The following is a 280,790-nucleotide window of genomic DNA, read 5'->3' as shown; positions in this document are numbered from 1 at the left end:
TCCCTATCAGTGGATGAATTCACTGATTAGGTTACAACTTTCATCATCTAATTATTTCACCTCTGAACCTTCTTGCATTGTCTCATATATGAGCTTTTGAGGGATACCTGATAGTTAAACCATCACAAGAGTTATGCTTCCTTCTTTTCAGTTCTTTACAAAATCAGTGAATGGCCCTCTTTTCTACTAATTTTGGGACTTTTAAATGTAAGTAGTAAAGCAAAAATATCACACCCAAACTAGGACCAGAATATTTTTCCACTCTATTGTTTTTCTTTATCTTCAGGGTGTTAAACATCACCCAGGTTTGACCTATACTAGTCCCTGGCTTAATATAATCTCCTCCTAAAATTCAAAGTCATTTGATGGGGAGGCAGATAGAAGGAAAGTTGCTTGAAACAGTTTTTCTAACCATTTTTCTTATTCTCTCAAGGCAGAAATAATTGACTTTCATAAAAGTCCTTAAAATGAGGCCAATATGCACCTCTATAATTTGTAACCACGACAAAATTAAGAAGCATAATTGTGAATTTCAGTGGCTCAGGAGGCCAAGGCGGGAGGATGTAAGTTCAAAGCCAGCCTCAGCAACTTAGGGAGGGCTTACATAATTTAGTGAGACCCTGTCTCAAAAAATAAAAAGGGTCGGGATGTGACTCTGTGGTTAAGCACCCCTGGGTTCAATCCCTGGTACCCAAAACAAACAAAAAACTAAAAAGAACAACATAATTTTGAATAGGAAAGATTTCTTAAAGGAACTTTGCAATCGTTATAGGTGCATGTTGTTGTAGCATCTGATATGTGTCTACAGGAAAACTCCACTTTCTTAATATCACTGACATTATGAACTGAATTTGTTAATTATATATTTTTATTTCTGTAGGACAGGGGAAAAATCATTATGCCATGAGTGTGAGTGGACTTTCAGCTTAGAAAGGGAAATTTGAACAAAGGTCCCCTTGATTTCAGGACTTCTCCAACTTTAATGGACACAAGAATCACAGGAACCAGCAGTTGAACTGGAAATCCTGATTGGCCAGGTTTGTGGGAAGCCTTAGTTTTGCATTTCTACCACAGTCCCACAAGATGCTGATGCTGCTGGTCTGAGGACTGCACTTTGAGCAGAAAAATCTCAGAAAACTATTCCTTCCCAAAGAGTCTATATTTAAAATAAATAACAATTAAGAGGCATAATCTCCCAGTTACAACCTTGACACAGGCTTGCTGTGATTCATGAGTTCTGGAGAGTCCAGTTCTGGAAGTCATTAGGAAACTCAATGCAACAATGTGCTCTAGTCCATGTGTACAGCACGTGTGATCAATTAGTGGCGGATTGAAACAGGCATAGTCTGATTGGTGTGTAGCCTGGGGAGGGAGCCTTTGTAGTTATTTCAGGTGTGAATATATTCAGTTTTTAAAACAATAAGCATCAGGCGTGTGGTTTGAAGATTCTAAAATTCAGGGGCATATGGTATGTTTAAGTGAGCACATAAATTTCTAATTCAAGGGAGAAAAAGGAACACTTTGGGTTCAATTAGGAAAGTTGTTAAAAGCAAGAACCCTGACAGATACATTGCTTTCATGTCAATTCTTCAGCAAAAATCGGGACTTAGGCATGCTAAAGATCAAGGTGGTTATGAAAACAACACAAAACAAGAAAAGAAGGAAATCCCCTTGGGGAAGTCTTCAGGATTTTCTCTACACTAGCTTTTACTATTAATTCTTAGAGAATGTCTGAGCTTGACTTGCATGGTCTAGGCCTAGTATCCAATTGTGTTTCTTCAGATCAGAGGAACTAATCTAATTAATCCTTGATCATTGTCTTGAAGAATTGTAGACACAGGTGATTATGGCCAGATGCAAGAAAGCATGCAGTGCACACACTACTGAATGAAATCAGACAGGTGGTTTCATGCATGTTTCAAGAACAAAGTCACACAGCATGTAATAAGACTAAGGATTTTAATCAATGTAGAACTGAGTGTTGTTGCAAATTTCTACTTATCCATATTCTCTAAAGATGCTCAGCTTGAACAAGAAGTTAAGTTACATTCTGTACATTCTTTGATAAAATACCTTAGATGTCTCTTTGATTAGACAATTTATATATTTTTTTAACTCTAGTCATATGAGGTAATTTGAAAATATGAGTTTCATTTTCAAGTGTGTTTGGGAAATATTGCAGATAATATGCTTCTTGTGGAAATTCACAATATACTGTAGCCATGCAAAGGCTCTGAAATGTCCTGGGTCGTAGATACCTGCGTATCCTTTCTTCTCGTGGTAGTAAGTGATTAACATCCTGTGCAATATCCTTGAAAAGAGATGCTGATCAAGCTTTTAGCATATCACCAAGAATATTTTAAATGACCAAATCTGTGTCACTTTTGCCGATCATTTGACTGTGTTCACCTGATGTTAATTGTATAGAGTCCAGGTAATTTGGGTGTGAAAGAAAGATTGGTAGAAAACATTATGAAATTGAAAGGGAATTCCAGATCTACACAATAATATCATACGGTCATAATTTCCAATCTTCAGGGTATCGTTGTAACACTTTGATCTCTTGTGGGTGTCTAACTGGCTTTTTTAGATACGAGATCCTAAGACAAATTGCTGGAGCGAAGGATCAAGGATACACAATCTACTGCTTCCTATAGAAATGTGATTCATATGCTTTTATTGATTGTTTGACTAAAAATGTTTATAGAGTAACAATTTTTATGGGCCTTGAATTATTCTGGGTCCTTTGGAAAATAAAAGGGAAAATTTCCTGGCCTTGAAGAATTGGCAACATAATTAGAGACTCAAGACTGCTTCCCTTGAAGAGTCAAATAAAAATAAAGACAATATCTATGACAGGCATGACAATCCACATTTTGGCAGTGGATATTTAGGGAAGAAGGTTGCAAGCTCCTGGAGGCTTGAGACCATTTCTGGTTCCTTCCTTGACCCTCACAGCCTAGCATGAAGCTTTGCTGAGCTGCAAGGCAATATACTATTGTCCTGAATAGTCCATCAGAGCTTCACAGAAGCTTGAGAACAACCTCTTCTGCTGGACCTGTGGGTAGGCTCAAATGGTCTTCCTAAATTAGGGTATACCAGTTGCCTCAGACAAAAGGAACCCATATGAGGAGACGCTGGAGGATCTGATATCTGGGATGAAAGCATCTCCAAGCTAAAACTGGTAAAGCCACAGCATTCAACAAGTCTGGCCTGTGAAAGATGAGGGTGTACTCTCTGAGAACAGTGCCATATCTCTTGCAACTCAAGGATGGCTCCTAAGACAACCAAAATCATCAGATCCAGGGAGCGAGTTCCCTTTACGCAAAGTGGAAAAAGTCCCCAGAGTGACTCTTTCCTCTCCCCTAAGGCAGTGTACATGCAGCACCCTCTTCTATAACCGTGGATCTTGTCAGTCTTAAAACTCTGACCCTGGGTTCCCCAAAGCTCCTCCATGCTCTCCCGTTATCACAGATCCTCTGCAAATGCATCTCTCTTACGGAACTTTTAAACGATTTTCTCCAAAAGGCAACGAGAACATCTTTCCTTTGTTTCTGTGGATTGAAAGGTACTTTTTGGTTTTGCTCGCACCGTGTTTTCTTTTTTCCCCTAGAACTTAGGGCTAATTACAGAAGTGATCAATTGACAAAATAAGAGAGAAGAATGAAGACTCTTTGGGGCCCCGGTGAACAAATATCCAATTGCTTATAAATCGAATCAAATAATCTGTTACTTGGGGAATAATTGGGTTTTGCAGTTCTCTTGCTCATTACTTTCACGCAGGTGCTCAAATCCCACCATTTCCGTCTGCCGATGGTGATGCCTTTGACTATACTTGTTTAGCGCTTTGAAGGTTAATGGTCCACAGAGAAGACCCAGGTAAATGGATGGTGTGCAAGTACAAGGCTGTAAAGGACAGCAGTGTCCATGCAGTTTGCTATGGTTTGGGGAATTTGGTGCTTCCAGCATGATTTCCTTTGATCCCCAGCCTCTTAGAGCCTTGCTGTCCTTGTGACTGGCTGTGCAGTCTTTGTTGGACAGCTTAATCTCTCTGTGCTTCCCTTTCATGACAGTGAGCTTTGAGTGATACTGTTTACTAATTTGTAACAGGTTTTGTGATCCCCAGATGCTGTAAATTGCTTGTTATTAACAATAATTGCCTACAGATTTTTCTAAACCATTTACATGAAGAATCTTTGCAATATGAGGTTAAATTATAATATGCGACTAGTCAATCAATGTTGAACGGTAGGTTGCTGAGCTGCCACTCTGGCTGCTCAAAGCAAGAGCTCTCCTCTTCATCCTCCTGTTATTTCTGGTTCTGCCTCGTTGCTGGCTTGGCATGAGGGAACAAAAATCTCCTTAACTTAAGACTTTCTGTACATGTACATTGTGCCGGGAGGTTTGGAAATCACAAGGTTCTCCCCTTCCTGAACGGGTGGTGGGCACATTCCTATATAGGTTGTGTGCAGCTGTGCAGAGATGCCGTTGGAATTCTTGTGAACAAAGAGAGGTCTGTGATGAAACACAGCTCAGGGGAATGGCATTAAAGCATGAGGAAACCTGCAGGAATTTACTAAAAGGAGAGGTTGCGCAAACCACGTGTCAGCCGAGAACAAGGTAAACAAACCTAACGGGTGTAGGGTCTGTAAACCAGAGGCAGCAGAGAGTGAGCCCCAATGCACATGATCCACAGTTCTGACCTTCCTTGAAGGCAACGTGATACAAAAGAGTGAGAAAGGGGCTGCCGGGAAGGTATTTTTGGAAAAATTTGCCATTTTTTTTTTCTCTTTGATCAGGAAATTAGTCAATCAACAGATTTTAGTATAAAAATGCCAAATGCAAACACCAAAAAATGCAAACACAAAAAAATCTAAGCCATGAAAGAAACACAAACCATGGTCTCATATCATGAGACTCTTTTAAGTTGGTTAATGGAAGAAGACAGGCACCAGAAAGATAAAGGCTAGCCTGATGCCCCCTTTACCTTGTGAGCCAGCTGATCTCACAAGGATGCACATCCTGAATGAAGAGGAACCTCCTGGGGGTGATCCTACTGCAGATCCTGCACTTCCAGAAGGTGCGCTGTCAGGAGTTCAGAGCCTTGTCTGGTCCATCACTTTATCTCCAGCATCTGCCAAGAGTCTCTGCTTTGTAATGGATGATTGACACGTGTCTGTAGAATGAATGAGTTAATAAATTAAATGGAGGGCAAAGCAGGAGTACAGTAAATACAGTTTGGGGCATATGCTCAGATGACAATGATTTCCTTTTCCATAAGCTGGAGTTGGTTTGGCTACCAAAGGAGTACCTAACTGCAGAGGAAATGGGTAGAGATTTTTTTGTCCCATGAAGCCCTGAGCAGACAAACATCATCAGCAATTCAGGCATTCTGTGTCTGCTCTGCCGTGCCTCGTATAGACTTGGTCCTCATCGCTGCCATCATATGGTGACAAGCTGGCTGTTGCCATTATTAATGTCACATCTGTGTTCCAGGCAAGAAAGGGGGAGTGGGGCCAGGGATGTTTTCTCCTGGGAAAAAATTTCTCTTCCCACAAGGATTTGTGCAGGCATCTTCTTACCCAGAACCAGGTTGGGAAGGTACCTCCAACTGTGCGGGAAGCTGAGAGGAAGGTTTTAGTAATCTAATCTCCATAGAGGAAAGATTAAAAGGGAGAGGAGAAAGGAGGTGAGTGAGCCATTCCACAGCACCTGTGGCTTCTCTGTGATGTGTTAACTGTCTACAGGGTTAGAGGCTGGACGTCCTCTTCGACCCACACAGGTTTCTAGGTGTGGAGCTACTGTTAAGTGGTACAAATTGTCCAGCTGCCCCCAGCTTCCTGGAATTACAGAACCAGACGAAATCAAGTGAATCTCTGAGGACTGCAGGAACAGAAATGTTTAAGAGGGTTTCCAAGCTGTTGCTGGGTGACTCTGGAAAAGAAGAGGAATCTGGTTTCTGGGCAGAGGGTACAAAAGAGAGGAGACACTCGAGGGAAGCAGGAACTCAGCAGACACGATGGATGTCCTTGTTTCTGGGTCTAGTTCCACCTGAAATCCAGTGGCCTGGAGTCCTGTTAGGATTTCCTCTTCCAAGCTGCCTTTTAAATTTCATCTAAAGCGTTTGGTATTATTACTATGTAATGGGATCAAATTTTTACATTCTGTGATTACACATTTTCTTTGGGGGATAATGAAAGTGTTTTCTCAAATGACATAGGGTGATGGGTGTACAACTCTGCACATGTATTAAACACCATTCAATTATGCACTTGAAATAGCTAAACTTTATACTGGGCAAAATATATCTCAATAAACTTGTTTAAAAATGTGTATATACTACAACCCAGTTGTGAGAAGATATATAATCTTTAATTTATCTAAGTGATTTAATCATTTTCCTAAATAAAATCTTAACTTTCTGGACAGCATGAGAAAAGTTTGATTTCTCATGAAAATTATATGTCTGCAATTAATGATATCTCAGAATCATTAGGCTCAAATCATCTTTATTGGATGGTTCGCCCTCTTCTGAGTAAATGGTTGACCATTTAAATTTTTCGTTCTTGTCTCGTTTGATAATGTCTGTGCATGACCGTGGGTCTCCATTGGTGATGCAGGTCAAGAGCACCTGCTTTTATCTGGCCTCTTACATCATTGTGCTGGCATTCATGGTTCTAGATTCTAACCCTTGCCTTCTGACTCAAATTAACAAATCCCAGCTCATAAAGGCCTCTTGTTCTGACCCAGATTTCTGCTGGTCCACTGTCTTTGAAAAGTGTTCCCAAATCCTCCCACTTGGCACAAGGAACTTTCTGAGTCTCCACAGTATGTTTGATTCTTAGTCCCTTAAGAACCAAAAGCACTCCCCTGGCTTACCCATCAAATCACCTGTCTATGAAACCAATGATGTGAAATCCTTCATACCTAATTTGGAGGTCTCTTTCTCGGGATTTCCTGTCATTAGTTCCCGGTAATGTTTCTCCCTTATCCGGAAACCTAGGTCCTCCTATCCTGACCTCTCCTCACCCCTTAGCTTACAGCACAATCTTACTCTGTCTAGATCTGTAGGTTGTCTTCTAGTTTAGTTAATGCAGTGGCACACACCTGTAATCTCAGTGGCTTGGGAGGCTGAGGCAGGAGGATCACGATTTCAAAGCCAGCCTCAGCAACTTAGTAAGGCCCTAAGCTCCTTAGCAAGACCTTGTCTCTAAATAAAATGTAAAAAAGGGCTGGGGATGTGTCTCAGTGAGTAAGTGCCCCTGGACTCAATCCCTACAACCAATAGTAGTAATAGTAGTAGTAGTAGTAGTAGTAATAATAATAATAATAATAACAATAATAATAATAATAATAATAAAAAGTATATATTTAATACAAACCTAGCTTTCAAGACTGTTTTCTTAACATGAACACAAAAAAGAAAAAAAAATTTTACTTTGAATGGCAAGAGTTGTTTTTTTTTCTCAAGTTATACTCATTGAGATATAATTTGTGTATAATTAAAGCACCCATTTGAAATAAGCATGCTGGTAATATTTTCTGTTAAATACATGCATCACTTCAATTCATTAGTGAGTAGACTTTATTCTTATTTCCAAGGGTTCAAGGAAAGACGTGAATGTGAAGATAGGAGACTTCTGAGAATTTCAGAAAGGGTGGACTTAGTCATTCACTGTGAAACTGATAAATGGAAGATCTACGTGATTGTTGCTTGGTCAGTAGAGTGTGCCTGAAGTGACAGAGTCCCAGCTTTGGGCTGAGATAATAAAAATTCTGGCAGCTCCTGCCTTTGTCCCTTATGAACTTTTACTATGTAAAAATTCAAGGAGAATTCTGGAGAGAGGCCATGTGAAGAGAGAAAGAGCCATAGAGAGGTTAGATAATGTTTTTAATGTCCACAACTAGTGGTGGAGTTGGGTAAGGACCCTGCTATGTCTCTGAGGCTTGTCCACTTAAGCTTTTCTTTTCTACTCTATGACAGTGAGCAATTTTTTAACCTCTGGTAAGAGTTTCCTTATTTATTTACAGGACCATTATCGACTTGGAGACTACTGTAAGAATTAACAAAAAAGTGTTTATAATACATCCAACAACATACGTGGACACACATACATACATATGAAATGCACAAAATGGAATGATCACCACATTGACAAATGAAAATCAGATGTACTTTAATACTAAAACCAGGCCACATAGTGTTATGGTTTAGATATGTGGTGTCCTCCAAAAGCTCATGTGTGAGACAATGCTAGAAAGTTTAGAGGTAAAGTGACTGGGTTATGAGAGTTTTGACTAATCAGTGTGTTAATCCCCTGATAAGAATTAACAGAGTAGTAACTGTAAGCAGGTAGGGTGTGGCAGGAGCCGGTGGTAGTCGGGGTACTCCTTTGTCCACGGAGAGGAGAGGTCTCTCTGCTTCCTGGTGCCATGTCTTGAGCTGCTTTTCTTTACCACACTCTTCTGCCATGATGTTTCCCAAAAGTTGGAACACAAAAGAATGGAGTTGGCCCCCTAGGACTGAGACCTCTGAAACATGAGCCTGTGAATTAACTTTTCTTCCTCTGATTGTTCTGGTTAGATCTTTTGGTCACAAAGTGAAAAAACTGAATAAAACAGATAGACCCTTGTGTATGTGAAATGATTATTTTAGTTTAACTGCAAAGAGATACAGAACTTCATCACACTCAGGATTCACAGTGAAAAGATAGTTACTTTCTCCAAAATGGACAGCATGCTGTTTGCTGATCCTCAAAGTGGCAGCAATGTTGTCTCCTGTCTGAGTGGTAAGATCTGGGTGAATGAAAGTCATATCAGAACTTCTGGAAACAGTCAACCCTCTGTTAGTCCATCCTTGTATACGTAGGCGCTCCCTGCGGTAGCTAGTGTGTTTCATGCAGGGCCACCTCATCTGGGCCCGGTATGCTCCCCAATGCTGGAGTTACACAATGCACTATAATTTGCAGAGTTCTGCAAAACCCAGAATAGGCAGCATCTCCACTCTGCAGTGTATTCAGCAGTGAAATACAGCCTATGCCCAGGACACCACCAATCTCAGGGCTGCAATGCTAAAATGAAAGCCATGTTTCAAAATAAAGTACATTTTCTAAAAATGTAGACTGACGGCATCTTGTATAATGAGATATGCTGGTGTTTCTTTTTAAACAAAAACATACACTGTTGGAGAATGGAAAACTTGGATTTAAAACATCGCGTGTTATTGTAGAGTAATGGGGCTGACAGTCCAGATATGACTCAGGCGCCATAACTCACAAGCAGACCTAGCTTGTCACAGCGAGGAAGCCCTTCCCCAGATGCTGTTTAAAAATAGGCAGGGTAGAAAACTGTTCAACTCGATATTTAAACTTGGTAGCCAGAAAATGGTGGTAGGTAGGTACAACTTTTACCACAGGTTATGTGTTTTACATTTTTTCCTAAACAAAATGATTCTCATTTTGGAAAATATGGAACATACAGGAAAGCAAAAAGGAAAAAAGAAAAGTCACCCACAAGTCTATAACTTTTTAATAGGCACTAATATTTTTATCTATAATTTTCCACTTTTTTCTTACACATTTATTTGTTAATATTATATATTTTATAAGCAAATATGTTATATGATTTTAAGAGCCTAAAATGATTAACATAATAAAGCGAACATTTTATCGTATAATTAATTATTTTCACACACTGAATCAATTGGTGTATAGATAAAATGAGTTGACTACCAAAACAATAAAACCAATTTATATGCCCACTTGAAGTGTTAAGAAACAGTCATTACTCTTAAATCTATAAGTCTTAAATAGTTTATTTTATTTTAGACAAACAAAAATTGACACCTCTCTAGTTTGTATGTCTGAGATTCCTGGAGACTTGAGATTTTTTTTCCTGTGTTTACTGGCCAATTCTTTATTCTCTTTCATGGATTACCAGGCCCTGCCCTTTGCATAGCTTGGAGCAGGTGACAGAATGGAAGATTTTACTTGTTTCTTTAATGATTGGGGTAAGACCTTTTTCTGCAGAAACAAATAATAAACATTTGTCTGTCATTTATTATAACTTCTCAGTTTGATGTTTAGCTTTCTTTGGGTCACATTTACTCATAGGAATGTAATTTTCTTCTGTGTTCTGAAGAACTTGGAAAGACTCAAAAATGTGAATGCAGAAGGACATAAATCTTTCTAATGGGGAAATGCTCAGTGGAGCTGGGTGGTGGGGTATGCATGTTTGTGTAGCCAGGTGGGCTGCCGCTCACCCACCTGCTCTCTTCCTAATGTCCCTCCGTCCCCATCGCTCTGGTGGGGCGGCCTGGCTAAGAAGGCATGGACCGCCATGGCCGAGAGGAAAGGTAGAGGCCGGTTGGGCACCTTTCCTGCTGCTCAGACATGGATAACCTTGTGAAGGACCCACTCGAAGAGACAGAGTTGCTTAAAATAAAACGGGAGGAAGACTTTTAAGAGATGGAACATCTGTGATAAACTCATTTTCTGTGTGAGCACCAAAGGAGATGCCTGTCTGGGTCGGCTGAGCAGCATTTGTATAGCAGTTGAAAATTCATTTCATTTCATTATCAGAACTGTTCAAGCACCCCGGTTTGGATCAGGGAACAGCTTCTTAAACCTGCAGGAAGCTCATTTACCCCTGCTGAGGACCCAGCTCACTTTCTTACGGGAAGGTAGAGATGTCTCGCTTATAAATCCTGGCAGATATATACGCCTGGGTACAGAGTGTGTGTATGTGTGTGCATGTGTGTGTGTACATGTGATTCCTGTTGAAGGAGCAGAACCATTTCCCAGGATCCTCCATCTCCAGCAGCCTTCCTATTATCCTGCTTCTGTTTTATCTGGGTCTGTGTCAAGGCTACTTTCCCATTCCTTTCATCCGTTAAATATACTGTTCTCTGAGCATTCGTAAACAGGGAAGTGCCTCTCAGGTGGTACGCAGTGGAACAAAGAACAGAGCATCAATTCTCTCAACAGCCAACAATGAGGCAAGTTGGAGGATTTTTCAAACCACAAACAACAATTGAGAAAACTTTTAAAGAATCCCAGATGGCATTTACAGATTCAGAACAAAATTAATGGAGGGAGAAAAATCCATATAATGTGAAGACTTTAAAATGAAAGCCATAAGACTTCTAGTTGTTTCTCGACTGTGACTCTCCTGCGCTTAAAAACCATAACTGTAATTGCAATTCCAGGATCCTCCAGGTCAGAGAAGGAGCCAAGAAGCCAGTAGTCACCAGGAGGAGGCCAGTGGTACTCAGACGTGGGAAGTGGGTCCATGATGAGGGACAGGGCTGCAGTGACTGGAGCAAACCCAGATCAGATAATCAAAGGGACAAGTCAGGGCAATTAGATGTCTGGAGTGTGGAACAGTGAGGGACTGAGGACTGCAAAGACTCACCTACGGTAGACCAGCTGCCCCAGGAATCAGCTTCCTGGTCAGGGTGAGGGAATTTAGAAAGTAACTTGAGAGAAGACTCAGAACAGGTCTCCACCCCCAGGTCCCTGGGAGGAGTAAGCCACAATCCCTCCTGTGGCAGGAAAACTGGGCAGATGACTGATGCACGGATCCAAGGACAGGAAAACAAATCAGCTTCCATTAGCAATGACTCCCAGAGAGGACAACAGCCCTTGGCTGGGTTGGACAGGTCCACTGGGATATCTGCTTGACCCTGGGACCTCTGTTTACCCTACTAATGAGAGTTAGTCTCATGGCTCCAGGGATGTTGAGTCCTCAGGAGGAAAGGAACCCAGCTGGACTGAGGTGAAAGCCATGTATTCCTAACATGGTTGACTTCCACTGTTTCTGGGAGATTGACTTTAAAAAATACTGAGTCAGAGTATTTTACTAATTTTCAGTGCCTGGCAGGTAGTGTGTGTGTGTGTGTGTGTGTGTGTGTGTGTGTTAACTGGACTTTCATGTAAGCTGACCGAATATTCACAATGGGAAAAAACCAAACTGGGAATTGTAGGCAAGGTGAGAAGTGAAGGTGTAGAAGTCAGGAGCGCAGTGTGTTCTGGAAGAATTCTACCAGTAAGAGAGTTAGGTCTGAAAGACTCATTGTGTTTATTTTTGTCCTTGAAGGAGTCTGCCTATCACGGAGTTGTGCAGAGTGAGGGCTGTATTGATTCACGTTGCTGGAAAGGAGATGTCCCAGGGAAATCAGGGGGTGACGTTGTTGATTAGTCAGTAGAGTGAGGCCCAGGAAGAGCTGGACTCTGCTTTGTGGGATAAGCCACTAGGTCCTGGAGACCGATGGAGGGGCCAAAACATGGCAGATGCTTTTGGTTGAGCAGTTACTACAGAGCTCTCGTTGGTGAGATGTTTGTGTGTATCATCTCATTTACAGGAGACCTGTAAGCTGGCTACTTTTGTTTTTCATACCCACCAACACATAAAGAGAAACATCTCTCCAAGATCACGAAAATGAGTGGGGGAGCTGGACATGCACCTGGAGCTCTCTGACTTGGAAGCACACAGCTGTCTTTTATATCTGGTCGTATTTATTCTATGTAGTATGAGGCTCAGCCTAAGTCACTGCTATACTGAAAACACAGGATCATATATCTTACCAACACACTTAGGATATTTTAGGTGAGTTTCCAATCTTCAACGATTCACCCTTTGCCCGCGTGAAATTAGTAAGATGGCTACATTAACATTTCTTTTAATGCTCTTTTAAAAAGAGTACATTTTTAAGCACGGAAATAATGCATTTAAATGTGCTCTATAAAATGTGCATTTGTTTATAATAGACCAAGAAAATTGCAAATGCAAAAGTACAAATTGTTTTAGACACAGCAATTTTTGTACTTATAGTACTTTTAACGGCCTAAAATACACATTTTAGTGTATATGCACTGGGAAATGTGCTTTTAAATGTGGAATTGTCATGCAGACATATCAAAGAATTCTCATTAATTGCAAATATGTCTCATTTGCTGCCTATTTGTAGAATTAGAATAATATCTACCTGATTTTAATAAACAATATAGAATCATTCACACATTCATAATTGATGAGTAGGAAGCAAGATGAGAAATAACTGCTACCTCAGAAGACAAACATCTTTGTTTTATGAATTTGAACAATCAACTGGTTGTTCAATCTGAACAATAAAAGCAGAGATGGGCAGAAAGAGAGAAAGGTAAAATGGCAGGAAGGAAACAGAAGTAGAATTAATGGTGGGAGTTGGACAGAAAACATGTATTTATCCACATGACAAATAAAAATGAATGATTTTTGGCAGAAATATTTCATTAAGGTAGGACCATGCCTTTTTTCCTCATTTATATTAGGTTTAAATGCCAGAAAAATGTTATTATTTTGCCTACTCTCATTTATTAAAATCATTCTTAAAATGTAGTTCCCAGACATCCATCTGTCATATCAGGAAATAAGCTAATTTTCTCTTTCTTTTTTTTTTTTTTTTTTTCAAATACACTAGAAGAAATTAGATAAACAAATGTAATGCAATTTATTATATATTTTCTCCACTGTGTAAGAAGAATACATAGACTTCTCAGGAAAACTTTGAAAAGCAGAGGCAAAAACTATAGTCTCACCACCCAAAGAAAACAAAGCTTAACATTTTGAGGAACATACATTCTTCCAGTCTTCTCCCCCTGCAACAACTGCTTTTTGGGTTTAAACTTACATTTTTGCAAACTATTAAAACATCCAGAGCTCAATAATTATTGGATGCATCATTATAATTTCCCTCCGAATCAAAAAAAAAAAAGAAGAAGAAGAAGAAAAAAAGTGTTATGGGAATCCTTAGTTCATGCATCTTGCTCAGAGTCCAATAGAAACAGTGCTTTAGTCTAAACTGAGTTAATTTCAGTCGTTCATCCCTCACTGCTTTTGATGTATCCAACCATATGTGCCACAGAGCAGAGCTTCCATATACGTTCCCAAGTCTTTCTCCCAAGTGCATTGTAATGATGGTGGACCCCTGAACGCAGCATCAATGAAATTACACAATTCAGTGTCAGTGCAGAATAAATCTAATAAACTTAATGTCTTAGCAGGTCTCCACTGGCTCCAAAACTGGAACATAGTGCATAGTAAGAATCTCTTTCCCTAGAGACAGAAACAAGTGATGTGTCAGTTTTGATTCCATTAGCTTCATTTAACATGGAAGTTGCTCTCTGTGCTACTTCGTCTTTTACCAAAGATTGATGAGAGAACTGTCTACATAGTCCAAATGCAGGGGACTGCTGATCACTCTGTGAGAAACTCGGGTTGTAAAGAAGCAGCCTTGTCATCTAAATGGGCACCTCCACTCCTTACTGCCCTTTAAGTTTGAGCCATATGATTGATTGAAGGAGGACTCAGGGAATCTCAGAAGTTGTAGTCAGAGTACTAGGTCACTGGACAGCTGGGCCCTTATTCTATTGTCTCCAGGCTGGGGCATGAGAGAAATTACCCTACTTTTGAGAATAGGGATTTATATTAATCATAACTCATGTGATTTGCAGACTTAAACTTTATAGACTCAAATGAATTATGTGTGTTTACTGAAATGTTAGCATTTGGTGCCTTTGCACATGGGTGGCCAACCTTAGGCAGTCAGAGGAAATGATGGAAATTTTCATAGCTTTGGCAACTTTATCCTATGGAATCAGTGATTTCTTCCACAGGAAAGTAGTTCTGTCCTGAATTTTTTTTTTTTTTTTTTTTTGATGGGCTGGTGATTTAACACAGGGCCTCACATATGCTAAGTAAGCACTCTATCACTGAGCTACACCCTAGTCCTGTTTTAGTTTTATTTTGAGACAGTGGTCTTGCTAAAGTGCCTAAGAGGGCCTTGGATTTGCATTCTTCTTGGTCAGCCTGAGTAGCTGGGATTACAGGTGTGCATCCCCATGCCCGACTGGCTTGATGTTTTATATGACTTTTGGTCTTGGAAACATACTGTGGCCTTATCTCCCAAAGACCATGTCACTCACTTTAAAACATCATCCAATCATCTTTCAATAGCCTGAATGTCCTTGTGTATCTTCATGTATTTTCCAGGAGTTTGTCATCTGTTTAATCAGAAAACTAGATTTTACAGACTTCTCAGGTTCTCTTTCCTCTGCCTGAGCCATCTTACAATTAGAGTCAACATTCTTGAAGCACACATGTATGTTTTTAAGAATTGCATAAAACATTCCTGATTAAGTTCTTTAAGGATTTTATTTTTGCCTTGGAACATAGACATATGCAAAATAAAGATGGAGGAGCTGGGGGTAGGGCTCAGTGGTACAGGACTTGCCCAGCAGGAGCAAGGCCCTGGATCCATTCCCAGCACCAGAAGCACACAAAACACGTACCCGCGCGCGCGCATCCCACATGAGAACAAAGACAGCATTCCTTGTTTTACTTCGTTGATAATAGGAAACTTGATGTTTACTTGCTTTTCCATTTTTTCCATTGCCTTCAATGGTATCCCTACCCTGTCCAAATAAGTCAATTGCTGTTCATTCTCTGATGCTGTTGTGCTCATGTAATCACCGATTCTATGGTAGTTATGGCAATTTTTATTCTGGCTAATTAATGAACCAGGGTAATTTATCAGACAGTCTTTTCCTTTGATATTTCTCTAAGTGTTGCTTTTCCTTCAGTTTCCGTGTAGTCGCCCCTGGTTCCTTGTACTTTCTTTGTGGTCCAGAGAAGAGGGTGACTGATGTGTCCTGTGGAGAATCGGATAGTAAATATATTAGACTTTTCTTTCTAACTTCTATTGTAGCTGCTCAATTCTTCCATTATAGCAAAAACACAGAAAATAGAAAATGTAAATGAATGATGCAGCCACGTCCCAATAACATTATGTTTACATGAAGAGACAGCAGACCAGACTTGACCTGTAGGCCACAGTTGGTTGATCCTGTTATGGACTATCACCTGTCAGGACAGACTGGTGGTAGTTGCATACATCTTTGTCCCATTAAGAATTTATAAATATTTTCATTCAGACTTAGGTTCCTTTTCAATAATGAGAAAAATAATAGTAGTAACATTTCTTGAACACTTAGATGTCCTAAATGTTAAACATAGTACATGATTGATCTTATTTAATCTGCTCAGAGGTCTTACAAGGTAATTCTAATATTAGCATATTTTATAAATGAAGAAACTGAGGCACAGAGCATTTAAGTATCTTGCTGAAGAATGCCATCAAAAGAATCAATGTGGCAAACCTCCAGAGCCCACTCCTACTGTTCACTTCTGCCTCCACACAGCAGAATACACTTCCAGGTTGGACCATAGTATCATGTTCCAACAGGTCCAACCAGAGCATCGTGGTCCAAATGGCCTTCGAGTTTGTTCTATGTCTCTAGAGCCAAAGGAGGCAGGGCAGCCTTATGCATCAGCCGGTCCTCAGTGATTTTAAAGGTTAAGAGTACCTCAGAAACCACCGTACAGCATTTAGTCAAGCTGCCTTTTGACTTTCCACAGAGAATTGAGGGGAAGAGAAAGAACCTAGTTCATTCTAGGGAGCATTGAACTTGTTGCTCTGTCCTCCATTCACATGTTTAAGTAGACATCCAATCACATGACTTCCAACTTTAGGCAGAAATTTTGAACTGGAGTAGCACATTTTCAAGGGTTTGCTCTGGAAACAGTAAATAGCATATTCCATATTTTGCTTTGTGGAATGTAGATATAAGATAAGGGATCAGGTTTGTGCATTAAATAGCTTAGAGGGAAATAAAATAAGCAAATGTACTTTAGAGAATTTTTTTAGTCTGTACAAGAAAGCTTTCTCTTAAGTGAAATAGTTCAAAAATAGTCAGCCTGTTTATGGAAATGCCCTCAGAATTTCTGAGGAAATGTTTTTATGTGAAAATGAATAAATGAATGAATGTTCTCTGGTCATGTATTATTCATATAAAAATTTACCCATTGCTTAATATATAACAGACACCGTGTAATAAGGGATAAATGGGCTATCACATAAAACCACCAAACTTTGGAACAAAATATCTGATTATAAAAAAAGTCTATGTAGAAAATCTAAAGAATAAAGTTTGAGGAAAAACATTTTAAATTCATCTTTAATTCGAACCTGTCCAAAAGAACCTTTGTTATTAATTTGATGTTATGATATTTTCTGCACATACTCTACATATAATTATTAAGATGATAAAAAATATAGTTTTGCATTCCTCCTTTTACTGTTTAACATTATAGTATGACAATTTTTAATCTTTAAATGTCATCAAAAGTCTAATTTTATTGTAAATCATCAAATTGCACCTTATATTTTAATACCTGTCCATGAGATATGAGGTTTTCCTTGTCACAATTATCTGGTACTGACATGGAAATTTCATAAGAATAGTATAAGAAATGAGAAAAGTTGAGTCCCTTCCATTAAAATGATTGAAATAAATTTTCATGACTTTAATTTTGGTTATCTAGAAAATTCACTTATGCAAAATTTGTAGTGGTAAATAGATGAACTGTTAATGAATGTAGATCATGTCTTGTCCAAAAATGTCTAGCTACATGACAGAGTTGATTTATATTAAATGTAAATTATATTAAAATCATTTAATTACTTGTTAGTTTTACTAGTTAAATTAATGCAGAAAGGTAGAAGCTGCAGTGTCAATAAAGCTGCATCTTTTTCCATATTCTTTATTGGTCCACTATAATTATGCACAATGGTGGAATACATTGTTGCATATGCATACAATATAGTAATATAATTTGACCAATATCATTCAAAGTTGCATTTTTAAATGGACTCTAAAGGACTATAGATATAGTTGATTACTTAAAATTAAAGTGAACAATCACTGTAATATAGATATTTAAGAACATTTTTTGGTCTAATTAATGTGTTTACTATTGTCATAGAGTATATACACAACACACACACACAACAAAACCACAGACTCACAAATACACACTTATATTCCTAAATTGGAGACTCAATTCTCCATTTTGCTAGAGTTTAATCATAAGATTTCATGACAGATATTTTTCATATCTTGTCATATCTGACTTCTAGAAACACGTACATATGGTGAATTTTGGTGCAGAACCATGACCAGATTTTTCAAAAGCCCCAATCAAAACATTTTGATCTTTCATTTAATATAAGCAATAAACCCCCTCACTTTACCTTTTTTTGTAACTTCTTTTAAAATGCAATTTGGTGAGGGGGGAACTTTCACAGTATCAAACAACATCTTGAATCTCTCTGCCTTTTTTCTCTCTCCTTGAAGGTTTCAACTTGAAATTCAGCTTAAAATCCGAGTCTAACTAAAATTCAATTTAGTTGTTAATCCCATAAGGGGATGGAATAGCTGCTACACATTCTGGCAGACTCAAAAATCTACAAATTTTACTTTTAATAATGTTTTCCCTGTCTCTAATTTCCTGTGTAAGAAAACATTCTCTTGGACAATTACCCCTGTAATGGCCTTGCCAGAATCAATTTCAACTTTAGCTGTCTCAAAGAGTTCAGTAGCAGTCTGCAATTTTTTTTCCGATGAGTTTTATTCTGCTGCACAAGAAACTAAGTTTATTTTTGCATTGCAATCTTAAATGTCTTCACATATTGTTAAATATATATAGGACACATGTATTAGCACTATGCATTAGTGCAATATTCAGACTGAATCCAACTTACAAATGGGATAAGTTCTAAAAATGCTTTTATCAGTCAGACATTTGAAGCATGCTATATATTTCTCTAGAGATATACTAGTAGCACTAAAGGATAGATTTTTAAAAAACAAAGCTTAAAAATAAAGAAAAAGAAATAGCCATAAATGCTAATGTATCAGTAAAAAGTACTTTAAGCAATATGTTAATGGCACCTATTCCCCAGTGATATGGAGAAATTCATCCTGAATTCCAGTCAATACCAGGAGCACATCTCTTCCCATTCAGGGGCTTCTCTGTGTGGGGCATGAGGGATGGCAGGTGGGGATTAGGGTAGAAGGAGGAGCCTGGCATAAATAAGTTCTGTCTTCAATATTGTGTTAATATTCTAAAACTTTTGAAGGAAGCACATTTCTCCGGATCAATCACACCTCAGAGGTTCTAAACTGAGAAATGAAGGCTAAACTTATCTACAAGAAATATGAGCTCTAATTTTCCATATATTTATAGATATGGTATTTATATATCAGATACAGATTCTTTTGTTTTTCCACTGAGAAAAGGGAAAACTAAAAAATACATAAACAAAATGAAATCACATAACCTGAAGATGCAGGAGCTACCCTTAGAGATTGCTGTTGCATTGAGGGAATTCCACAAGCAGAAGTGGCCCCCAGCAGGCTGCCAGGCAGTAATCAAAGCATCTCTGACACTTAACATAGTGAACACATCGCCACTGAGGGGCGAATGGGCAACTCGGGGCCTCTGAGCAGCCAATCCCCTTCTTGTCCTGGGTGGGGCTCTGCTCATCAATTGTCTCTCATTGCCTTCCAAACCTGGATGAGCCTTTAGAACCTCTTTCTAAAATGGAGCCCCCTTCTTTCTTTAGAAACAATATATTGAAAATCAATCTATCTAATCATCCATATTATCACTCTAAACAAGAGTAGGGGGGATACTCCTAGTGAATGTCAGATAACATTCACTTATGACAAGAACTCTTAGCAAACTAGGCATAGAAGAAAACTTCCTCAGTCCAAGAATGAGCTGTAGATTTTTCAAAGGACACGGCCTTAAAGCTCACAGGGGGTTAGGAACAGTGCCTGTTCCCAGCAGTCAGACTGGAAACTTAAAGATGCAAAGGGCACTGAGAGCAGCTGACTTCCTCAACCTGAGGAAGGTTACCTATGGAAATGCTGCTGCTAACCTGGTGTCTAGTGATGAAAGACTAGACGCTTTCTCTGTAAGACCAAGAAAGGACAAGGTGTTCACTCGATTCGGCATTACACCGGAGCTTCTCACCTATACAGTACAAGAAGAGAAGGATATAAAAGATAAGTAGATTTGAAGGAAAGAAACAAAACGGTTTGTGAGTTTTGTAAGGTAGAAGGATAAGGAGTCAATATAAAAGTCAACTATATTTGATATAGGAGCCATGATTGCATGAAATCTATAGAAATGCATGAAATTGGGACAGACCAACATCTTAACAGTATGGAGTCTTTCACCAATGTACACACTGTCTCTTCCATTTTTTCATCTGCTTTGTTTGATTTCATAAAACATAAAAACTTCTGCTTACCTGGTGTGGTGGTACATGCTTGTAACCTCAGCCACTCCAGAGATGGAGGCAGGAGGATCACAAGTTCAAGATCAAACTTGGCAACTTATTGAAACCCTGTCTCAAAAACCAAAATTATCTATGCCTAGCCATAGAACCACCATTAAGGACTGGAAATAGCCAGAAGAGACTTTGTGGAGAAGGCAAGATGGGAAGAATTGACAGAATTTGACCCATAGAAAAGTGAACGAAAAGAAGAAAGGAAGGAAAATGGAGAAGGGCAATTGTTTAAGATATTAGGGAAAGCCTTAGATTTGGAGCTTTAAGGTCTAGGCTTGATTCAATGCTTTGCTTTTCTAACTGTCTAATCCTGGGCAAGATGATTTAAAAGCTCCGAACATCAGTTACTCCATGATGTGTATATGACTGGTCATGTGAACTCGGAAAACTTCTGTTTGTTTCCAGTCCTTAATGGTGGTTCTGTGGTTAGTCATTGATAATGGGTGTGAGCACTCTAAAGAGTGCTTCTTTTCTAAGTAATCTTGACCTTCTGTACTCTTTTTACCCTCTACCTTCGTTTCTTTTCCCCAAAAGTTGGCAGTTAGGGTGGGAAGAGCCAGCACAATGTTATTCAGGCAAGAAAGACGTGAAGCCTGAGCTTACCAACAGTAGGAGGCTCATTTTGCAAGGGGCATGTGAAGAGGTAGAACACAGCTGGAGAACTTACCAAACACAGAATGGTATTACTAAGACATGCGATGCTCTAATGGTACCATTTGGGCAGAAAGAAGCTAAACTATGAGAAATTAACCCTTCAGGAAAACAAACAAACAAACAAAAATTACAAAAAAGGACTGGGGATGTAGTTCAGTGGTAGAACAGATGAGGTTTAGTCCACAGTAACACACACACACACACACACACACACAAATTCCTCTTGGAATGAGTGTTACCAGAATGACTATCAAGCTACAGAATGAGAAAATATTTGCACATCATATATCTTATAAAGAATTTTATCCAGAAAACATAAAGAACTTGCAAAAGGTAAAAGATTTGAACAGATATTTTACCAGAGAAGATATATGAGTGGTCTATAAGCCCATGAAAAGATGTTCAACGTCATTAGTCATGAGAGAAATGCAAACCGGAGCCATAATGTGACTCCATGACACACCTAAGGCAGTGACTGAAGGTGTGGGTGAGGATGGGGAGGAGCTGACGCTAAAGCTGTTGGTGGGATGTCAACTGGTACAGCCATGCTGCAAATACAGCCTGGCGGTTTCTTAAAAGCTAAAACATACACCTACACCATGAGTCAGCCATTCCACTCCTAAGAGAAACTAAATAGCTATATACAGACTTGTACATGGACATACATTGCAGTTTTAGTTGTCGTAGGTAATTACTGGAAATGACCCAAATGTGCAAGGACAAGTGCTTGTATAAACAAACTGTGGTGTCACCATACAATAGAGTACTGTTTAACAACAGAAAGAATAAATGGCATGATAAAAATGAGTGAATTGTAAAATGATTATACTCAATAAAAGAAACTGCAAAAAAAAAAAAAAAAAAAAAAAAAAAAAAAGAGCCCATGTTGTATGATTCCATTTATGTAAGGTCCTAGAACATGTGATCTATCCTAGAAAAACTGGCTCTATGATAGAAGGGACAGAAAGCAGACAGGGGACCCATGGGTCAGAAATCATAGGAGATTTCAAAGAGGTATGAATTAACTTTGGTGTTTCACAAGTGTATTCTCAGGCTGAAATGTTTCAAATGGAATTGTGAGCATTAAATACGTTCAGTTTAGTGTATGTTGGCATGACTCTATAATGCCACTGAAACCCTAAAAATCTACAAATAGCCAGCATCACAGGCTCTTCTCCAACCCTTTGGAGAGGAAGAAGACTGATGGACAGCTCAGTTCCATGTGAGGAAGGGCTACTATTGTTCAAGGATGCAGACAGGAGGTGAAGGGACTTGTTTAAAATCCTGTCCAACTCAGTTACTTTTGTCAAAGTGCTTATGATCATTTTTCTTGAATGAAAATATTGAAATGGGCTATTTACTGGCCATGGTGAGGAACGAAGCAAAGGCAATGATCTAGCTGGCCTGTGTCTTCATGAATCATTGAAGGCTTCCAGCTGGGAGGAAGGCATCTCTCCTTTTGGTCTCTAAAGAGAAATCACAGTATTCTCATCTCCAGACCCAGACTCAGCTTCTCACAATGCTCCCGTTTCTCTCTGGTTTATCAACTCAGGTCAGATCCCAATTGTTCCTTCTATCTTAAAGCCAGTTTTTCTCATCATCTCCAAGAGCTAACTGTTTTTACTTACCTCATCCTGTACTGGGAGAGAGAATTCATCCAGAGTCTGGAGTCCCATCACAGAATGATAGTTGATCCACAACCTCAGGAAAAAAAAAAAAAAAAAAATATATATATATATATATGTATACACACACACGTGTGTGTGTGTGTTTATAAAGTACAAGGTGTTCATCTTTTCAATTTTTCTTTTCAAAGTAAGATAATCCTAAACAAGGTACTATAACAAAGTTGTAAGAAAAAGCTGCAACCTTCTTTCTTCACCAGCCAGGAGGAGGTGAAAATAGTGCTTTGTTTTCTTTTGCTGTTTGATGATGCTGGGGATCAAACCCAGAGCTGTGTGCATGCTAGGCCAGTACTTTACCACTGAGCTACATTCAAGCCCCACAAGCAGACTTTTAAGAAGTTTTCTAAACACACAGTGGCTATGTGAACTTGGACAAATCATGATTTGTCAGTCTTGGACTTGCCCAGTTGAAGAAATGAAAAGATTATACAGAACATTCTCAAAGGCCTCATTCAATTCTATGCAGGCATATGTTCCCAGGCCTTGGTGGGTTTGCAATCTGGTAGGAGCAGAAGACTAACCAGCCTGAAAAAAAACAGCAAGCATTACTAGAAAAAATACAATTAGGTGTTCAATTACGTGGTGCAGATTCTGAGTGTTTCAAGAACTGAACGCACAGTAGTTTCTGAGATTGGAGAGCACGCCAAGGCCGTATGGGGAAGGGGGTTTGGCTAGGTCTTAAACGTGACTTATTAGTACTGTGATTCCAAACTCCATTGGGGCAGTGGCTAATTTTCAGGGCAGGAACTGTGTCTTCTTAATCCTTATACTTCTCTTCCCCAGAGTTCCTTGTCTACACCATTGGATTTGGCTCCAGATCCACTCTATCTTGTCCTATTTACTGTTGGCTGGCGCATGCTCCTCCAACAACATCAGAAGTTCCTCAAGAACCAGACCTTTCCTTTATTTGTATCTAGACTCATCCATTCTGTGGTTCAACACAGCAGCCATGACACAGCCCTCTCCAAACTCTCTTGATGGAACTAAAATTACTTGATACTGTGCAATGAGAGCTGGGTTCAGAGGAAAAGAAGATATTTAAAGGAGACTGGAGAGGAGAGGCCAGTGACAGTGGGCACTTTTGTAGATAAATACCACAAAGGACTGATGGCTATATAGGTATAAGCCTCAAAATTTTTAAAATCTTGTCTGCATAGGATGCTCTACCACCCTCTTTGTTGTCTTTTAAATGTTTCCTCAATTGTAAGTGGATACCTCCTGCTCAGGTCATTAGAAATTTCTCGTTTAGTAATAACTGTGTCTGCATCCCCGCTCCAGTGTCCAGCATGGAGCTGGGATAAAGTGATGCTGTACAATTGAAATGCTATTAAGTCTCAGCCAAAGGCAAACTACACATAAAACCTCAAATGTGTGAGTAAACCAGTCAATATCTGTTGAGCCCAGCCCTTGTCAACTGATTGACCTCTGCAAACTTGTGAGCCAAGAAACCACTTCCCTGTGCACCACTAAGGTTCTGAGGTTGTGTGTTACGCAGCATTGTTGTGGTGGTAACTGATACAGAGGTCTTCACTTGGCCCCAGAAAATGGGACCAATATTCAGTTTCAGTCACCTTTGACAGACCAGTGCTGGAACAGTTTTAGACTTCATGTTCCTCAGACTTCTCAGTCTTCTCTTCCTGTTGTTTGGAAGTGCTGCTGACTTCTTATGGACTGATAAAGTTCAAAGGTTCTTAGACAAGTGGGGGTTCAAAAGTCCTCAGATGAACATTCTGTACTTCCTGCTAAAAGGAGGAGGGAGATTCTTTTCTGGGCTCAGACAACTAGTTAGAAATAAAAGACATGAGAAGGGATAAAGCCCTCTTAGACTTGAAAGCCACTGTGAGAACTTGGCTTGGTATTTAGAAAATGGAAGTCTTTGGATTGTTCTGAGTGAGCATGCCTTCTTAATCCGGCCAGCTGTCAGCTGTGGGAGGATGGGGTAAAGTGGTGACCTGGTAGGAAACCCCTGCAGAACTCCAGGTGACCTGCGGTGGCTCAGCTGCTCTGCTAGGAGGAGGAGGTGGAGTCTCAAGATAAATGAAAGGAAGAGCCAACAGGATTTGCCAGGGATTTACCAGGATTTACCAGGGTAGGACGTGGGGCCTGAGAAGACAGGAAGTCAGTGCTGACTTCACAGTTTGGAACTGAGTGAAAACCAGAAAAATGGATCTTCCTGTATCTGAGATGAGAAAACTGGAAGGAGCAGAGTTTAGAGGAAAGACTACAAGTTCTGATTGAGAGAAGTTAAGATTGAGATTTCTGCTAGACATTCAAGTGGAGACAGCCTATATTTTATAGTACTAGAATGTACATCTAGTAATACTAGAGGCTTTCTGGATTCCGTGGCAAAACTCCTCCTTTTCAAAGCATACAAACATATCCATAAATCCAGAGATTTCCAGTTTTCCAGAAGAGTGATGATTATTATTGTTTATTTGATTTCATTTGTCTTTTAAATTACATCTCCATTTTATTGACCTAAACTTTTGCATATTCAATATAACGCTTCCTTATTAGGGTAGACTGACTTATATATTTCCAAATTAAGCATTTCATTTGATAACATATATTTCTGTTAAGGTCACAAAAACTCTCAAGGTACTTGTCACCTCATATCAAATGCTAAGTGGAAATGGAATTGAGATTGGCATACTGTCTGATTGTAGATTAAGGATTTCGATTTATTTTTTACACAGAATATTGGATCTTTTACTGTCATCAAGTAGGGTTTTAATTTTAGACATATCTATTCTCTTTATTTCTATTTATTTATTTATTTATTTATTTATTGGGGGGGGGTGTTTCTGGGGAAGGAACCCAGGGCCTTGTGCATGCTAGGCAAGCACTCTACCACTGAGCTACATCTCCAGCCCAGTTTTAAAAGTATCTAAATTAATTTTAGTCACCCAGCAAACATTTATTGAATAAATTCCATGAGCTTGGTATTATGCTAGTTTCAGAAAGCCTGGAAATTTTCTGTAATGCCCTTTTTATATTTTGTGGAAGCCTTTCTGGAGGCAGTGGTAGGGAGTGCAAGAGGAGATAAAGAGCCCATGAATAAACTGAATATTCAGTACAATGTAGCTACAAAAACCATAAATAAAGGTTTGAACAAACGGTTGGGGGTTTTGAGGCAGGACATGATCTATCTTGCCTTCATTCCAAGTACAAACCCCATGTCCAGTTTTGTGGGCACTTGCTTGATTTACAAATGCTTAGAGTCCACCCTTGCTCTCTGCTCTTCTATCAAGAGGTCATGGTCCTTCTTGGAGGAAACAGGTGGAAATCAGTGAATCAGAATATCCACAGCTTCTGGGTAACCCTCCAAGACAATGTTTTATCCTGTGAACAGTGACCCCTGGAGTTTGAATTCTGGTGCTGGGCAATGTTTCCATGGGCAGGAGTGGGGGCTGTGGGCTTCTCAGAGCCCATGGCTAGAGGGGCTGCCTTCATCCTAGCAAAGGCACGCACAGTGACGGTCCTCCTGCTTGCTTTCTTGGAAGCCTAAGATCACTAGCATTGTTGTAAAACTCACTAAAGAACATGAAATTTGTATGAAAGCCGATGCTGATGATAGTTAGAGAGCTACTGTGAGGATCCTATGAGCTAATTAATCCAGGTAAAGCATCCTGCCCAGTGCTTGGCACACAGTAGTTGCTCAATAAATATTAGACATTTTGCCTTCTAAGCCTTGATTTGAGAATTCAAATTTCTATTAGTCTAGAGCCTAGGGTGATGCTGTGAAACAAGCAGGTCTAAGATCCCATCCGCCCTGTTTTACTTCCTAAGCACATACACTATCAGAAAACGGGATACCTCGACATTTTATGAAATGGCCACTAGGTGGCAACATGTCGTCATATTTACTGTCCCACAGTCTAAATTTGTTACAAGGAACCTGAGAAATCCCATTCACCTTATCAGATACCTAAAAATTTTACAAGCAAAAATGGACTGGTTACAGTAATTATGTGAAAAACAAAAACAAAATAACAAAAAGGCACCAATTAGTGGGATTTTGTTTTTAAAATATCGTGATTGTTTCTCACTTGCTGGTATTGGCTTAAAACTCAACTATAGTCGATGAAAACTGAAAACTAGGTCTTAGCAAGGACAAGGTGCATCACTGTTCATGAAACAAATATTCAATGACTTCCCAAGTGAGGCCTTGGGAATTCAGCGGTGATGCTAATGGACACAGACTGCACTCACCATCGCTCCAACGGTAAGACGCATAGCAAATAATCCCAGGACTTGCAGGAATGATGGAGAGCAGGCAAGTGGAGATTTGAAATGAGAGAAGAAAGTTCACCCAGGGTACACATTGGAATTCAAGTTTGCTTAGAAAAACAAACAAGAAAAAACAACGACCAAACCAAATCTAATAGGATTTATTACAACTCATCTACCATCTTTCGAATGACCAGTAAACATGGTACACGGCCAAATTCTTGGTACCCTGATGTGCTTCAAGCTAGCACACACCCTATAAAAGCAGCAGATGCCCAGTTAACGGAATCCCTGCTCAGAACCTCTAGTGTCCAGCACACTGGCGTACCCTGAGTGATACCCACTGAGCTGGGGCCTGGCGTCTGGCAAGTGCTTTGGAAGCCCAGGTCCTTTCACTCACACTAGAAAGCTGTACACTTCTTAACCGCTAGTTACATTTTTTTTTCTCAGACTCGTTGATGCCAGTTCTGCTCTACATTTCTGTTTTACAACGTATTTAAATATGATGTAAACCAATGAAGTAATGCAAAAAGATTGATGGTTTTTTATAAAAAGTTAGTTGAATATTTTGAAAATTCTCAGACTGATGGAAAAATATCTGCTCTCATCAATACCACATGTTCTCACTCATATGTGGAAGCTAAGAAAGTTGATCTCATGGAAGAAGGGAGCTGAGTAATGATTGGTAGAGACTGGCATGGCGCGGGGGGTTTTAGTAGCAGCTACCAAAACACCAGGAGGAGTAAGTTCTAGTGTTCTGTAGCACAGGACGGTGACGGTAGTTGATAACAACTTACTGTATATTTTATAAAAACATCAAAAAAAGAAGTTTATAGGTTCTATACCCAAAGAAATAAGTGTTTGAAGATAGGGAAATGCTAATTATCCTTATTTGGTTATTACATAAATATACACATAACAAATTATCAAACTGTTTCCAAAAATATATGCGATTTCTGTATAAGTTAAAAAATATATTTTATTATAAACATTCTTAATGCCTTTTTGACATTTTGTGGCAGACAAATCCAATAAATTCAGCAATTACCGAGTGCCTACTTCTTGCTGTTAAGCTCTGTAATATTAGCGGTAGTGAAAAAGGATGGCCTCAAGAAACCAAAAAAATTAGAAATTCCTGAGAAATGCTTTGTTCAAACAGGAATTTAATAGATGCGTTTTGCTAGGCACATAAAGTACTTGTGTTAATTCTTTCATTTGTAATTAGAAGTCATCTTGAGGATATGTTGTCATTACTAAAGCCTAATATTTTCTAGAGCTATCATGTCTTAGATTTAAAATTCAAGACTGGAAACTGGCTATCTCGTAATTTCTGAGATAGCAATGCATGTATTTTCTACTCCTAACCCTCACATGAAAACCTTAGCTGCATAACCACTACAAGAGAGCTCTAAAATTCCTGGCAGACAAGGCAAAATAGTAAAGGACCCTCTTACCTGTCTTACAAAATAAGAGACAAAACTTTACTGGTATACAATTATAAAGACTTTAATATCATGAATAAAAGGGTTATGGAACATACTCACCCTGACAGAATCAGTTAAGTAGATCAAGTTAATTGCTGAAATTTAGTCACAATTTGTTTGATTTATGTGGCATAAAGGTGTAATGTTTGAGCAGTATTCCAGAAACTTCCAAATAGTCATCTACTAACCTTGCTTTACACAGCAGTCTTATGGGTCACGTTTATAGTGGGATACAAGCTAAGTTAAATGAGAAGACTAGAATTTACAGAGTGGCTGAATAACCATTAGTCCTGGGAGATTCACACTATCTAAGATGTATGGGAGTTTTTTGGCTTTTTTTTTTTTTTATGAGTTCCTAGTATTACAAAATATATTTTTACCATATGCCAAGGTACACTGACTACAGTATTTAAAACGTCATCCTGATAAATGTTCTTTTAAGTGAAAAAATATATATTTTAACATATTTTGCTCTTGAAATAGAGATAGTTAAGACAAGTATTGAGTAGGAAAGTCAATGAAAGCCTAGATCTTTCCATCTTCTAAGGTTTTCTTTAATTTCTTTCTTTAGTGTTCTGTAGTTCTCATTATAGAGGTCTTTCACCTCTTTCGTGAGATTGATTCCCAAGTATTTTATTTTTTTCAAGGCTATTGTGAATGGGGTAGTTTTCCTAACTTCTCTTTCTGAAGATTCATCACTTATGTATAAAAATGCATTGGATTTATGGTACCAAAATAGACAGGTAGATCAATGGTACAGAATAGAGGACATGGACACAAACCCAAATAAATACAATTTTCTCATACTAGACAAAGGGGCCAAAAATATGCAATGGAGAAAAGATAGCCTCTTCAACAAATGGTGCTGGGAAAACTGGAAAACCATATGCAACAGAATGAAATTAAACCCCTATCTCTCACCCTGCACAAAACTCTACTCAAAATGGATCAAGGATCTTGGAATCAGACCAGAGACCCTGCATCTTATAGAAGAAAAGTAGGTCCAAATCTTCAACTTGTTGGCTTAGGATCAGACTTCCTTAACAGGACTCCCATAGCCCAAGAAATAAAAGCAAGAATCAACAACTGGGATAGATTCAAACTAAAAAGCTTTCTCTCAGCAAAGGAAACTGTGAGTAGTGTGAAGAGAGAGCCTACAGAGTGGGAGAAAATCTTTGCCACTCATACTTCAGATAGAGCACTAATCTCCAGAATCTATAAAGAACTCAAAAAACTCTACACCAAGAATACAAATAATCCAATCAACAAATGGGCTAAGGAAATGAACAGACACTTCACAGAAGAAGATGTACAAGCAGTCAACAGATATATGAAAAAATGTTCAACATCTCTAGTAATAAGAGAAATGCAAATCAAAACTACCCTAAGATTCCATCTCACCCCAGTTAGAATGGCGATTATCAAGAACACAAGCAACAATAGGTGTTGGTGAGGATGTGGGGAAAAAGGTACACTCATACATTGCTGATGGGGTTGCAAATTAGTGTAGCCATTCTGGAAAGCAGTATGGAGATTCCTCAGAAAGCTTGGAATGGAACCACCATTTGACTCAGCTATCCCACTCCTTGGCCTATACTCAAAGGACTTAAAATCAGCATACTACAGAGATACAGCCACATCAATGTTCATTGCTGCTCAATTCACCATAGCCAGATTGTGGAGTCAACCTAGATGCCCTTCAATTGATGAATGGATAACGAAACTGTGGCATATATATACAATGGAATATTACTCCGCCATAAAGAATGATAAAATTATGGCATTTGCAGCAAATGGATCAAATTGGAGAATATCATGCAAAGTGAGATAAGCCAATCTCAAAAAACCAAAGGAGGAATGATCTCGCTGATAAGCGGATGATGACACATAATGGGGGGTGGGAGGGTTAGGGTTAGGGTTTGAGTTAGGGTTAAGGAGGGTGGCAAGAATGGAGGAAGGAAGCACTGTATAGAGGGAAAAGAGGGGTGGGAGGGGTGGGGGGGAAAAACAACAGAATGAATCAAACAACATTACCCTATGTAAATTTATGATTACACAAATGGTATGCCTTTACTCCATGTACAAACAGAGAAAAAGCCTAGAAGGGTCCTGCACTTAGATTGCTTCGCGAGCGTATTTAAATCTTCACTTTCTTTTAAAAGAGCAGAAGTTGAACGGTGTAGATGATGCCCCCTGGGCTGTGCTCATTTTAAATCAATATGCTCGAAGAAGGAGAGATACACCAGTGCTCAAAATGCTGGCCCCTGCCTCAAAATAGTGGGGGATACACGTACACATAGGTTTTAATTAGAGTCAAATGTCTGAAGGCTCGATGTACCATTTTTCATGCTTCTATCTGGTGCGCTGACTCTTTGGATGTCCCCGCAATTGCCTTCATCAAAACAAATTTGGGAAGAGCAGCCACGCACTCCCTGGCTCCATTTATTAACCCCTCAGATCCTCGAGTCAAGACCTTAGTGACTGTGACTTTTCTTCTGACATCCTAACCACCAGAGCCCTCGTGCTGTTCTCCCGTCTTCCATTTCCTCGCCCTCCTCTTTGTTCCCAGTGGTGCTCAATTTCAGACAGAAGCCTCCCGACTAGCCCACGGCCTCCAGTCTGCCCTAGGCGTGGCTGCCACATAATCTTCCTAAAGTGCAGTTCTCTTTAGGGTGTCCAAGTCTTGCTGGAAAGGTCTGTGGGACCTGCACGGGTGGGCTTGATAAAGAGAGGCGGGCAAGAGAGAGGAGGAGACCAGGGATGCAGAGGCATTCCAACAAATCATTGTAGATCAAATCAATGAAGTTAAGAGAAAGAGCCCAACTGTTGTTGAAGGAAGCTGAGAAAACTGTGGCACATGAGGACTGAAGAACAGGACTTGAGGGGCTTAATATTTAATATTAAATATAGTTCACGTAACAAGGTGGCCCTGAATAGCCAGGGGTGCTGTGGCTGACTTTCTCTGAACTACTCCATGTATGGTTTGGACTGAGGTGGAGTTGAAGAGCTGGGATAACTTCTTATTCTTAACCTATCTTTGGAGACTCCATGGTACAAGATCTGTCTCTACTGCATGCATTCTTTTTTTTTTTTTTTTTTTTTTTTTTTTTTGCGGTGCTAGGGATTCAACCCAGGACCTTGTGCTTGCAAGGCAAGCACTCTACCCACTGAGCTATCCCCCCAGCCCTGCACGCGTTCTTGATTGAACTGTTGACCAAGATGTTCTTCTTGACATCAGTCAAATGATGAGCCACTGACACACACGGGCCAATTATGATTTCTCTTGGAAATCTGCATCTTGGGTGGAAAGCACAAGAGCTATTACAGTTGACTCACTCTAAGGTCAGTGCCTTGAGAAGACTTCCACTGAGTCCAGCTCATGAACTCCTAGTCCAGCGGAGCCATCTGACCAGGTTCTTTGGATTCTATGAGCTCCTTCAACTTAATTAATTCCATTAATTCTGCTCAGGACTCTCTTTCTGTTGTGCTGCCGTAAGCACTGACTGATTCTCCAAGTTAAAGAATCATTCTGTTCTGAAAGTACTGAACTTTTCTACAGCACATATTTAATTGTTCCCTATAAGCTACAAATTAAGTTCATGTTCCTAACAATGGAGTTTCAAGCTTTCCAAAATAAAATGGCAATCTACTTCAATTTCATTTCTGTTTCCCTACTTATATCTGGCTGTCTAGTCAATAAATAACCTGACCTTACTCATCTGTGATAAAGGATTATACTAAGGGCTGACCGTGAGTCATGTCTCCTGGTGTCCACACCTTTATGTAGTCCCTCCTGTGTTCACTCTGGGTTTGGCCATGTGACTTGCTTCAGCTGACATTAGTAAACATGAGAGAAGCAGAGACTCAAAAAGGATAAAAATTTCAGTTGGATAGAAGAAATGAGTTCAAGCGATCGGTAGTACATGGTGACCTTAGTTAATAACAATGTTGTAGTCTTGAAACTTGCTTAGAGAGTAGATTTTAAGTATTTTCATCACAAAAGATAAATGTGAGGCAATGTAAATGTAAATTGGCTTGATTTAACAATTCCACTCTGTGTGTGCCTGCACGTGTATATGTATACATGTGTGCGTATTTCAAAATATGTAATATGCAATAATATATACATTTTTTTCAGTTTAAATAAATAATTTTAAGAAACAACAAAAACAGAAGAAAAAGAAACAAAAAAAGAAAAGTGCTAAGCCTTGGGTCTGTGTTCTTGGAACATGGTTGCCCCATGCCACAAAATCTCATCCTGGCCAGGGTGAGAGAGGGTCAGCTGTCCCAGTCCCCAGCAGACCCTCCATTTGAAGCTGCATGAGCTGGCTAGACAATCCACAGAATTAAATCATGAGAGAGGATCAGTTGTCTTTATTTTAAGCTACTGAGTATTGGAGTAGTTTGTTACATAGCAAGGATAACAGAAGAAGTTTCTCCCTTCTCCTTACAGCTGCAAGTCCAATGCACACTTTTAAACTCATAATCCATCTTTCAGGCACTGTTTGGCCAGCGGATTCACAGGCATAAAACATGGATGTGGATGGCCACTTCCCACCCTTCATCAGTAGTTTCCTTTCTATTCTTCTAGATTCCAACAACAGTCTCCGTGTTGCTTCTCTAGCCTCTGCCTGCCATCTTGTCACAAAGTGGATGCCACGTGTTTCAATTTTTTGTTATGCTATCGCACATAACAAAAGGTAACAAGTTCTATCTCGGTTGCAAAATATGGTAGCCATGTTTTTTTTAAATGTAATATAACATTTTTTTAAAGATGGTCCTAAATGCCACCTCTCCCATGAGGCCTTTCCCTTCATGTTATTTCTCTTTTATTTGAAATCTAGTGCTTTGGACCTTTCTCTGAGTATTTGTGATTTCAATCATCTGTCTGTGCTTTGTTGGCTGTTGGTTGTCTCCCCTGGAGCATCTTAAGAGATACGAGAGCCTCATCTTTACACTCTCTATGCTTTGCTCCCTCAAATGTGGTCCCCAGATCAGGAGAAAAGATATTACTTGGGATTTTGTTAAAAATGTCAAATCTGGGACTCCCTGCCAGACCTACTGAATTAAGATTTGCATTTTACCAAAGTCCCCACATAATTCAAATAGCTAGTAAAGTCTGAAAAGCATTATTTCAATGCAATAGTATGGAACTGTACATTAGAAGAACTTAGAGGCTTTAAAAATATATGTTTCAAGGCATGGGTTCCAAACGGTGAATTAAACCTGAATGTGTGGCCAGGAGCAGTGGCACATGCCTATGATTCCACTGGCTCAGGAGGCTGAGGTAGAAGGATCACGAGTTCAAAGCCACCCTCAGGAACTTAGCAGGACTCTGCCTCTAAATAAAATGTAAAAAAGAACTGGGAATGTAGCTCAGTGGTTAACCACCCCTGGATTTAATCCTCTGTACCAAAAAAAAAAAAAAAAAAAAAAAATGTATGGGCTGAGATTTGTTTATCAGTGGGTTAATAGACTGCTTCCAACCCATTGATGGTGATTCTAATTTTGAATCCAGGGTGAGGTCCACTGTTCTAATGTTAAGTTGTCTGATTTAGCAAACAAAAACATAGAATGTTCAGTTAAATTTGAATTTCAGATCCAAAGCAAAGAATTTTCTAGCATAAATATGCCTTAAGCATACTAGAGAATTCTCTGATATTGATTGAAGGTTCAAATTTAACTGAGCATCTTAGGTTTGATCTGAGAACTCTGTTGGTGTGAAGTAGTGAGTGGTTGCCAAACCTGGGAGTGCCTCAGAATCACTTGGGGGATTTTCAACATGTAGTGCTAAGACTCAGCTCTCAGAGTTTCTGCTTGCCTGGAGCTGGGACGAAGCACAAGAATTTGCATTCCTAATAAGTTTTCCAGGTGCTGTTATTGATCTAGGAACCACAGAGGAGAACCGCTGCTCCATCAGTTGATCGGTGTGCGTGGATGCTTCAAGTGTGTATTAGTCAGTGATTAGAAAACTGAGCAGATGCCAAGACCATCTTCATCAGCAATACTGAACACAGAAAAGCTTTGCCGTGGAGAGGATTATTTTATAGGGTTGGGTGCCTGGATAAGAAAAAAAAAAATAGCTTTCTTGATGGCCATGACAACTCTAGGGTCTACAGGGCCTCTCTGGGTACCCCTCTCAAGGGGCAGTTGGAAGCATGACTTATCTCTGCCTTCGACTATTGTCCGGAGCCGGCAGGTCACGCGCCCTGCCTTGCCTCAAGGTCACGCGCCTTGGCTCATGGTCATGCGCCTTGGCTCATGGTCAGGCGCTTTGACTCATGGTCACGCCCCCTGCCGCGCCTCATGCTGAGCTAAGATGGCGCTTGCCAGATGTTGGTGGGGCGTGCCATTACCTGTTTACACACCTGTCAGACTATACCAGGTGCATCAGACTAGATTGCGTGGTGCTTCATGATTGGACCACTACACTTCCTTATTGGAGTTCTGGTGCGAGACTAGTCTTGCCTTCGCGCGCTTTACTCTGATTGGTTTCTGTACTTTATATTAACTGTGTTTATTCCTCTAATAAACGAGACTTGATCAGGCTTTTGTCTTGTCTCCATTTCTCGTGTCTCTTGTCTCACTCAATCCCAGCACCCCCCTCCAGGTACCCGTTGATGTCCTGTGGGCCGGGGCAGACTATGTGGCTCTAGAATAGAGCCTCCCCAAAGAAACATAATGTGAAGCACATGTACAATTTTTAAAAATTTAGAAGTTATATTAAAAAAATTAAAGAAAAATATAAATATTTTATTTAACTCAACTTATCCAAAGTATCATTTTATGTGTAATCATTATAAAAGTACAAATGAGATCATTCACATTTTTTTTTCCTACTAAGTCCTTGAAATTTGATGTCTATTTCACACTTCATCACATCTCACTGCTCAGTAGCCTCGGGTGGCCCTTAGCTGCATTAACGAACATTGGTGTGCGAAACCATTGCCTGCTCCTGCACTTGAAGGCACAGCTTGACTACAGACTGGTCACCTGGTGGAGCCCCTTGTTCTTCTTTGACCATAGACGCGGACTCGCCCATGCAGCTATACCCTGCGATCACTTTCCTTTCCTCTTGAATTTCTAGCCCCACTCTTATCCTCCTTAGCCTTGTGTCATTGCTCCAGGGGTCTTTCAGTCAGTTTTTCATCACTGTGAAAAAATACCTGACTTAGAGCAGCGCAATTCACAGTAGCTCAACTATGGAACCAGCTTAGATGCCCTTCAACAGATGAATGGATAAAGAAAATGTGGTATATGTATACAATGGAATATTACTCTTCTTAAAGGAGAATGAAGTTATGGCATTTGCAGGTAAATGGATGGAGTTGGAGAATATTGTGCTATGTGAAATGAGCCAATCCCAAAAATCTAAAGGCTGAATATTTTCTCTGATATGCCGATGTTTATCCATAATGGGTGGTGGGGTGGCTAGGGAAGAATGGAGGAAGTTTGGATTGGGCAGAAGGAATGAGGGGAGGGGAGGGGAGTAGGGTGGGAAGGTTGGTGTAATGAGACAGACATTATTACCCTACATACATGTATTTTTGCATGAACGGTGTGACTCCGCATCGTGTACAGCCAGAAAAATGAGAAGTTGTACTCCATCTGTGTACAATGAGTTGAAATGCATTCTGCTGCTGTGGATAACTAATTAGAACAAATTTATAAAAGAACAACTTAAGGGAGAAAAAGGTTATTTTAGCTCCTGGTTTCAGAGGTTGGGTATATAGTCAGCCGACTCCACAGCTCTGGGCCCACAGTGAGGCAGAGCATCATGGTGGGAGGGTGTGGAGGAGGAAAGCAGCTCAGGACATGGCAACCAAGAATCAGAGAGCTCTGCTCATCAAGGACAAAATATAAACCCCAAAGGCACACCTCCAGTGACCCACTTCCTCCAGCCACATGCTATCTGTCTGTAGTTACCACCCAGTTAATCCCTCTCAGTGGAATAATTAGGTTTCACCTCTCATAATCAAATCATTTCATCTCTGAAAATTCATGTGTTGTCTCACATACGAGCCTTTGGGAAACACCTCGAAGCTAAACCATAACAAGGGGAGACGGTAAGAATGGGAATCTCCATGCCAAATATAACAGGATTTCAAGAGACCTCGTTGCCTATTCCATGTAAAGTCAGTGACTATAGTGCATGGTCATCAAAGCTGCCTTGGATGGGTTTTTCCATTACACAACAGGGCTCAACCAAAGACTCAGTCCAAGAAGCACCTCTGAAGCATTGTTAAATCTGGCTCTACAATCTTAAGTGCTGGACAGACTAACATTTTCCCTAGGAGAGCTCTCTGGAATCCTGTGATTTTCATTTTTGAGGAAATTGGCTCTATATAAGTAACACACATAAAGGAGATGAAAAATCACCAAAAGGTAAAAGGCCAAAAGTCTTTAATTCTTGAGTTAAAATAAACACAGTGCTATAATTAAAACCATAATTCCTATTTTCTCACATGTCCATGACACATTTATCCCAATCTTGAAACTTTTTAGTTATAAAGATGTCAAACAGTTTGGTAATTATATACTTGACAGAAGAAAAGAAATTCTTTATCAAACATATTCATCTGTGAGACAAAAAAATATACAAAAATTTTCTGTATATTAGCTCTATTCTAGGGAGGTTCAGTTCTGTTTTAGCTGTGGGCCAGAAAGTGAGCAAGATCCTGGGCTTGGCTGTTTTAATGGAAAAGCAAAGGAACACATACAGGACCCCAAAGCTGTTGTCACCCAGAATTATGTCTGAGGTCCTGAGACTTGGGTTAAATTTAACTTAGATCATTAACCAGATGAATTTTAGGCTAGGATTTTAGCTGTAAACAATCTGACAGGGTGATTGGCAGCCTCTCATTATAGAGGCGTAGTGATTAATTAACACAGAGCTTAATTAATTTTGTTAGGCAAGAAACAGTATTTCTTTGCAGTGAAAATCAATATTTGAATACTCGGAGCCCCTGCTCAGAGTTAATTTCACTCAGAGATTTAGCTCATTTTTAATTCTCACTTCTTGGTAAATGTTATATGCTTCCAACTATTAAGGTAATTGAGACTATTTATGATATTCTACCTGAAGTTATTTTTGGAAGAAGAATGTGAAATGTAAATGAATACATTCCTTTACTCTTGTTTTAATTCCAGAAGCTTGTTTATATTATTGTGTTGGTCAGGATGTTAAGCTTCATTGTTAAAGGCAAAGATGCACGCAGAAACCGTGGGATGACATCTATGCCTGTTTGGTAGAAGTTATATGGAAGTTGTCCTCAATGCAAATGTAAGCCATGCTTCCATTGTCAAAGCCTGGAGAACCACTTCCTTAAACATTGGAGTGAGTCTTAGGGACTGGGCAGAAAGGTCACTCCCTTGGCAGTTGACTTACTCTGCAAATAAACCAAGAATGTGAGGTTTTCTTCAACTTGGAAAAGCAATTTACTGTGAGGATCTGAAAAGAGCCCAGAGGGAAAAGGAAGCAATGCTGGTCAGGGAGCTCAAGGTGAAGACTGAACTCCATGGCAGTCACTGGGTCATTGAAGGCTTGAGCTCAGAATGACAAGTGAAGATGCCCTGCTTCCCTGAGGAGACAGCTGTGAGTGTGGCACAGGCCAACTGTGCAACACAGAGGCCCAGAAAGAGAAAGGGCCAGGTGGCAGGTGGGCCTCATGGAGCAGCACCCATGGACCAAAAGTCCAGGGAGGACCGGGGCAGGGTATTTATATATGTATGCAGGTACCGTGTATGTATGTGTGTATGTATTCATTCCTTCCTTTCTGGTGAACCAGAGCTAGAGCAAAGTTTGAGGAATCCTAGAGAGGCAGACAGGAGAAAGCAAAAAGGAAATAATGCCCCCTGGAAAGACCAGAAAGGACTTTGAGGAAAATCTTCCAGGATAAACTGAACATCCCGCCACACCTAACACCCATGACACTAATTTTACCTGTTAGAACAGTATTTTACTTAAGCTTTCAGAACAATTTTCTTTACAGTAATTTGGTAATTATTTAGTTTTAATTTTTTTCTTCTTTTAAATAAACATCTTTCCTTCTGAGTCTCGTTGTAGAGAGGGGAGCAGTGTTTCCTCAGGTCTCAGCATCTGGGTGTCAGCGGGTGTAAAGCCCAGGGAGAATCAGTGACACAGGACAGGAGGAAGGTGAAGCATTGAGGGAGAATTTCAGGGTCAGCTGTGGACACAGGAGACCGAAATGTCAGCTTCTGTTTCTGAAGCTAGCTGAAGCTACTTCCCTGGCCTCTGTGACAGCTGGATACCACACATACAAATCATCTGCACACAAAAGGGACACTTAGTTGCTAGTAAAGCTAAGTCATGACATTTCATCGCTGTTTTCAGGAGCATGATGCAAACTTCATTGCTTCCCAGATTTTAAACTAATTCACTGTTCCAGAGCATGACTCTCAGGCAGCCACAGAGACCCTCTCTTCAAGCTCTGATTCAAGACATCACACCAGAAAGATTTTGTATATGTTGTTCAGTGTAACAGACATGAGTTTATTAGAAAGGATTGGAAAAGAGAAAGGCGGACACTCCCATAAGTGAGAGTAGGTCCTCTCAGGAGAGAGGAGATGTGCCGATCCTGCCCTCTCATTTTATTGGGAATCCCAGGGAAGTTTCCAGAAAGTCCTGCTCAGGTCCTCCTCCTGACTTTTGACTGACAGCATGATGACATCAGATGTTCAAGTTCCCCCATGGATGACAACTCTAAGTCACTTTGGCCCAGGCTGACTGGTTCTAATTGGAACCCATTCTTACAGATATTATGGTTAGGGTATATTACTTTATCTTCCTGAGTTCTGGGACATGGTCTGTGCAAGGGTCACAAAATTCCTCCCTGAAGGACAACTTACGTTCTTTTTATCAGCATTGCAGGACTGAATTTCTCCTGCAGATCACAGGTTGTTTGCTGAGGAGCAAAATATCTTGTTGACTTAAGACAGGCAGGGCTGCAGGTAAAAGGCGTTAGAAGAAAGAAAGGAAGGAAGGAAGAGAGAGGGGGCAGCACAGTGGGCACAGTTTATAGACTTATTCCCTTATCCTCATGGTCCCACTGTTCACATCTACCCGTTCCTGATCATTCACCTGCTACTAAGAGGCCACATTTGAATGAAAACTTGCAATTAGCGAGGAAGTTTCATATGCAGATAACAGAAGGAAGACAATTCCAGGCAGAGGAAACAATCAATGCCAAGAGTAGAACGTGGAGCACACCTGACAAAATCGAGGAACAGCCAGGGGTCAGGGTCATGGAGGTGGAATGGGAGGAAAGAGGCAGGGAGCAGGGACCATGTCTCTGTAATTTTTGCAAGAACATTGGCTTTTTTTTTTTTTTTTTTTTTTTTTTTTTTTTTTTTTTTGAGAGAATTGGGGAACCATTGCAGAAGGATGTGATCTCATTCATGTTCTCAGAGATCAACCGAACTCTGACTCAGAATAAGTTTCAGAGAGGCAAGCATGGAAGCCAGCACACTAGGTAGGAGGTTATTGTTGTTATTAAGACAACAAATAACAGTGATTTGTTCCAGGTGAGTAGTGGAGGAATGGCTGTATTTTGAGGGGAGAGCCTGTAGTATTTTTGGACAGACTAGACATAGGGTAAAAAAAAAAAAATACAGAGAATTCAGGATGATGTCAAGATTTTGGACTAAACAACTGGAATTACAAATTTGCTGTTTACTGAGTAGTGAGGTTACTGATGGAACAGGTGGATGTTCAGAACATGGTTTTGGTTTGGAACATGTTCTGTTTGAGATGTCTGCTGGACATTCAACTGGTGATACCGAGCAGGACATTGGAAACATGAGTCTGACCTCAGAAGGGAGGCCCTGGGTGGAAGAATCATATTTCAGAGTCATGGAAGACAAATAGGACTTAAATCAAGGATGTGAGCTTAGACTGAGGAGCAAAGAGAACTTAGTACTGAGTGTCTGGGACATTCCAAAATTAATAGACCAGGAAGAAACATCAAAGGAAATGGAGAGAAATTGCATGAAGAAAAGGAACAACAGGAGAGTGTAGTGTCTGGGAGCCCTGGGGAGACACACATGCAGAGTGGACAGAGAGCTACTGACCCAAATCCTGCACATAGGTGAATCAAAGTGAGGATTGACAGCCGACTGCTAGGTCTGGCAATGTGGGGATACTAACATCCAGGATCACAGTTTTGATGGGAAACAGGGGCAAAAGCCTAATTAGAAATGGTTTAACAGAGAGTATGAAAAGAGGAATAATAACTGCTCTACCTTGATACAAAGAAATGAAAGATAACTGATAGAGGAAGTGAGATTAAGAGGTTTCTTCTTTTTTCATTAATCATTTTAATTGGAGTATAGCAAGCATGCAAGATGTGCAAAGATCCCGACCGAGTAAAATGGAACAAGTTTTCACAAGCTCAACACTACCCACGAGAGGAAATGGAACAGTACCAGCACTTCCAGAAGACTCCTTGTGCTCCAGCCCAAGAACTGAGCACCCATAGCTAACTAGTGTACTGGCTTCTGATTGCACAAATTTGTTTCTCCAGTATTTGACCTTTATATAAGTGGAATAGTTTAGTGTGTACACTTTTATGTCTGACTTCCTTCTCTAACATGATGTTTATAAGATTAATCCATGCTGGTATATGCAAAAATGTTCATTTGTTCTCATTTCCATACAGTATTTACTTTGTACATTATATCACTCAGCAACTAAATTTCCACTATCTTAATAACGTAATTTAATGAATACAATTTATTAATCCTTTATGGTATGTGATTTGGGTATCCTGTTTAAGAAAGTTTGTCTGTGCCAGAATGATGAAGATATTTTCTTATGTTTACTTCTTGCAGATCTGTGTCTTTGTCTTTCACATTTACATCTGCAATCCACCCAAAATTCACTTACCAGTGTGGTGTGAGATAGAAAGTAAGATTCATTTTTGGCTGACTGGGTTATTGGTACTATTATTGAAAAGAATGTCTTTTCCAATCGAAACATAACCTTTCTTCATTTTGTAAAATATGTGACTGCTTCTCTATGGATGTCTTTTTAAAATTTCCAGTCTATTCAGTTTGTATTATTCTCTATCTTTGGACCACTTACCAAGCGTATTACTAGTCTTTTTTATAAAGTTTTGGTATCTGTGTAGAGTTTTCCAACTTGGTTCATTTTTTGTTCAAGTTCATCTTGACTATTTTTGGATGTCTGCATTTCCCTATACATTTTATAAATAATTCGTCAACTTCAGTTAGAAAATGAAATTTTAATTTTGATTTCTTTAAATCAGGAGAAACCAATATGAAGGACAACTGACATCTTGAAGGAACATTTTCTATGTTACAAATTATGAACACACTACATCCTGCCATGTTCTTTAGGACTTCTTCAGTTTGGCACTGTTTGCTCTGCAGTTTCCTGTGTTAGAGGTCTTACATGTTTTTGGTCTGATTGATTTCAAGTGTTTTATATTTACTAGTCTTATTGGTAAGTGATGTTTTTCTAAAAATCATCCTTTCTAATTTGTTCCTTTTACATTGAAATTGATGGACAGGTTTTGTATGTGTATCATCCATGTATCCAACAACTTGGATTAATTTATTTCTTAATGCAAAGAATTTATCTGCGGATTTAGGTGGATATTCCACATATGTAATTATGTTATCTTTAAGTAATGAAACATAATTTTCCTTTTTAATCTTTATGTATTTTATTTCCCTTTCTTATATCACTGATAATAATCTTCATTATGACAGTACATAAAACCTGGAATGGAATCATGGTTAACTCCTGTCTCATCTCTACATTGGAGGCCTTCCATATTTTGTTATTAAATGTAATGTTTTCTTCAAAGTTATCCTGATCTTTATGGAATTCAGAAATTTTCCTACATTTTCCAATTTGCTAAAGGATTTGTTTGTTTGTGTAATTATGCTCATTTTAACAAATGCTTTCCCTCCTTTTTGAAATGATTAGATATCTCTTATTTATTTTCTTAATGTGCAGAATTATGTTGATTGATTTTTAATAGTTCTGTCAATCTTGCAATCCTGAAACAAATCTGTTATGGGCGCAACTTAAGAACAGATCGATCACCACTGAGAAGTCCAAATTTGAGAGTCTTTATTAAGCTGGCCAGCTGACTGTCTCACACAATGCCCCAAAAAGTGGCTATTGAGAGAATAGCCCCGACCACAGGGTTGTAGGGGTTCTTATACCCAAAATCACATCAATCATAAGTGTTTGTTGCTATGATTTGAAATTACAAACTAACATCATGAGATCATCAACAGAGGAGGAAGTGGGTCAAAATGACCCTTACCTAGGTACAAACCGAAGAATGGTTACTAACATCCACACAATCACTGTTCACATGGTACATTGTTTAGGAGCAATAGGAATCAAAAGAGAGCAATTCTTTACTACATAGGAGTTGCCATTGTATATTATTAAACATGTCACACCAAGTAACTGATGATGGGCACAGAGGCAGGGTGTTCCCATGGGAGAAGCTTATTTCCTACATAACATGGAGTCTCAGAGCCAAATGGAGTCTGGCCTATAACATTCTCATGGAGTCAGATCTGTCAGCCCATCACAAAATCTAACTTGATTGGGATATATTACTTTTTTTGTAACTTGCTGGATCCAATTTAACAATATTCTGCTTGAGAAATTTACATACATGATCATGAAAGGTGCTGGCCTGTCCCTGGCCTGTCATTTAGCTTTCTTATCTCGTTCTATATTATATCATCCATGGGCCAGCTGTGAGTGCAGGCCAGTTGATGGTACCATGCTATCTCCTGGCTCTCATGGATTGCATTTGTCTTGTGAGTCCTCAGTTGGGCCAAGCACATCTAATATTTGACCCAGGTCATTGATCTAGGATATGCACCTCTCCACCTTTGCCATGACTTTGCTGATCAGGAGGTAGTCCAGAGAATGTTGCCTGTGGTTGGAAAATGGTTTATGTTTCCTACCTATGCTTTTGCAGGATGAGTTATTCCAACTTCTGATATAAGAAGAATCTGGAAAGGGCAGATCAGCTAACCTCAACCTAGGTGATTGCCAGAAACAAAGTGGCCGTCCATTCTTGTATTAGATCTTGAACCAGAGGTCAAGGTCATCATCTCAGGATATGAAAACGTGTCTCAAAATTCATCTGGGATCTTCTAGAGACCAGGGTGTTTTTCTCTTTTAGACTGGTCCTGGACTATTTTGCTAGATCTCCAGAATTTAGGTACAAAAAGAAGTGTTTAGTAGAGTATAAACTTCCCCTTGGGTTCTGACTTAGAGCAGAAATCATGCTTTCTTAAGAAGTGGTGATGGAGCGACACCAATTCTTTTGGGAACAACAGGAATAAGACATTCATCCCTTAAGTTTGGCAGACTCATTAAATAATTATACAGTGTCTGCAAAACAGGCTGGGATGTCTCTATAGAAAGCACATTGACCATTATCGCAAGGATAGCCCCAGGAGATTCCTTTGTTTTCAGCCTATTTCAAAGTCATAACAACCTCACATCATCCTACAATTAGCATAAACACTGGATATTTTATCTTCTGTCTGTTGGCATGTCTAGGCGAGGACAATTAATTGAGCTGTTTGAACTAACTTAATTTGTAGAGTAAGCTACTATTCTGAGGGTAAAAACACATCTGTGATGACCTAGCCTGCTTTTTACTTTTTTCTTTTTGAGTACAAATCATCATCAAATGAAATTTCATCAAGGTCATTCAAAGGAGTCTTTCAGATAAACCCTTATCAAACACAATCTAATCAGGCTCATTCAAAGGCATCTTTCAGGGAAGAGTGGTGAAGCAATCGCAGACTCCTTTTGGGATGAAGGGAGAGAGGGCTGAGTGTGGAGCATGCCACCTGCCCCCACCAACCTGCCTTTGAATTCTTGGATCTCAACCCTCAATTACCTTCTTTATATTTGGAAGCATTAGCCCTCAAGTTGAAGTTCCATTCTAAGGACCTGTTACACCACAGCCTCTGTTGAGGGAGGACCCCCGCCCCCCATCGGGGGTGACTATTGAATATTTACTAAGCCCTGGAAGACAGAGAGGGAGTGATGGCACTCATCCCATTGGCAGCCAGTCCACAGCATTTTAAAGAGACAAAAGCAGGTTTCAACAGAGGCCTACCCTCAGGATCAGAAATGAGAAAAACAAAAACAACCCAACAGTAGTCACAAGCATCCCTGAAAATGGAACCCCATTTTACAGAAACTGAAGCCAGAGAGGTCTGTCACTCACCTAATCTGGAGATTTACAGAGCAAGGCGTAAGAGATATATGATAGCGGCAAGATGTGAGAAGTCATCTTTAGAGAAGCAGAGATGGAAAAGCTAGCAACTGATCCCTGTTAACACTCATGGTCCTCCAGCGTGAGGATCCCCACACCCTTGCCCAAATCCTACATTTCCCCTGTCCTAGCTGGTCCCCAAGAGTCTCAGCCACTGCAGGGTCCCTTCATTTGGATCTTCATGAGTTCTTTATCTCTTTTATTGCCGTGTGATCCTTAATGTTAACCTCTGCCTTACTTGAGTTAGTCGAGTTAGCCCAAGGACAACACTTTAAAAAACAAAAGACAAACAAACCAAAAAACCCTTGGAAACTGTAATCTAGGTGTGAAATTATAATTAGTCTGTCAGAGAATACCTCTAAAAAGAAACAAAAGGAAGCCACAGAAGTGGAGTTTTAACTAACAGGTTCAAAAGGCAGATAGAATTTAGTTCACCGAGCTTTGGAATCTGACAGATTCCGTGTTATTCCAGCAGAGGAAAGAAAGGAAACATGAGCTTCTGGAGTTACTATTAAAATTGTCCATACCAGCTGAAGGTAGGTGAGGGCAAAGGGAAAGAACGGAAATCAATGCTAGCACAAATCCTCTCAAAATGTAGGCTCCATCTATAACCAAACAACTTTTTCTCACACTGCCTTCCCACAATCTTATTCTGGGTTTGATATCCCTTCTCCAAGCTTAGAAATACCTGGATGAAGTTTTTATCACTGACATCTCAACTGTCATGCCTCATTCCACCCTTCCCCATGCTTCTTTCCTTTGGGGAGAAGGACTCATAGTGCAGATAAGAGTGACATTTTTTACTCTAGCTACTGCCAAGGTGGAGAAAATCAGGTTCAACAAAGAAAGTTACAGAAATCAGAATTTATTAGTCCAAAAGAATATGTCCAAATTCCCTTCAAAACGGTATTTCTGAAAGGACATCTAGTTTTGCTAAGAGAGAATTAATAGTTTTAAATAATAATGTCCAGGACTGACTTTCAGCAGGTTACCACGAAGTTATTCACATCAATGGTTTATTATGGCTGGCAGCTTTTCTGATTGGTTGGTACCGTTGCTCAATCAGCAGGAACATGTTTTGAATATCACTCCTGGTTATGTCATGGTTTCTGTATCTGTTATGTGAAAGAGTCTGAGAAAAAGATGTACTCGTTTAGACAGAGTTGTTTATACAAGTAGACACTCATGTATTGTTCCTAAACACTTGTTAAGTGTTTTACTAATAAACTCATAACAACATTTAGAGTTTCAGTTCCTGCAAAGATTTTTTCTTCCCTTTGTTGACAGTGATGAACAAGAAAAGGACATCTCCTGGACCTTTTGCATGTTATCAAGGTTTGCTTCCACTTCTCTGCTTGATCTCCCCTTCATTTCCCATGGTCTGGTGCCCCTGGACTGGGTTCCTTGGTAGCTCTTCAATGTGCCCAGCAGATAATTATATCTAGGAAAGTGCACAAAATCCACCTTTACCTCTGATCTTGTCAACTTTTTCTGGGATAGTATCTTAATCAGTTTGAGCTGCTATAGCAAAATATCATAGACTGGTATTAAACTAGCTTAAATTGCAAACATTTATTTCTCACAGTCTGGAGACTGGGAAGTTCAAAGTCAAGGTTCTCACAGGTGTGATATTTGGTGAGGGCCCTCTTCCTGGTTTGCAAGTGGCTGTTTACTTGCCATGTCCTTTCATGACAGAGAGTTGCTCTGTCTCCTGTTAGTTGTTTAAATGGCACTAAGCCCACTCATGATTGCCCCATGACCTAATTCTCTCCTAAAGATTCTGCTGTCCAATACTATTGCATTGATAACTAGGGCTTCAACACAGTCATTTTGGGAGGAAACAAACATTTATTTTATAAAATGTTTTCTTTTAATTTATTTTTAGTGTTATTACTAAGTTAATAAATGTTATTACTTTTAGTAATTTTGTCAAAAAAATTGAAAAGTAGAAAATCACTTAGCTCTCTTTATTATTCAGTTTCATCTATTCTGTGCTTTTCTGGGACAATCTGGGCTAATGGAGAAGTACCATATTTGACTGCATAATAGTTGCAGATTTTTATGACCAATTTTTAAATTATTTTCTTATTTGATTGGTTCTTTTAAATTATACATAACAGAAGCATCCATTCTAAGAAAATCATACAAGCATGGAATATATCTTATTCTAGTTACAGTCCCATTCTTATGGATGTATATGGCTGTGGGATTCACTGTGTCATTTTCATACATGTACATGGGACCACTATGCTATGGCCAATTTTTATTTGTAAGAAAGTGGAGTGTGACCACTATGTGAAACTTTAAAAAAAGTTGTTTCATATTACATAGGAATCATTTATTATTAAGTTGTCTTTGGTGCAAGATTGGGATGCATGAATACTCTTGAATGTTAGGTTAATGGAATGGTGGTGATGGTATAAGGTGCAATATGGTAGACTTCCCTTTCCTAGAAAGATTATGACCAGGAAAGGTGAAGGGGTCCCAGAAAGCAGGACAGAATCTAATGCGGAGCAAGACCCAAACTCAGAGGAGGAAATGTGGTGTTTACCGAACTGACTCGCAAACGCAAACATGAGCAAACCAGAGCAACGTAACAAATGATCTTTAGCAGCTGGAGCTCTTCAATGTTTAAACTGCTAATAAACATCAGGCTATCTTTGGAACATGACTTGCCTGTAAATATACATAAACCTATTTAATAGAACCACAAGAATTAGTTAACAAAAAAAATTATCAAAGAACCATCATATTACTCAGCCATAAAGAATGATAAAATTATGGCATTTGCAGGCAAATGGATGAAATTGGAGAATATCATGCTAAGTGAGATAAGCCAATCTCAAAAAGCCAAAGGACGAATGATATCGCTAATAAGTGGAGGATGACACATAATGGGGGGTAGGGAAGGGTTAGTGTTAGGGTTAGAGTTAGGGTTAGGGAGGGGGGCAAGTATGGAGGAAGGAAGTACTTATAGAGGGTAAAGAGGGGTGGGCGGGGTGGGGGGAAGGGAAAAAATAACAGAATGAATCAAACAACATTACTCTATGTAAATTTATGATTACACAAATGGCATGCCTTTACGCCATGTACAGACAGAGAAACAACATGTATCCCATTTGTTTACAATAAAAAAAAAAAAAAAGAACCATCAATTTTCACTTCTGACTTGTAATCCACTGAACTGTTGGAAAAAGAAATAACATTTCATTCTGTCTGTGGTGGGAATCAGAGATTGTAGGATTCTCAGGAAGATTCCGAAAATCCTTTTTGAGGGATTTAGGCTGCAATTTTCCAAATCTGCTAAATGTGAGAGGAGTGGAAGAAGTGTGTATGTATATCTATCTATCTACATATATATATAAAATATATATATAAATACATTTTTTTAACCAAAAGTTCCAAAAGTGTTTGGACTTTCAAAGGGACATTGAACTCAACCAGAAAGAGTTTCCACTGAGCAGCAAAATAATGTAGTATTGAATTTTACCTCCAAGTAGAAGATAAATATATGCAAGTCTATTCTGATATAAATAAATGATTGCATAAATAAATAAATGGGAGAGAAGGAAAAAAATCTTTCTTACAGAATAATTCCTGATAGCAGTAGATGGATACTCCCTTCTCTAAGATCTTGCCATGAAGACAAGATCCTGGAATAGAAAGATATTAGTCAAAACACTAGTGAAATCAGCATTAAGTCTAGGGTTTCGTTAATTCCAGTGGACTCACGTTACTTTCAGAGTATGACAAATGTATCTTGGTTATGTAAGATACGAACATAAGAGAACATGGGCTGAAGGGTACTGGGAACATTGTGTATTTTGCAACTTTTTTTTTTTTTTTTTTTGGAACCAAGGATTGAACCCAGGGTCGCTTAACCATTGAGCCACACCTTTGGCCCTTATTTACTTATTTATCTGTCTATTTATTTTTACTTTGAGACAGAGTCTTGCTAAGTTGCTTAGGGCCTAGCTAAATTGCTAAGGCTGATCTTGAACTTGGGATCTCCTTGCTTCAGTCTTCCAAGCTACAGGGATTACAGGTATGCGCCACTATGCCGGTCTTCCACCTTTCTTGTGTCTCACATTATTGGAAACAAAAGTTTTACTCAAAGCAACAAAAACAAGTTTATGAACTTAGGGTGCACATAGAAACTTCTTGAAATGCAGCAGCATAAGTCCCTCTTCAGCACATATCTCCATTGAGAGGCGTGCAGGGCAGGTATCGGTCCCTGGGCTTGGGCACTGCCCCAGCCGAGGCTCCTCCCCGGAGCCACAGGGGCGCCGGACTCTGACCTGGACGCGCCCCGCGGGGCGGAGCCGAATCTGCGGGCCCAGCTGCACACGCACAGCCCCGCGGAGCAGATTCTGGCCCCACCGCCGGGCCGAAGGGCCCCTGGGAGAAGCAGCTGGGTCATTGCACTGACTGAGCGCTTCCAAGGTAGGCGAGCCACGGAGATCGGCGGGCGGCGCGCACCAAGTGGGCGGGTGCCTGGGTGCCCTTGAAGGGGTTGTCCCCAGCGGAGCTCGGTGCTCCAAGGACATTTCCTAGAAAAAGTCTTGGTGAAGAGAAAAACTTTACCAAGGTAATCTGTTCTCAGGTTGAATTCCCTGGGCGAGAAGTTTCTTCGCCTTTGGAAAGAGAGTTACCTTTCTCCAGCAAAGGAACCAATCTCTCCTTAGCCTGGCGCACACCTGATTATTTATTTAGTTTGTTGTTATCCATTTCCTCTATCATAGGCCCCGCGATTTCTGTCTGCTAATTTCAGGAGCGGTGGAGAAAAACCCTCCGGAAAACCCACCTGTATTCCAGCATGGCACTCACCGCATCCTCAGTTTTTCACAGCAAAGATGAATGAGGGTGGTGGTCTTGCCCTTCATTCATTGGTTTTGCGTAGCTGTAGGTGCAGCAACCGGGCAGCCCCCTGCTTGACAGCTGTGTTTTGTTTCTGTTGAGAGGGCATTTTCAGATTTTTGAGTTACACATTGCAGAGCCCTAAACAGCACTGGAAAGGAGCAGTGTTACCTTCTGAGAGTAGTACAGGACAATGCAAATTTTTTTTTTTTTTTTTTTCTTTCAGATTGGGTGGTGACATAGTTGTGAATTTTCAGCTTTTTTTCCAAGAGAAAAAGAAAAGAAAAATCAATTGAATATAAACCTCAGAACATGTACTAGCCCTGAGCATAACCAAAATTGATCATCATTATATCATAGTTTTTTTTTTTTTAATTTGAGGAATCAAACCGCTCTTCCTTTTTTGGTGTATAAAGAGCAGATGAAGTGTCCAAACAGAAAAGGGAGTTATTCTGCATTTGCAACAGGGGAAAGGTAATCTGTCTGTCTGATTTTACCCAGTGCCATTAAATATTCAGCTCTATGGGAAGACTGGTTTACCAGAAATTTGAGCTGGGCTGGAGTGTCAGGGGCCCCAGCACACACAATTGGAGCTGTTGTGAAACTGTTGCTTCCTTGTTTCCCTCCCCCTCACAATTTGAGAGTGAAGGTCCCTGACAGGGAGGAATTTGTGCCTAAGGCAGTAAAGATCCCATGTGGTTCATGTTCTATTTATGGAATGAATGAAATCAGGTACTGTTTTCTGAGAACCAAGCAAACTTCACAAGTTTCTTACCTTTCTCTATTTAGAAAATAAATTGATACCCTGTCCTAATTAAAAAAGGGATCTTTGAAATGAACATAGAAGCTATTTCCTGAATTACTAGTGGGCATGTTATTTGTTAGACTAGTTATTTACAATGTGCTTAGCAGTGGACTTGAATTCTAATTTAAATTTTGGCCCAAACTGAAAAACTGTAAGCTTGATTTGGCAAAAGATGAAAAATGAGAGGCATATTTATTTGGGATAATGACTGAAAAGGGAAATAATTGATCTTTAAAGAAATTAAAAAATCTTTTAATGTTGTAGTTTCGGATCTTTTGAACTGAGATATTTACATCAAAATTGTATGATCATTTATAGATTGAAAATTTTCATAACAGCAAAATTTTACTATTGATTTAATAGCATATTTAAATGAATATCCATTTTACTAAGCACAAAAACACAGTTGTCTACATGGGTTTGGAAAACAAATGTGTATGGGGATATGTGTGCATATATTCTGTTTTAGAAAATATTTGTATTTGTTGAATCTGTGACTTTGTGAATAAATACTGGCCCTACTCACACATTCACTGGGCCAGTATTTATTGAGCACCTTTTATACAGGACACTGTTCTGTGTGGAAGACAGGAGGCGACACATTCCTTTCTTGTTTTAAAACATTGGGTCCTCGATGGCACCCCGAGATCATAGATTAGGACCACATCAATGACTATTAATCAGTTTTGATAGTGACTAAATTTAGGTTAGTTTCAAATTCTGTACTCTCTTACACAGATTTAAATTGTTGATTCTAAAAATTGTAAAGAAGCTCCCGTGTTATTCTAGTCAGTGATTTCTCTTTTTTTAGGTTGGGGAAGAAATTAGGAATCACGTGTTCTAGGTTAATATTACTAAATATTGAAGCATTAAACCTAAAATAGCTAAACATTGATTCCATACACATTAAATGGAAACTAAACTTGTATTGTGTATGTCAGTAATCTAGATGGAAAATATCTCAAAATAGAGGACATCATTTTTCCTTTAAATTAGAAAAATATGACTATAATTATATTTTTCCTAGAGGGGAAAAAGAAGTCACTTTATTCAAGTTATACTTACTTTTTGTTATTTTTTTAATAAAAACCTGCTTTGTTGGAAGTGTAATTTTGTATCATAAAATGCATCCAGTGCAATGATTTTTAGTAAATTTACACAGTCATACAACCATCACTGCAGTCCTGAATTTAGATCACTTCATCAAGTACCTGTTGTCTATTTGAGGTCACTCATCCCCACCCCTTGCCCTAGGCAACTACTTTTCTGCTTTCTCTACTTTCTGTCTTTTTAGATTTGGCTTTTCTGGACATACCATGCAAATGAAGTCATATAACAAATGGTCTTTAGTATCTGGCTTCGTTCACATAGAATAAAGTTTTGGAGGCTCTTTCATGTGGTAGCATATATCTGCACTTGGTTTCTTTTTATTGCTAACCAGTATTCATTCAATTTGATGGCTGTACCACATTTTGTTTTACCAGGTAGTGGACATTTCTGCAATTTTGCTTAAATAGTAAGATATGTTGGTCTGGCTTCCATGGCAGCATAATTTGAAAGTATCTGACATGAACCATCTTCTTATTTGATGCTTTGATTCTCTCCCATGATTTAAAATATTAATGCCGAGAGATAAACATCTAGGTTCCTTTTAAGCAGTGGGGTTTCCTATGTGGAACTATTCAGGGAGAGAAAAAAAAAAAAAAAAGACCTTCTTAATGTTGACTTTTGGTATACCTCTATTAGGAGTCAGGAACCTTGAACAGTCTGAATTTTGTCTTATACACCCCTTTTATCCTGCCTTGAGCTACCATGGCAGGTACTTAAGTGGCACAGGTCATGCCTGACAATTTAGGCTTAGAGAGAGTTCTCTATCTGAGCAGAAACCTTACTCTAAAAATCTGGCAGTTTTTGTGAATCTAAAGGTGTCTTTTACAGTGTCTCTCTGAATGCCTTTCAGTTATTACTCAAATTGCAAGTTCTTATTGGGGAAAACAGAACATTAAAATAAATAGCTTGAAGTTTATTTTTATTGGTAACTTAGAATGCCCAGAGATTTGCTTAAACATCTAAAATCTGACAATAAGACAGCCTGGGTCAAATAATATAGTTTTCCAAAGCTAAATGTGTTCATGTGCAACTTAGTTTTTGTCTGAAATGTCAGAACAACTTCCTTTAACTTCCAGGCAGAGGCAGAAGTTTAATGTTCAATCTCTGTCGCAACACCCCCAACCTTGGTAAGGGTTTTAAAAATTCTAAAACAGATGCTTTTTTCTAGCCTTACAGTGACAATTTGTTCTAAATTTCTTCTAAGAGGTATATTCTATTTTCAGGAATCCACCTGCACCCTTCTTACTTTCATGTGCTTCAGTTATCTGGGCAGACCCATGCTATGTGGTCCGCCAGGAGGAACCAGGCTTGATTAGCCTAGTGCCATTAGTACCCTCTGATGATTTTGATGCGTTCCCTATGTTGTGATGATCTGCTACGAGGAACTTGGAGAGGCAGCTGCCTCTCAGCCTTGTGTCTCTCTGGATTTTAGGAGGAGGCTGCTCTCTGATAAGCTGGGCATCTTCATGTCACAGAAGGGTGAGCAGGGAATGACCAAAAGGAGGGTCCAGGACTTGAGTAGACTTTGTAGTCATTGACCCCATAGTCTACATGCAAATGGACAAAGATGTTGTGCATCTAGAAAACTATCAGGAAAGGGATGACTAGACAAGAGAAGCAGTTTTTCATTTGCAAATTAGATCCAGTTCTTGTTGCAGACATTCTTGTATTTCTTATGTAGTCTATATATTTCCTTCTAGTTTTTCACCTTCATTAACTTTCTTGCAACATCTAAAAGACTTTTTTTTTGTTTTGTTTTTACGTGGATGTCAACTGTTGAACTTCAACAGTTCTACTACCTGTTACAGTTCACTTGGCTGCTTATTAACAGTTCTGAGTTCACTGCCGTTTCTTTTCATTTACACTTTTTTGGGTTAACATTTAAATGAAGGAAAACAACTTCAGTTAATTGAGACGTCCAGTTCTTCTAAAATCAGGGAGAGCCCTTGGATTTTGAAATCTCAATTTTTTTTTTTTTTACCTTTTCTGGGGTACTGTGCATTATTATGAAAATAAAAGTTCTTAATAAATTTTTTTTTTTTTTTTTTTTTTTTTTTTTACTGCGTAGTATTGTAAGTTTTAGCAGCTGGTTACAGTCTTGGAACCACCATCACCATCAAGTTATGAACAATTGCTTTACCCCCTCCCAGATCCTCTGTGTCTCCTTTCCTCATTTCCAGTCCCAAGTAGCCACCGATTTGTTTCTACTTCCTATAGTTTTCAATTTTGTAGAATGTCATATAAATGGAACATAGAGCATGTGTCTCTATGAACATGGCCATATTCAGTCAGGATGGTATATTGAGATTCATCTATGTTGTTGTGAGTATCAGTTAATTTCTGTGTTAGCTTTCCATCACTAAAATACCTGAGATAACTCACAAGGAGAATAGGTTTGTTTTGGCTCACAGCTCTGGAACTTTCAGTCCATGATCAATTGACCTTGTGACTTTGGGGCCTATGGTAAGGTAGCATGTCATGACAGAATTGTATGGCTGAGCAAAGCCACTCACCCCATGATTCCGGAGTGAAAGAGAGGAAGAAGAAGGGGCTGGGGCCTGAATCCCCTTCAAGGTACACCCCCAGTGATCTGAGACCTCCTATTGGCCCTACCTCTGAAATGCTCCACCAGCTCCCAATTGTACCTTGCTAGGGACGACATCTTTACCATGGACATTTAGGGACCCTCCAGACTTAAACTGTAGTGATTTGTTTTATTGCTGAGTTGCACATGCCTGTTAGTGAACCCTTGACTTATTTCCAGAGTTTGGTAATTAAGAACATTAGTTTTCAGGTTTTATGGAGCATAATTTTTTCATTTTATTGGGCAAATTGCTAGGACTGGGATTTCTGGGTTGTACAGTTTAACTGTGTAGGAAGCTGTCAACCTGTTGTCCACAGTGACTCTGTGTTTTGCCTTCTCGTCAGCAACAGACAGGCGTTCCAACTGACCAGCATGCTCACCAGTACTTGGTATTACCTCCTCTCTCCATGGCTAATCTTAAAATGAAGTCAATTATATTGTAGCTAAAATCTACAGGAGGAGTCTAGAAATCTATAGATATTTTGTGAATTCCTGACTTATTGACTCTTAAAAGATTTTATAAAGCCACACAAGAAATTTTCCAAAAGGGAACCAGGTAAATATTACGAGTCACATGGTATATGTCACTGGCATCTGCTTCTTTTCATATTGTCTTCGCTGACAAGTCATAACTGGCTTTCAGTTTGATTTGTTAGTTCAGAACCTCAAGGTAGGACGAGTGATTTGCTAAGTGGGTGAGGGGGGAAATTGAGGGGACACCTGAGTTTAGGTGTTGCCACTCTCAAATGAAATCTATAAGCAAATGTCCACTAGTTGTGAATATAAACATAATTATTTAATATTCGCTTAATGTGCATATGTCAGATACTTCATAAAGTACTTTTAATGCCTCATCTCATTTGATGCCCACATAATTCAATGAGAAGGTAAACGTTCTCATATGAATTTTCAGATGAAGAAGCTGAAGTCTGGGGAGTTTAAATAGCTGTCTAAGGCTGCCCGGGTAAGAAAGTGAAGTAGTCTTGTAGACATCACTGATGGCATCCAAGTCTTTTGTTTTTAAGCCATGAGGCCATCTTGCCTCCATTCATGAAATAAATCTACTGGGCAACAACATCTGCTCAGTTCCTGAAGGACACACCTGGAATCTCACATCAGGAGTTCCTTGGCTGTAACTTAGTGACTCACTTTGGAATACCTTGATTCTTATCATCAGTCCAAGAAGCAAGGATTAGAAATTCATTAAAAATGCTGTAGGAGGCACAGTGGTGAGCTGGAAAGAGCTAGCAGACTCCCAGGCCAGAGTCACCAGGCCTTGGGTGGGGATGCTATGACCATCATGACTCGCTCGCTGTTTTTGCTCAATCTTGCTGAGCCTCCTTTCCTCATTTGTAAATACCGCTACTGACCTCTCTGTGCTGCTGAGACAGGCAACATACTCTACCCAGCACATTTTGGGCACTCCACAGATCCTGGCCCCTCCCTCGCACTCTTTCCTGAATGAGAGGGGCTCACAGTGACTTGTACCTCTTTGCAACTTAGTTGCTGAACTGGCCTTGACTGACACCTTCAGCTGTTCCACAACTTTTCAAATCAGACTATATAGACTATTTCAGTACAAAGACATTTGAACTTGAGGTCAGTCTATCTGAGTTCAGGTAATAAGATCAACTTATAACCTTGAAAAACTTGTATCACTTCCCTTTGCCTTGTTCCATTTATTATGTGCTGAAGACAATGCCTATAGGGTAGTGTTGTAATGATTAATTGTGACAATGTATGGGCAATAATTTTTTTGGCAAGTGGCACAGTGCTTTGTTAACAGTATATGTTTGTACATAGTTTTTACACCAATACGTAAGTCCTTTTCCCTCTAAAATAAATAGCTTTATTTCATATCTAAGAGTTTTCTATAGGAGTAAATTTATGTGTGTATTTGAATGAGTAGCTCATGGTTGAATAAAATCAATTTTACTGAAGAATAAATTACACAATTACTGGAAGACAGAAGTGAGGTTCAGTGTTAACAGGCATGTCTTTGGTGTACTGTGTATCATTTCCAGGTAAACTGCTCAGTCACCAGAGATTGAGCCAGCTGACACTGGATGTCACCATTGTGCTGTGTAATATAGCTGCAGCACAGGTGTGCTGCTTAAGATTCAGGACAGGGCCATTCTCTCCGAGGACTTGAAGTTATGCTAGCTTCCCTACTCAACCTGATAAAGATCCAGTGGTGCTTCAGTTGTAACTTGCTTTACAGTTTCTGATATCTAAGCTGTGTATGATAGAGATCAAGAGCCAAGAAATAATATTGTTAGCTCAGAGCTGGGAAACTAAAAACGGAAAACCCAGAGACTGTGCTAAAACCAATCAGAGTGCCTGGTTGCAAACCAGAGTAATTGACTGAATGACTTGGCAGATAAAGAATTTACTGGAAGAATGTGGAGTAACTCCAAGAATTGTTAGGAAAGTTAGAAAACTAGGTTTGGAAAGTGGGAGGATCTCGTGCGCTTATCATATCTCTGCATGATCAGGCCACAGGTAAAACAGGTTAGGGTCCTTCTGGTGTCACCGCTGATCACTGGTCACCACTACTGGTGTTTTGGCCACTGGCCATGAAGCACAACTCTGTGTTAGAGTCCTTCCAGTACCTGAATGAGAACTGGGTTTCCACAGCCTCCAGCATCACCAAACCAGATGGCCACTTACATCCCAGGGGCAGCACTCAGCTGGTGGAGTCTAGGTGTGGTAGCTTACTATGCTCTAACTCCAGGGAGTGGGGACAGACGAGCAAGAGACACTTCTGCAAGGCTCACGCAGATGGTGGTTCCAGTGTCTGGGAAGGAGGGTCAGGTGCTCCATAGCAAACACGCCAGGCATCCTGAAGAGAGCTGGGTGCCTCTGTGTGGTCCCCGGGGCTTTACTGTCCTTGGGGGACTGACTGAAAAGCATGTAGGGCTCCAGCTGGCCTGTCCTTCAACTCTCGGGGATCCATGCCAGTCAGGGCGGTTTTACTGCGGCTAAGGAGTTGACTCCTCGGGCAAATTGGATGTCTCAGAACATTTCAGTCTACTCAAAGAAAACAAAGCAAAACAAAACCCTGCAAATTAAAAGAAAAGGAAAGGACAGTGGTAGGCTGTACTTCACGCCGTGGTGTTCTTCTGTGCGGTGTGACTGCATGTGAACTCCAGCCTCTGCTCCTCTGTAGGTGGCCACACAGCCTGCGGTTGTTCTTTCAGTCCCGTGTTTTTCTCCAGTGCCCCTTCCTCACTGAGCATCCCAAACAGCATCGCCTTTTATCCTGTTACTCTGATCTGCTTTATTCATGGCACTGTTACCACCTCCCATATTTATTTATTCATTTCCTGTCTGTCTCTGCTCCGTACTGCAAGTCCCCTGGAAGCAGGTCTTTGGCTCAACCCTGCCGGCCACAGCCCCTAACACAGTGGTATTCAAAAAATGTTTACTATAGGAAGAATGAGTCAGAGGTTAGCCCAGAAAGGAAACGCCCTTGTGGTTTCAAGACAATAAAGGGGGCCTGTGTTGCTTTGCTGAGGCTGCTCTCACCAAGCACCACAGGCTGAGGCTTTAAGGTAGAAGTTTGAGCATCTGAGATCAAGGTGTCAGCAGGGCTGGGTCCCTCGAGGGCTGGGAGAGAGTCTGTTGTGCTTGTGCCCTGGTGTCTGGTGGTCTGCTGGCAATCTCGGGCACCCCTTGGCTTGTGAAATCATCACCCTATTTGCTGCCTTCTCCTCCACATAGTTTCTCCCTGTGTACTCCAAACAGGAAAATTCTCCCTCCAAACTGCAGGAAGGGTCCGCCCTGCTACAGCATCACCTCCTTTTTATTAACTAATTACATCTACGATGACCCTCCTTTCAAGTCAGGTCACATTCTGAGGTAGCAGGGGTTAGAACATCAACATATGCATTTGGAGGGGGGGACACTATTTCAACCTGTAACAAAGCCTTCTATGTGTTTATTATGTAATACTGTAGCTGTTCTCCTGTCATCCAAGTGCAGTGGGTTTGGTTGTATTCCTAGGTGTCCAGTAACAAGTTGATTTATCACAGAGACTACGATTCACAGTAATGTATGTGCTTTGCTTTGTAGGTTGTAAACTGTTCATTAGATGCTAGTATCATTGGTTGGGATGTTGACAAATTATTGATGCATTAGCAACAAAGAATCAATATCATGGATTTGCCAGTCTTAAAATCCCCCGAAGCAAATTTTTCTTTATAGCCCATCTCAGTCTAGAGACTATTTAAAATATTACCTGTTTTCTTCCCTACAGGGGAAGAAAACTACTCAAACTGCTTGTCAACCTAAATTATGGATAATGGTCTCATATTTTATTTACTCATTTGACAAACATGTGCAGATCATTTATTATGTATTATATGTGCTAAGTGCTTGACAAATATTAACTCACACACAACCCCATGTTGATTATTATTGTTAATAATTAATATTATCTGAATTTTACTGTTAATGAGACTGAAGCACAGAGAGGTTAAGGAACTTGCCCAAGTGATACAGCTCTGGGGTGGCAGAATGAGGACATGAAACTGGGCAGGATGCCTATAAACCTTTTAGCTGTTGAACTTTCTTTCTTCACAGAAAATCTTATGGAAAAATTCAGTATATGATAGACAAAGCCGATCTGCTTTGGTTGAGGTTAAGGAGACGGAGCCCTCTCTCTAGCAACCCCTCTCCTCCCTGGGAGTCCTGTCTGAGAAGCCTCATCTAGGAAATCACTCCCTTGGCATGAGGCCCCGTGTAAGCCGTCTCAATCCATTCTAGCGTAGAACAAATAAAGTCTTTCCTCACTTTAATTAACTGATTGTGTTTTATTTTGAAAATTCTATCTGCCTAATCTACTTCTGGCTGAAATAAAATGCTAACATGGATTTTCCCCTGGATGGTAATGCCATATGGCAATTTGGACTTCGCTGGCTGGTGTTCCCCTTGGGTTTCTTTAAATGAAGCAGACTGTGGGCACAAAAGTTTTCTGAACCAGAGAGAGAAATGGAGTTTAACTTCCTGTGGATATCATTGGGCGGAGAGCTTTGCAGCCAAATAGGTGTGAAACTGCCTCTATTATGGGCTGGCTGTCTTCTGTGATGATCAATAGCAGGAAAGAAGAATTGCAGTAATATTGGTATTTATTAACCATCGAGTGCCTTTACTATCAAGCATTTAAACTACAGTAACAACCCAAGCTCACAACTCTAGGTGTCTTCCCCTATGTGACAGATGTGTGAGTTAAGGCTGAGGTGTTGGACAACTCCTTTAACTGGTGAGTGGAAAAGGCAGGCTTTTTGAGAAATATCAGGGATCAAGGTGCAGAATTATTTGATATTAAGAATAAAAGGAACAGGAGAGAGTATCTTTATGTATACATGGCATGAGGCCCCAGGTAAATTCCAATTATGAAGATTGGGAATGTAGCGGGATCCTTCCTAAAGAGAGATTGTGCCCCGTGATGAATTGCCTCTGCTGGTTCGCTAATGTTCACGGTGCCTGACAGGCGAAAAGAAAAATGAAAGCAAATTGTTCAAGTGAGATTATAGATCCAGTGAGATTGAATGGGAGGAAAACCTCGGCCCAGACCAGATAGGCTGCTTGCCTGGCTTCTGTTTCCCGGTCCTACTTCCATTCCCATTTTGCTCCAGGGCCAGCAAACTTTTCCTGGAAAGGGCTAGATAGCAACTGCTTCAGGCTTGGCTTGCCAAGTGTCTTCTCTGTTGCACCTACTCACCCCAAATGCAAAACCAAAGCAGTGTGGCCCAAATGCAAACCAATGCAGGGTTGCCTTGAAGCCAAACTTCACTTGTAGACGCAAAGTTTCAACTTCGTATAATTTGTACGTGTCATGGAATGTCATTCTTTGGAAACTTGTTTTTAGTTTGAATCATTAAAAATGTAAGAACCACTCTCAGCTCACAGACTATACAAATAGGTGGGGGCCAGATTGGGGTCTCAGGTGTGGTTTCCTGATCTCTACCCTGGCTGGCCACCCTCCCTTTGGTTTCTGAGCACATTGCTTATCCTCTCAAAGATTTTGAGACTTAAATGTTGTTTTGGACCCAGTCTTGAATCCTGAAGGGACTTGAGAGTACTGAGTCAGAGAAGTACCGCCACTCTGGTCTATGCAAGCTGACTTGCAGAGTCGCTACCGCCAAATCAACGTCTGCAGAAGCAAATAGAAGCCATAGCGGCTGTGTAAGAGGATTTACAATAAAAGGGAAAATTCTTGGCATACTCTGTCAATTTCATTGAAAATTAAAGGATAAAATGTGGGACTTTCTGGTACCTCCAGAGGCTGTCTTGTTTCAAAGTGATGTAGGCCAATGTGAAAATTCTTTGTCTTTTAGCAGCAGAGGTCACTGCTCAATTTTAAACATCTTGTTGGTTGCTGTTGTTTCTCTCTAGGGAAACCGGCCTTAATGGGTTGGAAACAACCCTGACTTGATGTCAAAAAGTCCAAGGTTTGACTTTTAGCTCTGCTGGTTTTACTGTGATCTTGGGTAAGTTAACTTTACTATGGGAGTCTTGATTTTCTTATCAGTAAAATGGGTTTAATAATTCTATTTTGCAGCACTTTTTAGTATAGTTTCTTTCTTAGTACTTTATTATGTATTATAGGAATTTAAAGCAAAACCCAAATAGAGGAGTATAATAAGCCCTGTTTGCCCACCATCCAGCATCGACAATTACCTACATTTTGCTAAATTTCTTTCATCTTTACCCCAATGCCATTTTTTCATCCCTGCTGACTATTTTAAAGTAGCTCCAAATGCATATCATTTCACCTGCAAATATTTTAGTATTTATTGCTAATAAGGAAGATCTTCTAGAAGAATCTCATATTCCCGTTATCACAGCTGACAAAATTAAAATGATTCCTTAGGATCAGCTACTTCCCAGGTAGTCTCAAATATGTCTTTATGTAATTGATTTGTTTCAGGCAGGATCCAAGCACAGTTCATATGTTGCCTTTGGTCATATGTCTCTTAAGACTCTTAATTCATGGCAGTTTTTGGTCAAGATGGATGAATGTCTCTCAGGTTAATGTATTCCTCGTTGAACCTTCACCTCCTCATTGAACCTTCACCTCACATTCTTAGCTGGTTGATGGTTGCTGCTCAGATCCATTATTTCACAGGGGGCTGAAAATGGTGGGTTTTCCGTGAGTCCTTGTGAATGCATTAGCTGGAATTCAGTAGAAACCTCTTCCTCATCAACTATTTGGTCACCATGAAACCCAGTTCATAAAGATGAGATGAATGCTGGTTCCTTTCTCTTCCTGTTCCCCCATCCCACACTTCTTTTCCTTTCCTTTCTTTTTCTTTCTTTTCTCTCTCCCCCCTCCCAGCTATCTTTCTTTCTTCTCTCTTTTTGTTTCTTTTTTCTTTCCTTTCTCCCCCCTCCCTCTCTTCCTTCAGGTTGTAGTGTAGTAGTGTTTATCTCCACTGAGTTGTGGCCTTATTGACTTCCAGGGGTGGACAATGAGGCTGCTGGTGGTAGGTTTTCACCTGTTATCGTACATTCAGGGATTTAGGATTTTGATATTTCCATCCATCGTGATCATACCTCCTCAGGATGACTTTTGTGTCTTATTCAAGTAATACTGAATCAAGTTTTGCTTGTGGGATGATGTAATATCTCAGACTTACTTCATACATTTCTTGCCCACAACTTGGATCAGCCAAGATAGTCGAGTTTCTTTTTAGCAGGCTGAGTTACACAAGGAGCACAGGATGGTCACCAGGGGGCTAATTGCTACTACTTGTAGTGAATAAATGTAGAATGTATATTTTTAAAAAGAAATGATTATTTTATACTCATAATTCTAGGTGAGAGTGTAAGATTTTTACCTAACATGTCTGGGTCTGTAATTTATTTTTTCTGTTATGACAAAAAATCTTGACTCTTAATGATGTTAACTCATTTACTTATTGGCTTTTTTCTACAATATGCACTGAAGCTCACCTGAACACACACACACACACACACACACACACACAATTTCAAAATAGCAATACCAACCTTCCACTAACAATATTATTGGTGAATATAGTTTAAGATTGTTTTGTCATTCTTTTTGTTCTTACAATAAATATAGCACACCAATGATTGTCACTGGTACGTGTTTTAGAATCAACTGAAATAATTCTATGCCATCAACTCAATATGTAGATGCATTCATTTTTTTCATTTTGTTTTTATTTTGTGTGATTAACTTTTCTAAATTCTGTTTTAGTTATTTAAAATATTTATATGGCTCTATGTCAAAACTGTAAGACATAGATTTTCCTCTTCCATTCCCATTCCCTACCCTTCTCATAGAAAATAGGATCCTATATGTTCCTTTCAGTATCATACCTTTAATTGAACAATGCACCCTGGGGTAACTCCACAATAAATTGGATTTATTTAACCAATCCAATTTTTGTGGGCATTTGGTTTTTTTCTCCAGTCTTTCACTATTACAAATAGTTCTTTCATAAGTAGCCTTTGTAGACTATGTATAAAGATATATGCTCACACAACACACATGATTTTGTTATAATTGTATTGTTAATTCTACAGAAATTCCTTAAGCACTGACAGCATGCGAGAAAATAAAGGTGAATAACGCGTGCACCCATTCCTTTTTTTTCTTTTTTGAGTACTGGGGATTGAACTCAGGAGCACTCAACCACTGAGCCATATCCCCAGCCCCTTTTTATATTTTATTTAGAGACAGGGTCTCCCTAAGTTGCTTAGGTCCTTGCTCAGTTGCTAAGGCTGGCTTTGAACTCACGATCCTCCTGCCTCAGCCTCCCCAGCTGCTGGGATTACAGTGGGTGCCGCCATACCTGGCAATGTCCCCCATTCTTGCTTAACAGTAATTTTAAGATGAGGCTAAAGAAAAAGAAATTTCACATTTTCCCATCTCAGATTATTTAATTTTTAAAATTTTAATTATGATTGTTTTGGATTATCTTGCTTCCATATTCAATTTTAATGGATATCTATAGATACTGAGTACTTATAATTTTTGTCTACTTTTGATTATAGTGAACTTCTGTAAGTTTGTGAATCATACAATCATAAATCAGGAAACACTGTTTTGCTAATAAGCTCATTTATGGTTTCTTAAAGCCGAGTTCACAATGACAACAATAACTGTGACCACAGAAGTCCCCCCAAAGGGAAAGATGGACAATCATTCTGCCTCGTATGAATCTACATCAGCTCACATTATTGAAGAGACTGAATATGTGAAAAAGGTATTTGGGTGCCGGAAGTCATTTGCAGGATACGATTTTTTAAGATAAATTCTAGTATGGATTGGTGGGCTTTATTTTTCCCCATGGAAAATATAAAAGAAACAAATCTAGTCTGGCAAAGGACGGCCTTGGCAGCTGAGATTTGAACACACGGTTAGTGATTTCTTTTGAGGATATGAACCTGATCCTACACTTGGAGTAAAATGATTTTCTTTCCCCAGTAAAACTGAGTGATGGGCCAGGAGGGTTCAGAACACCTATCAGCACTTAATTTGCCCCATGCTATTCTCTGCTGGATTTCCTACTGTTTTATAACCTTTCCCGGTGGTTTCATGAGTGCTGGTACTGTGTTCCCAAGTAGATGTTTATGTTTCCTGCTGAGCGTCTCTCTCTTTACCTGGCTCCTCTTCACAGTTCGGGGCAGTCACTGCTAATGACTACACATTGGCACTCCTTCATTAAAAATGTGAGGTCTTACAAGAATCCAAGATGATAAGGGCTAACAAAAGAGATATTCATATTAACTGTTTCTTAGAACAGATGGATAAACTCTGATGTGGATAGTTCATAACTTGTTTAGATCAACTAATTAAATCATCTTTGAGTCTCTTGCAAGTCCATCGGTCATCACGACATGGGGCTTCAATTTTGTACATAAATTTATATTAATTTCTTTTAGATGATTATTCTGTAGTAATTACTTAATAGCAATTATTTCATACTAATTACTGGGTAGTAATTATTTTGTAGTAATTACTGGATAGTAATTATTTTGTAGTAATTACTAAATAGTAATTGCTTTGTAGTAATTATTAAACAGTAAATTACTACTAAATTACTATGTAGATAAAATAAAACCAAGTAGATAATATTAAGTACTAATTACTAAATAAATATTTTGTAGTATAATATTAATTTAGCTTATCAGGTTTTTTAGTCTGAATGAAAAATATATTTAAGGGCCAAATTGTTATTTCAGCAATCTAAATAGTAACAGCCTAAATGCAAGTTAAGTTGATGTTTAAATATGACATCAGCATCTATATGTTACTTTCTAGAAAAATGAGGTATTCTATAGCTGGTATAGATTTTTTTTAAAAAGAGTATTGGGCATTAAATGCCTTTGCAAAAAATAATTCTTTTTCTTCCTCTAGATTCGAACTACTTTGGAAAAGATCAGAAATCAAATGTTTAAAGATGAAGTAGGACCTAACAGTACAAATCACAAACTGGAGGCAAAGGTAATGAATTTATCAAAATTTACTACTTGCATTCTTTCAGAAAATTAGCAAAAAGCCATATTGGTCTTATTTAAGCAAATTTTCTGGTAATTATTTTTCTTTGAAGCTTCGAAGGTAAAATATTTCATGTGTATCTAAAGATATTAATGGCCCAATGTGTGGAATCTTTGCCCACCAGTAAGCAGAGCACATTGGAATGGACAGGCCTTGTTGGAATATTTTAATTGGAGCTAATTTACCTGATGTATATGGGAAGATGTTGGCACAGGAAGGATACCTGGCAGCAACATTTCCCAATGACAGACTAAGATATAAGCTTGTGGGCTCACATGGGCCACACAGTGAACACACAGTTGAAGACATTAGGCTTGGGTTGAGTGAGGATCTTGCCAGCCAACACCTTCCATTTCAAGACCAACCTCGTGTACCTAAGGTAGAACAATTTGCACTTCACCTAATCTGGATTGTGCCAGGCTAACCACCTCTAAGCCAGTATACCTCATGAATGTCACCCACAGTGTGGTCACAGAGTACACCATCAGAACAGAGGGTGTGATGTATAATAGAGTCCCCTTCATCATCCTCAGCCTTCCAAGCTGATACAGTTAGCCCCAATTATTTTCTTAAATTAAGTGGTCTGAAACTGGGGTGGGGGACTGTATGCTTGGGGATGATGGGGAATATCAAAATCAGTTTGGCCATGTTGAGTTGGCTGACCTCCATGGAGTAGGCAGCTGGACACATGATTCTGGAGTTGAGGGTAGCAGTCTGGGCACTGGGTCCACGTTACAGGGTAGAGATTGGGGTCACCATTAGTGGTACTTAAAGTTCTAAAACTGGAAGAGATTCCCAGGCAGGTGACTATAAATAGAAACAGGAGACAATCTAACGACTGCATCTTGAGCTTCCAAAGTTTAGATGTCAGGAAGAGGCACCATCACAGGAGGCTGAGACAAGAAGCTGGTGAGTGAGCGGGAAGAGCAGCCCTGGAAATGGAGTCACTGAGGGCAAGTGTGGAAGTGATTTCAGAAAGGAGGGCTCGCTCTGTCCAATGTTGTTCATGGTCAAGTAAATTGAGGACTGGCCATTGTAAATAGCAAGATGGAGCTGTTGGTGGCCTTGGTGGACATAGCTTCTTATGAAGACATGGGCTGCCTTATCAAATCCAGAAGCTCAGCAGAATAACTGAGCACCAAAATATCAGCTACCTGGCCCTGCTGCTCCGAGTACAGGCTCAGTCTTAGTGGCAGTAGCATCTCCAGGAACTTGTTAGGTATGCAGCTGCAGCCCAGGCTTCCTTATTTCAGGACCTGTGTCCCTAACCAGATCCTTCACCAACTGATCCTTCTCAAACGTTAAAGTCTGAAAAGCACTGATCTATGTCCTCTATAGCCTTGTATCATTGCTAATAATCTACCTTCCAGAGGAGTTTTCTGCCAAATATTCAATAACAAATTTTAAAAGAAAATAATTCCTACTTATATATGGATGGTGAGCGTATACACTGGGATTGGGATGTAACAGACAAAACTAGCAGAGTTCTGGTAAGGGCAGGTATAATCTCTCTGCACTGTATTCTTTTGGGGCTTTATTTTTGTAAATATAGTCAGTATATGTAGTGGAAAGAAGAAAGGCTTAGTTGTGAAGCAAACTCACATTCTAGTTCTGGTTGTAGTAGTTCTGGTTGTAGTAGTTACCTTACACATAACCTTGGGCTTGTTAAACTCTCACCTTCAGGTTCCTCATCTGTATGAAGGCCTTAATTCTTCTAGTATTTTGAGTATTCAGACAATGACAATGGAGTGTATAGAAAACATTAAAAAAAAATACCTGGCACATAATATGTGCTTAGCAAATTGAGTATTTGTATAATTGAGTATTTGTATAATTTGTTTCCATCCTCCTTGAAATAAATTTAAAGAGCACAGGATGGATATCAAGAGGTTGTACTGTGAGTTCTTACACTTGCTATGTAACTTGGATTCTGGTCCTTGGATTCTGTAAAATTGATGGCAGTAAAAATTGGCAGTGTGCTGATTTTCTTTCTACCTCTAGGTGTTCAAGATTCCAGGTGAGATTTGTGCTCCAAGTATAGTTTCAGTGAGCTACAGTTTACATAGAGTTATAATGGCAGTGGCACCCCATTCTGATATCTCTGATTGGAAATTTAATATGAGATATAATTTAATTACAATGAAACATTGAATATTACGTATTATAGCTAATAGATCCAATTATTTTAGTATGTAATGCAGTATAACCAAAATATATTTATCCCCATAACTTAGATAAGAAATCTGGTCTTGTGGATATTTTAGGAGATATTATCTCCTAAAATGCATTTAACAGTATGTTTGAAACCATAGGAAATATAAAAGGCATAAGTCATGTTGTTCTACCTCATTTATTGTAAGAATTTGTTCAAATTTGAGCAAATGTAGAGGCCAGCCTGGTGCTGTAGGGCACGCCTGTAATCCCAGCAACTTGGGAGGCTGAGACAGGAGGATTGAAAGTTTGAATTCAGCCTTAGTGATTCAGTGAGGCCCTGAGCAACTCAGCAAGGCCCTCAACAACTAAATGAGACACTCTCCCAAAATAAAAAATATAAAGGGCGGGAATGTGGCTCACTGGTAAAGTGCCCTGGGTTCAATCTCCTATACAAAAAGAAAAAAGAAAAAAAAAAAAAAAGTAGAGGCCAGCTGCTTTGATCTTTGTCATGCTGAGTGATAATCATTGTCCAAGTTCGTGAGGAAAGGAGTCATCAGCTCAGTGATATCAGGTTTGTCTATTTCAGCCTTGTGGAAACTTTCAAAATGGCCCCGACTCTGAAGTAGACCCCTCTTGCTGCAGTTTGGATTTGCTCATGGAAAAACTGAGAGGAAAGGACCTGCAGCTCTTAGAAGTGAACAAACAGAATGAAGTATTGAAAATCAAGGTATGACCATTAGGAGAAATTTCAAATCTCACATTTTGAGCTTTGGAGCCGACAGGTGGTTTGCATCCGTGGATTTGTGCAGGCTGAGTGACATCCACACACATCCACAGGTCCACACGTGAGCTCACACATGTACAGAAGCACTTCTCTATTTCACAAATTAAGTCTCACTTTGGTTTACTTTGAGGATTATTATTATTTATTTATTTATTTATTTATTTATTTTGCGGTGCTGGGGATCGGACCCAGGGCCTGTGCTTGTAAGGCAAGCATTTTGCCAACAGAGCTATCTCCCCAGCCCTTGAGGATTATTTTTATTATTGAAGAAATCTTACAGAAGTTCAGTGGGTACAAAGTTTCAGTTATGAAAGATGAGTAAGTCCTGAAGGCTTGCTTTGGATATTGAGCTTACAGTTAACCATGCTGTACTTATGCTTCCAAATTCAGGAGGCTGGGTCTCATGCTAAGTGTTCTTTACCATAATACATTTAAAAAGCATTTGTATATTTAGTAAACATTAACTATAGCATTCATAGTCAAATGTCTCACTATTGATTTAATGGGTCCATTGTTGAATGCTTTGTTTTCTTTGGGGGACCTTATTTTATATTCAGTCCTGCAGTGAATATTCTAGTAGATAGTCCTTGCAGCCATCTTTATTTCTGTTGGCACAAAAAGACTGGGCTAGATGCAAACCTCATGAATCATCTCAGTTGTTTATTCAGGAACAAAGTTTCACACTGGGACAGGGGATGTAGGGATGAAATGGTGCTGGTGGACCCACTTTCCTGGTGAAAAATGAGCCACTGAACAGAGAAAGGGACTGGGTTTATATAAGTTATTTTGAGGGGTGGTCTAATGAATATATGAGTTTTCTTGGGCACTCAGGAATTTGAAGTTTTTTGGGTTGGGGAGTCTGTGGGCAGCATCTAGAGAGGATTTACTTTGAAGGAAATTAATGCCTCCTAGAGGCTCTTACTTTTGGGGTGATAAAACCCCCTCCCCATCTGCAGCCAGCACCTGGGACACATTTGCCGTGGGAGACGAAGGCTGTCAGTGCATGGCCTTTTTTTCACTCCCTTTTCCCAGGACACATTATCTTGGGGATTTTTTTCATTTTCCCTATCTATTTGTTTCCCTATTTAAGGCTTTGAAGGAGTCACAATACTTAAATTTTGTTGCCCAAATACTTCTATTTCAGGAAGCTACACCTTTTAGTATGGTTATCAGCCATCAGTGCCAACAGTGCCAACATGCACTTCGGCGTGTATGCTGATGGGACCTAGTGGAGCTCTTTGAAGGGCGCCGTCTCTCCACGCCAGGTGTCCATCCAGCACCTAGAGCTCTGTTTTGACTTGGCCGAGACAGATGTGCCTCCATTCCCTGACCCACTAAGCAGACATTTTCCTTTACTGAGTAATAGCATCCTTTCTCCCATCCATTGTCTATGAGGGTGCAAATGGTATAGTTATGGCCCATGTTTTTAATTGCCCATCAAAATGTTCTGCCTTTAACCCTTTTTCCTGGAAATGTCAAAACATGCAGAGGGACCTTTTTTCTAGCTGGAAGCCTCCAGAGAAGCAGGAGCAGCAGCTCTGAGAAATGTGGCCCAGAAATTATTTGAAAACTACCAAACACAGTCTGAAGACGTGAGAAAGAAGCATGAAGACAGTAAACACTTGCTCCAGGTACCAACTCTCGGTTTGACCCTGGGAGCCAACCCCACGCAGGCCAGTCCAGACCCTCTTCCTGGGGGAGTTAGATGTGGAACAAGCCAGCACTAATGATCTGGCAGTGCAGAGGCAGAATAGCCATCTTTGTGCTGATTGCCTCACCTCTGCTAAGCCCACCCCAGTGTGGCTGAGCTGCTGTGTTGCCTGCCATTCTTGCCCAGCGCCCCCTGCACAGCACAGGTGCAGGAGGCAGGGCCATCCTGCCAGGAGATCCGGGCTGGCTGGTGCCTCCTCTTCCCTGCCTTTAATGAGACGGTCCAGAGTCATTTCTTTTTCTCTGGACTTGGGTTTTCTTGTCTCTAGAAGGAAAAAGTTGGGCCAGATAAATGGATGGAAGTTTTTTTCTTTGCTTTTATATCAGAAGTATGTGTGCTGAGGCTGATAAATGTCTGAAAAATGTTCTGGGATTGGAGGTGAGAACATGTGTGTGTGTGTGTTTGTGTGTGTGTGTGTGTGTTTGCTGAAACTCAAAATATAAAACATAGGGTGGGGCGCCTGGGTCTCTGCCAGGTCGGGCCTAAGGAAGGTCCCCTTGGGAGCACAGTAGGAAATCCACGGCTAGGTGATGCCCCTCCTGCTTCAGGCCATGGTGCTGATGGCCACAAACATATCTGTGTGCAGAGTGGTGTGAAGAACATAAGCAGAATGAAATGGCCTGACTGGCTCATGTGTCTGGGAGGTGCACTGTGTGAGCAGTGGGACCTTCAGTGACAGGACATGCATGTCCTCGTGATGGGACATCAGCCTCACCCCTGGCAGCCTGGTAGGAATGCACACCTGTAGTTCCCAAGAGCAGATTTTTTTTTTTTTTTTAACAAATCTCACGTTCTGCTAAATGCACTCACAGGTATCTATGTTCATGTCAGATAGAAGTCAAGTTGAAACACTCCCAAGTGGGCAGCCACTTGACTCTTCTCTTCTATGATCTTTCAATTCCTATAGTGTACCTGGGGAAAAAAACCCAAACACATTGGGGATTATTCTGCTTTTATGACACTTCCTAATTGAAAAGGAAACACTTTCGACTGAACACATAAGCTTCTATTTTTTATTCTAGATAATTTTTGTTAAGAAAAAGTCAGATATTTTGCTTTTCTTAAACTAGCATCTGTCTTTCTCGTACCATTTTAGGAGGTGCGTTTTGTGGTAACAAATGTCAACATTCTAGGAATCATATTTATATATTATTCTCTACTGATGTAGTATTGCATTCATCAGTATTATTTTGAAGAAAACACTGAAATCAAAAGAATAATTCTGAACAAGTGTGAGTTATTCATTTTTGTGGCTAGTTAGAAAATTCTAGAGGGACACGTTATGTATACAGTTTAATAAAAACAAAAGTCTGGTAACGTTTTTTTCTGACCAAAGGTTAAGAAGCTTGAAAAAGAACAGAAATTGAAACAACATGTTGAAAATCTGAATCAAGTCACTGACAAACTTGAAGAAAAACAAAGTCAGATTACAGAATTGGAGAACCTTCTAGAGAGAATGGAACAGGTAAGTCCCTGGATAATGAAAGGGATTATTTTCCTGACAGGGTTGGGGGAAAACAAAAGACAATAATTGAAAAAATTGGACATTAAATAAGATGACATGAAGTGAAATTTCCCCCTGTGATACCTCATCTTAGGAAGTACTCAATAATGTTCGTTTCTTTTCTGTAACGTTTAATATGATCTGTGGTGTAGTTATCGATTTACTTTGGTAAATACCATAGTGATATCATGGTCACTTTCCCTTTCTAGTAAATGCACATCTTAGAACATGGAACCAGGTCAAGTTGTGAATGGAAATAATGGAAAATGCCACAGGATCTACCTCTTAGAGTAATAACGTAGCAGCTGCTAGCTCGTGTCCTTGGTGTGTATTAGGGAGGGCAATCTTCATTTTGTCCCCTCTTGACTCCTCTGGGTTCATAAAAACTGATGGTTCCACTAGGAGAAAGAGTTCACAACAAGAAAATTCATTCTTTGGAAATTGGAACTTCCAAAAGATGGATTCAGAAAAGAGTAACAGAAGAAAGATCAGGAAAAGTTTCATTCAGTGCTCCTTTAAGTTGGTGGCACGCCAAATGCATACAAAAGGTAAACCCATAAATTAAATTATTTAGAATTTAAATAATTTTAATTATTTTAGAATTTAGAATTCAGACAACAAGGAATGTTAATTTTTAATAATAAAACAATTAGGAAATTGGCATTTCTGAAACTATATTGAGAGTAGATAAGAACCCAGGTTTGGCTTCTAGAAAGTGTCTTTACAAGTCTGCCTGGGCTATGGAATTTCAGAAATGTCACTTCAAAAACATCACATTTCATGGTATTCATACTTCTTACCAAAGAAACTTTGATTAGTTTTAAATGTTTCCCAAGAATGTAGGATTTGTGACACTGAATTTAGCTGCATTTATAATCTTAACGAAGGTCCTAAGAGGAAATCACAAAAATCACATTTCTATCATGCACTGGGTCACTGAGTGTTATTCTTAATCAAAATCATTGGACTAGAATGTCCTTAAGCAGTTGGTGTATGCAGGCATGCTAGTTTATAATTACACTATTTTGGAAAACCTGCAATATTTGGTTGAGTATTTGATAGTGTTAGAATATACCATCCTATAGTAAATCATTTAGAAACCAAGCACAATGAATGTTTTCATTGAGAAAAGGAAAACAGTTCTGGAAAGTACATAGGGTTGTTTAACCACACAACTTGATCAACCGGTTTGGAATGTAAGCTTAGACTTGCAATCATCCTATCTCAAATCTAGTAACACCGTCAGGTTAGTGGTCACTTGTCCGTGCCTGCAAATTAACAAAAGAATAGTGGGAGATAATTTCTACTTCCTAACAATTCCAGAAATTCCATACCAGATGTGAGTTATCGTACTAGATCTCAGAGTTCTGGGATGTATTTACTCAACCATTTTATTCAGTAGATTTGAGCACCTACCATGTGCTGTGCGGAGCTGGGGTGAATGTGCTTGTGAATAAATGTACACAGTCACTATTTGTGGAGATTAGAGTGTGTGTGACTGATGGTGTGGAGCTTAAGGAATCTCCCACATCTCCTGTCTCTAATTCTCCTAAGGATCTTTTGGGAGAGGCTGAAATCCCTGGTGAAGGTAGGGAGGGGAACATAATCCAAATGAAGGTTCAGTGGCTCAGATACTGGCAGGATATCTTTTGGAAGCAATGTCTTAGTCTGCTTTTAATGTCGATCCACAACTATGCTCCGCCTGTAGGAGCTTTGTGACAGAGTAAGTGGACTGGATGCCCATGGCTAAGCAAGGCTATGTGGTAACCTTCCAGAATGCTGAAGTTCACCGGCTTCTGGGTTGGAGCCTCTGGGGACCTCCGTGAGGTTGAGCTGAGTAGGGATGGAGTGGAGGAGCAAAGTAGTGGAGGGTTTTTAAAAAAACCTATTTGAAGATATTTTGTATTTGCAAATAAACAAAACTGTAAGAAGCAAAACTTGGCACCACCTTAGTTTAAGGAGATAATGAGAAGACAGGCTGAGAGGAAGTTTCTCAGGTAGGGAGTGCGTATCAGAATAAGGGGAGGAAGTCCTAAATCTTTTGTATTCATAGGAAAAAGATGCAAGTTTCAGAAGGAAGTGAAAATGAAAAAATGCTCATTCTCACAAAGGTTGATAAATATTGCCCCAGTAAAGGGCCCCCCCCCCCAGAGAAGGATTCATTTGCTACACACTTGAACAAGGTCCTGCTCCAGTAAATAGCCATTAGTGGTATGAGGTCTGGTAATGAACACATTACTTAAAACCTCCACCATCTGTCCCACTTTAATCAGGAATGCAGTGAGAATGAATTCTGCACACACAGTGATAAGCTAGCAAAGACGCCCAATAAGAGCATTTTCATATGGCACACGCTCCTTCTGCTAACAGTGCAATTCTGTTGAATCATATTTGTTTTTTAGTGTCATTGATTTAGCTCCATTAGAATTTTAGAGCTCAAAGGCACTTCTGAGACCACCTAGTTTCTCATCATCATTTTATAAATGAAAATAGCAGGAACAAGGAAGTATTCCGAAATCCTCCAGCTTCTCGTTCACAGCCCTTCCCATTACGTCCCTCCCTTTCCTTATGCTAGATAAAATGGCATTCTGTTCCTACATCAGTTAGGTGTGAACCTTGGGTCGTGAGTCAAATTGGTGTCCACTCCTCTCCTGTTGATACTGCCACCCAGAAGTGTGGCTTTGAGAATAGCGGGTGCCCTCTGTGAGGTAGTATGTCCTTTCCCAAAGCCACAGTCAGAGAAGTGCTAGCTGGTGAAATGTGACCTTCTGTGCGCCTGGGAGGGGGTGCAAAGAGCCCCAGCCAGGTGCTAGAACGCTGGCCTGGCTAGGATGTTTTCTTGGGTTGTCTGTGGACTCTTTGAACTCTTCTACTCTGGTTGTGAAAATCCATTAATCGAGAGGAAGTCCATTGGGAAGAATATTGGTAAAACACCATCCCTCTATCCTGCAGATTTAAGATGCATGATCTTTGATGGGTTTTATTGGTCATCTGAACATCATCATTAGCTTGCAAGGTGTATCTGTGATGGCTCAGAAATAATTTGAACTTAACTACAGCTACTCTGGGACGATTTCTGCAGATCAAGAATTCCACAAGAGAAATTTGAATAAATTAGCATAACTTAAAAAAATCTCGGAACTCATAGGATATGAAGTAATTGGTACCTTCAAATTTATTATATACTGAGGTCCAACTCCATGCCAGGGGAGCAGGTAGCCCTCTCACATACATTATCGCTAATCACCCCAACATTTCAGCTTAGGGAATATTATCCTCATTTTAGGGATGTTCATAAATTTTAAAATGTGACTCATACAAATATAGAATGAATACATGTCGAATGTTTTATTCAACTCATTAACTAATGAGGGAACCAGTAAGATGGTAAAGCTGATTTAAATAAAGTATTTTGAGAAACTGGCTACTTACATAGCATTTTGAAAGAAGGAAAGGAGTGTAGAATAGGGTTTTTAGGTTAGATTTTTAAAAGTGGTTAATATTCTTTGAGGCAATTAAACCATAACCTTTGGGATCATCTTTCTACCAGACAGGAACCCATACATTAACAAGCAACTTCAGAGAGTCAGAACTCTAACCAAATAACAAAGTCAGACACAGGAAAATTCTCTGAGAAAATTAAATAATTTGGGGGTCAGATTATTAAACATGACCTAATATGACATGAAAACTATGTGTAGTACATGTTGCTTTTATTTCCAAGTTTCGGTTAATTTTTCTTAACAGCAATAAGATCCAGGGAGTCTAAAACTTTGGGCCCAATTTCAAAAGTAGATCAGCCCATCTGCAGAGTCTTTCTGAGGCTTCTGCGGTGTGCACTGCCTGTGTGACACCCGTATAAAGACCATGGTGGGAAGTGATTTAAATAGCATTGTGGATATTTTCAAAACATCTCTTTCAGTCAGTTCCATCCTTATTGCCAATACCAATTCCTGCCTTTTTTCAGTTTTTTTCTGATCTCCCCCAACTTGGCAACCTAAACCAGCCAGCCCTAACTCCAAATTCCTTCTTTCAGCATGTTGCCATCGAACGTACACTGAACACAGTCATCCCAGCTTGGGTTTCCATGGACTTGTCTATTTTCCTTTGGGATGAAGATAGTTTGGTTTAATAATTAAACAACAGCATGTGGAAAGATGTTCTTTCTTAGTGTCATAGGTTTTCTGGGATCCTAATTAGGAAGCAGTTTAATTGTTTGTGGCCTTGATCCATCATTAAAAATACATTTACTACTTTGCTACTTTCCGACAGATGCCATGAGAGCAGGTAGAGGTATCAAGGTAGGTGCATTTGTGTCCTTGGGTACCAACAACTCGGCCTAATGTAGGAGAGGCAGGTGCATGATGAACACGGGATTGAGCAGACTGTGCATTTTGGGATGGGAAGGAGGACGATGGGAGAGGCCAAGCTGCAGGGGCTCCATTTCAGCAGTGGGCTAGAGGAGGAGCCAGCTTCTAGGCAGAAGGGGAGTGAGGAAAACTACTTTTGACTTCCTTGTAAAGCACTCAGGGGAATGCCCGACCAGGCTGTCTTGGGGTATCTCGTAACAGCTCTTATGAAATGAGCTCTTTAGCTCAATCTGTCTTTCTAGTATTGCAAGAGCATCTTTTGTGAACAGTTTGCAAGAACAATGCTTTACTAAACACATGCGTATGCACGCGCGCGCACACATACACACACCCACAAAAATAAACAAAAATTTTATTTTATTTTCCCCTAGGAAAAGAGAACACTGCTCGAAAGAAAACTGTCTTTGGAAACCAAGCTGCTGCAACTAGAATCCAACACTGCTTATGCTAAAAGGTTTGCAAATCGACCTGCTAAGTCAAAGCAGGTCCTGATATCTTTCCTCTCCTGTGGACAGAGGCTTTTCATCCCCAGTGAAGTGGGAGGGAGGTTGAATTCCTAGGAATAACAGCCCTACGCTTCTCTTCCTCACCCACTGAGGAATGGGGGACCTGGTGTGTTTGTGGGTGTAATCCTTCTGAATAGTGAGTGTCCCTGTTTGCTGTTGGTACTAGGGATGCTGAAGACACCCCCATTCCCCATGCTTCTGTCTGTTCAGGGATCTCTTCTGCAGCCCACACCAAGCTGTCCAGCCCACAGGTCAGATTTTAGAGACTTTCATGGTGCTCCACAGCACAGAAGAGAATGAAGGAAATACTATGGAAAACATTCTGCTTTCTTGGTGCTGACTCACAGTCAGGCCTCTTGAGCTGCTGCAGTCCTACACACACTGGGATGGGCTGGGTGTGTGGACATCCCAGCTGTTGTCCTACTCAGTTGCCATTAGGAGGATCGTCTGGAATGCTGGCTCATAACTCACACCATCATGTTTTCTGTTCACTTGTTTTTTATTCTAAGCCCACCGAAGCCATGGTAGTTCTGATGTAAAGAGATTACATTGGAAGCCAACTGTCTTTTGACAGCTTAGTCCACTCACCTCGAACTCTTGCGCACCAGGACATCAGGCACTATTAGGACCCTTACAAGGACAAATTCATGTTTTCATTTATTCAGTAATATACACACCCACATTCTTCTTGTTTGACCTTTTGTCTTTTCACCTTACTTTCTTTTCCCTTCAGATTTCTCTTTCTCTCTTCTCTTCTCTCCTTATAGGCTCTGCTTTCTGTCTGGCTCATATTCACAGATTTTTTTTTTTACCACATATGCTATTGCCCAGACATGGAGTGAACCTGGCAATCAGGCACACATATTTGAAATATGGTGAGATACCAGTAAGTTACTATTTCCCACCTTCTTCTCTCTGGACACCTGTATAACCCCAGCAGCTGGACTTCTACGACAGCTGTGTAGCCCTGTGCATCCTGGTAGGACATGAAGAGGTTATGGCAGAGAGCATCCTATGATTGTGGGATTACTTACATTGTAATTCCTTACATTCCTTACATTGTAGAATTTCTTACAAATACTCATAACTCTGAGTACATCTTTGGCTTACTTCATTCCCCTTAAATACAACCTTTTGTCCATGTAGCAGAACTATTGGCCCATACAGTATTTTCTATGAAGAGTCTAGGCAGTATAAGTTTGATATTTTTCTTTAAAAGATCTTTTTAACATATAATGAAGTTTGTGTCAGTCTTTGAGTCAACAGTGTAATCCTTTAAAAAATCCAAACTGTTTTTTTTTTTTTTTTCAGTTCTATTATGTATAAGCAGTTGTCATAAGGAATTCTCACAAAGCTCTTGAAGAGATTTGAGAAGTTTCTTGAGGGAAGTGGATGTTTTGTGTCAGAAAGGTGTCCGGATATCCGGGCTTCTGTGGTTTTCATAGTGTGATAGTGTGTAGCATCACATGTATTCTACCCTCCTTGTTATTTTTTTCTGAGTTGAATGAAGAGGCATAAGCTTTGCTGTGACAGCAGAGGGAAATCAGTATGAATCAGAACAGTTGGGTTGAAGCAGTAGAGACTAGGTTAAGCTCTCTCAAGTAAAGGGGATTTCTACAAGGCTCAAGTTGGATAAACATGGCCATGTAGAAGAAACTGGAAAGTTGAAAGGTATGTTTTCTGTAAAATAAGGTTGGCTTTTTCCCATTACCATTACTACTAACTGACACATGTACAGTGCTTTACAGTTTACAGAGTAACCCCATGTACCATATCTAATTTAATCCTTCCATTGACCTTTCCAGGAGCAACCTGAACTTTTAATAGTTAAGGGCTTTGTTAAGGTTCTTGGCTTCTCAGGGGCTGGGGGGCTGGGAGTTGGCTCCAACATCCCACATGGGTTTTCCCATGTCGCTGTGTGATGGCATGCAGAAGGCCACTTCCCAGTTTGCCCAGCTGCTACATCACAGACATATATACAGGTCCATGCTAAAGTCATATTTGGGGTTTATAAAAATCAGCAGCTGTGGTTCCCCCATTTAGGTAAGAGTTGCTCAGGCATGCCCAACTCCTCAGAGAAGGAAAGATGGTCACCTTGAAGCTGAGGTTGCATGTCAAAGTGCACTGCGATTGCTACTTATGCGTGCATGTACCTGCAGTAGTTTGGGGGTTCTCTAAGGCCATCCCTTTGGTGCCGTCTCTGTAAATAACCATAGAAAGGATTTTGATGGCAATCAAAAGTCATATTCCTGAATTGTATTTAAAGGGGAACAAAGCTACCCCTACATCCATACTGATTCTTCCTCTTGGTCTGAGTGACGGTAATATCCAGCCTTTTCTATTCTCACTATTGTGATTCTCAGTTTTCCCTTCTCCCCTGGGGACCCACAGTTAGTAATATGGACACTCAAAGAGGTCCAAAGAAACATTAGATCCCAGACAGCAGGCCATCTTTGAGTCCCTATAGCTGCAGAAGATTCTTTCATGGCTTCAGAGCTCTTGGATACCACCAACCTCACGATCTTCTCTCTCAATCTCACTTCTATGAAGGGTTAATTTTCCAGTGCCCAGGTAATGTGTGGGGTGCCCACAAATGGTATCTCTCATTTCAGTTGCCACTTTTACTTCCTTCTTCTTTTACCTTTTTTTGTTTCTTTTGGAACTTTTATTCTGTAACGTCTGAGTGCAATACTAATCCCTGGTGCACTTTGTGAACACCTAAAAAGATTATATTTTGGAATTGTGTGACTGTGGCCAGGAATTACAAACTCATAATTATAGATTTATGTGCCCTGGATTCTAAGTATATTTAAGATTGCTTATTAAAAACCTATATGTTATATTATCATTACTTAAATTGGAAATAAAATAGACGGTGAGGCCAAGGAGATATGAGAATAGGCATTTCATGTGGTTAAAAAGAAAATCTACTGTATAACAGTCATATACTAATGAAACCTTCCTGTGTTCAGTAGCCTGATGTATGAGAGGTACCTGACAATGAGCTTCAAGCCTCCAGGAGGCGTCTCTTGATGGGATTTGCCCCAACTGAAGATCAGAGCTACGGCTTCCAGGATTATCCAAGATGGCTGCTCTGGCTTCCAAATGTGTTGGCAAATGGGGAGCTGCAGCTCAGGGGTGGACGTGGTCAGCTGGAAGTCCTGGAGACAGGATGCAGTTGATCCCGCAGTGGTCCTGGAGGTCGGGTGTGTTTGGTGTGGTTGTGGGATCCTGGAGGCCGGGTGCAATCATTCGGTCTGGGTTTCTGGTGATAGGGCACAGTCAGTTGGTCTGGGGGTCCTAGAGGCAGGGAGCAGTCAGTTGATGTGAGGGACCCAGAGGCAGGGAGTGATCGGTCGGGCTGAGGGATCCTGGAGATGTGACTCAGTCAGTCCGGCCAGGGGTCCTACAGGGCCTGGCTGTTGTCTCAAAATGGCGGCAGCCACGTGTAATCAAACCTGCATGTACTGTGACAGTGAACTTCCAGGCAGCAGCAGGCAGTTGGTTCTCCACTGGCGGTCTGCGGTCAGTCTGCTGGCAGCTGTTGGACAATCGGGAGGTGAACCTCGAGCGTTGGGTGATGGATAGGGGAAAGGCAGGTGATGGACAGGTGAGAGGCAGACAAATGACGGATGATAGACAGTGAGCAATCTGCTCTCAAAAAAGGCGTCGATATGCTGGCAGATTGCAGGTGATCACAGCAGACAAATGGGGTAAAGAGCAGGGGATCGATAAGCAGCAAAAACTGCCTCACTGAGAAACAGATATCCTCTGCTTGAATCCGGCCTTGCGGAGCGACAAGGATCGCAGCCTCCCTCTAGTCCGCCATCTTGGATCTCTACCCTCATGTGGTTAATCTACAAAATATATATGGTGGAATGCTGTAGACGTGCTCAGGTTAATCTACAAAATATACATAGTGGAACGCTGTAGACATGCTCAGGTTAATCTACAAAATATATATGGTGGAATGCTGTAGACGTGCTCACAGTAGACCACTGGTTCATCTTTAAATATTCTAGCAGCCAACCCAAAAAGAAAATTAATGATTTGCTCTGTGGTTCACAATGTCCACGTGACTAAAACCAACCAGTTCTTTGGGAGACATTTCGTTCTTTGAAATATATTCATATAACCAAAAAGAATATTGACCAAGACATGCTCATAGAGAGACATCACGAACAATGGCTTCAACTAAATCAGGATAAACATCTGAAGCCACACCCAGTGCATCCTCTAAAAAAGGATAGCATGACACTAAAAAACAATTCCATCGAAGCCATCGCAACAGCATGGAACAGAGGGCAGTGCAGCAGAGTCCAATACTGTTACCCAAAGAAAATCCTGAAGAATAGATGCAGAGACAGCCCTTCCTGAACTTGGGGTCTCCCACCATGTCTTTGGCAGACATTGAGCAGTACAGAGACTGAGGGTGGACTTCCTGTCAAGTACCTACAGTAGGACCTCAGGTGCTTAATAAAGGCAAGGGCATTTATTTCCACATTTCTGCAAGTTAAAGACAAGATTGAATTCCTTTCTTGAGAGCTAAGGAATCCTACTGGGAAGAGAATCAGTAAAGGTAGTCTCTTCATCAGTTATTCTCAATTCTCTGCCTAAAAGGGAAGGGTCAATATTGTCTTTTTTGCAAGGTCGGGGAGAGACTTCTCTTTTTTCTCCTTTTTCTTTTTCTTTCTTTTTGGTCTGTTCTCATTGACATTCCGGACCACCTGCTTTTCCAGCTTTAAGTCTGGGATTTATGAAGTAAAAAGAAATTTCAGAGAACTCACCACTGTTTTTTTTTTTTTTTTCCTCCATGGATCCCAGGCTCCCAAGCCAATCTGCCACCTCCTCTCCACTATCAATCTTCTTATGCTTGTTTATATCTAAAGTCCTAGGATTTTAGCTGTATTAACAGGGCAAGATTGAGAAAAGTAGTTCTTGTATATCTTCCCTGAAATTAAATGTTTTTAAACTATATTTTAATTTTAGCATGTATTCTTTTTTTCCATTCTAATGCATGGCAGAGGAAAATGTCCATCAAAATTTCTGTTGAGACATTGGGAGGCAGAGCGTGAATCCTAGATACAGACATCTAATAAAAGGTCTTTGCCTCCTTTTCCTAAGCTTGGCTCTGGGTTGTGTTCTGCCTCTGCTTTGATTGCACACCTCTTTACTGAGACAGAGTGAGTAAGTGGAAAGATAAATAATAAAGCTTAAAGGATAAAGGATATTCATCCTGTAGAGATTAGCTGCAGTGTCCATTAGTCACTAGAATATTAATAGAGATAAGCTTCGAAGCCCAGTTGTCAAGGGTGCCTCTAGAAATGCTTTTCCATCCAGAGACTAATTTCACAATTTTTTTTTTTTTTTGCAGTGAACTTTAAGGTAATACTTTCAATAAATGCATAGGAAACATCCTTGGCTTGGTATTTTTGGCAACATAATGTCAAGGCCCTCCAACCCATCTTGTTTTCCTTTGATTCTGGGGTTCTGGTTTGTGGGACACAGTGAGAGCCATTTTGAGTACTCACCTTGAACAGTTCACAGCATTTTTATATCGTATGTGTATTCAAAACCAGCTTGCTTCTGCAAAGCATTTGGAATTCTTCCTAATTACTTCCCAGAGAAGTCCTGAGTCCAACCGTTGAGTGGGCCATTGCTGCTCTTTCTCCTTTTATTTTTTTTTTCCTTTCTTTCTTTCTTTCTTTTTTTTTTCCCCACCCTCATTGGAGCAATTTTGAATTTTAGCACGAGCTGTGGGCCAGCTTCCTGGACTTCTGTACTGTTTTGATCTTCATGTCCTCAGCTCAGCTTTTCCTAGTGACCAAGGATTTTTTTTTCTTCAGAGACTCCTTTCTTCCCATCCTCTAAACATTCTCAGCAACTCTGCCCTCCCTGGGTCTGGGTGTCACTCCCAGATTTCTCAGCCCCTCCCCTCACCTGCTCTGGATTCCCCAACTCCTGCTGATCCCTATCCCTGAGGATTCGGAGGACTGTGGCCCCTCTCACTGTCACTTTCTTTGAAATGTAATGAACCTCTGAAGTCTGGACTCTCCTTGGAGGGCTCTGAGTTCCCAGCCCTCTCCTCAGGTCCTGAACCTCACCTGCTAGGGGATCTGAAATTTGCTCAGACTCCTGTTTCCTTCAAGCCTCTGATCCTTGAGCTCAGGGACATCTGCAATCCACTGCAGCAGCTCTTCCTTGAACTCGAATTTCAGAAATGCTGAGAAGGCTGTGCCTTGCCTCCCTGGTCAGACCCGGTCATATGAGCCCACAGAGTTTTCATCTGAATCAAGCACCCAGCTTATTTCTTTTCAAACACTTTCTCTCACAAGCCCTGAGCAGAAAACAATGGACTGCGTGCACATTTACTTGGTTCCAATTTCCCATTTCCTCTGTCCAAGGTAAAGAAAGGTCCAAGTAAGGCTTTTAGCTGGGGCTTAGGTCCTTTAGAGGATCATGTTACTAAAAGCAGGTAGCAAAGGTACCATTGAACTGGTGGCCTTTCTTCAGCCTGCATCGACAATCTGCCCTTTTCTTCCTTCATAACTTTTCTTAATTTGATAGTTGTTTAACATGTCAGTCAGGATGGGGAAGGAGGAGTTAGCTGGCAGATTGTGTTGTGTAAGCATGATAATCAACCTTGGGAAACCCTGTCTCTAAGTAAAAAATAAAATTATAAAAAGAGGGCTGGGGATGTAACTCAGTGGTAGAAGTCTCCTGGGTTCAATTCCCAGTACTACTGCAAACAAACAAACGAAAATAGCAAAAGAAGATTAAATTGCATAATAACCTTCAAAGACAAATGGAATTCTTCCAAATTCATAAATGCATACAAAGCTAACTAGCATTAATTGGTTGGCTTGTGTCCCCTGCATCTCTTTTTTGTTTAAACAAATACTGATACACACACATGCATGTGAGGTAAGACACACATACAGAAACATGCATAGAACATTAATACTACCTATGGTTTAATGGATTATTTAAAAACAAACACATGATGCTGGGCACAGTGGTGCACACCTGTAATCCCTGCGGCTTAGGAGGCTGAGGCAGGAGGATCTCGAGTTCAAAGTCAGCCTCAGCAAAAGTAAAACCCTAAGCAACTCAGTGAAACCCTTTCTCTACATAAAATATGAAACAGGCTCAGTGGTTGAGTGCCCCTAAGTTTAATCCCCACTCCTGCCAAAAAAAAGCAAACATGTGGGTGAACAAAACCAAGGTCAAAAAACAGAACATCGCGACTTCCTAAAGTGGCACTGCCTTTTCTACTGCCGTGACCCTTCGAAGCATAGCTCTTTTCTCCCTACATAGTAACCACTACTCTGGCCTGGCCTGGCCCACTTCCTTGCTTTCCTTTATGCATCCCTTAGCATAACAGCTGACCTTGCAGAGGTCTGGTGACTGGCGCCCTGTGCCCTCTTTTGCTCCATGTGGTTTTTGAGAGTCAGTCCTGTTGTTATCTGTCATTCATAGTGTATGTGTGAAAATGTCACAATCACTTATCCACTCTCCTGCTGGTGAATATTGCAGGTTTATTTCCAGGTTTCACCATACATAAAACTTCCATATACGTTATTTATCTGTCTCCTAATGCACATTTTGGATATATGCTTAGGAATGGAACTACAGGCCATTGACTGACGTCAGAAGAAAATGTGTTTTCTAAAATGCTTTTATCAGTTTAATTTCCAATAGCAGAGTATGAAGTTCCTGTTGCTCAAATCTTTGCCAAGACTTAGTGTTTTCCGTTTTACTCAATTTTAGTTATTTTGGTTGTGGGTAGGTGTGTGCGTGGCTACCATTTGTGCTGTACTGCATAATAATGATAATGTGCTGCATGTTCATATATATAATCTCTTTTTTGTTTGTGAAGTTCCTCTTCAAGTCACTTTCTAATTTTCCTCCTAGGACATCTGTCCTACTGCTTTGTAGGTGTCCCTTATTTATTCTGGTTACAATGTCTTAATCATTTGTGTTGTCAACATTTTGATGCCATCTTGTTCACTCATTTGATTACTGTAAGTTTTTAGCTTTTGTCTAGTCAAACGTATCAATCTTCCCTTTTATGGTTATGATTGTTGGAGTCCAATTTTAAAAAGTTTCTCTTTCAAATTTACAAAGATGCTCTTTGATATTCTGAAATCTTTTGACAAATGTTTTGGTTTCCTCCAATTTAAGTGGAATTTTGAATTATGAGGTGGAACTGGGATCAATTTTATTTCCTTTTTTAAAAAAATACAACAATCTGTGTCTTTGCAGCATTTGTTGAAAAGACAATTCTTTCTTCAACATTCGACAGAACTACCTACATTATAAATCAAGTGTATTGACCTGTGATACATACATACCTATAAAATCAAAGTGGCATGGATAGACCATGCTTCATTTTTTCAGTCTTTTATTGATGAGCATTTAGATCATTCCCTTTTGTGTTATGCTATGAACAACAATGAAGCTCATTTTATATTTTGTGACATTTATTTTGCATAATTATACAGTACTTTGATAGGATAAATTATTTAATTCCACATAATAAATCTATAGTAATAGTCATCATTATGGTATTTGTACTTATGCAAGGATTAGTATAATTTTATGGAAAGCAATGTTTTCTACTTTTCTTAAGTTCTCTCATGCAAAACCAAAAGAGGAAGAAAGACAAAAAGAATTTCCTAAATCTTGCAAGTTGTCTGATAGTCAATCACTTGGCTTTGAGAGACTAATATGTATTAAAGTTACTGAGCCTCTCTTAGTGGTCTAATGCTGTGTCACTCAAAGCATAATGCATAGATCAGAAACATCATGGAACACCCAGTCTTATATGCAGAAACTCAAGTCCTACTTCAGCCTACTAAGTTGGAATCTAGATTTAACAAGATCCCTGATGCACGTTAACTTTGAGAAACGATGTTTTAATACAAGATATGAAATAAATGGAATCTATTAACCTTTTTATTCTCCTTTCTAGAATGTTTTATGTTATATAAATTTCCATGATCTTTGTGTGTAGAAGCAATTGCATTGGATGAGGGCTACTAATTGCAAGACCTAAACAGGCTGAAATAATACTGATACATTACTTTGTGAAACGCTCATTACTTTCAAAAAGCATATTCACTTTATTTCTTCTGGTTTATGGATCAGTCTCATAAAGTAGCAAAGACAGAGATTATTGCCAGTCTTACACTGAGGCTTAGAAAGTGTGAGTTGTTTCTCAGTTTCCCAGTACCCGCAACCTGGGTGGTCTCGCCACAATGCATGTGGCTTCATAACTAGTATTGGAAGAAGAGAAAGAGCCAGAAGCTATTCGAGCAATTCCAGTAACCCAAGTATGAGCAAGCTAAGTTCAAACTTGACTCATCCTTTTTCACCATGGTTTATGTGGACTCAAAAATCTGAGCTGAAATTTAATTTACTTCCCCTGCTCTTCCCTACATACAGGAAGTAGAATTATCACAAGTAGAAAACCAAGGAGAAAGGGAGGGAGAGATAGACAACTCACAACATATCTAAACCTATATCTTTGGAAATTGGTTTCTGATATCTGTGTGATAAAGTGTCCATTCCTGCTCCCATGTTCTGCCCCTCTGATGTAATTAGCTCATATACAAGACGGTTTAGAAATGTAAGTGCTTCATGAGGGGTAATACAACTTCACCCAGCTACCTCTTGGAGGAACTTGTGACATGAATTGGCATTCTTGTTCAAGTTCGTAAGTGGGCACATCACAGGCTGCTTCCTGTGTGGTCTAGGGGACCCTTGATCTTGCATAGGCAGTGCTCCATAGCATGGGGTGTGTAAGGAGGGCCTGGCCCCACAGGCAGGAGAAAGAGCTGCCAAGCCTCTTAGCAAAGCTTTTTCTCTTTTTCCCTTTGCATTCCCAGTTGCCAGGATCTTCAAACAGAGATTTCCATCCTCCAGGAGCAGATCTCTCATTTGCAGTTTGTGATTCACTCCCAGCATCAGAACCTGCGCAGCGTCATCCTGGAGGTCAGACTAATCGAGTGCATTTCTCTGGTAGATGGTATGTTTACAGCCTGAAGACCAAATACGAGTGGCTTGCCTGGACTTTTGAAGCAATGGGGTTTTCTCTCCACTGACATATGGCTCAGTTTTGAGTGCTTTCTAGTGTCTGTAACACCAGCACCTGCCATGTTCTCAGTGAAGATCATTTGAGAAAATGTGTTTAGCTGCTTTTGAGGTGTTTCAGTAATATTTGTGTAAGTGGTCTGAGTCAGATACCATGCATTGTTATCCAGATTTTGTAGATCATCAAACTTTTTAAAGAAGTTTTCTTTTTAAATAATCTTATAATTAGTGAATTCATTTAGAATGTGTTTTAGGGTAGGAACTAACCTGTTCTCTGGGAACATCCTTGCAGCTGAAAAAGAAGAGGTAATGGTGGTAGCAACCAGCAAGACTGTTTGAGTATTTTAGATAGACCTCAAGATATGTATATAAAACTGGACTTCCATTCAGTGTTTTTGTGCCTAATATTTGCAGAAGAGATCCTCCCAAATAATTCCAGTGCCTTCCTGACATAAGTTAGCACTTGTATTTATTTGGCCATGACCTCACCAAAAGGTCAGAAAGTTGAGTAGAAGAATTTGAGAGCCAGGAGGGACCTTGGGGGCATTCCACATGCACATTTTACAGATGAGAAAACTGAGGCTCATAGTGGTTTGATGGTTGAGCTCGTGGTGATGGAGTTGGCTTTAGAACCCACTTGCGCCCTCTCTTCTGGCACTGTTCTGCACCTCATCACCCCGTCTCCCAATTCTTCATGGCCTCTCGGCAAAGCAGGCTCAGATCTTCCTGCTGCTGCTCCACAAGCTATCCCTCAGGGAGCCTGCGTGCCAGGTGGGCCTAGCCTTGTGTCTGTCAGCAGGTGCATCTGTAGGAGGAGGCCTTGAGGTTGCTGAGACACCGGGGGAGACCAGTGCTGCTTTCCACAGGATGGACTCCTGCTGAATTTGGTGTGACTAGGTTATGCAGAAGTTAAAATGTACAACAGCACCATCTGAGGGTTTTCCTCCCCAGGTGCCAATTTGGCCTGCGATTTTCTGTAGCCTGCTGAGTCTTCTAATACTGGGGGATTTCATGCTTTTATCTGATGAGTGCCATTTGACCTCAGAAAGCCATATGATTTCTGACTTAACTATTCCCTGTGGGTTGACAAGACTTTTCCTATTGTGTCTCCTAATTCTTAGATGGAAGGATTAAAAAATAATTTAAAAGAACAAGATAAAAGAATAGAAAATCTCAAAGAAAAAGTCAACATCCTTGAAGCTCAGGTAAGAAGGGAATCTGTGGTACATTACAGCCTGAGAGGGTGTGTGTCTGTGTGTTTCAGTGAGCCTGTGTGAGTGTGTGCGTAAGCGCTTGTGCATGACTGCATGCCTGTGAGACACTATATCTGAGTGTGTGTGTGGTTGCTTGTGACTGTGTCTGAGTGATCACATGTCAGTATGTGTGCTTGTGTGAACATACAGCTGTCTTCTTGTGAGTATATACATGTGAATCTTCTATGCATAAGAAATTAGAGCTTTGGGAGGAGTACTTATAATAATCATTAAATCATTATTAAATTAATGAATATTTAATTGAATTATTAATTTAATAATTCAATTACACATTAAGTATATATTAAGTGATTGTTAAGCATCCACATTTTCCATTATACTTGCTGTACTGGTGAGACAGATGATGACCTTTTGATATGGACTTGAATTTGAAGTTTGTTCAAGGCCACTCTTATGTAAATTCCACTCTAGCCAGATGGCCAGGCTTCCTGTCGCCTGCCTTTGTTCCCACACACGTTTCTTTCCCAGCCTGAGATGTCCTCTTTTTTCCTCTCTCTTCATCCATATTCATCTTGGCTTCTCAGCTTTGCTTCACCTACTTCCAGAAACCTGTTGTAGTTATCCACCTTTCCTGTTTTAAAGCCGGGCACCATGCTTTCTAATTTCCCATAATAAGATGCTTTCCTTCCCCAGCACTCACTTGTCTTTCCTCGCCATCCCCTTTCTAGCAGTGGCAATCCTGGGCCTGTGGTGGCCCTGCTTCACAGGAAGTGAAGCCAAGCCCCCACCCAGATTGGAGCACCACAGAGGTCTCATATGGGCCTCTACCTCCACTGTGTCACCCCTTCGTCTGCATCCAGGGCTCATCTCCAACTGCCTGAACCCATTTACGTTTCCTACTTCATCCTTCAGTATACTGATTTCCCAGTGGGTGTCCACCTGCCAGTGTTGTCCTGCCCTGTTGGAAGACAGAGATGCTCTGGTTCACACTGGAAACCTGCAGTATCTTTTGGAACTTTCCTCCTCCCCAGGATAGACCAGGGAGGAGCACCACGATTGTATCCTATTTCTGTGGGATTCCATGTGTTATACACCTGTGTGTACAGAAAGTTGTAGAATATACATGGTGCACTATGTCTACCATATTGACACTTGTTAAACTTTGACTCATTCCATTCACTTGTTCACATCACTTAGGGTGTAATTAGTTCTACAGGTATTGAGTGACTATTATCACTGAGGCACTGAATTCAGAAAAACAGTGTTGAAATAGAGAAGTCATGAGCCCTGCACTCTGGAGTTTATGACCAGTGAATGAAATTGAAACACCCACGTATTCTAGACTAAATTCTTACATTGGAAACTGTTCAATGGCCTATCAGTCTATTTTGGCTCCGATAAACTACTGCTTTAATTATTGTGCATCTGTGACAAATTTTAATTGGAGAGATTATTTTAGAGCTGGCATCTTTCTCTGATCTTTCACTTCATTATGGTCCTGGGCTCTGGTCATACCTAATTAAGTGCCAGGTCTCATCACAGAGTCAATGAATCAGTGGTACTACTGCTTCTAATTCAATTTTATGTTCTTGAATTGTGTCTGTCCATATCATCCCCCAGATTTTATTGTCATAAGTAAAATGGTAATTTATCCTATACACTGTACATTGATCCAGTTGGCCTTTTGGTTCAATAGTGAGACCAGGAAAAGATATATTTGGCAAGTGATAAAACTGAGATTCAGAGAAGTTAAAAAAAAAAACAAAAAAACTTGTTCAAAATCATTAGGCTAGCAGGTGGCAGAATCTGCATTTGATTCTACTTTAAAGCATATGACTCCTTGTTACACAGTTTCTACTTATCAAATGAGTGTGTGTGTGCATATGTGTGTATGAATATATGTGTATCATGTGAAATATAATGTACATGATTATTTAATATATATTTAGAAATGAGTAGACATAACCATTATTTTTATTTTAGCCATTGTCAGTGTTACTATTTTAAATATTTCTATTTTATTCTTAGTTTTCAAGACAGGAAAGAATTTTTCTATATTAGCAGTTTTATGTTTTTAACTCCCTCTAAATAGGAGATAAAGTTGACTCATATAAACTTTCTTAGAAAAATTTCCAAAGACTTAGAAAAGTCTTTTAAATCCCTTTTAAATACCATCAGAAAATTTTTGCTTAACTCTACCTAAATTATTTGCTTTCTTTCTGCTTTTCCATCTTTCATCATCTTGATTTACAAGTCGATATTCATCTTACATTTCATGCATTTCTAACTTCTTTACTAATGATCTGCTCATATGGAAGATTAAGTGTGCGAAAATTATGTTCTTGAGGAAAACTGTGTTAATAAGCTTTCCTCGGATAAAGTCATAACAATGACAGACAAATTCTGACCGGTGATTTGTAGTTTTGTAAGCAAATGATTTAATAAAACTCATGCACATATCCATCTTACTTAAAGTAAAAAAGTAGAAACAGCTATGAATCAAGGATAAATGCCTTAATTTTGTAGATGAAGCAAATCAACATGGAAGTTGAAATAAATTAAAGACAGACTTCATAACTCATGGTTTTGCATTGTTTGGAACTTGAGAAAGTGGGAGTTTATTTTGGAAAAAATCCAACTAACTTCTACATAATTGTCTAGCCACAGAATATTTTCCGTTTCCAGCTGTTGTCACACTATCGTGTTTCCAATTGCTTCATAACTTGAATAGAGAGGAGTTTCCCTTGGTCACACACTGGTCCTATGAGATGCCTGCCCTTCCTTGTGTGGAGTGAATATTAGATTTATCTCCACCACATGAGGAACATCCTTATTATCAACTTATCAAATCTGAAGTATATTCCCTGTATCAGTCTTAAATGCTTAACTCTTGAAATGATTAATGTAGCCAGTGATGCTGTCTCCATCTTTTAGTTATTACTCAATATATCCACATATATTTGGGGTCTGGAAAGGGGAAAATCCACAACTTACACCAATTCCTTCCTTCACTGGTTCTTTATTTTAGCTGCATTTTAGAATCACCTGTGGAATTTGGAAAACTCTGAGTCCTGACAGCAACTAAATGAAACAGAATCTTGGAGTGCAACTTGGGCATCCATTGATTTTAAAGCCTTCCTGGCAATTCCAGTATAACCGAGACTGAAAATCACTCTCTCAGTTCAGTGACTCTTAAACTTGAGCTGCCCCCAGAAGCACCTGGTGAGCTTATGAACACATATCAGCAGGTGTCTGGTTTTCTGATTCAGGAGGTTTCTTAGGGTCTGAGGATCTGTGCTCACAGGCTCCCAGGTGACTTTGATATTGATCTCAGGATCACTCTAGGATCCATGGCCAAAGGTCATTTCTTTCCCACCTCATCCTTTTCTTTTTGTCATTAATGCCCAAGTTAAGTCTCTGTATATGAAAATGTTCCAAATTATTCTAGTCACAATGATTTCTGTTTACTTCTTTTCCAGCAGTTATTAAATACCTACTGTTTTGTGCTTCTTTGAGTGACTTTTCTTTTACTTATTTTTTCTTTTTTTCTTTTTTCTTTCTTTCTTTCTTTATTTATTTACTAACTTACTTATTTTTTAATATGCATGTGCTTGCCACACGTGAATGTGTGGTGACATAGTCCTGTAATCCCAGTAGCTTGGGAGATTGAGGCAGGAGGATCCCAAGTTCAAAGCCAGTCTTGGCAGCGTAGCTAGACCCCGTCTCAAAATTCAAAAAAATTTAAAGATTAGGGATGTGGCTCAGTGGTTAAGCACTCTTGGGTTCAATCCCTGGTACCAAAAAAAAAAAAAAACAAACAAACAAAAAAAAAACATGTACATCTTGTGTACTGAAAGAGAAGATGCCATGTTTTCTTGTGCTTCTTCAGGTTCCCTCTGGTCTTGACTCAATGTCGTGCAAATGGCAGGGACTGTGTGGTGTGTATAAAGCTGGATGGTTGAGTTTGAGTGATTGTTGATTTATTTCCTATCAGTTCTCTTTCTTCTACTCTGTGTTCATCATACCTGGAGCCCTTTCAGAAACTGTTGAATCTCTGTATCTCCTGAAGTCAGTTATCTCACTTGTAATATAAGGAGACCGGGCTAATTCCTGTGTTCATAAAGAAAAATGGCATCCTGCGGAGAAAACAGCTTGGGCTTTGAAGTCAAGTAACTGCTTGAGCCTGTGCATCTGGATACCAATGCTGCATATACTGCCTGTGGTCTCTCAGAGGCAGTCAGTTGGAGTTTTTCCAGTTCTATTTCTTTAATAGGAATTAAGCATTTAACATAAATATTATGCATATTAACATAAAATTCGTTCTGCATAACTATACTATTATAATTCATAATATTCATATTATGCAGTCAAGTCATATCAAAGGAAAGATGACATAAAACACTTGGCCAAAGTCTTAACACTTGCTAGGCAATCATCCTTATTAACTCTTTTGCTTCTATCAAAATTCTAATTCTTATTTCTCAAAACTGTGCATTTTGGTGTTGACTTACTCCAAACCAACAGGTAGAGTCATAGAAAATGCTTCAGATACTTCCAGTATGTCTCTCTGAGTCCTTCATTTCCTAACAGGAAATGGAGCTGTTGTGCCTCTCTGGTCATCTTTCCGCCTGACTACTTGTTCTGACACTTCCTTGTCCTTCAGAGGCATTTAAGCTGGACTTAACAGACCTCCGGCCTGCCAGTGCAGCTGACTGGCAGCTCAGTCCTGGCCATGCTCTTTCCTTCTTTTGAGCCTCACTCTCCAGGTCTGCTCAGTGAAATTGCTCAGCTTTGTCATGTTGTCCAGAAATCACTGGCCCTGAACTGGCAAGACGCATCTTGACCCTAAACTTTGCCATGAACAGAACTTGGGCACTTAAAGACTTTTATTTTTCATTTTTATTGATTTTATTTTATTTCTGAAGTACTGTGGACTGAAGCCAGGGGCATTCGCTGATAGATGTCCCCTGCCTTATTTATTTATTTATGTATTTATTTATTTTTGAGACAGGGTCTTGCCAAGTTGCTGAGGCTGGCCTCAAAATTGGGATCTTCCAGCCTCACCCTCCAGAGTCCCTGGGATTATAGGCATCTTACTGTACCTGGCTCAGAGAACCAAAAGTTTTAGACAGACCTTATTTTTTTGTTATTAAAAAAAATGGTAGATTAGAAAACTATAACTAACTTAAAACCTATAAGCCTTAAAATCCATAGTAAATACTGAACTATCTTGTTTCAAATCTATGAAGAAGGGGCTATTAATATATCTATTATGCAGATGAGGAAATTAGGCAGAAAGAGGTTAAGTAACCTAAATCAGGTTTCATAGCTAGTAAGTGGCTGTGCTAGGCTTTGTAACTGAGAACTGGCATTCTTGCCTGTTATTATTAAACATTCCATTATCTCCTAGAATTATGAGAATGCTTCCATATTTGAAATATATCATCACACAGTATTTGTTTCTTCCAAAAGACATACACAAGACAGACTGGACTTACCACTAGTAATGTCATTTACCACTAGTATAGAGATGAGCAATCTCAGCCTCAAGGAGCAACTGAGACTGGAGATGCCTTGAATGGCATAGTAAGGAAGAGATGGCGCCTGTTCTCATGGGGCTTATAATCAAGAGATTTTGTACAGTTTTGTAATCAATGTTGTGGGTATCTTAAATAAGGTTCTTTAAGAAAGTTATTTTATTTGTCTATATAAAAGAATCTGTATAAAATCAAAACATAAATATTCAGCCCTTGCAAATCTGAGGCTGAGTCAGAATACCATGTGTTGATCCCATAAAAGAATATTATGTGCCGGGCACGGGCGGTGCACACCTGCAATCCCAGAGGCTTGGGAGGCTGAGACAGGAGAATCTCGAGTTCAAAGCCAACCTCAGCAAAAGGCAAGGCGCTAAGCAACTCAGTGAGACCCTATCTCTAAATAAAATACAAAACAGGGCTGGGGATGTGGCTCGGTGGTTGAGTGCCCCTGAGTTCAATCCCTGGTACCCGCTGCCACAAGAAAAAGAATATTATGCACTTTTCAGGGCATATTTGTATCTTTGGAGATAATACTTAATAACTTTCAACTGGCTTTTCCCTGTGTTCTAATAGAATGACCACAACAAACTTACTGCCAAGGCATGAAGCAGGTGTGTGTGGCTGGGTGAACAGAAGCATTAGGATATAGCTAATAGGTGGGTTAACTACCTGATCTCGGCATTTTTTTTTTTTTTTTTTTCAATTTTAGAATAAAGAACTAAAAACCAAGGTGGCGCTTTGGTCTGAAACTCCTCGGACAAAAGCATCTAAGGCTGTCTCTACCAGGTAAGTAAGGTCTTTCTTCCCCCAGCCCCATCTTCACAACCTCTGTTGAACATGATTGACATTTAACCCCCCTGAAAAGACTCCAATCTGATAATACTTATGTAATCATTCATTTACTTTCTGTTTCTTGGTTCCTACTCAGAACTGTGTTAATCTTGCTCACCATTAAGTCTTTGAAGCCTACCAATAGTTATTTTCTATTTTTAAAATATTTTTTAGATGTTGATAGACCTTTATTTTATTCATTTATTTATATGTGGTGCTGATAATCTAACCCAGTGCCTCATACATGCTAAGCAAGTGCTCTACCACTGAGCCGCAACCCCAACCCCTAATTATTTTCTGAATAAATGAGCGAATACATTAAGTACCCTTTCTGCTCTTTCTTCCTTAAAACAAGTCTAATCTCGACTTTAATAATTTCTTCAAGCATTACAGATTATCTCCTACAATGTCCTTCCTTCTCTGTTGTTCATAAGAAATATGTGATTGATGGACATTTTAATCATGAATTGTTAGTACTTATTGAAATTTCCATACCATCTCTCAAATTAATAGTTTGCACATAAAATCACCAGAGCAAACTTAACCCATTTTTTTTTCTTCATTGCTAAGAACAAGTATTGTCAACAACTACCTAATAATGAATAATCTCCAGCAATGATAATAACCCAAGAAAACCAAGGAAATGATGGTTGAAACCATCTAAGTCATGTCTAAATGTTTAGTTTTTGTTGTTGTTGCCTGAATTTGAATGTGAATCTGTCTCAAATCTCATTTGCATAAACTCTAAGAGATGCTCACTTAAAAGAAAACGTAGCCTATAATTACATGAATCATTTTTTAAAAAGTGATTAAAAACTTCCCATTCCAGCAGCTTTTGAATTTCCCAGTCTGGTCCCTCTAGGGCAGAATCTCATTTCTGAAACTTTCTTCAGCATAGTGCCCGAGGTAGAAAATCATATTCGGCCATGATTAGCATCAGTCTAGGAATTCAGACAGATTCATTTCTCTCTTTAAAACTCCCTGCAATAATGTCTCACTTTGCTAATGATGGATATAATTAGAGACTAGAGATGAAACCATTATGAATCAAGTCCTCTAAAATCTTTGGGCCTCCAGGTGCCAAGTTCTCATCTTTTTGGCCACTAGCAATGCAACTTCTGAAAAAGAAGAAATTAAACCCTAGAGGTATCTAAGGAAGAGGAGAGATGCCCACATTTCAGAAGCAGGGAAAGTAGTAGTCACTTCAGTGCAGGGGAAGAGGTGATGGCTTTGGAACAGGAGACTTTCCAAGAGAAGGGAGGCTGATCAGTGTGTTGGTCTCTTCCATGCAGATAGCATTTCCCAGGGGTGGTTAAGCACCATGGCTTTGACCCTGGAGGGAATGAAGCCAGAGTGGAGTAGAGGAGAAACAACTGGTTGCATCACATTGCAGCCACTGCAGTATCGAATGACATGAATCTGGTTGCTACAGAGGGGGTGTGTTGGAGAGAATGGTTTTATTGGTCAGTTTTTTAGCTTCAGTTATTTAATAGTTAAAGGTCTACTATTTTAAAGATTTTCCTTTGGGGAAAGTCGAGGGGAAATTTCCTAATAGAATTGGTGAAACTGGACTGAATATCCCTTGTGTTATGTGATTTTTGATAGAAATTCCAACGTTAAGACAGCTCTCCCATTTGCAAAATGAACTCTAACCCCTGGCTGCTTTAAGAATGCAATTGGTACCAGGTATCCCAGTGACAAAGGAGGCTGAGGCAGGAGGACTGCAAGTTTGAGACCAACCTGGGCAACTTAGTGAGGCTGGAAGGGCTTAGTGAGACCCTGTCCCAAAATAAAACATTAAAAATGGACTGAGGATGTGGCTCAGTGGTTAAGTGACCCTGTGTTCAATTCCCAATACCAAAAAAAAAAAAAAAAAAAGGAAGGCAATACTGTAATACTGTTTGGTAAGCCTGGACTCACCAATATACAGTGGAATTATATATAACTCTAGGGATAAAGTAAATTACAAAAGTAGCCTTTAAATAAAAAAAAAAAAAAAAAAAAAAAAAAAATCATACACCTAAAATCTAGTCTTGACAAATCTATTAAATTACCCCCAAAAGGGAGTTCTATGTAGTTCTATGCCATATCTCAGGAAGTACAAGCAAGGTTCTTATTCTCAAACATTAAAATATACAGATGCTTCTTGAGTTGAACACCAAAAGAAGTGATTTGCTTGAGATTAGGAGCCATGTTTTTAAATAACAAGACACACGTATTTACATAGGTGCATGCATACATGGGTGTGTGTGTATACAGGTATACATACATGCGTATTTTAAACACTAGAATCACATAGTGAGAAGAGAAGGTCAAGCTATGAGAAGCTCTCAGGACTAAAACGTGCTGAGGGAAAGCTTGGTTTGCATTTTCTAACTTCAAGCTCACTCTGGTGCCTGTCTCCCCTAAGTGGAAAGGCAGACACAGGCTCTGACCTCTCTGGCTTCCCCGCACTCTTCCTTACTCTTGTCCTGTCAAAACTAGCTAAATTTGCATATGTTAAGTGCTTTCCCACTGTGATTCTACGGGCGTCTCCGTGGAGCTGACTGGAACAGGTCCATGATGGCCACCACTCAGACCAATGCAGCTGGTCGGACTTGGCAGTGTGGTGGGAGTGGAGGTGGTCATGGTGCTGGTACAGTTGTTGTATCACTAGAGTTTCATATGCTCTACTTTTATAATCATGTGGTCTTTTCTCCAGCGAAATGAAGACTGAAGGTACTTCCCCTTATGTGATGTTGATTAGACTACGGAAATGAACTGTCTGGATGAAGATCCAATTGAGGAGGACAATGTGGAGCTTATTTTTTTTTCCTCAACACAGTGTCTAAACTTTCCTGTTAAAATAGCACAATGAAAGTATTTAAATGGGATTTATTATATATCAGTCACTTTGCTGGAAGATGACACTCCAGAAAATCATGCAAATATGTACTTGAGGGAGGAACCCTTTCTTCAAAACTTGGTAAATAGATGAAGAGGCCAGGTGCTTTCCCGGATGGAAGATGAATTCTGTTTTAAACCTGAAAGAGAGAGAGAGAGAGAGAGAGAGAGAGAGAGAGAGAGAGAGAGAGAGAAAATCTGAATCTTGTTTCCAGATTTTTGCTAAAGGAACTCTTGAAAACTTGTCATTTTCGACCTTTGGATAGTGGTTTTTGTGTGTATAAGCAGAGTGTATACATGTATGAATAAATGAAGTATTTTAAAGTTGATTTAGCTAATAAGAAATATCTTACTATGATATAAGTTTATCTTCTTACCTATTGTTAGAGAGTTGTTTCTTACTGAATTATGTATAAAGGAAGGAGTAGATTCTTCTGAGCTAATTTTATAACCCATCCTGCCCTCAAAAGTTGAGAATCATGGCTGCGCCCATAAAGCATACTGATGCTCAGGAAAGGGCAATACACTTCAATGAAATGATTAAGGAGAGACTCAGTCACCCCAAAGGAGAATTCTCTTTAGGACCTTAATCATCCACTGCGTATAACTCTCAACGTTTTTTCAGGAAAATGCTTCCAGCCTTTCAATACAGAATGCAAAATATCAGTATATTTATTAAATATTTAAAGTGAAATGAGGTATTCATAAATTCATCCAAGTAATGTAATTCTCAAATGTTGCATTACTGTCTCCGTGAGTTTCATGCTTCATGGTGTTCTTGCAAACATTTTCACTTCTTGCTAGTTTTTAAGGTAATTATCTAATAAATATGCATCGCAGTTCTCCTATGCACAATTCTAAATACTTTACCTCTATTGATCTTCCCCCAGACCCTCAGAAGCACATCAGGTCATTATCCCTAGTTACAGAAGATATTGAAAGTGGTTATGTAATTTCCCGACTGCTAACTGTGGATAAGGATTTGAACCTTCCGGCTTGGCTGTTGATATTCATTCTGCCTTCTCACTGGGTGGTCTGAGACAGTTCCCAGTGATAGAAAGAGCCCTCTTCTTGCTATGTAACAAACATGCAACTTTCTTGAGGGCTGTCTGTATTATCCTGTGGATGATGGTCAGAAACAACATTTACTGAGACAATCAGCATTTTCTGTTGTAGCGGGCGAAACCCGGGGCCCAGGGTTACGCCACGTGCATCTAAAGATGGTGACTGGCAGAGAGCAAACAGCGTCCTGATTATGCCTGGAGAAAGGCAGAAAACGTTTACAATTGGCTGTATGATAATCAGTTCAGCCGCCTAATGTGTGGACAGATACACTTTACATGTATGCTTGAGCGAGTGATCACTTGACCTTTAACAGGATTGGATGGACATATCTGGTTACAATTGCTTATGCATGAGACTGCTTATATATTGAGGGTGATATCTGAATAAAGGGGAAGCTGCTTCATGAACTTCTGAAGAGTACGTGTCTTTTGTCCCGCTGGTTGGGCCGAAAGAGCAAGAAGTGGCGCGAGCTGCTAGAAGCAACCCAGGCTAAGAAGCGGTGGTTTTCCGTATCCTGTATGAGTTGGCCTTTCACCTGTTAGACTAACATCAAAAGAATTTAGATAGACAAACTTTTCTGGTAAGAATCTGCTTATTTACGCTTATTACTCATGATTTTATGCAGTGTTTTGAGGGTACACAGAGAATCCACCTTTCCCTGGAGTTCACTTAGATGAACTTTTTTACCTCAAGCATTATGTTAGATTTTAATAACTTTGAGATTTTGGCATGAACTCATTTAAGTGACCTAACAAGCTTCATGATTTCTATTAGAACAATGCATTCTAAAGTCAAAAATGGAAAATCCCTCATGTGCTTTATTTTGACTTCACCATACGCATTTTTGAACATTGAAATACAGTTGGATGCAGTACAGATGCAGCCTGCTCAGGAGGTCTCCAGGGCCACTTTGAAATGGGCTTTGCATTTCCTGAGAATAATAATAAGCAATTTCAGAAACCTCAAATGATCCCAACACGTCAAAAACAAAATTATCTTTATAAGTAGCATCAGCTTTATCATTCATTTGTCATATAAAGGTTCTTTCTCATACCCTTGTGGATTTAGATTTATTATTCAAAATGTTTTTTACATAACATTTAAAAACAGAAATGTTTCTTAAATAGACATTTCTGAACAATAAATATTACAATGGGAAATGAAATTTATTAGTTTAAAAGAGTACTACACAGAAAATACAGCAAAAGAAACACAAGTTCAGTTGTATTTTAAATAACTGTACTTCTAAATACATTAAGTAATAAAACAAATAAGAATCTGAGATGGGCTTAAAGTTCATACTTCATAAAGTTGGGAACTTAGTTTTACTTTGATTGCATATGTTGCTGCAAATCATTGCTAAGAAATGTGTAGATTTAAAAAATTTTTATAAAAGAAATATGTTGATTAAATAATTGGCATAGCATATCCTTTGAACAATTGCTTATGTGCCTTATGATAAAGCAAACCCATTAGATATAATGTAAATTTGTGTGTATTTTACATTAAAATTTTTATGCATTAATATCTTTATTTCATCATAACAAGATAATCCACAAGAAATGGATTGTTTTTGTCAGTAATTGGATATTTAAATAGATTTCCTGAAATTTATCTGCTCACTTCCCTGGATCCAAATTAACAGCAAAAAGAAATTATTGTATTGTAAATTTTAAAACATAGTAATAAGAAGCATACACCTACACATTCTCAAATTCTTTCACTTTGAAACTCCCTGCCTTTCCTCTGACTTGCAAATAAATACAGATTCCTCATCAATGTCACTGGAGGTTACCTGCAGCCACCCAGAACTGGTAAGTCCTTATATTTCTGTTCCTTCCATGCTCTGTCCTTTTCTTCCTTCTCTCTCTCCTTTTTTTTTTTTTTTTTTGATGAAAAATATTAAGAAAGCAATACAGCTCTAAATAGTAATCTTTAATTGCTTTATTGTTAAAGTGTATACATATGGAGTTCAAGACATGTTTCCTCAAAGTGAGGCCCCTTGACATCTGAGAAAGCAGCCAAGGCAGTAAGGTGCTTGAGTTTTCATAGCACCTTTATTTGTAAGTGCTAAAAACAAAACAAAGCGAACGTCCACTGAGAGGTGAATCAATCAACAAAATGTGGTACAACTCAGTTTTGGAATGTAGCTCATAGATACAAAAGGGCCAGGTCACAAACAAATATACCCAACAGAGAAACTTCTAATCATTATGCTAAATGGAAGAAGTCGGAGGGTAAAAGACATACTGTCTGTTCCATGTGACAGGGAATGTAAATCAACATCTCGCATAAAGTCTTAAAACCAGAAATCCTACAATGACATGAATGTCAGGATGCTCTATTTTTTCCTCAATATGGGCATGCTACGACTTTTTAAAATCCTATGCAATCATTAGGGAAAGCAAAACCCTAATGATTTATCTTGAATTATTTAATATGAACCCAGCAGAAAATGAACACGCCTGTGTGAAACAGCATTATGGCTCCCGGGGAGCACAGGGGAGGGAAAGGTGCCAGGCATGGTTTGCTTGCGTTGGCAGAGTTGTTTATCTTTAAATTAAAAACTCATCATCATCTTGGCAAAGCCAGGCTAAGAAGCATATGGGTCTGGGAACGAGGTAGTCTTTGCAAATGAACATTTCAAAGAAGGCTGTGTGTCTGTGGTCTAGAATTCCTTGAACTGGATTTCACCTGTCTGTGGCCAAGGGAGATACAAACCATCTGCCCAGCATTTTGCTATGGAGGAGAAATGTGTTATAATATGTGAAAGGGCTTGTGTATCACTGAATACTTCGACATGTTAATGGTTAATTTTAGTGAACATATCATTCAAAATTATTAGAAAATTTCACTAGCAAAGCCCAGTCTTTAACTAATTAATGAGAAAATTAAAAGAGAGAAACAAAAACCACTTGGCAGAGCTCAGCTCACTTCTTACTTCCTAGTTCAGCATGGATTCATTTTAGATGTGATACAAATTTCATGTTGATACTGATTTAATGTTCCCACCTACCACACCTCTAACTCCAGCATGAGACATAAAGTTGTTTCGCGTATACAAAATAATTGATAAAAATGTATTTTTATTTGAAAAATGAGCAGAACAATCACTGAATACAGTTCTCAACCATAGTATTCAAACCCAGACACCACAAAAATCATTGGATGCTAAGATTTCTGAAGCCACTAGAACTTTGGTACAATAAAATAATGACCTAGCAGTGTTTATCAGGAACCACAGTCTATTCAGGGGCATATATAATGAAGAATCCATGTTAAAGTTTCAAGCTACATTAAAGCATTAGACAAAAACAGAGCTCTGTGTAGGACAGAGACAAAACAATCATGCTTAGCTTAAAAATGAGGGTCGTGTCACTGAAAGGTGAATGGTGGGGATACAGTGGAGCGCTTGAGTGCTATGTAATTAGAACATGGTCTATATTTAACACAGTAACTAAAGCAGGATTTTTTTAAAACTTAATTTCAAGTACAATCAGAATCTTACCAGGCTATGGACACAGAAGCCCTATTTTATACATGGAGGATATTGACCAAGTTGTAATATACTATCTAGAATATACTTGGTTTCCTTGAGAGAAATACAAAAGGACATACAGATTAAAATGGAGCTCATCTTTTTCAATAACAAATTAAGTTAAATATTTTCAATCAAACACAATGACCTTGAGGTAACCAGCCCATTTTTAGTTTCCTACTAAAATTAGTATGTTGTCCTTGTTATACTTCTTACCTCAAGTGGTTCAAATTATGACTTGAGTTTTTTATTCATTATTATCTTGTGATAATAACGTGTTTATGAAATGGAACATAATTTACAAGTCACTTTCTTATGTATATTATCCCTTAAACCCTAGGAGGCACTCAAGGTTTATAAACACTGTATGAGGAGAAGCTGCCAAGATATTTAATGACAAACCGTGGTCCACAAATCATTCTTTCTGGTCCTTATCCTTTCTATAACACTAGCTTTCTCTCAAAGAATATTTGGGGAAAAAAATCACCTGGGAAAAAATAAGCACAGGTATACACAATTAGCATGCGAGACAGGTAGTATTTTGGTTTGCCAACAGATACAAAGATGGTAGTGGTAGTTTAAATAAAGGATCTATTCAGTTAAAGTCAGATATGCTGGCTTCTACAAAATTTGCTGATCATCCTTAAAGATTAAGTCAGCTAAGGGATCTTTGCCATGACTTCCATGGCCTCTTGGAAAGAAATGAGGAAAACAAAGTCAAACCACTCCATTGAAAGATAGTTCCCTTATATATTTTTCCCAAAAGATAACTTTCTTTTAAATAGTTACACTATTCTGGTACTAATGTTTGTGTTTGTTTATTTTTTGTTAATGATCTTCTCTTCATATATGAAATTAGAAAACATCTTAAGCATCAATTATACACAGAACTTTGGAGGAAAATATATTTAAGATGCTATACCTTGAAATTAAACAAAGTACAACTTACGGGAGTATTGGATTCATATACAGTGAATAAATGTTTTTAAGAATTCAAAATTTTGATGACATACTGAAATATTTGGTGCCCATTTTTATTAACTTAGTTATAAGGGCATTAACTCTGGCAAGCAAAAATGATAAATATTTTCCATAAATCTGGTTACAAATCTCTGTTTTTATTTTCTAGGTAAAACAACCTATGGCCTTCTCCTTGTGCTGTATTTAAAAGTATGATTTAGCCAACTTTTTCCTATTTTTTTTTTTTTTTTTGTTGCTGTTGTTCTTCCTAGTTCTTGCTCACCAATATCATTGTGGTTGGGTCTCTACCCAAGAATTCAAAGGCAAAAATTTTATAAAATCTCTTATGTATATGTAACAATTTTTATCTAAAGCTCTACATTATGAGATAAGCAGCTTCAGAGATTTATAAAGCACTGAGCCCACACGCAGAGAATATTCTACGTCCACTTTCATGTTTAAGAGCTCAGCACTCTCCCAGAAATAAGCTGATACCTCAAAAAATCAAGAAAATATAACTTATGGAAGATTTTTTAGACAACCTTTTCAAATACAGACAGTATCTTGACATCTTTAAATATGATATAGCTCATATTTCCTCTAAAAGATGCAAACACCCTAGACTTCCTCTAATGCTATAAAGCATGGCGGTAGAAGGCGAAATAACTCTTCTAACACTTTGGCTAATATCACAGCTTTCAAATCTCCCTTTTAGAGTTATTATGCATTTTAGGAATCCAGAGACTTGGAAAATTATTTTTTATAGTTTGAGTTTGAGAGTATAACTCTAAATCCTTAGGTATGAGGATATTTGCTCAAATTTCTGGTGTGATACACCACTAGGAAAGCCTGCACATCCTTAAGTGAGCAGAGAAGCAGGAACGGGGAGTGACCTTGTTTCATGAGACAAGATTCCAGGTCACACCTATGCCTACTTGTTCACCTCACCCGTGCACTGTGTAGATCCTAATATCTGTACTCGCTCATGGGCAAGAAGAGACGTGGGCTCCGTCACATTTGTTGAGTCCCAGCACACTCAATTTGCAGCTTAATACTTTAATACTAAAGTTAAAGAACTTTGTATTGTGGCTGCTCTTGAATTAATATTTAATGTATCTGTCCTTATAGTCAAGCTTCTCTTTCCTATCAAGGGAGCAAAATAAGGCTGATCCAGTTCATCTTATCTGTTGAAAAACAGATGGACAAACAAGAACTTATTGTAGGAGCAAGACAAAGACTAAGACACAGAATAGCCCATCCGGTTAAAAATAACAGATAAAGAACTAGAAAATGCTGGTTTTGAAGTTTTTTTGTGGTGTGATAGCTGATAATATGGACATGATAGCACAACTGGCTGGAGTGATAAATTATAAATTTGAATACTCTTAGGGAAAAGAGACACAAATGCAGCTCCCAACACTCAGCATTTTCTTTGCTAATTCATGACTGGCTTCCATCAGCAGATCAAGGCAAACATTACATTTTCTCAACTCTTTTTGATCCATTTTTCAAAAGACCTGCTTTTACATGAAAGGATAGCCTTGTACCTAATCACATTCAAGAGTCTCAAGGAATGCCCATCCATGAGAAGTAAGCTAGGAAATTAAGAGAAAGTGGTGATTATCACCGGATACTAAGAAGTCTTTGAATCTTTTGCTGAAGATTTCAGAAGACCTTTAGCTGTGTGGGGTCTGTCTCTGTGAAGCCCTCCTAAAACATAAGCTTAGAGGAAGTGAGCTATGTAGCTGGAGATGAATTTGGTCACAAAGGTATCTTAGGCACTGAGTTAGGGAAATGTAAACATCAAACCAGTGTAAACTCCAGAAATGAATTCTACATCGGGAAGGAATTTCATGTACTTTTAAAATATGTCTCCAAAATATAGTATGGTTTACTAAAGCATCTGGGAGATAATTAGTAACAGGACACATCATGGCTAAAAATATATGTTGTTCTGGGATAAAAATATGAAATTCTATACTCATGGTATCAGATTAATTTGAAATTATAAAATGAATTAATACAGAGCTATTAATCCTTATATAATGACAGAGGAAAATTCTAACAATGGATTACATAGATTTGGGGTCAGGTGTCAAATTTTCCTGAGAAAATATTTTTTTAGGCAAGTTTTTTATTTGTAAGTAGAATACTATGTTCATTTTTTTGGCCAATCTTAAAATTTCATTCCTGTTGAGATTGTTACCCAATAATTGTTATTTTTACAAGCATAGTTCTATAATTACAGGCACCATCACCTTCTGCTTCACGCTACAGCTATCAAATAATTATCTTAAAAAAGACCCTGAAAAAAATACTCATTAAATAACTGACAGTGACAGAATCTTGGCATAAGTAAATCAATCATGTAACTGGAAAATGAAGAGGAACTAAAAGATGTATCAAAACAAAATAATTGCTTTGGCATTTTATAGAGACCAAACATTTCCTATTAGGGAAATGCAGGGGACATCACAATTTGAATCCAAAGAAGAAATTATTATCATGACCACAAAAGTTTGCCAAACTTTGCCATAGCAGTGGTTTTTATCATTCCTCTCCACTTTCTTTCCAGAAGAAATATCTTAAATTTTGATAATAATTTTCTATCTTTGTGGTATAGGCATTGAGATCTTGAAGAACACTCCAGAGAAAACACCATGATCCATCTTAGAAGCTGGGGGCGCACTCCAGAGGTCAGAGAGCAACATGGGGGCTGTTCCCATCAAAGCTTCCAGATTGTTCTGACTTGTGGCACATTTCTGGGTCTAGACCATCCCATGAACCTTATAAACAGACGGTCCCTTGGATCTACCTTTGCTTATGAAACTGACTGGGAGGGAGGGGCTGGGATTTTGTCTCTAACATATTTGATTTAACAAAGTAAATATGCATAGAGTACGGAAAAAACTAGGTGTGGGTGGAAAAAAAATATACGTGGAGGAACTATGCTGTCAAAAAACCATATACTCAAAAAGAGAACATTTGAATTACATTGCCTTTGTTATTGATAAGATTCTTAATGTTGCTATAGGAATGGCTTATGAACATCAGAAACAAAGGTAAAAAAAAAACGATGTAATATTAGCTTAGACACTGTTAAGAACTGGCCAATGAAAAATACTTTTATCACCATATTTATAAAGAAAAGACAACTTAGGTGAAAAAATAGAACAACTGACCATATTTTTGGTGAGATAAGATATAGCTCCATTCTTGGTCACCCCTCAAAGACAGCTCAACCACAGATGTTCTTTTGCCTTAGGCAAAATTTAAAAAAAAAATTATTAAGAGATATCATCAATTTCTGTGTGATTAATAATTTGAAAATTCAGAGTGACCCCAGAATTGATCCCATCATTATTCTGAAGTTGCTAATCTACAAATGACACATTTGCATTACTGCAATGGATTCAAAGCCAGCATGGAGGGAAGAAATGTGATTTAGAGTTTCCCAGATTTTGTAAACAAAGGAAACCCACAATTGACAGTCACTTTTGTTTTCATATTTTATCTTTAAAAAATTTTTAGGATTAGATAGATTTTCTTGACTACATTTTTAAGAGAGATATTTAGTAAACAGCAACAGTTTATTTCTCCTTGTGACTATCAACATATGCTATGAAAAATGAAATGTGGGGCTGAACACCACCTGAATGGATTCCTAAAATTTTGTTTCAAATGGAAACCTCTGGAGACTCTCCTAATCCCAAAGGATAATGTCAGCTTCTAATTGGCTTGAGAGAAATTTGGCTAAGTAACTCTTCCAGGCATCTGCAACAGATACACTTAATCTCAGCTGTTCAAATGCCATGTTCCCCACACTTTCCTTTCTCCTTCAGGCATTTCTCTTCTACTCTGTCATTCGTGATTCTGTTCTGATCTATCTGCCACTTGTTAGGAATACAAAAATGACATTGTTCACAATCTCCTTATTTTAGCAGAAATCTGACCATCACCCTCTCACAACCCTAGCAGTACTTGAGCATTCTGGTGTAGTTTAGTGGGTATGCACAGTAATGTCATTCTTTATGAACTATATAGAATTCTTCATTGTATATTCATTGTTGCTATTATATTTTCCCCAGCGCAAATGTGGAACTAGTTTATCAGATTCTGTACGAGAAGTAAATACAATCTTTTTAAAAAAGTCAACTTTCCACATTCTCCTTTAAGTAGTCCCCCCTTCTCCAATGTGAAAAGGCGCTGTTTGTTCTCATTTAAAACTCACCAACATTTCTTTCTTATATTTTCTCATATAGGCTCAATTTCTTTATTAAAAACAAATCGAGCATCCATGATGGTGAGATCACCTTTAAAAATCTTTGATTTTTGTTTGGAAGGGCCTCCAGGACAATTGGTTAATTTGTTTGAACACTGTTGACTACTCTGATTTCTTAAAATAGATACTCTGGGAGAAAAAGAAAGACATGCCATTGTCCAAGGTCTACTCGACAATGATTGTGCAGCTTATCATTGCTTTGGGGAGGAATATTTGGGTGGGGTTCTTGATTGTCAGTCCTTAGGTACAGTCTAGCAGGCACATTTCTTCTCTGTGGGCTTTTCCCCATCTAGCTTTCCAGAATTTCCACCGTTGACAGCGTCGGGGACTTGTGTCTTCTCTACACACTGTTCCATTCGCTTCATTATTAAGTCCAGAAGGGTTTCCACAGATTTCTCTACGTTCTGTCCAGTCGCTGCACTCGTTTCAAAATATGGTATGCTAGTAGAGAAAAGATCATATATATATAGTCAGTTAAAGTGACAGATAAAACCGTATGTGTGTATCACATAAAACAATGTTTTGAAGTATATACATTGTGAAATGGTTAAATCTGGCTAATGGACAAATGTATTGCCTCACACAGTTATCATTTTTATGCTAACATCCTCTCTGCAGTTTTCAAGTGTACAATTTATCATTATTAAGTACAATCACTATGTTGTATATTACACTTCTGGAACTTACTGTAGTCTCAAAAAATGCCAAGAAAAGTGGATGTTCAGGGTTCTCACACAGAATGCTAATGATAAATATTTTTAAGAGGAAGAAATCACACATGCAAACACATGGCTGGCAGAGAGATTGTGAAATCATGTTTTCACAGGATACATTGGAAAACACCCTTGCTTTTCTTCAGTTAAGTAAAAATTAGTGGGCTGATGTGTAGTATGGCTATAACTGGTGTTATGGGCAAGGAAACTGCTACAGGAGGTTGTCAGGAAGCTGAAGCCAAGGTGTTATCATTGTTTTAAAAAACTAGGAGGGAAGAAATGCCTCTTGTGATTGAAACTGCCACTAAAATATGACTTTCTTTCCAATCAATCATTTAGAAATCTAATTTAGAAACGAGGCATGCATTGAATGGATATTCAGGCGAATGAAGCCTATATTTACTTAGAATCAAGCATTCCAAGATGTAAAATTTAAAACTCTGAATAAGAGTCCTTCAGTAAAAAACTGGCAGGATGAAATTGCTTTCAACTTAAAAAATAATGACAAATTTTATGGTGGAGTCCTCTTTTAAGTACATAGGTTTGTTTTCAGTTTTGTTTCTAGCTGCCATTGAAGCTCAGTTAGGAAGGGCTACATTACCCTGTCTGTGTCAGGTACTACTCTTTAGACTTGTGTAGTTATTGAGCAACAGGATACTGTTTATGCACTTGAGCTGCTATCTTGGGCTGTCCAAGCTGAATTTAAGTTCTACTGTTTACTAGTGATATGGCTCTCCATCATACAACTATGATTCAATCTTTTATGTAAAAAATGGTATTACTCTAGTATCTCCACGTGGTTATAAGGAGTTAAATGAGTTAAAAGTCTAGGAATGGTTACTAGCATATAATTAGGATTCAGTAAATGTCACTTGCTATTAGTATTAAGTAGTGCTTTACACCATCACATATTTCTCTGGAAGGTTTTCTCCAGTTCACATCCTGTTCTTGATCCAAGGAGATTCCTTCAAATACCAGTCTCATGTCTGCTCCACTCATTGGCAGCAGCGCACAAGGTCAGAGTATTCTCAATGGAACTGACTTACCCGTATTTTTCAGCCAGGTCTCGGGCTTGCCGTTCATTGACTTCCCTCTGGTCTGGCAGGTCTGCCTTGTTGCCAATTAATACTATATCTGGATTTTCACAGTAAGCATTTGCTTGCAGTTGGCCTTGGAAGGGAAGCAGATGGAACCAGCAAGTTAGATGTAAACAAGCGAAGTCAAGTGACTGCTCATACTCCAGATTCTAATCGAATTGTTCATCTGCAGTTCGGTTGCTTACTAGTAATAATTAGCCAAGTTAGTTACTCTTCTCAGTCACAGTTTCCTTGTCTATAAAATGGAGATAATGCCTCACAAACTGCAGACTGTGAATAATGTCCAGGAAGGACCTGCCTCAATACCTCTCTGTGCCCTTCTACATCCAGGGAAATGCCCAGAGCTCCACATGCTGCTGCATACCATTTGCTTCCCAGATACAAGTGGAGATACCAGAACATAACTTTAAGCTGTTTAAAACTCTTTATTCCATTAGGAGGCTGCTAGATTTTTACCTTCTCTGTTGTCCCAAGGGGTGATCTAGGCAATGGAATATTTTTGAACTACCAGGACTTCATTTTTAGGACAGGTATCTTGTTTTTCTCCTTTCTCCAAGAAAATATCATGTGCACCCCGTGTGTGTGTGTGTGTGTGTGTGTGTGTGACACAGAGAGAGAGGGAGACAGAAACAGAAACAAGGAAAGAATGAAGGAAGAGGGGAGAGAGGGAAGAGATGGGGAAGGAAGGAAAGATAAGAAACCTGTCCCTTTGTGTTTGATAAATCACAGAGGCTACTTTAATGTCTACTTTATGGGTGTTGTGTAGAATCCTGCCAAAACTACAGGGAGAACACAAAGGCTTACCCCATAATATCAATTATTTGAGTGTTAGAAATTGAAGTGTTAATTAGATGTGGCAATTAATTACCTTAAATCCCAACATTATCCTTCTGAAAACTTAAAAACAGAGTCTCATCTGCCTTGAAAAAAGACAAACAAACAATCCTCTGAAAGAATTTAATAATCTTATTATCTTCTTGTCTCCTCAGAATCTAATAATGCCACCAAAATTGGGATAAGGAGATACATATTAAAAGGAAATAAAGACAGATCCTAGAATAAACACTCATTTGGAGAAACAATTAAGAAAGAATCTGTTGATATTTTCCCCATTGGTTGCAACTATTATTGAACTCACATTGAAAGCAGTTTGAGATATTAATGATTAAGTGTATATTACTAATTTTAAGGAAAACAAAATAAACATATACACAGAGAGAGAGGGGTGGGGGACAGTCAGGTGCTCACCGAGCTGGAGAATTCTGCAATGGAATTAAATAGGCCAAGTCTGCACTTATCCAGGCCTGTATTTATGTGGTGCAGAGTCAAAAACTCAAGTACAAAAATACTTAATATAATGTCAGGTGGTGGTAGTGACTAAATGAGTCATGAAGAGGGTTGAGGGAACACAGTGATGACATGTGTCCTTTCAGATGGGGCTGTGGGTCAGGAAAAGCCTCTCCCAAGAGAGAAAGTGTTGGATAAAATCTTGGGAAAGAAGTGCCTAGCACCTGACTGTAAATGGAAGAAGAGAAATCAAGATGGAGGGAATTGGAAGCAGAAGGCCCAAGGCTTCATGTCCTCTGACCGTTGGCCTGGGAGCCAGGGCCCTGTACGAGTGAACAGGAAGAAGTCAGATCTAATCACAAGGGCTGAAAGAGGACCTCAAGTACTCTGCTTTTTCCCTCCAGGTGAAATGGGAAGTCATAGAAGAAATCTGAGCAGAGGAACAAACCTACAATTTAAAAACCACGCAACAAAACAAAACAAAACCCAATGTCACTCTGGCCACTGACAGCCCAGACAAATCCAGAAATAACAAGAGCAGCACCAGCCCACAGGGCAACAGATCTGACCTGCAACTGTACATCCCATTAGATCAAACTTCTTACTTGTCATAAAAATGTGAATGGAATAGTCTCTTTTGTGGCACATCGATTTAGAAAAATAAGGGAAAATTCTGACACTTCTCTCCCATGTTGATTCATACCAACTGACTTCCATGACTGATCAGGCAACGTTTCAGTTTTTCATTACACCTAATACATGGATGGTAGAGATTTTCCTATATGAGAAAAATCTGGTCCTCACATTTGAACACTTGCTTAAGAAGTAAATTCCAATGTGAGCTGAATGACTGACGGGCTAGGCTTTACCCTCACATAGCTGTCTGCTCTGGAGCAGTTTCTGACCTCCTTCACCCATTCATCCTTGAAAACATCTTAGGTGCTAATGTCCCCATCTCAGAAAACACTGTGCCCTCTCCAGGTTGGAGGCTGTAGAAGTAGAAGTTCACTTAGTTGTAAGAAGTTATTGGAGACTTAGTAGAAAAGTGGTATTAATGGTCTTTTACAACAAAAAAGGTCTTAAATATAGATTGTTAAGAAGCTGCATAGGCTTCCTCCAAGAACAGGGTCAAAGGAAAATGTGATTCCAAGCCACTTTGGGTGATCCATGTAAAGGCCACCACTGTGAGAGTGACAAAGGAAATACTCGGACTTATCCTTTTCAGAGATAGACCATGGTACCCAATCTGGCTGTACTTGGACTTATCCTTTTCAGAGAGAGACCACGGTACCCAATCTGACTGTCAAACAAGCAATGGAGCGGTTGGAGCCCAAAGCGGCCAGTACACATGACTCAGTCCCACTTACTCATCCAGTTTCTGACATTTAAGAAGCTCTGTTGACTGGTGAGATCAAACATTAACAAGAAGCCCATGGCGTCTCTGAAAAAGGCGGTGGTGAGGCTCCGGAACCTGCGAGGAAGCACAGTGGGCGGATTTGGGAATTAGTCCACGTACTTATGATCACGGTACAAACAACCTTGTTTCTATTTCAGGTGTGAGATCTCTGAGGCTGGTCCTGCTGGATTATCCTACAGAAATGGGAGGACAGGCAGAAAGATGGCTGAAGGGCCAGGCCAGGGTTTGGTTGTAGATATTTGTAAAGACCACAGACCTGGCTTTATAGCCCCAGGGCACTTATATACGCACAGCATTTGTAACATTCGATCACATGATTGCTTACACAGCTTCTTGGAACGTGTTTCTGTTTGACTTATAGGCATGTCATGGTCCACAGTTAGAATGTAAGCCACTTGAGAGTGGGGACTTAAACTTAGACATTTCAATTTGTCTTGCCTGTGCCCAGAAGAAAACTTGGCACACGGGAGTCTGAAAATGAATGGCTGGAAGCATATGAAGAAAACCACAACTGTTAGCAGTTGGAACTAGACTGCTTTTGTAAGGAAAATGTTGTCGATTCTTTCAAAAGTCACTCCTTAGGGTAAAGGGGAGCTTTGGGCTGGCATCCAGTTCTTGGGAGGAGAAGAAGATAAGTAGGGTGTCTGAGGAAAGCCAGGACCAAAGAGGTTTGTAGTTGGAAAAAGAAAGTGAGAATACTCATTTCTAGGAAGATGCTGAAGGACATGCTCTCCTGTGTGCACTGGGAACACCTTTCTCTCCTGCTCCTCTTCCAGTCCCCCACCTTCTTCAATGAAGTTGAAGGTGTGCTGAGATCCACTGAGACATTAGCAATGGGCAAAACCACAGACCACACATAGGGACCACAGGTTTTGAATTTGACCATGGGTTTTTAGAAAGGCATTGATTTTAAAATGGAGAAGTAATCACCTTCTACCCTAAATGTCCTCCTAATTGCTGTTTTCCTATTTTAGTCTTTTTTGTAGATCTTTCATGTTGGTTTTCTCAAAATTCTAGTCTTGTCTTTGTTTTTTTTTTTTTTTTTTTTTTTTTTTTTGTACCAGGAATTGAACCCAAGGGTGCTTAACCCCATAAAGGGCCATATTCTCAGCCCTTTTTATTTTTTATTTTGAGGCGTGATCTTGCTAAGTTGCTTAGGGTCTTGCTATGTTGCTTAGGCTGGCCTCAAATTTGCCATCCTCCTGCCTCAGCCTCCTGAAATGCTGGGATCACAGGAGTGTGCCACCATGCCTGGTTCAAAGTTCAATCTTGACTTTTCTCATCTTCTAAGTGTGCATTGGAAAATGTCATTTACTTTTTTGGTTCAATTATAGCCTATCTGTTAAGAAACCCACAGTTTATAGATCCAGATCTTTCCTGCCCTTCACACATGTGCCTAAGGACTTGGATATTTCCACTTGGAGGAAGCTCAGGTACCTCCGACTTCCTATGTCCCAAACAAACCGGTCCCTCCTCCTGATTTCTTTTCCTGTCAGTGGCATCATCATCGACCCAGCTGCCACAACTTCTCTCCTTCACCTGTACGTGACACGTACCTCTTGACCTGCTCAGTTCTGTCCACCTACCCTGCCATGACTAGTTTCACACCATTGTCTTTCACCTGGATAAATGCAACAGCTCTCTTTATTAGGTTTCCTGCGTCCAGTTATGTTTGGAACCTCCCCCACCCCCACAGCTTCATACCGATGACATCAATCCTCTACTATCAACATTTTAATGATTATACACAACTCTTTAACACCTGAGCTTCTTCATAAGCCGTCAGGGCTCTGCAAGAACAGATCCCTGATCTTCATCTCTTCACTGCCTACAGGCATGCTGAACTTCTTCAGCTCCGAGAAAGTTCACCCTCCTCTGATGGGATCTCATACATGCTGGTCTTTCAGTGGGTGACCTTATATAAAGGCATCCTATCCCCCTTCCCTTCCTTTAGACTGGATACCACTCACTCATACTCTGTGTTTGGGCATAAACATAATGGCACCAGAGGAAACAGCATTTCGTAAGGAGCCTCCTCATCTGGGTGACAGCTTCCTCGTAGGGGCTCACCTACTGCCATTGGCTCCCTGTTGCTGTACTAGGGTAGTATTGCAGTCATATATTTGTCCACTTTCCACCTTGCTCTGGAATCTCCAAGGGGAAAGCATATGTTTCAGACTCACTATCCATTGTGGATTAGTTTTAAAATATTTGTAAAATTAAAGAGAGTAACAGAAAAAAAAAATAAAAGAAATAAAATTATTAACTATTTAAAATTACTTCCATAGAGAATGATACTTTTAGTAGCAAAGCAGAAGAAAAGAGATGATTTATCTAGTGTTTATTTCCTAAGCAGTTATTTCTTTCATAGATCATCATCATGGTTTAAAAAGGTAGCATATAAATATCAAAAAATTTACTCAATTTTTTTCTCTGTGATTGTTTTCTCTACCACTTCCTGGGAGCTCACGGAGGTTCTAGTGCTTTTGTTGAACGGTTCTCTCTCTGAAGACTAGCTGTACCCACAAAATCATTTCCTACTCAACCATAATAGTGAGGTGGCTAAGAAAACTGCTCTGTGTTCTCTAAGTGTGTGTGCGTGTCTCACTTGAGGACAAGGCTGTGCCATTCCCTCCCTCTGCCTCCAGTACACAACCAGTCATTCAAGACATGCCTGTCACAGAGACCTGCCTGGGCTGATCACGTGCTCCTTCAGAGCAGTGTGGATAGGACACTCTGGTGCTGGGTGGTTCTAATACTCTGACTGCTCTGTCCAGTATTCTTGTTACCTCCATTCCACCCAGGGGGAACAGAAATTTGTTTCCAGTTTCAGGCCCCCAACCCCTGCTGTCTCATTTTGCCCAGGGATCAGCAGGATGAGGAGAGTTAGGACTTCATAAAGAAACAGAGGCCAGAGTCAGTCACCTGCTGTTCTTTCTCCCTCACCTGGCACTCAGGCTGTGTCCTATATCCTTTAGGGTGACAAAAGGATCATATTTTTCCTCTTTCCCACGACATGACTTTCCTTAATAACCATCACGGTACCTGGATCATCCTCAGATGTCCTGAGGCACAGGGCCGAGGTGTGAGGCATGGTTGGTCTTGTTGCCTAGCTACGCCCCACATATGCAGAATGTCACATTCTCGGGGGATGAGTAACCCAAGTGTTACTAAGACTGCCCCTAGTATTCCCCGTCTCCCTCACAGCACAGCTGTCTCCGGGGACAGATGAGAGAAGCCTGCCATCATGCTGAGCTGACATCTCATGTGCGAGGACATATGGGAACCACATTTTCTCATATTACTTCTTCAAAAATGAATTAAATTGGTCTATAAAGCATACATCTCTGTGACAGCAAAACTGACACACGAACAGAGACTCGCCAGAGGAATGACTCCAGAGGAACCAGTGGTGTTGAAGGGTGTGTGTAAATGGAATTCACAGTCAAAAAAGCGAACAGAGAGGGCCCGGCACCTCTCCTGGCGTTTACACTCACTGAAAGTGAGAACACTTTGGATGCATTTCAAAAAATGGAAGTGTTTACAAGCAAGAGCATTCTGAGACACACGATGCAGGATGTGGAGGTATGTACCCTCTGAACACCTCTGCTGCCCAGCTATTGCCGATTTAAAATTTGGATCCAAAAGGAACCAAAGAAGTGCATGTTCATTAAATAATGGAATGACCCCTCCAGCTCCAAGCAATCAACACTCCTATCTACGATCCTGGACATTGCACCAGGGCTGACACTGACACCCTGGGCAAAGTCTCTGCCCTTAGGAAGCTCACAGTCTTGATGGGATAAGAAAACCACAAGAGAATCAATATAGAGCGGTTAGAGGTAGAAATTAGAAGAATCGCCCTTTTACAAAGTGGTATTTAATTAATTTAGTGACTTAAAGGGGTAGGATGGGGGTCACAGGTGTTCAGATAAAAGTGGCAGTTCGTTGCAGCTGGGGTGTTCTGAGAGGCTTCACAGAGGAGGTGGAATTTGAGCTATGCCTGGCGACAGGAGAACATCAGGAAAGGTGGGAAGGAAGTTCAAGATTCTAGATGGGGGTGCGGGGGGCGGGGGCACAGGTGTAACCAGAGCCAGTTACTTGGCAGGGGACTGAGGCTGCGAGAAAGAACAGGAAGAGACAAGAAAGCTGTCAACTCCCACTTCAAAAGCACTTATAACAGCACTTTCACATCTTCATGCAAATACTCTGGAGAGGGTGTTTCCTAGTACAAGCAGAGTCAGAGTTACTTGAACTTGATCTCTGTATCTATGAGCTACACAATGCTAGTATGGTTAATGAACTAGAAATCATTTATTTTTATTTCTCAATAAAATATCCATTTTTACACTGAAAGAAGAGCAGCATATGATTTGTTTTTAAATTCATATACAGCATTCATTTAAAAGAATTTTTTCTCAACTCTATGTCACTAGAAACAAAGTGATTTCCTATTACCGCTCTTGTCCTGCAGTGTCCCAAAGCTGCAGATGCACCTTGAATGCTTTCCCAGAAGAATTTGGTCCTTGTGTGTTGTAAACCTGAAAGATACAATTCCCTTCAGTTAATATTGCTTTGTATTCTTGTCAACATTCTAATTCTCTGGATTCAGCCAGTGTGTTTTTTCTTGATTACTATAATCAAAGTTCATAGTGCAGAATAAATATTTGCTCCATTTTTTTCCCACAAGTATCATAAAAATATCACTTTTAAATGTCAAGTACAAGTATGATTTCCAATGCAATTTAGCCACATTGCAAACTTAAACATCTTCTATCATTTCCTTATAGAGGCAACAAACATCAGATTTAGGACCCAAGTTCTAGGTTCAAAAAGCAACTCATTTAACCTCTCTGAGTCTAATACTCTTATCTACAAACTGAGGCCCATAATCCCTTCCTACTTAGCAGAGTTAGTGCAAACTAAAATGAAATAACAAATGGGAAAGTATTTTTTTTTAATAGTGAAGTGTTTTACAAATACCTGAATTTCATTAACAGTGAAATGGACTTTCAAAATGATTTATTTATGAAACATACACAGACTTTCTCGGTGAGTTAACACAGGACATTTCAAGCCTTCTTTTAACTAGTCATTTCTTCAAAGGTTCTTTTCAGGTAAGCTTATTGATTTAGTGAAAATGACTTACAGGGAAAATTTTACAAGGGTTTATATGCAGATGAGTGGGGACAAGGGGGAGGGGAGAACTCAGGCCAACCGGAAGCAAGCCAGTTTGCTAAAACTACACTGCAACTTTTGAAATAAGGTCCAGGTCATGATTCAGCTTCTCGGGCAATAGCCTTCCAGCAACCATTTCCTTTGTTTTCTTTCTGAATTCTCAAGGAATGAGTGGATTTGTGACATCAACTGGGAGCCACAGCCATCTTGGCAGTCAAGAAAACTTGGGTGGCAAGAAATCTGGCTAAGCTTATGGGCCTATGCTGCATGTCTCACATGTCACAATATCCTTATTCCTGTCATTAGTGTCTAGCACAGGAGAAGGGGTGGTTGTGATTCTCACTTAAACTCCCTTATCTTGGAAAATAGCATGAAATTGGTCTCACATTCTGTTCATAATAAGCCAGTGATTGATGGCTGAGGCTCCATGTAAATAAAAATGCAGCAAGAACTTACAAAGCTCATGTTCCAGCTATTTGCCAGTCATACTTTTAACCTCTTCGTTACAAGCAAGACTTACACTTTTTTTTTTTTTTTAAGGAATTTAACTCCAATCAAGGAGTTAATTTTTTTTTTTTTTTTTTAGATCCTAAATAACTCAAATTTTCAAAGATTCTTTGAGGGTTCATAGAAAACACACTATACAAATCCAAAAGTTATTTATTTGCCTTGTGTACTTTTGGAGACAAGAAGTAATGCCATTCAATATTTTTCGAGCAAAATGTTATTTATATTCGAAAAAGTAGTAAATAATATTCTAATGTTAGGTTATGAGTTTCATGTGATAAAAAACACTTTCCAGTACAAATGCATAGTTTCTTAGTTTTTACTTTATACAAGAGGATAAATAATAACCGTATGTTTAAAAACTTACCACACGCTTTTCCCGAAAATCTATTCCTACTGTAGTGATGAATTTAGGGTTGAATTTATTATCTGTGTATCTATAAAGAAATGTCGTCTTCCCCACCCCTGAATCTCCAAGGGCCAGGAGTTTAATCAGATAATCATAGTCCCCATCGGTCATAGTGATGGTGTTGGTGGGCCTGGGTAAGAGAGGAAAAACAAGCATTTTATGATTAAAGCTGATTTTCCTTTGCCTCCTAAATACAACATAAATGTAATTTTCAAGATTAAAAAATCAAATGCCTCTGTTCTGCCAAATTCAGAACTAACTTGATCAAAGCAGCTTCGTAGGTGAGGGCACAACTCTCATTTCTCTCAGTACAGATCCTTTTATGTCATGTCATTTAACCCCAAAAATATATGAAATAGCCACTGCCACAGAAATTAAATTAGAAAGCCAAAAACATTTGTTTTGAAATCAGTGCCCTTTGGAATCAGAAGAGGGTGCTAGGAAGAGAAGAGAGTTTCAGGAACAGAAATGGCAGTGCAAGATGCTGTGGGGATGCTAGAGAGAATGGCAACTACTTGCAGATAATAGAAGAGAACTGCCTAGGGGTATATTATGCATTTAATCACGCAGGAGTTCTCTATTATGTGCATACAAGATATTCCTTTTTAATTCTAAAAATTTAACACCTGGTATAATAACCTTTAAAACATCAATTTGAAATCATTTTAAAAGTAAGCTTGAGAAATCTTCCTTTTTGAAACACCAAAGCTTCTGCTCTCCACCTTCTACTATGTTGGCTACATAGTCATATATTTTCCAGACCTCTGGAAAGAGGAAGAGCTGTCAGAAAGCATAGTAATGGTAGTCCTGCTAAAATTTCTGCTGTTGGAAGGAACAAACGTCACTTGCCATTTTTTCCAGGGCTCGGATCTCTCCTGATTCTGAGCAAGAATGAGCCACAAGCTAATGCCAGGTGCCCCTGAACACCAGGACACACAAGAATGACAGCATCCTGTGCTGGATACTTGGTGAAGTTTCCACTTTCGAGTTCAGAAAAATGATTTGCTATTTAGTACAACTTTCTGATGGATGGTTCCAGAATCAAACATTTATCATATCCTAGGTAGAGGAAGGCCTCTGAAGATTTTTCTAGAATGGAAAAAGTTGCTCTCATCATTATGTGAAAAAGAAGATAATTTCCCTACTTGTAAAGATCTGGAAAAGAGTTCATTCTTCAAAAGTTCTGAAGAGATTAAAACTACATTTCAATAACAATCCGTTACATGGACATGTCTAAAAATCCAGACAATTCTAATAATTTTCTACATGTAAGAAAATGAGGTTCGTAATGTCCACGCTTTTACTTTGTCATTCAACTTAGTAGTCAAAGATGATTTAAAATTTTTATTTTAAGATACAAATAACAAAAGGCAAACTGGTCACCAGGTGCAAGCCTTAATGATGTGGCATAAAAACTAAAGCCATTGGCTTCCTTGATAGAAGATAAGGCTGGAGGATACTATGTTTCCACTGTAAATGAAGAGAATGGAGTCAAAAGGGTAAGTACTTCAGCATCTTTTAAATTTTGCTGAAAGTTAGTTACACTTTGTGTGTGTGTGTGTGTGTGTGTGTGAGTCTCAAGAAAACTAAATCTTAAGCAAATCTAGCCAAATACCTTTAATACACAGTTAGACCCAAAGATGAAAATTGAAAAAGATGGAATGACTAAAGGAGCTTCAGACAAGATATGAATACACTTGAGAAAGACTGCGAGAAAACAACATAAGCTTTCAAGATGGAACATGATTGATAAATGAGTCAAATCATCATTGTGCTTTTAATTCAAACAAAGCAGTGACCCTTATGAACTGCAGTTTCCCAACAAGACTTAACAGGAAGACAAACTTGCACTTAACCCTCCAGCACAGGGAGGAGTTAAATAGGAGGAGAGAGATGCGGGATCATTGCACAGGAGATTGCTTCCCACTTGCAGAATGAGACTATTAGCCACTTGCCAATTGCATGATCTACCATGGAGTGCTGATTGGCAGCTAGTGTGTCCTGTTATTTGAATGTAAACCTGCCTGGAATAATAGTGGGGCTGCAGTCGGTCAAGCTGTAATCCAGAGCAAGTGATGTAGGCTAAAATGGATCAATTTCACTGTGGCCTATACTGCCTCTTTTGTATATATGAAGAGTGGTGGACACTTTGTGACATTTAAGACATATACCACCCAAAATGAAGTCAAGCTTGGCACTGTTAAACCCCTTTTTTTAGTCTTTCCAATACCCTATTTGACATGTTGAGCTAGGTTTAACATAGTTTAAGTTTCTTTTGTCAACTTATCACTACCTTCTTCTCGCTCTCTCCCTCATTCTTTCTATTTTCTTTTTAGTTCAGTCCCTCTGTTTATTACTACGCGATTTTCTGAGTTCCAATATTCATATGACCTTGATATTTTATACTTGGCACAGCAAATACAGCACCACAAAGAAAAATAAAAGCCGTGGCACGGTTTCCTTTTCTGACAACTAGGCTAAGAAATGATCCTCAAAGGGTGGAAAGTGGACAAGTTTAATAGTCTTGCATATTCTGGCACCATGATGGATGATCTTGCACTTCTTGGTTCTCTGGATTAAAAGGGAAGAAAATGTTAGAAGATTGCAGTGTTTGGGGTCATGTCTGACTCTTGGTCCTCACCACAGTGTTACAGCCATACCACAGAGTTAGGAGAACCATGAGATACAGACCAGAGTGCCACACCCAGACCCCTGCACAGGACCGCAAGGGGCTGGAAGAGTAAGGAAAAGGACTGAAATACACGGCACCCCCGAGGCTCTGTTGAATGGAGTCTAAAGAGCAGAAAGAAGCCCAAGTGATCACATGGTCGAGCCCCTCAGTTTCCAGTAAAAAGCCACCTTCAGAGGAGATACATGACTTGTGGGAGTGACTGCAAGTTGCTGAGGAAAACTCATAACTCTTGTGCCTGTGGGACAGGTACAGGCAGAAACGTTTTCATTCTAGTGGGGAAGGAGATGGCCTTGTGTGGCCGGAACATAATTTCACAGTCAGAATATCTCAAGTGAGGCTGCCCACGGATTCTCTGTTTGCACCCCACCCCCAAGCCCCTGTTATTCTGGTTCGCCATAAGTTCCATTAGTGCAGGGACTTAATCTCCTCTGTCCAATGCTAGATTCACAGAGCCCAGCACAGCCGCTGGCATGTGGGAGCTCAACACGTATTTGTTGAGTATAAAAATATATTTAAACTCTTCCAAGTGATACCAATGTTGTGATTCATGGAATCATCTCATGAGTAAGTTGGTACAAACGGTGCCCATCCGAATGAAAAACTTGAATTCTTGTTTATGTGTGAGTGTTTAGGTTGAAGGATCACTATGGTACTTTCCAGATCTGACTTCCTGAGCTTACTTTTCCATTTTAAGTAGCACAAGAGTACGAAGATCTTCTCAAAATAGAATATTTATGTCTTCACAGGACCAGTTTCAAACAACCTTACAAAAAGACAAAGCACAGAGGGATTGCACTTTCTGAGGATAAGATGTGTGCCGGCGGAGAGCCTATAAAGTTGTCAGCTGAAAAAGTCAGGGCTCAGAGAACAGGATCCATTCATTTATCCATCTAACACACACCCACGGGCACCCCTTCTTTGCTTGGATCTCAGGGTACACTCCTTGTTCTCTACTGGGGAGCTTAACAAATGCCACTTTGATGTATGAATGACTACAAATGATGGAATTACCCATGTGAACTGTGTTGTTCTTTGCTAGTCCAGTGAATAACGATCTCGAGAATGCCATGACAAGCTTATGACCCTGTGACTCCAGCTTATTAAATTAATAAAAGCCAACTCAATATTCTTAAGGCACTTTGGAAAGCTTAAAATAGTAGGCAAATAAAGTATTAGTGCATTCAGTGTAGATCATGCCAATAAAATAAAGCTATTGAGCATAAGATGGACAGATGTTTATTATTTCCTCGTTAATTTTTATCTGATTGGCTGCGTTGGGCTCCAGTAGGTACATTTTGACTTGGGGGACTCTCAGCAAGGCACTGCTGACTGAATGACAGCCTGAGGGCGGTTCCCACTAACTGACCTTGAAATATTGCTTCCCATAGCTACAATATACCAGAAGCTTGGAACCAAATTACAGATGGGTGGATTAGTCTGGATTTGCAGCCTACGCATCAAAGGAACAGAAGACATGCTTTTTTTTGGGGGGGGGGGGTTAAAATTACAAATTAATTCTCTTCAGTATATTTTACAGCACTTTTTTGTTCTGTTAGAAAGGTCCATTACAACTGATTTTTATTTCAATTCTTCTGTAAGGCCATTTACAATTAATTAATAGAAGAGAGCTTATATGGAAGGCTCAGACTAAATTGCAAATATAAATCACTGTCTACTTAACTGAACAACGTTTATTTAATCTGACAGTGGTCAGTGGGTCTAGTGGAGCAATCAGATCAATTTTTAAAAAAAATAAGAGTATCTATTTTATCTGTGAGCAACGGCTTCAATATAAAATAGAGGTGAAATCAGAATTTATCGAGCTCTGAAATTCAGCTTACTTGCCCTAGAAGTAAAGGGCAGAAACTCCAACACAGGGTAGATTTAAACTGATGTATCTGCATCGGCATGTTGTCTTGGCTCCCAATCACTAACCTTGTTTCTAAGCCAATGAGTAATTTTTTCTCCAGATATTTTTTCTCTAAAGTAACAATTTCATTTGTCTTAGTTTGACAGTATCCTCTGAAATTATGCACATTTCTTTTCTTGATTTTTCTATTAGGGAAAATCTCAAACACATACTAAATTTGAGGAATTAAAATAGCATAAAAGACTCCCATAGACCCATCTCCCACTTCCTAAGTTACCAATGCATGGCTAATCTTATTTCATCCACCTTAAAACTATCAGACTTTTTTTTTCCAAAGAAAATACCAGGTATCATAACATTCAATATAAACTGTAAAATGCGATCTCTCCACCTTGGTGTCATCGACATTGTGTATGTATGTATGTATGTATATATATATACACACACATACAGAGAGAGAGAGAGAGAGAGCTACCAAACATTTGACTTTTTAAGCATTTGATAGGTCAGAAATCATATATTAATACAGCTTAATCTCCATTTCACTTACAACAAATAAGGTCAAACATCTTTTCATAGGTTGAGTGTTATTTTATCTGTGTGAATGAAGGAATCATATCCCTTGCCTATTTTTAAAAATGCTTTTATCTGTTTTTGTATGTCAGGAACATGAAAACTTTATTGTTTAAGATGCAAATACTTTTCCCCATTTGTCTCTTTACTTTGCTGTGGTGTTCATGCACTTCTGTTATTACTGCTGATACTGTTTTGGGTATTGAGGGATAAAATTCTGCCAGTTAGGAAGCTTTCCAAGTCCAGGACATAGAGGAAATCACAGGTGTTCCTATAGTCCTTACATAGCTTCAATTTTACATTTAAATCTCTACCTCACCTAGAATTTATTAATATATAGTATAAAGAATTGCTCTAAATTTCTCTTCTAGTCGTTACAATACGACTTACTTAAAAATCCATTCTTATCCTTGAGTTGAGATCCAACAGACACACAGTTGTCTGTTTCTAGATTTTTTCTCTGCTGTCTCAGAGACTGCCTGTCTAGTCATACAGCACTGTTTACTGGGAGGGTTCTCTCCTCCTCATTGTTCTTTCCTTGACATCTTTATGATCTGAGTTTTCCCATTCAAAGGTATGACATGTCTTTCCATGTGGTCAGATCTTCTATTATGACCTTAATTCCTTCATGATATTTTTTTCTTCAGGTTTTGGATATCTTTATTGTTTACGTATAACTATTACTTTTGTTTTCTTAGCTTTGAGCTCAAGCTATCATCTTGTTTGTTATGTGTTATCAGTTTTTGTGAAATGGCTTTATTACCCAGTTCTTTGCTAAATTTTCTTCTTTGATGATGATTTTTTCAATTCGCTATTTCTGAATTTTCTAGATATACAATCATACCCTTTCTTAATAGAGTTTTAGTTTTTCTTTCACATTTTTATGCTCTTATTTTTCATCTAGTCTACTTTCACTGGTTAGTACCTCTATTATAAAATGAAAGAGAAGCAGACATAGTGGCTTTCATTGTTCCGGATTTTGGTGGAAATTCTCCAGTATTTTTCCATTTAGCTATCTGAATAAATATGAGTAATTACTGAATTTTTCAATTGCCTTTTTCCCCTGTATACAGGGGAAAGTACTATTATACAGTTTGACAGTACTATTTTTAATTTGATAAAATTTCAAGATTACCTTAGATAGAAACATTTTTACATTTATGACATAAATTTCACTTCTTCATGATGTCTCAATTCTTAATATGCTGTTTCTTAAAGTTTTTTATAGTTGTTTCATTAGTATTCATTAGTAAAAATTGTGGGGTTTTTTTTTTGGAAAAAATCTTTGCTTTTTGAGCTTAGAATAGTGTTCACCTTATAAAATATAAAATGTCCCTTTTTCTGTGCTCTGGCATATTTAGATGTTGAAAGAATTTTTATGTGACAACATCTAGTCCAAGTATGTTTATGTGGAAGTATTTTTAAAATATCACCTTGTCTATTTCTTCCTTGGTGATGGATCCATTTGATCTTGTTTTTATTTAATTTTGCAAAGTTATAATTTGGTAGAGTATTAATCATTTCACTTAGGAATTCTAACGTAATTGTACAAATTACTTATATGAATTTTAAAATTTCCTCTATTCTAGTACTTATTTCCCATATGAAAACACTGAATTTGATCTCAAAATTTTAGTTTTCATGCTCATAATACAGCCTAGTCTGTTAATCTTCAATTTCTTGCCATTGTTCATTTTTTCCATAGAAAGTCCTTTATAGTCCTACACTTTATCTTCTAAATGTAATCACAGCCATGATTTCTTGGTCCATGAGTTTTTATATTTCTGTTTCACCCCAGTTCCCAACACCCACCAAGAGGCATAGTGCTGTGAGCCAATTCTAGTGATTCTTGGAATTCTGAACTTGAAGTTGCTAAAACCTGAATGTGCTCACAAAGCATTCCTGCTGAAAACCCTACAGCTTGCCAACCATACTGGTTATCAGGGAAGAGAAGAAGCTACTTCCTGGTTTAAGACATTGACACTCAGTTGAACAAGCTTTAGATTCACTCTGATACTAATATCAATCCACTTAGATCCATGCTTTTCATCTATTTCCCTACTGGATTTTTATAACTTAGCAGGAGCCGGTCAAGCACAAAGCTTTTTTGTCCCCAGTTGCAGTATAATCTGGACATGTGATCTAGATGGAACCTTTCTGAGAAGGATGGGGCAAAGGTCTGACCTGAGCCCTAAAGCTCAGCTGCACCCACGATAGAAAGCAAACCCCTAGGCATGTGTGCTTAGAACACTGGTTAGCTGGTGAGACCCAAATGTCAGGGTTTAATCAATTCAGGCTTTTGGCTTCCAATGAGCAAATAACTGGTAAGGAGGAACAAAACTGTACTATTCAAACTTTCTGTTTCAGACTCAGAGAAACCTCTCTGAAGGCCCATGTGAAGGGTAAAAGTAGTTGAGGTATACTGTAAAAGGCTGATAGTCGAAAATACTTCTTAATTCTGTGAGATTGCCAAGAACTTCACAGACCTCTTGGGAACCTGCAGTGTGCAACCCACATCATGCCCTGGGTCACAAAGTGGGCCCAGTGCCCACAGCAACGTGGGAGGACACCAACTTCATTGGTAAATCATCTGCACCACTCAGTACTGCAGGGGGAGAGACATAAGGGCCCCGCCTGTCCTCCTGAATCCAGTGTGACCTCAGGGGTTCCCGTTAGACCTTGCTCCTTCTCCCCTGCTTCATGTCCATCTTTTTGTTCTTGACCCTGGTTCTGACGATTTCAGCTATAACACAAGACTTAAAATGCACAGGCTGCACAGATTGCTTGGTCAACTCCTTCAATTGCCTATAGTCTAATCTGACAAATAACTATGGGATTCTGAATCACTGTAATGAGCCTTTATTTTTTATTTTTTTAGATAAAATCTTCACTGATACAAATTTTCTAGAATGTTGATAAGCCAACATCAGATATGTGTCTCTATTTTCAAATGTTTAACAATTAGATAGTAGATCTTGTTATAGCTAAGACAGCGCCATGGAAAGAACATCTGTTTCAAATAAAATGTCCTGCACTGCTTATATCAGACTTACAAATTCTAGTTTTGAAAGATAGCCACACAGTTACAATATTATGGGATATATATATTTATCCAATATTATGAGATATATGTATTTATAGATATATGCAAAGTAGTTATGAGCATTTAACATTAACTTCACTCTAAGGTGTTGCATTTTGCTCTAAATCCTCAAAAAGTTGTCCTATGGATGCTAACATGTCTCTATAGCCCATAAGCAAATCAATCAAAGAATTTTGCTTTAAATATACACATAAATCTTCAGCTTACATGATGAGATGAAGAGAAAAATATTGGCTTCTTGTTCAATTTGCAGTGTATTAAGTCAAATGGAGAATAATTCTTGCATGATTTGTTATAATAGTATCTTCAGATGCTATTCTTCAGTTAAAGACCTCATGAAATCCAGAAATAGTAGTTAGAAGCTTTACAGATGCTTCTCTAAAACATGATGGTGCAGGATTTTATGGTTGTTTCTCCAGACAGGTAAGACTCGCTAGGCAATTCTTATAAGACATACCATCTAACAGAATTTTCACAAAAATTAATATTTTTAATCAAAGGAAGTAAATTGTTAATATGAAAAGTCACACACACACACACCACACACACACAGACCATTGCAACAAAAATAGAAAAAAAATGTCTATCTACAGGAAAAGGATATTTGAGATGAGCCCACGTAATAATAAAATAATGATATCTAACAACAGTGATATTGCCTTCTTATACATTAGGTTCTCTTTAAAGTACTAAACTCTACCTTAAGGTAACCCAACAGCACTACAGAGTCAATTCAATTCCCATCGAACCTTTCTTTCTCTCTTTCTTTCTTTCTCCCTTTCTTTTTGGAAATGACAAGTTGATCCTAAAATTCACGCGCAAGTCAAGGAACATGGAATAATCAAAACAATCTTAACTAAAATACATCAAAGCTAGAGAGCTCATACTTCCCAATTTCAAAACTTACCACAAAGTTACAGAGTCCAGACTGTGTGGCACAGGTCCAAGTATAGACATTAAGTCAATGGAAGAGAATTTACTTTAAAACTCTTGGTTCTAACGTTTATGTTCAATTGTGACAGGGGTTCTAAGACAATGCAATGGGAAAAGAAGTCTTTTTCATAGGTGCCATGACACCATGTAGAAAAAAATAGCTCAAAATGGAACACAGACCTAAATGTAAGAGTTAAAGCTATGAAACTCTTAGAAGAACACATAGGAGTCAATGTTCATGACTTTGGATTAAGCCATGGTTTCTTAGATTTAAAAAAAAAAAGTATAAGTGACAAAAAATAGATAAAAAGATTTGTGCTTCAAAAGACACCATAAAAAGTGAAAATATAACTACCAGACTTGAAAAAGAATTCAAACCATATATCTGATGAAGGACTTGTATCCAAACTGCACAAAGAACTCCTACCACTCAACACTAAAGAGACAAAAAGTAAAATTAAAAACAGACATTAGCCTTATGTACATGTATGATTACACGAATGGTGTGAATCTACATTGTGTACAACCATAGAAACACAATGATGTTACCCCATTTGTGTGCAATGAATCAAAATGCAGTCTGTAAAAAATTAAAAACTAAATAAAATATAACAAAATAAATAAATTTTTAAAAATGCAAAAAAAAAAAAAGAAGAATGGATTTGAACAGGTATTTCTTCAAAGACCTTATACAAATGGCCATAAGACAATGCTAAAAGAGCAACAGTTATTAGAAAAGTACTAATCCAACCCACAGTGACACAACACTTCACCCCCACCAGGAGCCTATACCTCAAGTATGGAGGAGAGGAAGTGTTTCCAGCATGAGGCAGATGGAACCCCCCCCACCTGGCTGGCGGGAATGCAATGGGTGCATCTACTTTGAAAAAGAGTTTGGTAATTCCTCCAAAACTTGAACATGAACTAAACATGTGAACTCGTAATTCCATTCCTAGGTCTATGAGAAGTAAAGAAATGAAAATATACATCCACACAAAAACTTGTACGTGAATGCTCGTTGCAGAAGTACTTACAATAGCACCAAACTGGGAGCAAAAGAAAGGTCCATTCGCTGAACGTGTTAACAAACTGTGGTGTGATCGCAAGAGGAAGCTATTCAGCCAGAGAAAGGCCTCAAGTACTTGGTCTGCTACAACCTGGAAAAGCCTTGACAACATTGCTAAGGGGAAGAAGCCGAAGCAAAAGGCTACATGTTTAATGACTTCATTTATACGAAATGTCCAGAATGGACAAATTCATACATACAGAATGTCAGTTAGGGTTTGCCAGGAGCTGCAGAGAGGAGGAATGGTGAGAGGGGTAGGGATTTTTGGTGACAGGGAGACAAATGAAAATGTTCTGGATTTAGATAGTACGGGTGGCACAACTTTGTGAACAAACTAAAAGCACCAAATTGTACATGTTAAATGAATAGATTTTATGACATGAATTTTAGCTCAATAAAGCTATTATTAAAACCCCAACAAAGTGGCAATACTACATGTCATTTTACAAATAATTTTTGTAAAAAAAGTTAGCTAGTACCACTAGCTACGTATTCATTAATACTATGTTTAGCAACGTACTAGTAAGAATCATGCAAATCCCAACATTGATACTCGCTTGAAACCTAATGGAAATGGCTTGTAGAATGCATGCTATAAAGCTAATGAGCACAAGTACAGCTATTTCTTTGTTATTAAAATACTAAGATTTCATCTTACTCCAATCATAATGGCAATTATCAAGAATACAAGCAACAATAAATGTTGGCGAGGGTGTGGGGAAAAAGGTACACTCATACATTGCTGGTGAAAATGCAAAATGGTACAACCATTACGGAAAGCACTATGGAAATTCCTCAGAAAACCTAGAATGGAACCACCATTTGTCCCAGCTATCCCACTCCATGGTTATATCCAAAGGATCAGCATATGACAGTGATGCAGCCACATCAATGTTTATAGCTACTCAATTCACCATAGCAAAAATATGGAACCTACCTAGATGCCCTTCAACAGATGAATAGATAAAGAAAATGTGCTATATATATATATATATATATATATATATATATACACACACACACACACACACACACACACACACAATGGAATATTGGAATATTACTTATCTTTAAAGGAGAATGAAATTATGGCATTTGTTGAATTAGTGAAATAAGCCAAACCCGAAAAACCAAAGGTTAAATGTTTTCTCTGATATGCGGAAGCTAATTCACAATGCAGGGGCTAGGGAAGAATAGAGTTACTTTATATTAGGTAAAGGAGAGTGAAGGGAGGGGAAGGAGTGTGGGGGTAGGAATGATAGTCGAGTGAAACAGAAATTATTATCTCATGTACATATATGACTGCATGACCCATGTGATCCTATAATATGTATAATCAGAAAAATGAGAGATTATACTCCATTTATGTTTGAGCTATCAAAATGTATAAATGCATTCTACTGTCACGTACAATAATTTAAAACAAATAAAAATTAATTTTAAAATATTGATTATTTGACGGTCCTGATAATCAATCTACTGTGTCCATGTACTCACAAATGAAGAGATTAGTTGAAAATCACTGAGAAACAGCAGAGTGGGTTGACTACCTGGGTCAACACTGGAGTGGTACTTGGGAGCATACATAACCCACTGGGTCCCCAAGATGGGCGGTCATCAATATTCCCTGGGGAAGGGTTACAAATAAAAACTCCAGGGCCTTTCCAGATGGGATGAATCAAAACGTTGCAGGCAGGTCTTGGAATGTGGAGATTAAACATTCCCTAAAATAGGAGAGGACAGCAGCCTGGATGGAAATTTTTTTTCCATCATTATTTATCTAGACCCACATCAACAGCCTGTTTCAGAAGGCTATCAGCAACCCCTTGTAGAAAAACGCATTATCAAGAAAGGAGACAAGTTGATCTCATTTGACCTGGTTACAGTTTAGAGCAATTTCTTCTAGTTGATTGCGATCAGCAAACCTTGGCGTACAGCGAATGATGGATCCCTCCTTGTGCTAAAAACATTACAGTTCCCTTCATGCTGCCCAGCTATGTGGAATTTTTTTTCCTTGCATATTCGGTTTTGTTTCCTTGAAAACTAGGAGGAGCCCTTGAAACCTTATAGCTTTACCCACTCAAAACACATGTACTGAAGATGTTACATGAATATTTGAATTTAGTAAACGAAACTTCAAGAATTTTCTCAAAGACTTTATATTTAGCTTGAAAAGCTCTCCTGCTAGAGTTGACAAGGGGATTGCATGGCTCATTTTTTTCTACGGAGGTCATTGTTGTTGTTGTTTTACTATTTTGTGAGATCCTTTTAGCCAGGACTTCAGCTAGGGACCAAGAAAAATAAATGTAAAATAAACAATTAAATTCCTTAAAATTCTGCAAAGCGGTACAGTGAAAGAATCTTTTCCCCATAGATCTCTTCCAAGACTGAAGAACCTAGTGATGCAATGAAGCAGAACTAACGCCTGTTGAACAGATGAGGGAAGTGCATGCAAATAAACCACAGCCTCCCTGAAATCAGTTACCAAGAGCAGAAATGGCGTTTCTGACCTTGGCAGTCCTCGAGCTTGGCTGCTTTTAGAACTCCCCAGTGCATCAGCCATACCCTCCAAACCTAGTAAATCTGAATCCTGATGATGAGACAAAACCACTTGCATATTTTCATGCTTCCTGGATGATCCAACCCTTTCGCCAAGGTCAGTAACCACTATCCCAGTGCCAACTTTTGGTTTCACTCTATGGCTACCAGGAGAGAAGAGAACCGCACCCATTAAAGATGTGTCTTTTCCTAAGACACTGTCTGGGTGGGAAGATGCTTCCCTGCCTACCATGAGCACCTGCTTCAAGGTGAACCAGCAACAAGCACAGGATAATTCCTTGCCTTATAAGAAATACCACTCTGAAGAGACAATCCATCCTTCTTCTCCTTAGAGTTATATGAAATGTGAAAAGATGTTACATTTATATTTGTAAGTTGAAGCTTCTCTTGATGTCTTCATATAGAAAGAGACATGGTTTATAAATTAAAGGCATACTTGTGGTTTTTAAAAACATTTTATTTTTAAATTAACAAGTAAAATTGTATATATTTAGAGTCTGCAACATGTTTTGAAATGTTGTGAAATGGCTAAGTTGAGCTAATTAATAAATTCATTATCATGCAAAATCTTTTTCATGATAACACTTAAAATCTACTCTCTTAGCAATTGTCAAGAATATGATTATAATTAACCATAGGCACCATGGTGCACCTTGGTTCTCTTAAACTCATTCCTCTTATCTAACTGAACTTTTGTATTCTATGACCCACATCTCCCCAATCCCCCACCCACCACATGCTTGTTTTATAAGAGACTTTACTAAAATTTCAGGTGTTTGTCTACTAATTGTGCAAAATGGTTAATTTACTTGTTGGCTGATGCTTTTAGGAAGTCATGCCAAAGTTCTGCTGTTTTGCTTCATTATCTGAGAAAAAACATAATAATCAAAATATCTGCCCACAAATTCTGCCTCTGAGATGGGAGGAAGCAAATTAGATAGCATCTCTGGATCCATAGGCAGATAACTATGAAAACAAGTTCCATATTACTAAAAATTTCCCATTTAAATATAATTCTGAATAACTCACAGAGCCAGGCGACTCCAATGCTAAGAAATATAAAAACTGTAAGACCTCTTTATGAAGAGAATATTTACTGGGTTTTTGGTCAATATTTTATAAGCAGTAATTATGAAAAATAAATGCTGAGGTAAAACAAAGATTATAGCTACAGAGAAGGGAGTTAGTCCAAAGAAAATGCTTATTTGTCCTCATAAAGGCTCCTTCTACATTATGTAGATGCTGTGGAAATTTCTGAATTCAATTATTATTTCTGCAATATATATGTATATATATTATGCAATATGTATGTGCATATATATATTATATATATGAGGGTGAATAGAAACTAAAGAAGGCTATTGAATGCACCTCTTATGCCATCTTATGTGGTTGGAGAGAAAGTTCTTTCATCTGATATGTTATTTGAGAGGAAGGCTACCTGAGGAGCTCTAGGGCTGAGTCCGATAGGAGTTCAGAGGAGAAAGAAAAACTCCTAACACATGCATGGTGGGTAGGGAAGGACAGGAACACTCAAGACGGCTGCACAGAGGAGGTGATACGAGAGTTGTAGCTTGATGGGTAAAAGGGAGAAAAGGGGATCCTGGAGGCAGGATGTTGACCCAGTGTCACTGGGTTTAGATGAAAGCACAACTCTTTTGGGGGCTGCAGTTGATGAGTTTGGATATCCAGGGTTAAGTGTTGACTGTGGTATAATGATAAGAGGCAGGCATTAGAATCCACACCCCCGGGTTTAGAAGGAGAATTACAGCCATTTCCACTCGGGTGGCAACTTACCTAACCCTGGATTCTCAGGTTCTTTATCTGCAGTTGTGAGTATGCAAAATACTAGCTTAGTGCATTCAGGCACCATGAATTTCTCTCCATTCTTGACTTGCCAAGCCAATAGAGTAAAGATAAACAAATAAACAAACAAATAAATACCTAAATACATAAATTTGACCTGGGTCCTCACATAACAAAACCACAAAAACATCAATCAATCAACATAGCCTAAAATGAAGTCACTGGATACCTCAGAACAAAGTGTAGAAAACCCAAAGAAAATCCTTGGCTAAACTTTACAAAGCTGGTTTTACTGCTACTTAACAAAGTAGCAGTAGATTATTTCAGCCATTTCAGGCCCTGCTGGAGCTCTGATTAAAAAAACAATAGTGAACAATGACTAATTACAGCATTAATGAGACTATTGTTCCTTTCTTGGCAGTAACCTCATCAATGGACCATGTCTTAGACTCACCTAACATTTTCCAGTATAAAACATTCATAATGTGGTCTTTGTCAACCCTCACCCCCAGCTGTTCCTAGTGAGAAAAGCCCTCATTAGCACCAAGACATTTACAGCTTAAGCATCAAGACATTTACAGCTCTGACCAACTTTCCTGCTGGTTGGCGCATTTTAAAGTTTAATCAGAGCAGGGCAGAAGGCAGCGTCTTGGTGTCTCACTCAGGATCTAACCATGGAGTGTTCTGGCAAAGCAGGGCAGTTCTCATATGCTTACACCTTAGAGGTGGTGAACATTATTGAGGAAGTCAACTTCTGGTTGACAAAAATTGTGAAATATTTAAAAGTTGAGGAGCTTAACAGCCATAATGGCAATGCCAGTGATATTATGCCAACCTCTTTTAGATTAGCTCTACTTTGGAAATTTCCCCTCATCAAGTTATTCTTTTTCTTCTTAATCTGGTATTGCAAATTCTAAAGAAAACCACCTTTAATTGTTTGAGACACTACCTGCTGGAGTCAACTATTGCAGGAAAAGGACTAGATAAACTCTGGTCCCAAGACCCCCCTAACTAGTAATCATTTTGTAGATTTTAGAACTTTTAGAAGGTCTTCAGATAACATCAAAGTGTGGACTGGAGGCTGACTTTTTCTTTAATTAAAAAGTGGAATGTTTCACCTGTAGGGAAATAATCGCTGTGACTCTACTTCATGTACAACCAGAAAAATGAAAGTTGTAGCCCATTTGTGTATAATGAATCAAAATGCATTCTGCTGTCATGTATAACTATATAAAACAAACAATACAGAAAAATAGGCATTAAAAAAAAAATAATTCTTGGGGCTGGCCTAGGAGGTGAAGACTGGCTCTCAATCTGAGGTCTCTAAGATGGTCTTTGTTTTGGGGTGATAGTTTCTCTCCCTATCTTCTCAGCCTGCCAGCTGTTGAATAAATCTGATTTCCTTTCCAACGACTCCTCTCTGCAAGTGTCAGCTTCAAGCGCTGAGAGGGCAAATGGGGGTAGCACCAGTTGTGTGCTGAAATCACACTGATCAAAAGCTTTCCACTTAGAATTTCGAATTACACTTTTGCCCAATTTTTCTTTAAGCTGAGAAAGGAATCTGAGTGGAAACACACCCTCTCTCGACTGTGCTTCTCAGAGTGACTGTTCTTGCTGAACAAAATCACAAAATTGGAAGAAAAGAAAAGAAAAAAAATGATCCCAGAGTTGAAGTTCTTATAAAAATAAATTTGTTTTAAGACTGCTTAAGAAATGAGCTTTGCCTGTATGTTCTGGTGTTGATGTGAAGAGAACACAGTTGTGGCCTCTGAAGGAACCCAGACTGGTGATGTTACATCTTACTGCCACAAAGTCAAGGCCCTGAAGATGATTCCTGGCCAAGAAGGAAAAAAAACATGACCACAGTTTCTGTTGACATGTAAGTTTGTGATGGATTTTAACAAAAGGATAAATAAACTTACTATGTTAAATCAAATACTAAATACTTAATGTAAACCATAGAGTGGAAAAAATCACAATAAGCTGTCACCAAGCACACACATGTGCCACATCTGACACATCGCAGTTTATGGAAGGTCTGCATAGCAAAGAAATTCTTGCAGTCTATTTCTCCAATGTCAGAGAAAGCTCTTCTTATGCCATTTCCTCCAATTTTTACAAAGGAAAGTCCAAATCTAATCCAAATCTTTTTTTTATATCTTACTGCATAATACTCTAGGAGCTTTAACTATAAATGGGAGGTCCTTATAGCTAAAATCAAGGTTTTGGTAAATAGTATTATTCCAAAAAGAGGCGTAATTATGAAAGCTAAATTCTTACATATTAAATTTTAGGAGTATAAATTCTAAGCACATATAAAAACAGAATAAAAATGCTTTTGCATGTACTCTGATTCTGCATTCCCTTTGACTACATTAAGTGGGACATAGCATTGTATGTGACTCCGAGAGGGTTCATACTTTAAAAGAAGGTTTCTCTTCAAACGTGCTTCCTCTCCTAGTGTTATACAGCAGTTCATAGTCCAGCTCAGAGTTACAGAAGGACCAACACAGGCTAATATCGACTCCATTGTCCCTTTCCTAATCAAGCAAAGGCTGGATAATGGACACCCGAAAGTCTCTCAGCATGATCTGAAAGAGCTGCATTCCCTGGCATCTAAAACAACCTGGTTTCCTAAATTCAGCTGCAGGTAAGTCACCTTTGTGGGATACTCACAAATGCTGGCTGAGGAAATTCTCTCTCCCTCAGGAGGCAGTGGGGTCACACCTGCACGCATGCAGAACACACATGCGCTCATGAACACACACACACACACACACACACACACACACACACACACGTGCACAGACACATCACACACTGGAGGATCATGAGGACTCTGATCCACTCCTTAAAAGCCAGGCTTCTATTCAAGTTGGTCTTGTCAGAAGATGTGTCCACTTTAAATGTTTAGAAAGTAATCCAGAAATACATAAAATTGACAACACAGATCTTACCAAATTTTCAAATCGGAAATTGGACAAAGGAGAGAGCTGTCTGGAGAAGGTGGGAGAGGAAAAGCACCACCTGTCTGGCTGAAGGAACCCTGACAGATGACCCACGTGGCCAGCTGCTAAGGTTGGGCTTCAGACGTGGCCGGGATTCCTTCAAAGGAAAGATCAAAAGTCACCTGAGGACTCTACTGTCCATGGTCTCTCTGATCCCTGCCTTTGATAAAAACTGGCACAGCTGATACATTTTTGGAATCTCTGAAAGTGGAACGCTCAACCTAAGGGAAAGTGGAAATAAAGGAAGAAAATGGAGACACGGATGCCACAGAGTCAGAGCATCTGAACAGCAAAGGTGAAGGGACGCTGTGCGAGGAACTGCAGGGGGCGCTGCTCTCACGACGGGAAGCAGACGTCGCAGCAAGGCCTGGCACCGCTACCCTCACAAAGCAAGGACACCACAGCGCCCAGACCCACTCGCTTACTCGGTCACTCACCAGCAAACATTTATTGGGCACCTACGATGCACTGGGCATATCGAGTTTATTATGGGGATTAAAAGAAATGACATAAAAGGCGCTCTCCACTCTCCTGTCCCTATGGAGAGGACTGTGATGGTTGAAATTCCACAAGACCCTCTCCTCTGCACAGGCTGTTTAGATCTCCTGTTCTGTTACTAGCAGCCACTTTCACTCAGCAGGATCCCCGTGTGGATAAACTGCATGGGCCCTGCAACTAAGGAGTCTCCTGACTTGTCCTCCTGGCCTCCAGTTTTGCACTCCCCCATCCATTATCCCAAAACAGTGATCTTTTAAAAGTGCAAGTAAGACCACTTTACTGTTCAACTTAATATTTCCCAGTTCTATCCCATCACGCTGAAAATAGAACCTAAAGTCTCTGGTCTGCCTTACAAAGTGCTCTATGATGATCTCTACTAATTGTCTCTGCCTACTATAATAATACTCCTTGAAGGAGCAAAGTTTCAGCCTGCCTCAGGGCCTTTGCACCTGTGATTTCCTCTACCTATAACTTTCCCTCCTCCATTTTCACAAACTGTCTCCTTGTTATCATCCATTTCTCAGATTGAATGTTTCTTCCTTACAGAGATCTTGCAGAGACGCATATCTAGAAAAGTCTTCCACCAGCTGGGCACAATGGTGCACACCTGTAATCCTGGAGGCTTCGAGGCTGAGGCAGAAAGATTGTGAGTTCAAAGCCAGCCTCAGCAACTTAGCAAGGCCTTGCCTATAAATAAATATAAAAAGGGGCTAGGGATGTGGGCTCAGTGGTTAAGTGCAACCGGGTTAAATCCCTTGTACCAAAAAAAAAAAAAAATCTTCCACCCACCAACTACTGAGGCTTTGCCTATCTTAATTCTTTAGAAAGCCCTGCTCCTTAGTGCACCCTACCTGATACCTGTCTTCTTGTTTATTATCACTTCCCCTTTTCCCTGTAGCATGCAAGTAACAGGGCAGAATCTTTGTGTGCGTTGTTCACTTTGATCCTAGATCAAAACACACACTCAACAGAAGTTTGGTGAATACATTCATACATGCTCTGATGTACCAAATTTGGTGTGGTATGTACTAACCACTGCTGTTCTTGGAGAATTTCTGGTTGTATAGACAAGAAAACTGAATACTTTATTTAAGAAACAATTACCCTAATACTGAATCCAAAGACGAAACCAATCTAAAATGCCCTAGTAGGAAGCTATAAAATCAAAGAACCTGATGAGGAAGCTTACAGTGCCCAATCCCATCGACAGCTGTTTTTTTGTTTTGTTTTGTTTTGTTTTGTTTTTGGCAGGGGTTGGTACCAAGGATTGAACCCAGGGGCACTTAGCCACTGAGCCATATCTTCAGCCTTTTTCATATTTTATTCTGTGACAGGGTCTTGCTAGGCTCCTTAGGGCCTCCTGAAGTTGCTGAAGTTGGCTTTGAACTTGTAATCCTTCTGCCTCAGCCTCCCCAGCCACTGGGATTACAGGCATGGCCACCACCCAGCTCGACAGATGTTTTAAAGATAGTATTTAATACCTACTTCTTCTCTCTTGGTTTCCCAAACCATGTTTGGTAAAAATACTTGATGAGGATTTTGATGAGATGCTGGAGAGTCTTTGGTGCTGCGGGGTAAGGTTATCGAAGTGGGAATCCAAGAGAAGAAGCACTGGCTTCAACCCTCAGCTCGGCCACCGCATGCAAGGCAGTGCACGCAGCAACCCTTCACACTGATACAATCACAGCGAGACATAACACAAAAAATCCGGACCTCAAATAAAAGCAGGGATCATGTTTTTTGGTTCGTTTTTTGGTGCCAGGACACTTATCCACCAGGCCGCATCCCCAGCCCTTTTTATAGTTTTATTTTGAGATAGGGTTTCACTAAGTTGCTTAGGGTCTTGATAAATTGCTGAGGTTAGCTTTGAACTAGAGATCCTCCCGCCTCAGCCTCCTGAGCTGTTGGGATTGGAGGTGTGTGCCATTGTGCCCAGCAGGAATCATGTTTTTGATGCATAAAAATGGCTAGCATTTCAGGAAAATTCCAGAAAACACTATCACCATGAGTGTAACCAGCTCACAGTACATCTAACCTAAGGATGAAGTTTGTATTCTGCCACTGTTTTTACTCTAGACTGGATTCTTCAACAGCGGATAAATTAAGGGCTCAGTAAAGAATGGGACATAAGGAAGGTCTACTGAGAGACAAATTTCTACTGCTATAAATTCTCAGAACCCATGTTATAGAAACCTTATTTAGTCATCTTATTATTATTCAATTTCAACATATTTTTTAAATAAATGTTTTATTTGACCTTCCTGTGTGATAGGAAGGCAAACTCGTAGAAATCTCCTGTTCTCCCTTCTCCCCCCAGCGTCGTTCCTCCCTACAATTGGCCTCGATGGACAGTTTTTTGAGGGACACTCAAAGACCGCCTTGGCCTTCAGCATCTGCCAGGCCACACTGCCTTCAACTCTCCTGAGATGACATTCCTAAAAGGCCCAGAGGGAAAAGTGATATTAACTGTACCTGCAAGAGGTCTCCAAGGAGGGAACATATGATCTGGTTCCTCTCATCTGTATCGACTAGGTAAACTCATTAAATGACTCATTACCTCCCATAATCTACTAAAGGGAGGGTACCCTTAGCAGAGTTCTGGTAGAAAGGGGCATTTGTTGGATAACGAAAAAGAGACAAAGGGTTTCTATCGTGAAATTTCTGAATGGGAAAGCAGAGGAGAAACAGGAAACAGTAGAATAAGGTCAAGGGGCAGGTGGAAGGAAAAAATAAAAGTGGGGGTTGGCTCAAAGTCAAGGCCTGGTCTCCGCTCCTTCACAATTCTGTTCCCAGTTGGCCCTGACGCTGTTATAACAAATTCTAAATACTGTATTGTAGTTGGTCTCAGCACACAATTGTGGAGCTCTTTAGCTATTGTAAATAATTAACCTAGGGAAACCACTCTGTCCTTTACCAGTGGCATTTAGCTGAATCGACTTTAATCTGCAGTTTTACTAAAACACTATATCTGAGCTGTGTGCCGAAACTAGGAGCAACGAGATGGTGGGAAGAAAGGGGGACATCACAAAGCTCCGCTTAAGTACATTCATGAAGATGTGGCATTACTGGATTCTGCACGTAAAAGGAGCCGCAGGCAAAAAGCTACCCCAAAATCCAAATGGAAGCAGGTTGAAGAAAGAGGTCTGAGGTGGGCCAAGGGGGTAACTTAAAACTCCTTACAAAAACTACGTATCATTCCAAGCTTGTAACAGCCAGCATGTCAACCAAAAGAAGCAGGACTAGCAATTACCACCAGGGGAGAACCCACCGAATGGGAACGCACACCTGACCACCATCCTTCTGAGAAAGAGAACCCAGAGGGGCTGGGGCTAGAGCTCAATTGGTAGAGTACTTGCCTTGCAAGCATAAGGCCCTAGGTTTGATCCCCAGCAACGAAAAAAAAAAAAAAAAAGAGTTGAGAATCTTCAGTGTAAGCAAAACACCCAGAAGGTAACCTGCCCCCATTTTTCTTCCTTTTTAAAATAGTCCTCAGAGAAAATTATATTTAAAGTGTCTTTGTTGCTGTTGCAGCTTTATTCTTTGGATTCTGGGCCTAGACTCAATCCCAAACTACTGGAATCACCCAATTTGTGGTTTCAGGGATTTTTTTTTAAGCAAATCCACAAGTTGCCACACACTGCTGGCATCATGCCCTCTGTGGCTCTCTGAAATTCCCAGAACGTAGTGTTTTCTCATCTACTTTCTGCTGAATGTTAAGATTTTGAGTTTATTTGATCTTCTAAAGGTCTTCTAAGTAAATCGAGATGGTCAAAATTAAAAAGAATTTAAGACTCCACTGCAGCGCCCCCTGCCACTGATTTCACTGATATCCCCTTATTTCCAAATGACTCCAGAATATAGCATAGCCTTAGGTTTCAAACATCAAAATAGTTCAATAAATATTTACTGAACGTCGATTATATGTAAAAGATGTTCAAAACTGCTGTAAAAACAGAGACATATGAACTTAGCAAAGCCAGGAACAGAATTCAGCTTCCCTCCTCCCTGAATTTAAGCCTCCAAATTTATGGGAAGACATCACGATCAGGAAATGACCTGAAATAGATACTTACGTCGTGGGTTCTGCTGCAGAAACTCAAATGGTTTTGTGACCTGTCCCTATAGCATGCATGTCAAAAGCACATGTCCATAAAGGAAGAGAAAAAAGACATCTTGTACACGCAGGAAGAAGCTATTCAACCTTGGCTTTGTGATCCCTTCATTTCAGTTGTGCATCACAAATGGGTGTGGTTTACACACAATTCCAAGAGAATCATAAAGCCCATTAGCGAAAGACCCAACTGCCTTTCCCCTATGTCAGAATTTGTAATTACATCCTTGCAATTCTCTTTTATTAGCCCTTCATGCTCAGGTGATTCAAGGCAGGTGAACCAACAAACACAAAATCCAGAGCCACCTAGTAATGACTTAGTGGAGATCAAGAAACTTGAGCCCAGAGGAATTTTACCTGTTTGATTTCAATTGGTTGATTCTCGGGAAGGCATTTTGGCTGAGAATCATGGGCTCAGAAACAGAAACCACTGTCCTGAATCATTCTTTCCAACAAAGAACAGCACTCTCTGAATTATGCTCAGAATGGTGGAATCTCAAAATCAAGAACAAATTAAGAACAGACCCTAAGAAGACTTTGGGGTCAGGACATGGCAGTTCGAATCCTAGCTCCTCTGGTTACTTATGAGGGCAATTTCTTAACCCGGGTCTCAGGGTCCTCCTGTGTCAATGGGGACGCATGGGGTCACACAACACCACGAATCAACTAGCATTTCCTTCAGTCAATGCGAGACCTGGAGTAGGTGGAGATGGTCTCTTGATGTGAAGCACTTTGCAAGCTTTTCTTTGCAATCTTTCTTTCTTGGCAATAAGTGTTACAGTCACAAACACCAATAACATTTCTCATTTTGTACATTAAAACTAAATACCAAGTGCAATAAAGAACTGTTAGTCAACCTATGTTTGTCTGAAACACAGAAGTTCTAGGAAAGAGAAGCATGTTCACTCTAAACGGTTTACAAGTTAAGAAGTGCTTTTTGAGTGATTGCCAAAATACATTATTAATTTAAAACGGGCATACATTTGTCAAAATTCACCTAACTCTGCATTTAAAATGGGTTCACTGGTTATGTGTGTGTGTGTGTGTGTGTGTGTGTGTGTGTGTGTGAGTGTGTGTGTAAATGATTTCTCAATTAAAGACAATTGCTGAAAAAAAATACTGTTGCTCAATTCTAGCCCTTAGAGATTCTGCTGAAATGATTCTGGGGTGTGTGACTTGGGCCTGGGGAGTTTTAAAACAATCGCAGGTGATTTAATGTGGAAAAAAATAAAAATGAAAAGACAATGGGATGCAAAATAGTATAAAGAGTACTATAGGGATGTCAGATTTAGCAAATAGAATTCAGAGCAACCCACTTAAACTTGAATTTCAGATAAAATATCTATAAATTTTTAGCATATGCTACCAATATTGGAGATTTTAGTGTATGCCCCAAATATTGCCCTATCTCATTTGGTGACCCTAAATAGTATGCTAAGTCTCATGCAAAAAAAGGGAGGGGGTGGATATTGTTTCATTGTATATGTATGACACAGATTTTTGAAAGTCTTTTTCTGGGGAAGGGAACTCTGGTAGGAGGCAAGGAAGGAAAGAACACCTTTTAATGCAGATGTTTTGTGCATTTTGAATCACAAGAATGTATTTGTACATATTTTTAAACAAATATTATGTTGAAAAATAATTTCTGATAAGAGCTAAAAAATCAGTGTAGGAAGATATGGTACACTTAGAAAACAAAACTAATAGGAATTTGCTCAAATACTTTATTTTACTGTACCTTAATTTTTTAGTGTAGTTAGATGGAGGCAAAGTATTGATAATTACTTGTCAAGGTGATGGACTATATTTCAATTAATGTTAGCAACCTCCCATTGAATTGCTACTCTACTAAGCACTTTACACATAGTATTTAATTCTCATAAGAATCCTTTGGTGCTTTGCAAATTAAAAGGCCAAAACTCAGAAAGGGTAAGTCATTTGCCTAAGACCACGCAGCTGCTAATTGGCAGACCTGGGGTTTGATCCAGGTCTGTGAGAATCCACAGCCTATTCCTTTTTAACACAACACCACACAACGCAACCCAACACAAGGCTATTTGGTAGAATATGTATTCATAAAAAGTCAGAACACTTGTCTTTAGTGATGAAAATCGCAAAGAGAAAAAACAATGAATAAATTCATATTAGTCACTGAAATATGAATGATCTTACACTAATAAGTCCTTCCCTCCTTCCATCCTTTTTTGTTTTTAAGTAAATATACAAATATACTTCACTTTGGGCAATGCTCCTGTTTCATGAAAGTAGTTTATAAATATAATTTATGCAAATGTCATCATATTTAGGATAAAATTGAGAGTCTGCATTTTAGACAAGTTCTCTGATAAATGTTTTTTTAAATGGTGAGAGATTTTTGTAATTCAACTGACCCCAGTTCAGTGGATTTTAGATAGGGCGCAAAATGAAATAATCTAAGAGTTTGCTAAGAATTGAGGGTCTTAATACAAAACGTGATTGGCAGTTTATGTGTGGAGATGACATTTGGCTAAATTACAAAGGACTTAATTAGTTAGGTTAAGTTTCTATCAAGCCTGCCTTTAGCTAATTATTGTTTTAAAAGTATGAGTAAATATTTTCCAGGGAGAAGCAGAATTTGTCACTTAACTCACCAAACCAGTACTGTTTTCACAACTTACCAAGACAGGAATATGTTAGAGGACTATTCAGTTCTCTGTTGTAATGGTTCTTAAAAAAGATTTCTTCAAAATCTGTCTCGGTCTCTACACTCCATGCATTCTCGGGTGATCCACCTTTTTAGTGCTGATGAGTTTTGAGGGGTGTGAAGAAAGAGGACTATCCATTGGATAACTATTGAAAACTAATCCTGAAGCTCTGTAAGCTTAACACTTTTTAAAACAGCCCACCGAGAGCCATTGTCCGACAAAGAGAGCATCAGGCTCCATGAATAGTTGTCATGATGCCTGACCAATGTGGACATTAGGCAGGTCACCAGCCTGCCGGTCCTCTCCTGCTCTCAGGAACCAAAGCAGGACATGGGTTAAAGTGTGTGTATGTGTGTGAGTGTGTGTGTGTGTGTGTGTGTGTGTTCATTCCTTTAGCAGAGAGGAGCTAAACTGAATGTGGGTAGACAGATTATAGTAATAACAATGACTAACACTTAAGCCATTTTCCCTATACACCAGGTATTACCCCTGTGTTCAAGCTGTGTACTTTCTGCCATTACCAACCAACACTTTTGAACAGGCAGTGTTACAATCCTACTGTGGGCTTTTAAATACCCAATTAGGGAATGAACATTTAAAACCATGCCCCTGAGCTGCTACTGACCCACTGGTGGCTCATCCGTCAGCTTTGCATCTTGTACACCACCATCTCAGGACTCCACTTATTCTCTTCTTTATTCCTCATCAAAGTGAGCATCTTCTTTGACAAAACAAAATTAAAGAACATGCCTAACATGTAAGATCTACATTGTCAAGGATCCTGTCTGAAGAGGAGTAAATAATGGAGGACCTCATATCATGGTTAGCTCCCACCATGGAATTTTTTATATCTTCCCATGTTTGATTCAGGAAATATCTGCCAGAATGCACTATGAACTGGTAAGGTACTGTCTGAAGTTACTCTGCATAAAACTTATATTATTTCAAATAAATTCAATTGCATCTCCATTTAATCATATTTGTTATATCTAACTGAATCAAGTTTTTGTTTACTTTTCTTAATTTTAAGAAACAGGGAACTGAATTGCTGATATCTTTTATGAACCATGATAGGCTTAAAATTTTTTCCCTGTTTTCTAAAGCCCTCATTTCCCCACATAAGCCACTATCCCATTTTTATTTCAATGGCTTTCTATCTAGAGATTTGGGAAATATATGTACCTCTATTCACGAAAAAAATTACATGAATTTTTCCCACTTAATAGTTTATGGATATGAAAAACTCAAGACTCAATATTAAAATCTAAAACAATTCCTACTAATTTAGAGTTATGAGGCAGTCATAAATACTTACCTTTATAAAGTCTCACCAGAGTTAGATTAATGGTCATGTTTGGAAAATCAGTACAAATGAAGCTCAAGAATTTGGGCAATCAATCTATGAAATGCAGGTGGAGAGGTTTAAGTAAATTTATGTCTTTGCTCAATCTTTTGTTTTTTTTTTTTTTTCTTAACATTTTTTCTAGTTATTTGAGTCTATATTCTGTACCTTTCTCTGGATCATATCAGCAAATGATTAGCGACAAATTGATAAATTAAATAGGTGTGGATATTTAAAGTCAGGGTCTTAGTGGAATTTCAGGTACATAATTAATAATAATTAATAATTATATAGATATTTGTGCTTAAAGGCACGTTCCCAACTGGAGGGGTTGGGGAAGGGTTAGAGAGGTTAGCATTCCTCATCTCTCTGGGCTGCCCCAGGGGTCTTTGCAGGTGCTAGGCTCTTTTCCCAGTGGTTTTGGAGGTCCCAAGCAGCAGCTACCCCTCCTCCAACCAGAGAACTGGGTATTTCTACCATTAGAATAATTTCATGCGAAGCTTTTGGCCAACCTAAGGTGCGTGATAGAACTATACTTTATGTCAGAATCACAGAAATATGCAGAACTTCAAACCTGGGTAGAAATGCCTTCACAGAACAGGAAAAGTGTCCATGCCTTGCTGCTGTCAAGAAAGAGTCCTACAAGTCCATTCCCACTTCATTTATAAAACCACTATCAGTAACACTGTCCACTATGGACTTCAAGACATAACGTTACTCCTAGAATGTAATATAAAAAAAATGTGCTTCTCTCAAAAAAACTGGCATACTGTCCTTAATCCAAAAAGAAAAGCGCTTTTTATCTTTTTTTTTTTTTTTTTTTTCCTTAAACCTCTATTTCCTGAAAGCTCAGAGTTCAGGTTTGGTTCAAATGTAATAAACATCAAAGGTTCTCTGTTGAAACTACCTTTTCTCTTTCTGCTTCTGGACCATATGGCTCAGCTCCTGTTCGATTTTATTTTTCCTTTAGGCACTTGACTGCATTTTTATCTCTAAGGTTAAGCTACCACAAACTTTCCATGGGAGGAAGTAAATAGAGTAAGTTCTTGTTTTTCATGGTAGTTATGTTCTATAAAGTTGCTTCAAACATGAAATTAGGGAATTCTGAGCCACCGCTCTAGAGGAAACACAGACTTAGGGTCCCTCCAGCCTCTGCTCACAACATTTTCATCATGGGATTCTTACGTAACCTCATTTAATATGACACCTTATTTAACATATGTTGTTGATTGGCAGAGGAAACAGAAGAGATAAGTACAAATTCGTTCCTGACACTATTTTCCAATGATTTCATGTGTAAGTTCTTTTTGCAGTGAGTTAGAAGCATCTGTTTTTTGATGTTTGCCCACCCACCTCTGGTACCGGGAGGGATGGAAGCCAGGGTCTAGGGCAGGCTAGGCAAATGTTCTGCCTCTGACACACATCCCCAGCACTTAAAAGCATCTTTTAAATGTAGGGCAGTTTATCAGTGCTAATAATAATAATAATAATAATAATAATAATAACAATGTTTTATTGAAAATAAACATTATCATCACCAAGCTTCTATGAGTATCAACTCTATAGGTCAGTAATTCATTTTTATGCCCTCTTGAAATAAAATTACCCAAGAAATTTTTACTGCAAACTCTAGTTAGGTTATGTTAACAACCGACACAGTAACAATTAAACAAATGAATCTGAAGACCAGGTTTAGTGTCCGTTCATTAAAAGACACGAATTCAAGAGTATATGAATTCACAATACTTGTAACTGTTTTGTCTGAAATTAGCAAATCTAAGACAAAATTATTAGTTGTTGCAACTGGCAATCTAAGAATATTTTTTAAATAAACATTTTGCACTTGAGAGTAAAGATAGATAAAACCTGATAATAGCAATAGCTATAAAATATATTTTTGTCAATGTTTTGATTTCTGCTTTGATGCACAGAAAAACAATTTCTACCTGCCCTAATGATATGTATGGCTAAGTTATTGGTCCTTCTTGATATTATCATCTAAGTTCTAAGGAACTTGTGAATATCCTGACAAATCAGGTTATGCTCAAAGATTAGATGAAAATATCCCAACTTTGTTTCACACATACAGCTTTACAGAAATTTTTTTCTAAAAACTTGTGCCCTTGAAATGAGACTGGAAATTATTTCAGTGCATTGGATGAAGTGCCCTAGTGGTTCTGGAAAAAAAAAAAAAAAAAAAAAAAGACCCATAACATCTCCAAGAATTTCAAGTTACCAGACCCAGGCTTTCCTATGGCAGAGGAAACAACAAACTCCATGTTTTCTTACAAATCTGCAAGATAATCAGTTTTGTACCATTTTCTAAATTTCACTGTCTTGAGATCGAATATTACTGGGAGGGAAGTCAAGTACATGTAGAAAACTAGGACCAATTAAAATTTCAAGAAGGAAGGAAGGAAGGAAGGGAGGGAGGAAGGAAGGGAGGAGAGAAGGGAGGGAGGGAGGAAGGGAAGAAGGGAGGAAGGAAGGAATGGAGGGAGGGAGGGAGGGAAGGAGGGAGGGAGGGGAGGGAATGGAATCAGAACCAAATTTTCCCAATGACCTATTTTGTTTTGCTTTAGGGCTACTGGTTAGATTGCAGTCTTTTCCCATGACACATCTAAGCTGACTTTTTACTTCATATTTCCAAATATCTCAGTGCGGTGGAAGTGAGACACCAGTTTGCTTACTGTAACCAATAAGGTATGTTTTTGTCTTTAACAAAAGTTGAGCTGTCAGCTCTTTATAATTCTTTGATTTTTGAACCATTTTATTCTATGTGATAAATCTGTTTTTCTAGGCTGGTAGCCTAGAAATAGGACCTAATCGTATATTGTTGTTTATTTCAGAGGACAAAAAATTACACTCAGATTACTCTAAAATTTCCAAGGCACAATCAACCAAGAGATCTTCAGCTATCATGAGTCTGGGATGTCAGCCATTGAGTTTGCAACTGTGACACGTATGCAGAGCCTACATTTATTCATAAACCCACCCCTTATTCTTGCATAATTTGGCCCAGGGAAAAAAAGAAAAAAAGTCACCATTCTTGATGGCAAAGCGCTCAGGCTGGTTGAGCGCTGGAAGGAGACCAAAGCCCCTTTCTCCAAGGAGGGATAGTGCTCTCATTTTCAGAACTGGGGATCCAATCTTTTGAGCCCTAAGTCAGTTGATATATTGGAAGATTTGAAATGGAGACAAATTCCAGGTCATAGCAATGTCCTCCACATAGGCCACCTTAGCTTTGACTGACAAAGTTTCTTTTTACTTCAAAATGTTTCCTTAAAATTCCATTTTCAAGCCTGGGACTTCTAAGATTAGTCACGTCTTGGGATTTTTACTGCATGTAAAGAAGCAAATATGCTTGTTGGGAAGTATAATTTATGAGCTGTTTCAGCCACAGGTGCTTTAGCAGAAATCAACTAATCGGAAAGATTGGTCCACACGTCATTAATTTCCCCAGCTTGGGAGTGACAAATGCCACTAAGCAATGTAGAAAAATATCAAAAGAAAGAAAGATGGACTCTGAGATAAAAGTACCATTTAAGATCAATTTTACACGTGATTTGTATTAAAAAGTAAGTTCTTTTCTCCACCCTCAATGAATGTCAAAGATAAAAGACTCAAGGAGATGATTTTACCTGCATGATAAATCAGACATGTAATAAGGTTATTTGCCCAGAGAGTAGTTTAGGAGCCCTCAGGCATACTTAGCCTTACAAAAAGTTTCATTATTCCCAATTAAGTAGGAAAAGCTGAGGACATATTAATTCTCTAAAACGTTTGCATCTTTTGTTTCTTTCTTAACAAAATTTCATGTCAAAAGTAAACGTTCTTAAGAATGTTATGGATTTATATGTTTATATGTAGACATCAATGCTCTTGTATAAATGTATTCTGGAAACTTGTCACTGGGATTGAAATCATAAAATTATTCACTTCTTTCTAATTCTAGTATTGATTCATTTCAGACCCAAGTAAACAGGTACTTTTAAGATCACAGTAATCAAGTGTTATTTTCTGCTTAAAAAAGAAAAAAGAAAAAAATATCACTTAACATTCAGTCCACTCCGTAGATTTTTATTTATTAGAGTGGATTTAATGTATGCTCTCAGTATTGGGGCGTGCGATCATCGAACAGCTGATAACGTCAGACCAAGAGAAAGGCCCTTAGTAGTTTGGAAAAAATGTCTCTTTATCCCCTTTTTCCTGGAACCTTGCATTTTGGAAAAGACCTGTCATTTATATCGTCTAGTTCAGTTTTGCTTTTAAATCATTTCTTGAGCTCATTTTCAGGAATTGTATTAAATAAAACTGAATTCAGAAAGATTATGTGTAGCATGGAGGGAATGTTTATTTACTTTGACCCTCTTTCATTTTTTTCATACTTTGTATGTACATTGTAGAAAAGCCCTGAAATCTCAACAAGTTGTATGTCAAAAATGACCCCAAAAGGAAACAGTAGTAAGAACAAATTGAACTTGCCAAACTGTGCCCTTTAAAGCCCAAATTACCAAACCTGTGATGTTCTTACACAACTGTGAAGCCCTGAAGACTGTCACACGTGATGAACGCCTGCTTTGGGTTTTCAAAGCTGGAAATGATGGTTGTTCCTGTCTGTCTTTAATCAAGGGCACAACATGATGCAGCTTTCCACACTTGAGAACCATGTCCAACAGTCACCCTTTAAAGAGGCTCAGGAATGTGGAGCAAAGTCCTGGGAGACGTTTCCTCTGCAGAAATCATGTTTTGTGCCTGCGTTGTCAAATTTATTATTGCGCTTTCGTACGGGTCTATGCGCTTTACAAAACAAGAAATTTGAGCCCATAACGTCATGTCAGCTTACCTGTACTCAAAACTCAAACAAGACATGCACACAGACACACACCACATTGATCTTTTCTAAAGACGTATTGATGAATTTACAGATGGGTTTAATGGAGAAGATTCACAGTTGGATAATAGCTAAGAGAAAAACATAAGCAACCAAAGGCGAGAGGAGAAAAATAGGAGGGTTAAAAGCAACAGGGTTCTTATCAAAAGTCTTGACTGGGATATTTGTAGATTTGGATTGTGTATCCAACTCACACATGAGTCATTGAGGGTTTTTTTAGGATTTTGCTTTTCTGTCTATAATAAGAGCAAATAACCAGGCTCCTGGCAAATTACAAGGAGCTTTTATGAAAAATAGTTTTTCAGAATGGGATGTCTCAACTGATGCATGCATGACAAAGAAACCTTTGCATACCTGAACAAGGAACACAGAGAGCATATAAATTGGACAAGTGGGCACGCAGTGTGTTCTCAGAGTAATTATTTAATATTCACAAATATTTATGATGGAGAGTGAGAAGCAGCCAGATGGCTATGCAAAGAGTTACTATAAACAGAATGTTTTCCAAACTTTTTTCAAATAGCCAACTGGAAAGAGTGTTAACATAGAGACGAAGATGGATGAAGAAGGGAAGGTAATGAGAGAGAACAACTTCCTTCAACTTGATTAATCATTTGTCATGTTTTTATGACTCAATCTCTTGACAATATTTTACATATTACTGCATTCTACAATATAATTATTACTAGAGAATTTTTAAAATTATTTTTGCATGTTAAAATATATTTTTTTGCTTTAGTAGGTAGATCTTGAGATTAAAATTGTCATAAATTTAATCATAGCAGAGCTAGAACAAAGCTATTAAGCAAAATGAAGAGCAAGAGTTAATTTGCTCTTAAATTAATAGCAGTTGGGTGTCAGTTCCAAGGCATAATATTAATGAGCCTGAATCAACAGATTCAATCACTTTAGGGATCTGTTAGCTTCCCATTCTGTAGTACTGGCACATGTTCTAGTTAATTGAGACACGCCTTATCTTTCACAGGGTGGTCTGGGTGAATGAATGCAGGTGAACAGATTGAACCACAGAAAGGAATAAACGATGCTGTATTCACATTCGAAGAACTGCAGGCTAAATTATGTCTTTCTGATCTAACAGCAACAATGATAATACTGGTAAGTATACATGATTATATATCTTACACTTCCCTGTACTCCTTCCAGAACTTAAATGCCATTATTAGTCAAAGCAGAGTGATGCTTACAGAAAAAAAAAGAAGAAAAAAAACCATTATTCCTATCTCGTGCCTCCCTCTCCTGCCTTTCCCCAGGGCCACTGTCAAAGGTGGCATTTGGTCCCATGGATTTTAGTGATGACCTGCACACCAATACTCCCAGACACTATTCACTGCCTGACCTCTCCTAAGAGGTCTGGGCTGCTGTCTTTTCCCTGCAGACTCAATAGAAGGACCATAAGCACCTCAAAGCAGTGTGTCTTCTTCCCCCAATCTGCTTCCCCGGGTCTAGGCCTGATTTCAATTTGGGGAACCACTATTCATCTATCAATTTTCTTATTAAATGAAACCAGCAAGTGAGACTTCATACTTTTCCTTTCTCCCAATATCTGGTCAATGCCCACTGGGATCTTTTTTAAAAATTTTCCATTCCTAACGGATCTCTCTACAGTTTTAATTCTCTTAAATTTATCTTCCTATTTATGACCGCAATCCTACATCCAAATGATGAGCGGAACCTGACAGATTCCACTAAAATCACCTGCACCCTTTTCTCTCTCCCGCTCCAGATTCTAAGCTCTTTCAGAGCAGATCCTACATATGACCTTAGTAAATTTATTAGTTAAAAATTTCACACAGACAAAAATTATATTGGATATTAAATTGCTATTGCAAGTTTAGCATGGTAACCAGGTCTTTTACTGTAATAAATGCCACTTAACTACCTTGACATTTTCCTTAAAGTTTATACCATTCCATAAATAGAATTTGTGCTCCCAAAGAATGTTAATTCTTGAATCTATTATTTCTATCTTTTTTATCCAGTGACCATCCATAACACATGTTTACTGTGTAAAAATGCCTGATTAGAAGCAGTTTTGAGTTATTTTTAAACCCTTTTATTCTGATTCCTGTGCATTTAAAAACATGATTCCTAAAAAATGTTTCTACCAATTATATAATGTCATGGTGCAAACAGTACATCTTTCTTTAACTCTATGGGCAACATGTATGAATTTCAAATGTTCCCTTTCTATTTTCAATTAGTTCTGTTCTCAAGGTACCAAGCCTTGATCCTTATGTGTCTGAATGTTGACTGATCTGATTTTAAGAATCAACTCTCTGTTTCAGACTGCTTATGCTATACCTCAAGACTTTGCTTCACTAAGATCGCTCTAATCACACCTCCCAGGAACCGAAGATAAGGGAACTGTCTTCTGACTCCCTGGCTTCATGCACCAGTCTACTTTAAAAGTCAAAGCACACGCCGAAAGGGTGACTGCTCTAAGGAGTCAGAACCATGAGACTTGATTAGAAATACCACTGGGAACTAGAAAGAACATTACAACACAGAGAAAATTCATCTGCATAACTACTCAGTTATTATCATATAATCATTTTACAGAGAAAACCACATGATAGAATTCAATAACTGCCCCAGAGCTCACGCAGGAAACAGATGCCGCCAGGGCTGCTCGAGTCTGTAGAGGGGACCACGTCTGCAGGCTGCTGTGACTCTACCTGGAGGAGGACAAAACAGACTGGACAAAAGTCCTTATGCTCCATCTTTCATCTTGCCCTTTAAAATCTAGATGCACTCTTTATAAACTCAGATGGAATGAATTCTCATCAATTCTGTAAACACCTGGGGCAGAGAAAGGGCACTCATATTAAGGACATCAGACGCATTACTAACGAGCTACCTTTTACACTTCTGTTTGCTCATTTATTCTAGTAGCTAAGTGAGAAATTATAATCAAGCAAGGGAGATGTGGGGAGACTGTACGGGCCCACTTCAGGATCAGCAGTAGGTAATGGTGGCCTAGCGCAGTCCCAAGCCCAACCCGGAGCTGCTCATCTGTCTTAGTACTACCATGGCATGTTTATCAGCTAGCACCCCTCTTCCAGTTGACGGAGCAGCAACAGTTCCTCCCATGGGGCACTTTCAGCAAGTGTCATTTGGTTCACCCTGTTACACGTGTGAGAACATCAGCAGCACAGTGATCTCCCCTGAGCTATGTTTGACAGTGTGGTTTCTAAAGAAGCTTTTACCTCCAAACCCTGAAGGCAGCATCTGAGAATGCAGGCAGTGCTACTATCTTCAGGAAGATGAAGGTCAAAGAGGGAGAGAGCGGGACAGCACAGGGAACAGGAATAAGAGTTTCCCCATAAAGATCATGGGAGATATCTTTAGTTCACTCCAGGAATTAAGAAATTAGCAAACTAGTTGTGATGCTTCTGCATTTTGCTGCCTCTTGGGGAAAACTTCATCAAATCAGAGTTCAAATCGGTCAAGAAGCTACCTGAGTCAATATGTGGCAACCTCTGGTATTGGAAAAGGTTTTAACTTTTTTTTTTTTTTTTTTTAAATCACTGAGATGCCCAGCATTTCTCCCCCTCCTCTTTGAAAAATCTAACTTCATTCTATATTTTTAATGTTTTGACAGGACCAGAAGTATTTATCAACCGTTCATGTTATTGTGAAAATAACGTCCTAAGTACTGAGTAACTTTTTCAATAAACTTCTCAGGCTCTGATTATCTCTCTTAAGTTACTTTTTCTAATTTTTCTTATTCTGCTGTATCCCTAAGGTCAGATTTAATGCACAGTTTTATTTTTTCTGAGAATGTTAAGGAAGCAACAAGAAAAGACCTTGCCCCTTGATTCACTATAATTAGAAATAAGTTTGTGTGCTACAAAAAGACTAAAATAAAGTCTGGTAGTTTCTTTCTAAATACCTTTAAATGATTTTTTCTTCTTTTATAGAGTTTATTTCTCTGTGTGTGTGTTCACATGCACACACACACACACTCATGTACTTATATACATCTGTATATCTAAATGAATAGATACATAAAAGGAAAGAATAAACTAAAATTGAAACAAGAATTACAAGTTCCCTAGGTCTAGAGTTAGTAGAAATGCTAAAATAATCAGTAATTCCTTTCATTTTAGGCAGCAGAAAATCAAGATCTTAAGGAAACTATGTCACAGCCGTGGCTATACAGTTTGCAACACTGACAATATTGGATTAATAATAGAGTAAAATAATTATTGGACTTAAAGTTCACAAATTTATAAAACTATATCTATTTCCTATGAAATTGCTTCCAAAATTATGTGGGTGGATCTTAGTATCCTTGAATATAGCTTTACGGACCTAAAGTGTTGCTTTTGCTTTTCTAGATATCTTGCAATTGTTTTTTATAGCAGCTATAACTTAATTTACTTTAATCTCTTTTATTTCTTATAACTAAACTTTCACTATCAGCTCTTAACTTTTGATCTATAATATCTACCCAATATTATACAAATTGTGTTCTTACATTTGTAAGTTCACATCTTTCATGGAGAGCTTGAAGGCCAGGGAGTTCCATCTCCCAGAAGCAGCCATCTCACAATGCCTCTGACTAGGAAGTCTTGGGGGGCTGCCCATCTTGGTTCTCCTTGGTCTGATTCCTGCAGTGACTTCCCAAGTGGTGTCTCCAACCTCACCCTGGCCCTCTCTGCCACCTGCTTTGCACTCTCCACACTTTTCTCTGAATGCGCCCAGCTCTATGCCGGGTTAGACACTCGGCAGTGCTTTGCTTGATGAGATTTCTTCTTTCCCAATTCTTCGCCTGTCTCCCACCCAGATGTCTTTTAGCTCTCAGCTGAAATGCTAATTCCTCGTACAAGTCCTCTTGACCACTCCCACCATTATTATTTCCCATGTAAAGAAGCTACATGCAGTCACGATGACCTCTTAACAGTCTTAGATTTTAATTTTCCTTGAGTGTTGTCTAACCCTTCAATTTTGAACACTTTTTTGCTTTTACACAGAAAAAAAGAGGGATGCGAAACAGTGATTGAGCAAATTCACTCTCTCTTGCAAGCACTCACATGACGTGAGGTGACCCCCCTCAGTCACGGTGTCGTTCTGCACAATGCTCACAGAATCTTTGGTTCTCAGAATTTTTTTTTTTTTTTTCCAAACTTCAACCCACTCTGGGTTCCAGTCTTCCTCACACTATGCTCACCCAACACCTGGGCCAGCATTTCTACTTATACATTCCTATGCTGATTTGTCCTACAAACTAGTTTTAAAAATTGATTTTTCTTCAAGCCTGCATGTAACCTTTTGAGTTTTTCCAGCGGTCTCTCTCGTTTCCCTTTCTCAATATCTTATTTTGAGAGGTCCATCCCCTACTTAAACGAGTTGCCAATGCTTCCATATAGTCACATGCAATCATCATATCCTTCTCTGCATCTCGCCTTTTATCCTAGAAAAGTCTGACACTACTCACCGTTCTTGAAAAACATCCTGGCTTGAGTTCATGATGATATTGCCTTCTGGTAATTTACCGCCCACTTAACTGGCTTTTTACTGACTCTTCCTGTGCAAGATCCCTCTCTCTAATCTGTCTCTGGGTGATGTCCCTAAGACTACAACTCTAAACAGTATCCAAAAGCAATGGACTCTGAAATGTCTATATTCAGCGATGACTTCCTCTAAAGGTTCCAGATTCATATATGCAAAAGCTCATTTGGATATTTCCACTTGGACATCTAAAAATACCTCAAATAGCTAGAAACAAATTTCACATTTCCCTTGCAAAGTTTTTTCTTCACTACTTTTACCCAACTAAGGAAATGGCTTTACCATCTCCTGGGTATCTTCAGTATGCACCCTGGTGATTGTTTTGGCCCTTTCTTTCCATCATTCTTACCCTTAACCAATTCATTAGCAAATCCTCTTCGCTCTTCCTTCAAATATTTTTCTGAACAAATGCACTTCTCTCCAGGACCCTGGTTCCCATCCTATTCTGTGCCCCCATCATCTCCATTCTCCTGAACTAGACTTCTATCTTCTACTCCAGTGAACACACAACCCACTGCACTCAAGGAAGTAGAGAGATCTTTGTAGAAAGATCACTTCCTTAGATACGAATGCTTTCATTACACAGAAATAATGCTTGAGGTGATGGATATGCTAAATTTCCTGATTTGGTCATTACACGATGTACAGGTGTCCCTCAGTTTCTGGAAGGAATTGATTCCTAGACCTCATGCAGATACCCAAATCCAGAGATGCTCAAATCCCTTACAGAAAAAGGAACAGCATTTGCATAGAACCTGTACACACCCTCCAGTGTACTTGAACTCATTTCTAGATTACTTATAATACCTAATAGAGTATAAATGCTATGCCAATAGTTGTTATACTACAGTATTTAGGGAATAATGTGTGTTAGTCAGTTTTTTGGTAACTGTGACAAAATGCATGAGAAAAACAACTTAGAGGAGGAAAGATTCATTTTGGTTTACAATTTCAGAGGTTTCAGTCTGTGGTCACTTGACTCTTATTTCTGGGCCTGTGATGAGGCAGAACATCATGTAGGGGTGTGGCAGAGCAAAGCTGCTCACCTCATGGCAGTCAGGAGGCAAAGAACAGGGCAGTCAGGGACAGATATTGTCCCCAGAGGCACACCCCCAAGGACCCACTCCCTTCCTTCAACTAGGTGTTACCTCCTACAGATTTTGTCACTTGACAAGGTAACAGCCCTCAAATTCTATCAATTCCTAAAAGCCTCATCTCTGAACACTGCTGCATTGGGGTGCAATCCTTCAATAGATGAGCTTTAGGGAGCATTCCTGATTCAAACAAGAGTATAGGTCTGTCCATGTTCAATACAGATACAGTTTGTTTTCAAATATTTTGGTTCGTGGTTGGTTGAATATGGGAGTGTGGAGCCCACCAATACAGAGGGCCAACTGTATGCATATATTAAACATCACACTATACCCCAAAAACATGTATGGTTATTGTCTGTCAATAAAAAATAAAATAAAACTACAAAAAAAAAAAAAATCAGCCTCCACCTCCAGAGGATTTTCCTGACCTCATACAGAGCCCCTCAGGTCTGCCATTATTTTGCCCTTTAACATGCTTTCCTTAACAACACGGAAACCTGTAGAATTGTTTATTTGTTTACTTACTTATATCCCCCCAACACTAGCATGTAATTTTCATGATAGCAGAGACCCAGTAAGTTTTATTAATCTATTTTTATCCACAGTGCTTAGAGGAATATTAAAGCTCATAGAGTGCTCAAGAAAGTTTTTCTCGAAAAATGTTTGACAGGTTGTATCTAAAGCACAGTGGTTTTGTTTTTCCTCATTTCACCCCAAAGAAAATCAAAAGCCAACATATTTATTATGACTTTCAAAGCCCTCCATGACTTGACCCCATTATGCTCCCTCCCTCCCTTCTCCCGGCCCTCTCCTCACTTCCTCTGAGCCAGATACACAGGTTTCTTTACTGTCCTGGAAGATGCCAGGCAAACCCCTGCTGGCTATTCCTTTAGTCTGGAATGCTCTTCCTTCTCCTATCCACAGGTACCACTCTCCTTGCTTCAGATCAATATTAAAATACCAGCTCAGTGAAGCTTGCCCTGGGCCCCTGGTCTACCACTCCCTCACTCCCTGCCCTCTGCCAGTGACAGCTGACCAATGACTGTCCTTTGGTCTCTTTCCTTAGCACTTTTCTTTTAGGCACCATAGATTTAACTTGCTCATCCTGTTCATTTTCTCATCTCCCATGGAAAAGGTAAGCTCCATAGGGTGAGGAAATGTTAGCTGTTTTGTCCACTTCAGTCCACACAGAGTCTTGAATGGTGCTTGACACTATGAATAAATGCATGTTGAATAAATGAACAATCTACTTAATATAATATGTTCTCAGTATATTGAATAGTTGTTTAGTTAAAAAGACTGAACTTTTATTGAAGAGTTCTTCTCATCATTGATAATCTAGCCTATCATTTAAAGAGGGTCAGGGAGTAAAGGTTAATATTTGGAGAGAGTGAATAATTATTGTGAAGGAACTGAAACAAGTTAGGTCATAGTCTCCACTCCATATGCAAGGTTTGAAATAGACTTGTTTTGCTTAGTGCTGTTGATGCTTCCATGTCTATAGAATAAGCTTGAGCCCATATATTCCCATTAAGGAATAAAGAAATCATTCCCCATTCAGCAGCCATCTTTAGAAAGTGACATATTCTCCATAGGAAACATCTGTCTTGTCCTGTCTGTTTTTATTGTAATTGTTTTCCTGTATCTCGACATAACAATTACTTGCTTCAGCGTCGAACTATTGGCTAATCAGTCTTGATGAGTCGACTCAAGAAACTGAATTAATCGTGACACAAACTTTATGTGAATAGTTGATCTACTTTTCATACTCTACTGACCAGAGGAACCGGAAACCTAACCCAAAATGTTCAAGAAGAAGGGTAGGAAAAGAGCAGATTTCTGTTCTGAATCACTTGGGACTTTGGATGATGTCCGTATTTCTTAAAGAACAGATAAATAATGAGCAGCGAGTCTGAAAGCAGAAGAATATTCTAGAACAGGGTGGTATACCCAGGAACTGAGATTACCCTCCTTGTATTACCTCCCCATCAGGTCAAATGTGCCTGATCAGAAATGACCTATGAGAAAGAAGAGTTGTGGTTTGCTTGCATTTGACAGATCCCCTTTATTCCTTCTTGGCAACCACGAAAACAGGCTAATCCAGTTTCATCCGAAATGTTTTGTTTTCCTTTCGAAAGCAAGGACGGTAACATTGTAAGGGAGTCCACAGTTACTTCTTAAGCAGAAAAGCCTCATTAATGTTGAACTACCAGTCAAGATCACCCTTTTGGTCATCCATAGGCATCTCCTCTTGCCTTCAAGAGTGTCTGATCTCATCTGGGCAGGGGATTATGTATGCTAGGAAACTATGAAAAGTAACTATCTGGGGGGGTGTGGCAAGAGATGAGTCTGATTCTCGTTTTATTTATTTTGTTTATATTTAAATGAGCTTTCTATTATTGTATGCAATAATTCATCCCCAACTCAGATCATTTAAGGAAATACTTCAAAATTTCAAGTACTTGAGCATCTTTTTTTTTTTTTTGTATTTTAAAGATGTGTTCCTTTTAGATATACTTGACAGTATATTCACTTGAGAGTATATTTTGACATATTATTTACACATGGAGTATAACTTATGACTCTCATGACTATACTATGGACTTTGTGATAGCTTGAAAATTCAGTAAACTTACACACCTGAGTTTGCAACAATAGTGAAGTCCACCTCTTCTGTTATTTTTTGAAGCTTAAAACTATAAACCATTTATGTTCTATACATATCATCTTATGAGCAAGTGTGAATATAAATAAATATTGGGAAATGTAGATGTCTTTCTTTTAAACAGAACTGAATCAAAATTCATACTTAACAAATTTTGTTGCAAACAACTTTGAAACTACATGCTATTTATTTAGAATGAATACCATTTAAATAATTGGAATCCTATATCTTAACTTTTTTGATCTTGACCCCAAAAATGCTGCTAAACAAGTTACAGGTGACAGCTTTACCCAATTTTAACCAAAGGTAGATTTTCCAAGGAAGGGAGTTTGTGCTTACAGTTCACCTGCTTCAATAGTCTTCAGGGGCTTAACTAGATAACATACCAGGTGGGAAAATCTGGGAAGCTAGTTTATTGTGACCACCTGAAGGAACACACACACACACACACTCGCATCATGTATGCACATCATAGTACAAGCAACACATAGATCAAAATTCGAAAGTAACAGTGAAAAACTGAAGAACAAATTACTCTTGATTTCTCTATGGTTGATTCATCGGAGGAAGTGAAGGGAAAAAAAAAAAAAAATCTTTGTCCTACCACTTGCCAGGCTGGCCTCACTTCTCCCCAACGAAGCTCTGAACACATCATCATCCTTATTCTGATCAATCGGTATTTTGTTTTTTAGACACACGGGGACGGGAATTGGCATGACGGGCATGACTGTACCCAGTGTTTTTGTTTTCTGTCCCTAACCAGCTGTTGGATAGGCAAAGACCAAAACAAAGAGCCAGCCGGAGTTGGCGGGTGCTTCCGCACGGCGCGCGGCAGGCGCAGTGGTCTCGGCCCGGCTCGGTGTCTGCAGCTGCGCTCAGGGGCGCTCGCAGCGCAGCCAGCCCGGCTCAGCCTCCGGGCCTCCGCATCCCAGTTCCCCAGGCGGGCGCCGGCAGCCGCCGAACACCCAGAGTGGGTGGGGACGCATTCCAGCCACCACAGCCCGCCTTCCCCAACTCACCAGCCTGCGAAGTTTCCGCGCCGAGAGGGCTGGTGTCAGATTTCAGAGACGTCTCCTTCCCTTCCCGAGCCCTGGGACTCCGGGCTTCACCACCAGCCACCACGCACGGTCTGCTTCACAGGGCGACGGGCATGAGGAAGGCTCCTTCTTTTTCCAACCTGTGGCTCCGGATCGATCCAAAGCCAGGCAGTCCCCAGCCCCTGCCAGTCAGGACTGCAAGTGGCAGGGCTGGTAGCACCACCCCTCGGAGTCCGCCGAGGCGACTCGGATCAGGAAGGTTTGTGTGAGAAGAAGGCGTGTCTCCGAGTCCTAACGCGGATGTGCCCAGCTCACCTCAGGCAGATCTTGCCAGTGACTCAACCGCTGCAATAAGAAACGCATTTGGCTCCTGGTTAAATTCTCCGCACTGTGGGCTACAAGCCCTAGCAGACAGCTCATTTTGATTCATTATTTTTCTCTGATATATTCAAAGAGCCCAGGGCACCTTAAGAACCGCTTACTTGGCGTGCTGCTCTCCTCGGAGGGACGTCTATAAATACACAGAGAGCCAGGGGTGCTGCTGGGGGGCAGAGAAAGGCCTCGGGAAATAAAAGGGGGTTGGAAAGAAATTGCATTTTAAAAGTTAGAATGTGCGCATATGAATACATTGACTGCACCAACCTAATCCTGGCTTCCTAAAACCAGTCCAGAGAGCAATAAGTTACTGTTAAAAAATAAGGAGCACACACAGTCATTGAACAAATATTTACTAAGTACCTACTACGTGGTAGGTCCTGTTCTGAACACTTAAGTTTTATTCTCAAAGCAAAGATCCTGGCTGGCCTGCTGGGGATTGCATTTTGGACATACTCTGACATTCCTAATTTTCAGACACGTGGTAAAGGTAAGAATACCTTTAATTACAATCGATTTATTCCCTAAGAAAATAAAAATATTCCATACCTATTGTTTGCATTTTTATTAGTAAGCAATGAGATAATCGTTGAAATTTTAATTGCTTAACCGTTCTGACTGGGTGTCTTAGAGACTTAATGCTGTTGTCAACTGGGATGTGTATTCCAGAGAATTTTTTGTGGAAGGGACAGAGGAACAGCCCCAAACCAAAGCCTGTACAAACAAACCATAGTGAAATAGTGAAGAATTAGAGAAAACATTCATTCTCACAGAAGTTTGTCAATTCTATTAGAGATCTATGGAAGATGTTCTGTTTTTTGGATGTGTTTTTGTCTTGCAAATGGAGATAATAATAATTCCTTCATGGTGTCATTGTGAGTAACTCAGTTCATATCAGTAAGATGACTATTATGGTGCTTGACACAAGAAGTTCTACAGATATGTTGTCTAGGCTTATTGATGTAGTAGTACCTAATCTACTCCATTCTCCCAAGGCATGATACCATTTATAAAAACTTTTGAATTTGATAGGAGAAATTATAGGAAGTTTAGTTTGTATATTTTCACAATATGTGTCTTAGAAGTCTGTAGTTAATGATAAATCCATGGTGCTTTCCATCAACAATATGTATGCACATAACAAGTATGTGTTCACACACCTCAGGGGAAAGAAAATAAAGTACAACATTGATTATTGATTTTATTTTATGCATTGATTTAAAATGGCTCTGTATTTACAATGTTAGTTCATCTCCTTATTCACTTAATGTGTTCACTAGTTGTATTAATCCTAATCGTTATTTCTTGTATGCAATAGAGTTTATAAAGCCCTTGCCCATAGATCATCTCATTTGACTTTCCCAACAGTGCTCTGAAATAGGCAAAGCCTCTATTATATTTATTGTGCCCATTTTAAGAATGAGGAAACTGAGGTTAAGGAAGTTCCAATAGTTTGTCTAGAATCATGAAGGTCAGTAATGGTAGAACGTGGATCTACCCTATGTAGGGATCATGGTGGTCACTATATTTTGCTGTCTCCCTAGTACTTCTGGAAAAGTCCCTGCCACGAGCAAATTTAACACACACATTTATTATCTGCTGTCTGTCACCCTTCCCCCAGATAAGTGTGTCACTTGCCTGGTAAGGTTGGCTCTTGCAGGGACAGCTCTGGTGAAATGACTAGCCACATACAGTACTGTCTTTCTTATTCTGAGACCCAGAGCCATTAGTGTCCCAAAGTGACACCTCTGGAGAATGGCAACATTTTCTTCCTTGTGCAAAGAGGGAGGCCCAGGAGGAGAGGGTGGTAGAGGACAAGAGAGAAATATTATTTTGTTGTTTCACAAAAAGTCACTTTGACCAGAGGTAGAGCAGAATCAAAAACTCTGAATATTAGTAAAAACAAGGGGATGTATCATGTGTCCTGATAATAATAAAATAAAGCTTTCCTCTACCTGGAGTTTATGCAGCACAAATTAAATAGATGTAATTTCTGTCTGATTCAATAAAACAGCTCTGAGATCAACAGATACATAAATATACTTAGGAGACTTCTAGTGAAAAACGGTCAGTTGATCACATTTAATCGTCCTTTCTTCAAACTTCTTTAACAGACAAAGAAATGAAAATCTTAAAATGTTTTTAACCCATAATGAAAAATAAAAGGGAGAAGAGACACGAACAGTTAAAATAATTTACAGTGACTATTTTGAAGAACTTAAATCAGCTGGATGCTTGGTACCCGATAGAGCATAGATTACACACAGTGTGTCTACAGAAGGCATAACAGACAAGAAGCAAGCCAGTTCTCCTGAGAACTAGTTCAGTTAGATGTCTGTTTCCAGAATATGTGGACCCAAAGTTTCCTTCCCTACTGCCATTCAATCAATCAACAATAAATAAATTCCTTTATTTGCTTAGTTCAGCCTCCAGGAGATTAGACTTTTAAAAATTGACAATATACTGAAAATTTTAATAATGTATAGATGGGATAGAATATTAAGTTGTAACAAACAGGAAATTAGAATAAAAAACTATATTAAAAAAAGTGGAGAGGAAAAGATCAACTAACAGCAATACCAGAAAGTTCCAGAATAGAGTTCTCTTTATGCAGAAAGGAATGGAAAATTAACTAAAAGAAATAAGGCTTTTAAAATTCCAGAAGTAAACATCAAGCACTTTAGGAATCAAAACTTCTACTAAAAGTTCAGGTGAATAAATTTCAAATTAAATAGTTAATTAGTAAAACACTCCAAGATACATCATTCTTCAATAACAGGAACCCAAGAATACAAAATAGGAAGCTCAAAAATCCTCCAGAAACAACGTAAAAGGGTAAAAATTGCATTGGATTTCTCAAGATCAATAATGAATCCAGAAGTTTGAATGCCTTTACATCTTTAAAATGAAACAATTTTGAGCCTAGAATCATATACCCAGACATACTGTCACCTGTGTGAATAAGACATCTATACATGCAAGAACTCAAAAAATGTTCTTCCTGTGTGCCATTTTTAAGGAAGAGTCCCTTTCTTCCAGAAAAGCTTATAAATTAAGAAAGAGGAAGAAATAAATAAATAAATGTCAGTCCAACATGGAAGACAGAAAAGGGAATTTCCAGAACAATGGTAGTGAAGCAGTCCTACAGAGAAGCAGGAGGATGACTTGCAGTGGGAATGTTTCCAAGGAAGATAGAAATGATGATTTGATATGGCCGTGCATTTGAAATTTATCAATAATTTTTTTTAATGGTGGACACTGGCAGCACTCACCAGATTCCATGTTCTTTATCCTGCACACCCTAGTAGATTTCATTTTAAGCGCCTTGCAAGTGGAGAGGCATGCAGCTGAGCTCTAGCCCACAGAGCGTGGGCAGAATCTTGGAGCATCACTTCCAGGCCACACCCACAAAATGGCTCCAGAGACCCTCCACGCTTTGTCCTTTTCCTTATGGGATCCAGACAACAGAAGCAATGAAGAGCTCTGAGACCCTAGGAGACAGGACAGCTGCTGAATGGAAAAAAAAAAAAAAAATTGTGGCCCTTAATGATTGTATCCATAGAAACCCCAGCTGCCACCTGTTGAACTGTGACATGAACGAGAAATAAACTTGCACAAAACCACCAAGATTTCAGGGGTTGTTACAGCAATTAGACGATTCTGTCACAATTTGAAAGATAATTTGGAGGCAATTTGGAATAAATTACTGTTGGTTAAAAGTACGCTAAATAAATTCTCAAGGGACATTATGAACTCCAGGAAAAACAAAACACTGTAAAAGAAAAAAAATGTGATAGAACACTATTTTATTCAGATGTGGATATAATCAGAATAATGAGAAGACTGACAAAAAACTGCCATAAAAGTATGTGAAGACTGTGCATATGTATCCTCAATGATGATAATATAAAGTAAATAAATAATGCTCAAAATTGCTAAATAAAAAATAGCAGGACAAGCAAACCACATAGAAACACATAAAAACAATAAGAAACCCCTAAACAAATCAGATGTTTGCCTGTGGGAATTGAGACCAGAGCTTAGAAGAGGGTCTGTGGCCACTTTAGAATAACTTTAAAACTACATCTTATTTCATTTTGAACTGTGAAATCTATTACCTTAATAGAAATAAAATGAATGGAAGTAAATATACACATGGAAACAAACCATGTTTGTTCAAGAGACATAGCATTACGTTTTACTATTGAAGTATCTGCATCTATTAATATAACCTTCAAGCAGTGAAGAAAGTGAATTTGGGGTGCAGAATCAAGACAGATTTAAAGATTGGCACAATGATTTATTCATTCAACAAACATTTCTGAAGCAACTTTTGCATAGTACTCTGCTAGGCATGAAGAATACAGTAGAGAACAAGAAGGAAGTATAAAAGTGCTCAAGAGAGAAATGAGTATTTTAAAACTTCGAACAACAAATATATTTGATTTTTGCTCTCTTGTTCTTGGCAACATGTCTGCTTTTTTGATCATGATAGTGCCTTTTATCCTTCAAAATCTTCTTAAAAATTGCTCTTGACTTGACCCCCCCCCCCCCCCCCCCCCCCCCCCCCACTGATGAGATCAGAAATTTCCAGACTAACCCTCTGCCTGCCCAGGATTGCAGGGAGGGCAGGCTCAGCTGGAGTCACGCACAGGTGTGCCTCCACCTCCTGCAGATCGTCAGTCCTGTGAAGTCTAATCACAGACCCAGATCAACCTCTCCCCAGTCTGAGGAAAGCCCACAGTGTGACTAACAGGTGGTAAGACTGGACTCCCGGGCCATGCCAGTTCTACCACTTTCAAGGATGGAACTTCAAGAAAATATGTGTGCTTAAGCAAATTACCTTAAATGTGAAGCAACTTAAGATTTATTTTAGATATGTTTTTACACTGGACTTATTTTTACAGTTGTACACAGAACATCTAGTCAATTATGAGGTTATAAGCTTTCTGCTTCTAAACCTCATTTCATCTCATTTTCTTAGAATGTAAAACGAAGATACATGTGGACTTGATATGGAAGTAATTTAGTTGAATTCTTGCTTTCTACATTCAAGGAACATGCTACCGGAAGGGCCTAGTTTCATGAGCAATGTTTACACGCAGTTTTCATGTGAGCTCTTGACTTCCCAGAAGCTACAGCAGTTGAGTGTACCATGATTCTGTCTGTGAGTGATCTCAGACCCCTTGACAAGAACAATATTCTATAATTGTGGACATAATTATAATCACAAGATTGTTTAATCAGTCTCAATTACAATGTCAAATAGAAGGAAAATCATATTAATAAAAACTAAGTATATAGGAAAGAATATAATTTTCTACAAGTCACTATGACAATACATATACTACCCATAGATATAATCATATATCAACAGATGGAATATATGTGTGAACTTAACTATAGCATAGAACTTTATCATTCTGTGATTTATATTTCAATAAATCTGGTTTTTCATAACCAAGATATTTAGAGTTGGAAACAAAGGTTTATGAAAATGATTCAAAGTATTGTATATCAGGCTCTCAAAATAAGAGTGATTTGCAGGAAAAATGTCTACCACAAATAAAGAAAATTCCTTGAGGCCTAGTAGCATAAATGTGTGTATTTTTCTCAATGAAGATTAGAAAGATGAACTTCGACATCCTCACTTAGTCACCATGACTTCAGGTCACATTTGCAGGTAGACACTGGCAACTCCCTCTCCTACTTATTAACAGAAGAGAAATGAAAGACAGGAACACCTTGCGGGGCACTCTCAGCCTCAAATCGTCAGAGGCAAAATTAAAGTTGCAGCTGTCGAAAGAGCCACAGTCCAAACTTGGACTTGATGATCTTTCCTCTAAGGTCTTTCAATCACCATTTGGGATCTGCTTTCTCCAATTAATTGCAGACACTTTTAACTTTCTTGCCTCTTCCTCCTTGAGACTATCGCTGTCATGATCAAACTATCCTTAAAACTTCTGTGTTTTAAATTTAGAAATAAAATGAAAATGAAATATTTGTTTAAATCATTCATTTCATTATTCTTAACAACCTAACAACCATTCAAAAATTTTTTGTGTGTGTGATAGGGTCTCACTATGCTTCCCATGCTGTTATTGATGAACTCAAGGGATTCTCCTGTCTCAGCCTCCCAAGTAGCTAGGGGTATTGATGTGAACCACCGTCCCTGGCTTCATCCAATAGGCTTAAAGTTTTTAAATATACATCTTCATATAAGTTAATCCCTCAGTTGTTTTGACACAAATATACTTGCTGATTTTAAAGCACCACAAAATAGAGGCTTTTGAAAATACTGGAAATTGGGTTGAATCCAGCCCCTAGCTCTTTGATTTCATGATTCATGTGATTTGGTATTAATGTTTTATCCTAGGGTTGTTCCTTGGGGACCAGAAAGTGTTACTGGCCCCTTAATGACCTCCTAATGCTTTTGCTGGCACAACTGATATTTTGGGGCCATGACAAGGAACCATCTCTACTCCCTGCGGTAACTCCAGAGGAGCTTTCTACTTATACCTCAGCATATTAAAAAAGGTGTTCATGTTAATGGATTCATGCCATCACATAAACAATTAAGTTATATTCACTAAACTGGCTGAAGATTAGGTGATTAGATATTCAAACAATAAAGGTAAACATTGAAATGAAGACATTTTGATATTAAAGAGAGCTTCACTTAAAGCTAGTAAATTAGTATTACTAAATGGAATACTAAGGTCCTTAATGAGTCACAGAAGCCAAAAACTTATGTATTTTAGTCTCACAAATTAAAATTTACTTTTTTGGGTCTCATTGTCTAATATAATGATCTCATCATTTATTTACTCGTCCTCAAAATAAAATCATGTAGTCTTCCTGTTTGTCCTTTTGAGTATCTCAGTTTAATAGATTTTCCTCATTTAATTAATACCTACCTGTAATTTTTGAAATTTAAATTGAATTTGAGTGAATATCTTCCATGATGATCATGTTTCTGGTAAGAAGGAAGGCCTTTTAAAACATACATTTTGTACCAACAGTTCTTATTAAATTCCTTTCTCTGAAATGTTCCATCACATAATTTTCATTATACTATTTTCTTGAGTTCTCAGTATTGTTTTTGACCATTTTTTCTTAAAATTTCCCTGAAAATAAAATGCATTCTCTTCTATAATTGAGTTGCATTGGTTTATCCATTATGTTTAGCTCTGTCCTTTTTTAGCTAAACAGTTCTTAGTTCTAGATTGATTAACTTTACTAAAGCCATAAATTAGAATAACTACTATAATTTGTGACTAATCGGTAGGACAAAATGTAAAGTATATTTTAAACAAGTTACAAAGTTAACCCAAAAAGGCAGCTACTGCTTGTTGATTCCTTCAGAGCATAAATATTTCCAAATGGATAGCGATTTATTTAATAAAATTCCCTGATACGCAGGACATACGCATGTTTTGCTCCTTGTATCCCTGACATGAGGTTGCCCATTTTCAAAAGGAATTATCTGACTCCTAGTAAATTTCATGAAGTCCTTCAGTTACTAGCTAAAGCTTGATCAGCAAAATGTATCACTGAGAATTTACAATAACATCAGACTTAGGACAGATATACCACAATCTTTCTGCAATAAAAATGATGCTGTTGATAATAATGAACTCTTAGCCCTTAGAGCTTATTAATACCAAATGGTCAAATTTTATGTTCAAAAGGCTTTGACTTTGGGTTAAGTGTTGAGTTTAGTGCCTATTTTACTTTTTCGTGTGTGTGTGTGTGTGTGTGTGTGTGTGTGTGTGTGTGTGTCTACGTAGACCCCGATTTGTTTCAGGAAGACATTACATTTTTTTCCTATAATAGTGAACTATAATAAGAAAGTAAAATGGAAATTAATAACAATAGAAAATGGTCGGTAAAGTTGAATAGGCTTTCCAAATATCCATGTGCATGTAAAGCTGTTCTTCCTAGTCATCAGAGGAATTAAAATTAAAATTAAATGAGGAACAACCATTCATCTACCAGAATTGTTGCAATGGAAAAGGACTGAAAATACCAAGTGTTGGTGAGGATGTGGAACAGCTAAAGTGAGGGAATCCAGGTTGGTTTGACAATTATAGAAAACTAACCTCTAGCCAAGAGATGACCCATCTTAAACTTCATGATATGCTCACCAGAAGATTTCTGTAAGGGCTGTTTGCAAGACTTGCAAGCAGAAAACAACCTACATGTCCATAAACACTTAAATAAGATATTAAATTAAGGTATATTCACAAAATGGACTGTGATACAGCAATGAGAATAAATTGTTCCTATGTGCAACTTTAGTGAATTTCATCAGCGTAATGCTGAATGACAAATCCAGACACAAAATTAATATATTCTGTAGGATTTCATATATATAAGTTTTAAAGTCAAACAGAAATTATCTATGGCCTTAGAGGTCAAGATGGTGGTTATCCTGCAGGGATCAGGAGACCATGACTAGGAAGAGACATGAAGGGCTTCTGATGATGTCCTGTTTCTTCATTTGTATGCTGGCTGCACAGAGGTGGCTTTTTTGTTTGTTTGTCATGACATTCATCTAGTCTTATATTTATGATTTGTATACATTTGTGTATGTTTTTGATTTTTAGTAAAACTATCTTAAAATAGAAATTAACCACAAAATAAAATTAAAATTCAATGATGGTGCTAAAGAATGTGGAGTACAGGAAGTCAGAAGTTAGAGTGGTTAAAAAAAAAAAAAAGCTTTTTCTAATATTTATGTTTGCTACAGGTAAACTGTGAAGTAGATAAGATTTAGTATTCTCATAACAAGAAAACAAAGTTACTACCTAAGAGAAACCAATCCAATCACAGGATTAAGATCAAAGAGAGAATTCTCCCATGCTCATTGCTTTAGTCAGCTTTCTAGCTACTGTGACTAAAAGATCCGACTAGAACAATTGTAGAAGAGGAAAGGTTTGGTTATGGGCTCAAGGTTTCAGAGGTCTCAATCCATAGGCAGCAGGTTCCATTTCTTGGGGCTCAAGCTGAGGCAGAACATCATGGCAGAAGAGTGTGGCAGAGGAAGGGGCTTAAGTGGTAATCAGGAAGGAGAGAGAGAGAGAGAGAGAGAGACTCCAAATATATACCCCAACCCCAAAGCCAAGCCCCAATTCCCACCTCCTCCAGCCACACACCCTACCACTTCAGTTACCATTCAGTTAATCCCTGTCTATCAGGGGATTAAATAACTGATTGGGTTAAGACTCTTAACAACCCAATCATTTCTCCTCTAAACCTTCTTGCACTCTCTCACACGTGAGCTTTTGGGGAACACCTCACATTCAAACCATAACACTCATTAAGAGGATTTGTCCTACGTTATGAGCTATCCTTACAGCAAATAAGAACAGACTTACAGGGGCTGGGGAGATAGCTCAGTTGGTAGAGTGCTTGCCTTACCAGCACAAGGCCCTGGGTTCAATTCCCAGCCTGCAAAAAAAGAAAAAAAAAAAAAAAAAAAAAAAAACAGGCTTATAGTAAATACCACAATGAATTGCTTGAGCTTATCTCTCCATCTGGGTGGAAAGGTGGCACTAATAGCAAATTACAATTCAGTAAAAGTAGTAAATAGTTCTTTTTTTGTGAGGGACTGGCAAATGGTGCTCCTTAAAGAACTGATGATCTGATTTTTTTTTTCGGTGCTGGGGATTGAACCCAGGGCCTTGCTCTTGCGAGGCAAGCACTCTACCTACTAAGCTATATCCCCAACCCTGATGAACTGATTTAATCATGGGATTGATTTCAGAGTAAGGATTGATAGATTGTATGGGCAGGCACATAGTTATTGGTAAATCCCAAGGCAAGGGATTTGAAGCTCCATCTCTCCAGGAGTGTTCAAAGAGTGGCCAGTATATGTTGCTGGCAAGATGAAATCCATGTGCTGTAACCAATGGCAACAAGATGACCTCTTTCATGAAAGCCAAGGATCTTGACACAAATATGTGCCTGCACAGAAGATTTCCCATTCCTGCTCAAGCTTAAACCCAAGGAGGATCCTCCACAGGCAGTTTTAAATCTCTCTTCTATGAAGTGATCATATTCTGGAAGTTCTTCTTCTTTAGTCCAACCCCTGGGAAAACAATTGAACTACGTGGAATCTGTGCATTTTTAATGGAACAGTATTGCCCCAAGGAGGATGAAATACTCTTACTGCTTTTATGTTATAAAGCACAGATATACATATGGTGCATAAGTAAGATATACAGTACCAGCGTGGTATGAACATTAATTTGGGGAAAAAATGTCCAGAAAGACTTCTTGGGGTGGGCAAGAGGCAGACTAGATGGAGATAGGTTTTATAACCCAGAATCATTCAATAAAAACTATTCTTTAAAAAATAGTCCAATATTATTATTATTTATTTATTAAAGAATAATAAATAGTCCAATATTATTTATTATTTATTTATTAAAGAATATTATTTATTCTTTAATAAATAAGTCCACGTTTCAACATTAAGAAGATTGTGGTTGAGCACTGTGGCTGTAGTATCAGAGGCAGAAGGATTGTGAATTCAAAGGTAACCTCATCAACTTAGCAAGACTCCAAAGGACTTAAAATCAGCATACTATAGTGATGCAGCCACATTAATGTTCATAGCAGCTCAATTCACAATAGTGAGATTGTGGAACCAACCTAGATGCCCTTCAACAGATGAATGGATTAAGAAACTGTGGTACATATACACAATGGAATATTACTCAGCCATAAAGAAGAATAAAATTATGGCATTTGCTGGTAAGTGGATGAAGCTGAAAATATCATGCTAAGTGAAATAGGCCAAGTCCCAAAACCCAAAAGCCAAATGTTTTCTCTGATAAATGCATGAAAATATATAATAGGGGGAATGGGGGGAAGAGAAGAATAAAGGAACTTTATACGGTGTAGAGGAAAAAGGGGTGGGAAGGGATGGGAGACAGAAAGACAATAGAATGAAACAGACAGTATTACCCTATGTATATGTATGATTACATGAATGGTGTGAATCTACATTGTGTACAACCATAGAAATGAAAAGTTGTACCCCATTTGTGTACAATGAATCAGAATGCAGTCTGTTAAAATAAAAAAAGATTTTAAAAAATTTTAAAAAAAGGACTTGGGGTGTGGCTCAGGGATAAAGATCTCCTGGGTTCAATCCCTGGTACCAAAGTCGGGGGGAGAAAATTGTGGAAATATTTTTTATTTAACTCAAAGTACTAGAATGAAATGAAAATATTGCTCCAGTTATAACAAGAAAACTCTTTTTTAAAAAAGAGAATTAAATCCCAAACAGTGATTCCACCTCATTAGACCAACTCCACCTATTAGATCCATAGCAGATTATTCTGCTGGCTTCTGTTTTAATTTTTAAATTTTTAACCACTGACAGGATACACTTCTTGAGTGAGCTATACCCATTTTCTTCTACTGAAGACAATAAAAATACAAAGAGTATTAAGCATATAATACATTTTTATTTTCCCAGTGTGAGTGGCATAGACAGAATAAAAATCACATTGTAAAACCAAAGTTATCTTTTTAATGGACATACTCCAAAATTTGCCTGTTAACCCTTCGGCCTTCTGAGAAAAGATATCACAAATAGTTTTACAGGATGATATTGAATGAGGAGAGGTTTATAACTTAGGCATCTGCAAACAGATTTCCCTCACCTCCTACCAAAAATCCTGATCTAATGTAAATTGACATAGTAATATCTATCTCCTATGCATATTTAATTTTGAAATGAAGCATCTAAAAGTTCTAAGATGATGTCCAACACTCAGCAAGTCATACCGTGTTTAAAAATTGCCCCTTTACTTCGGCTTCAAATAGACAACAGGAGAAAGTAAAAATCTCCTATATTATTACTTATTTTTCAAAAGCAGATGGAATAGTAAAAGGAGTAAAGAAATTCCCTTCAGTGCTGTGGCATCCTCAAGCCACAGTGATAACAAGAATCACAGATCCCCACAGAAAGAAGCTGCGATTGAAAAACTTGAGAACATGGAATATATTTCTGTACCATGACATCTGGTTTCTTCTCTGAATTATGTCAATTAAGGAGCATAATTGCAGAGAATGATCAAAGGTATATGTGTGCATGTACTTCTTTTTCTTTACACCAAAGGTTAAGTTTTTCCTCATGTTAAACCATTAGATATAAGAAATTTATTAGAAAATGAATTCCTAAAGTGTCTTCATTAATTTGTAGTCATAGTAACTCAAGATGTGAAAGCAATCAAGTAGATCAGAACTTCCAAACTGTCTTCCAAGGTTACTGTGCCTGAGAAGTACTGACAATTGTGTATGCATAAAGAGGGTTCCAGTGAGACTACTTTGACAAATGCTGCTTCTGCTACTGCCTCTTGAAATTCACAATGAGCACTGACACGCTAAAATTTCCAAAGTAATGAAACTTCTTTAGTCTTATTTAGCCTGTCTCATCCAAAGTAATGTGGCAATACAATTTACTCAAAGAACACCTATTTAACGTCTCTTAAAATTATTTTTCCCAGAACATCTATAGATTTTCATCAAGTGTTCTATGCATGAGAAAATATATCTGTGTGTGACAAAGAAGTGAACCTGGTAACTGATATCCTCATTTCTGTCAACCCTTGATCCAGATGTTACCTAGGTCCTGGGATCTTGTTGAATGCAATGTATGTCTTCTCTCCATTCTGAAAGTCCAAAATACAGCAATGAAAGAATTTAAAAGGCATTCACCTAGAAGGACAATGGCAAGAGAAAATATTGCAAAAGCTATCACACTGGCAAACACCTGGAAGAGTGCTTATCACCTTAGCAGAGTAGAGGACACTCACTCCAGGCCCCTGCATTGGGGGAAATGGAGGAGAGTGGCTGATTCACCCAGGACCACTGGGACACTCGGCATTTGGAAACACCAGTGCTACCAAAAGTACTGGGTGACAGGAAATTGAAATATAGGGATCCAGTGAACATCTTGAGGTGGAGTACTTCCTTTTCCACTCAACAGTTTAGAAAATTTATTTCTCAGGAGTGACTCAGCTGGGTGATGAAGCACAAGAAGGCTAACTGGAAGGCAGCACAATGAACTAGATTATAATGGCTATTTATTTTCTTCACATATGAAATGCATTAGTTTCAGGTAACATTTATTGAACACTGACTCTATAAAAGTAATGGAAAATATAAGCTGGAGATACAAAGATTGTTTAATAGCAAAATTCATATGAAAGGCATGATTCCTGGTCTCAAAGAGTTTATAACTGCAGGTTGAGGTTCACAGAGTTTTTCAGATTTTTTTTTAATTTGGTCATTCATTTGCTCAACAGGCATTTAATACCTACAAACTTTATGAGGTCCTGAGTTTGATTTTCAGAACTATATCAGCTCAGACAAATTTCCTAACCTCTCTACTTCCATTTTTTGCCTTTTGTATAACATAAAAGGCATAATAATAATGACTACTTCTAGGGTCCTATGCCTGAAATACACTTTTTTTTTTTTTATGCTGTGAAAAAATATAAGATTGGTGTTTTTTTTTTTTTTTCTTTTATGTAGAAAAGGTCAGTGATCAAGACCTTTAATATAACATTTGATCATGTCACAGGAAAAAAAAAAGAAACTATCTTCTGATTACTTGTCTTTTGTTTTCATCCCCCCTAGGAATTCATCATAATGCACTTCAAAAGGAAAAGTAAACCAAATATTAAATATAATGTTTACCAATAAAATATAAGAGGTAAAATCTATACAAGAAAGATCATGAGAATTAAAAAAACAAAAAGGAAGAAAAAAAGGCAGATATTCCTCCATTTTAAAGAAAAGGGTACATAAGGAAGTGAAGCACTAAGTTTAACTTCTCATAGAGGAAAAAATTTAGGAAATTTAAAATAGAATGCAGATGCGGTACCAAGTACCACAAAATTTTTTGTTCTCAAGAATTAGGTGAAAAACAACATAATCATGCATTACCTTTTAACCAGGCATTCTTTAAAACAATCATTTTTAAAGATATCATTTAACAAATGCAAAAGAATACAAACTTTAAAAAGTATATTAACAATATATTAAGAGGATCTTCTAGTACAAATAATGTAATTTTTAAGGTGATTTTTATATAGTCAAAGTAAGTGACATAATAGCCCAGGGAGGATTTGCAACTCAAATGTCTACAACGTTAAAGGCAGGTAACAAAATGTGAGCGGCTGGGTGAGTGTAGGGGATAATGCAGGGATTGTGGTGAATAGGCAACCCAAGGGCACTGCTGCCACAGAGAAAGCCTGAGATTTGCCAGATTTTCTAATTCTTTTTTTTTTTTTTTATTGTAAACAAATGGGATACATGTTGTTTCTCTTCTTGTATATGGCATAAAGGCATACCATTTGTGTAATCATAAATTTACATAGAGTAATGTTGTTTGATTCATTCTGTTATCCTTTCCCCTCCCCCCACCCCTCCCACCCCTCCCCACCCCCTATACAGTACCTCCTTCCTCCATACCTGCCCCCCTCCCTAACCCTAACTCTAACCCTAACACTAACCCTTCCCTCCCCCCCATTATGTGTCATCCTCCACTTATTAGCGATATCATTCGTCCTTTGGCTTTTTGAGATTGGCTTATCTCACTTAGCATGATATTCTCCAATTTCATCCATTTGCCTGCAAATGCCATAATTTTATCATTCTTTATGGCTGAGTAATATTCCATTGTATATATATACCACAGTTTCTTTATCCACTCATCAATTGAAGGGCATCTAGGTTGGTTCCACAGTCTGGCTATTGTGAATTGAGCAGCTATGAACATTGATGTGGCTGTATCTCTGTAGTATGCAGATTTTAAGTCCTTTGGGTATAGGCCAAGGAGTGGGATAGCTGGGTCAAATGGAGGGTCCATTCCAAGTTTTCTAAGGAATCTCCACACTGCTTTCCAGAGTGGCTGCACTAATTTGCAGCCCCACCAGCAATGTATGAGTGTACCTTTCTCCCCACATCCTCGCCAGCACCTGTTGTTGCTCGTATTCTTGATAATCGCCATTCTAATTGGGGTGAGATGAAATCTTAGGGTGGTTTTGATTTGCATTTCTCTTATTACTAGAGATGTTGAACATTTTTCCATATGTTTGTTGATTGCTTGTAGATCTTCTTCTGTGAAGTGTCTATTCATTTCCTTAGCCCATTTGTCGACTGGATTATTTGAATTCTTGGAGTAGAGTTTTTTGAGTTCTTTATAGATTCTGGAGATTAGTGCTCTATCTGAAGTATGATTGGCAAAGATAGTCTCCCACTCTGTAGGCTCTTTCTTCACATTGCTGATAGTTTCCTTTGCTGAGAGAAACCTTTTTAGTTTGAATCTATCCCAGTGGTTGATTCTAGCTTTTATTTCTTGTGCTATGGGAGTCCTGTTAAGGAAGTCTGATCCTAGACCAACAAGGTGAAGATTTGGACCTACTTTTTCTTCTATAATCTGCAGGGCCTCTGGTCTGATTCCGAGGTCCTTAATCCATTTTGAGTTTACACTTTGATAGACACTTTGATATACACTTTGATAGACATTTTTGATAAATACTTAAGCATGAAAGTGCAGTGTTCCCTAGAATTAAATTTTGTTTAACCAAATTTATTAGGAGCATACTAAATGGCAGGCCCCATGATACAGCTTGAAATTTCAATTTTACCAAAAGTGAACAGAAAGCATGTGAGGGATTACAGATGGATAGAGGCAATTTAAGGGATGACAGATATGTTCACTCTCTTGATTGTGATGGATTCGTGAGTATATTCATGTGTCAAAATGTATCAAACTACATTTTAATTAAGGGTAGATTATTATGTGTCAATTATATTTCAATGGAGCTGTCAAGAAAAGGAACATAGAAATAAAACTAGGCTTAAGTATCAACCCCTTAAAAACAAAACACCTTCATCTTTTAATTTAACTCCTCTCTCCTCCCATTCTAATTAGCTCAGTGTGAGCTGCATTGTGGGATCCTGTTCTTTTATTTATAGTTGAAGATATTTACTTTTCCTCATGAACAGTATTTTCAATAATATTTTCAAATAAGTTGTTCTGAAAATTTCAACTTATTCTAGATAGAAGAAGAAAATTGGGATTATTTAAATTCTTAACTAATAGTTAAACATAACTTTCTTCCACCCAAGTACTAACCAGGGCCAATCTTGTTTCACTTCTGAGATTATACAAGTTTAGTTTGGTTTGGCCATAGACTAAAACATAATTTTCTAAGCTTTTTCTTTTTTTTTTTTTTTTAAAGAAAATCAGTGTAATCCAGAATATTATTACCTATACATGAATGGGCATGTTCTCTACATAGTTATTAAGTAATAGTTCAGTTTACCAAGAATTCAATCTTAATGTAGGATCTGCTCAATAATTTTTAAAATGGTGTCTTTTATACTCAGTTTTTAAATGATGTCTTTTATAGTCTTTGGCATGTAGGTACATGCTCAATAAACAAGGAATTGTATTGAAATGCATAATTAATTTATAATCAATTGCCTCTACTTAACTAAAGCATTTCCAAGCAATTTTGCCCTCAAACACTTGGCTTTGACTTATGGATTAGCTTAGTTTATTCTACAATAATGAGCTATGATAAATTACTCCTAACTTCAGTGGCTTAAAACCAAGGTCTGTTCTCTTACTCACTGTTCTGTGGATTGACTGCAATCTGGCTGACCTAGGCTGCAGTTTGAGCTTTGGGCTCCAGCCTGCAGGTGCAGTTTAAGTTTGTTCCACATGTCTTTGGTTCTCCTGGGACTTGCTGCCCACTGAGGCATGTATTCTGCTCCATAGCTCTTGTTATGGAGCCCAGGGTATGGGGACAGCAGTTCAGTGCATACTCTAATGGTGAACTTCAGAAGCAACTGAGCAATTAATGACTCTAAAAGCTAACACTGGAAACTGATGCTAGTCTTAACTATATATCATTGGCCAAAACCAGTCATGTGAGCTGTCAAAACAAAATAGCTGCAGAAATGCAATTATTAGGACCTCTTCCAGAGGTAGAGGGAGGGAGTTAAATGTTTCCTAAGTAATTATATAAATTATTACAATTTTATACTGGAAATTGGAAAGCACACACACAAAGTTCAGTAATGCTAATGCTAATTCCATGAAGCTACTTCATAATTGAGAAAATTTCACCCTGAAGAATTTATGTACTAATTGCTTGACAAACTTCTTTCCTTAAGGAAAGTTCTTCTGTGGACACTTGGTTGCATCTGTTCACAGTGGCCTCATCTTAGCAGCAGCAGCCTGTTCTTTTAGTTAGATGGGGAGTGTTCAACTGTATATATCATCTTTGTAAGGCATATTATGTCTGTGTTTGTATGAATGATAGTCATTTTACATTTTTTTTTTTTTTTTTTTTTTTTTTGCGGTACTGGGGATTCAACTCAGGGCCTTGTGCTTGCAAGGCAAACACTCTACCAGCTGAGCTATCTCCCCAGCCCCATTTTACATTTTTGACTGTAGGTTGGAAAAATAAGTTGATTTAGTTTGGTCAATAAAGAACTGCGTGATCATAAATTAAATTTTTGTAACATTCATTAGTGTTTGACTTTGTTTGAACAGGTTGGTACGTGGCTTCTTTATTTGTGGTTGACTAACAGATTTCTAATGTGCTCCAGTATCTGGTTCTTCTCTACTTATATGTACCTTAAAGTTTATACCTTCTCCTTTGAAGTCTGTATCTAGGGTGTGGATGACTTGGTCAGTACCCCAATGAGTGTTCAAGAACAAAGCCACAAGAACATCACTAATAAGGAATTACAGGTGGCCCTTAAACTCCACAAAGCTCTCATTACTTTTATGCACTTGGCATTAAAAAAATAGCCTGTTTCCATAGCTGGCAGTCAAATAATATGCATAATGATAGAGTTAAGAAATTAGCTGCTGTTTTGTCCAAGGCTGGGGCCTTAGTGATGTGAATCAACCTTGTGAAGCTCCAAGTTCCAGAGGAGGTTTCTTCTCAGGCCAAAAAGGTGAGGACTTATACAAAGCATGGCCAGCACTTCTGCCCACCCCTAACAGACAAGCTTACCCCTCAGGGAAGGGCTGATCCTCCAGGTCGATGCCCATAAAAACATGCAAAGACCTTTTCTAAATACTGACATAAACATGATGGGTGATACTTCAGAGCAGAAAAAGAAAAGTTAAACTAAATGGGTTGATTTATTCTACTGTACCACAAAAACTGACCCTGCATTTCAGAGTACTGACAAAATTGTATCTGGTCAGATGTGTTGGCTCAAACCCACTCACTTTTGCTTTTAAGCAGTTTAGAATGTTTAATACTTAATGTTTAATGTTGACATTGATATAGTTCTTTAATTTTTTGAATGTTATTTTTGCTGGTTGTGAACATCTTAAACATGCGGTTAATGACTCCTGCTTCCTCACCACTTAGCCATCTCATCTTCATGGTAACTGAAAATACATCCTGAAAGCTACTAACTTTGCCATTTTATATCTGTAAGATTTTATGATATGCAACTACAGGTTTAGAGTCCTGATCTCTGTATGTTTCCTTTATTAAAAGACTTGACATTTTCAGACAATTTTGATTTTTATATTGAGGCATTGAATTTTAATAACCCTTTGCTCCTTTAGCATTCATTCTCATCTGCATCCCACATATGTCCTTGATATGAATTTTTTATTTTATAAAATATAATTAAAATACAATAAAATTCACTCTTTTCATTGTACACTTCTGCAAGATTTGGTAAATATATATAATCATCTAGTCAACAACATGATCAAGAATCAGAATAGTTCCATCAACATCATAAAAAGTTTCTCTGTGCCGGACATGGTGGCACATGCCTGTGATCCCAGTGGCTTGGGAGGCTGAGGCAGGAGGATATTGAGTTCAAAGCCAGCCTCAGCAAAAGTGAGGTGCTAAGCAACTCAGTGAGACCCTGTCTCTAAATAAAATACAAAATAGGGCTGGGGATGTGGTTCAGTGATCAAGTGCCCCTGAGTTCAGACCCTGGTATCCCCCTTCTCCCTGCCAAGTATCTCTGTGCTCCCCAGCCCCAAACTCAAAGAAATGAGCAATCTCCTGTTCCTATAGTTTTGCCATTTCAAGAATGTCAAGTGAATGGAGTCTTATAGTACTTATTCTTTCATTATGGTTTCTTTCAGTTAGTGTATTCATGAAATTTTTATTGTGTCTTACCATTTTTAAAAATTTGGCTTTTTAATCCTTAAATATTAAATGGGTATATAAATGCTTCACTTTCAAATCTGATGTTTCTTACACTGTAATTCCTAATGTAAATTCTCCATGTCAATCGATTTCCGCAAAAGCTGGTTAGAGCACATTCCTTTCCACTTTGATAACTCTGTTCAGACTGTTTTCCCCTCCTGCAAAACCAAACCCCGAACCTCAACTAGTTCAAATACTCGTATTCCCGTAGTTTCAGATCCAGTCTTGTCTTCTTCCCTGAAAAAAATCCAGCCATAGAAAACCCTATTGTTGAATTATGTTATTCTGAAACATCTGAATAATTCTGATTTATTAGTATTTTTCTCCTTTACCAGATTGTATAGTATCTGACAGAAAGATAAAGTCCTAGTCGAAGAGTTACACACAGATGCTCAAAGTGAAACTTGAAAATTTCTATAAAGAGGTGTTAGAAGAAAGAACTCATTTTGTATGCCTTAGTCAACTTGATCAACTGGTATTTTAGAAGAGTGAGAAATTATAGCCACTCACCAAGGAGCATGCAAAACGAGAATGCTAGTTTTATGTAGATAGTATGTTTAATTGATATGGATTTGGGAAGCTGATGGGGAGTGGGATTACCACTGATTATGGATTCTTTGAATTCAAGAACCACTTCTGGTGACTTCTCGCTTTTGCTAGATTTAGTAACAGTGGAAGAATGCCAGACTCCCAAATGAGAAGCTGGAACACAGCTGTTAAATGAATGCTCTTTCTTGATGTAAAGATTACAATAAGGGGAAACTCAAAATTTCTTTTAAGGCCCATGAGAGACAATAGAACCAACTAACCCCAGGAAAAGTCAGAGTTCACTATTAGCTATTAGTTGCTCCCTCAGTCTCTGAGAAAACTCATATCTGCTTCACAATGTCTAAAAGTCAACGGTATCCAAATGAAGCACAGAGACATGGCCCTATGAAAGTCATATGCTTTTGTTTGTAAAAACTTCAATCTGCAGATCCCCTGCATTTGTATTAGGAGTTATGTTAATCAGCCATTAAAGGCCACAATTCTTAAATATTGTTTCTAATATCTTTATTTCAATAGAAATATTACTCCGCCATAACGAATGACAAAATTATGGCATTTGCAGGCAAATGGATGAAATTGGAGAATATTATGCTAAGTGAGATAAGCCAATCTCAAAAAACCAAAGGACAAATGATCTCACTGATAAGCGGATGATGACAAATAATGGGGGATGGGAGGGGTTAGCGTTAGGGATAGGGTTAGGTTTAGGGTTAGGGTTAAGGAGGGGGGCAAGAATGGAGGAAGGAAGGACTGTATAGAGGGAAAAGAGGGGTGGGAGGGGTGGGGGGAAGGGAAAAATAACAGAATGAGTCAAACAACATTATCCTATGTAAATTTATGATTACACAAATGATATGCCTTTACTCCGTGTACAAACAGAGAAACAACATGGATCCCATTTGTTTACAATAAAAAAAAAAGAAAGTTCATTTCCTAAAAATAAAGACAATTAGTGGCCCTTTGTACTATTAACTAAGCAATTTTAGAAACACATAGAGTGGACAAACTTTAAATCGCTTTAATAATCGTTTGAATAAGCAGAGACAGCTTTGTCTGCGATTTATGTGGACCCCATCAGCCACTGCTTTGGTCCCTATAACTTCTTTCTTCTTGACAGAACTCTTAGAAATGTGCTTGTTTCTCCTCAGGTCCATGCAAGTCCTCGGTCCTAACACATTCTGCATGTCCAGGTCACACTAGAGGGGACGAACATTTCAAGTAACCGATAACAGAAAAGAAAAAATCTGAACTGCAGAATCATTATTGTGATAATTTCCATTCTAATAATTCCCATAATAACTTTTGAATCATAAATTCGAGCTTTTAAAAATTCGAATGAGAAAGAAACAACAGTGTCTGAGTCTTTCATGAATGTTGTAACTTTTCATCTTCCATCTGCGTACTCAGGTTCTGTACATACTTGAAATCAAAGTGAATAGCAAAACAAGGAGATAAAAAGAGACTGGTCCTCTAATCAAAGTCTTTTCTGCCCCCATAAGGCCATCCACCCAGGAACTCCATGTCCCAACAGGCTTCATCACCCTCAGAAGACAGGAGTTCCATGTTAAGTGAATGACTCAAATCCCAGCCACAGTATCCAGTTCTTGACCTCAGGCTGAGTACATTGCTTATCTGCGCTGACTGTCAACAGATTTCAAAAACTATGACTCTCCACAGAGCACAGGATGTGGGCATCGAAAGAAAAAAGGAAGTAGCGGCAAAACATCTCCTATCTGTGAAGGAAATCCCCCAGTTTGCCAGCAAATCAAGTGGACCGAGTTCATTATTCACTTTTACCACAATGAGCCATGACGAAGCACTTAAATTAGATCCTCTGTGGTAGACGGACCTGGAGGAAGTGAGCACATGTGTCCACATGTTCCTGAGGGATCCGATCCAGGACCCCCATGGAAACTGCACAGAGTGCTGAATTCTACACATACCATGTTTTTTCATGGTAAGCACAGGAAAATGCAATGACAAAGTTTGAGAAGTATACCATCTTTGATGTAAATAAATAAATGAACTGAAAGGAAAAGGAACCCAGAGCTGTAAAGAAAGGCTTTCATAGTGTTTTCTGGTGTCACCTTTTCTGGGCATGAATGCTGCCCCACCCTCGAGTCTCCTCGAGCTTTTTTCTGGCTACCTTTGGCACTTGATAAGCCCCCTGCCCTGCCTGGGACACACCTGAGCAGAACGTAAAGGAGGCTTGCAAAGTGCAGGTGCTCCTGGCAGGACTACTGTCCCCTAGCAGAGGCGGAAAGGAGGGTGCTCACTGCATCTTTGCATGGAAGACACCCCCAGAAACCTCACATCCCGCCACAGCCCATGACAGCTAAAATTAATAAGCAAACTAACAAACCAAAACCTCCCCTCTCTTCAAACCCTCCAAACATACAAAAAGAGGAGCCACCACAGAAAGAAACTCCCATAGTCACTTCACAGAGACTCCATTCCAGTTTGGACAACTGTCCCAAGAATATCCTTTTGTTTTTGTTTGCTGTGCTGGGGAAGGAACCCACCACGGAGTACAATCCCAGCTCCCAAGAATATCTTTCACAGCAAAAGGATCTAATTCCAATAATTACTCAGTGGAGTGTCTGCTTTTAAACTGCTTCCTGTTCTCCTAGGTGCTGAGATGTTACGGTTTGCCATTGCCCGCTCATATATAATAAGTAATGACTCTGCGATGGCAAGTCAGTGAACAATATTCAGACCACTGAAATTAAAAAAAAAATTTTTGGCTAATGCAGTGGTAAATAGGGGTTAACTTCCTAATATCTATGATAATGTATATAACATTATATCAAATAGCTCATGCACAGAATACTCCAATTGAAGTGCAGACAAAGAAAAATACAATTGGGTAAATCTCCAAAGAAGAATTGCAAACAGTTGCAAAAGATGAACAGTTGCATTGACAATCAAGCTGACAAGAATCTAAAAGAGACAGTTGTCGTTAATGAGGCGAAAAAGGACACGGTACTCAGTGTGGTCCAGTAATGGGGGCAGGAGCGGGAAGCACCCTAATGCATTCTTGGTAAACATTAACTTTCTTTGTAATCTAGAATTTGTGTCAAATTTTAAATTTACACATTATGTCATGTCCAAGTCCCCTTCTACGGAATTATCTTAAGGAAAGAATCAAATAGGTAGATACAGTTAAACATACAATTCTGTTCATTATAACATGGCTTGTAAGAACAATTCAAAGGATATAACCCAAAAGTCCATTCACAAAAGTTTGTTTTTTTAATAAACTGTATTAATGGCCATATAGTGTAAGTCTATATAGCTGCCACAGAGAATGAGGTAATATATCCACGGAGGGAAGATAGATTATGATCTTTTCGTAAGTAAAATAAAAACTCAAGGGTTGGGGGTGTAGCTCAGGGTACAGCATGTGCTTAGCATGTGTGAAGACCTGAGTTTGATCTCCAGCATTGGTGGGGGGGAAAGAAAAAGAAAAATCTCAAAATGTTATGAACAATAAAACTCAAAGTATTATAAAAAATAACATAGACTGGATAGCATGAGAGAAAATTAATGAAGGAAATCTTCAAAAGAAGTTGTCACTAGTTCATGTTGCAATTGATTTTTCTCACAGGTTGCCTTTGGTTGGTGGGATAGTACTTACTCTGCTTAAAAAATCATTTTCTACTATTGTCTTTTGTATAAATTACAAGTATGCCTTTTGTACAAAAGACTAATAACAGTTTCTTCTGAAGTAAAACACAATAAAAATATGACTTTTAAATCCAATCTGAATATAAGATATATTTAATGGTAAGATATCCACATATTACACCCTTGGGGGAAACAGGTCATATTTCTATATGAAGTTGTATTTTATGATCTACAAAACTAATAACACCAGATTTCACTTGGTCTCTTAAGAATCAGGAAAATTCTAGTTGATTTTCTACAGGTCTGAGAAAAAAAACTTAGTTAACAAAAGCAAAAGGCCACTAAGTCTGAAAAGGAGATATTTTCTGTCCTTAATGATAAATTGTTTCAAACAAAATAAAATAAAATAAAACAAACCAAACTGTAAGAATTTGTTCTTTCCCCCAAGATTCCAGTATCATCAATTAAAACCAATTTGGAAGTAATGGTGTCACAATTTTACTTTTGAAAAAAGGTATTAGTTGGTTAGCGAAAGCTTAATTTTTGTAACTAGTGCTCAAAATAACCTAAAATAAGAAATTGTTTCTGAGTCTAAACCAACTGACTATAGTAATTTACTTTTATTCTTAAATTAAATTTGCCAGAAATTATGAATAATAAATATTCCTTATACATTTTTTTATTTAAACAAATGGGATACATGTTGTTTCTCTATTTGTACATGGAGTCAAGGCATACCATTTGTGTAATCATAAATTTACACAGGGCAATGTTGTTTGATTCATTCTGTTATTTTTTTCCCTTCCCCCCACCTCTCCCACCCCTCTTTTCCCTCTATATAGTCCTTCTTTCCTCCATTCTTACCACCCTCCTTATCCCTAACCCTAAACCTAACCCTAACCCTAAAGCTAACCCCTCCTAACCCCATTATATGTCCTCATCCGCTTATCAGCGAGATCATTCGTCCTTTAGTTTTTTGAGATTGGCTTATCTAACTTAGCATAATATTCTCCAATTTCATCCATTTGCCTGCAAATGCCATAATTTTATCATTCTTCATGGCAGAGTAATATTCCATTGTATATATATGCCGCAGTTTCTTTATCCATTCATCAACTGAAGGGCATCTAGGTTGGTTCCACAATCTGGCTATGGTGAATTGAGCAGCTATGAACATTGATGTGGCTGTATCTCTGTAGTATGCTGATTTTAAGTCCTTTGGGTATAGGCCAAGGAGTGGGATAGCTGGGTCAAATGGTGGTTCCATTCCAAGTTTTCTGAGGAATTTCCATACTGCTTTCCAGAGTGGCTACACTAATTTGCAACCCCACCAGCAATGTATGAGTGTACCTTTTTCCCCACATCCTCACCAACACCTATTGTTGCTTGTATTCTTGATAATCACCAATCTAACTGGGGTGAGATGAAATCTTAGGGTAGTTTTGATTTGCATTTCTCTTATTACTAGAGATGTTGAACATTTTATCATATATCTGTTGATTGCTTGTACATCTTCTTCTGTGAAGTGTCTGTTCATTTCCTTAGCCCATTTGCTGATTGGGTTATTTGTATTCTTGGTGTAGAGTTTTTTTGAGTTCTTTATAGATTCTGGAGATTAGTGCTCTATCTGAAGTATGAGTGGCAAAGATATTCTCCCACTCTGTAGGCTCTCTCTTCACATTGCTGATAGTTTTCTTTGCTGAGAGAAAGCTTTTTAGTTTGATTCTATCCCAGTTGTTGATTCTTGCTTTTATTTCTTGTGCTATGGGTGTCTGATAACTTGTGTTAAGGAAGTCTGATCCTGAGCCAACAAGTTGAAGGTTTGGACCTACTTTTTCTTCCATAAGATGCAGGGTTTCTGGTCTGGTTCCGAGGTCCTTGATCCATTTTGAGTTGAGTTCTGTGCAGGGTGAGAGATAGGGGTTTAATTTCATTCTGTTGCATATGGTTTTCCAGTTTTCCCAGCACCATTTGTTGAAGAGGCTGTCTTTTCTCCATTGCATATTTTTGGCACCTTTGTCTAGTATGAGAAAATTGTATTTATTTGGGTTTGTCTCTCTGTCCTCTATTCTGTACCATTGATCTACCTGTCTATTTTGGTACCAATACCATGCTGTTTTTGTTACTATTGCTTTGTAATAGAGTTGAAGATCTGGTATTGCGATACCCCCTGCTTCACTCTTTCTACTGAGGATTGCTTTAGCTATTCTGGGTTTCTTATTCTTCCAGATGAATTTCATAATAGCTTGCTCTATTTCTGTAAGGTACATCATTGGGATTTTAATTGGAATTGCATTGAATCTGTATAGCACTTTAGGTAGTATGGCCATTTTGACAATATTAATTCTGCCTATCCAAGAACATGGGAGATCTTTCCATCTTCTAAGGTTTTCTTTAATTTCTTTCTTTAGTGTTCTGTAGTTCTCATTGTAGAGGTCTTTCACCTCTTTTGTGAGATTGATTCCCAAGTATTTTATTTTTTTTTTTGATGCTATTGTGAATGGGGTAGTTTTCCTAATTTCTCTTTCTGAAGATTCATCACTTATGTATAAAAATGCATTAGATTTATGAGCATTGATCTTGTAACCTGCTACTCTCCTGAATTCACTTATGAGTTCTAAGAGTTTTCTGGTGGAATTTCCAGGTTCCTCTAAATATATAATCATGTCATCAGTGAACAGGGATAGTTTGAGTTCTTTTCCAATTCATTTCCCTTTAATTTCTTTGGTTTGTCTAATTGCTCTGGCTAGAGTCTCAAGGACGATGTTGAATAGAAGTGCTGAAAGAGGGCATCCCTGCCTTGTTCCACTTTTTAGGGGGAATGCTTTCAGTTTTTCACCATTTAGAATGATATTGGCCATGGGCTTAGCGTAGATGGCCTTTACAATGTTAAGGAATGTTCCCACTACCCCAATTTTTTCTAGTGTTTTGAGCATGAAGGGTGCTGTATTTTATGGAATGCTTTTTCTGCATCTATTGAAATAATCATGTGATTCTTAACTTTTAGTCTGTTGATATGGTGAATGACATTTATTGATTTCCGGATGTTGAATCAACCTTGCATCCCTGGTATGAAACCTACTTGATTGTGCTGCACTATCTTTTTAATATATTTTTGTGTGCGATTTGCTAAAATTTTGTTGAGAATTTTTGCGTAGATGTTCATTAAGGACATTGGTTTGAAATTTTCTTTCCTCGATGTGTCTCTGTCTGGTTTAGGTATCAGGGTGATATTGGCTTCATAGAATGAGTTTGGGAGGGTTCCCTCCTCTTCTAGTTCATGAAATACTTTGAGGAGTATTGGAATGAACTCTTCTTTAAAGGTTTTGTAGAACTCGGCAGAGAACCCATCTGGTCCCAGACTTTTCTTTGTTGGTAGGCTTTTGATGACCTCTTCTATTTCATTGCTTGAAATTGATTTATTTAAGTTGTGTATGTCCTCCTCGTTCAGTTTAGGTAATTCATATGTCTCTAGAAACTTGTTGATGTCTTCGAGGTTTTCTGTTTTGTTGGAGTATAGATTTTCAAAATAGCTTCTAATTATGTTTTGTATTTCACTCGTGTCTGTTGTGATATTTCCTTGTTCATTCCGAATTTTAGTAATTTGAGTTTTCTCCCTCTTTCTCTTTGTTAGTGTGCTAAGGGTTTATCAATTTTGTTTATTTTTTCAAAGAACCAACTACTTATTTTGTTAATTTTTCCGATTGTTTCTTTTGTTTCAATTTCGTTGTTTTCGGCTCTGATTTTAACTATTTCCTGTCTTCTACTACTTTTGGTGTTGGTCTGCTCTTCTTTTTCTAGGCCTTTGAGCTATAGTGTTAAGTTGTTTGTTGATTTCTACTTCTTTTGTTGAATGCGCCCCATGAAATAAATCTTCCTCTAAGTACTGCTTTCATAGTGTCCCAGAGATTTTGATATGATGTCTTTGTTCTCGTTTACTTCTAAGAATTTTTTTATTTCCCTCCTGATGTCTTCTGTTATCCATTCATCATATAATAATGCATTATTTAATCTCCAGGTATTGGAGAAGTTTCTGGTTTTTATTCTGTCATTTATTTCTAATTTCAATCCATTATGATCTGATAGAGTACAAGGTAGTATCTCTATCTTCTCGTATTTGCTAACAGTAGCTTTGTGGCATAAGGCCTGGTCTATTTTAGAGAAGGATCCATTTGCTGCTGAGAAGAAAGTGTATTCGTTCTTTGTTGGATGGTATATTCTATATAAGTCGGTTAAGTCCACATTGTTGATTGTGTTATTGAGATCTATCCAGTGGTGAGAGAGGTGTGTTGAAATCACCTAGTATTATTGTGTTGTGGTCTATTTGATTTCTGGAATTGAGAAGGATTTGTTTGACGTACATGGATGAGCCAATGTTCAGGTCATAGATATTTATGATTGTTATGTCTTGCTGATTTATGCTTCTCTTAAGCAGTATGTAATGTCCTTCTTTATCCCTTCTGACTAGTTTTGGCTTGAAATCCACATTATCTGAAATGAGGATGGATATTCCAGCTTTTTTGCTGCGTCCGTGTGCATGGTATGTTTTTTCCCATCCTTTCACCTTTAGTCCATGGGTATCTCTTTCTATGAGATGAGTCTCTTGCAGGCAGCATATTGTTGGATTTTTCTTTTTAATCCAATCTGCCAGTCTACGGCTTTTGATCGATGAGCTCAGGCCATTAACATTCAGGGTTATTATTGTGATATGATTTGTATTCCCAGTCATTTGACTCATTATTGTTTTTTGACATGATTTGGTTTCTCCTTTATTTGGCTATTCCTTTAGGCTAGTTCCTCCCGTTGCTGATTTGCATCATTGTTTTTCATCTCTTCCTCATGGAATATTTTGCTGAGAATGTTCTGTAATGCTGGCTTTCTTTTTGTAAATTCCTTTAGCTTTTGTTTATCATGGAAGGATCTTATTTCATCGTCAAATCTGAAAGTATGTTCTGCTGGGTATAAGATTCTTGGTTGGCATCCATTTTCTTTCAGGGCTTGGTAAATGTTGTTCTGGACCCTTCTAGCTTTTAGGGTCTGGATTGAAAAATCTGCTGATATTCTTATTGGTTTCCCCCTGAATGTAATTTGATTCTTTTCTCTTGCAGCCTTTAAAATTCTGTCTTTATTTTATATGTTAGGTATTTTCATAATAAATTTCCTTGGTGTGGGTCTGTTGTAATTTTGTATATTTGGCATCCTATAAGCCTCTTATACTTGGTTTTCCATTTCATTCTTCAGATTTGGGAAATTTTCTGATATTATTTCATTGAATAGATTGTTCATTCCTTTGGTTTGTTTCTCTAAGCCTTCCTCAATCCCAGTAATTCTTAAATTTGTTCTTTTCATGATAGCCCATAATTCTTGTAGATTCTGTTCACGATTTCTTGCCATCTTCTCTGTTTGGTCAACTTTGTTTTCAAGATTAAATATTTTTTCTTCAATGTCTCAGGTTCTGTCTTCCAGGTGATCTATTCTATTGGTTATGCTTTCCATGGAGTTTTTAACTTGGTTTATTGTTTCCTTCATTTCAACGATTTCTGTTTGTTTTTTTTTCCAGTGTCTCTAACTCTTTATTGAAATGATCTCTTGCTTCCTGTATTTGCTCTTTTAACTGTTGATTGGTGCGATCATTGAATGCCTGCATTTGCTCTTTCATCTCCTCGTTTGCTTCCCTGATTGTTTTAATTATGTACATTCTGAACTCCCTTTCTGACATTTCTTCTGCTGTGCTGTCATTGGGTTTTATTGATATAGTATCTAGGTTTGTTTGGGACATTTTCTTCCCTTGTTTTCTCATATTGGTCAGATGTCAGTGGGAATCTGAGGTATTTCAGATTTCCTCTATTGGCTTATAGTGTCCTTGTAGATTTCCAGTGTATCACCTCCCAGGCTTCCGTAGCCTGAAGTCTTGGAGTAACTTGATAATGCAGTGCTTCCAAAGAAAGCTGCCCCTAGCCCGCTACTGGTTCCAGGGCTTGGAGCTGGCTCTGTGTGGAAAGGCTCCCACTGGGGGGCCTGCTCCAAGAAGCTGGCCTTGTGGAAGGAGCCCACCGCCCAGTGTGCACAGGGCTGCCGGGGGAAGACTCTAGCTGCCCTGCCCTAGTCTGATAAGCCCCCCAAATCCGGGCCTGCTGCCCAGGCCGAGCTTCACCGGGTGGGGGAGACTCACCCCATGGCTCTATTTTAGTCCGAGTCTCCCAATGCCACCCCTTCTTGAATCCTGGGGTCTGGAGTGACTGGAGATGCAGTCACCCTCTAGTCCGCCATCTTGGATCGCCCGTGGAAAGAGCCTGCAGCCAGAAGGGGCAGGGCCGCCTGGAGAGGTCTCTGGCTGCCCTGCCCTGGTCCCAGAGGCTACTTGCGGGTCGGAGCTCTCCGCTGGCTCGGGGACTTGTGGCTGGCTCTATGTAGAAAGGCTGTCACTGGGCGGTCTGCTCTGAGAAGCTAGCCTTGAAAGGCGCCTCCCACCAGAGGGAGCTGAGCTGCTTGGGGAAGTCCCTGGCTGCCCTGTCCTGGTCCCTGAAGCAACCTGCTGGCTGGAGCTCACTGCGCGCTGGCTCAGGGACTTGGAGCTGGTTCTGTGCAGAAAGGCTTTCACTGGGGGGCCTGCTCCGAGAAGCTGGAGAAGCTGGCCATGTGGGAGGAGCCCACCACTGGAGTCTTCCTTATACAATTGAACTTAATATGATTCAATGTAATTTTGGAGAAATGTACAATTTGGTCCTTGTCTTCATATCTACCCTGTTGATGATTTTGGAGTCTTTATAATCTCTTAAATTTCAATAATACACTCAAGAAATGGATTTTTTTAAAATTCTTAAGACTGGGGCATACATTACATTAATAAGTAATAACAAGAGTTTCAACAGTAGAGTTGTAAATAAGTAATAGTGTTGAGTGTTCAAACAACTGGTCACTCTTTACTACTGACTTTAGAGCATAGAATAATAATTGACAGCTACTAACTTGGAACTTTCAAAGTCACCAGTCCTGGCCAGTACTTTATTATTTGCTCCATATTAGAGTCCAGACATAGGTCACTGGAAAATAGACAAATGGTTGTTCACTTGGTCTCTGAGCATAAATGAGAAAAAGCTAAAATTTAGGTTCAACTGTTTTGAATAAAGGACTGAATCAAGTGGTTTAATTTTTCAAATACTAAGTGATGCTTTGAAATGTTGCCACTGATAACAATACTTTTGCTATTTTGTTTGTAGGCCTGACACAGAGAGGAAGTCCACACGTGCAGGTTGACCCACTACACTGAATGACAGGACTGTTCTCTACCTGGACACTCATCTGATGAGACTATCAGGCACGCCTATGCCCGGGGGGCCAAGGGATAGAGTGGAGGTAGAAACCTGTGACCTTGGTCTCCTCTAGCTCTGCAGTCACCAGTTCTTTGATTCCATGTTTTAATGTTGTTCGTTCTACCATGTGGAAAATGGAAGAGCGGAAACACACAGTGGCTGAGGTCCCTTCAGGCTCTGACCCACTAGGCGTCTATGACCAGCTCCAGGAACACACTTTCATCCTGAATTTTTTTTTTTATTGTAAACAAATGGGGTACAACTTGTTTCTCTGGTTGTACATGAAGTAGAGGCGTACCATTTGTGTAATCATACAGTTACATAGGGTAATGGTGTTTGATTCATTGTTATTTTTCCTTCTCCCCCTCCCCTCCCATCCCTCTTTTCCCTCTATAAAGTCCCTCCTTCTTCCATTCTTGCCTCCCTCCCACCCCCCATTATGTATCATCATCCGCTTATCAGCAAGATCATTTGTCCTTTGGTTTTTTGAGATTTGCTTATCTCACTTAGCATGATATTCTCCAATTTCATCCATTTGCCTGCAAATGCCATAATTGTATTATTCTTTGTGGCTGTGTATTATTTCATTGCATATATATACCACAGTTTCTTTATCCATTCATCAACTGAAGGGCATCTAGGTTGGTTCCACAATCTGGCTATGGTGAATTGAGCAGCTATGAACATTGATGTGGCTGTATCTCTGTAGTATGCTGATTTTAAGTCCTTTGGGTATAGGCCAAGGAGTGGGATAGCTGGGTCAAATTGGTGGTTCCATTCCAAGTTTTATAAGGAATCTCCACACTGCTTTCCAGAGTGGCTACACTAATTTGCAACCCCACCAGCAATGTATGAGTGTACCTTTTTCCCTACATCCTCACCAACACCTATTGTTGCTTGTATTCTTGATAATCGCCATTCTAATTGGGGTGAGATGAAATCTTAGGGTAGTTTTGATTTGCATTTCTCTTATTACTAGAGATGTTAAACATTTTATCATATATCTGTTGATTGCTTGTACATCTTCTTCTGTGAAGTGTCTGTTCATTTCCTTAGCCCATTTGCTGATTGGGTTATTTGTATTCTTGGTGTAGAGTTTTTTGAGTTCTTTATAGATTCTGGAGATTAGTACTCTATCTGAAGTATGAGTGGCAAAGATATTCTCCCACTCTGTAGGCTCTCTCTTCACATTGCTGATAGTTTTCTTTGCTGAGAGAAAGCTTTTTAGTTTGATTCTATCCCAGTTGTTGATTCTTGCTTTTATTTCTTGTGCTATGGGTGTCTGATAACTTGTGTTAAGGAAGTCTGATCCTGAGCCAACAAGTTGAAGGTTTGGACCTACTTTTTCTTCCATAAGATGCAGGGTTTCTGGTCTGGTTCCGAGGTCCTTGATCCATTTTGAGTTGAGTTCTGTGCAGGGTGAGAGATAGGGGTTTAATTTCATTCTGTTGCATATGGTTTTCCAGTTTTTCCCAGCACCATTTGTTGAAGAGGCTGTCTTTTCTCCATTGCATATTTTTGGCACCTTTGTCTAGTATGAGAAAATTGTATTTATTTGGGTTTGTCTCTCTGTCCTCTATTCTGTACCATTGATCTACCTGTCTATTTTGGTACCAATACCATGCTGTTTTTGTTACTATTGCTTTGTAATAGAGTTGAAGATCTGGTATTGCGATACCCCCTGCTTCGCTCTTTCTACTGAGGATTGCTTTAGCTATTCTGGGTTTCTTATTCTTCCAGATGAATTTCATAATAGCTTGCTCTATTTCTGTAAGGTACATCATTGGGATTTTAATTGGAATTGCATTGAATCTGTATAGCACTTTAGGTAGTATGGCCATTTTGACAATATTAATTCTGCCTATCCAAGAACATGGGAGATCTTTCCATTTTCTAAGGTGTTCTTAAACATCTTTCTTTAGCATTATGTAGTTCTCCTTGTAGTTCTCTTTTGTGGGATTGATTCCGAAGTTTTTTTGTTTTTGTTTTTGGTTTTTTTTTTTGAGGCTATTGTGAATGGGGTAGTTTTCCTAACTTCTCGTTCTGAGGATTCATCACTTATGAATAAAAATGCATTAGATTTATGAGCATTGATATTATATCCTGCTACAAACACTTCTCTTAGCATCTCTTGGCCTTTAAAGAAAGTTGTCCCTGTGTTCAGCTAGATAGTTGTTCCTGAGGTTTCTGATGTTCTCAGGAAACAGGAAATGAATTGTTAAACAACGGAGAGTGGAAATGAGCTCTCATATGTCACATTAATGGGAAAGAGAAACACACAGAGAAAAGAATAGGGAAAAGAAGACAGTTGTTAAATTACAGAACAGGCCAATGGTTCTCACGTTACAACTACCTAGGTATTTGTGAAAAAGAAATCAGTGGCCGACTTCATCCCAATTAAATCAGAATATTCAGGGCTGACACTAATTAGGTAAGAATAAAGATCACCAGTCTCTCAGGTATCTCAGTTGAACAGCCAGCCTTGAGAACCACAAGTTGGTCCAAGTATAATTTGAGGAAAACAAGGAAATAAATCAATTCAGAAATATCATTATGTAAATAGAGATTGCTCTAAAAATGTACTAAAATGAGAAATGTTAACTATTCTTGGTTTTCAGAGAAACCACAAGCCAGTCCTTTGCTGAGTGCACTGGGCAGCCAGGGTTCAGAATCATGAGACTCTCAGGCACTGAGGGATGCTTTAAAATCTGCTCCTTATTAGATTCGAGACTTAGGTCTGGAAAATAAAGACAGATAGTTGTTTAGTCTGTCACTATAAATGAGCATAGGCTATAATTTAGTCTTAACTATTCTGAATAAAGGAATAAATTGAATATTTTTACATTTTAAAAAAATCTATTAATTGATGTAAACAATTCCAAAAAGTCTGCACACATGCTTGCACAAACAAATGCCTGCTTGCTTTTCTCTGTCTGTGACTCATTTGCACACACTTTTAAAGGTCTGGAAATATATTTTCATGATGTTAAATAGATTAAAGTTATTAGTCACGTTACAAATGAGTAGGGGAGATAAAAAGTCTACATCTCTGTTGCTGAACTGGAGCAAAGATTGCAATGACTCCTCTTGAGCTTGATGGCTTAGAAAATTACCTTTCCACTCTGTTCAGGGGCAGCTACTGTGGCGCAGCTGCTACTACGACTACAACATGGCTCTGTTATTATACTCCGAGATACACTAGAATGATGGGGATTTCTGATTATAGTTTTTCTAAAAGTAGACACTAATTGGGAGGGTGTGTGAGGAGAATGTGCTTTCAAGGAACACCTGCTTCTCATTGTTCAAAATATCTGAGAAAAGATATCATATCTCAAACCTATTATTACACTTAATTTATACATTGTTTGATCAATCACTATTTATATTTTCACTACCAGAAGTTAGTATGATCAGATTTGGATGATGATGATGATGATGATATAAGTTATCCTGTAGGCAACAATTCACTTAATAATTTTGAATGTAGGAAGTGTATTAGTCAGCTTTCCATTACTGTAATAAATACTTGAGGTAATCAACTTATAAAGAGAAAAAGGTCATTTAGGTCATGTTTTCAGAGATTCCAGTTCATCATTGGCTGAGCCTGTTGCTTTTGGGCCTATGGAAAAGGCAGCACATGATAAGGGGGAATGCATGGAATAGCAGAGCCATTCAATTTATGGCTGGAACACAAAAGAGGAACAGAAGAGGGACGTGGGCAAGGTCCCACTCCTACAATCCCCTTCAAAAATCTCTTACTAGGCCCCACTTCTTAAAGGTTCTACCACCTCTCAATAATGCTCCCCAAGCTGGGGAGTAAGCCTTTAACCTGTGGGCCTCAGGGGGATATCTAAGATCTAAACTACAGCAAGACCAGATTTGATGACATTAGTCACATTTGTATTTCTAGCCAGTGGACAGAGATTCACAAATGTGAAACTCGCAAAGGCAGGAAGAACGTACGTGTTGGAATGGACTACTAAAGCTCACATTCATCTACAGACAAATACGTGCATCAAAGCACATAGAAGCATTATTCCTAATACCATAAAGTAGAAACAACTTCAGTGTCCACTGAGAAGTAAATGGACACACAAATGGCATGATTCAGGCAATGGAACACGACTGGGCAGAAAGATGAAACGAGCCATTGCAACACAGATGAATAGTGTAAATACGTCGAATGGGAGAAACCAGGTCAAAAAGTGGTACGGGCTGTCTGATTATGATATTCTAAACAGTAGCAAAAATAGAAAAAATACAAAACAGGTTGGCATGTGCCTAAAAACAGAGAGGCAATATTAGGGGAACAGATTGTGTTCATTATCTTGACTATAGTGATGGTTTCGTGGGTGTAGAACTTACCAAACTCTACATTTTGAATATCTGCAGTGTGTTGCATGTCAATTACACCTCATTAAAGCTGCTCAGATAAACGTGTAAATATTAATGAATATGACTTTTCTGCGTTAACTCACTTTCACACTTACTGCCAATGTAAAGTTTAAATTTTACCTTGTGCCTCCATCAATGATGGAAGTTATATACGTATGTTCACCAAACAATGGTGGCCTTGTGGCTCTGGGACTTATTTACCTGTTAAAGGCGAAAAACTCTCATCAGCACTGTGGGCCTCATGTATCTACCTCTCAGGCCCAGGGGCCCCAGGTAGTACTTCACCATGTCCACTCAGGCATGTGGCAGCTAATGGCACAGCAGCCTCACAGATCTGCAATATGAACTAAAATGGGAAGAGCTCAAGTCATGGTCTAAGGATGAGCAATCTGGAAAGCTGGTGACAGGCAGTGGACCAGATGGCCAGGCTGCAATTATCAACAGAAGGCTTCGTTTCGAAAACTAATGCTTGCAGTCTCAGGTAAATAGGAATAGTCAAAGAGGCAACAAGTGTAGCCAGTTGTGTAATTACAGAAGTCATCATTCGTGTGTCATGCGATGGAATTGCTGGGTATTTTTCTCTCTATGCAATTCTCATTGTTTCATAACTTAAAAAAAAGGAGCCATAGACACCAACCCATGCTGGGGTGGCAGCCTGAAAAGTGTATGTCCATTAATTAGGAGTGCTGGGCATTCTAGAGATTGCTCCTGTACTCCAAAGGGGCCATCTCTGCAACTCCAGCTGGGCATTTCCGTGATCTTTTGCTAGTTTCAAAACAAACTCAGAATCAGTAGTTCTATGTGCACTTTCATTGAAAAAAAAATAGCAGCTATTCTAATAATTTTTCCAACATTGCATGGGTCAAATACGTGCATTGGTATATGACCTCTGCCCAAACCATTTTACTCTCTTCAGAATGAGAATTATCCTCCATGTAAGGCTCATATCTCATTTCTTGGCAAAGTCTGAAGAAATTTTGCTCTATTAGAGTTTATACCAAAGTTGGATGGCATTTCACTATTCCTACTTAATTTATATGAAAAGTCAGAGGGTTACCTGTGCTCATTTTGATTATTTCCAACTTTTTGCCTAATGAAAATAAAGTCTTACTGAAATGTCACTGATAATGGCATGCAGATAAAAAATATGCAAATGGCTTCATTTAGCACCAAAGGTTTAGAGAGAGTTCTAATAAGATTAGAGTGTTCAATGGCTAACATTTATATAGTGCTTTCTGGATTGCAAGTATGATAGTAACTACTTTATATATATTAACTAATTTAATTCTCTTTACCACCAGAAATAGGTGTGAGTTTTATCATCTCTATACAGACAGAAGAAGCAAGGTATAGAAATTTAAGTAACTTATCTAACTTCTCACACAGCTAGTAAGTGGCAGAGTCAGGGTTTGAACCCAAACAGGTTGACTCCAGAGTACAATCTCAGTTCCTCTGCCAGCCTGCCTTTCAAATTAAAAAAGCTAACAAATTTCCAGATGATTGTGCATCTTTATGTGACCCATGATAACCCTCGTGGAATTCAGACTGTATGTATTTCCGCTCTGCCATGAAGAGATAGACCTGTAACTATTTCTAACAGGGGTCATTGCCATCTGCTCTCTTCTGAATCCATCACCAATCACAAGTAGTATTCTCAGTCCAAAGCGCAACATCAGGAAGAATTTTTTTTTTCATGGCAGTATTTGATTTTCTTACTTGCTGATGTCATTTTAAATATCTCACAAAATCCTAAGACACTAAAATTTGAAAGGACAGACCATAAAGACCAGCTGGTCCAAACTTCTCTCAAAGAAAAACTTGGGCTAAAACCAAGTGAGAATCGACATGTCTATCTCTTTGCCATCAAAATTGAACCAGTCTACCTGGCCATCTTCTTCCTTTACCACTTGCCTACGTTCCTCTTCCATTATATTTACATGTTGCTGAGTTCTAATGGAAAATATTAGTGTGTGCTGGAAAACAGGAAAAATGATTTGAAAATAAGATTCTGAAATTTGCATTGGGGGAATAATGAATTCAAATGAACATATAAATAGACTTATGTGGAAGAATGAAATCTTATTACTGTTCTATCATTTATAAATTATTGCATCAATAATACCTAAACAGTTTTTAATGTCTTGTTTACCTATAATTTAGAATGAAGTATTTGTTAGTTAAGCAATATTTCATTTCCCAGTTTAGAAAATATTGATCGCTTTGGGGCTGGGGAGATAGCTCAGGCAATAGAATGCTTGCCTTGCAAGCACAAGGCCCTGGGTATGTTCCCCAGCACCACAAAAAAAAAAAAAAAAAAAAAAAAATTGATCGCTTTAACTGAAAGCATAGAGAAGAGATGCCGGGAGATGGGAATAGATCTCAGTTGGTAGAGTGCTTGCAAAAAGCCCTGTATTCAATCCCCAGCACCACCAAAAATAAAAAATAATGAGAGAGAGAGAGGTCTAATTTTATGGTTTTGATACATGAAAAAATTAACAAAGCATAAATTAAATCCACTGGTATGAATATGAAAATGAGCGGTTTTAACACTAACTGGAATTTTTGGTTCATAATATAATGATAAGGATGCCTGGATATCACCGAGAATTGAAAACTTTTACGGCCCTGACCTACTTTACATTCCTTCAATGGCAATGTTGGAATAAAAAATAACTTTTTCAGCCAAGTGGTTAAAAATCGCCTATGTTGGGAAGATCATCAGGCTGACTATCTGGAATTAATATTGCTAGGGTGAAAAAAGTCACAATTAAATAGGACAATGAATTAAACAGATTTTGTGAATTTTGTGCTTGGCAGCTTCAGTGACTTCTCTTATGGAAATAGGCACACGTTCTACCCGGGGACCATTCCTGTATTGTCAAGTTCTGTAGGATACAAACCTCAAGCAAGGGGGTGAGATGACGTTCAACTCCACATGTTCTCTGACAGAACTGGCAGATGGAAGCAGAGGGCCCTATGCAAGGGCAGCTCCTTCCCAGATACTGCCGTTGGGAAAAGTCATTAAGCTGCTGAGCCCTTGAATGCAAATTCCCTGATGAAGTCTATTCCTTGTACTTCATTCTCAATTAATGTTCACTCTAAGGAAATTTTTAGAACAGTGGTTGGGATAGGATTTTGCATTTATTCAACAAAATACTAGAGGTCAGAATTGAGAGAAGAAATAAAACGTAGACAGGCTCTAGAGTTTCCAGATATATTTGAGAGTCAGGGTAGATAGGAGGAAATAAATGCAACCATCCTTCCTTCTTCTTTTTTTTTTTATTCCCCCTAATTTTACCTTAAGGTTGAGGGAGGACATCAAAGGTCAGATTAGAAGATTTCCAAGGACCATTGTTGTAGTCACAGATCTCTTTGTATAATTAGTAATTGTTCATAAAATATTAAAACCCCTTGAGAGTTCAGATGTCTGAGCTTCTGACATCCCCCTTGTTCAAGCTTATTCAGTTTGACTTTTAAAATTCAATCTGGGCTACTTCTTGCAATTTGATTATTTTTCTGGCCTCACTGGGAAAACAAAACAAGAAAGAACACAGGAAGAAGTATACCAAAAATGCAGATGACCATACTTCACAGAAGTACTAGCAACCCTCTCAAAAACTGGTCTTCTCCTGGATCCTGGAAGTCACTTCTGTGTGACAGTGGAGAACCATGTGAATTCAGATATTGCTGGATCAACATTGCTTGAATATCTTTTACTGGAAGTTTAGATCAATTAAAGTGATTGAAAAGAATCAATGTAAATAAATTATTTGGTGCAAGTTATCAACACTTAATTTAGGCATCAAATACAGAGCTAAAGCCATTCATTAGATATGAACCTCATTGATCATCTCACGAGGGATTGTCAAGTTTGGTGGATTTGTATCCACTTAATGATTTCTTCTAAAATCTTACACTGATCTTTACAAACTTTCTTTACATTCCAATATACTTCCTGAGATTTGATGCTTTCATTGCATGACTTAGATTTTTCTGTTCTTTTTATGCTGTGTCTGCCTTTGCACGTGCACGCATACACACCTACACTGAGAAGTCAATATTTGTGTCTTTCAAGTGAGAAATGAGACCTTTTCTCTGACTAGGAAGCAACACGCTCTTCTCCATCTATCCCAGTCAGAGTAGCTTAGATGCTCCCGTGGGGCAGAAAGGTAGGTGTCTCATTTTTGTTTATGCAGAGCTCCCCCCCCCCACTTTGAAAATAACACCCCTGGGTTGCACACGAGGAACCACTTTTTGCCCACACTTAATCCAGTATAGAAGGCAATGAGTTGGAATTCCATCATAATTTTGCATTAGTAAGGTAAGCCTGTACCAGCTGGCAGCCATTCCGCCATTAATGGAGCCAACTGTGAGTTAATGGAGCCAATCTCAGAGAGCCACGCTAAGACAGGGAGAGAGAGACTGGGCCCCTGTGCAGCACCATTTGCAAGATGCCTTGCTCCTAAGAACAGCCATCCTCATGCTTTTGTGGGAAACACTAAACTTTCAAAGCAACATTTTGATGTTGCCTCAAGAGAGCAACTTTGTTTTCCCCTTCACAGGGCAAAATTAAAAGGAAGATGTTTCTGAGCTGCTCTAACATTGGGAACTAGAGCAAAGTCTTTCACTCTTTAGTGCTCACTCTCCCTGTATTAAATATTTATTTGACACATGTCACAATCCCTCTTCAATATTGGGATCAAGCTCTTGGGTGCCCACTGTATCTTGAACTGTTAAATTGCCTTAAGCATGATGAATTAAGCAAGGCAAGTGAACTCAAGTCACCTTCTTATTAATCGATGCCTATGAGCACAACAGAACTTTATTAATCTCTGTTGATGCGGAGAATGCTTAAATAGTGCCTATTCGGGCTACAAATACATTGTGATAAATCATAAGGCCACTTTATTATAGCTCAATAACTTATTTAACTCAATTTACTAGAAACACATTTCCTCCAGTTGCACTTGATAAAACTTGAATACTGCATTTCTAGATACATGTTTCAGAGATTATTAAAAGTAATTAATCGAAAAATTAGGTCTCTGATTTTCAAATCTCTCAAATTTTTGTTACATTAATATTTCATAAGGCATCAATTCACAGAATAATTTAAAGACTTCCTACATACTTCCACTGCACCCATTAGAGATGCAAAAATGTGCATCTATAATAATCAGAGAGAGGCAGAGATGAAGGCTGGGTCTCAGTTGCTCTCACTGGCCTTCTTCCCAGCCACCCTGAGACGCACACAAAGGGAACAAAATGAGAACATTTTCTGCAGAGACCTACAATGTGGTCACAGCTTGCCACTGCCCTCGTTACTTCTCTTCAAAAACCCCGAAATGGTAAAAATAATTCTGAAAAGATTCAAGGAAAGGAATATTATTTAGAGGAGGAAGGAGGGAAGGAATGGAAGGGAGAAAGAAGAGCCACTGGAAGTTCTTTGGAACTGACACAGGGTTCCACCCCTGGAGCTTGACACCTTGCAACTGCAGCACGTTCTGAGCCTCCACAGTTAGAACTGCAAGATGGGGAGGCGCTCTTATTCATTGGCTTGATCTTAGATGTCTGGTGAATAAGGAGTTTGAAGCACTGACCACAGTTGCTGGTCATAGACATGTAGATATGTGTTCCACTCCCGCTGTCCTTAGGCAGGGTATACATCACAGACATCCACCGACCCACACAGCACAAGCTTACTGAATACCTTCCATGTTCCAACACTGTTCTAGGCACTGAGCATACGGCAGGGAACAAATTAAATTAACCTCAAACTGATGGGGAACTATATCGTGATGCAGAAAATAGTCATAAACTAAATAAATAAACATGCTGTATACACATTGGGGTGTACGATGGTTTTCCTAAGGTGGGGTGGAAAGGAAGACAACAGTCATTTTAAGGTTATCAAATTTTTAAAAGGAAGATCAGGCAAAATCTCACTAATAGAAAAGATCTGAGGAAGGAGAGAACAATTATCATTCCAGCCAGAAGAAAGAGCATGTTCAAAGGCCCTGAGGCAAGACTGCTTCTGGTTGGTGGACTTGGGAGACCACTGTGGCTGCAGGGATGAGCAAAGGGGAGAGGGGAAAGGGTGTAGTTACAAAGGTGACAGTGGACATGAGCACACAGGTTTCCACTGAGGTGAGAGTAGAAGCCATTTGGGGGTTTTAAGTGGAAGAGTTCCACAATCTGACCTGTTTTAAGAGGATCACATTGTCAGGTTGAAAATGAAATGCAAAGAGACGAAGATCAATCATGATAGAAATTTGATGCCAGGCATGGTGGCACTCGCCTATAATCCTGTCGACTTGGGAGGCCGAGACAGGAGGATCTCGAGTTCAAAGCCAGCCTCAGCAAAAGTGAAGTGCTAAGCGACTCAGTGAGACCCTGTCTCTAAATAAAATACAAAATAGGGCTGGGGATGTGGCTCAGTGGTTAAGCACCCCTGGGTTCAATCCCTAGTACACCCCCCAAAATGATAAATATTTGAAATCTGAAAACTATTTGACTCCTGGACTCAACCGACATTTGATTCAGAAGGGGTTGCTATACGTCATTCCCTTTCGTTCCAACTTCTGCCTTGTTTGCCTGAATTCATCATCTGAGCCCTGCTACCACAGCTTAGGATCGTTTTCTGAAATGTGATCAACAGGATACGATGGTAGGTCCCTTAGAGCTAATGCTCCTGGTACCTTGTCTCTGGGGACTGCCATCCTCCTTTCTTTCCATATCTTCACACGGAGCAAACATACCTGAACCATGTCGACTCTGCCACTCTTCACAAACAATTGTTCAGGGCCAGGTAATACAACCTGAGCTGGTCCAATGGGATACTTCTCAAAGATATTTATAGTTTCAAGAGTCCAAAGGGTCTGGTTGTTCTCTTGAGGAGTGAGGTCTGAATCAGGGACATGTTCTGACATCCATCTTCCACCATGGAGACTTAGGTGGGAGAGTGAAACTTGTGCCCAGAGAGAAGCAAGAATGGGTGAGGGAAAGAGCATGTGGCCTTGTTTTGAGGCCATTTCTTGGGTCCAACTTCCCTGGTTTCCATTAGACATCCTTTTATTCTCACAATAAATTGTCTTTTTGCCAACTGTGATCTAGAGTTAGTTAGTTAGAATGATATGCAATCAGAAATCTTTAAGCGCTTGGCATGACAACTAGAGATGTAAAAGCAGAATTATCACCGTGCCCGATGCTACATATAGATATCCATAAATCCTCCGGCTCCAGGATTAACATTTTCAAGCTGAAAGCAAAATATTTACTAATTCCTCACCACATTCAAAATGCTTTTGAAATGGCTATCAGAGCTGCAAAAATCACAGTAGGGGAGGTGATAAGACACATTCTTTAAACTCCGAAAGAGTCGAGATAATAATAATCATCAGCTCAGTCTGTTCCCAACAGCATTTAGAGACCTATCATGAGAATCTTGTTCATGCTATCCTGAGAGATCCATGACGATGGTGTCATTGTGTCAGCTGTACCTTTGTGTCAGCTGTCCTGTTTCTATACAGGGTTGTGATGCTTCATGTTTATTTCACTAATGGAACCAAGCTGAATTCTACATAGTACCTATTCAGTTTAAAACATACATGTTGTCCTGACAGTTATTTACTGATTTCTTCCTGTGGTTTTCTGAAGCAGTACAAGGGTCGACATCATTTCTGCTTGGAAAATGGGACACTTATGCACAGGTAGTGTCTTGTGATCACATTTAAAGAGTTATTTCAGTTTTAATAAAAATTTTTGAAATCGTTAGAGAAGCTCTCACGGAATTTCTATCGTATGTACACGGCAGTCAATGACCAAAATATGTCAGGACACCACAAGGTTGTGCTTTGTGTTGTTTTACACTAGAACAGAACTAAGAAGAGGAGAGGAGGAAGAGAAGGTTCTGAGAATATTTTAAATGCAGTAAATTGTTGTTGCACAAAGAACATTTTCTTTTCCCAGTGGTCCATTCAAAATATCTCCTAATTCAGATTTCTTTCAGAGACTAATTGACTTCCCTTCTCCATGATGTTTTGTAACCATACTATTTCACTATACTGAGAAACTTTCCAATCATGTATTATCACATGGTCAGCATCTTCTCAAAGTTTAATTGTAATGCCTTTGTTGAACAAAACAGGAAAATGGCAGGTCAGGTGGACTTCTTAATTGTTATATTCTCATAAACATGTAGATATCAGAATCATAAGAGGCTCAGTGTCCCCATTTTTCTATCGAGTTGCTTTTCAGTCACTGAGTTTCCTCATACTGATAAGGGAAACTGAGGAACTGGCCCCAGAATCCAAGCAACACAGTTGGAAAACGGATTGCAACATATTCGCTGGCTAGCGCCGCAGCAAGATCTCCACGTGTGCCTCTTCTGCCCTTTGACCCACTGTACCCCTTTCCTCTCATAAAATCCGTTTGTTCCTCTGCACCCTTCTTTGGAGATGGAGAAATATGAGACTGAAAGTCTCCTCTATCTTCCTCAGGGCAGGTTTTGATAAATCTGTCTTCCTCCACCCACCTCTGTCTCCCAAATTTTACAGTTGAACAGCAAGCAGCAGAACCTGTGAATTCTGGTAACAGAATAACAACCACACCCTGGGCATGACATTTTTTAGAAAAATGAATTCCAACAGTAGGCAATTTACATCTTTACCTTGAGCATAATGGAATGTTCACTACTGCTGTGTATGACAGTTCAAATAACTTTTGACTATCAAATAATTTTTTTCATTCACTTTTAAAAAATGGACTCTTTTTATTTGAGAATAACATATCACTAGAATGAAAAAATCTGAAGCCTCTTAACTTTCAAACTGACTAAAAATTTTCTTTAAAATCTTAGTGGACACATTATTCTAAAGAATGGGCACCTGCTTTATTTTCATGAGTGCAACAAGTGTCTCACATAATTTATTGTATGAAAAGAAATGCCCCTGGGAAATGTGTTGATATTTCAGAGTAGTCCTATCTGGAATTTCTTTGCATTTTTGAATAAACAAAGGAATATCCCAGTGACCTGATTAGAATGTTCGCCCATTGGCTATAGAGCTACTGCTTAACCAATAAGGAAGTTTATCAGCGATCATGTGCTATGTAATGCTATAAATAGCATGGTACCTGTGGACAGGATGCTGGGAACTCCTTCAGGGACAGGTGAGTAGGAGGGAGCCAGAGCCCAAGTGAATGGAAACTGCAAAAGGGGAACTGTTGAATCCAGTATCACAAGTTCAAGGTGTAAGAAGTAAATTCAAGTTCAGTCTGTGTAAGTGGCAAGTAATTAGGGGTCCAAATGGTAGGACGAGACTAGGTGTGGTGTAAAGACTTCTGGGAAATATTAGGCAAGATCTGAATCATGAGTGGCAAAGGACACTAAAGGATCAAATTCTGGGTCCTGCCAAGAATGGAAGTTGACTGAACTAAGTACAAAGGTCAGAGATGGGCTCCATTCTTCCTCCTACTGCGCTCTATCCTTTTCCATTGTCAGAGAATATTGACACTCAGAACCCAAGCAGAAAGACCAGTGGGCAGGTAGGTTGGGCTAATATGCCAATGTCAGATACAAAGGCTGCATTGTGGTTCTTTCAACCAGCATGGAGGGTTGTTGAGGGTTTCCACTTCCTGTATGTTGAGCAGAGAGGAGCTGTGGGTACCTAGCCAGCTGGGCTCTTGCTGAACCTTAGGGATCAGAGATAATGATTGGCAGCTAGGGTGAAGCTAACTGAGCCTGACTCCAGATGGAAGAATCCCACCCCATGGATGCCCAGCATGACCTAGTGCATAGGGAACATTCTCACAGTCCCACTGGTCATGGCATATTATAACCTTGGATACAATAAGACTCTACAGAACACGGTAAGAAGCCCTTAACCTGGACGCCACTCCCAATATATAGCTCAGCATCATCCAGTCTCCCAACTCCAGTGCTCATTAGAACCACCTGGAGAATTTGGTTAAGCATAGAGTGCCTTAGTTTGGATCCCTTAATTTCTGATTCAGTAGGTATTATAGGTTGTGCCCTGCAACCCCAAATTCGCATGTTGAAGTTCTAACTTCAGATATCTCCAAATGTGACAGTATTTCGAGATAGAGCCTTGAAAGAGATAAAGTAAAACAAACTCATGTGAATGGGCCCTAATTCAACATGAATGGCCTTATAATAACAGTAGATTAGGACACAGATCTGTGAGGACACAATGAAAAGACCTTCATCTGCAAGCCAGAGAGAGAGGCCATGGAAGCCCTCACCTGCTCATACCTTGATCTTGGAATTCCAACCTTCAGACCTGGAAGAAAATAAATGTCTGTTGCCTAAGTCCCCCAAACTCTGGTACTTCATTATGCCAGGTCTAGCAAAATAACATAATAGGTCTAAGTTGAGACTCAGTAGTGTGCATTTCTAACAAATTCCCAGTGAGGCCACTGCCACTGGTGTGAAAAACCACACTCCAAGGGCCACTGATCCCGCCTCCAGCTGACAAATGACTTCTCAGCTCTGGACTCTGAGCTTTGCTGTATAGGTTCCCCCTGGCTGTGCTGAGCTAGCTTTCTACTGCATCCTGGTGACATGAGGTCTTAATCTTGGAATTCTATCTGTGTTGGGTCCCATTGACCAGTCGGGGTAGATATGACCAACTCCCCTCAAGTCTCTGGACCTGGAATCCTTGGAGGGATAAAGAAATAGTGTTCTGCAATGGAGGTCGCTTCATATTTTTCCAAACTCTTTACTTTTGATCTCACCACTGTGCAGCCTGGAGTATAATGTAGGATGTGGGAACGAGGCCTGGGACGCACAATGTCAACAAGATCCCAGTGGAGTGGCTTTCACTTACTGGGCATTTACTAAACACTATAGTAGAAACTCCAGGAAAGCAGACTTTTATCCCCAAACCAAACATGTCTGGCACCAAGCAAGTGCTCAGCAAGCACAGGCAGAGTGAAGGATCGCAAAGCCTGTGCTACTCAACTGGTTTTATCAATCCTAAGGAACGCTCAGATGCTAATCCTGGAAGCATGTTGGAGAAAGGAATGCACAGTGGCATTTACGAGGTAAGGCTGGGAAAGCACACTTGGCTCATTGGCTGGGTGGAATTTGCCAGACCCACCAACGGAAGGCTAATGATTGGGGGAGGAAAATGGCACATAAATGAGTGATTCTGAAAAGTCATCGAAGATTCCAGTACACTGCCTCTTAGAGGACTTCTTCACATGCACATTGAGTTCTGTAGGAGGCTGACTTTGTAAGGGTGTTCCTTGTCTGGCAGTATTGTTATTTGTGTATTTTTACCAGCGTGAACAGTAAAAATAAGAGCTAGACTGAGAGCAAAAGAAGAAAAGAAAAATTAGGGAAGGAAGAGAGAGAGAGAGAGCACACAAGTGGCATTCCATAACTGCTTAAAACAAAGGTAAATTATCTCCATGCTGCCTTAAGCATACCTCCCAAACCTTCCAATTTTTATTTGAAAACTTCCCACTGAATTTAAGTGCAGCCAGCACAGAGGCAGAATACTCAGGCAGGCTGGACCACAGAAAAGCTTCTTACCCCACATTAACCTGTTTTCCTGTCAATGCATTTTAGTAACTTCGTCTCACGGGCCACCTGCCCCATCCCCTGACACAACTCATCTCCCAGCGCTGCTGGTTCTGTTTTGAATGAGTATTCACTCTCCTCCTATCTCACTGTTCAGCATCCTACCACTCTTGGCTCCCGTTACCTGAACAGGCCAAAGTGCAAATTCTTCAAGTCTCCTTATGAAAGTCATTGTAAATTTAAGGATTTTTCTCACTTTCTCTGAAATGTCTATCAACAGCAAGTGCTTCTAACCCATGTCGTTGTGATCAGTTACATTCATTTAGCAAACTCCTGCTGTGTGACTAGGCACTGTAGACACAAAAATGAATGCGACTCTGAAAGCTCTCATGGTCCAAGAGTCAGACACGCACGGAACAATGTTAGGGTGGCTCACAGAGGAGTCTGCACATGGTGTCAAGACACCACCCACTGGGCTCCCCCTCCATGATGAGACCAGGGCCTCTGTTTGCTTTACTCCTGGTGTTACGACCTTGTCAAAGCAGTGGTGACACCTCTCTTCTGGATTGTCCCCACTATGATTCATTCAGCTTCAAGGGATGGAGCCTGCAGGAAAGAAGGGACAGAGTCCCAGCAATATTCACCTATGACTGGCCTGCTCCTGCTCTATCTGAAGGTAGGAGACTTGGTTTTATGAATCACAGCAGTCTCAGATCACAGTTGATCTTTGCAGTGCAGCACATACATGTTTGAGGAGAGACGGGGCCTCTATCTGCATTTAGGAGTCCAAGGACCAGTTTCTCTCTGTTTTCTAATAAGACTGCAGTCAAGCAAATTCAGTCTGCAAACACGCAGGATTTATACCACAGAAGTTTCAGATACTTCATGTTCTGCTTTTTGTGCTGTATATGGCTTATCTTCTAAATAAGCAGCACGAAAATTCTGGAGTAATTTGCTTAAGAGTTATAATCACAGAATATTAGTGCCAAAGTCTTTTCTAGGTGAAATCATTGTGGAGATGAAGAAGGTCCTTTATAACATGACCATCCTTCTCACTGTCATGCCCACTGCACGACACCTTGATGCTTTATGATGTGGAATGACTGTCCCAGGCAAACCATACACAGATATCGAAAGTGGGCCCATCAAGATAGAGGATGGGGAAGACTAGAAATTAGTAGGGGACTAAGGGGGATGTTTTATGAGCATCCCAGAAGGAGGATACAGCATGAGCAAGAGCTGAGTGTTGGGGAATGTAGATGAGGAGGAAATGACAAGAAGGCCCACTGGAGGGGGAGGGGGAGGAAGGTGGAGAAATGGACAAGGGTTAGATTGTAGGACACGTTGCATGACAGATTCAATTCACTATAACAAATATTTATCCTGGGCTCAGTCTCCACATGTTGCACATAGATTAGTGGCATCCCAAAGGTCAAGATGCAAAACTTGGCAAATGACAGAAATAGGAAGAATTTCCAGACTATAAAAGGACCAGGTTGTTGCCTGGGGCAGTCAGCTTTTGGAGACAAATCCCTGGATACCTTTTCCTTGGCAATATAATGCCAAGAGAATGAAAACTGGGCCAAGAAATTCAGCCTGTTCTCTGGAAGAGAAATGGAGGGAATTTTGTTAAGTTGGCTTCGATTCCGGATCCAAGAAAAAGGTCTCAAGGGCAAGTGCTGCGTTGTCTCATTGAGCTAATGAGAGTTGGAGGATTTACCAGTCATGATTTCAGAGCTGTCTTATTTTGACACTGTGATCATTATCTCCTTTAGGCAGGGACCCTGCAAAAGAGAATGGAAGAAACACATGCACGCTGCACCTGGGTGCAAAGCTGAGCGACCTGCTCCAAGCTCAGTCCTCTGAAAAGACAGTGGAAAAGACAGAGACCAAGTTCCTCCCAGGATGCAAGAGCAGCGACTGACAGCTCATGAAAGCCACAGGCTCTTTTGTAATTATTCATTCAACCACTGAGCAGATATTTATTACACATCAAGCATTCCTAAGGCAAGGTTCTGGACTCAGGGGATAGAATATACAAGGAGTCTCTGATCAAGTGAGGTGAGGCTGACAATATACAAATCAATATCGACATTTCAGACAGAGCAAAGTGCTTTGAAGAGAAATAAAGCAGCATGATGAGATAAGAAATGGGGAAATGGATGCACTTTTCGTGTCTTGAGCAATTGAACTTGATATTCCTTGTAGAATATCAAGGAAATGCATATTCTCACCCTCTCCAGGTTGTAACTATGAAAGAGTTAGTCACTTTTGTGAAATACAATAGGTGCCAATAATCAGTAGCTTCCATTTTTACTGACAGCTTTTAATGAAGATGAGGACCTTCTAGTAGTTATCTTGTTTTAATAATAGTTAGGAAAACTAGTTTTGAAATCTGAAAAACTCCATGTGTTAGAATTCTGGTTTAACTCTGAAAACTCCTACAATCTTAGTCAGTTACTTTATGTCTCTGGGCTTTATTTTCTTATCTGTAAATGGAATAATTATGGAACCATTTTTTAAAGTTGATGGAAGGATTAATGAGATCATATATATATATAATCCTGATGAAAGAAGAGACAAGTTACCTGTTATTATGTTAATCTTTATTGGAAAAGTTTTTCCCAATATAAAACTCATCTTTCCATGGTTATAATTGTTTCTAAATAGCAATACATGACTGTCTTTTGTTTTTTGTTTTTTTCTTGCTGGATCACTTCTGGGGAGTAAGAGTAGTATTTAAGGATACAAACTGGCAGGGCCCATATATGTTTTTGCTATTTATTCACATTCAGTTTCTTAAAGACTTCTCTGTTTAGTATGTGAAGACAATGATATGATAGGAAAAACATAGAAGTTGTGTTTTCCTACTCTTTAAAAGTTAAATTCATTGACACTTTCTGTTCTTGAGAAGTAGAATATATCTTGCTTTATCTGTCACCCTCTGGTAAGGTGTGAATTTTCATGGCAAAAAATCTTCCATATTAAAGTGTATTTGTAAGATCTAAGACAATGCCTGGAAGAGCTAAGTGCTTGGAAGATTAAGTTGCATTGACCTCAGTAGCCTGGACGAAAAGATGCATAATAAATGACCAGAGTGACACAATAGAGACCCTCATACTACATCATGGAGTGGAAATGGGTCATACCACCATGGCAATACCCTTTTCCCCATGCTTTGTTAAACTTCTGGGTGCTGTTCCGTTTTAGGAAAATCAAGCTAAAGTCATCTCTGCCCTGGGTACAGCCACCTGTTCTTCCTTCTCCAGTCCTTCACTAATGCAGCATGTCATGGTGGCTGAGCTTTGATTTAGAAGGTACACCCAAGAGATCCTTGAAAAGAATGAACATCGGAACAGGAAGACTTTGATCCCTCTATTTATCTGACTTATAACAACATTTATTTTCTTTAACGTTTTAGAAAATAAAATTTCAAAGCCAATGTCTGCTCCATTCAATTAAATTTAGGATAGAAATCTGACATGGCCTTTTCCAAATGAACCAAAAAATATTGGCGATGATAAAGAAGGAAACTCAGGAATGGCAATACATCTGCAGCTTTTTAAAAAAAAAATCTGAAAGCACATCAGATTTGAAATTGTATGTGAATAAAGTAATTGAGTATGAAATGCATGAAGAGGGCACTGAAATTGAATTCTAAAAAAATGGGAACAGCAAGGAAAAGGTGTATGAAAGGAAAAGGACACAGATGGAAACACTGAAAAGGAATAAAGACACAGGTGGGCAACCTGCACCCTGTTCGTGTGCATAGGTCATCCATAACCATCCTTGATCCTTAAGTGATGGAATAAAAAGCATGACACTAGGGAACAGACTGAACATAAGATAGGACATGGCAAATTGTTGTATAATAATGCAGGGTTTGGAGTAAAGTTTTTAACTTTCTTAATTTGATGTAATGAGTTCGATGCAAAACATTTCTTGGTCTCACGCTGGATGTTTATTTGAAGTTGGATGCATATAACGATTAAAATGAAAGACCTCACATTTTGATTCAAATAGCTGTATGGAAATGTGGGAACAATCAATATGGATAAGCCTAGAGGCCAATGCAGAATTAAGGATGAGCCACCAAAATGTTCTCTTTTCTCCAGCAAAGGAGAGCTCTAATTCCCAGGCTTCATTTGCACATGCTGTTATTCACAGATGAATAAAGTGTGCCACTTTGTTAGTTACCCCCTGGGTCCATAGCACGTAAGCGAAGCGCAGGGAGGAAATGGTCCAAGAACCATTGGCATCTAACCCATGATACATTATGTTACTAAATATCTGGCATGGCAGTTGGCTAAATTGCATCAGCCAGTTGCCAAATGTCATTTAACAAAGCAATCCCCATCCAGGACCTCTATGTGACTATACTGATAATATTATCACTGGAGGTGAAGAGACACATTCCCTAAAGAAATACGTCATTAGAAATAAACATGGCAGCTCACCAAGAAGCATAAGCAACATGAAGAAATTGAAGGAGAGCTTTTAAATAAGCCAGTGTGTTTGTGTGGGTTTGCATGTGTGTGAATGAATGTGTCTTTACTCCATCAAGCGATGGAGATGATGTATTTTTTTCTCTTAACCGCCTAAATTAGGAACTTGGCTTCCCCCACATCATAAACAAAACAAATATTTATTCTTGCCAGAGCTCTCATATCACAGTGTCCGAGACTACTTGGGTATAATCCTTCCTTCTAACTGTTTTGGGAAAACTGAGTGAAGATTTATCTTCAGCCTGGCTTCTTTACAAGTAGAAATATCCTTTGTCACTTTGCCAAGCATGGAGTCAAACATGATATTTCAGAGAGAAAGTGAAAGAGTTGCTTTGATGAACTTTAATCTTCTTACTCTACAAGGCCTTTTGGGAACAATCACACACACACAAACACACACACACACACACACACACAATTATCAACTGTTACCACCATATCCCGTTTATACTTCTGACACAGATCTTTTGCCTCAACTCCCAATTCATGTCTATTATTAGGCACTTCAAAATGAAATGTGGCCAATATTGGGCTCATTGTCTCTCTTCTCTTGGAAAATTTATCATTCTGGCTGCACTTTATGAACAGTACACATATGAATCCAGTCTAGTCCAGCCAAGATCCTGAATCACTAGAGGTTCCTCTATCTCCTGCATCCTTCAGATACATTCCATTAAAAACCCATGTTTCTCCAGAATCAGCAAATTATATGTAAAACATGGTCAGGTGTTTTTGTAGAGCAATTACACCTTAATAAGCAATTAAAAATAATGTTGATATCTATCCACAAAATAACTCTCCTTCTGGTGCTCTGTTAGCTGGTCACTGCCCTGGCCTCAGCACTTTCCAGATGGTGGCCATAAACACACCTGGTCTTCCTCATCAAGTCTTCCTGCAGTCTAATCCGTCCTCGGCCCTGCTGCTGCACTGGACTTTCAATATACACATCTGGTCACATCTAATCACTTCTGAAGGTCCTTCAGTGAACAAGAAAAGGACAAACCCTTTGTAGAACTCTGTTGTCAATACTACCAACCTCAATAGGAAGTAATGAAAATCTTGTAATGAGAACTCCAAAACGATTTTATGAATTGAATCAATTGATACTGATTTCTATGTGGAATAATAAGAGCTGCAGAAAAATTTGAAAGACAGTGTTAAGAGAGGGACCACCTTTCTGGCAGTAGAAAGTACTACAAAGCTCCTATCAAAACAACACGATGTAGGAAAAGACAGCAGATAGAAAAAACACAATGGAAAATCCACAAATAGACCCTGGAATATAGAAGAACTAAGGATATGATAAAGATTGTATTTCAACTGAGTAGAATTAAAGGTAGTTTATTTAATAAATAGTGTTGGCCCAATGGGCTACTTTTTAGAAGGAAATTAAATTGGATCCCTAACTTATATTATATATAAAAGTAAATATTATATGGATTAGATACTCAGTGGTAATAGAGAAAATCCTTGCAAGAATATATAAGAAAATCCTTGCAAGAATATATAAGAAATCACAGGTGCAATGCAGAAGAAAGGAAAGCTTATATAACTGCAACTGGAAACCCCAATGCTGTAAGCAAAAAGATAACATACAAAAATTAAAACTCTTATGTTGCAAAATATACTATTCATAAATCCAGCAGACAAAAATAGCTTTGGAATAAATATTACTGTTGAAGAGGATAGAAAAAGCTCTCAAAGATTAATAATAAAAAATAAAAACAACAAAATTGGGTTAGTCATAGAAAGAGATCAAATCCAAATGAGGAAAAAATGTAAGCAAAGATGGTGTAATGTAATAATCAGAAAACATTTGACAAATGAAGGACCAACCAGAGCAATAAAGAATAACACCTAATGCTAGAGAAGTCGTGGAAAAAACAGTACTCTCTTATGTGATGAGCAGAAGCGTTGTTCTTACAGTATGGAGACTGTCACCTGGAAATTTTATTAAAATTAAATCTTTACCCTAGAAATATAACACCAGTTTGTAAGGATGAACATTGAGTATGTAAATGTAATGTATAAATAATGAAAACCCATATAAATAGACACCTAGGGAATTATGAAATAAAATATGTTACATGGACATTTAATGAATACATAAAAATGTAATTGGTAAGGAGGAATTTCAAAGTGACATTAAGTGAAAAAAGCAGGATACAGAAAATTGTACATAATGGTAAATTTTATATGATGATGATAACCCATCTATGTTTGTGTTTTATACATTTATATGTTATTTATTCACATGAATCCTGGGGAAAACCATGCAAGTTAGATTAGATGACTGACCTTGGTTGCCTTAAGGAGGTCGTTTAGGATGAAAATACAGGACAAAAGGGACAAGGGAGGAATAAAATGGGAAAAATCTGCCTATGATCACTTTTAGTACACAGGAAAATTGAACATATTTTGAGAGTAGGAAAGAAAAATTTATAAGCCCTCAATGTTTTTTTCTTACCTACAATGATATTTTTAAATTATTCTTTTTTAATTTTTTATAGCCACTCAATGTTTAATGTTATTGAGCTGCTCAATTCACAATAACTTCAACAGATGAATGGATAAAGAAACTGTGGTATATATACACAATGAAGTATTATTCAACCATAAAGAAAATGATATTATGGCATTTGCAGATAAATGGATGGAATTGGAGAATATCATGCTAAGTAAAATAAGCCAATCCCAAAAAACCAAAGGTTGAACATTTCCTGGTAAGTGTATGATGATTTTTTTAAAATGAAAGTTTGCTACTCAAGGTTCTACCTTGTAGCCATGACTTGTCATCCCAACCTCTTAGATCTACATTTTAACCAACACCTTCATGTTTCACCATAAGGAATATTTTTTCCATTCCCATAACACACTCTATTCTCTAATTCTATCCTTTCTTTGGATTTGCTATTCTATCTACAAAGGCTTCCTCTTTAACCACCTGGTCCATTTCTACTAACCTCTTGAGTGTGAGATCTGCTTCCAGGGCATCTGTCCAGACCTCTGCATCTTCCCTGTCTATTCTGCAAAGGTCCCTGCCAGACAATACTGCAAGTGTTGCTCTGTCTTTCCTCTCGCAGTCTCTGTTAGCCTGGGATTCTTGGAAGAAGAGACTGTCTCTTCTCAGTCATTTTATCCCAGATCATGATTTAAGCTTCCCACTAGCTCCCCTAACTAGACATTCCCTGAAAAATTCTAGGAACTTTTGTGGAGAAAGCATTTCTTGGCAATCTGGTTATTTCTGGAGGATAGAGGTGGACTCCATCACACCCACACAATAGGCAAAGTGAAGTCACACAATAATACCAACATTCCAGGAGCAGATGCGGTTAGTTTGTGTGCTCTTGGATAAATTGTAAGAAACAGGATGAACCAAAGTCTAATTTCAGTCTGGTTGCAGACTGGCCAGAGGGCATAAAATGAGTATATATAAAATAAGATAAAAATTGAAGATAAACAATCTTCATTGGCTTTGTATTTGTCTTCTATACTATAAAAGTGATTGTCTAATTGCATTTTTGACTACCTTAATACAGAGTGTTCCTTCCTATATTGTTTTTAGTTATATCCTGTTTTAAAAGGGGCAAGTAATAGGATACCATCTACTGGTGGTTCTCTCAAAAACACAGGGTGCTAAATAACTATAGCAAATATAATGCTGCCATTGTCATTCTTGTGCCAGAAACCTAAACCATGACCCCTAAGCATTTCAGTTAGAACAGCTGGGTAACTCCTGAAAAATCAATATGCTCACCACACACAGGTATGAGCAACTGGGTAAACTTGGTTATGTGGAGCTATTTGCCCTTCCAGGTTATTTACCCAAGTAAAAACCTGCTTGGGGTGTATGAGAACAAACATTTCAGGGAGAAAGTGGAGAAAGTTTTTCAGTGCTTCGTTTCCTTTAAGCACAATATGAAAACTGCAGGAGGAAAGAAAAGAAATTCTTTGTTACCTGGGTAGCGACAACCTTGGTGATAGACTAAGGTTTTCCTACTTTTCTCTATTGGAGAGTTCCGGTTTTTGTTAATTCACAAATTAAATGAATTGGATGGTCTTCAAAATTTCCTAGTCATCTGTGGCCAAAAGCCTAAATTCTTGTCATTTGGCACAATTAAAGGAAGGGCCAAAAATGAATCAGCAACGACCTTCTAAAGCGGCCATTAGCAATGTCACATTAGGATGCATTAGTGAAAATTTAGCCCTGTGCTTCCTATTAAAAATTCCCTAAGCAGTCATTGCATCTTTAAGAACGAGTAACTAAAATGAAATTTCAAAACGTGCAAACCACGTTTATTATCTCTGGGGAACCAGCCCACAAACGACCAGAGGGGACTTGAAATGCCAACAGGTCACCTACACGCACCTCGCTGTAGATTTCTAGTCTGCTTGTCTGCTTGGATCTGTACGCGGAGATAAAGTCCCACTAAAATGTAAAAAATCAACATTCCAGACATATGGACATTAGGCCTGGGAGGTATTTTAGCACTTATTTAATCTGACCCCTTCATTTTACAGATAGGAAAATCCTGAGATCTGGAGACATTAGATTACCTGGTCAAATCTTAGGTAGTGGAGGGCAACGCTAGAAGTGGAGCCCAGGTCTCCTAAATTCTCCCTCTGATGTTCTTTGCCTGTGACATCTGCTAAACAACCTCTATCACTTAAATTTGTAGGACCTCCAGCGTCCTTTCACTCATCAATAGTGACCCCCATTTACAATAGTCCATGTTTACGTGCTCTGTATTTGTCTCTATTATGTCTTGCTTTTGATAACACCTGAAGGGTCTACCAAGAAGATCGTAAAGCAGAGAGATGGAACAAAGCCATGTTTCTATTACAAATCTGGAAACTGAGGTCTAAATTTGGCAATTCTGGAGATGTGATTGTTGAACATGCACTCTACAAATGTACCACAACAGAACTGTTTGTTTGGTTTGGGGTTTTTGTTTCTTTTGTTTGTTTTTTTTTTGTTTTTGTTTTTGTTTTTTGTTTTTTGTTTTTTTGTTTTTTGTTTTTTTTGGTACCAGGGATTAAGCCCAGGAGAGCTTACCCACTGAGCCACATTCCTATTACTTTTCTATATTTCAGAGGCAGGATCTTACTAAGTTGCTTGGTGCCTTACTAAGTTACTTTGAACTTGTAATTCTCCTGCCTCAGTCTCTCGTGTCACTGGGATTACAGGTGTGTGTCATTGTGCCTGGCTTGTTTGGGTACTGAAGTTAAAAAAAATTTAGGGAAACTACAGTTTCCTTTGAATGAAAAGGATGTTCATTAATATAGTAAATACTAAGGAGTTAAGACGTCCTATTGTAAATAAATTGGTTTAATATAATGCATTATTTTCCAAACATTTGAATACAGAAGCTCTTTTTGTGTGTGCCTAAACCAGTTTCTGACAGAACTAATTTTCCACAGAACATGGTGAATCACAGGATGTGGGTCGGTAACCTGTCCTTCAATACTTCATTATATTAAAAAGTATCTGCAAAATGTTTTCTGGAGTCAGCTCATTGCTTGGTGGGAGGAAGAAGGAAGAAGGAAATAAAAGATTGTAAATTCTTCATTCTTGAGTCTACAATTTTATCGTGTATAGACAAGATCCACAAGTAATCAAAGCCATAAGGCAGTGAGTAATGCAGTATCCAGTATCTCCATAAGGTACAGTTGACCACATTAGGAGTTTAGATCTGAGCCTATAGTGACAAAGTATGATTTAAATTAGACTGAAGGATACACAGAAAGGAACATGCCTTGCACAAGGGTGGTCAATACATGTTTGCTTGACAAACGATGAAGGACATTCTGGGCTAGGGACCAGCATGAACAATACCTTGAAGTCAAATTGAGTATGTGTTATTAATGGAGGAGAGAAAACTCCAGGATACCTGGAGCAGGGTCAAGGAAGGGCACTGTGCTGGAGTGGAAAGGAAATAGGGCTGCAGAGGCAGTATACATGCAGCTCAAAATCTATCCTGATGAGAATTCCCAGGTTTCCCGCAGTCGTGGGCCTTCTTATTCATCCCAGAATCTTGCATACAACCTAAGCATGAAATAGGCATTTAAAAAATGGTAGGTAAATACAAGAACAAATTAATAGCATATATCAAAGAAGCACAATGAAGAACACCAGGAGGATTTCTGTTTGAAAAGTAAGATGGTATGAGATGTCTTCTCTGAAAATTGATCTGGTTGGTGATGACTGAGGAGGGCTGGGACTGAGAGATGCCACAGGCAACAGACATCCCTTAGAAGACAAGGGAGGAGTTTGGATAAGCCTCCACCCTGGAGTGGACAAATATGAAATACATATTGAATAACTAAAAAAAAAAAACAAAAAAAAAACAAAAAAAAAAACAACCAAAAAGGACTGTAAAACCTGTAACTAAGTTTAAACCTAAGAAAGTATCATTAGTAGAAAAATGAAACCCTGACGAGATAGTGGGCTTTGTAGAGGGAGTCAAGGTTGGGGTTGGGGTATGATGACGAATATCCAGAGAGGGATGCTCTGTCCCCAGCATGGTGAAAAAGCTTGCAAAGCACACACTGAATCATCTCAGCTCATTTCTCAAATGAGACACAGAGATGACAATTACCACCCCATTCTAAGGAAGAGAGAAGAGAGGGGTGGAAACATCAGGAGATACAGGATTAAATGAAAAAATCTGGTCAGACGTGGATATTTTGAGTTAACCTGCAACAACATGTGAGTTGGAATAGTGATATAATAGGATTCCACGGGAATCAAGTTTAATGCAATGGGTGCAGACTGCATGCCTGGCCTCTGTGAGGCAATGGAAGAGGATGAGCTGAAGGTCAAGAGCTGATAACTAGCAGAAGCCACAAGAAAGGAAGAGGAATAGGTGAATGAACTGCACTGGATGGAAATCAAGGACTACTTGAGTACCTCCCATGTGTGGGACAGGGGCGGGGCGATGGAGAGGGATGTGCACAGGAGACAGTGTGACTGCATGACAAAGCAGGGGGAGAGCTTTGATTCATGGTATCAGCTGTCCCAGACCACCAGACAAGGGGAATTGAGAAAGTGTTCCCTCCTCCATCATCCCTCAGTATCCACGGGCGTCTGTTTACAGGATCCCCTGCAGACACCAAATACCAGGGACGCTCAAGTTCCTCATATAAAATGGCATTGTCTTTGCATACAACCTACACATATCCTCTTGTATCCCTTAAATCATCTCTAGATTACTTGTATCTAATAAAATGTAAGTGCTATTCAGCTGTTATACTGTAGTATTTAGGGAATAACAACAATAAAAGAAAGTCTGTACTTGTTCAGAAAATATGTAATTTTCTTTCAAATATTTTCAAACCACAGTTGGTTGAATCTATGGAGGCAGAGCCCATGGAGAGGGGGCCAACCATATTTCTTTCTTCCCTTCAAGCAAATCAAGAGTGGAAACCAAGCTCAGTAGTGACTTTCCTTCCTCCAACCTGCCAGTTTCTACTAGGACCCAGGCCCTTGCTGGAGTTTTGAGCAGAGTGATTGAGTACTGAAGGTAGATGGAGTCATGGGGAGAGGAAACAACAGATGCCTAGAGGTTTAAGGAGAAGGGTCTTGAGTTGTGACAGACACCTCCTACCCCTGTTGCTCTCTCCCTGGAACAGAACTGGGAAAACTGGGGGAGTGGGCTGAAAATAGGGCCAGAGGCAGGATAATTCATTCCCCTCTCTAGGCTTCTGTCCCACTAAAGCCAGGCCCACTGCACATCTGCCCAATCAGTGAAATTATTTTCTGTCTTTGAAACGTGACCCAATAATCTCCTCCTACGAAAGTCAGGAACCCCTCGTGGCTTGGCTGTAACACCAACTCTTCTAAGAACCCTTTCTTGAGCACCTTCAACCTTAATGACCTCTCCCTTGGTGGGCTCCATAGCACTCTGGTTTGGGAAGGAGCCTGTCTCTACTGGAACTTCTCAAAAAAATCGCCATAAAAGCATGAATTTATTAATATGCATTCACATATTTTAAGCATCACAATACCAGCCAACACAGCATGTGAATCATGGCTTCTGATTCATTTTGATTACCCACACTTACTCTTTTTTGTCTATATTATTTAGTCTTTTAAGTTCCCTGAAGGCAAGGACCAAGATTTCTCCAACGGAATATTCATCAAAGCCTTGAGTTTAGAAACTCAATAAATATTCAACGAGTGTATGAATGCAATAATTAGAAAACATATACTTGAAGTGGAAGAAACTTTTAAAAATGTACACATTTATTCATCTATGCCTGTTTGCACCCTGTTCAGGTGCTGGAATACGGGTGAGAGCAAAACAGTGAAAATCCCTCCCACAGGGCTGCAAACTGGAGGAAAGAGCCATGATATGCAAATCAAGCAGTAAAATATTTGTATTTGTCAAAGAGTGATAAGGACTGAGAAGAACGATAAACCAGAGAAGGATAAGGAACAGGTGGGTATGGGGGAAGAAGGGAGCAATTTTAAAAAGCGAATCATTAGGGAAGAACTCAAGGGCTCAGACATCTTTGAGCAAAGTGTTAAGAAGTGAATGAGCAAGTTGCACAAATGTCTGAGAGAGGAGCATTCCCCAACAACAAGGCTCCAAACAGGAGTGTGCTTTGATTGTTTAAGGAGTAGCAAAGAGGTCACTGTGGCTGAGCAGAGTGACCAAGAGGAGGCTAGAAGGATATTAAGTTAGATGGGAAGGGGTGTGCTATTTTCCTAGGACTGCCCTAGCAAATTAACACAAACTGGGTGACTTAAAGCAACAGAAATTTATCAGAAGTCTGGAGTGGATATACGGCCAGGATTGGTCATTTATTTTTTGTTGTTGTGGTGGTGCAAGGGATTGAACCCAGGGCCTTGTGCATGCCAGACAAGCACGCTACCAACTGAGCTATATCCCCAACCCCCAGGATTGGTCATTTCTTAAGACCCTTAAGGAGAAAGAGACTCAAGCTGGGCTTGCTTGGCATTCTGTGGCTTACTGATGCTTTCTTCCAGTTTTCTCTGCCAGTCCTCTCCTCTGTTCCTGCATCTTCTCCCTTTATGTCTTGTATGAGGACTCTCTCAATGCATTTGGGATCTACTCATAACCAGCAGGAGCTCATCTCGATCCTTACTCTAGTTACATCTGCAAAGTCCTTATTCCAAATCCTGCCACATTCTTAGGTTTTGAGTGAGCGGAATTTTAGAAGGATATTTCAGCCCACTGCAAGGAACAAGGGTGAAGCCACGGGAGCGTTTAGGAATCCACTAGAGAGAGATCACGTGGCTGGAGTTGGAAGTAACATAGAGGTAGGGAGAAGGGGTCCTTTTCAGATCTTGTTTTTTTTTTTATTTGTTTTTTATTTTTACAGACTGCATTTTGATTCATTGTATTCAAATGGGGTACAACTTTTCATTTCTATGGTTGTGCACATTGTAGATTCATGTAATCATACATTCATGTAATCATACATGCACATAGGGTAACAATGTCTACTTTTAAATAAAGCTGATGGAATTTATCAACACATTGAATTATTGACTTCTTGGACTTTTCCTTTTGCTTTAGAAATAGGGAAACACTGTTTTTTTGTAAGAGAAGGAGTTAAGTAGCATCTCAGTAATTGTTCTTGCCTGCTTCAGTCTGCTACTAACAAAGAAGCCACCTGAATGATGGTCTGTGCCTGTGCATACATGCAGGGGACCCAGGAGCCTTTTTCCAGCTTTAAATATTTGGTGTTTCTTATTAAGAATGTTGATGACTTGGGCTGGGGATATAGCTCAGTTGGTGGAGTGCTTGCCTCACAAGCACAGGGCCCTGGGTTCAATCCTCAGCACTGAAAAAAAAAGAATGTTGATGGAAATGTATTTTGTTGTAATTAAAATAGAAGAATTTTTAAAGACAATAAGGTGTTTTGAAGATAGGAAATATATTCAGATGGCAAGGATGGATAGATAAATATTCTGAATATCTCATGCAAATCCGAGGACCAAAGCAATTGTCTGTTCTGATGACTCTATCTATTTGAAAGAAAATATTTCTCTTTAGGGAAAGAAATTGATCTCACCTATCTAAGAGGAAAGTAAAGATTGGCATCTGAAAGAGTCTTAGGAGTCAAACTCAACTGGAAAAAAGATAATGAGGCTCAAAAAAGAACTTTAGAAAGCTTCAATAACAGTTTAAGGTGAATCTTTATTTGCTTCCCAAATTAAAACCCCTAAGAGACAGGACACAGAGGGAGAATGAAGGAAATAAAATACCATAAATTGTCCCCATTATGATATCAAATTCACAAGCAAATTTCTTGGTATTCAGTACAAAATAAAGAACAAAAATGTTTCTCATTTAAAACTGCCTCTCCATGGACCTTTCCCTCTGATTCAACAGTGGATCTGTTATATATTATCTAAGAAATATTCTCTCATTTTTCTAAGACTGGTATTCACACTCCTTTCATCAAACCCTTTCCTTCCAGGACAAATCCAGGGCTTCTGAGAAAGTCTCTCAGGGTCCCTCCAGACAGGGCATCCCCATGGTGGCCCCTCAGGCTCTCTGGCTGTGCTGGACAAGGGTCACCCCTCTCCCACTCACAGCTCTGCTTTTATGCTTTGGCTTAAATCTCATCTCCTCTCTGCTCTGTTTCTAGTGACACCAATTCACACATCACACATCTCTCCTTCCACTAAAATGTTCACAGCCCTGCTGTGCCCAAGTTCAAGTCGTCTGCTGCCTGGACTAAGGCAATTGCCTCATAGCTGGCCTCCCTGTTTCTGTCCTTTCCACACACCAGTTAAAATGCAACTTTCAAAATATAAGTTAAATTGCATTATCCCTTGTTCCAACTCTTCCAGTGGCTTTCACTCAGTAGGTCTCTAAGTTCTCTCTAAGCTACAGTCCAACCACCACCTGCAACATGAGCTATTCACTCGGGACCCAACTTCAATGCTAATGCCTGCCTTATTGGATCTGAAATAACAATTCTCTTTCCCAGTTTCACTCTCTTCATCTCGTAGATCTCAGCCCAAATCTCACATTCTCAGAAATGCTTCTCTGGCCCATCAGACCAGATGGGGTACCATGCATTTGTCTTCATGGCGCCATATTGTACTTTTTTACAGCACTTATCACATCTTAAAACATATGCTTGAATGATTGAGTAATTCAGTCCTCTGCAGATAAAGGATAGAACCAAGTTAGCTAGAATTATCTCCAAGTGTCTTGGAGTCCACCTACACAGAGGAGTGACTAATTACATGTTTGCTTAATGAATAAAAACACTTATTTTCTCTACCACAACCTTGATTTTTATCCAGCATTTCTAGTTATCTTTCATTTACGCCTCTCTAAACACACGACATGTTTCAAGGCACTGTGTTTAACCTTCTTAGTACCAGTTGGTGATTTATACTTCACAGGTGAATCACCACTAGTATGACTCAACATGTGCTTCTTGACCAAGAGCTGTGTGCAAAGATCAGGACTTCTCCCTAGTAGGATAGAAACTTTAAAAAAATTATAAGAAAACATTTCTTTACTTCTTATAATAAAACAACACTAGAAATTGGAACTGTGTTTGCATTTAATTATATGATTTCAGAGCTCTGCAAAAACTTGTGACATCTTCTGATCCCTCCATCTGATTTTAAGTGAGGCACCAAGGTCCAAGTAGGTGAACAGGCACAAAGCTAATTAGTGACCTCAGGGACACAAAATTTCATCTCCTGTTTTCTGCTCTGCCATTTGTTCCCACGTTGGTGCTTCTACACATTATGATCATCATCTAGTACCTTCATTTTAGGAAGAAGATTTTATATGAGTAAGTTTATTCAGACTGACAGAGTAAATTCATGGCAATAATTTATTCTAGAATTCAGCAGGGTCTCTGGTCTGTGTCCTTGTTCCTCCTTTTCTGGTTTTGGTGACTTTCAAGTAGAGAAAGGCTTCTCCACCTTCTGCCTCCCGGACCACTGAAGTGATGGAATTCCAATGACTGTACCAGATCAGGGGCACTAGCTGTTACTGACTTTTCCTCACAAGAATTCCAAGTGAATGTTGGATGGATCTGGTGTCAGATGAGGCATTTGCACAATAAAAATTCCACCGAGTGATGATCCAATAAGGTTCACAACATTGGCCTATTTTTCTTGGGCTTTCCTTGGCTCAAGAGAGGCTACATGCCAAAAGGCTTCAATGGGGAAGTTGTCATTTAACATGGTCTACAATTGTGTGGATTACACTGTCACATAGGGAAAGAATTGTAGAGACTCTCTATAAACCAATCATAGTGTGATACCATGAAAATCTATTTCTAGATCCCAAAGCCCTTCTTTAGGTGAAAGTTTTAAGCATTGTTGTAAATTCATGTAAGCAAGCATTCCCACAGGGCCAGAGAACAAGATGTCCTATTTTCAACCCTTTCTTTCATAGTAGTTTATAATAATAGTAGCGATAGCAGTAACTCTCATATAGCTAAAGCAGTTTACAAATATATTCATATAATGAATGCAACCTACAAAGAACTTTAAAGCAAAACAAAAATAAATAAATAAAACAAAAATTCATGGCCAAAAAGCATCATTTTGTAAACACGACATTGTTTCCTTGGTCTGATCTAAGTGAAAGCAGAGAATCTATTAAAACAGCTGGGTCTGCTGTTGTAAATATTTCTTCTAAACACCAAGTGTATGTGTCTGCATAGGTTTGGTGAGTTTGGAATTAGTTTAACACTTTGTAAAATAGCAAAACTGTTGGATGCTAATAAGTGAAATAAATTTGCATTGAAATAAATTATGTACAAATTACTAAGCAATTAACTAACGTGGGTATATTATTTTATTTCTTTTTTCTTCATTACATTGAATGCACTGTGAGAAGTAATAAACATGTTTTTGTTAGAAAAAAATCTGAGTGAAGAAAAAGACAAATAATACAGTAAATTATAAATAAGTTATAAAATTGAAGTGCTATGTGGTTTGCCCAAGGGCTGGCTGCCCTATTCCAGCTATCACTTAAAAAAAAAAAGTCACCATTTCCTTAGGGGTTTATGATCTGTTTAGCACTGAGATTGGTAGTTTAGATGTACTACCTTATATAACCCTTATGATAGATGAAGAAATGGAGACTAAAGGAATTTAATATCTTTCCCCCATGCCTGCAATTTAGAATAGCAGTCTTGGAATGTACACCTGGAGGTAGATGTACAGAAAGAGGATGGCCAACTGCAGGAAAACATGACAGGGAGGCAGAAATCCCAAGATAAGCTTGGGATTATCTACAGGTGTATACTACAGGTGTATTACAGGTGTATTATACTACAGGTGTATTATACTACAGGTGTATTGCTGGCACAGTTCTCCCACAGTGGGGCTGGGGATGTTGCAGAATGTCCACTAGGGCATGCCTCCCTGCTCTGCTCTGACCAAGGACTTCCTCAACCTCCTGGCTGCTGGAAGGAGCATAGAAGCTTCTAGGCTACCCATCACCTGAGTCAATTGCCTACCCTGCCACAGGTCAAACAACAAACCAATCCAAAAATCTCTTTTTTTGCTGCTTTCTTAGGACTTTGCTATTTAATTCCTTGGTGTCCCCTCCCTGTGTGGTTATGCTTTTACACACATTATTTGTTTGATTTGATTTCTTCACAGCCACTCTGTTTGGCAAAGCAGGTATTTCCTTACTTGAGAGCAGAGGTTCTCAATCTCGTCTGCACATTAGAGTCACTAGGGGGGATTTTTAAACTTATAAAAGACTGCGCCCTATGCCACAGCAATTAAATCGTCACCTCTGGGGAAGTGGGATGCTCATCATCTTCTGTAATAGCTCCCAGATGATTCTAGTGAGTGGCCAGGGCCAAGAGTCAAACCCTCAAACCTGAATGAGCAGAGGCACTTGGTTTAAAGTAACAAAGTTTGTGTTTGGAGTGAGCTGGTCACTCACTGTGCTCCCTATGGCTACGATTTACCCTGAAGTGAGTAAAACACTTACTGGTATGTTGTCAAGCGTCCAGTCGAATGGCTGCAAGCAGTATAACCTCCATGACCAGAAGACCAATGTCCTTATCCTAACTCCACATCTGGATCCAAGAACATGAGCCACCTGGGGCCAATGAAGATTCCTGACTTGCACAAACTGTTATTTGCAGGTCCAGGAAAGTAATAACTAGACAGACTTTTCATTTCAAGAGCCATATTCCCAGCTCAGCATCTCTGTCATGTCATCTCCCCAACTGCTTTCTTACAACCAATAGATACGATGTTCAATATTTTATAGATCTTTTTGTTCCGTGCTTTATGAACTTCTTCCTCTAGTGCGTGGGTAGATTTCCCCACTCATGAATCATATTTTGTGCAATCTGAAATAAATACAGTCCACACGCATGCTGCTGGTATCAAACTGGGAGTCTCACTCAACCTCACTTCTGAGTTTGGAGAGGTGTTGTCAGACTCCAGTGGCTTTTGAGTATATCATCCTGCCCTAAACTGATCTCAGAGCTTTTCAACAACCCCTGTAGACTTGGACCACCCAAATCTCAATTGCTTTCCCAGATTCTTCTCACATTCAAATATTTAATTACCTATGATAGCACCCTCAAGGGTGACCCAGGTATCTGAAGCTCAGTGGGTCCAAAATGAAACTGATTTTCTTCTTCTCAACTATTTCCCACCCCAAATTCTCATTTCTTGGCACCACCTCCCTGCATCTAGGGACCCAGGATGGAACTCTGGGTGTCTTTCTTGACTTTTCTCCTCTTTATGAATCCCCATCTTAATCAGTCACCAAGTGCTGCTGATTTCACCTCTTTTTTATGACCCTGTTAACACTCCAGCCCCTTCCCTCTCACAAGTATTCCTCAACCCAAGCTTCTGGAATGATCTTCCTCAGACCAATAAGCTGCACACCAATCAGAGGGTACAAGTAAATCTTTGTGACTGCTCCCTTCACTTGCGCCTCCCAAGAACAGGGTGTGGTCTCCACTACCACACCGGCTCCCTGGACTGGCACCTGCCCTCCTCTCCTCTCACTACTCACCACAGCCTCTATCAGAAGCAACACACCATCTGCAGTCCCTCCCCGAGTTGCTTTGTAACCTCTGCTCTCTGCCTTTTCTTTGGCCCTCTCCTGCCCACCACCTAAGACTCATTTCTGCTACATCTTCCAGGAAACTGTGTCTTGTCTCCCATCACTCCCAGGACCTCCCTTGCTTTCAGAATGTCCTGTGCCATTGTCCATCATCATGCTTATAACACCAGATTATTATTAATCCTCATCCTCTATAATGTGAGTTCCTTGAATTCAGAGAATGTTCTTGTAGCCTCAGCAGCTAGGCAGAGCCTGGCACTCAATGAAACATTATTGAATTCTGAATACACTCTTCTCTGGTGCTGCTTCCACAGTACTTATGACTTTCTATTGTATTTACTGTGTCCTTCCTCAGGCTCTTCAACTAGGTAATTAACTTCAGGGAGCTATCAAAGACTGGGTGATATGTGCCTTTATTTCTTCAGTGTTCACCTATTCCTGACTATGAATAGGTGCTCTATCAGTGACAACTGAAAGAAAGGAGGAAAAGAAAAAGGAAGGAAGGAAGTTCCAATTTCCATATAATAATCCTTTGGTGCAATTTGAAAACTCTAACATTAACCATTCCAATAAAGTTTGCAATGTTATCTTTCATTTCTTTCCTCTAACAAATGAAGCAACTAAGATTCCTAAACTTATAAGAGCTACAACTTCACATAGTTGACTATAAAGAGAACATTTGTCTTATAATATTCTGAAGTTAGATCACTATTAGATTCTGTAAGGGATCATCATTTCATTGGAAATTAAAGGAAATGGTTCCATTTAATTGTATGAACAGATAGAGACATAGTACAATGACTGGTGAAGAAACATGCAACTTCTATAGAACATAAGTGTAGCATGAACCTTTCATCTTTTTAGCTCAACCAAAATTATATAGAAAGTATGACATTAACTCAAGCAAAATCTCTAACATCAGTGATTAGAGATTTCAGGCGAAAGATATTTTTAAAAGCTTTTTGATGTCTACTTTTAAATAGTAGATATTTAAAGCCTAAAGCAAAGAACACAATAAGTATTAATTGGTAATAAAAAAATAGAGACAACATTATTATAGCTTGAAGCAAAAAGAGAAAGAAAGGAAAAAGAGAGAGAAAGAAACAAAGATAAAGCTATTTTTGTGTATTGCTATAGAATCTATGACTATTTGGGAAATTTTTGTTCCTTCTGTATCATCTCTCCTCACACCCAGATAAGTTACTGATAAATTTAAATTTGGTTGTCTTTGGAATCATCCTACCCATTTAGTAACTTTTCCCCCCATATAACAAATTCTTTTTAGAAATGAAAAAAAGTTGTTTTTTAGCTTTTCGCTATTGTTTGTGGGTGGAAGAAAAGTATAATCTGTAGAAACTCTTCAGTCTCTGAAGGTACAGTTGAGGAGGAGGGTGACTCATGTTAGGAAATGGCAGCTGTCAGCACCTGTCATGGGAGTTAGGGTCTGTGAGCCAAACTCCTTGGCTGAGAACCTACTCCAGCAAACCTTAAAGCCAGGTAGCTAGAACAAGAATTCAGCTTGGAAGGAAGTCATGAGATGTGCGTGAGACTCATTGCTTTTAGTGAGGTCAAATATGGTCTCCACTGACCTGTGTCAGAATCACCTGGGTGGCTTGTGAAAGGTACACATCTATGTCTCAATCCAGAGCGGCAGTCTCAGATTCCCTGGAGTCTAGGTCCCACAAATCTGCATTTTACCAGTCTTCTCAGGGGACACATAGTCAGACTGAAGTCTGAGGCCATCTATTTTAAGCCATACACAAAATATCTGTCACATTGCCCCCTTCCCTCATACTGTAGAGGATCACGTTCTTACAGAGAGAACTTTAAAATCCACTTAAATTTAGGTCATTCATTTGGACACTGTTGCATTATATTAGCAAGAAATTACTTGTTAACTGGGCGTGGTGGCACAGGCCTACAATCCCAGCAGCTTAGGGGGCTGAGGTAGGAGGATCACAAGTTCAAAGCCAGCCTTAGCAAAAGTGAGGTGCTAAGCAACTCAGTGAGAACCTAGCTCTATATGAAATTTAAAAAAGGGCTGGGGAGGTAGCTCAGTGGTTGAGTGCCCTGAGTTCAACCTGGTATTCCCCCCCCCCCGCCAAAAAAAGAAATTACTTGTGACTTATTCCACAGTGAGCCCCTAAGTGTTTTAAGACGCAGAGGTGAGAATTGTCTGGAGGTTCTAGAAAAGCCACTGAGTTCATTCAATGATCATTCTGGCCTTCTCGCAGAGCACTGAACAGGCTAGGCCTTTAGAGCTTATATTTTTGTGTCATATGTTTATTTCTGTGAGAACTCAGATGCTTTTGTGGATACTTTATAGTATTATAATTTTAAACAGTATCAGATTGATCACTGAAAACATCTTAATAAAGAGAATATCAAATTCTCAAGTAAGAAATTCTAATTTCATGATTTGAAAACTAACATGGGCTCTGAAATCATATTTTGGTAAATCACAATTATTTGGTAGATAAGGTAGGAGAAGCAAAAAGGGTATTTAAATGAAATCATAGCAGCTCAATAGCATGATACCTGAATGATATGCCATGTGGTGGTATGGAATTAAGGGCCACATAGGAAATAATTGGCATAGACAGTAAGTTTTATGTCCTCACATACCTCAGGTTATGTTTTACAGAACCAGGAAGGAAAGTCATTTTCTCTGTTTCTGTCTAGGCTACTGAAAGTCCCATCCCAAATTGGAAGACATACTTGATCACAGCTTGCAGAAGTCATACATGGTTTATCATCCTGTCAAAAGCTGTCTCCACAGTAAAAGTTGACATGGATGCAAAACTTAGAGGCTGTCCTTCACACACTTGAGGAGATGAGACCTATCGTCAATGTCCTGGGGCAGGGCCACCATCTACTGAAGAAACCAGAAGATATACAGCAGAAAGCTGTGGTCTTGATGTCCAAGTTGGCAGCCTTCCCTTGTGGTTGGCTCAGGGATTTGCTGTGTTCTCTGTCACCATCTAGCAACACAGAAATGTGGAAGCCAGACTGGCTTCCACCCACCACACAGCTGTCTTCAGGGCACCTGTTCTTATGATTATTCACTGTGTACTCAGAAAATGCAAATAAATTTATTAGCAGAAGCATAGAACATAGAAATGAAGGCAAACCAATTGCAAAAATAGCAAATGAATTAATAAAAACATGAATGATTGAAGTGACCCTATACTCTTTGATATTTGTATCACTAACTCTAACTTTTTCCTGCCTTCCATTCTTCTACAGATCATTACACATACATGTACTTTCAGGTTTTTAAAACAAGCCAGGATTCTTGTAAAGTCAGAAAGGTGAGACTATGTCCAGACATTTTAACAAAAAGATGAATTACATTTATGATAGTGACTTCAACACTGTGTACCACCCTCCATGTGACTGACAGGCCTACAGGGAGATAGTGTTCAAAGAGGGGTCCAACTTCCTGAAGGGTTCCAATTAAATCACCTTTACTATTGCCTTAGAAGGATTTCCTCCCAGTCATTTGTCCTAATCAGAAAACTAAGATTGCCCTAGATTCTTTTTTCCTTTCCACCTTTACATATAAAATCATCTACTCACCCGTGAAAAACTGCATTGACTTTTATGTTGAAATATACTTTCATTTGGAGCATAAGTCTTCAGACTGACACCAACCCCTCAACACTGATTTTGCCAGAAGGAAGAATGTCAGTATTCCTCAAGCTTGTTTTCACAACCAGTTAAATCCTAGAATATGTCTTTGGAAATTACAGGGTCCCTGAGTTCTTAACTACCGACACCTTATGACTCTGAGCTACAGAGAAAGAATCAAGCCATCAAACCAAGGAGGTAGTTGCTTTAGATCTAGAGCAGAGCTTGCTTCAGGCATATTACATAAGGTTGGAAAGATATTTAGAAGCTATCGTGGGCACTCTATAAGGGTGATATGCTAATCCTAGCATATATATATGCTTATATATATATATATATATATGTAAGATAGATGCACAAGAGTGTGCATAGCAAGCATACTGATTTTTGTGTCACAAAAAGTGTGGAAAGAACATATATTCATCTTTGCCTGTACTGGTATAAATAGACACTAACTAAGTAACAGATTTGTCAGGTTCTGGGGAGCAGACCTGTAGTGGATTTGGTGATGGGACAAGGTATAGAGGTGAGTCTTCATGGTGTAACCCACCCATTGTTTGAATTTTGTATTACTTATTCATCAATTTAAAAGATTCCATGGGAAGATATAGCCTCTCTTAGTAACATTGAACTGTTTTTCTTACCTTTGAAAATAATTCTGATAACCACGTGACTCTCAGGTTTTGTATGCCAGGGACACTATTCCATATTCATGACCTGCAAAATAATATGCTTCTTATGAAAGCAGACCACAATTAAATTATTATTATGATTAGAAGTCTAGGTAGGATTGATTAAAAATAAAGATGAAGTTTTTAATCTTGCTTTTGTCCATCAATTTCTCAGCCTTCTTTCTCCTATTAATAAAAATGTAGCATCAAATATATATACCCATCTCCATTTATCCTTTATATCACCAATAAAGAGGGGAAAAATTAGTGAGAGTCAACTGTATTCAGACGTGTGTTCCAAGCGTTTCCTTTTACAGATGAGGGAAACCGTGGCTTGGGCCATTTAAGTGTCTTGCCCAAATTGCTAATTTGCTACTACAGCATGCATGCCTAATTCTGCCTTGTTAGAAAGCTCTCGTTCTGTGCCACAGGAACACTTTAGCCAACTCCTGAGGCAAGACTCCACTTGAGAATAAGTGCCATGCTGACTGGAGACGTTCAACTGCCAAGCTGTGGCTACTCTGGCATGCTCTTATAAATGAAAAATTGGGGAGAAGTTTCTCATTTCCTTTCCTGTTCCAACACTCAGGTGAATTATGCTACATTGCTGTCTATAATGAAAATTAGGATCTAGAAGCATGTGTTAGACAAATGATCTGACTGCTAAAATGTTTATCCAGCGTAAGGGTGGAAAGAACATCTTATCATTTCCTTATAACCCTGAGACCCTGTAATTCTTTCAATTTAGACATCGAAGGGGTTAGGAGGACAAAATCCGAGAACTGTTTCATTATCCAGGTGACTAGGTAATAAAAGGTATAAGAAGCAATCAGTGTTGTGGGAAGACTCTTACTATAATGCCTTGTACAGAGTCAACCACGTATTTGAACTTTCATAGCAGTAGCCATGGAATGAAGTCTCCCCCTAGTCTTATGCACTTGTCACCAGACCATGTGCACAGACAAAAATAACTAAATGGGACTATATCAAATTTAAACATTCTACTCTTAGAAGGGAACTGTCAAGAAAACAAGAAGGCAAGCCACAGAACAGGAGGATAAATTTGCAATAGATTCATCTTACCAAGGCTTTGCATTAAGAACATGTAGAGAACTCTTACACATCTACATGGGCAAAGGATATAAATGCACATAGAAGATATGTCTAATAAGTCCACATAAAGAAGATCAACAGCATTAGCCTACTGGAGGAAGGCAAATTCAAGTCACAAAGAAGTCACTAGATGGGCTAAATTTGAAAACCTTGACAACATGAAACGCAGGTGAGGATGTGGAGGAACTGAGCTCTTATGTATTTCTGCTTGGGAAAGTAAAATGCAAGAAGCCATTTGCAAAGACAATTTTGCAGCATCTTATACATATCGTGTGCCTTAGCCATCCCATTCTCAGGTATTCACCGTGAGCAATAAAGACATGTCTGCCCAAAGACTTGAAAATCAAAGGTCATAGCAACTTTATCATAACTATCCAAAAAGAGAAAACTATATAAATGTATAGCAGCAGGAGAATGGATAAACGAATGTTGGTTTATCTATATGAAATCAGACCAAAGCAAAACTTGAACTACTGATACATGCAAGAATTTGGGTGATTCACAAGCACATCATACTGAATGAAAGCAGCCATACATACTCTATGGTACGTACCCTATGGTACCATTTATATGTAATTCCAGAAATGGCAAATTAATTTACAGTAACAAATGGCATATTGGGGGCAGCCCGAGGCCACAGTTGACTGCAAAAGAGCATCAGGGAATTTGGGGGAGTGATAATAGAATTCTGTATCTTGATTGTGCCTGTGGTAATGCAGAGGTATGCATTTTCAAGACTCAGTGAGTTGAACACTTAAAAGAGGTGAGGTTTATTATGTAATATGTTCCAAGGCAATCAGCAATAAAATAAATATTGAGAAATAAGTGCAGAAGGATGGGTGGAGTCAGGGGTTAGGCATCTAAGCACAATCAAAGGAGTTAGTACTATATGGAACCTATTTCTTCTTCCGTGATTTTTAAGATGTTATTTGCTACTTGTCTTCCAAACTTGGTATCTTTCACTTTTTATTGTACTCATTTGGCATTTAGAAAATATTTTCTATACTGGCCATTTTAAGCACATACTTTGTTTTTCAACTTTGACAAACTTCTCAAAGGCGAGAACCATGTCTGATACCTCTTTTATATGGCCAATTTGCACATAGTAGTGTTAAAGGTGGTCCATACTGTTGATGATCATATTGCTATTTTCTCTTCTAAATCTTGCTCTTCAATATTATTTAGTCAGACAAACTAGATGTAGAAATATCCTTTTAAAGTGAAAAACTCGTTTATTTAAGAGAACCAGTCGAATAATTTAAAGCCTTTTTTTCTTTCTCTTAGTATGTTCACAAATCTAGGATCATTGATTCATTCGCTTGTTTAGTCTCGATAAACATGTGTTGAGCATCTCTCTTTGCCATGCATTATGCTAGATGCTGGAATACAAAGATTATTATGTGCTCATGTTCTAGAAAAGATGCCAAATGCATCAAGATATATGGATGGCAAGGGGGTAAATACATCATGACAGAAGTGTGGAAAGGAAGAAAGATGATCCAAGATAATGTACCAAATAAAGCTCAAAAATAAAATTTTGATCAAGTTACTCATGTAAAGTTTTTGATCAATTTAGCTCATGTAAAGTTCTGCAACTGAATTTAATATCATTTGGGTATTTGAACACTGGTGGCCTATAATTGATACTATAAATCAGAGCTGAGCCAATGGGTCAGTAAAATTTGATTTGATTACCAGCACCCATGGTTCAAGTCAAAAAGCCCATCCAAGGCATGATCCTAATTTACAGGAAAGAAAACTTGTTTGCCTAAGACAACCCTGGGAGTAAACACTAAACTAGTAAATTTTAATTTGGGTAAAAACACCCCTCAGTGGAGAGTCAAGGTGATTGTCTGGCTAGCTTCCTCCCACAGATAGAAATATTTTGGGCAATTTTGAACAAGAAGCGATTCACCAGGATTATGTATTTTCTCATTTGCAACTTGGTATAGGAAGATAATCTTTGCCAATCTGCTCTCTCTTTTCTTTTCGTGAACAAAGGCAATGAAAACATTGAAAAGCCCAATGTTTTCAAGTCAACAAATCCTTCCATTCCTGATGATTAAGTTGGGTGAGTGGGTGAGTGGTGAGTGTACACTTCTGTTTTGCAAAACAAAGCTTGCTTGCTTTCCATTTTGTCACAACATACGGCCATCTGATGGTGTCCCATCCAAACAAAAACTCACTGCTCATTCCACCTGATTCAGGGCTTTCCTTTATAATTTTCCTTTCTGAAATTTCCTGCTCCACCTACTCCTCGATACCCCCTCAGTCTAGAACATTCCTACTTATCCCCCAGTCCTAATTTAAATGTCACTTCTCAGAAATGACTTCTGGACTGCACGTCTCCACACACACACACCCAGCTCTCACCCAGCAGACCAGGTTTAGAGACTCTTGTCATTCTTCACAAAATTCATGATACTTGCAGTTAATTAGTTATTTGTATACTTTCTATTTTCTTTACCAGTTTACACCCTCCACATGCAAAAACTCTGTTTCTATCTTATTTATATAATAGGCACCTAATAGCTATTAATAGCTATGTGTTTATTAAATGATCAAACTTGCAACAATAATGAAATTCAGAGAAATTGTTCTTTCATTTTACTAATGAGATATCTATAGTAAGGTCATTCTGTACTAAAAAATTAACTCTCAACTTTAATAGCACTGGAGAATGTTCTGTTTCCTTACAGCACTATTGAGTGCTATTACAAAGCCTGGACTCTGTTTAACATACAAGTTACTTTTGCAAAAATATGTATAATTCAATTGCATCATAATTAAACATAGAAAATAAAATTTTATGCGAGTACAAATTTCCTTAGATACTGTGGTCACCTCCTTATATTTTACCACACATTCACAATACCCACATCCATGGTTTTGTGGGAGTTAACTGAAATCACCTTGAGCAAACCAAATAATATGTAAGACACTTTGATAATAGTCCACTTTTCAAAAAATGTATATTATTCTAAAAGCTACCTCTTTAATATAACACTATATTATGTATCATTTGGTCCATGCATAAAATTATCCAATTTGGCATGATCATGAGGGGTGTAAAGTTTATGTATATAGCAGTTATTCACTATATAATTTTATTTTTAAGTTACTATAAGTTCTATCATAATTAAAACCATCAGAAAAATCATCTGACACTTGAAAATAAGGTAAAAGGATGGCATTATAATCCTTTCATACCATAGTAGGGTCATACCACCCAAGGACTATCTGGGTAGGCACAGAGCCATCCTAAAGAATCTTCATAGACAGGCGCAGGGGCACACGCCTGCAATCCCAGTGACTCAGGAGGCTGAGGCAGAAGGATCTCAAGTTCAAAGCCAGCCTCAGTAAAAAGTGAGGTACTAAGCAACTCAGTGAGATCCTATTTCTAAATAAAATACAAAATAAGACTGGGGATGTGGCTCAGTGATCAAGTGCCCCTGAGTTCAACCCCTGGTACTCCCACCAAAAAAATAATCTTCTTGAAGATGGAAATGCTGCTCAAAGTGGTAGCCTCTCCACAAGTACAGCTAGGAAGCACCTGGAAAGTGGACAACATCTCTGAAGATACGATGTTTTTATTACGTCACATTTTAAGTAGTTTAAGTTTGAATTCAAATAGGTACATTTAAATAGCAAATGGTTACCTCACTAGACAGTATTGACTTAGGTCTACGTATACTTGGTTTATTTCATTTTCTATTATTAATTAAAGGTCCAGACCCAGTAAAACTACTTGCTAATCCTTAGAATTGTGTTCATTAGATACGGAAATGATTTTTATATGCAACCCCAAAGATTTATGGCATCATAAATATTAGCCAGGTTTTAAAATCTAACTCAAATTTTATTCTACCTTCTTTGGTCAATTATCTATATATGCATAATTTTTCAGTTTTTGAACTGATTATAATGTCTGATCCCTTCATAAATTATGTAACATTATTTATATAGATACCTTTTCTGTTTTCCTGAGTCATGATTTCACGATATTTAGTAATTTTCGAGGCCATCTCCCAAAGACCTTAAAATTCACTCATAAAATTCTTTCCTAGAGAGCACCTACCTGAAAAACCACAAACACTGATTCCTTTATTTTTTAAAAATAAAGATGCTAGAAATAATTAAGTTCACTTTGTGGTTTCACACTTACTGTGTTTTTCAGTACTATTGTAAGGACTCCTTGGGAAGAACTGTAAAGTCAGAAGAGATGCTCAGTCATCCTTAGTCTAAGTTTGCCAGATAAAAATATACATGTAAATATATCCTGCTTTTGAGGAGGTCTTTTATAAATTTTATAAATTATACACTTTTTGAGGAGGCCTTGCAAATTCTTCAGCACCTCCCACAGTGTTCTGGCCCTCAGGGAAAACACTATGCAAATCATTACAAGAACCTATTGGAGAATTTTAGTCTCCTCTGTTCTGTAATTATGGATTATTACAATAAACTAACCATGGCCAATCAGTTTCAAAAATCATGGCTTCTTGGTGTGTCTGAAGGCTGAGCTGTAAGCTGTAAGACAAAATTGGTATCTTCAACAGAGGATGTCCTAAAGTCTTTTAGTCCTGTGAGGAGGACAACACTAAGCACTCTTCAAAGACTAGGCTTGGGAGAGGCTTGGTCCCCTTTCAGGTTCTGCCAGTGCAGCAAGTAGTGATTTCTTGGGCTCTTTTTGGTCCACTAACAGAACAGAGCATGGAAGCATGTTCCATGCTGGTGGATCCAAGGAGGCAAAAATAAATCAACATACCAAAGGAGGAAAATTTCATCACAGTTATTTGTTTGGAATATGGTTGACATGTTTTAATATTTTGTTTAATAAATAAATAATAGTAATAATAATTAATAAATATAATAGAAAACCCTTTGCCTGCTTCCTTAGCTATCTTTAACCCTTTTCTTAGTGCATAAGGTTTTGTAAATGTAAACTAATTTTTCTAAATGGTGTCAAAGTCTCATTGTACTGCTCAGAATCCAGAGGCAAATTTTTCTAGAGTGTCCTTACTTTGTGTGATAATAAATTATTTGCATAGTATCAGTAAGAATTCACAACCATTTTTACTAGAATATAACTACATAAATCATTGTAGCAACCAACTCTGTACATGAAGTACCACATTTAAACAAGTGTAGTGGGTCATGATTAAGAAATGCTTGTGGAGCTGATGCCTGCAAATCTTTCTAGGAAACAACTGGTCTATCTAGGCCCACTCCCAGAGCACTGGAACTAATAAAGAGGTCACTTCCGTCAGGCTGAGGATCTCAAAGAATTTTGGATACCTCTAGAATGAAGATTTCACTTAAATTTATTGGTACTACAGGTGAAATCTAGTGGGGAGAATGTTCTGGGACTAACTTCCAAGCCTTAGGTTAGAACAGCAATAGCAAGAAAAAGACATACCCAAGGTTCCTTATGGAAATTTCCAGACAGAAGTGGAATTCTGTAGTTGCTAGATACTGTAAAATCCTAGATTGGCAAAGTTGAGAACTGTGTGGTTAACTTGATGCACCTGTAGAAATAGACTAAACCTGTACTCCAATATGACTTCCTTTTCAAAACAAGTGTGGGCTGGATTTACCTAAAGCCTTGGTCCATGGACTCCTAATCTAAGCCATGAATAAGATAAAAGGTGAACAAAAGTATGGGGACAAAGGCTACTCAGGATTGTCTAAGGAACGGTATTTCGTTCATGTCAGTGTTCACTATTAATTAAAAGTCTCAGATTTAGTGAAGTTATTTGTTAATTTATAGACTTAAATTAATGTTCTATAGCAATGACAATTATTCTTGTCTGGTGGGATGGATAAGCCCAAAGGTTAATGTCGCCACCCCTCCACCCATTCCTCTACTCAACAATCTTATCCTTACATTTTTAAAAATTTGCTAACATATGCCTAATTTCCTAAATTCTCTCTGAATTGGTCACTGCATCTTACTGACACCCTTCACATTAACTAATGAGTTAAAGGGAATCTTTTACACGTGTTCATTTTATATTTACAGTTATGATCTTTCTTTTTGAAATTATATTTCAACAAAACTATATGCTGGTACAACAAACACCAGGTTGAGAGTGATAAGACATGGCTTCTCTATCCAGATATGGATATGGTAATGATAGACTATGCCTGACCTCTTGGAACTTCAGGTTGGCCACCTCTAACCAGGGAGTGCTGGCCAAGATTTCAAAAGTCCCTTCTAAACTTTACTTTATGTACAAACTTAAAAGTTAGATTACACTAATGAAAGTCAAATATTATTGAAAGAAAGAAATCTGATCATTCTGAAAAGATCTCAAACTGACCTGGAATACACTATCTTGTTACAATATCATGATCCCTTCTAAATGAAAAAGCATCCTTTAAAGCACATCCCTGCTAAAAGCACTCACTCCTTAATTGAGCCATTTGTACTTCAAATAGATAACTTCTGACATCCACATAGAAAAATTCAAGATTTATGTCTTTTCTGGTGTTTTCTTCTTGCCAAGACATAAAATGGGGTCATCCTTTATCAGACAGCATATGCAATGCTCAGATAGTATATCTCCCCAGAACTTCTTAGACTGACAGCAAAATTGCTACAGATCTAAAATGGAATTTTAATCTAGTTTGAATTTAGACAAATGGAAAATTCTCAATTACTAAAAGTTTTCAAAGAAGAGCATTAGAATGATCTGTCAAGATCATAAAGTATTCTGTATGCTTATATTTAATATGGCTCATAAAAGAAGTGAAAAGCAAGACAATTGCTAATGCAACATAGATACAAGTATAATGCCTACAATATTTATCATGCCAAACAAATCATTTTGGGATTTCATCCATCAATAATGGACTTGATTGGTATTTATTTTGTACAGTGAGTGAAAGATTTTTGTATTAAGAAAATAAGGGTTGGAGGACTGATGAATGGATTCTAGTATGCTACAGCACATTCAGGTGACTATAATAAGTTCCAATTTATCATGTATTTTCTAAAGAATTTAAAAAGTTCAGTTTCCCAACACAAAGAAATGATAAATGTTTAAGGAGCTGGAACTGCTAATTATTCTGATTTGTCATTGCACATTGTATACATGTATCAAATTAACACAATGTGCCCCATAAATGTACAATTATTATGCCCCACAGTGTACAATTATTATGTGTCAATTAAAATAAAATAAAAGATTAAAAGAAAAGGGATTTAGCAATACAGATCATCTTAATCCAATTACAGGTTAATTCTAACCTTGGAAATAAGGAGTTACTCACAGATCATAAAATTATCAAAGCAGACCCAGTAGAAATTTGACATCAGAATCCAAGTCATGCATTTACTGTAAAAAAAAAAAAAAAAGAGCCACAGCCACTCAAAATTATTTATTTATTTGGTTGTTGGGCAGGAATATGGTTGTTTTGTCTAAATCTTTGCATAGCTCACTGGAGTAAGAGGGGGAAAGTGTATCTGGCTGGGAGTAATGAGATACGTAGATAAAAGAGGGGTCTGAATGTGATCGAATTAGGTTTCATAACTGTTTTTAGGTATGGGAGCCTGAGCAGTGTTTTCAAGATTGTTAAGTCTGGACTATGTTACCTTATATTGTACAGGGCTAATTTAACTGCCTAAATTTCTGATATAACTTTATATACTCTCTTCACACCTTTTAAGTTGTCTTATTAGGTAGTTAGAGATTCATGATAGATGTCTTACTAGTGAATTGTATATTTTATCATTATTTCACCACTTGAAATCCCAATTCTTTTTATTTTAAAATATGCCTGCTATCATTACCGCTGCTCTAGTTTTCATTTAGCAATGTCTGTTATAAATTTATATGTTATATCTATTCCTTGTTTAACAATATTAATTTGTTCCTGAAATTCTTACCGCCAATTTTAATAGCTTTAAATGAATAATAAATATTGCCATTATTTTAACAGCAAAAATCATAATGTGCTATCCTAACCCAAGATTCTAACACACTTCTCATAGATAGAAAGTTGTTATCAACTTAACAATGAAAACGAAGTTATATAGGTCATAAAAATAAAAAGAAATAGTGTGCACACAACATATAACATAACGGAGATGTACCATTCTTGCAAACGAAGAAGACTTGACAAGAGGTGGTTGATAGGGGACCATGCACTTATTGGAAGGTGCAGATTAATTTCTACAACTTTCAACTTTGGGGAAATTTGATTATCTTTCACCAAAAAAGATGTTGAAAATGAAGTTATAGCACAGATGACATTGTTAGGGGAAAATAAAGACATAACACAAGATCACTCCCAAAACTCTGGAAACAGTGATGTAAAGATAGACTGAAAAGTCCTTAAAGATACGAAATTTTCATTCCTGTTGGGTTTGCCAAACATACTGTATGATTTGAATTATAAATCTTAAGAATATGTTTTTAAAGATATTCTCAGTCCACAAAATGTTATTTCTAGTCAAATTATGAGCATGTCTTTGCCTAAAGAAAAAATATTAAATTATCACTTCTTATTACCTATTTAGTTATTATACTAAAGGGGGAGTAGAGTCCTCTGTGACTCAGGAAGACTCTTCAAAGCCAGTTCAGCAAAAGACAAACTGTCCTGTCATTGTGCAGGACAAGTCTTGACTTCACTTTCAACATTTTTCATGCCATTATGGTGTTAAAGTTATCTATTATAAGAAACATAGAATTAGATTATTTTTCAAAATCCAAAATCAGTAATAAATTTGTAGTGTCTTACTCATGAATACGATGGATTTATTTTGTGCTTCTAGGTTTTTTGTTGTTGTTATTTTGTTAGTTTTTACTGCTTGCCTGCTCTAGACTAGCTAACAAATGTTTTAAATTAAGAATTTTAAATTTTCAAAAGTTTAAAAATCTGTGCTATCTCTACAAAATTCATGACACTTATACTTGACTTAAAAGTCCAAAGTTACCGAACACAATTACCCATTGCTCAAAAGAAGCAAAATACTTTAGAATGCAATAAAGCAGATAAATTCCCCATTCCCTATATTACCACTTTCTAGTATTTTAGTTCCACTTTGCTTTTAACCCATGCAAATTTTATCTTGTCGTTGTTGTACTACGGTTCTAATTCTAGTACATTTAGGATGTGGAATCCTTTCTTTGCACATTGGCTGAGATTACATGTATTCAGTATCTTTCTTCAGGCACTTTTCCAAGGAAAATCTGGGTCTTCAAAATCCTTAGAATTTTACTTCCTCTCTATTTTGCTCTGTCCTTTCTCTCTGGAATTGCTCTTTGATAAATATTTAAACTTCTAATTCTATATTCTACATATTTAAACCTCCCTTTCAATTTCCTCAAACCTCTTTATAGACATGCTTTGTGTTCTGTTTATTTAATCAATTCATAGAAACTCTACAAATACATAGGTTCCAATAACACAGTTCACTTTATGATATAGTTGCCACAGGTACTACATCAGAATACACTAAATTCCATCAGGTATTGCTACAAGTTTTACTTTCAGCAGTCATATATTATAATAAACATAAGAGGGGAAAGATAACATAGCTTATTTATGCAGAAATGCAAAATTTCTACTGATTTTTCTTAATTCCTTCCTTTTTAGGCTTCCTTTTTAAATCATTATTATTTCTCTTCCACCTGAAGAACTTCTACATTTCTTTTAAAGGTCTACAAAGGATGAATTTCCTTAGTTTTCATTGACAATATCCTTAATTTGCCTTCAATTCCAAGAGTGCTCACTCTATCTTTGCTAGACGTGGCATTCTGGGTTAATGGTTATCATGGGCTCCGCTTCTTGGGGCCCTCAGTTGTCATTCTAGTTGTGAGGAGCAAAGGCAGGGAGCAAGGAGAACGTCACCCTACAGGGACCAGCACCACCATGGAGCACCATGATGGCTTGCTGCTTCTTTGCTGGTACTTGGTGGATAAAAGTCCATGAACTTCCCTGCAGATGCCCCTCCTCCTCCTAGTTCCCATACTCTGACCAGAGGGAGTGGACTTTTCTGAAGCATTCTTGGGGATGCCCCTATTCAAAGCTCTGGGTTTGAGACTAATCTGGAGCCCCAGGGGGATACATAGAACACAATAAAAACCCCAGAGAACTCACTTCTCAGTCCTTCCTCCATTTCTGGCTTTCTTACTGAATTCCCAGTTCTCCCTCACTTTGCAGAACTTCCCAGTCCTTCCTCCTTGCTATGTGGGTTTTGTGCAGAGTTCTGGGTTAAACGCTTAGTGAGCAACAGGGTAGAGTGTGATGGCTTCATCAGGTGAGCTGCTGAGATTTTAAGATCCCACATGTGAGACAATGAAACATTATATAAAATAAAAGAGCATCAGTGTTTAAACAGTAGCATAGTAATGGGCATTTTCTCACTGTAGTTGTAATGAGGCACATAAACACAAGTTTATCTATAGGTCACATAGTCATGCTGTTGCTAAGTACAGTGGATTCTTCCTGAATTTACCAAAAGAATAAAATTAGTTCATGTTACAGCTAAAGGAAAATTTTAAATTAGTTTAAAACAATAAGCAAGTACCATTGTGTAATATTAACATCTTACAAATAGTTCATTTTATATCTTAAAAATCCTTTACACAAAATTTGTTTTAATGCATATTACTTTCACTATCTCCCTGAAACACATCCCACTACCTGAATTAAACTCTTGAACATTAAGGAATGGACTTTATTTGCCATCCTCTCCGATTCACCCACTGAGAAAACCTCTAATGTGTGTTAGTGAACTTGAATTTAAGATCAAAGTTAGCTTTCTACATCTCAAAAGACTTACATTTTGCTTTTTCATTTTATAAATACCCTGTCCCTCTACTGTTCTACCAACTGGTATTTCACTAATTTAGTTATTTTTCAGATAGAAACTCTGTTTTTAAATAAAATATTTTTGATATGGTATGAAGGTAATGGAAATTGACATGGATTTTTAGTTTTATTTAATCGACTATATACTTATCAGTGGGGGAAATCCAATAGCAATCTGGAGATTCTATAGAAAATCTATGTATTTTAAAACTGGCAAGAAAATTGTTAGACATGGGAAAGTGCCCTTTTGAGTAAATGCAATTTCTGTAAAATGAATAATAGAGAGTCACATTTTGAAGGTAGGGAGTTTGTATAATGAAAACTATAGGACTGGGGTTGTAGCTCAGTACTTGAGTGCTAGCAAAATTTGTGCAAAGCCCTGGGTTCCAAAGCCCAGCACACACACACACACACACACCCAATACAACAAAAGAAACTACAGAAATTGTATTATGCAAAAACAACAAAGTTTCTCAAGTATTATTACTGTAGAGTTAAATTTATATGGTCTTTAAAATATGGGTAAATACAGCTAAAATGACCCCTTGGTGTGTTTACTTTTAATCATGTATACAATAAAAAAGTTAAAGTGAAAATTAAATGCAGCTTCCTAATGGAGGGAGTTGTGTGTGTGTGAAACAATTTGGAAACCAACCTTGCTGTATGTGAAAGGCAAGAACTGTGGTGTAGTCAATACGATGTGCATGTTCAACAATCACAGGCTAGACTGAAATTACAGGCTGTGTAAAATATCCTACTACTAAACATCATAACATTTTTTGGAAATTCGAAAAACAGCAGAGATGATGCTGTATTGAAATGGGAAATGAATTAAATATTCGCTTGGGTGAACTACCTTTTCTTAAGTGTTGCAGTCATCATATGAAAGATACACATCTAGATGATTTAAAGAGGAAAACACAATGTACCTCGCACCATTAAATTCATGATATTTGAATTTCGTGTGTGTGGGGCGGGGGGTACTGGGGATCGAACCACGGGCCTCACACATACTAGGCGTGCATTTTGTCTTTGAGTTACAACCCCAGACCTGTGACATTTGAATTTTTATGTAAAATACAGTAGGTTATTAAGTGACTAGGGAAAAAACAGACTTCTAGTATTTCCCACTTGGATTATTATTCTACTTAAAAAGTAGTAGACTGGCAATATATTGGACCTTTCTTATGAAAATAGACTTTTTCATGTAAAGTGAGAAGCTTCAAAATCATTTCCAGTGTAACTTTCAGGACACCTTTGGTCTCCCAGGAAGTGTCAAAAAATGACAGTACTGGCGACCTTTCCTATCACTTGATTACGGAGCAAGCCGACAGATTATTTCCATAAGTTAGATTCAAAGGAGTTCTTAAGATTGCTATAAGCCAGGAATTTATGGACACATTGTATAGACCACAGCATTATATTTCTAAGAACATGTTCAATACCTACAAAGAAAACCAGTGTACTATTTTTGCATGGAATGTCAATGTTGTAAGATACATTAAAAGCTATTTAGTTCAATCACCTTTTGGAAACTCAAATCGTTAATATATGGTCCCTAATATGTAGACACTCACTTATGGGCTGATCACTGTTGGAGATAAAAAAGTGAGAAAAAAAAGGAGCTAACATGATTATATTTAAATAATCATGAAATATAATAGACACCTGTTACATTTCAAATGATTTACATATATTATCTTGTGTAACAATTTGGTTTCCCTATAAGGCATTCTTTGCATTTTTCACATAAGGAAGCTCAGGTCAGAGAGAAAAGTCAAAATGGCAGACTTAGGGGTTAACTCAGATCTGACTGAATCCCCAAACCATAATCTTTCCACACCACACTGCCTCCAGCACACTCATCTACCATCAGCCCCACCATCCCTGCGGAGAACCACTGAGCTGTCTCCACTAAGCTATCACCACTGGTCCAGAAGGGGTCTCCTATATTGTGCCCTAATGTCAAGTCTTATGCTCCTTCATGTCACAACCATTCAAATGGTTGAAGGTAAAACAAAAGTAAGTTACTGTTACTCTTAACTATTCTTTCCCCACACTGCATCCTCGGCTCATCTTTGGAAAGGTTTCAAACTTCTCTATCCTATTAACCCTAATGTGATTTCTAATGACTGTAGAGTCTCATGATAAGCAGAATCACATGGGGGAACATGCTCCAAGTGAGTCCACATCATCACCTTGGGTTCTAGATTCTGCTCCCTTTAATGTAGCCTAAGCATTCACTAGTGTTTCTAGCAGCCACACCATCCTGGGTTTGCTAAGGATTCAAACAATCAAGTGTTTTCCACATACACTGTTGTTTAGTCACATCTTTTTCACCTAGTTGAATTTTTGGATGCTTATAAAAAACCTGTATTCTCCTTGATCAACATTATTTTTATTACTTTAATTGACTTCAACATGCAACTCTTGATTTTAAAAAGTCCCCCATATTTTCACACATCTCCACATTAAGATCATCTTTGGAACACCAAACTTGAACTTTTTAAAAGTATGACCCTAAAGAGTAAATATCTGGGCCAGTGCATGGTGGATTTGCTGCCAGTCAACAGCTACAACATGGCTTCCTCTCTGGACAGAAATGTTTGCATGGACACATACACAAATATATCATGACATTTTGTCCTTATTGTTTTATGCTGTTTAAAGGTAAATTTAAAAACTAGAGAGCAAATATCACATAAATGTATCATAGTTATGATAATATGATACAACAAAGTTGTAAAGTTTTTGGTATTTCTAATACATATCAATTGACTAGAAGTTAAAGTGTGGGCAAAAGAAATACATAAGCTTCTAAGTCTGCACTCTACTGTCGCATGCTACTATTTTTTAAGGTAGTCCTATCTTTACATCATCAAGTTAGCATTTATTAGATATGTTCTGGTTCATTTAATTTGTAATATGTTATAGTAATATTAAAATCATTTTAATAATAATGTATTTAGTTAATAATATTCAATTATTTGTTTATCACTAATATTCCTCCCCCAAATGATGAAGACAATGAAAGGTAGGACTTACTTCATTTATGGTTCTCACTTCCATACCAGGAATAGTGAGAGGGATCAACAAATATCTATTCAAGAAGGATAGTCCCAAGATATTAAATGCTGTAACCAAATAATTGTACACAAATTCCAAAGTGCAAACTACAAGGATCATATCACACTTTTGGGAATAGCAAAGTTAGTTATCAAGGTAAACATCTGTGGAATCACGATTAATCCTTAACAACAAGTTTCCTTAAGAGGTTTTTTTTTTTTTTCCTCCTTATCAAAGATTTACAAGGCAGGGAATGAGACTATGTTAGAGACATCCCAAGTTCCCATCAGATTTAGTTGTGTGAACCAGGAAGGGTAAGAAGGGTAAGTTAAAATATTTTGAAGAAATCTGTTTATCGGCAAATGTATGACTGACACACATTTCATACTGTTGACTGCTCTTTTTATACTCTTAACACTGAATCTTATATATTTAAAAGCTTTCTGCTATACCTACAAACTTTTTTCTTTATAAGTCATTTCCATTTTGGAAATGACGAGAGCTTTGCTTTCAAGATAAACTTCTTCCCAAAGCTATGTGGATAATAATTTTTCCTCTTTCCCTAAACTACAACAAAAATAATTAACTCTGTTGCTCCTGATTTACATAACTGTAACAAATGTGGATGTGGCATGCCCAAATACATGTTCATTCTCTTTCCTTTCAGTTCTTTATTTAACAAGGAGAAATCATAATGGGGTTTCAAAAGAAAAATCTCAAGTTATATGGGATTCCTGCTTGTGGTGGCTTATGTGTGTGGCCAACCACTTCTTAAAAATTCATGTTATAATTGTTATTATTTTTCAGGATAAATCAAAAAGGACCATTTGTCATTTCTTGCATTTCTTTGTTTATCAGCAAACACCAGCATCTTCCCCAGGCTTGCCCTTGGACATTGCCCTTGCTGACTTACTGCATTTTTCTGTGGCTTCCACTAGAAGATGTCATTTTGTACAAAGCTTGGGTGCTTAGAAGACAAAGATAAAGGGAAACTCAATACCAGAACAACTTAACTGATGCTTCTGTTCTTCCTTTATTGTGGCTGGTTTAATGATATAAAACCCTCTTTTTAAAATGTCTTACGAAGCATTCTATTCATATAAGAATCTCCATTGGGGAATACCTTCTGTCTTCTAAACTTAACAACAACAACAACAACAAAAATGCTGTCAGTGAAATCAGTGGGACCAGATTTGCTCTTTGTCAAAATTGTGTGCTAAAATTCATCTCTTCTAAGCATATCTACCTTGCCATTGTCCAGTAAATCTAGACAATATGACATTTCCTTAAATCTCCATCACTAAGATTTACCAACATCTCAGAGGATTATCCCAAGGCATCAAAATCACCAGATAATCACAGCTTTCACACTTTAATAAATTAGCCTTAACCCAGGTATTTTATTCTTAGCTTAAGCCCCACTTGTCTGCCAGCAATTCCAGCCTTGTGCTGAGCTCTGTGCCCTGGGTCTTTGGTCCAGTAGGCCTAGTCAGTGGACTTTGTTTTAGGCCTGAAATTCAGGAAGAAGATTCATCTTCTGAGAACAGTATCAAATTCTGAATAAAATGTGTGATCTTGGGGTTTTTCCCCACTGATCATTGAAGCCAATAGGTCTTTAGACTCAACATATAATGAAGATATTTTAAAATCATTTGGTTATAATGATGAATACAGTGAAGGCTGAATGAAGTTCAAGGCTGCAAATCACTATATATTAGGCAAGATTTACAAAACTACACTTTTGTATCATCCTTTCAGACTTAGAATATGGGGGGAAATTTTTAAAAGATACAGAAGGGGAAACTATTCACACACAGTTTGTGAAATTATGTAGTATATTGTAATACCACCTCAAAAGTTGTTCAAATAATTACTTTTGCTTTACAAAATAATAAAAGTTGATTGCTATCTGCTCCCCACAATCTGAATTCCCTAACTTCATTCAGAAGCTAGACATTATCTTCAAAAATGATTCTTCTAGTCTAAGGAATATTATATAGCGATATTCACAGGGTTTTAAAATTAAATTTGTATATGTTTGCACCTTAAAGATGCTGCAAATTAATGATTACAATCATTTGTAATATGAGTTACATTTAAAACCGTGTAAGTAGCAAAGTTACATAGTAACATTATACCAGAATATCCAAAACAGAAAGTATAGCTCAGTGAAGTAAAACTTATTATCTCCCTCACTCATACCCTCGATCTCTCCTTCTCCTACCAAAGAAAGAATTATAGAAGAACTATAGGCATATTTTTCAAAAACTTAATACCCAAGCATTTTGAAATCTCATTTATGGTATTTCTATTGATCAATTATAGATTGTTTAAACACATACGTTTTTCAAATATTGAGAGTGTTTTAAAAGTTAATAAATGCTTCTCATTCAAGTCATATTTCAATATTAGTGTCTTGCATTGTGTCTTATTTATTTTCTTTCCTGAGATAAAATTCCATGGCACTATTTGTCTTAAAATTTCCCATAAATTGACCATAAATAGGACTCAATATTTTATTCTATGAATACAGTTGCCTATCACATTTGGTATAAGATACATAAACTAATTACTTAGGTAATAATTACATCTAACAATTTGGTGAGGTGTTAAAGTTTTCAAGGAGCTTTTAATTCATAAAATTGACACCAAGGTCCTGAATAAAAGCCTTTTCAATCAATATGTAAAGAAAAATTTTACTTTTCTCCATAAAATCATCTTCTTTTGGGTTTTCTAATAGCGAGGTATTTCTTTATCATACATAACCAAATTTATTGTTGAACAGAGAAGGAAATCTTAGATTGCCTTTTCTCCACATTTCTGTGTGCAATCTACTAACTATGGTATTGAGTGTAGTGCAGTTGAGAGAAGGCAAACTAAATTTCTCTTCAGTGGCTTTACTCTGGGAGTACAGAATGGCTTAAGAGCTTTCTGGCAGTCCACATTTATGATAAGAGTATTTGGACTGAAGGAATAAAGAAAGCATAACAAGACTCCTACACTGCACCACAGCGATGATTAAAAAGGACTGCCTTGAAGCTTTGAAAACAGCAGAAATCCAGCAAGCTGTCTGCAGCCCTGAGCAAAAATCTCTTTCCCATCCAAACTCTGCAAAACCAGCTTCTCTTGCAAAACCCACAGGCTAGAAGAGGGAACACAGCCACTCCAAAGTGGAGTTTCAGGCCCATCATTAGCGGTTTGTGTCGCCGTCTAGTTGCTTTTCCTTCATGAATGAAATATGCAGATGGCATCTTACATTGGCTCTCTGAGTGAGGAAGAAGAAGGTCAAAGGACGCAATTGACACAGCCAGAGCATTAGACAGAGATCTGTGACTGATGTACTTACACCTCCAAATGCTTCCAGATTTCAGCCTCTGGAAATATCTAGCCCATTTCTTTATGGCACTGTTGCTTCCATCAGCTGTGGAGATTAACATAAAATAACAGAGAACCCAGTCAGTGCTGGACAGCAGTGCAGAGCATCGGCTTAAGTGAACACTCCACGCACGTGACGGGGCACCAAACCTGAGAGGTAAATAGCAGGTAAATACCTTGCGATCAGCCAGAAGGGGGACGGGGCCGAGCCCAGCGCTGCTCGCCGCTGTCTTGTGTAACAGCGAAGGCGGCTCAGTCCCTCTGACGGGCGGCGAAGCGTGGCGCTCTGGGCGTCTGGGCGGTCCTAGCGCCTGCCCAGGTTAGCGCTCTGGTGACTCCCAGGAGCTTCCCTGAGCCTGGCTATTCTTCTAGCTGTTGTCACTGAAGCTTTACGGGGTGGAGGGGGGCGGGGGGGACGTCAACTCGTTAATCATCGGGATAGTGGGGTTTGATGGTGGGGAAAAGGATAAGTTTGCTATGTCATCCTGACTGCCGTAGAAAACCAAAAGGGTCGCCTATGATCTCGTCCATTAAATGAAGGTTCCTGTGAAACAGTTGAAGGTGGTGGGAAAGAAAACGAATATGCGATTATCCTGTTTACTGAGATCCATCTGTTTCATTTTATTTTTCCACACAGTTAACATGCAAAGGAGAAAAAAATAAAGGAGGGAATTTTTCAAAGTCTGCTATACTTTTTCTTACCATTTGCCAACGCTGCGCATTAAGGTCCTATTCTATTCACAAATATACAATGGAACGATGCAAAAACAAAACCTCCAGAAGCTTAGTCTTTAAAAGTGACAAAATGTGCAAGTGCCACTTCATAGAAACACCCTTCTTCTTTCTCTGCTCACTGACCCAACTTTTTTTTCTTTGTAGTACCTTCACACAATGACATTTATCTATTTTTATTTGGCTATCATCCACTTCCCCAACTGCAATATAGTATCTATGAAGGGACTTGTTCTATTGAATTTGCTAGAGTACTAGCACATAGTAGTGCTAGTGAGAGATTATTGAGCACATAGTAGGCCCCGGTAAATGTTCATGAGAAGTATGATCTGGACGGTAAGCTGAGAAACTGCAGCATATTACACGGCAGAGGAGTCACTCCCTTATCTGGTTGATTGTAATGTAGCAACTACTTTCTAAGCAACTACTTTCATTAAGGGACTGTGCTAAGGACATACTTGCCTCTAAGAAACGTATAATTTAAACGCAGAGGAAAGATATTAATATGTGTAAAGAAAAGACATTAATATATGTATATAGTAAAATGTTATATTGATGTAAAATATTGGCCATAGAGAATGATGATCTAAGTCAAGGTGTGCTATGTTTGCTAGGGGCGTCTAGGTTTTGATATTATGAGTGTGGTGTAGAGCTGAAGGATTAGGTCTGAAAATTCAATACTGGTTTCCATTTTCCTAGAGTATATAGTAGAGTTGGAGTGGCAGTGGGCAGGTTGGTACAGAAGGGACCAGACTCTGAGAAGTCAACTCCAGTAAGATTTATCAGCAGAGTATCTATAGGTAGCAAGACAGGTGAATAGAGGGGATGCTCTGGGGTGGGTGCTGCAGGACTTAGATCAAAATATGGCATTGACAGCAGAAGAGTGGTGGTAGGAAAGTGCCCGCTTCCATCACCAGAGGTTCAGCAAGAAAAGCACAAGACAAGAAAAGACTAGTCTTGAAAGACTAGAGACCCAAGAGACACAGGGTCAGAGTGAGTCCAACAATGAGGAAGACTGATATACTTCAATAATCTAACCATCTAGAAATCAATCAGCATGATCGATCTCAAGTCACATTCAGATCAAGTAGCTGTGACTATTTGGGGGCAGAGAGGAATGGGGAACAGCAAAGATAGGGGGCTCGGCGGGTCATTAGAGTCAGGTTAGGCCAGAATAATTCTGCTTCAGTGAAAGATTGTCAGTGGAGCCAAGGGAACTGGAATTTGCTTATCTATTGTACTTCTCTTCACTTCTTCCTAATTCAGCCTGTTTTCTGAGAAGAGATTCTGTTTAAAAAAATAAATGTCATCCAGCAGGAAAAGGTGCTAATGCACCCTCAAGAGATGCTCATAAGGATGCACAGAGAGGACTGAGGAGCGACTAGGACTGGCTCAGGAGGGGATCAATGCCCTTCCATCAAGCATTTACCTATAGCTTTGATTTTACGAATGCTGGAGACCCTCACTAGGAATGATGCCCTGTGTCCTCGAATGGGTCTTAGAAATACACTGACGTGTTATCTGTGCAGCAAGACCAGGCAGAGGGAGGAAAAGCAGAGCACTAAAAGAGCCCTCAGGGGCAACCCCTTTACTGGGGAGCAGACTGTGATGAAAAGAATCTCATGTATGAGGTTAGTGCTCTTATAGAAGGGGCCCCAGAGAGAGCTCTCACCCTCTTTTTGCCGTGTGAGATCACACCAGAAGTAAACAGCCTGTAATCCAGAAGAGGCCCCTTAACAGAACCGGTCCATGCTGGCACCCTGATTTCAGACTATCAGCCGACAGGACTGTGAGAAAGAAATTTCTCTTGCTCTGGCCAACCAGTTTAAGGGACTTTTTTTTTTTTTTTTTTTCTTTTTAATAGCAATCAAAGTGGACTAAGACACATTTCAAAACTTCATAAGACTTTTGAGCCCATGGAATCTTGAAAGGTGTGGGTGCCGCTTCCTTCTTCCCGTGCAGTCTGCTGAGCTCAAACAGCTGTGTGAGATTGAGTGTCTGAAAGAATCGCTGGGGTCCCACAGACCATGGACTGCAAGGACCACCAAGTCACAGGGCCCAGTTTGGCAAAGCATGGCCAGGGGAGGGTGTTGGGGGGATGTTGGTCAGAAACCAGTGGTGAGAACAGTGTCATCTGGATGGATCTATGGCTTTTTAAGATGACTGTGAGGTGAAGGGCATTGTAAGGGACTAGATGGGCAGGAAAGGCTCAGGTCCTGTGAAATGGATTATCAATGACATGAGGCCTCATTTATATACACATATTAGTTAATTGTGATCAAACTTATGCCATACATAAATCCTTCTGGAGCAGAATAGGGATCACTGGCTTTGGGATTAGAGACCTAGTTTGAAATGGGCTTCTTTTTTTTAAATTTTTTTTTTTTAAATTTAGCTTTTAATTTTTTACAGACTGCATTTTGATTCATTGTACACAAATGGGGTACATCATTTTGTTTCTATGGTTGTACACAATGTAGATTCACACCATTCGTGTAATCACACATGTACATAGGGTAATGATGTCTGTCTCATTCCTCCATCTTTCATACCCCCTCCCTCTCATTTCCTTCTACATATTCTAAAGTTCCCCCATTATTCTCTCATTTCCCACCCCCCTACTCCCATTATATATCATTCTCTACTTATCAGGGAAAACATTTGGCCTTTGGTTTTTGGGGCTTGGCTTATTTCACTTAGCATGATATTCTCCAATTCCATCCATTTATTTGCAAATGCCATAATATTATTGAAATGGGCTTCTTTTTCTCTCCGTAATAGTTGAATGAATACTAACTACTTCATAGGCTTCTTGTGACCATTGAATGGGAACAATATTTAAACAAATTTCTAGCCCAGAACTTTCCCATTAAAAAAAAAGACAGAACTGTATTAGAAAAATGAAAACAATTTTATTTTTATAAGAAGCAGCTACTCTATTTTGTATCAAAAAAGCTGCTCTGATCATGTTCAGCACAGAAGATAACATGACTTTCAAGCCTCTTTCACTCTGTAACTCTTGAAACCTGAATCTGTTTCCTTGTAAGCAAAATTTAGTAATAATACCTTTGCAGAGAGTTTGTTAAGGATTGTGCGGAATTTATGCATACATAGTGCACAGCATGAATATTCCATAAATGAATCAAAGAATGGGTCAATAAAGTGTGATTGTTATTAAAATAAGGCAGAACCTGTATCTCTTGAGGACATATGAAATGTACATCATGTGTGTTCTGGATTCATATAGTCAGAGAAATTTCTATATTAAAACAAATAAATGAGGGCTGGGGAGATAGCTCAGTCGGTAGAGTCCCTGCCTTGCATGCACAAGGCCCTGGGTTCGATCCCCACCACCAAAAAAAAAAAAAAAAAAAAAAAAAAAATAAATGAGTGTACCATGCTTTCCATGGTCTGAGATGATCAAATACTTAGAATAATAAAATCAAATATCATGATCCATGTAAGAACAAGGTATGAGACTAATTTACACTGTATTGAAAATGTACTTCTTACAAGCCCCACCGGTCTTCATAGGGATTTGAATTCTACAACACAGTCAGCACATTTTAAGGATTTAGCTGCTACTATTGTAGGACTGTGTTATTTATATCATCAATGAAAACAATAATTTTTAAAGATAGAATTTTCTCTTTTAAAAAAATTCCAGTGAATCAGTATTTTCATCCTCTGCAGTATCCCCTAGTCCCTAAACCCCTTTCTAACTAAATCACCCTGTCCCCTCTAGAGAACCTACTCACTGATGTTCACACAGGCTCAAGGCTAGTGTTTAAACTTGAACATGTCCGTGTTCTTTGTACTCACTGGTGAACTTGTCTGCAAACCAAGAAGCAACCATGTGTACTTCCAAACTCTTTTTGTCAGAAGTACTCTCACTGTGATTATATCATTTAATGGAGTACTGTTTACACTGATAAAATGTAAGTAGAAGAGTTATCATTTCTAAGAAAAATAAATATAATGTTTTGTAAAAACTAGATAAAGATGAAGGGCTATAAGAAATTACTTTCAAATAGGTATGGGTTAAAAAAAAAAGGAATATCTAGGGGATTAAAGATAAATTTCATTGAAAAATATAGGATTGTGTATTCAGATGACTCTACAAAGACTTTTGTGTTTTTGCTCCATTTTAATCAACTAAAACTAGAAATCACAGACACTAATTGATACATAAACATATTCACTTAGCTTTGCTTTATAAGATTGACAAGCAAGTTAACATTTAAATATTTTAAGTTTTAGCAAAATGCTTAGGAAATACTTGAGGAAATGTTTGGGAAATATTTGACTATTAGAAATACAATAAATATTTAAGAAACTGATAATATTTATATTAACTAGCATTCTGTTTTAAATGACCAACCTTACATCCTGATCACATCCTACTTCCCTGGAAGTTGTTTGGATACTAGCCTTCCTGGCCCAAACCAAATTAAACGTATATAATGATGGAAGAAAAGACCTTTCCAAAGACTCTGCTTTACTATTTATAACAGACATTAGAGCAATGGATTCTAATCCACTTTCATCATATAGCACAGAAAGTCCTTGCCAATAGGCTAAGCAGAATCCAGGAAATGTGCACAGATAGGACAGGTCCACAAGTGAAATCCCAGACTGAGGGCGATTTATGTGTGTAACAGTGTGGAAGTCATGCAGCACAGTAAGGTCACCTGGAGAATATGTTCTTTAAAATTCTTAAAAATATGTTCTTTAAAATTAACGTAAATGAGAACAAGAAATGTTCAAGGGTAATCTGATTAGCTGACATCAGCGGCTCTTTCATTTTTCACCTGATAGTGAAATCATAGACACACACACACACACACACACACACACACAAATTATTATTTGCCATGAACACTTCAGAAAGTGAACATGGTTATGATTAATATAGCAATAATATGTTAATATCTGCTTTCTGGAATACTTGTTCACCTGCACTGAATTCTTTAATAAAGATGCTGATATTATTCATATTTTTGAGAATTTTCATGATCACAGTTATTGCTAAAAGTTGGGTGTTAAGTACGCCTTACCGTTTCTTTATAGAGAGGAACTCTCCTGCCTTCAGAGGAAGTTGGAGCAGAAGATTTGGTGGAGGAACCTAGTTTATATTTCTACTGGGAAATGTACACGGCATTCATGCTAGTAGAAAAACTCAACTGCAGATAATTAATAAAATACTTCTCAGTTTTTACTTCGAGCTATTGGACGTTTCAAAGGGGGAAGGGTTTTACTCATCTTGATTCAGTGATTGTTCCAGTAGCGGTGTGCTTTTATGTTTTCAAGAGTTAATTCACAGAGAGGGGAGATATCTATTGAGACAAGCTGCCCTCATCTGCACGTCACACCGAGCAGGGTGTCCCAAAATTGCTGCTACCACTAAAATGCATTTTCAAGGGAAGCATCCAAGGAAACAGTTATGAAGGGCTGGCTATGCTTCAAGCACTGTCCCAGGCACAAGGGATACAATGATAAAGTGACAGGCAGCCTGTTTCCATGAAACCCACACTCTATTAGGGAGAAAAACATTAATCAACTGTCATCATGAAACTTCAACTACAGAGATGAGGGACTGAAAGTGACAAAAAATTAACCTTGAAAGTAATTGACAGACAATAGGACAAAATCTGTATTGTATGACAAAAAAGGCTTTTCTCGGGAGGTGGCCTTTGAGCTGAACTTTAAATGTGAGAAGTTAATTAGGCAAAAAGGAAAAAGGCCAAAGAATGAGCCTTCTAAATCAGTAGATTTCAAACTCTTTTGCAGCCAAATATATATTTTTGACTTACAATGCCCATGTGAACACAATTTAATATAAAATTAAAACAGAAGTTTCACATAATGATTCCAACCCTTTTTTCCTGCAACTTGCTCTAAGTTTTTTCTGTTCTCTTCAATTCATTTAAAAAAAAATTTGGCCATGTTCTATTATCTGCTCTTTTAAAAATGACATTCAACTTCCACTTTGGGTATTGGTGAGACAACTCAGTTAGCCCAGAGAGGCAGGCTCACCCCAGGATGGTTGTCTTATGGGGTTAACAGACATACCAGAAAATGGTCGGTTAAAAAGTAGAGCGATCTTCAAGGCTATGGAATTAAAGATAACATACCCGAAGACTGGAAAGCCAGCTTGGCCTTCTGAGACTATGCTGCCAAGATACCAACAAAGCTAAGGGCACTAAAATCAAGCCCACTAAGGCAGCATTTTAGGCTGCCCTATTCTGAAAATAGTATTAGGGACTCTCCCAGATGACAAGGGGCAAATTCCAAGTGGTAAGGGGCAAGCACATGTGTAGAATGGCCCCAGAAGGAACCCATAGCTATCTGTAATAACATAGTAAAAATCACAGCCCTGGGGGGAGACTCAAGATGGGAATGAGAGAGGTGTCACATGGAGACGCCAGATGAAGAGGCCAGGTGTGACTAAATTCCACCTTTACCTGAGACGGCAGCTAGAGAGCGTATCCCCACTTAACCCGTGGAGGCCAGAAAGCTGTATGCCTTTGTTCTTCGCTTGAGTCAATCTAGGATTTCTGTTCCCACGTGTTCCCTCAGGCCCAAGCATAAAAACATAGAGCCTTATTCTTGTGCATCTGCCTGATTCTGCTGAGAAAGACACAAGAACCCAGGCTGGGGTTGTGGTTCAGCGGTAGAGTGCTTGCCTACCACGTGTAGGGCACTTGGTTCCATCCTCAGCATCACATTAAAAAAATAAAATAAAATTATTTTTAAAAAATGCAAAACAATGGTTAAAGAAAAAAAAAAAAGACACAAGAACCCCTGGGGTCCAAAACAAAAGAAAAAACTTTAAACACCAACAAGTCACACATAGCGCACAATCACACCCTCTAGTACAGTGGTCCCATAAGAGACCAAAGAAGTCTCCACAGATGGACCGTATTTGTTGAATAAGAAAAAAGAAAACGAATCAAAACAGATGACAGGAGCTGAAGCTTGGTAATAAAGAGCAGCCCAAGCCAACACCACACAATGGGCTGCCAGAAGGCAGGCTCGCCCCAGGATGGTTGTCCACCCTAGAACAGGCATTTCTATTGCTTTTTTTGAACTGGAACAAATTCTTTCCAGGAAAAAAAAAAAAAAGGTTTTCCAATTCCTAATCTAGAAACTCATCATTTTCAAAGATTGAACTCAAGCAGTACAGTAATACATAATTAAATATCACCAAATATACAACACATAAACCACTATGATGGGGAATGGGTCAAATGACAAAATGGCCATATCTAGATGATCAAGAACTGTAATTTGAGAAATAAGTGCAGAATATAATAGTATGTATGAGTACAAACTGTTCTGTAGCTAAAAACTGAGCAAAAAAGAATCCAATAGCATGTAAGTAGGAAGGGAAGTTTGTAAATCAAAATATTCTGCATACATTTTATTATTTGGAAAGATATGATGTAGTTGAGGTTTATAGAGATTTTTAAAGAAAATACACATGGAGAGTTTATATATATATTGTACCAGGGATTGAACCCAGGGGCACTTAACAGCTGAACAACATTTCCAGGACTTTTTATTTTTTTATTTTGAGACATAAATTACCTTGCTTAGAGCAGTTGTTAGGACGGACTTTGAACCTGCAATCCTTCTACTTTAGCCTCCCAAATCACTGGAATTACAGGTGTGAGCTACCATGCCCAGTTAAAATTTTGAGACTAATCACTGAAAATATAAAATCGAGAATATATGTATTTTGATCAAATAGGAATGAAATAATTAGACAAACTTACATGGCCCCCAAACAACCATATAATTAAATAATTAAAAAGCAAAAGTAGCATAGAGAAATAAGGAAAAACATCTTAATATCTACAACAGTAAATATTTAAATTCACCATTTTAAAAACAGATTATCAGATTGGACTTAAAGAAAAAGATCTAACTCTGCGGTCCTTAACAGAGATACTTAAGGCATAATAACACAGAAAATTTGAATTAACAAAGCATGAATAAAAATAAGATATATTATTCAAATACTAACCAAAATAAAACTGGAATAGCTATATTAGTATCTGTCAAAAAGGCTCTAAGACAAAGACATTGTCAAAATAGAAATGAACACTGTTCTTAATGAAAGGTTTAGTTCACTACACCTCAAGAAGGTAGATCTATCCATCAAGAAGATTAATAAAGTTATATTTCATTAACAAAATGACCTGAAAATTTATAGATGAAAAAATTGTGAAAGAAAAAATGTAAAATATCCTGTAATGTAGCAATCCTACTCATGGGGAGATAGAGACGTGTACAAGACTGCTCATGACATCAATATTTAAGTGATAAAAACCTGAAATATTCAAACAGCCATGAAAATGAGACTAGACAAATTATCTATGCTCTATTTTTTACACTAAGAATAATAAATGGCTGTAAAAATGTATGATCTTAGACTATACCCAAATTTAGAAACATAATATTAGTTAAACAAGCAAATCTCAACATGCTTACTCATGTTTATAGCAGCATGATTCACAATAGCCAAAGTTATTGAACCAGTATAAGTGTCCATCAACCAATGAATGGATAAAGAGAATGTGGTATATATACACACTGGATGATGTCATGATGAAGAAGAAATTATGTCATTTTCAGAGATGGACCTGGAGATCAGCATGTTAAGCAATACCAGCCAGACTCAAAAAGTCAAGTGTCATATATTTGGTCTCCTACGTGGAAGTTAGGGAGAAAAAAGGAAAAAGGGAATCTTACTAAAATAGAAGAGAGACCAATAGGGTAGAGGAAGAGGATTGGGGTGATGGAGAAGGGGAGCATGAGGAACTGTCCTGGGCAAAAAGACTGATCAAATTATATCCTGTGTTAAGTATGAATGTGCCACAATGGGTCTCAATATTATGTATAATTATTATGCACCAATTAAAATGCTTTAAAAAGCAAATTCCAGAACAGCCAGGCCCCCTAGGACTCCTGGCCAGACTGACTGAGCCCCGTCTCCAGGATCCCTCAGCCCGACCGATCACTCCCTGCCTCTGGGGCCCTCATATCGACTGACTGCTCCCTGCTGCCAGGACCCCCAGACCAACTGACTGTGCCCTATCACCGGGAACCCAGACTGAATGATTGCACCCGGCCTCCAGGATCCCACAACTACACCAAACACACTGGACCTCCAGGACCCGTGCTGGACCAACTGCATCCTGTCTCCAGGACCTCCAGCTGACCACGTCCACCCTTGAGCTGCAGCTACCCATTTGCCAACACATTTCAAAGCCAGAGCGGCCATCTTGGATAATCCTGGAAGCCGTAATGCCCATCTTTGGCTGGGGCAAATCCCATCCTGCGACGCCTGCTGGAGGCTTGAAGCTCATTGTCAGGTAACTCTCATGCATCAGGCTACTGAACACTGGGAGGTTTCATTAGTATATGACTATTATACAGTAGATTTTCTTTTTCCTCCTCTTTAAAAAAATTTGTTTTTATTTCTTTACTTTTCTTGCTTTCTTTTCCTTTTGTTTTCCTGTTCCCTCAGAGTCTTTTTCTCCCTTTTTTGCATGCTAACATCCGATTTCTTTTGATTACACTCTCACCCTTTCTATTTTCTAGAATTTCTGTATGTTCTTTTCTTATCCCATTAACAGCCACGTTCTACATCCCTCTGCATCCTCTTTGTCCTCCATTAGAAACTGTAGACCTTATTGCAAACCTGTTTGTTTTACCGAAGATAACATTTGAACTCATTTTGTTTATTATGACAATTTTGTTATTGTCCCCATAGGGGCTATTTGGTCTAGGATTGCATAGTGTTTGATTTGGGCACTGCTAATATTGACTCCCCTTAAAGAAAGGGTTTTGGAAACCTATAGGGCCACTATAAGCCTATGGCGGAAATGTGCAATACCCCAGATCTGCACTACTAGAGGGGAAGATACATGAACAACATGAAAAAACAAGGGAAGAAAATGATCCAAACAAATCTAGATTCTATAGTAATAGGATCCAGTGACAGTATGTTAGAAGAAATGTCAGAAAAGGACTCAGATTATACATGACTAAGATGATTTGTGAAACAAAGGATGAGATAAGAGAGCAAATGCAGGCAATGAATGATAATACCAATAAGCTGAAAGAGCACCTGCAGGAAGCAAAAAGATCATTTCAACAAAGAGATACAGATTCTCAAAAAAAAAAAAAAAAAAAAAAAACCAAATGGATATCCTTGAAATGAAGGAGACAATAAACCAAATAAAAAACTCAATGGAAAGCATCAATAACAGACTAGACCACTTGGAAGACAGAACCTCAGACAATGAAGACAAAATATTTAATCTTGAAAATAAAGTTGCCCAAACAGAGAAGCTGGTAAGAAATCATGAACAGAATCTCCAAGAACTATGGGACATCATGAAAAGACCAAATTTAAGAATTATTGGGATTGAGGAAGGCACAGAGATACAAACCAAAGGAATGAACAACCTATTCAATGAAATAATACCAGAAAAATTTCCCAAACCTGAAGAATGAAATGGAAAATCAAATACAAGAGGCTTACAGAACACCAAATGCACAAAATTACAACAGATCCACACCAAGGCACATTATAATGAAAATGCCTAACATTCAAAATAAAGATAGGATTTTGAAGGCCACGAGAGAAAAGCATCAGATTACATATAGCGGGAGACCAATACGGATAGCAGCAGATTTCTCAACCCAGACTCTAAAAGCTAGAAGGGCCTGGACCAACATATTTCAAGCTCTGAAAGAACATGGTTGCCAACCAAGAATCCTATACCCAGCAAAACTAACCTTCAGATTTGAAGATGAAATAAAATCCTTCCATGATAAACAAAAGTTAAAAGAATTTACAAATAGAAAGCCTGCACTACAGAATGTTCTCAACAAAATATTCCATGAGGAGGAAATGAAAAACAACAATGTAGGTCAGCAAAGAGAGGAACTACCTTAGAGAAAAACCACTCCAAGGAGAAACCAAGCCAACTTAAAAACCAAAAATAAGCCAAATGACTGGGAACAAATCATTTCTCAATAATAACCCTGAACGTTAATGGCCTAAACTCCTCAATCAAAAGACATAGACTGGCAGAATGGATTAAAAAGAAAGATCCAACAATATGCTGCCTGCAAGAGACTCATCTCATAGAAAAAGACATCCACAGACTAAAGATGAAAGGATGGGAAAAAACCTACCACGCACATGAACTCAGTAAAAAAGTGGGGGTTTCCATTGTTATATCAGGTAAAGTGGATTTCATGCCAAATTTAGTCAGAAGGGATAAAGAAGGACATTTCATACTGCTTAAGGGAACCATAAATCAGGAAGACATAACGATAGTAAATATTTATGCCCCAAACAATGGTGCATCCCTGTACATCAAACAAATCCTTCTCAATTTCAAGAATCAAATAGACCACAACACAATAATTCTGGGCAACTTTAACATACCGCTGTCACCACTAGATAGATCTTCCAAACAAAATCCAACCAAAGAAAACATAGAACTCAATAACACAATCAATAACCTAGGCTTAATAGACATATATAGAATATTCCATCCATCAACGAGCGAATACACTTTCTTCTCAGCAGCAAATGGAACCTTCTCGAAAATAGACCATGTGTTATGCCACAAAGCAGCCCTTAGGAAATGCAAAAAAATAGAGATACTGCCTTGTGTTCTATCAGATCATAATGGACTGAGAGTAGAAATCAATGACAAAATAAAAAAAGGAAATTACTCCAACACTTGGAGACTAAATAATATGCTATTGAATGAAACATGGATAACAAAAAACATCAGGGAGGAGATTAAAAGATTCTTAGAGGTCAATGAGAATGATGATACAACATATCAAAATCTCTGGGACACTATGAAAGCGGTACCAAGAGGAAAATTCATTGCATGGAGCGCATTCCAGAAAAGAATGAAAAGTCAACAATTAAATGACCTAACATTACAGCTCAAAGCCCTAGAAAGAGAAGAACAGAATAACAGCAAAAGTAGTAGAAGACAGGAAATAATTAAAATCAGAGCTGAAATCAATAAAATTGAAACAAAAGAAACTATTCAAAAAATTGACAAAACAAAAAGTTGGTTCTTTGAGAAAGTAAACAAAATAGATAAACCCTTAGCCACACTAACAAAGAGAAGGAGAGAGAAGACTCAAATTACTAAAATACATGATGCAAAAGGAAATATTATGACAGACACCACTGAGATACAGAACATAATGAGAAGCTACTTTGAAAATCTGTATTCCAACAAAATAGAAACTACTGAAGACATTGACAAATTTCTAGAGATATATGCTCCTCCCAAACTGAACCAGGAGGACATACACGATTTAAACAGATCAACGTCAAGCAATGAAATAGAAGAAGCCATTAAAAATCTACCATCCAAGAAAAGCCCAGGACCAGACGGATTCTCAGCTGAGTTCTACAAGACCTTCAAAGAAGAACTCATTCCAATACTTCTCAAAGTATTCCAGGAAATAGAAAAGGAGGGTACCCTACCGAACTCATTCTATGAAGCTAATATCACCCTCATACCCAAACCAGAAAAAGACACATCAAGGAAAGAAAATTTTAGACCAATATCCTTGATGAATATAGATGCAAAGATCCTTAACAAAATATTGGCAAACCGTATCCAAAAACATATTAAGAGAATTGTGCACCACGATCAAGTGGGGTTCATACCTGGAATGCAAGGATGGTTCAACATTCGTAAATCAATAAACGTAATCCATCATGTCAATAGACTTAAGGATAAGAATCATATGGTTATTTCAATTGACGCAGAAAAAGCGTTTGACAAAATACAACACCCCTTCATGCTCAAAACATTAGAAAAAATAGGGATAGTAAGAACATACCTGAACATTGTAAAAGCTATTTATGCTAAGCCCATGGCCAACATCATTCTTAATGGATAAAAACTGAAACCATTCCCTTTAAAAACGGGAACAAGACAGGGATGTCCTCTTTCACCACTTCTATTCAACATTGTCCTCAAAACTCTAGCAAGAGCAATTAGGTAGACTAAAGAAATTAAAGGGATACGAATAGGAAAAGAGGAACTTAAGCTGTCACTATTTGCGGATGACATGATTCTATATTTAGAAGATCCAAAAACCTCCTCCAGAAAACTTCTAGACCTCATCAATGAATTCAGCAAAATAGCAGGCTATAAAATCAACACGCATAAATCCACAGCATTTCTATACACAAGCGACGAAACAGCTGAAAGGGAAATGAGGAAAACAACTCCATTTGCAACAGCCTCAAAAAAAATAAAATAAAATACTTGGGCATCAATCTAACCAAAGAGATAAAAGATCTCTACAATGAAAACTACAAAACATTGAAGAAAGAAATTAAGGAAGACGTTAGAAGATGGAAAGATCTTCCATGTTCTTTGATAGGCAGAATTAATATTGTCAAAATGGCCATACTACCAAAAGTGCTGTACAGATTCAATGCAATTCCAATTAAAATCCCAATGATGTACCTCACAGAAATAGAGCAAGCAATCATGAAATTCATCTGTAAGAATAAGAAACCCAGAATAGCTAAAGCAATACTTAGCAGGAAGAATGAAACAGGGGGTATTGCAATACCAGAACTTCAACTATACTACAAAGCAATAGTAACAAAAAAGGCACGGTATTGGCACCAAAATAGACAGGTAGATCAATGGTACAGAATAGAGGACACAGACACAACCCCAAATAAATACAATTTTCTCATACTAGACAAAGGGGCCAAAAATATGCAATGGAGAAAAGATAGCCTCTTCAACAAATGATGCTGGGAAAACTGGAAATCCATATGCATCAGAATGAAACTAAACCCCTATCTCTCACCCTGCACAAAACTCAACTCACAATGGATCAAGGACCTTGAAACCAGACCAGAGACACTGCATCTTATGGAAGAAAAAGTAGGTCCAAATCTTCACCTTGTTGGCTTAGGATCAGACTTCCTTAACAGGACTCCCATAGCACAAGAAATAAAAGCAAGAATCAACAACTGGGATAGATTCAAACTAAAAAGCTTTCTCTCAGCAAAGGGAACTATCAGCAATTCAAAGAGAGAGCCTACAGAGTGAGAGAATATCTTTGCCACTCATACTTCAGATAGAGCGCTAATTTCCAGAATCTATAAAGAACTCAAAAAACTCTACACCAAGAATACAAATAACCCAATTAACAAATGGGCTAAGGAAATGAACAGACACTTCACAGAAGAAGATGTACAAGCAATCAACAGATATATGAAAAAATGTTCAACATCTTTAGTAATAAGAGAAATGCAAATCAAAACTACACTAAGATTTCATCTCACCCCAATTAGAATGGCGATTATCAAGAATACAAGCAACAAAAGGTGTTGGAGAGGATGTGGGGAAAAAGGTACACTCATACATTGCTGGTGGGATTGCAAATTAGTGCAGCCACTCTGGAAAGCAGTGTGGAAATTCCTTAGAAAACTTGGAATGGACCCTCCATTTGACCCAGCTATCCCACTCCTTGGCCTATACCCAAAGGACTTAAAATCAGCATACTACAGAGATACAGCCACATCAATGTTCATAGTGGCTCAATTCACAATAGCCAGATTGTGGAACCAACCTAGATGCTCTTCAATTGATGAATGGATAAAGAAACTGTGGTATATATATACAATGGAATATTACTCAGCTATAATGAATAATAAAATTATGGCATTTGCAGGCAAATGGATGAAATTGGAGAATATCATGTTAAGTGAGATAAGACAATCTCAAAAATCCAAAAGAGGAATGATCTCACTGATAAGCGGATGATGACACTTAATGGGGGGTGGGAGCGGGGCAAGAATTGAGGAAGGAGGGACTGTATAGAGGGAAAAGAGAGGTGGGAGGGGTGTGGGGGAAGGAAAAAAATAACGGAATGAATCAAACATCATTACTCTATGTAAATATATGAATATGCAAATGGTATGCTGTTACTCCATGTACAAACAGAAACAACATGTATCCCATTTGTTTACAATAAAAATAAATTAAAAAAACAAATAAAAAGCAAATTCCAAAGATATGGTATTTATAGAAGTAAAATAGCAGAATTAAACAGTATCTTGTTTATGCATATATGCAAACATCTTAACACTGTATATTTAAAAAGAAGAGATTCATAATTAATTTAATGATTACTTCTGAGGTAGGATGGTGAAGAAATGATATGCTATTGTCATTATAATCTACTTCTTGAGTTATGAACATTCATTGTAGTATTATGCATTTAATCTTACATACATCTAGTAGCTAGCTTCTTGAAAGACATTAAAGACCTAGCCCACATACAGGAAACAGCAGTGATAGGGGGTTAGAACAACAAATCAAAGCAAAACCACAGACCAAAGGAGAAACAGAAGGAAAGCTACTGAAGCCAGGTGAGGGCGGAGGAAGTGTGTCGTTGCAACTACCTATGAAGTGCTGTCATAGCGTCTTGCTTGGTTAGGAAGATGATCTTTGCAAACTTGACCTTGCTTCTCTTGGCCGGTGCTGATCAGTCACGCAACAACGGCAGACCTCCCAAAAGGTAGAGCTCCAGAGATCGTTAAAGTTCTACGCCATGAATTCAGAATGCCTGTGTCAAAGGAATTTTCTAATTGTAAAGATTTGCTAGGTTTTTAGTTTGGAATTAAGCTTTTAATGTACCATCTCAATTTGTAATCTCATCTCACTTCTCTCACTACAAATTTCACATAAAATAGCATTTTTTTCCTGGTTACAAAAAGAAGCAATATGTAGTTAGTGTATAAAAAGTGAAAATATGGATAGGGAAAAGTAAAACACACTGTGGTGTCAACATTCACTGATGCATTCTATTTAAGTATTGGTACACACACACACACACACACACACACACACACATGACTTTACATTTCAGAAATTGGACTTACTGGACATATCACAGTCTATCTTTTCCTACATCTTAATTATAATTGTCAATATTGTTACATTGTCCTAATTCACAACATACTCTTAATGAAAGGGGTAGGCAAACCATGGCCTTTAAGCCAAATGTAACCTGTCACCCATTTTTCTAAATAAAGTTTTATTGGAACATAGCCATGCTCATTGGCTTCCCTATTATCTAAGGCTATAATAGCAGAGTTGAGAGTAGCTGTGTTGGAGATTATACATAAAACTATTTAACCCTTTGCAAAAAAAAAAAAAAAAATGAAAAAGTGTCAACCCTTGCTAAAAGACATACTTCTAGTTGGCTAAAAAATATGATAGTTTATGAATTTCCTGTTTCTTATACATTTGACTACTTCCATACTTTTCCATATAGTTACTGTCTAGGCTTACAAATCTATCCAACCCTCTGAAAAAGGTTAAATCATCAGTTCAATTATAATTGTCCCAGGTAAGGGTTTTGAAATATGTGGTCACATTTTCTTCCAGAAGATTGTATCAGTTGATATCATCACCCTTATTCACGACCAAGCTGCTGGAAAGAATATTTGCAATCACCTCATTGGTAGCACCTAACTTTCACCATTTGCTTGTTGGTTATTAATGTTCTCTTAGTCACAGTGTCTTTGACTTGTTTTGAGGTCTCTGAAATAACTGATTCGTTCTTCTGACCTTTGTCCCTTGGATTCTGAGTTTTTTCAGTTTCTCTGATTTTTCTCTGCTCTGTCTGTTCTTTCTCAGATATTTTTCTTCCTTCAGTATCTTACTAGTGGAAATTGCTCTTTATAGGCCCTATCTTGCCTGCTTCTTTCTCTGTTTTCTCATCAGATCTCTCCTCTCTCACCAGCTTCCTAACATCTTACCCTCTGTGGCTTCTCTCACCCAAGCATATTTTACTACTAGAATTGACGTCCCAAAAAGCTTCCTTGATCTTCTCACAGGTACATTTTCCTCAACGTCTTTCTTTGCCTGTTCCTGCTAGATTAAATTTTCCTTTAAAAAATTCTAAGTATATTAACTTTCTTGCTCATAAACATTCAATGAATTTACATTGCTTACAGAAAAACTCAAAATTCCTTAATTGATACTTAATACTCTGAAAATTGGCCCCAGTTTGCCTTTTTGGTATTAATTTCCTTTCCTAGTCTGTTTGCCACATTCTTGGCTCTTGCCAATTTGAAGTATTTATTCTCATGGGTATTTAAAAAATCTTTATATATTTTTGGTGAGTTCTATGAGTATTACATGTTTCTGTAGCCTTTACCCTAATTCCCAGTTGCTCAGTCCATGACATTACACCCATTCTTCAAGACCTATGTTCAAAGTAGCTTCATTTACAAAAATCTATGCTTCATTCAATCAGTCAGAAAAATGTATCTCCCACCTATGAACTCTCCACAGTGATAATTCTATTCCTACCTATCACATGTAATGCTTTCTACTCAGTGATTTCTGAAGGTATTTTGTTTTGATATTGATCTTTACATGACTGCATATTTTATGCCTCATCTTTCTTTAAATTCTCATTGTGCGGTAGCTTCTGAAAAGATAGATGGTATTCTTTTTATGCTTTTATTAGTACCTTTTAGTTATACATAATAGCTGGGTTCATTTTGACATGCATGGAATTTAATTTGCTCTATTTCAGTTCCCAGGGCCCGTTTCTTTTCTCCTCTCCTACTTCCCCCTACATCACCTTTCTCTATGGGTCTTCCTTCTTTTTGGTTTTTAATTGGTACTTTATAGAATGCATAAAGGTGGCATTCACTTTGTTTTGTTTATACATGTACACTGTGTAATTTCATCAAATCCATTCTGCATTTCCTCCCCTTTCCCAGCTCCTTGCTGATCTCCTTCTTCTACTCTACTGACCTTCCCTCTATTCTTATATCTGCCCCCCCTTTCCCCCCTCACTTTGCTCTAGCTTCCACATATGAGAGAAAACATTCAATCCTTGATTTTCTGAGTCTGGTTTATTTCCCTAAGATTGAGATATTATTGAATGAATGACTAAATGAATGAACTGATCATTAGCCCAATAGAGGAAAGGAGGCCTAAAGTAGTCTACTACTCAGGATCTACCCAGAATTGGGGTATAAACCAGGGAATTTTCAGTTGGGGCCTTTTACTAGTATTGTATAACCTATTATATGAATGTTGCTTCTATTTAATACTAAAAAGAGGAATTTAAAATTTTTTTTTCTTTTTTTATTAGAGATTTATAATTATACATAGTAGTTGGGTTCTTCCTGACAAATTTAAACATGCCTGGAAATCAATTTCAGTTCATGATAGCCCCCCTTTCCCTCCCATTCTTCATCCCCTCTCCCATTCTCCTTCCTCTAGTAGACTTCTTTTACTCATCCATTAATTTGTATTTTATTGGTTCTTTATATTATCCTATCCTTTATTTTACTCTAGTTTCTGCATATGGGAGACAACATTCAACCTTGGAGTTTCCAAGCTTGGCTGATTTCACCTGGCATGATATTCTCCATTTCTATCCATTTACTGAAAAATGGCATATTTCATTCTTTTTTATGAATGAGTAGAACTCCATTGTGTGTGTGTGTGTGTGTGTGTGTGTGTGTGTGTTATATACACTATATACACTACACTTTCCTAATCTATTCATCTATTGATGGGCATCTGGGTTGATTCCATAATTTAGTTATTGTGAATTGTGCTGCTATAAATATTTATGTGGCTGTATCACTATAGTATGCCAATTTTAGATCTTTTGGGAATATACCAAGGAATGGAACAGCTGAGTCATATGGTGGTTCCATCTCTAGTTATCTGAGGAATCTCCATATTGCTTTCCAGAGTGGTTATACTACTCTGCTGTCCCACCAACAGTGTACAATTATACCTTTTTCCCCACACCTCATCAGCATTTATTGTTGCTTGTATTACTGATTATTGCCATTCTGACTGGAGTAAGATGAAATATTAGTATAGTTTTGATTTGCATTTCCCTAGTTGCTAGAGATACTGAACATTTTTTCATATATTTGTTGGCCATTTGTGTTTCTTCCTTTAAGTTTCTGTTTAGTTCTTTTGCCTATTTATTGATTGGGTTATTTGCTCTTTTGGTATTGAGTTCCTTGCATATTCTGGATATTAAATCCCTATTGGAAGAGAAGCTGGCCAAGATTTTTCTCCCATTTAGTAGGTTTTCTCTTCACACTCCTAATTGTTTCCTTTACTGTCCAGAAATGTTTTAGTTTGATGGTGTCCCACTTATTGATTATTGGTTTTATTTCTTGCACTTTGGGGATCTTTTTAAGAAGTCAGTGTTAGTGCCTATATGATGGAGAGTTGGCCCTGTGTTTTCTTCTAGTAGTTGTAAACCTTCTGGTCTAATTTTAAGTCTTTGATCCATTTTGATTTGAGTTTTGTGCAGGGTGAGAGATAAAGGTCTAATTTTATTTTTCTACATATAGCTATTCAGTTTTACCAGCACTATTTATTACAAAGGCTATTTTCCCTCCAAGTTGTATTTTTAGAAACTTTGTCAAATATCAGATGGTTGAAGGTGTATGGATTTGTCTGCCTTCTACTTGATTCTATTTGTCTTCATGTCTATGTTGATGCCAATATCATACTGTTTTTGTTACTCCAGTTTTATAATATAATTTCAGGTAAAATATTGTGATGCCTCCTGCTTTGCTTTTCTTGCTTAATACTGCTTTGTCTATTCTGGGTTTCTTATTCTTCCAAATGAATTTAATTTTTTTTTTTTCCTAATTCGGTGAAAATGTCATTGGTATTTTGATGGGGACAGCATTGAATCTGAATATTGCTTTTGGTATTCTGACCACTTTGACAATATTGACTGTGCCTATCCAAGAACATGGGACATCTTTCCATCTTCTAAAGTTTTCTTCAATTTCTTTCTTCAGTGTTCTGTAATTTTCATTGTAGAGCTCTTTTACCTCCTTGGTTAGATTAATTCCCAAGTATTTAATTTTTTTTGAGGTTATCATGAATGGAATAATTTTCCTGATTTCTTCTTTGGCTGCTGGAGTATAGGAAAGCTATTGATTTATGGGTATTGATCTTGTATCCTGCTACTTTGCTGAATTTATTTATAAGCTCTAGAAGTCTTCTGGTAGAGGTTTTTGGATCTTCTAGATATAGCATCATGTCATCAGCAAACAGAGATGGTTTGACTTCTTTTTCCCTATTTGTGTCCCTTTAATTTTCTTGCCTGACCACTCTGGCTGATGTTTTGAGGATTATATTGAATAAGAGTGGTGAGAGTAGACAACCTTGTTTCGTTCCTGATTTTAGAGAAAATGCTTTTAGTTTTTCTCCATTTTGTATGGTGTTGATTTTGGTTTGTCACAAATGGCCTTTATGATGTTGAGGTAAATTCCTTCAATCCCTAATTTCTCTAGCATTTTTAATATGAATGGGTGCTAGATTTTATCAAAGGCTTTTTCTGCATCTTTTGAGATGATTATATGATTTTTGTCCTTAATTCCATTTAAGTGATAAATTACATTTATTGATTTCATATGTTGAATCAAACTGACATCCCTGGAATGAAACCTAGTTGATCCTGGTGTATTAACATTTGATTTGTTTTTAAATGTGGTTTTCTAATATTTTATTAAGGATTTTTGCATCTGTGTTCATCAGGGGATATTGGTCTGTAGTTTTCTTTCCTTGATGCATCTGTTTCTGGTTTTGGTATCAGGGTTATATTGGCTTCATAAAAAGTATTTGGGAGTACTCCCTTCCTTTCAATTTCATGGGATAATTTAAGAAAGATTAGCATTAGTTCTTCTGTAAAAGGTCTTGGTAGGACTCAGCTGAGAACCATCATGTCGTGGTGGGCTTTTCTTTTTGGAGGGCTTTTAACCGCTGTTTTAATTTCATTACTTGATATTGCTCTGTTTATGTTTTCTGTATCTTCTTGATTCAAGCTGGGCAGATCATACATGTCTAGAAATTTGTCAATTTCTAGATTTTTTAGTTTATTGCAGTATAAATTTTCAAAATAGGTTGTGATAATCCTCTGAATTTCAGAATGATCTATAGTGATACCACCTTTTTAATTTCTGATTTTGTTAATTTGGGTCTTCTCCCTTTCTTTTGGATTATTGGGCTAAGGGTTTGTCAATCTTATTTATCATTTCAAATAACTCTTTGTTGCATGAACTCTATGTATTGTCTTCTTCTCTATTCCATTCATTTCTGCTCTGATCTTAGTTATTTCCTGTCTTCTGGTTTGGGAGTTAATTTGCTTTTTTTTTTTTTTCTTTCCTAAGAACTTAAGTGGAGCATAAGCTTACTTGTTTGGGACCTAATTTCTTTATAACTTTATGTATTTATTTTTTACGTGGCGCTGAGTATAGAACCCAGTGCCTCAAATGTGCTAGGCAAGAGCTCTACCACTGAGCTACAACCCCAGCACTCTAATTTTTTCTAATGCAGGCCCTCAGTGCTATAAATTTTTCCCATAGAACTGCTTTTATACTGTCTCAGAGATTTTGATATGTTGTATCTTTGTTCTCATTCATTTATAAGAATGTCTTGATTTCTCATGTCTTCTTTGACCCATTCTTCATTTAAGATATTATTGTTCAATCTCCATGTCTTTATGTGGTTTCTATTAATTTTCTTGCTATTGACTTCTAGTTTCATTTCATTATGGTCTGAAAGGATACGTGGGAGCATATCAATTTTCTTGTATTTGTTTTGTGGCTTATGATATAATCTATTTTGGAAAAACGTTCTATGCATAGCTGAGAAGAAGGTAAATTCAGCAGTTTTGGGGGGTGGGATATTCTGTATATGTCTGTTAGGTCCATTTAATTTATAGTGTTGTTTAGATTGGAGATACCTTTATTGATTTTATGTTTTGATGACCTGTCTATTGGTGATAATAGAAATTGAGATCCCCCAGTATTATTTTGTTGGGGTCTATGTGGGATTTTATGTCATGGAGTATTTTTTCCATATAATTGGGTGTGTTGATGTTGGGGCATAAATGTTTACTATCTCTATATCTTCTTGTTGGATTGTTCCCTTTACTAAGATGTAGTGTCCTTGTTTGTCTCTTCTGATTAATTTTTGCTTGAAATCTGCATTGTTAGATATGGGAATAGCTTATTTTCTTGGAGTCTCTTGTAAACAGAATACAGCTGGATTGTGTTTTTTGATGCTTTCTGCTAATCTGTCTTTTAGTTAGCGGGGTGAGACCATTAACATTCAGTGTTCGTATGGATATTTGATTGTGGTTTCCTGCCATTTTTGTTTTCTGGTATTTTTATCCTGTCTTGATTCTCATTTAGTGAATTATTCTTCTGTTGAACTTCCTCTGTTTGGAAACTTTTGGAATTGTTTTTCAGTTCCTCTGTGTGCAGTTTATCTTTGAGTATTCTTTGTAGTGCTTGCTGGCTTGGTGCTCATGAATTCTAGTTTATTCGTGTCATAGAAAGGTTTTATTACCCCTTAAATTTGAAACTGAGCTTTGTTGAGTATAGTAACCTTGGCTTGCAGTTGTTTTCTTTTAGGACTTGGAATATCTCATTCCAGGACATCCTTGATTTTAGGGTCTGAGCTGAGAAATCAGAAGTGGCCCTTATTGATTTGCCCATGAATGGGATCTGATGTTTTTCTCTTGCAGTTTTTAACATTCTTTCCTTATTTTCTATGTTAGGCATTTTGGTTATGCTATGTCTCAGTGCACTTCGTATTTGACTAGGCCTATTTGGGGTCCTATAAACCTCTGGTATGTGGATATCTATCTCATTTCTGATATGGGAAAAATTTTCTGTAACTATCTCATTGAAAATATTCTTTATGCCTTTAGTCTGTATCTCCATGTTCTCTTCTGTTCCAATGATGGTCAGGTTTGGTCTTTTAAAGTTTTCCCAGCATTCTTGGACATTCTGATTATTTTTCCCTTTATTGACTTCTGTGAACTCAAGATTGTATAACCTGTCTTCAGTGCCTGACGTTCCGTCTTCAAGGGCTGATGTTCTCTTTTCTGCACAATCTCATCTGTTAGTGATGAGTTAATTTGATTGTGTCTTTCATTTCTAGGAGTTCTGCTTGGTTTCTTTTCACTATTTCTATTTCTTTATTAACGTAGTCTTTCATCTCCTATAATTGCTCTCCTAATTCCTTCCCTAGATCTTCTTTTAGTTCATTGAACATTTTAATAACCAGGTTTTAAAAATATTTCTCTGGGTTTTCATTCACCTCACCATTAATGGGATTCTATGTTGGGGAATGTGGATCAGGGTAGATTTGTTTGCCTGTTTCTTCATGTTTTCAGAGGTCTTGGACTGCACATCAAGTGAGGCCATTCCTCTTCTTCTTCTTCTTCTTTTTTTTTTTTTTGGCACATGTCTTTTTGTGTGTAATTATCTCACTTGTTCTGGTATTTCTTTCTGGTTTTGTCATATGTACAGATGCCAAGGGGTTGGACCTGAATTTTCTCTCTCATTGTTCCTCCTTGGGTCCTTGTTTTTAGTTTGGGGGTTTTGTCTCCTGGTTTCAGTTGGAGTGAATGTTTACCTCAGCAACAGAGTCTCTCACCTGTGAACTTTTGCTGTCCCTGTAAATTTCCAGCACCTCACATTATGGGACAAAATAAACAATAGTAACCACTGTTGCAAGCAACAACCAATACACAATGTTAAATACCCAGATCTTACTATGACAGCTTCAACATTAATTACCACCAATAAAGAAGAATGGTGGGTTCAGCAAATGTCAACCATAATAATAATAACCATAATAACAGTAACCATGAACTAGATGTGGCTTGAAAGCAAACAGCAGGTGTCAACTATATCATCCACAGCAGAAATGATTGTATTAGCACTAATGGTGGGGGCAGGAGTTATATACACCAATTAATTCAGAAAGATGGTAAAGATACAGTTAATTAGGGGGAAAGAAAAGTGTTAGGAAGTTCAAAAAGACGTTACCATTTCAAAAAGTGAACAGAGAGAATGCAGAAGAGATGTAGCAGGTGATGTTTTTATGGAAGGAGGGGGAAATTGGCAGAAGCAAGGTTTGGAAGAGAGGGAGAGAGAACAGTAGGGTTTGCCTTTTGGCAGGAGAAAATAAGAAAAACAAGAGAAATAAACAGATGAAAATAACACGAATCTAAACAGAAGTATACAGTCCAAAGAAACTGAACCATCAAAGACAATGCTAGGGAAAAACACTCAAAATGAGAGAGAGAGAAAAAAAAAAAAAAAGAAACAAATAAGTGTATGTATATATGTCTCTGAACCCATTGGCACAGCCCACTCACCCCCCTACCCCAGGCACAAACGAAAGAAATTTTAAAAAATTAAAAATAAATAAATAAATAAATAAAAATTTAAATTCAAAATCTTAGTGAAGAACGAAGGAAAGGAATAGCCAAGGGGTGGTCACTGTCTTTCTCTCCAATTCTTCTTGATTATGTAGGGGGTGGGCGGAGAGAGAGAAGCGGGTGGGGGATATCAACCCCTTCCTGATTTATTTGTCGCTGCCCTTGCTCTCTGAGCTGTAGGTGGAGCGGCCTAAGCTAGAAGCTGTTTGATTTAAGACTGAGCTTCCCTTCTTACCGGTGTGAGGTGGGCTGGGTTAGGAAGTCCTGTCAGTGGGCATTTTGTTCTTTCAGACCCTCTAGCGCATTCCCAGGGTGCGGCCTCTGCGGCGCTCTGTGAGGGGGGTTCCAGCGGCCGGCTCAGGTCTAATCAGGCTCAGGGACCTTGTCAGATGGGACCTTCTTTGGAGAGACTAGATGGATACGCCCCCGCCCAGGGCTGGACAGTAGCAGATGGACACGCCCCCGCCCAGGGCTGGACAGCAGCAGATGGACACGCCCCCGCCCAGGGCTGGACAGCAGCAGATGGACACACCCCCACCCAGGGCTGGACGGAGGCAGATCTCTTCTGCGGTCCGGTTCTCAGGAGGCTCTCGGGAAATCCCATCATGGGTAGGGGAGCCAGACCTCCCCTCTGCTGTCCAGGAGCACGGCCTTCCCAGGGGCTTCCTCCCTGAGGGTGATCACCGCCACCCACACAGACCCACACCCGCTTCAGCAGGTCACTCGAGCTGCCGAAGGACGGGCAAGCTGGGCTCCTCTTCACTCTTCTGACTCAGGTCCTCCTGGGTACAGCCTCCTCTGCGCCTATTTCACTCACCCAGCCAAGGTCACTCCATAGGTACCTGCCGGGATATTGTGACTCTGTGTGTGTGTGTGTGTGTGTGTGTGTGTGCTTCTCTAATCCTTTGGATCCCACCATTACCACAGCAGCAGGCTCGCCCCAAGATGGCTCCCACCTCAGTTCTTGGTGGCCCAGCCGAGATACAGAGTGTACTTTTCAAGAACCAGCACATAGTGAAGCCTCTGGATCAGTTAACGTCAGGCAGCATTTTTGATCTGAGCTTTCTCCTTACCAAGCCTCCTCCCTCTGCCAGTGGTGAATCTGCACTGGCTACCAGATGAGTTCAAGAGGGGGTATGTGGTGTCGTCCTTACCAACTTGAGGCCACCTGCCCAATGGAGGAAGAGCATGGGCTTCTTGATCTATTTTGCTTCATTATATCAGATACCAACTAGTTGATGGTTTAATTTGTCATCTCTTTAGAGTATTAGAGATTTGTATATTTACATTGCCCCAGATAACAGAGGAACAAGGACAATGTACTATTCATAGTTAATATTATCTACAAAAGGTAACCACATCAGTTCCTAAGAAAGCCCTTGCTATTAGAGGAAGTAAAACAAATGTCCAGCATGGTGAGTTGTACCTTCTTTTTGCTGAACAATAGCTTGGATTATCAACTTTTATAAAGTGTGGAGTACAAATAATTTGCACTATAAAGCATTTTTTTCTAGGGTCCTTTGTTATCCAGTTGTGTAACATTGGGTAAGTTATTTTACTTATCTGAGTTTCTGTTTCCCTACATGTTAAATGAAGGGGCTTGCTGTGGTTTGGATACAGTTTGAGAGTGTCCACCAAAGGTTCATGTACTGGCAGCTTGGTCTTCAGTGAGGCAGTGCTGAGGTGGTACAACTTTAAGAGATGGGGCCTAGTGAAGATAATTAGGTCATGGTGGCACCACCCTTGGAAGAGACTAATGCAGGTGTACTGGGAATGGATTAGTTCCTGCATAATTGGAGTGGTATAAATGGAGCAAACCCCACCCCTCTCCAGTCTCTTACTTCCTGTCTCATCATGTGATTTCTCTAAAGGGTCTCCCACCATTGTGATGCCATGCCCATGAAGTCCTCACTAGAGCCAGGCACTGCACCATGCCCTTTAGCCTCCAGAACTGTAAGCTAAATCATTTACCCAGCCTCAGGTATTTTGTTATAGCAACACAAAACATACTGTAGGGCTTACCAGGTACTATCTAAAACCTTTTCCCTTTCTGAGTGTCTGAATTCTTTTTCATGGAATATAGAAAACAAAGGACAACATCTCAAATGGACATGCTATACCTACCCACGTAAAGTCTGTGTTATTTTGTGTGTTTTTTGTGTTTAGAGATCTGCCAGAACATCTCCCTCCTTACCCAAAATGGAACCCACTTTATTTGGTGGCTTACACAGAGTGTGTGTGTTCAAAAAGACCCAAATCAGCATCTTGGGGAACTAAATCTTCTTAGAAGTCACTGAGCTATATAGCAATTCTTTAATATACAAAAATGGGCTCTTTACTGTTTAGAACTGGCTAGGAGTTCTAGCCTTCTGGAAATGAGGTAGATATAATGTCTTAGAACCATGAGTTATTGGATTTAGGAAGCCCTTCTTGTTTCAATGACGCTGTAAGCAATGGTCATATGTTTTGCATGGTTTTTTATTAAATCTTTCTTTTTAAATTTATGTTTATAATAGTGCAATTTCAGCAACTGTTCTGAAAGCTGTGATTGTATCATCTCCTCTCCAATAGTTATCAGACCAAGACAGAACTCTTTGCAGGTATCTATTCTCCCCAGATGGCTTCAGCTCCTTTTCTTTATTTTTCCAACAATCCTTACTGGGCTGCCAGGTTTCTATCATATGTCCTTGCTCAAAAGTTTTAGTGGTTAGAGCATAATATTGTCATTTTGGAGCTTCAAATGATCATTGGAACAATTTAGGTGGATCCATTCATTTTATGGTCAAGAAAACTGAGGACCACGGGAATTTAACAGCTTGAGGTCCCTGATTTAGACTGAGTTTCCTACAAAAGAGAGCCTGAGGCAAGTCTCTAACAGCAATGCCTTATTGTGAGGGAGAACCCAGGCTGGAGAGTGAGAAAAATTGTGATGGTCTGAATGATCCTATCTACAGGTTAATTTACTGAATGATCCTATCTATAGATAACTTTAGAGCTGACATCCCACCCTAGGTGGGTTGATCATTACAGAGCTAGCAGAAGCATTTTCTCTAGTTCTCTTCAACCATATCTCCTAAAGACTTCCCTAAATTACAGTGAAAGAATCACCTTTTCTTTTACAACACTCCTCATCTGGCCACCAAAAGTGGCCTGTATTGCATGCTACTTAAATAGCTGTAAGAAACAGGCTGCAAAATGCTAAGGTGGGTATAACAGTAGTGAGCTCGGGAGAAGGAAAGCCCCAGAACACAGTAGAGTCTTTTAGTTTTATCTCTTTTTCAGGTCCTGTTTCCTATTATTCTGAGGAATGCTTGGAATAAAAGATTTATGTAAAGGATCAAAAGATAAAAAATACTTATGGAAGTTATTTCTTCCTTATTTATATTTGTATAATCATGCAACTTAGTAGCACTCTAAATATACCAAAAAAAAAAAAAAAAAAAAAAAAAAGTTTCTACTTAAATGCAACTTGGATCCAGGCATGAGAGCGAACTGAAGGCTGAAGTGGTTGGTGTAAGAAGGATGTATGAGACAAGTGGAACCAGGAAGGGTTTGTCTTGAACAGTGGTTACATTAGGTAAGTGTGGAAAGGGCCTGAAGTCAACCACAGGGAATAACTAAGAGGGCAGAAATGTGGGCTTGATCTTGGTTGGGTCAGAAGCTAAATGACACATGTATAAACCTTCAAGACCAATGAGATAAAAATTGGTTATGTAAGATAGATATTCATGATAGCAATATAAATATGCAAAATTACTACACATAAACTAGCCAAAAAATTCAGAATTACAGAAAACTGTAGATATTTACTAAGGTATTCAAAAGCCTTAAGACTTTTAAAGGGGAATGAGAGACATTGGGGGGACTATTGGGGAGACATTTATTGCCGGGACTACAAGTCTTACCAATTTCATCTAGTAATATAATGCCAGTGAATATCACCCAAAGAATCTTCTAAGTACTAACAAATTGATATAGAAGAGCATAGATTTCTTTTGTCCTGTGAACTGTCAGATCACATCATCTACTACACTCATTTTTTTTAAACGTGGCATTGTGCATATACTGTGGAAAAATTGAGCATAAAATGTGTAAAATACAATTTAGTATCAAGATAGAGTTTTAAATTGGTACCAAAATCTTGGGGAATAGCTCAGTGGTAGTGTATGTTTAACATGCATGAGACTCTGAATTCTATCTTGAGCACCAATAAATAAGTAAATAAATAAATAAATTTTAAAAATGAAATCGTATCAAGTAGCAGACTATTGATAAATATTATTGGCACTTTCAGTTATCCTTTTGCAGAAAAGATGTCAGACCTCTATATTATACCATGCACAAAATAAATCCAAATATATTAAGTAAATTAGAAACTGAAAATTAATAAAACAAACTATAATGGAATATTTTTATAACATGGAAAGTTTTTCTAAACAGTACACTAAATATGGAAGCCATAAGAATGATATATAAAAATTTTATTTATAAAAATTTAAATATCAGCTATATATCAGAGTAAAAATGGACATACATAATTCATAAATAATAGTGGATAATATCAAATTAACAAAAATGAAACAAACCACCTACTAGAAAAATGACCAAACTAGATGAAGAGCAAATTTCCTAAAGAAGACGTGGTAGGATAAATGAAAAGAGGCTCACCCTCATTACAAATCTGGAACATAACAGAAAAGAGTTAGTATATTTTGTCAATCACATTGTCAAAAACCTGAGAGATTGATCCCATTCAGAAGTGGCATGAGGGTTGGGGAAGCCACTCACTCTCATACTTGATCTGTGGCGCCGGGTGGCAGACCTAAAAACAACCACAAGGGATTTCTCATTTCCTTTCTAACAGAAACAACCACTTGCCCTTCACCCCTTAAAAGGTACTCATTCCCCTGACATCTGACAGCTAATATTACCTTTGCCTAGTTTGTTGTTTTATGTAAAAGGCATTGTAAGCTCTGTAATTTTTGTTCCTGGCTCCTTTGACTAATGTGTCACCTCACCTCTGTCCACTGAGTGAATGTGTCAGAATGTATATGTACATTATGTTACTATAATACAATTTGTGATTTTTTTAATCGTTAATAATTTGTACTAACACAGAAATCTGCTTACTCCCAGGTGTCAAAAATGCTCTGTGATAGACCCTGCGCTTAATAGAAGAAAAAGTAAGCCCAAATCTTCATTGTGTTGGCTTAGGACCTGACTTCCTTAATAAGACTCCTAAAGCACAAGAAGTAAAATTAAGACTCAATAAATTGGATGGAGTCAAACTAAAATGTTTCTTCTCAGCAAAGGAAACATGAAGAGAGAGCCTACAGAATGGGAGAAAACCTTTACCACATGCCCCTCAGATAGAGCACTCATTTCCAGGGTATATAAAGAACTCAAAACAGTTAACACCAATAAAAATAAATAACCCAATCAATAAATGGGCTATGGAACTGAACAGACACTTCACAGAAGAAATCCAATCAATCAACAAACATATGAAAAAGTGTTCAACATCTCTAGCAATTAGAGAAATGCAAATCAAAACTACTCTAAGATTTCACCTCATTCCAATCAGATGGCAATTATAAAAAGTACAAGCAATAATAAGTGTTGGCAAAGATGTAGGGAAAAATGTACATTCATACATTGCTGGTGGGACTGCAAATTGGTGCAACCACTATGGAAAGCAGCATGGAGATTCCTCAGAAAACTTGGAATGGATCCATCACTTGACCCAGTTATCCCACTCCTTGGTTTGTACCCAGAGAACTTAAAATCAGCATACTACTGTGACAGAGCCACATCAATGTTTACAGCAGCTCAATTCACAATAACCAAGCTATGAAACCAACCTAGATGCTCTTCAACAGATGGAAGGATTAAAAAAATGTGGCGCATATGTGCCTTTCATTCTGCATTTATTATCCTGACAACTCAGGAGACAGGCTCACCACTGTGCAGAATACAAAAAAGGACTTAGAAGATACAGTCCGCTTTCAGTGTTAAACTGAAAACTGTTCCTGGACTTCGCTAATGCAAAGTCAGTCCTGCCCATAGGACAGTTTGCCAAGCTATCAGCTTTAGGGAGCATAATCATTTGGTGCAGTTTTTATTTTGACTAAATAAAATATGAAGACTATAAACAGTACTTTAAAATCACTGAAGCAAACTAGGAAAATTGTTTCATTCTATGTCAGTTTTATTTTTTTGTAATTCTTTTTATTACTCCAACTTATTAAATGATGATTGTAAAGTATTATAAGATTAAATATGTTTAGTGTTTTATGAAACAGGATGGGTTCCATTATTCTCCTAAGGGTTTGAAAAGAAATTACTGATCTGCTTGATTTCCTGTGTATAATAGTTCTTGAATTTATCCCCCCCCCCCCTTTTTTTTTTTAAATCCACTTTAGGGAGTATATGTCATTGAAACAGGTCCTAATTATTCTTTATCTCTTTAGTCTCCTGTACTTCCAATCTACCCTATACATTTTTAATTTCTTCTTAAAAGAAAAAATTTAAAATGCTGCAATCTAGCATCCAAAGCCTTTTAAAAAGACTACCTTCCAAACTAATAATATGCCCTTTTACAAACCTGGTGACAAACACTGGTCTTCATACATTAAATGCACACATATCCCTACTTTATAACTATATTCCAATACTTTTCTTTTTCTCAGATGCTTTATTTTCTTTTATCCTTGACTATCTATGTTTTTCAAAGCCAACCTCAAGTCTTCTGTTTTCCATGCCACTTTATGAATCACTCTTCTCCATGGACAAGAGATCCCATGGACTGTATTGACTGAACTGGTGCATTGGAAATCTCCCAAGTACTGCCATCTACCCACCCGTCCATTCATTCAGTGAATGTTGTTAAGATCTACTATGATTAAACATTAGTCTGGGTAATAAATAAACTAAATCTCTGCTTTATCGCATTTATATTCTGTTCTGGAGATACAGAAAATATACAAATATATAAATTTCAGATGATGATAATAAGCAGCAAGAAAAATAAAGCAGAGTAAGCAGTGATATAAGAGTAACAGTGGAAGTATGTGCATTGTTTTATAAATGGTGGTGAGAGAAGATTTCCACATTGGACCAATATTGGAGAAATTAATATGCTATATACAGTAAATTGAACCTGCCCTGCAAAGTATCTGCATATCTTCACAGAGAGATATCATAAGTAAATTTCTTGCAAAGTATTCACTTATCTAGAAATTCTAAAGAATTAAAATTTTGACTTTTTTATGAATAGATATGTATCCATTCATCATCTAATTTTATGAATTTTAGAGTTTTGCGTGTTTCTGTGTACTAGAGTTCATAAGGGAAACTTGTCCCTATATCTCTAACTAAAGTAATAGACCTCATGAAATGTCGTCTGAACAGAGTTCACAGCCTTGTGATAAAGTACAATATATCAGAGAGCCTCGGGTTTGGTATAAAGGTAGTATGTTCACTGCTTTATTTGTAGACCGACTCATTTCCCTTGAACTCCATTTATGGGAAATCTATCTTGGTTCTAGAGTCCAAGATGATCTAAATGCACAAAGTTTCCCACTTTCAGATAAAGTCTGAGAAATAGTGAGGGAGATACCTAACTATGCTTTGACTAATACTCTTAAAATACAGCGCTAAAACTTATTTATCACTGTAAATAAATTTACTTAACAGAAGATTATTTGTATTCTGAAATTTCCTTCTTACTGTGATGAAAAGAACAGATATCCTCTTGGTGGGGGATAGAAGAATCTCTAAATTTGGAACAAACTAAGTTGTAATAAATTTATTTCTCATAAATTAATATGTAAATGTTGAGTAAATGAGATATTCCATCACCTTCACAATGATTCAATACTGGGAGCAAAGTTAATATATGTAAAGATGTTCATTTCAACTTATAATTACAGAAAAAAAATAAGGAAACTAAGGTTTGGAGCCAATCAAGGCCAGGGTTTTAGCCTAGTTTCTTATTTTCTGTTTGCTCTAAATTCAGTACTTTTCGTTTGACTATAACACAAATGTGCTAAAATGGGAGGTATTTATTTTTGTGTTTAAAATCAGTCTTTTATTTTTCAGTATAAAATGTTTCTCTATTAGCAGGTCTATATCTCAAGAAAATCTAAAATGGCTTAATTTGGCCTTCAAAAGGAATTCTCCATATGATTCTTCATGAAACTTGAGACTTCTTTCTATTGGACCAAGATGTTTGAAGCTAATGGTTTCTGAAATTGCATCATTAGTAGTCATTGAAATGAAATTCTGAAGCAATTTGAGAGAATTTTTAGAAATCAGAGAATTAGAGTCTGTTTTTTAGAATCTCCTATATTTCTTCTTGTTTCCTTCCTTTTGATATTGAGTCACCAGGATTGCTCACATCCTCAATTAATTCCTTTTCATCCCTCTTCTGTGTTAGAACTATCT

At 38.5% G+C, this 280,790-nt stretch overlaps 2 protein-coding genes across 5 annotated transcripts; one reads left to right on the top strand and one right to left on the bottom strand.

Annotated features, from left to right (window-relative positions):
- The first annotated feature begins 63,008 nt into the window (after positions 1-63,008).
- Positions 63,009-97,249, top strand: CCDC68 (coiled-coil domain containing 68). 2 transcript variants are annotated; one of them, XM_079109031.1, is made up of 10 exons: positions 63,013-63,197; positions 64,352-64,438; positions 67,233-67,373; positions 68,936-69,061; positions 70,478-70,606; positions 75,387-75,469; positions 85,412-85,517; positions 86,738-86,821; positions 93,077-93,153; positions 95,900-97,249. In XM_079109031.1, exons 1-10 carry the CDS (start codon positions 63,081-63,083, stop codon positions 95,955-95,957), a joined length of 1,008 nt encoding a protein of 335 aa, XP_078965157.1. In that variant the 5' UTR covers positions 63,013-63,080; the 3' UTR covers positions 95,958-97,249. The 2 variants fall into 2 exon arrangements, with proteins under 2 accessions (XP_078965158.1, XP_078965157.1); XM_079109032.1 differs by lacking the exons at positions 93,077-93,153; positions 95,900-97,249 and having other exon boundaries at positions 63,009-63,197; positions 85,412-85,551.
- A 3,575-nt stretch (positions 97,250-100,824) lies between these two features.
- Positions 100,825-247,310, bottom strand: RAB27B (RAB27B, member RAS oncogene family). Of its 3 annotated transcripts, XM_079109502.1 has the most exons (8): positions 247,243-247,310; positions 228,873-228,945; positions 157,987-158,349; positions 116,493-116,664; positions 114,899-114,981; positions 110,391-110,494; positions 107,686-107,809; positions 100,825-106,367 (listed from the first exon to the last, which is right to left on the bottom strand). In XM_079109502.1, exons 4-8 carry the CDS (start codon positions 116,643-116,645, stop codon positions 106,178-106,180), a joined length of 654 nt encoding a protein of 217 aa, XP_078965628.1. In that variant the 5' UTR covers positions 116,646-116,664; positions 157,987-158,349; positions 228,873-228,945; positions 247,243-247,310; the 3' UTR covers positions 100,825-106,177. The 3 variants fall into 3 exon arrangements, with proteins under 3 accessions (XP_078965628.1, XP_078965629.1, XP_078965627.1); XM_079109503.1 differs by lacking the exons at positions 157,987-158,349; positions 228,873-228,945; positions 247,243-247,310 and adding an exon at positions 157,572-157,767; XM_079109501.1 differs by lacking the exons at positions 157,987-158,349; positions 228,873-228,945; positions 247,243-247,310 and adding an exon at positions 124,980-125,276.
- Positions 247,311-280,790: the final 33,480 nt, after the last annotated feature.

Source organism: Sciurus vulgaris (assembly GCF_902686455.1).
Source record: "Sciurus vulgaris genome assembly, chromosome: 13".
NCBI lineage: Eukaryota > Metazoa > Chordata > Mammalia > Rodentia > Sciuridae > Sciurus > Sciurus vulgaris.
The sequence above is the reverse complement of the archived record's forward strand: the minus strand, read 5'-3'. Positions and strand labels throughout refer to the sequence as shown.

Excerpts from the sequence above, each read along its gene's own strand:
- CCDC68 (XM_079109031.1), top strand. The coding sequence starts at position 63,081 with ATGACAACAATAACTGTGACCACAGAAGTCCCCCCAAAGGGAAAGATG. Across the intron at positions 63,198-64,351 it reads AGACTGAATATGTGAAAAAG|ATTCGAACTACTTTGGAAAA; the intron begins GTATTTGGGTGC and ends TTCTTCCTCTAG. Across the intron at positions 93,154-95,899 it reads TCTAAGGCTGTCTCTACCAG|CGAAATGAAGACTGAAGGTA; the intron begins GTAAGTAAGGTC and ends TCTTTTCTCCAG.
- RAB27B (XM_079109501.1), bottom strand. Across the intron at positions 114,982-116,492 it reads ATTTTCGGGAAAAGCGTGTG|GTTTACAACACACAAGGACC; the intron begins GTAAGTTTTTAA and ends TGTATCTTTCAG. Across the intron at positions 106,368-107,685 it reads GACCTGGCTGAAAAATACGG|CATACCATATTTTGAAACGA; the intron begins GTAAGTCAGTTC and ends TTTCTCTACTAG.